Below are 288,358 nucleotides of genomic sequence, written 5' to 3'. Positions count from 1 at the left end.
TATTAAATGCATAGATTAAATATACATTTGCAGTATTAAATACACATTTGTAATTAAAATATTTATGGGACTATCATTTAAAAAAAAGGACAAAAAGTGAGGTAGATTTTATTCCCAGAGTTACAAAAACTACCCATAATTAAGTTGTATCAAGTGTTTATTATAGGCTTGAAAATCCACAAAGTGCTTTCCAGTAAATTATAAAAAAATATAATATTTGAAATACTTTGCATTCTTACATTTACTTTATAAAAATGAAAATAGAAACCAAGAGATTTAAGGAAGTTGGCATCCCACTGCTTATTTTTGAGTGAGACTTGAATTTGATCTAAAGCATTTGGACACCAGAGCCCCAAAGGCCTGACTTTCACAAGGAAGGGCTGGGAAACATCAAAAAATTAATTCTTCATGCAACTTAGTCTAACTCTAATATTAAGGGTGTGTGTCACTCCTCAAATTCTTGTTCTCAGACTGGCAGAAATTATTTTTGGCTGCTTTCTCTTATTCCCTGAACTATTTTTTTTTTATTATTTGGATGCATAGTGAAGGTTCTTTGATGCTCTATTATGAATCTAGAATAATTTTCCTTGGGATAATAATTATCAAAGCATGGGATATGTTAGTATTTAAAATTATGCGTTTCTTCCACAAAAGAAAATGAAGATGGGATTGGGTTAAGCAGGGTATTTGAAGTCACAGTCTTGATCTATACAAAATCGAAAGAATCAAAACCAGAAGTTTTGACAACACACACACACATACACACACACACATGCACACATACTAACACAAACTTACCTAAATCTACAGAAAACCGATTACATTTACCTTAGAATGTATGTAGTTTTGCATTTATTAAGAATTTCCAGAAGAAAAATTTGTAAGAAAAGTCTAAATTATTATCCTGTTGATGTATCTTTTGGCTAGGAAAAACAGATCAAAAATCTACTGTACAATTACAAAGGGAATTCATGAAGACATGCCCAGATGCTAATACAAAATACTATATTATTTAATAATCAACACTTAAATATACATGGTAGAAAAATATGATTAATTAAAGAAGAGAATCTGGGTAAGTTAAGCTTAAGACAGTTTAAGAATAGTAACTGCAATGAGGGTACGTGTGAAGGCATTGTTACAAAGTAATAGTAAGTCTGACTATAAAGACTATAATTTATGGGAATAGAATTTGGAAGATCATATTTTCCAAATCATATGCCCTATCATTTGTACTGTCATAATTCAACACCCAACAGCAGTGACTTTATCTTTCCACAAATCTACAAGTAGTAAGCTATTATACATACAACATGGAATGTTTATCTTAGACTACATTTTCCCTTGCATGTTTACACAGTACAGTGAAACAGAGCTATCTGTTTAAGCAACTCCTTTAGATAACACAGAGATGTCTCATCACATATGACCATCTTGCTGAACTAACAATGAGATAAATACCATGATCAATATTTGGCAATATGCAAATGCAGCAAATGGAACTAGATTCTATGTTGCCAACTGTGTAGGTCTGATGGCAAAAGAAACTATCTTTGTACCTACATTAAAGACAGCATGAGAACTTGCGTTGTCATAATTTAGTTTGTATTATATTTTGACTAAAGGTTTTATTAAGATTTCTGACAGTTTAAACAAATGCTAATGGTGATGCGTAGCTATATTCTGTTGTCATATAAGGAAATTTCCTCATAAGGGAAAATTTAGAATTGCAAATAGCATGCTTTATCAAATATCTACTTATTATGATCTTGAAGAGATTACTCATCTGGGAAGTTTTAGAATGAGACGAAATGACTTCACACTACATTTAAAAGCTGAGTTTCTGTCAGTTGGGGAAATACTCCCTTTTCTGGAGGTGTCTTTGAAAGCTAATAGAGTAGATGTAATAGATTAGAAACCCAAGATAGACAGTACTACTGTTCTACAAACTTCCAGTGCCTACCTTTTTTTTCTTTTCTACTTGAAAATACAGTTTCAACCCTCATGCACAAGTTTAGCTTAAAATATGTCAAACATATTTCAGTTGCACAACTATTTTAAATCCTGTCCTCCCATGGAGGCATGAGATCCCTTGTAAACAATTTAAATTCCTTTGCATAATTCCAACAGGGAGTAATGATTGGAGAAGGGCCTTGTATATCTTCTTAACCAGGTGAAACAAGGAATTCCTTGCAAGAGAATATTTATTAAAGTTAATAGATTCTAGCAGCTATTAGTAGAGTGAGTTGTCAAAAGTATTTAATATGATCTTATTCAGCAAGCATCCATGGAGGAGATGTATCTCAGGTAGAAAGCAGTTCTAAGTTTGGGGTTGTTGGTAATCTTATGAGGTAGTTCCTGAGAAGGGGGTTTCAATCTTTAAAAGTGATACAGCTTAAGACACCTTATAAAGGCCTATTATTGGTAATTACTTGTATTTTCATTTTATCTAAATGTCATAGAGGAAGAAGCCAAGAACATTATGAGCCTATGTTATATTGGTTTTGTTTGTTTGTTAATAAATCCTGAATGCAGGTCAAGAGATAGAGACCATCCTGGCCAACATGGTGAAATCCCATCTCTACTAAAACTACAAAAAATTAGCTGGGTGTGATGGCGTGCACCCGTAGTCTCCAGCTACTCGGGAGGCTGAGGCAGGAGAATCACTTAAATCCAGGAGGCAGAGGTTGCAGTGAGCTGAGGTCGCGCCACTGCATTCCAGCCCAGGCGACACAACGACACTCCATCTCTAAATAAATAAATAAATAAATAAAGCCTGAATGAAATTTTCTCGTTTGGGATTGACGATTAACTTTATACTCTTTATGGGAAAATGTAAGGTGTTATATTATTATTATTTTATGTTTTCACAGTTTTCACCTGACATGATTTTTAAAATCTCAACTCTTTTTACCAGTGGTTCACCACCTGGCAGTGATGATCATTAAGAAAAACATACTGATTTATTTTCTTATCTAAAGTATGCAATGGCAATAGAATTTACCGTATATAATACAATAAAATCATTTAAATATGTTTAACTGCTTTCCAGTAGACTTATTCAAAGACTGACTTCTGGGTCAAAGTTTTTATTTTCAGACAACAAATGCATACCCAGTAGTTTAAGCAGTAAAGGGTTTGTTGAGCAATGCTTGGAAGTTCACAGATTATTTGGATGAGCAGGAGCAACAAAATTTCTGGGAAGTTTTTACCGACGAACATTAGATGTCAGATGACCTGTGGTGAAAGAAAACTTAGGTTACCAAGCCCTTGCGTATACTTTATATTTGACACCAAAGAAACATTTTTTACCAGCATTGAACAAGCCTGAAGAAGCTGGTCTAAATCTGACTGCTTCTACAAGAAAGATACCATATCACGCATGCTCTCCACAATAGAGCTCTTTTTCCCCCCTAGTTAACAAAGATCTTCTAGGTTCTTTGTTAAGTTGATCCGCGGGATAAATGAATAATCAACTACTAGCAAAGAGCTCTGAGAGTGTAGCTATTTGGCTTGCCACTTCTGACCTGCTGTCTAATCTGACAAGCATACAATACCTTCTTGTATCTGTTTGCTAAGTGACTCTATCTGGCTTTACTCCATGCATTTGGGGGTCCATTGCAGAATCTCTCACTTCCATCCCTATTTTCCTGAGGACAGTTGATACAGAGGTTTTCCAAATTGTTGCTGTTTTCCTCACTAGTGCAATTTTCCTTTCCTTTCCTTTCCTGAAGGGAATGTTCTCAGACACATCTCCAGGGATATAATTAAAGAATAGTGAATGATTCACACATTTTTTCAACTTACATATCTCCTGGCATTTGGATTACTTCTCTATATAATTTATCATAATTTATGACATCTCAAATATTTTAGAATAAGCCAACATTAAGTACCAATCAACATTGTCTACCAATCAAATGAACAATTGCTATCATTCCCATCTGTTTCAGCTGTCTCTGATTATGTGTGTACATCTAGCATAAGTTTCTCTACTATAGATTTATTGTAATTCAGTTCTTTATAGGACCATAATCTTATTTCTTTCTACATCTTTTCATGGCTACAAAGAAAAATGTAATTCTTCCAAGGCAGTCTAGAGATTGCACGGTTCTTTGATTCTCCTTTTGTACAAGAACATAAAATGGCAGGCTTGAAATTGTCTTTCTTTAAGGTTTTCATAGCAGTTATATGTACTCAACCAGCTTATTCATTCTTATAATCTTTATGACCAGAGTCATAATTTATAACAGCAAGTATTCATTCTACAAAATGGATTGCCTTGCTTTCAGTAGAAACATCAGGATGCGTGATCCTTTATCTGTGAAAATTTAAAACAGATGGAAAAATACTTCACTTACCATGTGGTAAAAACTATAAGAATTATAACTTTTGATGCTAATTTGGATATAACTTCTTCCAAAATTAACCAGATTTCTACTTTTCTCAAAGTCTTTTTGTCTGAAACCAGTCTCGGTACTTCTTATTTACCAACATAATTGGTTTCAGATACTAAAATTAGCTGTTTTAAACAGGAAGGAATTTTCTAAAATGAGATTAAAACAAATTATAAACTAATTCACAAAACTTTTGGCAGAGCTTGAAGAAAGTACCTGGCTACATTTCTAGGGTGCCATCGAAGGTTGAGCTGTTGTTTAATGCTTGAGATATTTATAGACAGAATCACTTTGCCTTACCAGAGTCAGGAGGCTGCTGTTACTTCCGTTAATCAAGAACCGTGCTTTTCCTATTGCTATTTGTGCAGTTATCTTATTTTTCATTTCTTATTGCTTCTGTCTGAAATAAAATCTCATACTGATACATATAATCATGTGTTTAAAAAGGTTTTTCATGGTAATGAATAGCAAATGCTCACTCTAACATCTATCCAAAAAATACATAAACAATACATATAATTGAATACTTATACAACCAACAATCATGCAATAGTTGTTTCCATTTACTTTGGCATGTTAAATATAACAAATATCTTTATGTCCAGGAAAGGAAACAGAGAGCTGGCCTGGTTGCCATAATGCTATTTAACAGGCTTCACTGTGGGATTTGTAGATATGACACATTAAAGCATAGCAACAATTTCTGTAAAATCTTGAGAAAAATAAGCTATTAAAAGGTGTGTTTGCGTGTATACTCTCTATGTATTTCATTTCAGTGTTTGGTATCATACTACTACCACAAGTTCACCCTCTTACACTGAGGAAAAAAAAATGAAGTTTGAACATCTCTCCAACATTTCCTTTAATTTGAGATGAGTGTAAAATGATTTTTTTCAAATGAGGTCATGGGTAACCTGGTACTGCATCCCTGGGAAAAATGGAAGTGATTGGATTGGTTTCATGCACTTAACTTAAGCATGGCTAAAGATTGGAAAGAGAAGTTGTTCGATTATTTTTTAGGGAAAAAGCTTTTTAAAGTGACCTGACTCCATAGGGAGGTGTTTTTACAGGCTATTTGCTTTTTCTCCTTTATCATGTGAATACAGAAAATAGGCCAGGAGCTGTAGTGATCATCTTGTACTCAAGAACAAGATATTACTATATGTTTGGAATGACAAGCTAAGAATGGGTGATAAATTGCTCAGGACATTGTTTGCACACAAGTTCCAGGTTGCTTAACCTTGAATTTATTTTAGAGAAATGAAAAAAAAAATCAATATATTTTTAAGCCAGAGATTTCCAGTTCTTTGCTGCTAAGGCTGAATTTTATATTTAAAGTAAATTTTTTAAAAAAGTATATAGGGCCAGGTGTGGTGGCTCATTCCTGTAATCCTAGCACTTTGGAAGTGAAGGATCGTGCGAGTCCAGGTGTTCGAGACCAGTCTAGCAACGTGGCAAAACCAGTCTCTACAAAAAATGCAAAAATTAGCCGGGTATGGTGATGGTCGCCTGTAGTCCCAGCTACAAACAGTGCTGAGGTGGGAGGATCACCTGAGCCCGGGAGATTGAGGCTGGGGTGAGCCTGGATTGTGCCACTGCACTATGGCCTGAGTAACACAGTGAGACTGTCAAAAAAAAGAAAAAAAAAAGCAATCTCCACACTTAGAATGAAACCAGTAATTGTTTTGTAATTTTGTTTTATTTTATTCTCTTTCTTTTTTATTTTTCACTCTCATGTTGAAAGTGGAAGCTATGGAAGCACAGAGCATTTTTCATTTCATTTTCTCCTCCCCTTGCATCTTCAAGTTTACTTTAATTCAGCACCTCAGGGTTATTAATCATTTTTTATTTCTTCTGTTTAAAAGATAATGAGAAGAGAAATATCTTTGGGCTTTTTTGTTTCAATAATCAGCTAAGCCTTTGAACATATTGGAGCTTGAACTTTCCATGAAGTAAAGTATTTAACTGAATTTAAATGGTCTAATTAAAGAGAGTTATTTGGCATTTTCCAGAGCGGATGAATTTCAGTTATATGAGTATTTCCAAGAAGTCTGGACTGTATGAAGTGCAAACCACGTATCTGTTGTTGTTTCTTTTTTCCTCCTTTTCATTCTTTCTTTTTTCTTTCAACCTCATCTACCTCTTATCTTTTAACTTTTATTTTAGATTTGGAGGTACCTGTGAAGATATGTTACATACATAAACTCATGTCACGGGGGTTTGTTGTACAGATTATCTCATTATCCAGGAATTAAGTCCAGTACCCAATAGTTATCTTTTCTGCTCTTCTCTCTCCTCCCACTCTCCACCCTCAAGTAGACTGCAATGTCTGTTGTTTCCTTCCTTTTTGTTTATAAATTCCTATCATTTAGCTCCCATTTATGAGAACATTCAGCATTTGATTTTCTGTTCCTGTGTTAGTTTGCTAAGGATAATAGCCTCCAGCTTTATCCACCTTCCCACATTCCCATTCTGTAGGTTGTCTGTTTACTGTGTTGATAGTCTCATTTACTGTGTAGAAATTCTTAAATTTAAAAGACATGATCTTGTTCTTTTAATTGCTGCATAGTATTCTATGGTATATATGCACTGTATTTTCCTTATCGAATCTGTTATTGATGGACATTTGAGTTGATTCCATGTCATTGCTACTGTGAATAGTGCTGCAATGAACATTCTCATGCATGTGTCTTCATGACAGAATGATGTATGTTCCTCTGGGTATATACCCAGTAATGGGATTGCTGGGCCCAATGGCAGTTGTGCTCCTAGCTGTTTGAGGAATAGCCACACTGCTTTCCACAATGATTGAACCAGTCAACACTTCCATGAACAGTGTATAAGTGTTCCTTTTTCTCTGCAACCTCACCAGCATCTGTTATTTTTTTACTTTTTACTAGTATAACAGCAATGCTTACTAATGTGAGATGGTATCTTACTGTGGTTTTAATTTGCAGTTTTCTAATGATCAGTGATATCGAGCATTTTTTCATATGCTTATTGGCCACATGTATGTCTTCTTTTCAAAATTGTTTATTCATGACCTTTGCTTACTTGTTAATGAGATTGTTTGTTTTTCTCTTGTGAATTCGTTTAAGTTCCTTATCGATGCTGGATATTAGACCTTTGTCAAATGCATAATTTGCAGATATTTTCTCCCATTCTGTCGGTTGTCTGTTTACTCTGTTGATAGTCTCTTTTACTGTGTGGAAATTTTTTTTTTTTTTTTTTTTTTGAGACGGATTCTCACTTTGTCGCCCAGGCTGGAGTGCAGTGGCCTGATCTTGGCACACTGCAAGCTCTGCCTGCCAGGTTCACACCATTCTCCTGCCTCAGCCTCCGGAGTAGCTGGGACTACAGGCGCCCACCACCGCACCCGGCTAATTTTTTGTATTTTTAGTAGAGACGCGGTTTCACTGTGTTAGCCAGGATGGTCTCAATCTCCTGACCTTGTGATCCGCCTGCCTCGGCCTCCCAAAGTGCTGAGATTACAGGCGTGAGCCACTGCGCCCGGCCAGCAATTCTTAAATTTAATTGGATCCCACTTGTCAATCTTTGCTTTTGTTCTGATTTCTTTTGGTATCCTTGTCATGAAATTTTTGCTCATTCCTATATCCAGGATGGTATTGCCTAGGTTGTCTTCTAGGGTTTTTATAGTTTATAGTTTTCATAATTTTGGCTTGTGCCTTTAAGTTGTTCCTCCATCTTCAGTTCATTTTTCTATAAACTGAAGAAAGAAGGCATCCAGCTTCAGTCTTCTGTATATGGCTAGCTAGTTATCCTAGCACCACTTCTAAATAAGGAATCATTTCCCCATTTCTTGCTTTCGTCAGCTTTGTCAAAGATCAGGTGGTCTTGACTGGCAACAATGATGAGGTAAAAAGTAAAAGAGTTCCTTTTTTTTCCCTTGGTTCATTTTTCTTACCCCACTGAGAACTTACTTGTCTTTATTCAGTGATGTTTAAGATCTACAAGTAACAGAATTCTCCATGGAAAGTAGAGATGCTTCTACCTCATTTACTCAACTTACATATTTTACCAGGATTTTTTAGTTATTCAGGTTAGTTGAACCAGTGTGATTTATTCTTCAAGAACAAATGTTCACTTGAAGTACTTTAACAGTCAACACTGTTGAAGCAGAGCTATTTATTATACATAAATCAAATGAGGTTAGCCTATATCCTATAAACTACCAGAGTGCCTCATTAATCCAAATGAATATCAGTGTGAACCAACAGGATACTGATACTTTAAAAAACATGTTTTCATTAACAATTGGCCTATATCATAGAGGATCCTGTCCCCAGGTATAGAGAAGATGTTTAAAATATAAGTATTCCAAAGAAAGCTGCAGAAAGCTACTCTATTCTCAGATTATGAGTATTTTTTTGAAAATGTAGAACTGCCAAGAAATGTCATTTTTTACATGAATCTAGATTATCAACCACACACTAAAACTTTACACATTTTAACCAAGTAACAAACCTATCAGAAAAATGAGAATTTGCAAGGTATGTGCTCTTAGGAATTAAAATTTTATGTAAACATCCTAAGATATAATTGGAAAAATTATGACTTTTATTTTATTTATTTATTTTTTTTTTGAGATGGAGTCTCACTCTGTCGCCCAGGCTGGAGTGCAGTGATGCGGTCTCAGGTCACTACAACCTCCACCTCCCAGGTTCCAGTGATTCTCCTGCCTCAGCCTCCCGAGTAGCTGGGATTACAGGTATTCACCACCATACCCAGCTAATTTTTGTATTTTTAGCAGAGACGGGGTTTCTCCATGTTGGTCAGGCTGTTCTTGAACCCCAGACCTCAGGTGATCCACCCAGCTCGGCCTCCCAAAATGCTGGGATTACAGATGTGAGCCACCACGCCCGGCCAGACTTTTATTTTTAACATGCATGAAACTGTCACTAAATTACATGGGTACAAACACAGTCGTAAGTACGGATGTAAAATTATACCAAGAAATACCTCATCTGTGTTTGGATACACTACAAAGCACAGAGAATACACATTTTTATTTATATCCTATACAAGATCTATGTGCATAGATGTACAATGCATACACATATACACTCATACACATGTGTAATGTTTAGTCTTATACCTTACTTGTTTTCATATAGGATTTAGTGCAATTTATGATAATAGTGAAGATAAAATAAGACTTAAACATTGGTAATGGTTGATAAGTATAACTAACATATATGCCTTATAAAACTTTTCCTCTTAAAATATAAAACATAAAAAAATACTTTTATACCTCTAACTCTACTACTATTATGCATATAAAAATAGAGACTGAAATATAAGCTGATGCCAGAATATCTAAGAATAACACAGAAGAGATAATTCTTATATTTTCCTTAAGAACACAAACACTGGTTCTCTAATGAAAATTTTATATATGGCCTATAATTATTTCTTTTTCAGTTATAGTTTAGCTTCTTTGAAGAGTCTACATAGTTAAGTGTGGTGATTAATACTCTGCAATGGAGATTGTATTACTTAGAGTATCTTTATGGTCCCATGTAATTGTTTTAAAAGGTATAAACCTTAAATACGATTTTGAGTTTGTCTTATGCTGTCTTTTAGCAACTCAATAATAAATTTTCCTTGCATGATTTTGCCAGTGTAGTAGAAGCTAGAAACCCAGAACATATATTTCTACATAATTCCCATCAGCAGAATTTTAGATTGTATTCCACCAAGAAGAAGCGTTAACAAAAGCTTTGGAGGGCATAACAGAAGTAAATGCCATTCTTGTTCATGTGGATGTGGTGAAAAATCACATGGGCCAGGACATACATATGGCAGACATAAGGTTTTGACAGTGACCATGGGCATTGTCTATCAAAATACTCTCACTAGTGCTGCAGAAGTCTGAGAAAATCAATGGCTAATTCCCATATTAACTAAAAAATTTTGATCTCCCAAAAGCCACTGGCAAGTTTCCTTGACTTGTGCTTCCTCAGCTTTTCCAGTTGTTTTATAAGAGCTGTTTCTAAATTCCTTTCTTAAATATCTTTCTGTTAGATATAACCATAGTGGTCTCTGTCTTCATGATCATAGCAGACTTGTAGAGAAAAAATATGCAAATGATCTACCAATAATACAACATTTTTATAAACAGCAACTTTTAAAATAACATGCTATATTTTAATTTCTTATTGGTCTCATCATTGATGCCATGTTCTACTTCACACCTCAAATATATTTAACTGGGCTATGAATCTATATGCTTATAATTATTCTTTGAGCAAAAATAAAATCATTAGCTGAAGAGCATGAATTATTTTCACTTCTAGGAATCACTTATGGGATAATCATAACAGATTGTTATAATAATTCTTAATTCACAAGTAGCCTTATTTAAGCATATTCTAACTTTTATGCTTGCAATATGCTAAATAAACACAATTTTACGTCATATTTTCTTTTTTTTTTTTCACTCTGTCGCCCAGGTTGGAGTGCAGTGGTGCAATCTTGGCTCACTGCAACTTCTGCCTCCAGGGTTCAAGCAGTTCTCCTGCCTCAGCCTCCAGAGTAGCTGGGATTACAAGCATGTGCAACCATGCCCAGCTAATTTTTGTATTTTTAGTAGAGATGGTGTTTCACCATATTGGCCAGGCTGGTCTCGAACTCCTGGTGATCCACCCGCCTTGGCCTTCCAAAGTTCTGGGATTACAGGCTTGAGCGACTGTGCCTAGACCTTTTTTTTTTTTTTTTTTGGAAACAAAGTTTCGCTCTTCTTGCCCAGGCTGGAGTGCAATGGCACCATCTCAGCTGACCGCAACCTCCACCTCCCAGGTTCAAGCGATTCTCCTGCCTCAGCCTTCCGAATAGCTGGGATTACAGGCATGCACCACCACGCCTGGCTAATTTTGTGTTTTTAGTGGAGACAGGGTTTCTCCATGTTGGTCAGGCTGGTCTTGAACTTCTGACCTCAGGTGATCCGCCTGCCTCGGCCTTCCAAAGTGCTGGGATTACAGACATGAGCCACTGTGCCCGGCCATGTCATGATTTTCGTACTTTCAGTGTGTAATACATATTTAATTTCCATAGTCACTCTGGAACTGCATCATGGCAAACACAATATTTCTAAAATTATATATTTGGCTCTAATATTATTTATTAAATTAAATATAGTTTTTAAAAGAAGTGCCTCTGATGGTGGTGGTGGCCCACTGTGGGGATGCCAGCTACAGCAGGGTAGGCACAGTCCGGGCTGCACACTCCATGGAGCCAGCGGGAGGCAGGAACAGGTGGGATCGCTGCCCCCTACTGAGTTGGTGCAGCAGGAGCGCCAGGCTCTGGGGCACAGCTGGATAGCTGCAGCTCCAGACCCAGGCATCCCTGCATTCTTGGGAGACCAGGAAACTCCCCTGGCCCCACTGGCTCAGATGTCTCTGCTCTTACTCCCTGGCCTCTCCCTTGATCCTGGTGCCTGTTCCAATTCGAGCAAAGTTGTGGCCAAGCCTGGGTGCTGTTGCAACCCAGCTGGTTGTGCACGCGCTCAGGAAGGCACTGACATACTATCCCCCACCACCACCTCGGCTTCCTCCAGACTTTGGGTGCCAAGGAGCACAAGAGGGATGCTGGGGGAGGGGCTAATGGCAGCTCAGCACAGGCCTGCAAGTGCTCCTCAGTGCAAACAGACTGAGTGCCTTGGACTGCATGTAGATGGTGGGAGGCAGACAGGTTCCTGGGCAGAAAGGGGTGGGTCCCTGGTGAAACCCCACCTTCAAGCCAGGGATGGCCTGAAACCTGGGGATTGACTACCAGTTCCCGGTGGAGTCTGTGGCCTGGAGTGCTTTTTTGCTTTTTTGCGGCTCACCCATGACCACCGATGGATCAATCAGCACACAGTTCCTCCCTTCTGAGCCCATAAAAACCCCAGACTTAGCCAGTCTCACGCAGGCACTGGGACTACCAACTGCAGAAAGAAGCTATCCACTTCGGATCTCTGGCGAGCTGTTCTATTGCTCAGTGAAGCTCCTCTCTGCCTTGCTCACCTTCCAGTTGCCCACATATCTCATTCTTCCTGGACATTGGACAATAACTCAGGACCTGCCAAATGATGAGACTGAAAGTGCTGTAACACAAACAGGGCTGAGACATGCCCCCGACTCTCCACTAGAAGGAGAGAAGAGCTACAGCACTTTCGGGAGCCCAGACCTAGGAGCTCCCCAAGCCAGGGCTGTGACACTTCCTTGGGGCTCTGCGGTTCCTGGTGTCTCCAAGCTTCCAGGCACCACTGCATTCTCTGGCACCCACAATGGAAGCTACTTGTGATACACCTGGTCCAGTCGCAGCCTCGTAGGGAGCCGACGCTTGTACTAGGGCCTAGAGCTGTCCACCCTGCCGCAGCCGGCACGCCTGGCTGTGAGCAGTGGCCAGACCCCACACTCGCTTACACACCCCTCACTGCTCCATGTCTTGCTCACCCTTGGCAGGCATGGAGTCCAAGCCAGTAGAGCGAGCCAAGCACGGCCTGCTGGGCCTAGTGGGTGGAACCAGCACAGCAGCCTGAACAGAACTCAGGCAAAGGTGCCACTGGCCACAGATAAAAAAGTGGTTGGTTTTGAGCTGGAAAAGTGACATGCTAAGGATCTTGTGACCCTACCATCATATTTCCTACTTTGAACTCAAGGAAAAATATGTAAAATTAAAAGCCCAATATTAAAGGTAACTGATTCTGCATTTCTGTTAATATCCACAATTGTTATTTAAAATCTGTTCTAAATTTTTAAATTATTCCTTGACATTGTTCAATTTTATGTTTATAATTAGGCTATACTTTAAATTATTTACTTTGGATTTCCAGGAAATTTAAATATTACTCAGAAATATGACATTAATAAAAAATAAAGATGCTTTCAGAGAAGTTGGATTATTTAGGACATAGGACTATTTAATTATTCTGGTCTCCTAGATAGCAGCTCAATATATTTGTCATATCTTACTGCATCATTCTATGACACATAAAATGTAAGAATTATGATATATATTAAATTGTTTTTGAGCCAATTTTATTTCATTTGACATATTAATAAAAATTCAGCTCAGTATACACATGTTGATTATTTTAAGCAACTTGAATATGTTTCCATTGTTAATATTTTTGTAAAATAATACATTATAAAGGTGTATAGTTCTCTATGTGAACAAGGCATAAGTTCAATGTGAGCATTAAATGTCAAACTGTATCTCTATTTAAATCATATGATTAAATTTCATGATAAGGTGTTGAAGCATTATTTGAAGATAAATATTAAAATGTTAATGAAACAATTTTCCTTGAAAACTGTTTAAATACTTAAAAAATAGCATGCTCTTCTTGTCCGTAAATGTGAAACTTAATAAAAATTAGCTAAGCAAAGAACAAATCAAGTTTGAAGTAGATATACTTTATGATCCGATTCTTGTAAAAAATAAACATTTGAACAATTTTCACTCGCACAGTTTGATCACTAAAATGAAAGAAAGCACATTATCTATCACTTGAAAAATTCCTTTTGAATATTTTATACCTTAAAATTGAAAAATGGTAAAATAAGTTCATGTGAATAAAAGATCAGTACGTTGGAAGGATCGCTTGAACCTGGGAAATGGAGGTTACCATGAGCCAAGATCCTGCCACTGCACTCCAACCTGGGTGACAGAGCAAGACTCTTGTCTCAAAAGTTAAAAATAAATAAATAAATAAATAAATAAATAACATAATCAAAGGTAATTAGTTCTATGTCTTAGAAATTTAAAAACTGGGCTGGACGCCGTGGCTCACGTTTGTAATCCCAGCGCTTTGGGAAGCCGAGGCGGGCGGATCACAAGGTCAGGAGATCGAGACCCCTGGCTAACACGGTGAAACCCCATCTCTACTAAAAATACAAAAAATTAGCGGGCATGGTGGCAGGCGCTTGTAGTCCCAGCTACTTGGGAGGCTGAGGCAGGAGAATGGTGTGAACCCAGGAGGTGGAGCTTGCAGTGAGCTGAGATCATGCCACTGCACTCCAGCCTGGGTGAGCGAGACTCCATCTCAAAAAAAAAAGAAGGAAATTTAAAAACCGAAACAGTTTTAAAGGTAGTTTCACTTTTAACGGCTATTTAGAATGTTATACTGCTGAAATGAAAATAATATTAAATACAAAAAGATCTTTGTTCTGCTACTGACATTAAACATTTTGGTAAGTGTTTAAATGACAACAAATATACTTCTTTATATGGTTTTGTTTTTGCAATTGGTTTGAAATCTATATATCATTTGTTCAATTATTTATTTTACAATAATTATATACTATATACTTTTTAAGGTACTGGTAGTATAGCAATAAACAAAGCATGCTAAGTTCCCTATCCTGATTGGCTTACATTCAAGAAAGACAGAAACTTAGAAAAATAAATACATCAATTATATAGTTAATTGGATAATGTTAAGGGAAATAATAGAAAATAATCAAGAAAGAGGAGTGAGGATTGACACATTAAATAAGTTAGAGATGTCTTTAGAGAGAAAATGGCAATTGCTCAAAGATGTACAGTTGAGGAAGAATGAAAAATTAGATTTGGTCTAAATATCTTTCAGATAGGAAGTTCTGGAAATACTAAAATCTTATTCCAGGGCTGCATGCTATGTTCAAGAAAACCAAAAGTGCCAGTTTGACTGAAGCTAAAGAGAGGGAGAGGTATAAAATATGATGTCACGGAGGATGTTGACTGTGGTCTCTATTTGATTTCTAATTATTACAGTATCTTAGCACTGCTTCTCTTTTATTTCTATATGCATTTCCTAAGTGATCTCATCCAATATCATGCCCTTAAATACCATGTATATGCTACTAATTCTAAAACGTATTACTTGATTCTAACATTTCCACTAACTTCAAATGTTTACATCTGACTAATTTCTTTCTATCGTTATCTATATATCTAATAGGTATCACAATTTAACAAGATCAAACCAACACTACTAATTCTCCATCTCAAAAAATATTCTATCAAAACATTTTCCTACGTAAATCATCCTTATGTAATAAATGATGTCTTTCATTCATGAACCTAAAGCAAAAACAAAACAACAAGAAAAACAGTAAACATACAACATAAAAAGTCATTTTTGTTTCTTCTTTTCTTTTTAATTTGGCCTAGAAACAATGACATTCCAATAGTAATAAGAACCTTGCATTTTGACTTTGATTTTGCCACAAGAAATTGGAGACCTTGGAGAAACAGACAATTCTTGGGCTATGACAAGAAAAGTGCTAGGTGAAAATGTAATATCTAGTGTCATAAAATAATAAATGCTAAAAAATAAGAGACCATTTTAAAAGAGAAGCTATCTTGCAAGGACTAGACAAATCTGGCACATTTTGAAGAACAAAAGAATAACATAGATAAAGTATTATATTCCATTGAATAGCATATGTATACACAGTCTGCTATTATAGAAAATAAAAAAGAAAGCATAAAAATAGAGAGGAAGAAAGGAAGGAAGGAGGAGAGAAGCAGTGAAATATCAAAATGTATGGTAGAATGACAACAAATGAATGCAGAAAAATGCTAGGTTTAGAAAATCAATAAAATTAGTAAAAAAAAGAAGACTCAGGCAAGAATTATCAATTAATGCAAAAATATTGAGTGAAAAAATGAACAGCCTATTTGCAGAATTTCAAATTAGCCTCCTAATAAAATATTATAATTAATTACACAGGGGAAAAGTATAACTTTTCAGTGGAGAATTTTGGTAAACATCACCTCAGCCAAGTGATCAAAATTAACATCAGCAATAGTGGGATAAAGAGACATTATGTGTTTCCCAACATAATTCATTGAGAAAGATAAAATGTCACTTATGTAATATTTCTGTCACATATAAATGATTTCAATTTAATCATGTCAAAACAGTAAGCAAATCTAGATAAAGGGTCATACTACAAAACATATCACCTGTCCTAGAAAATGTTAACCATGAAAGAAAAAGAAAGATATAAAATTTTCCAGATAGAAGAAAACAAGTGACAAGATAACTAAATGTGATGAATTATCCTGGGTTGAATTCTGGATCAGAGGAACTATGGCTATACAATACATTTTTTGGGCACTACATGAAACTAGAATATGGATTGTATACGAGATGATAATATTGTATCAATATTACATTTCCTGAAGTTGAAAATTTTGGAGATGTTGTGAATGAGATTGTTTTTTCCCTTAGAAATATAGTTGTGAAGTAGTTAGTGGTAAAGGGTCACGAAGTATGTAAATTATTCTTTTCGGTTTTTTTTTTTTTTTTTTTTTTGAGATTGAGCCTCACACTGCCCCCCGGGCTGAAGTGCAATGGTGGGATCTCAATTCACTGCAACCTCTGCCTCCTGGGTTCACACGATTCTCCTGCCTCAGCCTCCTGAGTAGCTGGGATTACAGGCACACATCACCACACCCGTCTGATTTTTTGTATTTTTAGTAGAGACGGGGTTTCACTATGTTGGCCAGACTGGTCTCAAACTCCTGACTTCGTGATCTGCTTTCTCAGCCTCCCAAAGTGCTGAGATTACAGGCGTGAGCCACCACGCCCGGCCGTAAATTATTCTTTGTTGATTCAGAAGTGTGTGAGTGTGCAAAGGAAAAAAAGACACAAAAATTATAAAATGTTAATAATAGCTGATTCTAGGTAAAGGGTATAGTTACTTAATTAGTAGTCTTTGGTAAAAGATATATGTGAATTTTTGTACTATTTTCAACACTTCTGTAATTTGGAAGTAATCTCAAAATAAAAAAGTTATTTCATGTAAATGAAGATTCAAAACACAAAGGAACTAAATATACCTTTCACCTTAAACAACAGAAAAATTACAAACATGCTTTCCATATTGGATAACACACAAAGTAATGATTCCTGAGAGATGAGAAACAAATGATATGAGCCCAGAGTTTCCTGTATCTTACTGTTTGGAAATAGTCTACAAGTTGCAGTGCCTGTAATTAGCTTCCCTGATACACTTAGTGTTTGAATCCTTTCAGGTTTTAGATCTCGGCTCAAAATTTACCTCCTCAGTGACATCTTCCTTGAACCTTGATTCATGACCATAGTATGGCATTAAATGTTCATAGCATTTATCATGATCAGAAGTCATCTTATTAATTTCTTGATTAATATTTTCATTGTATGTATCCATCCAAATATTGTATTATTGACAGGAAAATTAGCTTTTAAGGCATTTAAGACAACATATTTAATAATTTTTCAGTTTCCTCAATGTCTAGAAAATGCCTTAACATAAAATAAATACTTAATAATTATGCATGGAATGGAAATGCAATTAATAAATTCAAGTGATACAAATTCACTTATATAAATGTAGAGATGTTAAAAAGCATCTGAATGATTAATACTTAATATCCCACTTAATCTTCATAGTTACCAATGAGAGAGGGACAATTATCCTTCTCATTTTTCCTATGAAGAAACTAAAAAATAACTAGTTTACATGTTATCCAATGTCACTACTTACTTAGTAAATAGCAAAGGCAGTCTGCCTTGAATTCTGGTTTGAATCTCAGGTACTTAGCCATTATTTAGTACTATTTTACTATTATGTGTTATAAATATGATGCATTTTTAAATTATCAAGTAAAGTTTGAGAGTACAAGGAGATATAAAAACATATTAAACAAAGGAAATTAAAGAAAAATAAGGAATAACACTGTTATGACAAGGCACAGGCAAATTCAGGCCCTATAGTTGAAAATGTTAAGATACAGAGGCTTTCATAATAACAAAGGATATTAAAGATTAAACAGTCAATTGGACATTAAATATAATGCAATAAAATGAATAATCCATTAAACAAATATTATATGGACACAAGAGAGGCAAGCTGAAATGTAAGAGATCTTTTCATTTCCTATCAAATAACTCAAAAAAAAGTTAATGAGTACTTACAACTGCCAAATATGGTGATGACTTTTGAGTACTTGAAGCTGAGTAGAGGACTCTTTGTGATTTTAATCACTTTACAGAAAGATTAACTTCTTTGCTTTTCAATATATTGTTATGAGGATCTTAGATTTAAAAAAAAATCTAAGCTATTCAATCTGAGAATATCACACATCTACCTTTGGCTGATTAGATAATATTCTAGAATGGGAAAGAACTAATTTGTAATAACAATTTTAGGGTTCCAAACTATTTCCACTCTTGAGGGGGAAATGTTAGTGGGTTATAGCCAGCTGGTGGTATGATTATGTATTTTATGCAGGAGGAAATATAATTGCATGTGGATATAAATGGGCATCGGATATTGAGGATGAAATTAAAAAGGGGTTATTGAAGTAGCTTGAAATCTTTGCCAATGACAACACTATTTGAGTAAGGCCATTTAATGCTAAATAACAAGTCAATTTTCATTTATTTGCCTTTGGCAATTACAGTAGTCTGAGGCTTCCAAAATGTAATGAGATTTTGAAGAATCTTTTCCAAGCATTTTTAGTAGACAAAGTATTATTTTGGCAGATTTATGTATCAATAGTCAGAGAAAATATCTGAGGTATGTCAGGAGTTCTGCTCAAAACTGAATTGTTAAAGGAAAATTTATGTACACATTTGCCCCAAGGTGTGAAACATAATAGGATTATAATGATTCTTCTCCTGAAAAATAGGTTAGCAACAATCCTTCACATTCTGGATAAGGGAAGTTTGCTCTGGTCTTTCTGAGAGTGATATTTTTTATATTTGTCTCTTAGTGGAAGGTGTTAGCACATAAAACAACCCTGCAGGAAAGAAAGAATAGCAGTGGTTTTTTTTTTGTTGTTGTTGTTGTTTACACTCCTGTTTCTAGAAAACTTCCAGAGTTTAAAAATTAAAAAAGTATTTTATATCATCAGTCTGAGTATAAAGAACAAGGAGGTTCTTAGGGGGTATAATTACAGCAATTATTTAAAACTGTCTTGGAAAGCCTATTCCTTTATAATTAAGTTGACTTGCCCTGTGTGTCTTTGGAATCAGGGTTGGCAAAAATGAGTCTCTCCAGTTGATAATGCTTTTTCTGATCAGATTATAATGCAAGAGCAGAATAGATGACATGTTTTAGCATACAGGAAAAAAAAGATGTGAATTTCTAAGCAGAATAAAGAGGAAGGTTTATCCCGAAACTTTATGAGCCATGATATATTCTGACCATTTTCTTTTTTTTCTTTTTTTCTTTTTTTTTTTTTGAGACGAAATCTCGCGCTGTCGCATGGGCTAGAGTGCAATGTCATGATCTTGCTCACTGCAACCTTCGCCTCTCAGGTTCACGAGATTCTTCTGCCTCAGCCTCCCGAGTACCTGGGATTACAGGTGCACACAACTGCACCTGGCTAATTTTTTGTATTTTTAATAAAGATGGGGTTTTACTATGTTGGCCAGACTGTCTGATCATTTTCTATAATCTTCAATTTTTATTCTCAAATCAAGGGTAAAATATAATGGCCCATTTATTTTAACAACTACTTTGTGCCAATAACCACATGGAGACTTTTCCACATGATATCCAGCAGAGTTCTCTCAAAAGCATAAGAGAGGTTATGTTATTGGCCAGGCACGGTAGCTCACGCCTGTAATCCCAGCACTTTGGGGGGCTGAGGTGGGCGGATCACAAGGTCAGGAGATCAAGACCATCCTGGCCAACGTGGCGAAACCCTGTCTCTACTAAAAATACAAAAATTAGCTAGGTGTGGTGGCACACACCTGTAGTCCCAGCTACTCGGGAGGCTGAGACAGGAGAATAGCTTGAACCTGGGAGGCAGATGTGGCGGTGAGTCGAGATCACGGCACTGCACTGCACTCTAGCCTGACAACAGAGGGAGACGCCGTCTCAAAAAAAAAAAAAAGAGGTTATGTTATTATTGCAATTTTCAACGTAAAGAGAGAAGCTCATATAGAATAAGCAAATTGCTTCATAATTGTAGTAACAGTATTAGAGTTTATACCTATTTCTAAGTTTTTTTTGGACACATTGTACATACAGTTTATTTTTTACAGCATTATGCTTCCTACAGTACATATAAAATGTAACACTGAGTTCTTGCAGAGCTTCAGAAAATGAAACTTTTATAATAGTATACATAATTTAAAATAATTAGAACACATTTATTTGATGTATTTATCACCACCTATTGAACTTAGATAGTATTCAGAAAACTCTAAGATTGATCTAGGAAAGGGTATGTATTCCTGTAACTAGTATTTAAAGGCTATGATTTTAACCACAGTAGTGAAGTCACCTTGTTTATGCCCAGGGATTACATTGTAATTAAGAAATCATGAAGAAAAGTTTGATATTTTAGCTTCAAGCTTTCAGTCAATTTTCTTGTTTGGAAGATCTTGAAAGTGGAAGTTTCTCAGGAAACTTGATTCAAAGAGTTAACTATTAAAATGTTTTTCTAGATATATGGAACAAAATATTTTATAAAATAAATAACTTTTGTAAACCAGAAACATTATTAGTGTATAAGTCACTTACCAATATTTAAAAGATGTTAGAAGGATTATGAGGAAAGTTATTGTATTAGTTCATTTCACACTGTTATAAAGAACTAATTGAGTCTGAGTAATTTATGAAGAAAATAGGTTTAATTGACTCACAGTTCTTCAGGCTTAACAAGAAGTATGTCTTGGTGGGTCTCAGTACAATTACAATCATGACAGAAGACAAAGCAGAAGCAAGACATGTCTTCTCATGGCTGAGGGAGAGAGAGAAAGATACTGAGGAGGGTAGTGTCATACACTTTTAAACCATCAGATTTCATGAGAACTCGCTCAATATCACAAGAAGAGCATGGGGAAACCCGTCCCCATAATCTAATCACCTACCACCAGGCCCCTCCTTCAACACATGGGGATTACAATTCAACAAGAGATTGCTGTTGAGACACAGAGCCAAACCATATCATTCTGCCCTTGTCACCTCCCAAATCTCATGTTCTTATCAAATTTCAAAACACAATCATACTTTCTCAACAATTCCACAGCCTTAACTCATTTCAGCATTAACTCAAAAGTTCAAGTCCAAAGTCTCATCTGAGACAAGGCAAGTCCCTTCCACTGATGAGCCTGTAAATTAAAAAACAAGTTAATTACTTCCAAGATACAATTGAGGTACAGGAAATGCGCAAATGTTCCCATTCCAAAAGGGAGAAATCAGCCAAAACAAAGGGGCTACAGGCCTCATGCAAGTCTAAAACCCAGGAGGGAAAGGCATTAAATCTTAAAGCTCTAGAACAATCTCCTTAGACTCCATGTTTTACATTTAGGGCTTGCTGATTCAAGGGGTGGGCTCCCAAGGTCTTCAGCAGCTCTGCCTCTGTGGATCTGCCGGGTACAGCTCCTGCGGCTGCTTTCATGGGCTAGTGTTGAGTGCCTTCAGCTTTTCCAGGTACCCAGTGCCAGCTGTCAGTGTATCTACCATTCTAGGATCTGAAGGATGGTGGCCCTCTTCTCATAGCTCCACCAGGCAGTGCACCAGTGGGGACTCTGTGTGGGGGCTCCAACCCCACAATTTCACTCTGCACTGCCCTAGCAGTGGTTCTACATGAGGGCTCCACCCCTGCAGCAGACTTCTGCTTAGACATACAGGTGCTTCCATATATCCCCTAAAATCTGGACAGAGGTTTGCAAACCTCAGTCCTTGCTTTCTGTGCACCTGCATGTCCAACATCATGTGGAAGCTGCCGAGGTTTGGAGCTTCCACTATTTGAAGTAATAGCCTGAGCTGTATGTACCTTGACCCCTTTTAGCCACAGTTGGAGCTGAAGTGGCTGAGATGCAGGACACCATGTTTTGTAGCTGCATAGAGCAGCAGAACCCTGGGCCTGACCCATGAAACCATTTTTCCCACCTAGACCTCCAAGCCATTGATGGGAGGGGTTGCTGTAAAGGAGGTCTCTGACATGACATGGAGACATTTTCCACCATTGTCTTGGCTATGAACATTTGACTTCCCTGTACTTATGCAAATTTCTGCATCCAGCTAAATTATTCCTAGAAAATTTGTTTTGTTTTGTTTTTTTCTACCACATGGTCTGGTTGCAAATTTTCAAACTTTTGTGCTCTGCTTCCCCTTTAAATGTAATTTCTAGTTACATGTAATCTCTTTGTTCATGCATATAAACGTACACTTTTCAAAATAGCCAGGTCACATTGTGAATTCTCTGATGCTTAGAAACTTCTTCTGCCAGATACCCTAAATCATCCATCTCAAAGTCAAAGTACCACAGGTATTTAGAGCAGGGGCACAATGCCACCAGTCTCTTTGCTAAAGCATAGCAAGAGAGACCTTTACTCCAGTTCCCAATAAGTTCCTCATCTCCATCTGAGACTATCTCAGCCTAGACTTTATTGTTCATATCACTATCAGCATTTTGGTCAGAACCATTCAATGGCCAGGCACAGTGGCTTATGCCTGTAATGCCAGCACTTTGGGATGTCAAGGCAGGTGGATCACCTGAAGTCAGAAGTTCAAGACCAGCCTGGCCAACATGGTGAAATCCCATCTCCATAGAAATACAAAAAATTAGTTGGGTATGGTGGCGGGCACCGGTAATCCCAGCTAATTGGGAGGCTGAGGTAGGAGAATCACTTGAACCCAGGAAGTGCAGTTTGCATTGAGCCAAGATTGCACCTTGCACTTCAGCCTGGGTGACAAGAGTGAAACTCCATCTCAAAACAAAACAAAACAGAAAAAAAAATTCAACAATTCTCTAGGAAGTTCCAAACTTTTCTACATCTTCCTGTCTTCTTTTGATTCCTCCAAACTGTTCCAACCTCTGTCTGTTACCCAGTTCCAAGGTCAGTTCCATATTTTCAGGTGTCTTCATAGCAGTGGCCCTCTCTCCAGGTGCTAATTTTCTGCATTAGTCTATTTACACACTGCTATAAAGAGCTCCTTGAGACTGGATAATTTATTAATAAAAGAGGTTTAATTGACTCAGAGTTCTGCAGGCTTAACAGGAAGCATGACTTCAGGGTTTTAGGAAACTTACAATCATAGTGGAAGGTGAGGGGGAAGCAAGGCATGCTTTCCCATGGCAGCAGGAGAGAGAGAATGAAGGGGGAGGTGCCACACACTTTTAAATCATCAGATATCATAAGCACTCATTCACTATCATGAAAACAGCATGGAGAAATCTGTTCCCATAATCCAATCACCTCCACCATGCCCCTCCTTTAACACATAGGAATTACAATTCAACAAAAGATTTGGGTGGGGACACAGCCAAACCATATCAGTTACTAACAATAAACATAATTTGTTTCAAACTAGACTCATTTAAGTAAAGATAAAAATAAAAATGTCTTTACTGCTACCCACATTGAATCCAGCAGATATTCAGCATCTGCATCAAATGAATTATATATTACATACTGTGCAATTATTTCACTGCTAGTGAAATGTTCTGCCAGATGTCTGTAAGAAAAAGTGCTGAAACTTGAATTTTAGAATATTTCATCTTAAATATTATGTTTTTATATGAACACACAAGAATAATTTACAATGAAGAAATTAATAGTACTATATACAGTTTTAGAGGAATAACTACATTATCAAATAAGATTAACATAGCTATAGGTTTTCACCAAGATTCAGACCCAAGTATCCAATTAAAACAGACTCATTGAAAGAGATCCATTGGATTTAGAGTACCTAAAGGCAAAAGACATGAAAATAGAGCTGTGAAGAGTGGAGCTACTGTTACAGTAGGTAGCCAGTCAGGCATGACTTGGCAGAAGAGGGCTCCCCACAACACACACACACACAACAGGAATGTCAGGTGACAATCAGTTGATGATCAGGCAATAATAATTGGTCACAGCCAGAACAATGGAAAGTGGTTGTCTCCCAATAGATAGAAATCACCTGAAACTGGTGATCAGCAGCTTTCTGACCTCAGGAGTTGGATGAGTGGGCTCAAAAATGCACATTCAGAGGCAAAATGGCAGAGTTTAACTGGTATATGACCTTCCTCTAGGAATGCTAGACTAGTAAGGGAAGAACACTTCAAGTGACCAGGCTTAGAACTCCAGTAAAGACACTGCACACGCTCCCTGCCAAGTTTTAGCAGGCCACTGTAAACCAAGACTATTCACAAGAAGACTATAAACAAGTCTTTATTTAGAAGAATATAGTGTTGTCACAGCAACTCTAGAAACTTTTCCTGCAAAAATTGTTAACTATTAGGAAATGACTGGGCATGAACAAGGTGACATGCTTACTGTGGTTAAAATCATAGTGTTTAAATAGTAATGAAATAATGCATTCCCTTGTCTTGGTTAATCTTTTACTCTGAGTTGTCTGAATGTTACTTTCAAGTGCAATACATCTTATTATATTGGATTAGTCTTATCAAGAAAATATACTTTTTGAACACTAAAATTGAGTAAGAAAATCAGTTTTTGTTCTCAGATTTGATATATATTTTTAAAAATACGCTAATATTTTATAAATATATCATTGCTTCTGACGCCATCTAACATTTTACATTTACTCAAATCTCATCAAAGATTAACTGCTCACCTACCATCTCTATTAAGTAAAGCAAAAACTTGAAATGCACTTTTTGGGATAGGCACCCTGGGTGCTTGCCTTCCACAATGAGAAGAAATACTTCAGATAGTAGCTACTTTAAAGGGGATGAATACAATTTAGAGAAAACTCAGACCCAAACAATAGCTTAAAATTCACGCTAGCCTTGCTTAGCCTTGATTAGCAAAATGCCAGAGTGGAAATGCCAGGGAAAAAGGGGAAAAATTATTTTTTTCCCGTCAATATGCCACTCTGATTGTGTAATTGTTACAAAACATTTATTTGTAATGAGAAATACCAGTTAGAAGCATGGGCTCTTCACATTGGCCAGTCAGTATAGTATCTTCAGAGAAAATATAGTAATAAAAAAAAAGAAATGAAATCAGAATCAGTTTGATTAATTAGAATCATAAACCCCCTATGAGTTTGTTCTTTTGTATGCATGTGTTTCTTTTATTTTTGTTTGTTTTTTAACTTGTGCTTTAAAAAAAGTTTATTATTAATTTTTTGTGGGCGTAGGCATACATATAGCAGGTGTACATGTTTATAGGGTATATGAGCTATTTTGATACAGGTAAATAATGTGTAAGAATTACTTTAGAGTAAGTGAGGTATATCAGTCACCTCAAGCATTTAGCCTTTGTGTTACAAGCAATCTAATTATACATCTTTTTATTTTGAACTGTACAATTAAATTATTATTGACTACAGTCACCCTGCTGTGTTATTAAATACTAGATCTTATTCATTTTTTTGACTAAATGTTCATAGCCATTGACCATACCCACTTTCCCCTGCCCTCCCACTATCATTCTTCTCTGGTATTCTGCCCTCTATCTGCATGAGTTCAATTGCTTTTTTAGCTGCCACAAATTAACGAGAATATGTGAAGTTTGTCTTTCTGTGACTGGCTTATTTCACTTAACATAATAACCTTCGCTTGATCCATATTGTTGCAAATGACAGGATCTTATCCTTTTTTGTGACTGAATAGTACTCCATTGTGTATATATGCTATATTTTCTCTATCCATTCCTCCCTTGATGGACAGTTAGGTTGCTTCCAACTCTTGGCTACTGTGAATACTACCACAATAAATGGAAGGGTTTTTTTTGTATTCTAATTTCAGTTCTTTTGGGTATACTCTTAGCAGTGGGATTGCTGGATTATATAATAGCTCTATTTTTAGTTTTTGAGGAAGCTTCAAATTGTTTTCAATAGCAATTTTCCTATTCAGCATTCCCACCAACAGTGTACAGGAATTTCCTTTTCTCCACATCCTTGCCAGCATTTGTTATTGCCTGTTTTTTGGATAAAAGCCATTTTAATTGGGTGAGGTGACAGGTTGCTGTAGTTTTGACTTGCATTTCTCTGATGATCAGTGATGTTGAGCACCTTTTTATATATCTGTTTGCCATTTGAATGTCTTCTTTTGGGAAATGTTTATTCAGATATTTTGCCCATGTTTTAATCAATTATTTGATTTTTCCTGTAGAGTTTTTTGAGCTCCTTATATATTTATTAATTTATTGTCAGACAGTTAATTTGCAAATATTTTCTTCTGGTCTGTGGATTATCTCATCATTTTGTTGATTGTTCCCTTTGCTGTTCAGAAGATTTTTAACTTGATTTGATTCTACTTGTCCATTTTTGCTTTGGTTGCCTGTGCTTCTGGGGTATAACTCAATAAACCTTTGCTGAGGCAAATATACTGGAGAGCTTTTCTGATGTTTTCTTCTAGGGGGAGTCATAGTTTGGAGTCGTAGATTTAAATCTTTAATCCACTTTGATTAGATTTTTGTATATGGGGAGAGAGAGGAGTATAGTTTCATTCTGCTGCATATGAATATCAAGTTTTCCCAGCAGCATTTATTAAAGAGAATATCTTTTCCTCTATGTATGCTTTTGGCAACTTTGTCCAAAAAAAAAAAGGTCCACTGTAGATGTATAGGTGTTTTTTCTTTCTGAGTTCTCTATTCTGTTCCATTGTTCTATGTATCTGTTTTTATGCCAATATTATGCTGTTTTGGTTACTATAGCTCCATAGTATAATTTGAAGTCAGATAAGGTGATTTCTCCAGTTTTGCTCTTTTACCTTTGGCTATTCTGGCTCTTTTATGGTCTCATATAAATTTTAGAATTTTTTCTATTTATGTGAAGAATATCATTGGTATTTTAATAGGGATTGCATTGAATCTGTAGATTGTTTCGGGGTAGTATGGACATTTTAACAAGATTGATTATTCTAATCCATGAACATGGAATATTCTTCTATTTTTTTTGCATCCTTTTGAATTTCTTTCATCAGTGTTATATAGTTTTCCTTATGAAGATATTTTACTTTCTTTAGTTAATCCCTAGGTACTTTATTTTACTTGTAGCTACTGTGAATGCAATTACTTTCTTGATTTTTTTTCCTCAGGCTGTTCACTCTTTTTGTTGTTGTTGTTGTTGTTGTTGTTGTTGTTGTTCTTGTTTTTGTTGAAATGAAATCGCGCTCTTCGCCCAGGCTGGAGTGCAGTGGCGCGATCTCAGCTCACTGCAGCCTTAGCCTTCCAGGTTCAAGTGATTCTCCTGCCTCAGTCTGCCAGGTAGCTGGGATTACAGGTGCCCACCACCATGCTCAGCTAATTTTGTATCTTCAGTAGAGATGGGGTTTCACCATGTTGGCCAGGCTGGTCTCAAACTCCTGACCACAGGTGATTCGCCCACCTCAGCCTCCCAAAGTGTGTTCACTCTTGGCATACAGAAATACTACCAAATTTTGTACATTGATTTTGTGTCCTGTAGCTTTACTCAATTTGTTTGTCAGTTCTAATAGTTTTGTGCTTGATGTTCTTTAGGTTTGCACAAATATAAGATTATGATATCTGCAAACAAGGATAGTTTGATTTCTTCCTTTCTAATTTGGATGTGTTTACTTCTTTCTCCTGTCTGATTGTCCTAGTTAGGATTTCCAGTACTATATTAAATAATAGTGATAAAAATGGGCATTCTTGTATTGTTCAATATTTTAAATAAAAAGCATTCAGTTTTTGTTCATTCATTAGGATATTAGCTGAGGATACATCATATGTGGCTTCTGTAATGTTGAGGTCTATTTTTTCTAGCCCCAGTTTTTTCAGGGTTTTTATTATAAAGGGATGTTAAATTTCCTAAAGTGCTTTTTTAGCATGAATTTGAATTATCATATTTTTTTCTCCCATTCTGCTCACATGATATATTACATTGATGAATTTGCATATATTGAACCATTCTTGCATCCCTGGGATAAATCCCTCTTGGTCATAATGAATAATCTTTTAAATGTATTGTTGAATTTGATTTTCTAATAATTTGTTGAGGATTATTGCATCAATGTTTATGAGATATATTAGCCTACCATTTCTTTTTTTTGGTGGCGGTGGGGATAGAGTCTCACTCTGTTGCAAGGCTGCAGTGCAGTGGCACTATCTCTGCTCACTGCACCCTCCACCTCCCAGGTTCAAGCGATTCTCCTGCCTCAGCCTCCTGAGTAGCTGGGACTACAGGTGAGTGCCATCATGCCTGGCTAATTTTTGTATTTTTAGTAGAGACGGGGTTTTACCATATTGGCCAGGATGGTCTCAATCTCTTGACCTTGTGATCCACCCGCCTCAGCCTCCCAAAGTGTTGGGATTACAGGCGTGAGCCACCATGCCCGACCCATTTCTATTTTTTTAAATGTGCCTTTGGTTTTTGTATCAGGACAATACTGGCTTCAAATAATTAGTTTGGAAGTATGCCCATAGCCTTTTTTGGAATCATTCAAGTAGGACTAGTATAGTTCTTTAAATGTTTGGTTTTCCTGTTTATTGATATGTAGTGCTCATAGCAGCCTCTAATGGTCCTTTTAATTCCTATGATAGCAAATGTATTGTTTCTTTTTTTAATCTCTGATTTAATTTATTTGTGTCTTTCCTCTTATTTTATTTATTAGTCTGGTTAAAGGTTTGTGTTTTGTTTATCTTTAAAAACCCAACTTTTCATTTTGTTTGTATTTTGTATAATTTTCTTGCTTTCAATTTCATTTATTTGCACTTGGATGTGTATTATTTCATTTCTACTACTACTCTTTGGTTTGGTTTGCTCTTCCTTTTCCAGTTCTTTAAGATGCACTGGTAGGTTGTTGTTTAAAGTTTTTCTTCTTTGTCGATGTAGGCATCAATAGCTATAAGCTTACCTTTTAATGCTTTTGCTGAATCCCATAGGTTTTGATACATTTTGTTTGCATCACCATTTGTGTCAAGAAATATTTTAATTTCCTTCTTAGTTTCTTTGTTTACCCACAGGTCATTCAGCAACATACTGTTTAATTACCATTTGTTTATAGTTTCCAAAGTTTCTTTTGTTATTGATTTCTAGCTTTATTCCATTGTAGTCAGAAACAATGCTGGATGTATATTCAATATGATTTTAGTGCTTTAAGATTTGTTTTGTAACAAAATATATGGACTACTCTTGAGAAGGATCCATGTGCTGATGTGAAGAATGTGTATTCTGAAGCCACTGGATGAAATGTTCTCTAAATATCTATTTGGTCCCTGTGGTCTGTCTACATTGTCAATTAAGTTTGATGTTTCTTTGCTGATTTTCTGTCTGGATCATCTGTCCAATGCTAAAAATCAGGTGTTTTAGTCGCTAGCTATTATTGTATTGTGGTCTGTCTCTCTCCTTAGCAATAATAATATTTGCTTTTTAAATCTAAGTGTTCCACTTTTGGGTATTTTAAACTCTCATATTCTCTTGCTGAATTGACCCCTGCATCATTATATAATTAACTTCGTCTTTTTTTTTTTTTGCCATAAAGTCTGTTTTATCTGACACGAGTATAGCTATTCCTTCTCTCTTTTGGTTTTCATTCATGTGGAATATGTGTTTCTATCTTTTCTTTCAGTCTAAGTGTGTGTTTCTAGGTAAAGTGTATTTCTTGTCAGTAACAGATTGCCATTTTTTAATACATTTAGAAACTCTAGGTATTTTGAGTGTACAGTTTAGTATGTTTACATTCAATGTTATCATTGATAAATAAGAACTTATTTCTGCCACTTTGTTACTTGTTTCCTGGTTGTTTTGTGGTCTTCTCTTTCTTCTTTACTTGCTTCCTGTCTTCCTTTTAGTAAAGGTGGTTTTCTCTGGCAGTATGTTTCAATTTCTTGCTTCTTATTTTTTGTGTATCTATTGTATGTTTTTAGATTTGAGGTTACCATGAAGCTTTCAAATAATATAGCCTATTATTTTAAAATAATAACACTATTTTTATAAACAAACAAAAAACTAATAACTCTATATTTTAACTTCATCTCCCTGTTTTTTGACTTTATGTTGTTTTTATTTATATTTTATTGTCCTATGTCTTGAAAAGTTGTTGTAGTTATTATTTTTGATTGGTTCATTATTTATTCTTTCTACTTAAGACATGAGGAGTTTCCACAAAATTATAGTTGTTTTTTTCTTCTGCCTTTCTATTTATTTTTACCACCGAGCTTTGTACCCTCAGATAATTTCTCACAGTTCATTAACATCTCTTTGTTTCAGATAAAGTCTCCTTTACTTTTCCATCTGCTTTTTTTCAAGCATGAGTCTCTCCCCATAGCCACCACAGCTGAGAATGTGCTGAGTCTTGCCTGAAGCCAACAACTCTAGAGTCTCATTCAAGGCCCACAGTATACTACCTGGGTAACATTTATTCAGGGTCCAAGGGTTCTCTAGTCAACTTGTGATGGGTCCTGTCAGAACTAGGTCCTTTTCTTCTAAAAAACAGGTTATTCTTGCCCTGGGTGTGTCTGGAAATATAGTCTGGGAGCTAGGGTATTGAAAGGGACACTCAGGACTGATTGATGCCATATCATACTGTGGCTGAACTAGTATCCGAGATGCAAGACAAAGGCCTCTTTAATCTTTCCTCTCCTTTCCTCGAGAGGAAGGAAGTGGTCCCTTTTGGAGAATGAGCTTTGTAGCCTAAAATTGGGAGATAGGTGGCACAAGCACTCCCTTAGCCACCTTGGCTGGTATCTCAGTATATTGTAGTCCCTCCAAGTTCACTGGCTCTGAGCCCAGTTCAGCACTAGGACTTGCCAAGGAGTTGCAGTCCTTGAGGCCTTAACTGTCTTTCACATTTATTTGGTGGCCTAGAGCACTTTATCCCATAGCTGTGGGGCTTACCAGAACTCAATTTCCAAACACTGGGATGGGCAATTCACCTCCGACTTGGACAGGTTTAAATTCTCCCTCCACGTGTGGGTGTTAGCTGAGTTTAGCCTGGTTTTGCCTTCTGCTGTAACGGTAGCACTGAGTTCAATACAATGTCTTAACAATTGCTGCCCTCTACCTCTCTCAAGTGCACAGATTCTCTCTCTCTGTACCACATAGCCACTGCTGGGGGAGGAGAGGTGACACTGGATATTTGAGGGTGTCTTTCCTACCTTTATCAATGCCTCTTTCAGTGATATAAAGTTAACACTAGGCACCCACAGCATAGAACAGGCAATCCACTTCCTTCTTCAACCATAGTGTCTCTCATCACCTATTAAATGTTAGTGTTTTCTCTCCAAAAATAAAGACCTGCTCAAACTGAATGTTTACTCAATATTTTGGCTTCTTTCCTTAGAAAAGGTGCATCCCAGCTGTATCTAGGTTTTCATCTTTTAATCTTTTGCCTGCTCATAAAATTTTATAAGAACAAAACAAATATTTGCATCTTGTAGCCTTTCATATTTAGTTGCAAAAACACTTAATATTTCTTTTGGTTTTGACTTTGTTCTATTTTGTTTCTTTTATCTTTGTTTTTGGAACAGATGCTTAGGCCTATGAGACTTGGCCAGTAGAAAAGTTGTCTCTCCTTTTCCAAAACAATTCTAAAATTAAGTCGTCCTTATAAGGTAAAATTTACTGCCTGTTTTTCTCATCCCTAGTGTTAGGTATTATAGAAATATAAATAAAGAGTTTTTGATTAGTAGGGATATAGTCTTGTGATGATGCTGGAATTTGTAAGATAAATTAGAGAAATCTTCTAAAATAATAAACTGTTATGTTACAAACATACAATTGGGTCTAAACTTCAAATAAGTAAGTTAGTTTCTATTAAGTTTAAAAATTAAAGAAGTTACTAACTTGCTGTGTACCTCTTAGATTAAATTTGAAAGAATTATAAAAATACATTAGAGTTTAATGTCTCTTAATATTTCCACTGAGGAGATAGCAGAAAAAAATTAAGAGTTCACATTTTCCTTTATGTCAAAATGAATAAATTTTGAAGTAAGCAAAACACTTACTTTTAATAAGTCCAAAATATACAATTTAACAGTTTTATATATTTAGTTGCTCTCATATGAATTTAGCAAAGTCTTGAGTTTTTTAACATGCCCATTAATTGAAAGACCTGTATTTCTAGTGAGAAGAACTGAAGTTTCAGTTCTCTCTGGGACATTTTTCATGATTGTTTCTAGTTGAAATCCACAGATTTTTGTTAGCTTGTTCCAATCTATTGTTAGCTAAATATAACCTAATGTACATATGTTTGTGTGTGTTTTCTTTCCTTTTAGTTAGGTAACCACACACTTGTCAGTGACCTGAATGGTAATGTCATATTTTAAAATCATCTGTGTTCTATTGTGGATATTTAAATAAATAAAAATAATGCTTTGATTAAATTGCATTTCCCTTGATGCTTAATTTGATAAGAGAATAATGTGTTTTCTTGGCAATTTATAATTTTGGGTAATATCACTATTTAGTAGAAATACATGATTCTGAATTTCCTGTTGTAGTACAGTATTTTCAGTGTCTAGGGAATAAGTATTGCTCATTATTTAGATTCACTTTATTAACCAGCTCTTTAAATTGTCTTCATATTTTATGAAGTTAAATAAAAGCATTTGAAATATTGGTATTCTTCAGTAGTTTATATGTAGTTATAATTAATATGAGCATTTTTTTTTTTTGGCATGGAGTTTCGCACTTGTTGCCCAGGCTGGAGCGCAATGGCGTGATCTCTGCTCACTGCAACCTCTACCTCCCAGGTTCAAGAGATTCTCCTGCCTCAGCCTCCAAAGTAGCTGGGATTACAAGTGTTCTCCACCATGCCTGGCTAATTTTGTATTTTTAACAGAGACGGGGTTTGACCATGTTGGCCAGGCTGGTCTCAAACTCCTGACCTCAGGTGATCCACCTGCCACAGCCTCCCAAAGTGCTGGGATTACAGGCATGAGGCACTGTGCCCAGCCTAATATGGGCATTTTATGTGCATCCCATCCATTTTTAAGAACAAAGAACTGCACTCTTCTTGTGTTCTCCATTCATGTAGGGATCGTATGAAATTCAGAGAGTTTTTTCTCCTATTTCCACTATAGATTTGCAAGGCAATTAATTTTGAAAGAAAAACAATGTTAACAAAATTGTAGAGGCAATTACATTCACCTCAATGTTTTTTTCCCAGTTTATTGTATTATCTAATAGTTATACCATTTAAAGAAAATAAAATATAAAGTTTATTATACTTCATAACAACATTTAACAAAATATCAGAGTAATCCCTTGTATCATTTTGCTAGGTACAAATATTAAAATTTAAAAAATATCAATATAGGAAACTTCTGGTTTCATCTCTGACATTTAAATAGCTTTGAAGTCAAGACTGAAATGCAATGACACAAAAAAACTGGACAAACAAAATCAGTGACTTTGCTTGGACCCATCAGAGGACCAAGGTTGGAGGACAAACTGCCACTCTGAAATCTAATCAGATAGTCATATTCAGAGAGACACAGATGAGACATGTTGACCTTGAGAATAATCTACTGGAGCCATAAAACTGGTAGAAATAATTCAGCAGTAAATTTGTTGAATTACTGGCAGCTAAGTGGGAATTAGCATGACAGTGAGAAACTCCTGAGGGTAAGCAGTGTAAGCTTAAGGAGCTCCCTACACTTTCATAGGCTTTATCTTGAGAAAAACCATCAGATTTCTCAGAGACGGTAAGATCTCGGTAGTGGGTCTGGCGGTAAAGAGGGAAAATAATCATTATGAAATACACCCAGAGTATATTCTTTTAATAGATCTGTTTTCCTATTAAAAAAAGGAATTAGCTAGAGTCTTATCTCAGCTGAAGAAAGAGAGTTTCTCCCTCTCCTGTCTTTCGTAGTTTCCCATCTCCTCTAAGGGGTAGGTGAGTGGGACACAGTAAACAACAATAAGGTTTAAAAAATTAATTGAAAACATGTCAGCCAGGGAACAAAGTAAGTCAGTATGGGGGGAAGTTAGTCTATACTACAGGAGAAACACTGAAGGTCAAAGCCCTTTGATACAGCCTAATTTAAACAATTAGATGACATTTGAAGATTATAAACTACTTGCCTTCATACACCACTTGTATGAAGTGCTGTGCTATCACATCAAAAGTGCTCCAGAACAACTGCAGTGGATTACAGCTAAAAGGAAGTGGGGCACAAGCTTTATTTCAAAAGGAGTACTTACAGATGCCCAAGGAGAAGATATAAAAACAAACACATTAGAGAAATTTATAGCCTCTGGCTCCTATAGCTACATTAAAAAATAAATATAGCACAACTGCTACCCATGGAAATATTAACACTCACAATAAAGGCCTATTTGACTCACTTTCTATACCCAAAACAAGAAGTCCAACTTTCAACAACAAAAAAATTATGAGACATATCAAAAGGCAAAATAAACCAGCAAACATAAAAATACCTAAAAAATAAAATGAAGCATCAAAATCCAGACTTAGATATGATACAGATGTTCAATTAGTCAGACAGTGTATTTAAAATAACCTTGATTAATATGTCAGTGGTTCTTTGGGGAAAATTATAAAATATGCAAAAACAAATGGGTGATCAAAACTGCAAGAAAGAGTAAAAAAAATTCTACAATAAAAATAAAGTTTATTTTTATGGATTCACTAGTAGCTTGGGCATGGCCAAAGAAAGAATGAGTGGGCTTGAAAATAGGTTAATAGACACTACCTAAGCTGAAATGAAACAGATTAAAAAATGAATGAAAGAATAGCATATTTTGAAGATCTGTGTAAGAATATGTAAAGGCATAACATCTGCATAGTTGGAATACCAAAAAGAAGAGAAAAACAATGCAGAAGAAATATCAGAAATAATAATGACCAATAACTCTTCAAAATTAATGAGAGACATCAAACCAGAGATTAAGGAAATTAAAACATCAAGTAAGATAACAAATGCATACACACATGCATGCCTTTTAGCATATTGTTTTCCAACTTCAGAAAAAGCAATGACAGAGAAAAAATGTAAAAGAAATTGGTAGCAGGAGGAAGTGTTATCACTTGGAAACAAGTCTAACGATTATTGCACACTTCTTGTCAAAAACTATGCAAGTAAGAAGAGAATGGTGTAAACAATTTAAAGTGTTGGAAGAAAAACTCATAATTCAGTATCCACCAAAATTCTCCTTTGAGACAGACAGAAGAGGATATGAAAACTTAATCAAACGAAAACAATAAATGCATCACCAGGCAGTCCTCCCTTTAAGAAATGCTAAGTTTTTCAGCAGAAGACAAGTAGTATATCAGAAAATTAGTTCTACAAAAAGAGAGAAAGAGGGTCTACAAGGAATAAATGAAAATAAAACATAATCTTTTATTTTCCTTATTCTTATTTGATCTAAAAAGCAATTATTTAATAGCAATAAAATGAAGACATAGTTGGTTATTACAGCATCTAAATAAATAAAATGAAAGATAACAGTTTTACAAGAGACAGAAGGAAGAACTGGGGACTGTTTTTAAATAGAGTACCTGTACCATAGTTTCTGATTTTATTTATTTATTTATTTATTTTGAGATGGAGTCTCGCTCTGTCACCTAAGCTGGAGTGCAGTGGCGCTATCTGATCTCAGCTCACTGCAAGCTCCGCCTCCCGGGTTCACACCATTCTCCTGCCTCAGCCTCCTGAGTAGCTGGGACTACAGGTGCCTGCCACCATGCCCAGCTAATTTTTTGTATTTTTAGTAGAGACGGGGTTTCACCATGTTAGCCAGGAGTACCTGTACTATAGAAGCATCATACTCTTACTTGAAGGTATATATAAATTAGTTTATATATATATATATATACTAAATATTTAAACTAATATTTTAACTAAATATATATATTTAGACTAAATATAGATAGATAGATAGATAGATAGATAGATAGATAGATAGATAGATAGATGTATATAATTAGTAGGGCAAGACAATAGCAGAGGGGCAGGCAAGACTTTCTACCTTATTCTAGGGGCCAGAATTACCCTAATACAAAAAACAACAAAAAAAAGGGTATCATGAGAAGAAAAAATGACAGACCAATACATCTCATTAACTTAGACATAAAAATACTTAAAATAAATATTAAAAAAGTTTACATTCCATGACTAAATGATAGTCCACTCATGTAAAACTTAATAATTTCAGCATTTGAAACAAATCAATGTAACCTACCATATCAATAGACTAAAGATGAAAAGTCATATGATTTTATGAATTGATTTATAAAAGCATTTAACAAAATTCCACACCCATTCAAGACAAAAACTCACACAGTATGACTACCCTTGTATGACTTCCTGGAAAAGGTAATATTACACGTAAGATTAACTGATCAGTGATTGTTAGGGTTTGGTGCAGGTAGGGGGAACATTCATACATGAAAGATAGGGCATCTTTTAGAGGGCTGTGAAATATTCAATATTATGCTGGTGGATATATATTACTATGCATTTGTCAAAAGCATAGAACTTCATGGCACAAATATTAAACCTTAATATAATCATATATATACACACACACACCTATGTATGTTAACACACACACACATATATAAACTTAAAAGCAAATATTTTTAAAGTTTTTTTAAATATACACAGTTATATTCTTTTTATTAGAAAATTGATGCACCCCAAGAGACTGTGACAAAACAAAATTATAAGTCTATAAAATAACCTTGCTGAAAAGGGGTGGGAAAATGTGCTGACCTCAGTAACTTTGAAAATAGTGGAATCTGTAAAACAAAAGAAAAAATAAACTGCACAAAGCAGTTTGTTTGATTTGTAAAAAAAGTTGTGTTCATCTCTCCCCAACTCCCTGGCTATTTCTCTATGAAAGTACCTTAAATTGGCCCAGTGCGGTGGCTCATGCCTGTAATCCCAGCACTTTGGGAGGCTGAGGAGGGCAGATCACGAGGTCAGGAGTTTGAGACCAGCCTGGCCAACAGGATGAAATCCCATCTCTACTAAAAATACAAAAATTAGCTAGGGGTGGTGGTGCACACCTGTAGCTACTTGGGAGGCTGAGGCAGGAGAATCGAAAGGACCTTCAATTTTATTTAAAGTATTACTTTTTATGTCATTATATAACTCACATTATGACAATTGAGTGACTAAGATTTATATTTTTTATCTAAAGTGGATGATTCATCATTTCTAGATGCTTTGTTTATAAGGTATCTATCATTAATTCACCCAAACTTTTATTTTAGCAGTGCAAATCCCCTCTCAATACATTAAATATGTTAAACGGATGTTTGTTTTCTCTTTCTCTACCCTTCCTCTCTTCCTTCCTTCCTTCTTTCCTTCCTTGCTTTCTTTCCCTTCTTTTCTATGTTTTCCTGTACAAATCTACTGCTGTTCTCAAGGATTTTTGCAATTCTGTCATACTGTTACTTTCTTTCATCATTATATCAGGAATTCTCCTTCCTTCACTTCCTTCACTTTCTTTCACTTCGCTTCACATTACAGGGAGTGTTAGTTTCAAAATCCCTGTAATGCCTCTTCTTTGATGTGTTTCTTAGTTATGTGAAAACATATACTTTGGTAAATTCCTGAGAAAGAAAGTATGGGGGTTAAAAGATTTTGGAAACTTTTCATTATTTTTTATAATTAAGGAGATCTTTGTTCTCTTTTAACTCTCAATCAATAATGTGTATAAAAGGATATCACTTTGCAGCATTTCTCCATTGTCTCTTACTTTCTGCAATTATAAGAACATATTTGATGCTATACAAAATTCTATATGTTTTCTCCTCACTTTTTGTATTACAGCACCACAGAAAAACAGAACAAAAAAGGTATAGGGGTATTGAAAGAGATTTTTTTTATGAGGCATGAACTTACAATTATGAAGGCTGAGAAGTTAAAAAGATAATTTCATAATATGAATATGGTATGAGCTAACCACATTGAATAGTGTTTTGTCAGAGTCATTTGAACCAGAGCAACTCCATTTTGAATAAGAGCTGGGTAAAATGAGACTGAGACCTACTGGGCTGCATTCTAAGTCATAGGATTAATAGGAGGTCTGCACAAGATACAGGTAATAAAGATCTTACTGATAAAACAGGCTGCAGAAAAGAAGCTGGCTAAAACCCATCAATTCATGCTAAGAGACACTCCCACCAACACAATGACAGTTTACATATGCCATGGCAAGGTCAGGAAGTTAAGCTATATGGTCTAAAAAGGGAAGGAACCCACAGTTCCAAGAATTGCCTACCCTTTTCCTGGAAAATTCATGAATAGGCCGGGTGCGGTGACTCATGCCTACAATCCCAGCAATCTGGGAGGCCGAAGAGGGTGCATCACCTGAGGTCAGGAGTTTGAGACCAGCCTAGCCAACATGGTGAAACCCTGTCTCTACTAAAAATACAAAAATTAGCAGGGCATGGTGGCGCATGCCTGTAATCCCAGCTACTCCAGAGGCTGAGTCAGGAGATTCGCTTGAACCCGGGCGGCGGAGGTTGTGGTGAGCTGAGATCACGCCATTGCACTCCAGCCTGGGTGACAGAGCAAGACTCTGTCACACATACACACACACACACACACACACACACACACACACACACAGGAAAAAAAAAGCAAGAAAGAAAAGAAAAGAAAATTGATCATCCACATTTTGTTTAGCGTATAATCAGGAAATAATAAATAATTATAAAAATGGGCAACCAGCAGCCCTGGGAGCTGTTCTGCCTTTGGAGTAGCCATTCTTTTATTCCGTTACTTTCTTAATAAACTTGCTTTCACTTTACTCTATGGACTTGCCCCGAATTCTTTCTTGCACGAGATCCAGAAACCCTCTCTTGGGGTCTGAATTGAGACCCCTTTCTGTTAAAAGTTTCACTGCTCAATTAATTACACAGAATACAGATTTACTTATACAGTATTCACTTTTTAAATATAAAATGTGTATATATTTTAAATGATTATAATGTAATTATTTTATTTATCTTCTTTAATATATTTTTGCAAAGTCAAGAACTTATAAATAAAAATAGAAAAGATAATTAATAAATTTTAAATGGACATTAAAAAAACTAGGTGTTCAAATGACAAAAAAAGTATTTTCTAGTTTATTTTATAATGTGGACTCATATTAACATAAAAGTTACATATCTTATATTTTAAGTATTCATGACTGTACTGCCAAGAAAAAGTTAAGGATGGAGTAATCTTGTTTAGTCACTAAGTTTACTAATCATAACAAAAATAATAATGAAAGCTTAACATTAACTTTACAAACTACCCAATGCATAAGGTCAAGCATTCATGTGTGAATTGCTTTTGTTTGGAGACTACTTTAAACCTCAAGATCTTATTTTTTATTTACCCTATTAGAATCTGATACTTTGCTTTTTCAGATAAATATTGCATACTATGTTTTTATGCTTTCATTTGTAAACAATTCCTCTTTTCAATTTAAAAACAATTGGGCAAGATATCCAAATTCATAATTAGACACTTATGTGTGTTGGGTGTGTGTGTGTATACATATATATATGTATATAAATATATGCATACATATATCTCCAAACTTGTTAGTCATTATTTTTATAATATTTAATTTAGTAGTAATATTTAAAGAGATAGAAGTATTTTAGAATTACCTAATCCGTAGCATCTGAACTACAGAATATGAATAATGGCCAGATTATGTAACAACACCAATTTTATCTAGCTTATTTTAATACCTTAACATATTTTTGAAGTTTCACAAAATAACATTTGTGAAAAGAGTATTCCAAACGTGCATTTTTTGTTTATAACTGTAGGTTTGTTCCTTTCATATGTTAACAATTTAATTATGTGTCTTCTATGTCTAATTAGTTATATATTACAAGTTGACTTTATAATCATTTATTTATAATAATAGCTGCAAATTAATGAGTTCCATAGCAATTTTATATTAATACCTAGAAAGATATTTACATGAAGTGTTTGCTTTAAATACATTGAATGTTGTTGTGTATACTTCCATGGCTATATTTTTTCACATTATTTTTCCCTGATGGCATATTACAAATCTGTTAGTTGACCTTTTGTCACTTCTAAAATATTAAATTTTCTTTCAGCTTATGATTTATATAATTGCATATTTAGTGACAATATCTCAGTATGAATTCCTTCTTGACACTAATAGTGGCTAAATTCCTTGTTTAGTACTGCGTTTTGTCAAGAAAGAGTTGAGTAAGACAAAAAAAGTTGCCATATAAAATTTAGTAGGTATCATTTCAATTTTTTCCACAGAAAAAATTTACTGTAACATTTGCAATCTTTTTCTAACCTAAAAGAAAAAAAACTTTCCAAATAGTTACTTTTTAAATAATAATAATAATAGAAATTTAAGGGGCTTGATAGTGATTGAATAGTCACCACTGTTACTTGTGGTTACTGTCTCCTGGTGTTGCTCTCTACTTTTACATCTGCTGCATATTAATTAGCCACATGTTCCCTGGGTTTTTATCAAATTGAATGGAGGAGAATGGGATAATTGTTTTTCTCCAAGAGTGGTAATGCCATCTATTAGCAAAATTAGAATCACACATAAATATATTATAACAATAAAGACAAAGAGATATCAGTAGAGACTTTACTGCTACCACAATTAGGTGCAGACATGCATTTGTTTAACACATTGATTTTTTTTAATTCCCTAACATTTCTTTAAGAGGAATTTAAATGAGTATAATACACAAAACCTTTTTCAGGCGTGAAGCTAATAATTCAATACAGTGACAAATGGACCCTTTTCACATGTGATTGCATTTTTGTTAGGGATTTCTAAATAAGTAAATAAAATTTCACCTAATTACAAGAACTGCAGTTTGAATTATTGCCAATTCTTGGTTGAGTAACTCTTTTCAGAAGCAGACAGGTGTTTGAATACCTATTAATTAGCACTTAGCATCCTTTAATTTATATATTATTGTTAGTTCCTGCTTAGTTTTATCAAGCAATCTATTAGAGTAGGACCCCCTTTTTAAAAAATATTTGAATAAATAATTTCAAACATGTTAAATACATTTTCCTGTTTTCCTTTATTCCAACAATAGATATCATTACAGCATAACTAATTGCTTTGATCGTTATAACATATTCATCTCTTCTGTGTTGGTATTATGAAAATAAATATTTGAATCATGTAAAATACATGTGATTAATGGCTTTGTTATTTTCACACCATTAGTTCATTATTTGTTGCATTCAATCTTTGTTCATGAAAATATAAAGGAATGATTCATATTGTGCTAAGATGTTAATAATATAATACTTTGATTTCTTTTAAAATATAAGAAAACTGGCTGAATGATTATTTGATGGTGGCAATGCATTTCAGAACAAATATGGATAATATTCAAAAATAAAAAGTAAAAAAGAAATCTTAAAGATGCAAACATTTGTAATACGAAATTTTCTAACCAGGATAATCAATGGAGAAAACATAAATTATGTACACATTAGAGTTTTTTGTTTATTTGGTATCTTTTAGCTCACCAGGAATCCATTCACTGAGTTATTCAGTAATTGGTGTATCTTTATACACTATAGTTAAAACAGGCACAATGGAGAATACCAACTTCTATAGAACAAGTTAAATACAATGGAAATTACAAGCTACAAACTTCTCCTACGTTCATTCTTACTCATGAAAGAAGATTCCTAAGATTACTCATGTTTAAGAAGCATAGAAGCATCCAAGAAGAGTGAAGTCAGAATTTTTATAAAATGTATGTTCTTAAGGATCATCATGGCCACTTTCCAAGTTTTATTGTACTCATTAATGAGTGCGTATATGTATGTGTCTCTGTTTTATAAAATTGTGTTAGGAATGTAGGTTAATGTATCCAGCACCACAGTCAAGTTAGAATAAAGCTTCATTAAAACAAAGATCCCTCCTATTTCTCTATCAGAGATACACACCCCTCCCTTCCCTCCTCCTTCCCTAATGCTGAACACTCTAATATAGTCTCATCTTAAAAATTTAGTCTTTTTGAAACTGTTATATAAATCATATCATATATGTGAAAGGAAAATAACTCTTGGGACCCTAAAATCACTAAGCCATGAGAAAAGTCAAGCTAACAAGTAGGTCAGGCAAACCTGCTTCCCATTTTATTCTTAAACAAGATTCCTACAAAGATAAGAAGCTACATACCTCCCTCACAATTTGCTCACAGGAAATTCCTTGTGGACAAAGGACAGACAGAACTCAGAGTCATCCCTCTGAGGCTCACCTGAGACAAATGCATGTATGATTACTTCCTCTGCCTATTGTTTATGTAAAAATGCAGATTCATGGAGCCAGACTAAATTGTGTATTCAGTGGAAGGCTGATCAATGACTCAAAAGAATGCCACCTTTACTTTCTTATCTACTTCTACCCTGGAAGCCCCAACTTTGAGTTGTCCACGCCTTTCCAGATCGAACCAATGTACATGTTACACATATTGATTGATGTTTCATGTCTCCCTAAAATATATAATAGAAAACTGTACCACTGACCATCCTGGGCCATCAGGACCTCCTGAGGCTGTGTCACAGGCACATTCTGAACCTTGGCAAAATAAACTTTCTAGGTTGACTGAGAGCTGTCTCAGATATTTTGGGTTAACATATGAAACCATTTAGAATTGGCATTTTTACTTGATTTAAATCTTAGAGATTCATCCAAGTTTTAATTTACATCAATGGTTTAATTCCTGAGTAATATCCCCTGGTATCAGTGTAGTGCATTTTCTTTAGTCATTCACTCATTGAAGGATATCTGTGTTGGTTCCAGTTTTGAGATATAAGCATTCATATACAGGTTTTTATGTGAACACGTGTTTCCCTTTTTCTGTGATAGTATCAAAAATTAAATTTGTAGATCTTATGGTAGTTTCATGTTTAGCTTTTTAAAAAACAGTCAAACTGTTTTGCAGAGTGCAGTACCATTTAATATTCCCACTGGCAATGTTTGAATGACATATTCTCTTCCCATCCTCTCCAAGATTTAATGGTTTCACTATTCTTTTTTTGTTAAGCTATTCTGATAGTTGTGTGGGGTGTCAAATTATGCCTCAGTTCACAGATGTAATGAACTTCCTGTGGTTCAAATGTTAAAAGCAATATCAAGGGGCTGTGGCAAGGTGAGGGAGTAGCTACACTGTGTCTTTGGCAAATGTTGCAAACCTATTTTTCTCCAACCAAGTCAAAAACAGTTCCAGAAAACAATGTCAAAAACAATTGCAGCTGGAAATTCCCCAACTAACCACCAACAGACTACCTGCAACCAGCCAATTAAGAGAGACTGGTGATTTGGCCTTTGAAGTTGTTCTAATCAAGACTCTATCACTCTCCTAACTCTCCTCCTCTTCTTTATGATCTCTAACTCTTCAACCTGCTCCTCCTCAGAGTGCCCTTTCGTTTTTACACTGAAGGCTTCTTGTCCTCAGTCTGCAATCTGAAGTTTACTTTGGAAAATAAAGTTCTTCTTTTGTTTCCACTGATTTAATTGGTCTTTTATTAACATATGGTATTGAAACGGGAACATCCCCTGACCCCCTCGCAGGACGTGCAACAGGGGTGTGGTGTGGCTCTTCTGTTTGGCCACTGTGCGCTCCAACCCTTTATGGGAGAAAGAGCACGCAGACGGGCAGGTGCAGGAGCCAGGGCAAGTGCTTCTGGGCTCGGGCACCAAGGTAGCATCTAGGGGTGGGTCCCTGAGGTTCCCAAAGCCCCAGTGGGCATGCTACAGTGCTCTTTTAATTCTGCCACCCACAGATGGCTTAAGCATCAATCATTTCAGTGCCCCCTTGGGACCCGGGTTCTTGTGTGGCGTCCAGGAAAAATCAGATCACACAGACAAATTGAAGGATGGTAAACACGGGGAATTTTACTGCCAGATACAGGTGGCTCTCATTGGGAGGAACGGGGAACTGAAAAGGGGATGGAGTAAGATGATCTTCCCCTGGAGTTCCGTCATCCCGCAGCCAATGTTCCCTCTGATCATCCCCAGCAGAACTCCTCTTGATGTTCAGAAGCTCCTTCTCTGCAGCGCTGCTCTGCCGCCCTTCTGCTCCTCTGCTCTTGTTTATCTGCCCATGGAGCCTGGGGTTTGGGGATTATATGGGTATAGGATAGAAGGGCGTGACAGGCCAAAAGGCAACATTTGGCACAAAAACAGGAATGCCTGTTCCTATTTAGGGCCCTGGGTTTCCAGGCTTGGGAATGGGACCTTTGCCAGGCAACCGCCCTCTTCTACGTTGTATCTCCCTGCCTTCTCTCTGAAATACTGAAAAAAACCAGTATTTCAGTTTGGTTTTAATTCACATTCCTCTAATGGTGAAGGATGTTATACATATTTTCATGTGCTTATTTGCCAACTGTGTATTCTCAGTGTAATATGTGTTTATATCTTTTTCCCATTTTTAACTGTAATGACTGTTTTTCACTATTGAGTTTTGAAGTTCTTTATATATTAGTCCTTGTCAGATTTGGTAAATATTTTCTCTCAATTTGCACCTTGTCTTTTCATCTTACTTAGAGGATCTTTTGCAGAGCAAAAGTTGAAAGTTTTGATGAGGCTCAGCTCACCAGTTTTTTATTTTATGAATTATACTTTTCATGTCAAGTTTAACAACTCCTTTCCTAACTTTGACCCAAAGATTATCTATTATTTCCTTTTTATAGTTTCATATCTTACATTTAAGTCTGTGAGCCATATTAAATTAATTTTTGTGTGAGGTATAAAGTTTATGCCAATGTTTATTTTCTGGTCTATAGATATCTAACGCTATAGCATTTTTAGCTGAAAGGCTACTCTTCCACCACTGATTATTTTGCTCAGTGTAAAAAATCAGGTAGGCATGTTTGTATGAGTCTATTTTGGGGGATTTTCATTCTCTTTTATTGATGTGTTGTATCTTTCCCCCTGTTAACACCACACAGTCTTAATTGCTATAGCTGTATAAGTTTGGTAGTACTGATGAGTAGTGATTCTTCTAACCTTTGGTCTCCTTTTTCAAAATTGTAGCTATCGTAATGCTTTTATATTTCTATAATGTTATGGAATGTTTCTGTCTTCTCAAAATTCAGGTATTGAAGCCCTAATTTCAAATATGGTGGTATTTGAAGGTGGAGGTTTTAAGAGATTTTGAGGTTTAGATTAGGTCATGAGAGACGAGCTCCAAGATGAGGTAGTCTCCTCATAAGAAGAAGAAAATAAATCAGAGCTCTTTCTTTCTCTGCCATATGATTACACCGTAAGAGGGAAGCCATCTGCAAGCCAGGAAGAGAGCCTGCTCTATCTGAATGTATGTATCTCTCCAAAATTCATATGTTGGAACTTAAACCCCATGGTGGTGGTATCAAAAGGTGGGGCTTTTGGGTGGTAATTAGGGCATGAGGGCCTAATTATTTCATTATTAATGAAATTAATACCTTTCAAATAAAACTGGAAGGAAGTAGCTAAGCCCTTTTGCCTTTCTTATTTCCATCATGTGAAGATGCAGCCGTGATGTGTCATCCTGGAGGGAGAGAGTGAATCCTCACCAGACCCTGAATCTATTGATGCCTGGCTATTTGATGTCCCAGCTTCCAGAATGTCAGAAATAAATTTCTATTCTTTATAAATTACCCAGTGTGTGGTATTTTGGATAGCAGCACAAATAGACTAAAACAGAAATTGCTACTGAGAAGTGGGGTGTTGCTATAACAAATACTGAAATATGTGAAGGTGGCCTGGGGACTGGGTAACTGTCAACTATTAGAAGGTGGAACACAAAGCACTATTCTGGTGTGAGCTCAGAAGAAGAGGAGAGCTGTAGAGAGAACCTTAATCTTCTTAAAAATAGTGTAAGTGGTCTTGAACAGAATGTTAGTAGAAATATGGACAGTAAAGTCCATTCTGATGAGACTTTAGATAGAAATGGGAAACACATTACTGAAAACTGAGAGAAAGCTCATAGTGGTTATAGAGTGGCTGAATCGTGTTCTTGACCTAGAGCTTTGTGGAAGGTAGAAGTAAAAATTGATGAACTAGGATATTTGGCAGAAGAAATCTCTAAGCAGTGTTCAGGATGCTTCATAGCCTTTCTTGATTTATTTTTTGTCGTAAAACAAAATAAGACAGAAACAAACTATGGTGGAATTTGTAATCAAGGGGGAAATAGAAAGTAAAGATTTGGAAAATTTCCAGCCTGGTCAGATTATAAAGGATAAAACCCTGTGTTCAGGAGAGAATGCCAAAGGTGTAGCCAATCAAATGTTTGGTGAGATTAGTATGGCTATCAGGAAGCCAGATGCTATTCATCAAGACGATGGAAGAATAATTTTCGGATGACAATTCCATCACAGACCCAGAGTGCCAGTAATTTGCAGGCAGAATGTATTCAAAGGAGGGCCTCAGGGTATCCACGGAAACTTGGGGCTCACTGCCCCATACCACCTCAATCTTCTGTTCCCTTAATTCCCATGCAGCACTACTTGGCCACTCCAGCTGTGGCTTAAGTGGTTCCAGTCGCAACTTGGGCCATTGTCCATCCAGAAGTCACAAGTGGTAACCTTTGGCAGCATCTGCATGGTGTCAATTCAGCAGGTGCACAGAGTGTAAGAGCTGTGGAGGCATGGTTACCTTAATCTACATTTCAACGGAAGCCTTGGAGAGCCTCAGGATCCAGGCAGAGAACTGCCCCAGAGACACAGCCACTGCAAAGATGCCGCACTAGGGAAATGCCCGGTGGAGGCATACAGTTTGGCCCACCAAAGAGAGCGCCCACTAGGACAATGACCAGCAGAACCACGGGGTTGTGGCCACCCCAGACAACCCCTACTAGTGAGGGAGAAGAGAAGGAAAAATCAGTTAGGTAGACAGCTAAGGCTAGTCCTCAGAGAGGCAGCCTGCCTGAAAAATCACAGCTACAGGCAACTATAGAACAGCCTGGGGAAAACTCAGACTGCATCTGTGAGATAAGGATGCAAGGTCCAGCACAGAGGTCTTTCGTTCTTTGTGAGTAACAGTCTCCCAGAAAAAAGTTTTCTCCCCTTTTCAGGCATGTACAGGGTGGGTTCTGTAGGAACTTGCACAGGGAAGAGGTGGGGACTTCCCTAAAACAAATCCACAGTTATACAAACAAGAAAAACTGTGCTTTGTGTGCCCACAACTACATAGGTAAGGGGAGTTAGACAATTTTACAGATAAGAGAACTTACTCAAACAGCTATAGAGATGAAAGGAGTTTCCTACAAAAGCTTTTCAATTTGACTGTAAAAATGGCTACCAACTCAGGCTCCCCTCTCTTCTGAGGAGAGCTTTTTTCTTTAGCTTAATAAACTTTTGTTCCAACCTCATCCTTTGCATCCACAGTCCTTAATTTTCTTGGTTATGAGACAACAAAGCTTGGATAACACTTTAGCCAGTATGGCCATTGACCTTGACCTGTTTCACTAGGGCATGCTTAATAAGTCCTAGAGACAGAGTTGCCTCTGAGACACCAAAACAGTAGAGCCACCAGTGTTCAAAACCATCCTGGGAGAGTCACAAGCACTTCAACCTCTGAAAGCTACTGTTTGGGCTACACCCAGTGAAGCCATGGAGGCAGGATCACCTAGGACCTCAGGGGCCCAAACCCTATCCCAATGTGTCTGGAGGGTGAGACAGGGAGTCAAAGAAGATTTTTCTTCAACCTGAAGATTTAATGTTAGTTGCCTTATTAGATTTTGGAGTTACTGGGCATCTATTACCTCTCTATTCTTTCCTATTTCTCCCCTTTGAAACAGGGATGTCTATTCTATTCCTGTCCCTCCATCATATTTTGAAAGCACATAACTTTTTTGATTTCATAGACTCATAAATGGAGGGGAAAATTGCCTCAGGATGAATCATACCTTGAGTCTCACCCATATCTGATTTAGACGTTATTAAGATCAGACTTTGTAATTAGATTTTAAAGTTGATGCTGGAATGAGTAAAGTAATTTGGGGATATTGGAATAGAATGAATGTATGTTGTATGTGAAACAATCACAGATTTTATGGGCCAGGGGAACAACATATGTGTTCCTCCAAACTTTCTATGTTGGAACATAAACCACAAGGTGATGGTATTAGTTGGGACCTTTGGCTGGTAATTGAGTCATAAATGGGGTTAATGCTTTTATAAAGGGATTGGAGGGAACAAACAAGAACCTTTACCCTTCTACCTTCCACCATGTGAGCACACAGCAACAAGTTACCACCTTTGAAGCATTGAGTGAGCCCTCATCAAACACTTAATGTGCCTATGCTTTGATCTTGGACTTCCCAGCCTCCAGAACTGGAGAAATAAATTTCTATTATTTGTAAATTACTGAGTTTCTGGTAATTTGTTATTACCATGAAGGGACCCAGTAGTTAGTAAGAATTATTCTTGGGAGCGGAGATCTTTCTCATGTTTAATATCTTTTATTTATTGTTTTATTTTTATTTTTTGAGACAGAGTCTCACTCTGTCACCGAGGCTGGAGTACAGTGGTATGATCTCAGCTCACTGCAACCTCTGCTGCCCAGGTTCAAGCAATTCTCATGCTTCAGCCTCCCACTAGCTGGGATTACAGGTGAGCACCGCCACACCCGGCTTTCTTTTTTTTTTTTTTTTTTTTTTTTGTAGAGATGGGATTTCACCATGTTGGCCAGGCTGGTCTCGAACTCCTGGCCTCAAATGATCTGCCCTCCTTGGCCTCCCAAATTGATAGAATTAGAGGTGTGAACCACTGTGCCCAGTCATGTTTTTATCTTAGGCAGACAGCATTCAGTTTTTTATTATTATGATATTAGATGTAGGGTTTTTGAGAAGTTTCTTAACAAGTTAAGGATGTGCGCCACTATCTCTACTTTTCTGAGCATGTTTATCATAAATGTGTGTCAAATTTTGTTATTTTTTTCTGTATCAATTGATATGATCATTTGGTTTTACTTCTTAAGCCTGTTGATACTGTAAGTTACATAGATTTCCAAATATTAAAACACCTTTGAATATCTGCAATAAATCCCACTTGATGATGGTAAACAATTCATTAAATATATTGCTGGGTTTGATGTGCTGTTGTTAACTTGTTGAAGAATTTTGAGTTTAAATTCATAGACAATATTAATTATTAGTGTTTTTAAAACTATATGTTTCAGTATCAGGGTAATTCTGATCTTATATAGAGTTTAAAAGTATTCTCTTATTTTATATGTTTCTGGAAGATATAGTGTAAAGTTGGTGTTAATTAGTTTTAAGAAATCTGTTAGATTATTGAGTGATTGGAGATTTTAAGCTATAAATTCAAATTCCTTAAGGTTAATAAGACTTCAGATTATGCATTTTGTCTTTGTGTCACTTTGATTGTGATTGTTGAGGAATGGATCTATACACTCTAAGCTGTTGAATTTATAAGTGCAAGGTTTTTTTCTAGTATTGTAGTATTACCCTTTAATGGCTACAGGATCCTTACGATATATATTATCCACTTTCAATTCTGGTATTGGTGATTTGCTTCTTTACCCTTTTTATTTATTATTCTCTTGCCAAACATTTATCAATTTTATTGATTTTTTGGGGGAAACAGACTTATTTCACTGCTTTTCTCTATGTTTAACGGTTTCCAAATTCATTGATTTCCATTCTTGTCTTTTTTATTTCTTTTTTCTGCTTGCTTTGAGAGCACTTTGCTTTGCTTTCCTCATTTCTTGAGCTAGGGTTTTGATTATTTATGTTAGACATTTTTATTCCTAATTAAGTGTTTTGTGTTATAAATAACCTTCTCAGCACAGTTCAGATGCATTGCACATACGCTACGCATTGTATTTAACTTTCATTCAGTTCGATGTGCTTTTATTTACTTAAAATATTCTTTTTGTCTCATTTTATTAATAAATGTTTTATACAATTTCCAAGTAATTTGAGACATTATTTTATCTTTCCATAATTGATCTTCTGCTTGATTTTGTTATGGTCATAGAACATACTCTATGTGTACTCCATTATTTTGAGTATGTTTATGTTTATTGTAAGGCCCGTCATTTAGAACCCATTGGTTGATTGGATTCAGATAACGCTGTTGATTTTCTCTCTATCACTTCTATCAGTTGCTGAGAGAAGGACAATGATGCTCCCAATAATAACTGTGGAAAAGTCTATGCTCCTTTCAGCTTCACATATTTTGAGGCTCTGCTATTTGGGGAATATTCATTTAGAATTACTGTTTTTTGGTGAATTCACCCTTTTGTCACAATGTAATGTCCATCTTTGCATCTAGCAATTTTCTTTGCTCTTAGTTTACTTTATCTTGCATTATTATACCCATGCCTTCTTATATAAATTAATGTTTGCATGGTCAATATTTTTTCATTATTTTACTTCCTTTTTATCATTATTATTACTATTTTGAGACAGAGTCTCGCTCTGTCTCCTAGGCTGGAGTTTCATTGCATGATCTTGGCACACTGCAACCTCCACCTCTTGAGTTCAAACTATTCTCGTGCCTCAGCCTCCCAACGAGCTAGGATTACAGGTGCACACCACCATGCCCAGCTGATTTTTGTGTTTTTAGTAGAGACAGGGTTTCTCCATGTTGGCCAGGCTGGTCTCAAACTCCTGACCTCAAGTGATCCACCAGCCTTGGCCTCCCAAAGTGCTGGGATTACAGGTATGAGCCACTGTGCGTGGTCCCATTCTTTTACTTTCAGATTACCTATGTCATTGAATTTGAAGTAAGTTTCTGGGAAACAGTTTTGTTGCTGGGTCATTTAGAAAAAAAAAAATCTCTGCAAATATTTGTCTTACTGGTATAATATTTATATTTTCACATTTTAGATAATTTTGGTAAGTTACAGCTCAAGTCTGTCATTTTGTTTGGGTTTTGTTTTCCCTATGTCCAGTAGATAGTGATAAGTCACATATTTTAATATCCAGAGAATCACTAATAAAGCTATGTAAGTTATATTCCCTAAAAATCATTAATGAAGATGAATTCTTAAAAATGTCTCGTTAACTCACAGAAAGGCAATAAAAATGAAACAGAAGAATGAGGAAAATGTGATGAAATGTAATCAGCAAAGAGGGTTTGGCTGCTCACTGCTTGTAGAACAAAGTCAAAATAACAAGAATGAGGTGTGATAAAAAGAGAACACACTTTGTTATATGCTAGCAAGGATGGAGAATGGGTGGAATTCTTTCCAAAAATTATCACTTTCCAATCTGTGAAGGGAATGCATTAATGTTTAAGGAGAAATGTTAGGAATGCAGGAAAGGCAGCAGGGCTAAAAATGTGAGCACAGATTCAAGTGGTGTGAACTGCTCTGACAGTTTGTCTTGAATTATTGTTCTATCTGGTGAGGAAGCTGGTACCATCACGGCCTCAACCAGGTTACAAATCAATAGCAGTCAATTTTGCAGTCAATCTCTAGCAGGGAGTGAGTTCTGGCCTTGAAGTAATCTTTTACTGGGGAGGAATTCCAGAGGTGTCTGGTTGGTATCAGGATTCTGCCCCTGAAGCTTCTAAGGAAATATATGACCAGATAAGTGAGCATCATGTGTGCTTAACAAGCATTAAAGTAAATAAACGTGCATAAGACATGGGAGCACAAAGTGGGAAAGGGATGGGAGTGAAGCACACACCCAGACTGCATTTCAAGACAAAAGAAAACACATTTGTAGTTTGTCTCAAAGATACATCTTGAAACTGGGGAGAAAGGAGGAAAAATTTATTTTATGCTGTAAAACACTTTTGTAGTTTATCTTATAGCTACGTCTCAAAACTGGGGAGAGGGTAGGAAAGGAAAAAACAAGATTTAATATGTGTTTTGAAGCTAAACTGCTTGGTTAAAAAAATAATACCTTACCTCTGTGGTCTTCCACCAAAAATATATCCCTTCATTCTAATCATGAGAAACACTTCAGACAAATCCTAACTGAAGAAATTTCTGCAAAATACCTAACCAGTGCGCCACAAAACTATGAAGGTCTTTAAAGAATAAAAAGGAAAAGTCAAAAAGTTGTCACAACCAACAAAAGCCTAAGGTGATATAATGAGTAAATATAATGTGGTATCTCGGATGAGATCTTGGAACAGAAAAAGACATCAAATAAGCATCAAATAAGGAAATCTGAATAAATTATACACTTTACTTGATAATAATTTATGGATAAGATTTCATTAATTGCCAGGCACAATGGCTCATGTCTGTGGTCCCAACACTTTTCGAGGCCAAGTAGGGCAGATTTCTTGAGCCCAGGAGTGTGAGGCCAGCCTGGGCAACATGGTGAAACCCCATGTCTACAAACATACAAAAATTAGCTGGACATGGTGGCACATGCCTATGGTCCCAGCTACTTGGGAGGCTGAGTTTAGAGGGTCATTTGAGACGGGGAAGTAGGAGCTGCAATGAGCTGAGATCATACCACTGCACTCCAGGCCGTGTGACAGTCTGAGTCCTTGTCTAAAAGAAAAAAAACAAAAACAAAAACAAAAGAATGCATTAATCCTGCCATAAAAATATAAGATATTAATGCTTGAAGAAACTGGGTGCTGGGTATATGGAATCTTTGTGTACTACCATAAAACTTTTTCTGTAAATACAAAAATGTTCTGAAAATAAACTTTAAGGAAATTTTTAAAAGTTTCTTTTGATTGTAATATGGAGAATGAATTACAGCATGTATAGGGTGGAGACAGGAATTAGCATGCTGTTGCTGTAATTCATGTGGCAGATGATATGACCTTTCCCAGAAAAATGTCAGTAAGGATGAAGGGCTGTTAAACATTTTCCAAAAATATTTAGAAATTAGAGTAAAAATGACTAATTATTGACCTGGGTATAATAGCACAATGTCAAGGAGGCGAGGATTATATAAGTTTCGGTGACAACAAGTAGTGATAACATCACTGGATATATAAAACAGGAAGACAATTACTGGGAGAGGAACATGAAATGAGTTAGGTTTTAGACAGTTTCCTAGTTTTCATGTACATATATATATATATAAATAATAAATGAGGTCTTATGAATCTTCCACATGATTTAAGAAGTAAGTGCATTCAAACATTTTTCTTAACATTAGGCAAGTTAAGCTGAAAAACAAATTAGTGTACTTGGCCAAGGTCTTTGGATTTGTAATGTGTTTACACTAGATTTACCTCTTTCATGAACACAGACTCAAATGATAAATAATTTTTCAAAACTGTTTTTCTCTGTTGAGATGCCTGGCATCAATTGTCTTCCCATTTAAATGTACATATGTGGTTTCAATTTTTGAAACTTTCAGATAATAAAATAAAAATAATGCAAATGGGATATAATTTTTTAAATTGAGTCTTGGAGACACTGTTTATATGTATTATGGGCTTTATGTGAGACCAAAATAATAAATGATTAAAGTGACAATTGTCTTCCACCCTCCCTCTAGTTTAAGGTGGATAAATCCTGAACTGGAAATAAAACAAATACCTACCTCCAGTAATATAAGGATGCACACCCCTTGCTACAAAAAATTTGATTTATTTTTTAGAATCTTATTTATTGGTACATAATATATGTACATGTTTTAGGGGTATATGTGATCATTTGATATATTCATATAATGTGATCAAGTCAGGGTAATTGAGATATCCATCACCTTAAATATTTGTGTCTTATAAATGCTTGTTATAAACAGAAAAATAGCTAATATTTCAATACATTTTTTAAAATTGTCACACACACACACACATACACATACACAGCCTTAAAAATCCAGCTATACTAAATTGCAATGTAAAATCTATTTTAGGAGGAAAACATCTTGAGAATATTATTAGAAGTCACAGACATAAGGTACATTTTTCTGACCCAAACAAAATGATCATAACCAAACATAAAATGATTTTATTGTAAATTGAATGACTATTCAATTAATTATTTGAATCTCAATTCATGCTAAATTAGCTTTTGTCATTAGGTATCTCTTGCACAGAATTAGTGAAAATATAAAAAGTGTTATGATGAGAGAAAAAAATAAATAAATAAAACCTAAAGCAGATAATACCATTAAAGGCATGGCTCTCATTTCCTGAGGTTTAAACTATTTTGTTTTACAGTTTTAGGGAAATGTGCAACATCAACTGTGCAACATCAATAATTTCTATGTCATGATTCTTAGACAATGGACCTGCAGATGTGTTTCTTGATAACACATTTTTTTTTTCTTTAGGGAGTAATAAGTTCTGCTGTGAAGCTGATGTCAGCAAACTCTACAACTTTTATCTTCATAAGGTTATGCTTTCGAAATTAATGGGACAGCTGTATATGAAATCAAAATCAATTTACTATTTTCCACAATGGAGAAAGAATGAATTATCCAATATAAAGTGTGGAGCACTATAACGGCTGCAATCTCATCTCACTATTCTTATGTTTTTTAATAAACTGTTCATGCTTTATTCTTGTAGTTTATGACATCAAAGGGACTCTTCTGTAAAATTACAGCAATAAATTTCACCTTATGCTGGACAGAGTTTACTTCTTTTCTGTCCATCTGTCATCCTGTTTTGCAAATAATCAAGACATGACAAAATTGGTTAAAGATTTATCTTGCCTTCATGAAATAGAATAGCCGCCTTACTTAGCTGAAACATGGCAATATAAAAGCAGAGCTAAGTTTAGACCAAGTTGCTACCATTTAACACCACTCAAAAGACAAGTGATATTCAGGTAAACCTGATACTGTTGACTTATTATCGCTGAATATTTAATTCCTTGTAGTCCAAGTTAAAGTAGATTTCATTATTTACCACTGGCATTTGGCAAAAATTGTTAATCTGTTATAAAAAATGCATTGTTTACTACCATCTGCTGTCACATCTGTTTCACAAATGATTCTAAAGAGAATATGTATAGATTTAATACAGAACAGATATTTCTAGATATATTTTTAAATGTTAAACATTGACTTTTTTCCAAAATATTATACATTTGAATTGTAAAATATTCCTATACATATTTAGGGCCAGGTTTTCTCTACTTCTCCATTATAACAATACTTAGTTCTCTGTAAACATCCCATTCTCATTTTAACTGTTTACTACACACAACCACACACACACACACACACGCACTGCTCACTTCCTTTTCATGCCTGCATATCTTATAACAGTTATGCTTACTCTCTTGCAAATTTCTATCCTATTTTATATTGTAGAGTTCACCAACAAAGAAAGATTTAATCAACATCCTTCACTCACCTGTCAGCTAGAATGGGTTACAATACCTGCTGTAAATATATGTGGTATACAGCAACTTTTAAAAATAACATGCACTGTTGTACCTGATATGTCTTTTAACCAACGCTTTGTGTAACATAATGCTAAGATACAGAAGAGTAGTTTTCTGTAATTAACTCTGCCAGAGCAAGAAACTAAAAGCCATGGAGTAATGATACACAAGTAAGTCAAGAACTGAACATGCTGAAAACACTCTCTTATTAAGCAGATCTATTAAAAATATAAACAAGAAATTTTATAAATTGGACAATTTTCCCCAGGATTTAAGAGAGGGCAATGCAGTGCTGAGATCTGCCCTCTTTGCATTCTGTCTCTCCTATAGGAACACACGTGCCCCTGCGGCACTAGCAAATATTAGCTGTTCCTGAATCTCTACCTATCATATTTCCTAGAGGTTAAGTATGGTCCTCTTTACTCTTCATTGCTACTTTCAAAACATCTCAGAGGTGAAAAGGTAAGAGCTAAGGTAGGTAACAGTTAAGTGATTCACATTTAGAATGATAATAAAACTTTCTAAATATTATTCATATTTAGAATGATAATAAAACTTTCTAAATATTATTCATATTTAGAATAATATAGAATGTAATAATTATAACTCTGTTAATAATATATAAAGGAATAATTCAAATATTATCAAATGCTATTTTTCCCTTTGAAAGAAATCTTAAACACAAAAATAGACAATCGTAGCTTTAATCTGCTTTACAAAAAAATCCCTGCAATGCCTGTGCTTGTCAACAAATCTGCCTATTGAAAAATTCCAATGAACTCTACTAGTATTCCTCAACGTTTTTAAGGTTTCTTATTGAAATTAACCATTATGTAATATAGTGACTTCTTATAAGTAATAAAAGTGTTTTAATAATATGAATGCTTCAACAGAAATGCTATGGAATTTAAAATTATCTTTTTATGTCTAAATATTCAAAGGCCCTCAAATTAAGAACCAATTTAAAATGTGTAGTTCTCTTGAATGCTTTACAGTAGCAGGAAGTTTTATAAAATGCAGAATGTGAATTGAAGATCCACATGTCTGTAAAACTCATTATGGGAATAGGCATTATGGGAAAAGCAGCGCCTGATTTTGTTTAAGTTCTGATTTGTGAGTAAGTAAATTTAATCTATTGCACAACTAATCCAGTTACATGCGTTTGTATGAAACATAATACATAAAAACTAATTATGGAAAGTTTTGACACAAATATTCCTGTTCTGTTAATCTTTGCCTTTCATTCTCAAGCAAATATGTTGCTGATAGAATGCTTATCAAAAAACATAATGTATCATGAAGTTTGTATAGTAAAAAGAAACTTTACGGTTGTTATTTTTTATTTTTATTTTGAAAAACATTTTAAAAACAAAATAAGGAGATAATAATCTGAACATAATTGACAGGGTTATGCACCAGATTAAAAGTAGAGGGGAAAAAGTGAAAAAAAAATCCAATAACCCAATGTAAAATTATGGATTGTTCCTAAATATAGTAAGCATTTCTATCCAAATAAAAATCGATGAGCATAACTGTTTTTAAATCCAGCCCTACTCTATACAGGAATCTGAGTTCCTAGAAAATAGAGAAAACTATGTATAACTGACAGAATTTTAAAGATTAAACAAGACATCCTGTTTGTGCAGCCTGGGCTATATTTAGTGTTTAAAATGTGCATATGTAATACTTTCCCTTAAATTATTAATTTTCATGTAAAGACATATACATTCTACAAAAATAGGTTGAAGTATGATTTGATAATAAAACGTTTATCTCAATTTAAATTTAGCACTTTTTTGGGCTAGCATATCATTTTAGATTAAATCAATGATGATATATTTCTAATGACAGCATGTCATCCTGGTTCATTTTTAATATTTTGCAAACATGTTCTTTTAAAAATTTCCAAATGTACATTTGAGGTAGAGATTACAGTGAACCCCCATGAAGTAGAGATTACAACTAATCCCCATGTTAGTGCTTTCTGCTGCAGTAACAAATTATCCACTAATCTCATCCTAATGTCTATATTAGTTTTGACATTCACTCTGAAACCACACTGAGGGATAAAGTTTCCATCTCGGTTTTGAACCAGAATTTGGAAAGAGCATGGCGAAACCACAGGGAATCTCTTCAAGTTTCTCTGCGAAGTGGTGCAGCTCAATTTTTCTTACTTTTTTTGGCCAAAGCTGGTGGCCAAAGATGGCCATGTTCAACTCAGTAGGCACAGAAGTATCCTCCCTCAGTGAAGCACTGCAAGTCCTGTGGCAATAGTTGGGATGTATTAATTCTTTTCCATGAAGCACAGTGAATAAATTATAAATTTGTCAGTTGGCTTGCAGAAGAGTGACATTATTTTTTTTTCCTGACAACAGAGTCTTCCTATCCAAGGGCATAGCATTTATTTTCAATTTGTTCAAGTCCACTTTGTGTATCTTGGGAAGTTTTCTCATTTATGTTGCAAAAAACAAACAAACAAACAAAAAACCATATATATATATATACTGTTTAGATAACTTATCTTTTTTATTATTATGTCAGATAGGACTTTTCTCCTATTGAGTTTTGAATTTAAACCATTTTTATTTTATTGTTATTATTAACTTTTTAATGATAACCTATTTTTTAAAGACACCAAGCGGTCTGAGAGGCAATATAAAATGTGCAAAATAAGTAAGTATGTGTTCCTGTTCTTAAGCAGCTCATAATTATAAAAGACATAAGATATATCTGGGTAGTGACACTTCTTAATACTACTTAAAATAGTAGGTAACAAATATATAAAATGGTTTGACTATGAATGTGATTGATTTAGACATATGTTCCTCCATTGAGCAATTTATTTAATTGAGCTGAGTAGGTTAACACTGTATGGCTCCTTACTGTTCCCTAAATATCTCTCCTGAACCAGAAAATATTATTCAGTAATATAAATACACATGTGAAAAAACATTTTTCTCACCAGTGGCATGAAACTTATAGATCTTTTAAATAAATATGAGGTATATACAGGATGCTGTGAAACAGATAAATAATTGATTTAATTCTTTTGTCATAGAGGCTAAAGTTTAATGCAAAATTTTTCATTTTAAATTCTCTTTGGACACAGTGTGGGGAACATCACACACCGGGCCCTGTCGTGGGGTAGGGGGAGGGAGGAGGATAGCATTAGGAGACATACCTAATGTAAATGATGAGTTAAGGGGTGCAGTACATGGCACATGTATACATATGTAACAAACCTGCACATTGTGCACATGTACCCTAGAACTTAAAGTATAATAAAATAAATAAATAAATAAATAAATTATCTGAAGATAAGAATTCAATAGTATTGGACATTATTAGAGTAGATCTCAATCATTGGCACTAAAGCACCAGTGATTGAGTTCTACTCCAAAAATTACACATGGTTTAACATGCTTCAGTATAGGTGCTTGAACAAAATTATGATTATTGCTATTTATTAAATATTTTGTTAAAAAAATGAAATTCCTTAGCATTTGATCTTAGTTTAATACTTGAGAGTCATAAAAACTACAATCCAGAAGAAAAATTTTGACAATAATAACTACTACTAAATTATAATATATATCAACCATTGTGTTAAGTATTTTATATACATCATCTAATTTTAATTCAATAATATCTTTCAAAGTAGGAGTAATTAATTTATGTTGCAGATGATAAATATGGGGCACAGAGGGTCTGTATAATTGATCCAGAGTCAAAATTTGAGAAGAAAGGGCTTCAATTCTGGTCAGCATCTTCCAAACCAGGAGCTCCTAAACACTATACCATGGTTTAGAAAAAAAAGAACTTACCTTTTAGTGTTAGTTATGTGTTGAATAGTTTGAAAGATGGACTGGAGATTTGGAAAATGGCTATCAAGAAATAATAATATTTAAGAAATCATGTGGTAACCTGAGTTATTTTCAGTGAGATATTGCTTAAAGCCTTAAAAGTGAGTAAATTTCTGAGATGAACAATATTCAATATTTAAAATTGCGCTTTAGCACTACTATTGTAAACAGATGCCAAGCAGAGATTTTATTTACAAGCAGCATTGTTTTATACAGTCAGAAAGTTAGTTAAAAAATTATCCAAGAAAAATATAAGATAACAACATTCTGTACTTACAAATATCATGTTAACAAATTTTCAAGTGATGTTAATTATTGACACATATAATGAATTAAATGGTGAAATTATAGCAAACGTAGATATTGACTTCTTTCTTGGTAAATTCCAATAAGTTATGTTTTTATATTGATTTGATATGCTTATATTACATAACTAGTATAAAGGAAATAACATTTTTTCTAATTGTGGCTTTCCATTTTAATTTTAGATTATTTCTAACTTGCATGCATGCTTCTGACAATACTGGGTTTATAATTGCAAATATGTAAATAAAACAAAATGTAATCCTATATTTGAATAAAAAGTAAACAGATTGTTAAAGTAGGAGTCTATCACACAATTTTGTTTTTGCTTTAATGACACTAAAAATTAAGAAAAATAAGATGATAAGGCTTTACCTCGAGTCAAATGATATTAAGAAATACAAATAAAAAGTTAAAAAATTTGTGTCAATACTGTACACAAGGTATGATTTCATATACTACAATTTTAACTAAAACATTTTAAAGTGAAGATTTAAAGAGTGATTAAACAACACATACTATAGATAATGTATCAACTTTAAGAATAACATTAAAATAATTAAAAAGTTGGAAAAATTAAGAACTGACCCTTGAATGGCACATGAGAATTATTTTATTTAGCAAAAATTTCAATGAACACATATTCATTGATATCATTTTTGTAGACACTGTTCTAGGTATAGATACTAGGAATACGACAGTTAACAAAATGGAAAAGTGATTCCTGCTCATTTGTCTCTTTTATTGTGATACTATCATTACTACTCCAACACATTTATATCACGCACAAAAAATATCATCCTCATACTTTATTTAAAATCAAGTTATGAAACGTGCTCCCCCCATTTTATTCTGTTTTTATTGGCTGTTAATAACTTGTGATCATAAATTGGAAATAACTGAAAAAATCCGGTGTATACTCGTGCAATAACCTCCTGAACTGAGAAAGATCAGTAGCCTCTTCTGTAATATTGCATGTGTGCTAAGCTTAGGCAACTTCTCTTTCCTCTATCCCACTTTAATAAGAGCCAATAAGATGCAGGTAATTGAAGGTCAAATGAAAAGAAAAGAGGAGTGAAAGAACAATGGCGTCATTCTCCACTGCCTTTATGCTATCACAGCATTAAGATAGAATCTGCAATAATCTTTGTAATCATTTTCAAGATTATGCATAAAGATAAATATAATGTAGAACTAATGGCTTCCCTTAAAAATAATAATTAGCTGTGATAGACCTCCATCTTTTGAATACTTCTTTTGTTACAAGGTGATGTAAAATTTAATCACAAAAATAATCTAAACACACAGAGTTTTTAACAAAGGAGCCCCAACCTTGACCGACATTCTGCTTTTTCTGTTCTTCCAGAAGAAATCCTACTCTTGAACATCAGTTTTCTCCAGGGGTCTTGGGTGAAGGCTGCTACAATTGAAAAAATAATTTATCTCTCATGGGCTTATTTCCTTCCTAAGCCTGAGGGGAATAGTAGGAAAGTATTTATTGGCTTTTTCTTACTTGAAAGAAAATTTGGTACAAATTTTAAAAAGATAAAATACCTTTTTTACCAGATCCTGATGACAAGTCAACATTTTCTTAGCAAGTATTTTTACTGCAACGTATGTAATTTATGCAAAGGAAAAAATTATAACAATATTTATTAAGGACATTTTCATAAACATAGTGACAATTACTTTACATTTTTCTTATTTCCCAAGTTTAAAGAGCAACAGAGAATATTTTAAGAAATTTCTGTGAAACTAGTTACTTTGTTTTTAATTTTTTTTTTATTTTTTGAGACGGAGTTTTGCCCTCGTTGCCCAGGCTAGAGTGCCATGGTGAGATCTCAGCTTACCGCAACCTCCGCCTCCTGAGTTCAAGCGATTCTCCTGCCTCAGCCTCCCGAGTAGCTGAGATTACAGCCATGGGCCACCACGCCTGTCTAATTTTGTATTTTTAGTAAAGATGGGTTTCTCCTTGTTGGTCAGGCTGGTTTCGAACTCCCGACCTCAGGCAATCTGCCCTCCTCAGCCTCCCAAAGGGCTGGGATTACAGGTGTGAGCTGGCATGGCCGATCTTGTTTTTAAGTTTTAAAAATTTTATTTAACATCAAGATAAAAACTTTTAATCCTGCTTTATAGAAAAAGGGCAGAATAGCCCCTGTTTATTTGTAGTTTTGCTCTCCAGGTTTCAGTTACCCACAATGAACTCTGGTCTAAAAATATTAAGTAAAAAATTTCAGAAATAAAGAATTCATAAGTTTTACATTATGCACCACTGGGAGCACCATGATGAAATCTCACACAGTCCTATGCCATGTTATTCTGTTCTGCCTGGGACACACATCTTCCCCTTGTCCAGATGTTTATGCTGCATATCCACACTGTATATGCTACCCACCACTTTAGTCGTCAGTATCCTCTGCTCCTGTTATTCAACTATCAACATTGTCATGACTTGATAATCCAGGTCACTCAAAGCAGATAATCCGCCTTTGACATATTGTCACAAGGTATATAGTAGTCTAACACTGTCACCTTACTTCATCTGACCATAGGCATCTGTATTAGTAAGTTTTCACATTGCTATAAAGAAATACCTGAGACAGGGTAATTTATAAACAGAAGAGGTTTAATTGACTCACAGTTCCAGATGGCTGGCGAAACCTCATGAAACTTACAATCATGGCATAAGGTGAAAGGGAAGAGAGGCGTGTCTTTACAAGACAGCAGGAAAGAGAGAGAGCTAGAGAAGGGGAAGTGCCACACTTTTAAATCATTAGATATCATGAGAACTCAATCATTAACAGGAGAACAGCATGGGGGAATTGTCCCCATAATCCAATCACCTCCCACCAGGTTCCTTCCTCGACATGTGGGGATTACAATTTGAGATGAGATTTGAGTGAGTAAACAGAACCAAACCATCTCACCATTTTGTTATCTCAGATCATCACAGGAAAAAGGATGAATACAGTACAATAAGGTATTTTGAGAGACAGAGAGACCACATTCACATAACTTTTATTACACTAGATTGTTATAATTGTTCTATTTTATTATTAGTTGTTAACTTCTTAATGTGACTATAAACTTTGTTATAACTGTGTGTATAGGAAAAAACACTATATATAGGGTTAAGTACTATACGTGGTTTCAGGCATCCACAGAGAGTCTTAGGATATATTCCTTGTAAAAAAGGGAGGCTATTTTATTTCATAATTTGATATTTTACATGATTTTATGTAAATAAAGATAATTTTATTTTTTAATATTATTCATCAACTATGTAACCAATGATGATTTTACTATAAGCTGGTTACTGTTATTCACATATTACTCAAGGACATAGTTTTAAATCAATGATAATTTGGGATAGTTTTACCATTGAAGTATTGTGATTATGTACACTTATTTTTGCTTTTAAAACTCATAAGAAGAGTAATGTCTTACATAATATACATTTCAATTGCCTTACAATCTAGTATTTTCTGTTAATTTTCTGTTAATATTTTATTCTAAATGTTCAGATATGAAGAATACTGTATGATAAGAAAAAAGATGGTAGGATGAATCCCTGAGAAATAAGGAAATAAAACTGTTTACCTATACATAATGCTCAAGCTATTGTATCAGACTGTTCATGGTAAAAGGAGAGGTCATTTTCGTACATACTTTCTGACAGAATGAGGACATTCCTGTTATCCCTGATTAGTTGAATAATGTCCCATGGCATTTTCTCCATTGATGCAACATGGCAATGACAGTCTCGTTTGCTGTTTACCCTGACCTTCTTTTTCTCCTCTTATTATATCCCTCCCCTTTCATAAACAGATTTAAAGTAATAAGTATGTTCCAAATTCCAAAAATAAAATTCAATGTGTTTCTGTCTTACAATTCAAAAGTAAGATAATTCCCTTAACATTCCCACTTACATTTTGCTTTCAAAATGTGCACTTAAAAAAAAAAAAAGAAAAGCTCTGGATTCTTATAAAAATTACTATCCAGTTAGGTAAGACTGGGTTTGAATAACAATTCAATCAGAAATGTACTCTATTTGTATTAAATTTTTGTGTATACAAACTGGATCTATGTCTATTATTTGTGAAATTCAACTACATTTACACAATGTAATCTATAAATAGCAAACAGGCTTTGAGGTATATTTGTAAAAAATATGTGAAATAAATATACAAAATAACATCATGTGTTTTAATTTTCTATTTGCATCATTTGAAATTATCAGGAGTATTAAAAGTAACATTGAAAATCTTATATTTACATAATAAAAGTGAAACCATTGTTTTCACACACAAACAAATACAATAATTGTTGTAATCTGCTTAGTCCCTGCTTCAGCTAGGTCTAAGTTCTTGTCCCGTGACCAAGAAGAAAGAGGCAAGTGGACATCCGAGAGTGAGTATAATTGAATTTATTAAGCAAAAGGAAAGCTCTTAATAAAGAGAGGGGATGTAAAAGCAGCTTACCAGAAATGGAGCTGAGTTCTGGGTCTTTTAAGAGTTCCAAAGACAAGGAACTCTTCTGTGGGTTCTGCCCAAATGGGAGTGGTAAAATTTCCTCCTAGAGGTATTATATCTGTGCATGCCTGCGATTGGCCAGAATGACTTCATCTTGGTTATTACCCATGATGCTAAAACCACAATGCTGATATCATGCTAATGACTTTATAATGAGCTGGGTCAAGTTAATGACATTTACGTTGATTTATTGTGTCTGTACCTAAGTTGTGACTGTCCCTTTTGAGCAACATCTTGGCACCAGGGTAAGTTCTTAACCATAGTTCTTCCTATTAGCTGCAGAGGTGGTGTAAGTACTGTCCCATGGTTGTTCGCATGAACATTGCCTTTCTCTGTCCTTCTCCCTAGACCCTCCTTCTCTATCTGCCTAATCAGCCCCTACCTGCCTCCTCTTTCCTTCTCCACTCTGGAGTGATGACCCTAACTGCCATTAGGAGATAAGGAGATATGACCACTCTAGCTTATTCAAGCTGTGAGAGAGTGTTGTTTGTGTGGCAATCAGGGATCCTCCAGAGGGCAGTCTAGAAGGCCTCAGAAAAAGGACTTCTTCATGCGTTGTTCCACTTACATCATCCATCTGAAATTTAATGACTAGGTGAAAAGAAACAAATTTTACAAGAAGGTTTAATATGCAGGTTCCAAAAAGTAGACCTAACGTAATCATTACAGAGATCCTATTAGGGGGAGAAACTATGACATTGAAGGGAGATACCCTTTAATGGTATTCCATATATCTCCAGCTAAATGGATCTTAGTGTCTCTGAGTCATTTAGCACTATGAAGTAGCAAGTTGGCTCTAAACTTAACCTCTCCTGAGGGGTTAACATAAAAGCAACAAGAAGTATTTGCTATAGCACATACCCCTCCTTTTTCTGCTGAGGAAAAATCAAGGGCTATTCTATTATCCATTACCTGGTTAACAAGTGAGTCTAATGACATTTGAGGGCCTTAAGACCTTGACTAGGATCTTCAGCATTTTGTTCAGTTAAACTTGATGCATTCTGGACTGTATATGCATTGTAAACTATTTCTCTCACCTAGCTGCCTGTGGGTGTAACTGCTGTTATTACACCCAAGGATGTAAGACCTACTCTTTATTTCTGTCAAGTATATTCCTGAAGGGAAGGGACTGTGAGAAGATCCTGGTATATTTGTAGGGAACCTTCCACAGGTAACACCCATCCCAGTGAATACATTCCTCTTACCACTGTGAGGTCTAGGAAATTCAAGGCCCACAATTTTTGCTACTGGTCTGCACAAACGAACCATAGTCCCTGAGGTCCACAAATGGTAGTGGTGTTATTGAGTAAATTCACCCACTTTCATAAGTCCTGGCTGAATGTACAGTTTGGGACATTTGATCCAGTTCATAAAGGACACCAAGAATTGCCAGTCCATGCTCTTGTTTTTTGTAAGGCAAAGTGGTTTGTTAAGTTGCCATGAATTGAATTTGCCCACATATATTGAATGTAGGCATTAACTGTCTTAACTGTTTTGTTCTGACAAGTTTTAATACATCTACTCCCATTAAACATTTGATAAGCAAAATCTGAGAAGGAATCAAAATTGTAAGTAAAGATCCCTGCCCTATGATATACAGTGTTTCATGTTGTTGTTTGTATCCAGGTGGGAACACAAGGTATTGAGGAGTACTAGGGAAATTATCTCTTATCAGGGAGGGTAGGCCACCTGTCTTTGTACCAGACTAGTAGTTTGAATGGTTGGATTTCTGGAACTGCTCTTACATTTTCAGAAAAGTGTCGGAAACATTTAGGAAAATGAGTGGTATTTTTAAATTGTATTTGGCTTCTCAAAGCATTTCTAGTAAATGTGCCAGAAGTGCAAGATATACTTCCGGTGGTAAATGTGGTAATAAAAAAGTTTAATTCTTTACTACATGTGTAATTTGTGACATTCCAAAGAGGGTCTTTGCTTTCTTGAGTGTGGCCCTCATGCCCAGTGGTGGACTTCTTATAGATTGTATAAACGGAGGGGCTGAAATGAAAGGAATGTAGAAGCACTGTGGCCACCCTGGAGTTTGTGGTGCCTGCTTCTAAGGGTGGTAGACCTTTTAGTGGTCCTTATAAAGTATTACTGACACTTCCCATGGAAGGAAAACTGAGGATAATAGTCTGTAAAATTCCTAGTGGTATTTAAGGGGAGACCCATTAGCTATGAAGAAAGATCTCTCTTTCCAGATAGTGGCATGGGCATAGAGGATTAAGAAAGCACACTTAGAGTCAATATAAATGTTAACTGCTTTCCCTATGCTTAATTCAAGTACCCTTGTGAGAGTAATTAGCTCAGCTGGTTGAGCGCATGTGCCTGGTGAGAGAGGCAGATTCTTAATAATGTCATTCAGGGTGAAGTACTGCATATCCTGCTTTACAGAATTTTTTGTCTACAAAGCATTTCCATCCATAAAGAGAATCTAGTCTGGGTTTTCTAAGGGAGTTTCTTTTAGAACCCCCTTGGCCACATAGGTTTGCACCACTAGCTGTGCACAGTCATGCTCAGGCTCTCTAGCTTTTCTGGGGGAGGAAGGAGGCTGGGTTTAGACAGGGACAGGTTTTTAACTGGACCATAGAGCCTTCTAACAACAGAGCCTGATATTTGAGGAGGCAGCTATCTGTTAGCCAGAGACTCCTTTTAGAAAGACAGCAGTCCTGCCACATTATTGGTTAAATAACAAGACAGTTATTCCCATAGTCAATTTCATAGCCTCTGGCACCTGCAAGGCTACTGCTGCAAGTGCCCAGAAGCAGGCTGGCCATCCCTTAGCCACCAAATCAAGCTCCTTTCTTAGGAAATCCATGAGCTGGACCTTGTGCCTGGGTTGGAACTCCCAGGGCCATTCCTTTCATTTCTGATACAAAAATATTTAATGTCTTCTCTATGGGAAGACTAAGAGCTGGTGCCTTAAGCAAGGCTTGCTTTAATTGGTCAAAGACTCTTTTAGCCTCTGCTTCCTCTTTTGTCCTGAGCCTCCTCCTGGTCCCTATTGTAAAAGACCAAGTTTGCCACCTTCAGGAGGTTTTCTAAGGTGCTATTTGATCTTATGGACTGTTCTGTAGCTTCCTCCTGATATCAAGAGCTTCCAGAGTATTGAACTTGTCCTTCAATATTAGCTGTTCCTCAATGAATTGGGAGATAGCGACGTGTTTTACCAAAGCTTCTCTCAGCTTTTCCAAAAAGGCTGAGGGATTTTCATCTTGTTTCTGGTCTATCATAGATAGCTTGGAGTGATTAAGAGAATTGACCCTGGTTCTTCACAAGCCCTCCAATATACACATTTGAAAGAGTTTCCTTCTCCAATTTCTGATGCTGTCATCATGGTCCCATTTATGGTTCTCCAAGGTCACTGCTACCCTCCCAGTTGGGTAAGGCTCTTTCCCTCCTCTGGCATTGTATGAGACACAAAGTTCATCTCCAAATTTCTCTACTGCTTGTAGGGCTGTCTCTTTGTCAGCAGCAGTCAGGGGTTCATTTATGAGTAACACAAAATCTTTCCAGGAGAGTTCAAATAATTGGGTTATATTCTGGAAAGCTTCTATATATTTGTCAGGATCATCTGAAAATCTACTAAGATCTCCTTTAATTTGTTTTAAGTCCTATAGAGGAAAGATAAACTGTATTTTAATATGGCCATATTCAAAAGGCATTTTTCATAAGGGCATGAATAAGGCTGGGTGCCACCTACAATGAAGGTTCCTAGAATGGGGCAAGTTTGAAGGGGGTTTTGGAAGTCCTGGATAAGGTGGGCAGGATGGACCAAGAGAACTAGCTGTAGAAGCTTGTGTCTCTTCTGGAGGCATTTCCAAGGGTTGGTTCCCTGGTCCACTAAGACCATCTCTTTCAGCTCCTCCTGATATAACTTCTAGGAGTGCTGGGTCAGTTCTACAGCATTGATAGAGGTTTTGGTCATCCTGAAAAACAAGGAAGCTTGTACATATGAGACCTAAGAAAATGTGTCCTCACATCTACAGAAAAGGTCCAGCTCCTGAATGATATTATAACTAATCCTCCCCTCAGGAAGCCAGAGCTGTCTGTCCTCCAGGTGATAAGCTGGTCATGGCCTTGGGAAAAAGAATATAAGATGTTCTGTCCTCAGAGACTGAGGGTCAAAGGAATCCCAGTGTTTCAAGAAGCAGGCTGAAGATCATTTGTTACCCATGGAGAAAATGTATCCCTTTGTCTCATTAACTCGTTTGGAGTGACTCAGGATAGAGAGAAAAAAAAGTCATCCCCTTTCTCCTCTTTGCCTCCCTATATCCTTTAGGTCCTGTTGATCTTCGTAGGTGTCATCCATGGTTGCAAGCATGACCTTCACCCATGGATCCAGAGGAGCTAGTTGCAAGGGTAGACATGCTTACCTCTGTGAAGCTCTAGTCCTCTGCTGTTGGTTTCTTCCCCTTTAAGCCTACTTGCCTTTCTAGATTTCCACCTTGGTGCCATGAAGAGACAGAGAATATCTAAATTTGGGCCACAAGCCTCAGTGGAAGGGGTGTTTTAGTCTAGTTACTAAATTCTTCCCTCATCATGCAGGTCAGAAATTGGGCCAAATCAAGACATTCAAGAAAACGGAGAAGATTAACCTCCAAACATAATTCCCCCTCTTCATTTAAGTACCATTGCAATTGGAGACAAAACAGATTTCTCAAAAGAATGTAAGGATCGGACTGTTTTCCTTCCTTCTGTGGAGACAGCATAGAAGCAAACCTCTCCCTATTTAGGCTTTCTTCTTCCTCCCTATCATAAAGTAAAGTTTTCCTTTTACAAATAGGACAAAGGGCTTTGTCTCTGCTGAGTGGCCAGAGGAGAGTGTGTAATTGGAAAACTCAGGGTTTGGGGCAGAGGGATGATAGGGCTTCCCAAGGAAAATTGTCTCATCCCATCAGGAGGCCTGATAAAGATTGAAATGTTAGGCTGTAACTTTGTCTCCAAATACTTTCCAGGCAGAGGTTGGAAAGAGAGGCTATCATCACAATATGCGTCTGAGCAGAAGAAAATTAATTTGTCTCATAGAGCTGCTGCTTAAATTCACTGAACGGTGTTTGATTCTCACACAGAGAAAGAAACAGCCCAGATGGAGATGAAAGCTATCACTTGGTGTGAAATATTGCTTTATACAGTGCCATGTATGGTCATCATAAGGGGATGGGGGATCCTTAGACTGAAATCTTGAAATTCTCCTGTCTCAAGGAAATCATAAAAAAGCAATTCTGTGAGTTACATTCCAGGTTACTAAGACAGTAGCTGATTTTACCAAACAAAATTATATTTCTGAGCTGCAAAAACACCTGCAACATTGCATACAAAAAAAGGATAAGAGACATAACAGCTGTGACAGAAAAAAAGAAAATGTGAATGAAAATACTGGAGGTCCTGGTGCTGACACCCTAATGGGCTGTCAGGGACTGCAGTCAGTCCAGGGGCCTTTAGGGAACTCTGAGGTGTAACCTCAGCCTGATACACTCAATGACCTCAGGACCTCCTTCCAGTCCCAGGCAGTGGCTAGACCTCTGTGAAGGGAAACTGGATTAGAACAGAGCCAATGTTCCCAAGACCTGAGGGCAATTGGGGACTGACAAAGTCCTTCCAAGCAAGCCTGTCCTCTAAGTCTTAAGTCCAGCAGCCATGTTATATGCTCTTAACTGGCCATCAGAGGCATAGTCTTTAATTTGATCTTGAAAGGAAGAAAAACTGAGGACAAAAAGCCTCAGAAATAAAAGTAAAGAAATAGAGGTCTGCTCCTGCTCACATTTTTGACAATCCCTAATAAGCCCCCCAAAAGTTGCTGTTTGCTTAGTCCATAGTTCAGTGACATCTGAGTTCTTGTCCTGCAACCAAGAAGAATGAGGCATGTGGACACCAGAGAGTGAGTAGGGTGGAATTTATTGAGTAAAAGGAAAGCTCTCAGCAAAGAGAAGTTGTCTGAAAGTAGGTTGCCAGAAATGGTGCTTGGTTCTATGTCTTTTATGTGGCAGAGGCCAGGAAGTCTTCTGTGGGTTTTGCCTAAATGAGAGGGGCAAAGTTCACTCCTGGAGATTTTGCATCTGCACATGCCTGGGGTGGGCCACAGTGACCCCATGTTGGTTATTACCCATGAATGCCTAAGTGATACCCACAAGGGCACTAAAAACACAATGCTAATGTCATGCTAATGACATTATAATAAGCTGGGTTAAGGACATTTAGGTTGATTTATTCAGTCTGCACCTAAGTTGGGAGAGTCCCTTCTGAGCCACATCTTGGCACAAAGGGAAGTTCTAGACTACATTTCTTCCCATTAGCTGCAGAAGTAGTGTAGGTGCTGTCCTGTGTTTTTTCCTGTGAAAATTGCTCTTCTCTGTCCTTCTCCTGAGACCCTCCCTCTCTATCTCCTTAACCAGCCCCTAACTGCCTCTTCTCTATGAGGATGATATTAAATTAGATCATCTCCTCTCATGAAAATGATATTAGAATAATTTTTACCCAAACTGTGCTAATTATTGGTATACTCAGAATACTCACTTTCTTATTAGAATCAATTTTCCACTGAGCCCATATACTTAAAAGGCAAGATATATAAATGGATGATAGATAGATTGATGTGTTAGTGGTGGTAGTTATCTCCATAGGTGTGCAGCAATCACAATTCTTCCCTCCTCAGATGAAAAAAATGGACTGAGAGGCATATGGCTGAAGGAGAAACTGAGGGAAGTTTTAGAGCAAGAGTAGAAGTTTATTTTAAAAGCTTTAGAGCAGGAATGAAAGGGAGAAAAGGAAGGAAAGTATGCTTGTAAGAGGGCCAAGTGGGCAACTTAAAAGACAAGTATGTGATTTGATCTCTCTATCTGGGATTTTATTTGTTGACATACTTCCTTGGTCTTGTTTTACTTCTTCCTGCTTCTGAGATCTTATTGGAAAACTGATGATCACCATTTTTAGGTGTTTGCTATCTATTAAGAGACTGTCTTTACCTGGCATCAGCTGTGCCAGTTATTACTTTAGAGAGGTAATCAACAACCACCTGACCATTACCTGATGGTTGCTCAACACTCCTGGTGTGTGTTGGAGGGGAGTTCTCTCTAGCCCTGCTCATAGTTGACTAGCTACCTACTGTAACAAATGGATGAATAGATTGATAGATATATGGATAAAAATAAACATATACTTCATGTAATATCACCCAAAATATTCTCCATATCTGCTTAATATTTCTCAGCAAACTTTGATAGATAAAATTGAAAATAATAAAATTGTAAGTCATCTTGATAAATTAGATAAAAACTTTGACTAGATTAGGAAATAACTCACTGACAGTGAGGCAAAATAGTTGTTGAAACTTTACATATACAATATAAGTTAAAATTTTGGAAATTTGGAATATTTGTATTTTTGACCAATTATATCCAATATTCTTATAAAATTATTAATGAAGTCAAAATAAAACAATCTAGCATCATATAACTCAGTTTTGGTGTTCTTTATAATTATCAGCTAAAGTTCTTAAAAATATAAACACTGAGTTCTCATTATTTTATGTTATGGTAAATTAGGATTGAATAGGGCCATTCTTACATATTTATTTAGCAAACTTCTCAGATGACTATGTTGCCCACTAAAAATTGAGAAACATCATAATTAACAACGAATTTTATTTGTTTATGTAAATTTATGTATTAAAATTTATATAATTTATGCACATTTTTATGACAACTGATTATCATTTTAATTATTAACATTTTAATTATGTATTTTACTAGTTATTGGAATTTAGACATTACTCAAAGGAAGACCTCTTTCTGACATAGAAATGGCTGGTAAATATGAAAGTAGGAATTGATATCAAAATGTATCAATAATTACATTAACCCTAAACAAAATTCTATGGCTTGAATGTGAACCCCCCCAAGGTTCATATTTTAAAGACTAAATCCTTGCCCCTCAAAGTTCATATTTTAAAGAGTAAATCACTGGATGCAATAGTGTTGGGTGTTAGAAACTGCTAAGATGTGATTGGATCACAAGGGCAGAGCCCTCATGAATGAATTAATATCATTATCAAAGGACAGGTTAAGTTATTACAAGAGCTCTTTGTTATAAAAAGGAGTCTACCTCCTGTTCTCTCTCTTCTATCTTTCCACCAGGGGATGAATCTCATGCCAATGCCACGGTCTTGGGCTTCCCAGCCTCTAAAACCAAATAAACTTCTGTTAATGATAAATCACACGGTCGCTGGTATTCTGTTATAGCATCAGAAAATAGACTCAAACCCAGGCAAGACTTGCCTGTGAATCCCAGCACTTTATGAGTCCAAGGTGGGAAGATCACTTGAGGACAGGAGTTCAAGACCAGCCTGGGTAATATTTTAAGATAGCATCTCTGCAAAAGAATTAAAAATAAAAAGTCAGCTGAGAATGCTGTCTGTTGTCCCAGCTACTCAGATGGCTGAGACAACTAGGATTGCATGAGCTCAGGAGTTCAAGGCTGCGGTGAGCTAGACTCTGAGCCTAGCACTCCAGCCTGAGAGAGAATAAGACACTGTCTCAAAAATAAATAAATAGATAACAAAAATAAAGAATATTTTAAAAAAGAAAATAGACTAAGACCCAGACTAAATTTTCAAGTTAAAAGATGGAGAGTAACAGACTGGAAAAAATCTAAAATCTGTCATTTATGATGTTTATAAGAGACATCTAAAAGTTTAGCACACAGAAAGCTGGATAGTAAAAGAAAGAAAAATTATTTAGTCTGAAAACACCAACCAAATGAAAGATAATATTTCTGTATTAACAGAAAACAGTAGATTTTAAACTAAACAAACATTATTGAAGACAAATAAAAGACATAAACAGTTTGGTTCTCCAGGAAATTTTATACATTCTAAATTGTACAGACAAAAATAACAAAGTTGCAAATCATATGAAGTTGAAATGCATAGGGGTATAATACATAAATATGCAATTTCAGTGGATAACTTCAAAAGAGTTAAATTTTAAAGTTAAATAAGTTAGAAGACAAGCAGTTAAAAAAGTATAAAATAAATTTGAACAGCAAAATATACAATGCTTATCTAATGGATATTTGTAGAAGATTATACTCAAGAACTAATGAATTCACATTGTATTCACGCTCACAAACCATTTACAAAAATTTGCCAAATTATTGGCCATAAGGCATAAAAATGTTAAAATATTAAAATTATCCTGAGTACATTGTCTTTAGAAATTTAGGTGGAAATCAAGAGCAAATAGCTAGAAATTCCTTACATACTAGTGAATCAAGAAATACATGGCAATAAGCCATGCCACAAAAGCTATTAAAATAAAAATTAGAAAATCCTTTGAACTTAATAATAAGAACATTTTGCACAGAAATTTGTGGAATAGAATTAAAGTAATGCTTAGATGAACAATTTTAGCATTGAATTCTTATAATAGAAAAAAAGATCTATGAATCCATCTGAATAAGTTAAAGAGCAGCCAATTAAACACAAATAAACTGAACTGAAGAAAATAATAAGAATAGAAAATAATAAAACAAAAAAATTATTCACTAGGGAAAAATCAACAAAGCCAAACATTGTGCTTTTAAGTGCTATTAAAATGTATGAACCTCTGGGAAAAGTAATCAAGAGTAAACAGAGGGAATGGAAAGGCCCAAGCTAAAAATGAACAATGTGATTTTCCTACATAATTTAAAGACATTAATAGTCATTTCTTTAAGTAGTCTTTTTCCTTGATAAATGCATTGTGCATCTTTGATTATCTGTTCATATTTGATAATTTTGAAGATATTTTAATGATATTTTTTAAAATTACATTTTATGATTGTTAGTTATATAAAAACAATGTACTTTTACAGTGCTTTTGCATCTAACAATTCTCTGCAAGTTTCCAAACTTAATTACAAAGATGATATTTTGACTGACTTTTCCTATATATTTAGAAGTTTAGATGAATGAACAAACCAAATCCTGAGAAAATAAAAATTCCTAATTTAAGAAAAAATAATTAAAATTCTCTTAACTATTGAAATTATTGATTTCATGGTGAAAATATTTTTTACAAAGAAAAATGCAAATTTCAAATGGGTTTACTGGGGAATTCTATCAAACTCTCAAGTAATAAGTACGGCCAATCTTCTATAAACTCTTCCAGAGCACAGGAGAGGAAAGAAATGAAATGCTCCATAAAAAGTCTGACAAATTTTCAATAAAATTTTTAGCAAAAATACATCTCTTAAAAATTAATTCCTAATATTTGTAATTTCTGTCTGCTTATTTTTTCTAAGAGATTTAAAAAATGTTTGCAAAGAAGAAGATATTTGGTTTCAATAGTTTTTGTTTATTGCTTTCATGTCTTACTGATGTCTACTCTAATTTTTATTAGTACCTTTCTTAGGCTAACTTTGGGGATTTTTGGTTCACCTTTTCCTAGTTTCTAACAGTGAAAGTTGAAGTCTTCTTTTCTTATATGTGTTTAAAGCTATGAATGTCATTCTAACTACTGCTTTAATGGCAACCAAAAAAACTGATATGTTTCCTTTGTATTTTAACTCACTTTCTATTTTTACTTTTGATTTCTTTTGATCTATGTATTATTTAAATGTGTGTTATTTCATTGAGCAGTGGTTTGTAGTTCTCCTTGAAGAGGTCCTTCACATCCCTTGTAAGTTGGATTCCTGGGTATTTTATTCTCTTTGAAGCAATTGTGAATGGGAGTTCACTCATGATTTGGCTCTCTGTCTGTTATTGGTGTATAAGAATGCTTGTGATTTTTGTACATTGATTTTGTATCCTGAGACTTTGCAGAAGTTGCTTATCAGCTTAAGGAGATTTTGGGCTGAGACAATGGGGTTTTCTAGATATACAGTCATGTCATCTGCAAACAGGGACAATTTGACTTCCTCTTTTCCTAATTGAATACCCTTTATTTCCTTCTCCTGCCTGATTGCCCTGGCCAGAACTTCCAACACTATGTTGAATAGGAGTGGTGACAGAGGGCATCCCTGTCTTGTGCCAGTTTTCAAAGGGAATGCTTCCAGTTTTTGCCCATTCAGTGTGATATTGGCTGTGGGTTTGTCATAAATAGCTCCTATTATTTTGAGATAAGTCCCATCAATACCTAATTTATTGAGAGTTTTTAGCATGAAGCGTTGTTGAATTTTCTCAAAGGCCTTTTCTGCATCTATTGAGATAATCATGTGGTTTTTGTCTTTGGTTCTGTTTATATGCTGGATTACATTTATTGATTTGCATATGTTGAACCAGCCTTGCATCACAGGGATGAAGCCCACTTGATTATGGTGGATAAGCCTTTTGATGTGCTGCTGGATTTGGTTTGCCAGTATTTTACTGAGGATTTTTGCATCGATGTTCATCAGGGATATTGGTCGAAAATTCTCTTTTTTTGTTATGTCTCTGCCAGGCTTTGGTATCAGGATGATGTTGTCCTCATAAAATGAGTTAGGGGGGATTCCCTCTTTTTCTATTGATTGGAATAGTTTCAGAAGGAATGGTACCTGCTTCTCCTTGTACCTCTGGTAAAATTCGGCTCTGAATCCGTCTGGCCATGGACTTTTTTTGGTTGGCAGGCTATTAGTTATTGCCTCAATTTCACAGCCTGTTATTGGTCTATTCAGAGATTCAATTTCTTCCTAGTTTAGTCTTGGGAGGGTGTATGTGTCCAGGAATTCATCCATTTCATCTAGATTTTCTAGTTTATTTGTGTAGAGGTGTTTATTGTATTCTGTGATGGTAGTTTGTATTTCTGTGGGATTGGTGGTGATATCCCCTTTATCATTTTTTATTGCATCTATTTGATTCTTCTCTCTTTTCTTCTTTATTAGTCTTGCTAGCGATCTATCCATTTTGTTGATCTTTTCAAAAAAACAGCTCCTGCATTCATTGATTTTTTTTGAAGGGTTTTTTTGTGTGTCAATCTCCTTCAGTTCTGCTCTGATCTTAGTTATTTCTTGCCTTCTGCTAGCTTTTGAATGTTTTTGCTCTAGCTTCTCTAGTGCTTTTAATTGTGATGTGAGGGTGTCAATTTTAGATCTTTCCTGCTTTCTCTTGTGGGCATTTAGTGCTATACATTTCCCTCTACACACTGCTCTAAATCTGTCCCAGAGATTCTGGTATGTTGTATCTTTGTTCTCATTTGTTTCAAAGAACATCTTTATTTCTGCCTTCATTTTGTTATGTATCCAGTAGTTATTCAGGAGCAGGTTGTTCAGTTTCCATGTAGTTGAGCAGTTTTGAGTGAGTTTCTTAATCCTGAGTTCTAGTTTGATTGCACTGTGGTCTGAGAGACAGTTTGTTATAATTTCTGTTCTTTAACATTTGCTGAGGAGTGCTTTACTTCCAACTATGTGGTCAAATTTGGAATAAGTGCAGTATGGTGCTGAGAAGAATGTATATTCTGTCGATTTGGGGTGGAGAGCTCTGTAGATGTCTATTAGGTCTGCTTGGTACAGAGCTGAGTTCAGTTCCTGGATATCCTTGTTAATTTTCTGTCTTGTTGATCTGTCTAATGTTGACAGTGGGGTGTTAAAGTCTCCCATTATTATTGTGTGGGAGTTTAAGTCTCTTTGTAGGTCACTAAGGACTTGCTTTATGAATCTGGGTGCTCCTGTATTGGGTACTTATATATTTAGGATAGTTAGCTCTTCTTGTTGAATTGATCCCTTCCTCCATCCCTTTATTTTGAGCCTATGTGTGTCTCTGCACGTGAGATAGGTTTCCTGAATACAGCACACTGCTGGGTCTTGACTCTTTATCCAATTTGCCAGTCTGCATCTTTTAATTGGAGCATTTAGCCCATTTACATTTAAGGTTAATATTGTGATGTGTGAATCTGATCCTGTCATTATGATGTTACCTGGTTATTTTGCTCATTAGTTGATGCAGTTTCTTCTTAGCATCGATGGTCTTTACAATTTGGCATGTTTTTGCAGTGGCTGGTACTGGTTGTTCCTATCCATGTTTAGTGCTTCCTTCAGGAGCTCTTGTAGGGCAGGCCTGGTGGTGACAAAATGAAATAAAAAAGGATACAAACAAATGGAAGAACATTCCATGCTCATGGATAGGAAGAATCAATACTGTGGAAATGGCCTAACTGCCCAAGGTAATTTATAGATTCAATGCCATCCCCATCAAGCTACCAATGACTTTCTTCACAGAATTGGAAAAAACTACTTTAAAGTTCATATGGAACAAAAAAAGAGCCCGCATTGCCATGTCAATCCCAAGCCAAAAGAACAAAGCTAGAGGCATCACACTACCTGACTTCAAACTATGCTACAAGGCTACAGTAACCAACACAGCATGGTACTGGTACCAAAACAGAGATATAGACCAATGGAACAGAACAGAGCCCTCAGAAATAATACCACACATCTACAACCATCTGATCTTTGACAAACCTGACAAAAACAAGGAATGGGGAAAGGATTCCCTATTTAACAAATGGTACCAGGAAAACTGGCTAGGCATATGAAGAAAGCTGAAACTGGATCCCTTCCTTACACCTTATACAAAAATTAATTCAAGATGGATTAAAGACTTAAATGTTAGACCTAAAACCATAAAAACCCTAGAAGAAAACCTAGGCATTACCATTCAGGACATAGGCATGGGCAAGGACTTCATGTCCAAAACACCAAAAGCAATGGCAACAAAAGCCAAAATTGACAAATGGGATCTCATTAAACTAAAGATCTTCTGCACAGCAAAAGAAACTACCATCAGAGTCAACAGGCAACCTACAGAATGAGAGAAAATTTTTGTGATCTACCCATCTGACAAAGAGCTAATATCCAGAATCTACAAAGAACTCAAACAAATTTACAAGAAAATAACAAACAACTCCATCAAAAAGTGGGCGAAGGATATGAACAGACACTTCTCAAAAGAAGACATTTATGCAGCCAACAGACACATGAAAAAATGCTCATAATCATGACTGGCCATCAGAGAAATGCAAATCAAAACCACAATGAGACACCATCTCACACCGGTTAGAATGGCGATCATTAAAAAGTCAGGAAACAACAGGTGCTGGAGAGGATGTGGAGAAATAGGAACACTTTTACACTGTTGGTGGGACTGTAAACTAGTTCAACCACTGTGGAAGACAGTGTGGTGATTCCTCAGGGATCTAGAACTAGAAATACCATTTGACCCAGCTATTCCATTACTGGGTATATACACAAAGGATTATAAGTCATGCTGCTATAAAGACACATGCACACGTATGTTTACTGTGGCACTATTCACAATAGCAAAGTCTTGGAACCAACCCAAATGTCCATTAAAGATAGACTGGATTAAGAAAATGTGGCACATATACACCATGGAATACTATGCAGCCATAAAAAATGATGAGTTCATGTCCTTTGTAGGGACATGATGAAGCTGGAAACCATCATTCTCAGCAAACTATCGCAAGGACAAAAAACCAAACACCACATGTTCTTACTCATAGGTGGGAATTGAACAATGAGAACACTTGGACACAGGAAGGGGAACATCACACACTGTGGCCTGTTGTGGGGTGGGGGGAGGGAGAGGGATAGCATTAGGAGATACACCTAAAGTCCGAGTTAATGGGTGCAGCACACCAGCATGACACATGTATACATATGTAACAAACCTGCACATTGTGCACATGTACCTAGAACTTAAAATACAATGAAAGAAAATTTTTTAAAAAGTGTGTTATTTTATTTCTGAACATAAGATCGCTTATATCTTTCTAATTTCTTATTAAATCTGTTGTGGTCACAGAAGAAACTTTGAATTACTTAAATCATTTTGAATTTATTAAAACATGTTTGTTGTTGTTGTTGAGATGGAATCTCACTCCATCGCTCAGGCTGGAGTACAGTGGCTTGATCTCGCCTCACTGCAACCTCTGACTCCCAGGTTCAACCCAATTCTCCTGTCTCAGCCTCTTGATTAGCTGGAACTACAGGCGCCTGCCACCACGCCCAGCTAATTTTTATATTTTTTTTAATAGAGACAAGGTTTCACCTTGTTGGTCAGGCTGGTCTCGAACTCCTGACCTCAGGTGATCCACCCACCTCTGCCTCTCAAAGTGCTGGCAATACAGGCGTGAGCCACTACACCCTGCCTAGTCTTTGTTAATTTGATAGAAAGGGAAGGTGATGAAAATGGAAGCAGAAGGCAATGAAAGTATAGGGTAAAGTACAGAAATTTTATTTGTCTAAGATTACATAATACAGAGCCAGAATATTGGGGTTGTTAGGAAACCCTAGTAAGTTTTTAATTAATTTTAATGAATGGAACTGTGTAAACCTCACAAATGATGAGAAATAAGAGTTTGACTTAATATTGTTGTATTGGTCATAAGGACAAAGTTACATATAGTTTCAGATAGTTTATTGACTGCTATCAAATGTAATTTAAATGGATTTTGCATATATATTATCCGTAATATGCTATGTAAAATATTTTCTTTTTTGTTATTTATGGGATTAGCTTTCCTTCACTGTCCTGTAGAAGAAAATATTATCTTTTCCTTAATATTTAATTATTGGTGGTAATATAGCTATATTAGACTTTGGTTTAGTTGATTTTCTTTTGAGATTATTTCATTTTACGTTTTATTCTCATCTCAAAACTTAATTTTCTGAACTATTTTTTTCTACTGCATATTAATCTTATGTTTATGGTTACCATGGTAGAAATTTTAGCTGTGGAATTAGATATTCTACCTGAACTTTAAAAAAATTGAATAACTTACTTATACTCATTTACCCATTTCATAACCTCCCTGTATATTGACAAGCAAGAGTATAAAAAGAGCTATGCATTTAATTTTGAATAAACATTATATTGTATATCCCAGGGGCTAAAATTCAGGAGGAAAATGGCTTTAAAGCAGTTTGTTTTGTATTGTACATATATGTTTTCAGGTTTCATTAAAAACATAAAAGGAGAAAAAAGAATCAACTATTTCAATCATATTATTAGTGTATTTCCTTGAATTACATATATAATTTTTAGTGGTATTAAGTTTTGCTTCAATTCTCCATATACTCATATGCCTTCATTCTTTCTTAATAATATACTTAATCTATTTAAGCATTTAATATGCTTTATATATTTTATTTTATGCTTAAACTATATGTCTATTTAGTAAAAGAATGCATCAACCTGGGTATATGACAAAATTCTATTTTCTCACTCCTTGCTTTACTATATTAGCAATATTTTTTTCTTCATGTATTAAAGATGTCAAACATTACTGGCATGTTAAATTTTGCTACCCTGTTCCCATTCTTCTATTTCAGAAAACTGATGTATACTCTCTTTTCAAATAATATTTTCTTATCATTTCTATAGACAAGGCCGTGGATCATATTATGTTTTTCCATTTTTCTATGGCTAGTCAGACAGCAAATAAACCCATTATGCAAATGAGTAAAAAATGTTTTATAATCAATCCAGTACATTGTGATTTATAATTCACCATTCTGTACTATAAATAAAAACTATAAGACCTGCATTTAGTCCATTAGTAAATTCAGTCAAAGACCACAAGGCTAAAAATTTAATAAGTAATGTAAGCAAAAAATAGCAGGTATGAGTTATTATGTGAAGATGGGGAGATAATAAGTTTAATTTGTCATTCAGTCACTCAAGAATCAAGTTGCACTCCTGACATTTAGGGTATAGCTTCTATAAATTTCCATAGACTCCCATCCTTTTAAAATTAAATTAAATTAAATTTTTTGTGGGGGATGATAGCTAAATAGCTTTAGGCTATTTAAGCTATTTGATGCTCAAATAGCATGTGTGTTGTTATGTCCTTAACAACTGAAAATGAATTTTCTTCATTCAAGGAAACATCCAGCCTTTATAATCTTATTTAAAAAACACTGCAACATGCCTTTAGGTAAAATATTTTTTAAAAGAATGGAGGAATATAGAAACAATATGACAGAGTATTACAAAAAAAGATTCTGCCATAATTATTTTGAATCTTGGCTTACACAATATATGCCTGGCTGGAGTAAAGAATACATGAAACTAAACATAGTGGTAGATGCCAAGTCAAATGGTTTTTCAATTATAAGCCTTATAATATAAGCTATATTTTGCTTACTTTTAAAAAAACTAAACCATAAGCAATCTCAATGTTCTGTAATCTAAAGTTTCCTTGGAAGTTTATATCATATTGCTACTCATTTGACATAAAAATATTAGGGACAATTTTATATTTTCGTCTCTATACACATTACTATATTTGGTTATGTTTACATATTTGCAATTACAGTTAGAGATATTATTTAGATTTATATACATTTCCATATATTTACTTTGAAACAGAGGTATTTTGTTTTTTTTTTTTCAACATATCCCTTCACACACCTCTCTCTTCCCTGACATGTTCTGACCAACTAATCTTGATAACCGTGTAATTAGGCATATTCCCTCCTCACTGAAAATATAGTTAGGGGATTTCTGAGAAGGAAGATCATGGGGAATCGTTTTTGAATCTCTAAAAATATACTCACATACAGCAACAGATCAACTAGGATGGTAAAGCAACATGCGTGCAGATGCACACACAGACACATTCCAGAAACTGTCTAACAAAGTATCCCTATAATCTTCAAATATATCTTGTTGGGGGCAAACCTCCCACTAAAGCAGGACTCCTAATACACCATCATGGGATTAGCAACTGCAGTAATACCAGAGAGAGCCCTAAAACCTGAATCTCAAAAATCTCAAAACAACCACTCACTTGCAACAGGAGAGGCCTCTATTCTCATTGAAATCTTAAGTAAACAGGTCAGAGGGAAAAAGAAAAATTAACTCTCCCAAGTTAAATGGAATTCAATTGAATACTTAACACCCACAGTGCATCATGGACAGAATATTTTCAAAGAAATTTCACACAATAAGATGCAAATTTTTTCAGTAGAATATTATGTAGCAATACAAATGACCAAACTCCTGCAACAGTAAACAGTATGCTTACAGCCCTCAGAAAAATGTCTGAGCAAATGAAATCAGACACAACATTATATTCAATATGATCCATCCATTATAAAAAGTTTAAAAGCTGGCAAACCTAATAAATGGTGAAAGAACTTTGAAGAGCAATTTGAGTGGAGAGAATGACATGATACAGGCTTCTGAGAGGCAGATAAATAATAATTTATATCATAATCCATGGAATGGTTATGAGAATATTTTCACTATTTAAAACACCATCAAATGTATACTTATGATTTAATTAAGCTTCAATAGTTTACTTGAAAATAAATGCATGAGATGATAAAACTGAGTCAGTATAGGCATACTTCACTTCATTGGGCTTCACTTTATTGTGTTTTACAGATATTGCATGTTTTACCAATTGGGTTTTATGGCAACCCTGTGTTGAGCAAGTCCATCGACTGCATTTGCGCAACAGCATTTGTCTCTGTGTCACATTTGGATAATTCTCACTATATTTTTAACTTTTTCATTATTGGTATCTGTTATGGTGATCTGTGATCAGCGAGCTTTAATATTGCTGTTCTAATTATTGTAATTACATTTAACCAATTTTCTTCAATACCTTTTCTTTAGCATTCATGACTTGGCTGTTAGACACAGGAGACATAGCTTTTGACCTATCTCAGCTTTCAAGATGCCTTCCTCACTAAGCTTAATAATTTCTGAATTTTTATTTAAAATGAGAGACATGAAATTCTTGGTTTCACTTGAACACTTAGAGGCCATTGTAGAGTTATTAATTTGCCTAATTTAAATATTGTTGTCCCTTAGGGAATAGGGATGCCCAAGTGTAGGAAGACAGATAGAGAAACTGATGGTCAGTTAAAAAATTAGAACAAACACAACATTCATTGATTAAGTTTACCATCTTCTATGGTTGCAGCTAATGCTTTCCCAAAATAATTATAAGTGCTATTCCAGCAAACATATGAATGATAAAAAAGCGAAACAGCATTATTGCTAATATAAAGTTTTAGTGGTCTGGATAGGAGATCAAACCAGCCACAATATCCCCAATTAAACAATATTGATTATTCCAATTCCTGGATATATAATATTTTTCCCTTTTTTTTTGATGTCCTTTTCAATTTCTTTCATCAGTGTTCTACAGTTTTCATTATAAAGATTCTTCACTTCTTTGGTTCATTCCTATGTATTTAATTTTACATGTGGATATTATAAATAGGATTACTTTTCATTTTTTTTACACTGTTCACTTATAGAAATGCTACTGATTTTTATATGTTGATTTTGTATACTGAAACTTTACAGAATTTGTTTATCCATTCTAATAGTTTTCCTTTGGAGTCTTTAGGTCTTTCAAAATATAAGATCATATCATCTGCAAACAAGTGTTTTAGTTTTTTATTTCCCATTTGGATGCACTTTTTATCTTTATCTTGTCTCATTGTTCTATGACTTCCAGTACTATGTTGAATAAAAGTGGCTACAGTGGGCACCCTTTTATTGTTTCAGATCTCATTGGGAAAGCTTTCTCTTTATCCCTATTCAGTATAATACTTGCTGTGAATCTGTCATATATGGCTTTTATTATGATAGAAGGAAGATATGTCCCTTCTAATCTATAAGATTAATAATTTCTTATTGGCATGACCTAATAGGAAAATAAACATGGACAATCAATTTATGTAAAATTTGTACTGCTAAGTAATGGGAGAAAAAATAAAGGATTAGTATATGATGTTGGGGAAAATGCCTAAATATAAGGAGAAAATCAAAACAATAAAAACATTAAGTTCTTACAGACAATGCATGTATATATGTGAGATGCATGTGAATTAAGATAGTAGCCTAAGTGTAAAAATAAATACAGTGAAATCTTGAAAATTATTTTTGCAACATAGATGCACAAAATTGCTTTATAATAATACTGTACTTGCTATGGCAAAAATAAGCCTTTTAATATAGTAGATTTATTTAATAAATAATATAATTTAGCAAATTTTGTGATTTCTATTTATTTAAGGACACAGTAAATAGAGCTAATGAGCATATGCCTCATACAGAAAATAATTGCAAAGTGTGAAAATGACAAAAGTGCATTATCTAAAATGTCTGAAAAAAGTCAAGTGATGTAAAGGTAACAGAGCACAACCAAATAGAGCACTGGAAACCTTTACAACAAAAGAAAAACAGCAAACTAAAAATAATATAAAACACTGCTCAAACTAATGGGTAATCAGAGAAATGTAAGAATGCAATATCACTTATTAGGCTGAAAAATATTATAAACCACAATTAATGCTGACTGAGAACACACAGCACACAGAGATTTCCTAGAGCACCTCCTAAAGATGTATCTTTTAAAAAACATTTTTGCCATTTCTTTTAAGGGACATAAAGATAAACTTTAGAGTGAAGAACGATAATAGCTGAAGGTTAAGAGGCAAGAAAGAATTTTAATAAGTAAATAGCATGTCTATTCATACATATTTAAATGAGATGCTGTATAAAAAGATAATAATAAGTTCAATTAATTTGGAAGTTTAAAGGAAGAATTTAATTCCTGGAAAAAAGAGCACGTGGCTGAAGGGAACACAATAAAATTAATGGACTCCCAGCTAACTTAGTTATATTACAATATCACCTATCTAGTTTCTCAAGCCAAAAAATTTAAAGTTTTCCTAAACCGCTCTTTTTTTTCTCATACCCAATCCTCTACACCAGGATATTCTATTAACTCTGTCTTCAAAATATATTCAGAACTTGACCAATCTTCACTGTCTTCATTTCCAGCACCTTAGTTTTAGTCACCATCTTTTCTGCTCTGCTTGTCTCATAATTTCTTCCTTCCTCCAATTCTATTCTCAACAGAGTCGGGAGAGTGAGTCCATTAAAATAACAGACAGATTATGTTATGGCTCATTATTTTACTTGAGTAAAATCCGAAATCTTACAGCACAGTCTAGTTGCATGTTTGTTCTTTGGCTTTATTAGCCACTACTTTTACTCAGGTATGATTACTTCACTGCAGCAATGTCAATCCCAAAAGGGCCAGGAGTGCTCCCAAATAAGGGAATTTGTATTGGCTCTTCACTCTGACTGAAAATAATATCCATCTGGCTCAGTACCTCTCATCTATGCCATCTGTGCACAAAAGTTGCCTTTCAATGAGGCCAAACCTAATCATGTATATAGCTTTGCAGTTGCAATCTATCAATTCTGCCATGCCAGAAAATGTTAATCATACCCATTACCTCATTTTACCCCATGCAATTTATCATTTTAATTTACATTTATTTATTTACTTTTTATTTAGTTAGTTAATTATTATGCTGCTCATTTCTCATGTTTTTAAAATGCCAACTCATTGAAACCAGAATTCTTGTTCATTGTTTTCATTCATATTTCCCAGGAACATAGACCAAGGCTTAGGATATAAAAGGTGCCAATACATATTTCTTAAATGACTAAGATTATACTGAATAATTAACACATTTGATCTATTGTAATTATTTTTAAAAATAAAATTAACAACTGAAAACTACAAATTCTTTTTAAGCATACTAAAGACATATAAAGTAAAAGCAAACTGGATCATTAAATAAGTTTCATAAATTTAAATAATTGATATTAACAGATTTTGATAGATGCTAATAATGAACAATAATAAATTTGAACATAATTGTAAATTTGGAAATTTGTAAACATAATTGTAAATACTACATAAAGCAAATAAAGTATAGCAATCAAATTGTAAAAAACCATAAGCTATGCTGAAAGAACTTTATAGTTCTGAATAGTCACATTCTAAAATATCACATGATCCAAACAAGAAGCAATAGTCACAAATCAAATTTTAAAATAATTTGAGGTGTTCTACCAGAAAATGTACAGCCTTGAGTGATGATATGAAAAAACTAGAAAGGCTAAAAATAAAACAATTATATTTCCTTATTAGGAAGTTAAAAATTGTAAGAATTATAAAAAGTGGCAAATTTCATTTACCAAAGGTTGTTGAACTAATAACATATATTATTTCAACAATGTGACTTTCTTCTCAAAAGAAGGCATACTCTTTATTTACTCCTCTTGAATCTGCGAAGAAGTGTGTGACTATTTGAAAGCGGTCCAATTGTCCCAAAGAACTGATGTTTATGATTTCCTTTGAAAAAACACAGATATTGACCCTTCCAATCTTAAATGTAACTTGAGAAAGTTACGTTTGTTTTATCTGAGTTCCTTTCTCAGGAAATCCATCCTCCTGCCTCTCAGATAATATCAGTGAACTAAAACTGCATCCAGACAATGAGATGCAAGACCCCTCATTTGTCATAATTGCTTCACTACCTCTCTCTAATTTCTTTTTTTCTTCCTGACCACCTGCTTCCTGTTTACCAATTTCTCTTTTTTACCTCTCTCTAATTCCTGTTTTTCTGCATGTAACTACATTCCTTCCTTGCTATATAAACCTTTAATTTTAGTTGGTCAGAAAGATGGGTTTGAGACTGATCCCCTATCCTGTCAGCTGCAGCACCTGAATAAAGCCTTCTTTTCTGCCAATACTCATGGTCTCAGTGGTTGGGTTTCTCTGTGGGCAGAAGTAGGACCTAGACTAAACCCCTGGTGTTTTGGTAACAGATTCATTTTAATAAAGGATGACAGAATGAAGCTAAGTCACTTCTGAAAGTTGTTCATAAAAAGGATAGCACTTCCATGTGACTTCTCATCCTCTTAGGTTAGGTGCTATGTAAGCCCTCAGCTTAATGTAAGATATCCAAATACCATAAAACCTCCATGCTAGACAAAACACATGTAGAGACTATATAAACAAGAGATGTTCCAGAGCTTTAGCTATCCCAGTCCTTAACTCTCTGACTTTTCCCAGCACTAAGCACCAGACTTGTAAATGAATATTTGTTGAGGTGGTTTCATCTCTTGGTTATCCAGCCAAAACACATTATGCCAGGTGGAGCAGAGAAAAGTCTTCCCTGCTGTTTCCTTTCCTAATGAATGTCTTACAGAATCTGTGAGCATAATAAACAGTTGCCAAGATGGCCCACACTGGAAATTATCTTTTTCTGAATTCCTCTCTCATGTCTTCACCAAAATAAAAAAGTAAATAAGAGCTGAAAGGTAGAAATAAAGAAGAGGTCATTAGTATCAAAAATCTCAGAAACTAAACAGATTGAGAGAAAGACATAGAGGTTTCCAGTTTTGTCCAAAATCCAGATGATCTTTCAAACTACTGATCCTGGCAGCCAGCAGTGAACCCAACCCAAGAGCCAAGCTCTTCACTCAAGTTGCCTCAAAGATAGCAACTTACATAGATCTGTCCAGCTGTTTTCATTTCACGGTTTTGTTTTGAGTGACTGGCATACACAGGTTCCAAAATTTTCCCTAAAGCTCCAATCTGCCCAACTACTGCAGTGACTCAGGCTTTTGCTTACATTTTTCTTCCAATAAATAAATGAGGTTGTTGACTTTATCTTCCAATTCTCATCTTTCTTTCACTTAGTCAATTCTTTCCTCATTTGGTCATGTAATGTTTTCAATAGTTCTACTGTTCTAATTAAATACTGGATAATACGAGTATAAATGTATCACTTACTATATAAAATATGTATAGCAAATATAAACCTGCTGTTAACTCTCTAGCTAATATTAGAAGATACATAATTGGGTAAGAAAGCTTGAACATAATAAATCCACAAAGCAAACAAGGCATATTTAAGCTTCAGTTATTTTCATACCTGTAGATTAGGGATCAGCAATTTTTTATGGGGACAAATAGTAAATATTTTATAGTATTTAAAAATGGACCATATGTCTTACAACTACTCAACTCTGCTGATGCAGTGTGAAATTAGTCATGGATAATACATAAATAAATGACTTTGGCTGTGTTCCAATAAAACTTTATTTATAAAGAACAGTTTGTAGACTAGAACGGTCTATAAACTGTATTTTGCTAAATCATGGTCTATAGAATTACAATATCTTCCATGTTAGGCCCTATACTATTTCAACATATAAAATTGCTATGTATAAAATACATATTTTATTATACTTTTCTACCTTAATTATTCATTACTTCTTAGTTTCTATCACATATATATTTTCCTTTTGACACTAAGTAACTTAGATACTATGCTTCAGCTTTTCACATACTCAACACATTTTAAATTAATATCTAATTCCACATATCTACTGCCAAATTATTTTGGCTTATGCTCTCACATTCTCTCGTCCATCAGCTAATCATATTATATATCCTCTTGTATTCATGATGGGAATGTGGTAAATGTGTGGGATCTCTTTATGGTAAAGTGAGAAGGGAAATAGTGGCACATGAAGTACAAATTGATGGAGTCCCATGGTACTGAAATTTAGTTTGTCAAACAAACTTAAGGATTTATTCCCTTTGCTTCTGCTAATAATATAATACTTAAGGGCTGAAAAACAAGAATAATAAATGAAACTAGTGTTCAAAGAGCCTGAAGAATTTGTTAAAATTCATATTTTTTGGACTTCACCTTTTTCAGGAGATGAAATCTCAGATTTATCTGGTGGCTCTTAAAAGAAAATAAATTACTGTGAAATTCCTGAAACATTTGTAATTGTATTTATAGACAGATTTAAAGCCTTCTTTTCATAAAGCTTTGCATTCTGTAGCTGTTGTTGCCTGTTAAAGTCAGAGTAAACACTACTGACAGCCAGCTGTTCCTTTCTTATAACATGTCCAAACTGCTTAAAGTGGATCATTTGTTGGCTTAAATCCACACACATTATGTATGCCACTCAAAACATAAAAATCTTTATCAGCAAATATTACTAATGTGAGTTTTAAATAATATATTTCTCTGAAGTGAGAATTACTCTTGCAGTTATAAAATCCATTCTTTTTTATACAAGAGTTAAAATATTATTAAATATTTATATCACTATGATTTGACTTTGAACAGTGACTGATTAGAGGAATTTTTTCCTTCTTATGACATGGCATTATTAAAAATTTTAAAGCACTATCGGCTACAGAGGTTGGTTGTCTAAGTACATTGAGAACAAATTTTAGACATTTAAAGTTAATGTCAGCCTCCTTCCTAAGTAAATAGTAGTATTTTCCACTTAGAAATTTATTCAGAAAGTTACTTTGAATTTAAGTTTCAATGAGATACATGGACATGTTTTATCATCCTCAAGTCCCTTAAAATGACATGCCTAATTGGGCATGTAACTGTTTTTCTGGTAGTAAAAATGTATACGAATATCCATAGATTAAAAAATGGAATCCCAGCACTTTGGGAGGCTGAGGCGGGCGGATCACGAGGTCAGGAGATCGAGACCATCCTGGCTAACACGGTGAAACTCCATCTCTACTAAAAATACAAAAAAAAAAAAAATTAGCTGGGGGCGGTGGCAGGTGCCTGTAGTCCCAGCTACTCGGGAGGCTGAAGCAGGAGAATGGCGTGAACCCGAGAGGCAGAGCTTGCAGTGAGCCGAGATAGCGCCACTGCAGTCCGGCTTGGGCGAAAAGAGCGAGATCCGTCTCAAAAAAAAAAAAAAAAAATGGACCCATGAGTCAAAATAAATATTGATAGAAGAATAATTGCTATGATATTAGTATGAAAAATATAAATTTCATTTTTTTACCTCATGTAACAGTAACAAGGAAACAACAACATGAAGAGTTTTAATTTTATTTTGGTAACTTGAACTTTAAAAATTGTTGTTTTTGAATTGTAAGTCTTTAAATGTTAGACAAACAATGTTTATGTCACATGAAGAAAGACATTGAATAGAATTTATGAGAAATAACAGCAGAATCATGTTTTGACATTAATTAATAAATTATATTTTGTGATGAATAAAAGTAATGTAAACCAGAATTTTCTATTATGTTTCTAATAATGACCTGTGATCCTATGGTCCAAGACAGCTGCAAAATTTTTTTTTCAGTGTTGTGATGTCATCAAATTTTCCAAAAGTATGTGCCAAATAGCAACTATCTTTCACTATGCCATTTGTGAAAGCCCCAATTAAATTTTTGCTGGTTGCTTAATTTTGTTGTTTAGATGATTTTTCCCTTAAACTGTTGTTATTAAAGCACAAATCCAAGCCTTTGCAGTATGTTCAACTAACAAATTGGTCTGGGCTAGACAGTGGAAAACTAATAGGGCCTATTTCTAATTATCTTTACATAACATTCATGTTAAAATAGAATGCAGTTTCAGAAGAGTGAATAAAAGAAAAGACATTTAACCTTTCTGTATCTTTAGTTTTATTATTCGAAAATCTCTTCTAGCTTGAAAATTTTATGATTTCAGTTTCAAGGAAAGTCTAGCAAATGAATCATAAAAGCGATACTGCATTGATCAGGATAATGGATTGAATAGGATATAATGAACATTAGTGATACTTTTATACTCTTGCAGAGAAACCAAGCTATTAAAAACCTAAGGTCAATTTCAGGCATTAGCTACTCATAGATATTTTCACTCCTGCCAGCAGGTAGATTTCTTTCAGCAGAACCTGGACCTGTGTACTTGAATCAATAATGTTGTACAATGAATACACTTAGGTACAGTATCTCATGCTAATGAGGCAGACAGCCAATCTTTTCCTCTAGGCTTATTAAATTGACCTGACAACAATACTTGTTAAATATTATAATTGGGTGTATGATCCACTCTTTACTGCCACAGGGCAGGACAAAAATAAAGTTTAGTAGAGATACATTAGAGTGGTGAATCTTCTCAAGTGAAATAAATATGTGAGTATTTCCATAACAAGACAGTCTTTTGAAAAAGAACTACAGTGAAACACTTGGCTGCATATTCAATATTGAAATGTGAAGGGTGTTTTACATATGAAAGTTCATTTATCTTTTGTTTATATGCTTCATATCAGAAGAATTGATCCCCTCCTTTTTCAGTGAAATGGCACAATTAATTCACATTTAGAACCATAATATACAGCTTACAATTATTAACACATTAAAAGCAGGTTTAAGGATGATGATAAGATATTATGTCTAACAAAATAATCTGAAAATAAATGAGCAATTAAAATTAAGAAATACAAGCATATAAAACATCCAGAAAAAAATAAATAATGAGATAGAAATAACGATGACATCCCATCTTTGTCATTATTTATGGTTAATTAGAATGTGCTTTTAGACCTCATTTGTCAAAACAGCTTTAGAATATTTTTGTCTTAATATTATTCTTTAAGACCTTTGAGCATTATATTTTAACTTTGTGAGGAAGAAGATGTGAGTATTGAACATATAAATGACCATATAAACTGAACATATACACTGATTAATGTTTTAAAATCTTATATCTGTTTATATTTTAATAACCCATCCAGAATATAAATGCGTAAATTATAGTAACATTTTTATTAGAGAAACTATAATTATAAATAGGCCTTTGAAAAGATAAATGAATGAAAGGGATATTTCAGTACTTTTGCTTTTCACTCTAGCATGCATTTCTAGATTTTATGACCTTTTAAGGAAACTGAAAATATTTTAATTATTTTTATAATATCTTTATAGGTGTCTGTTTTGAGACTTTCAGTGAAAAAAACTGAGAAAAATTGCCCATACAATTGCATATTTTAATTCAGACTGCTAAGAGGTGCCTGAGGTTTTGTTGGTAAAAAAGGAACTTCCTGTTTAAAAACTAATTATTTAGTTCAAAAGCCTCACTTTATATGAGAAAACAGAGGTTCAATAATTGTCTTGTTGTAGAACAAAGTTATTTAACTAAAATGAAAATTATTCCTTCAAGTTCAGTGTTTTTCCCTAATTTCCAGGTTACATGTAATTAAGAATTTGATGGTTAGGAAGCAGGAAGTGTTATAATGTAAAGTACAATGCCCTATAAATTTTGTTTAAATTACCTTGATGATTTTCACGAGACTAAATTAGCTTGAAATACAAATATATTTGACATAAAATATGTCTTCATTGTTTTCTTATATGGAGAGGAAATTATTTAATTAAACCAGGTGGGATTAGTTGCATGACTTACCAGGTTCTCTTGGCAGAAAAACAGAAGAATATGGAAGTTGAAGTTTGGGGGTTGTAGTGACATTTATTATGTGGTGCATTATGGTGTAGGTTCCAGACATTCTATTTGGTTAATCCAACACTCAATGTTTCAACAAGCAAATTGCAACTTTCTAGCACTATGGCTTCAATAAATACTTTTATTAACACATTGGGGCTACACATCCAGGCAAAATTTCAAAACCAAAAGAAAATGAAAATGAAGCATAAATAAAGGTAATGTTGATTAAATGATTTAGAAACAAACTGTGGGGTTCAAGAGGAAAGATTGAAGCCGACTGGGCTAAAGCCCTAAAAATTTATCAATTGGCAAACTTAAGTGAGAATAATTAAAAAGTAATTAGTATTATTAAGTACCTATTATATGGCAGGTACTTTAGGCATATAAATCTGATTTTATTTAATCTAACAATATTACCATAAATTTGACGTTAATTCTCATTTTTATAAATCAGACATTTGAAATTCTGACTTAGAGATTATATGAGCTGATTAAAATCAGAGTACTTAAACTCTCACTCAGGGATCAACTTCCTTTTGATTATGATTTGCATATATCTTGTTTTTATTCTTTCACTTTGAATCTATTTGTATCTTTGGATTTAAAGTGAGTCTTTTGTAGACAGACAGCATACTACAAGATTACCTTTTAAAATGTGTTCTGCTGATCTCTTTCTTTTGATTGAAGAGGTTAACCCATTTACATTTAAAATAATTACTGATGAGAGGGGACTTCAGTCATTTTTCTATTTGTTTTCCATATTAACATAACATTTTTGGCCCTAGTATTTGGCATTACTATCTCTTTTGCATTTGGTTGATATTGAAGTAAAACTAATTTATTTTTGTGTATTCTATATTGTGTATGTCCCCATGTCTCTTTGTATATATTCTATGTGTTATTTGTGGATACCATGGAGATTACATTTAAATTCTAAAATTATAATGCGCTAAATTGATATTATACCATTTTAAGTTCAATAAAACATAAAATCTTCTCATTTCATCCTTTGTATTCATTGATGTCACAAATTGCATCTTTGTACATTGGTGTCTCAAATTATAAACTAAAAATTTTTAACATGTCAGTGTCTTACGCAGAAAACAAAACAAAGTTACAAATCAAAGTCACAATAATATTACTCTAATAATTTTTAATAATGTATTTATCTCAAGTTATGTAAAAACAAAAATGTAGTTACAAAGCATTGCTACAATAATTGTACTTTTTATAATTATAAATTTATTTACATTTATTGAGATTTTTATTTCTATATTTGTCTGTGAGTTGCTGCCTAGTCTCCTTTCATTCCAACTGGCAGGGTTCTAGAATCTCCTACAAGACAGATCTTTTGACAACATACTATCTCTGCTTTTGTATAGCTGAGAATGTCTTAATTTTTCTCTCACTTTTGAAGAACACTTTTGCTAAATGTAATATTTTTGATTGGTAGGGCTTTCCCCCCCCATTAACACTTTGAATATATCATCCAAATGCCTTTAGTTTTTCAAAGTTTCTAATGAGAAATTCACTGACAATTTTATAGAGGATCCCTTGTGGATGATGACTCCCTTCTCCCTTGCTTTTTTTTGAGACGGAGTCCCATTCCATCGCCCAGGCTGGAGTGCAGTGGCGCAATCTCCGCTCACTGCAAGCTCCGCCTCCTGGGTTCACGCCATTCTCCTGCCTCAGCCTCCTGAGTAGCTGGGACTACAGGCGCCCACCACCATGCCCAGCTAATGTTTTTTGTATTTTTAGTAGAGACGGGATTTCACCGTGTTCGCCAGGATGGTCTCGATCTCCTGACCTCGTGATCGGCCCACCTCAGCCTCCCAAAGCGCTGGGATTACAGGTGTGAGCCACCCCGCCCGGCCATCCCTTGCTTTTTAAAAACGTTCTTTCTTTGTCTTTGGCCTTCAAAATTTGATTATAATATGCCTTACTATGGGTCTTTTTGAACTCATCCTATTTGGAGTTCATTGAGCTTTTTGAATGTTTATATTCTTGTCTTTTATTATATTTTTGTAAGAAATTAATTTTAAATGCTACTGGGTTTTAAATTATATTTCTTTGAAAATTTATAAAATTAAATGTTTACATTTGTCTCTTATTAATATTATTTTGAATTTTAAATGTCTACCTGAGAAACCTTCTGATTCAGCAGATTAAAGGGAGAACTTATCAATCCAGGACCTTAGAGTTTTTAATGCACACATAAGTTGCTAATAAAACAATGTGTGAATTTTACCTTTACATTTTCAGCACCATTTTGGGGGGAAAATATCAAGTTATAATTCCATGAAATACAACAATCAAATGACTTAAAAAATACACAATGCTGATAAACTTTCTGAAATGAAATCTTAGTTTAATCACTGATAGACTAGAACTATATGTAAATGTATTTCTATTTAAATTACTACATCACTGTTTTCTGAATGTAAATGTTGTTTTGGCAAATATATTGGTGTGTAATTTTGATTCAATATGGCCTAACATTTTTAGTTCAATGCCACATACATGTATTAGTGCTTTGGCACCTTTCAGCAAACTACCTAGTATATTACCAACTCACTAATTTAATTAATTAATCAAATAGCACCACATATGACCATTCTCCTTAGTCAACTTTTCTGATTCTGTAATTGTTTCTGTGTTATAAGTAGTTTACAGATTGTATATGTCAATGATATATTTGAGTGCTCTGAGAAATAGAATTGTATTTCCATTTGCAAAGTATTTCTGAAAAATGATGTTCTCAGTGCTTCTCAGGGGTAAACTTCGTGTCATCATGTTTTATAATGCATTATTCACAAAAGATAGCATAGAAGCAGTGTGATCATCCATTATATTCACTCTAACAATGTAAAAATTTAAGATATTTTCTCACATGATATATTTTTATAGTCTGCAGGACATAAAACTGCTTGCTTTGATCAGCATTCTCGAACAGCCTATTGTACTTGTCCAGATTTAGTGGTCTTAAATAGACTGAGTTCAAGTAGATGAAAATGATCACTTTTCTAAATACCTACTGAATAACAGTTCAGTTGTCAGTTGTTTAAAATTGAACTTTTCCTCATGTAGCTCTTGCCAGAAAAAAAAATTATCTGAATTATACTATTATAGAATAGAAACTGATTTTGCCTTAGTAACTTTTATTTCAACATTCCAAGTTAAAAATAAAAGTAGAAGAAGGAAAGAGCCCTAAAACTAAACTCTTATAGTTATGTCATCTATAGATTAAACCCTTGTAGTGTTCTGGAATATTTGCTCATTATTGCAGACACAAAGATCATTAAGACTTAATTCATGCCTTCAACAAATGCACAGTGTATACTATCTACTAAGGCAGACAGATAAGAAGCACATATAATGTTATATATGGTGTATGAACTGCTCTAAAAGTACATTTGAATATAATAAAGTGAGTATATTTGAGAGCCCAGAAAAAACAACAACCACCACTTGCCGAAAAGATGAGGCATATAAAGAATCACACTGGGAAGGTTTTATAGAAAACTTGACATTAGTTCACCTTTAAAGATGATTTTGGAGCTTTATGGTTTTGCTCCTTTGGGGATAAAGACAAACACACACACACACACAAATTTAATTTCTATGATGGCTGGTGAAAGTTAAATTAGACAAATGTCTTCAGTGAACATTTTGAATATTAAAATTTGGCCTCATATATTGCTGCTCAGTTGGCTTAGAGATTGGTATTTCCAGAAGGCAGATTATCTTTTTCACTTATACTTGAATTTATCTTAAATCCATGTTAATTCAGTTGGACATTCTTAATAAATAGTGACAAGTAATTATAATCAGAGTCATAGCATTTAAAAGTATACATGTACTGATTCAACTGTAATAGGACACATTTATTTAAATCAGAGGGGTAGGTTATCAACTCACAGGAGAAAACTGTTATTTACAATAAAATATGTAAAATCGTAAAATAGCTAAGAGAACAAATTGTTTTTATTAATTTTGTTTTGCTATTGCTTTTCCTAACATTTTTTTTGGATAGTGATGCCATTACATTAATAGAGATTATCTATATTAAAATGCTGAAAGTGCACCAAAAAATTAGTTAATAGAATATTTTCTGGACAAGTGGAGGATAAACTGGGGTGAAATTTGGAAATGTTTCAGTAGATGCAAGTGCCTAGAGTATGAAGAAATGAGAAATTAGGCTCTAATTAAGAGCTGCTGTTGTCATGGAACAACTTTATACACTAACAACAAGTTCTCAATTTTCAACTCAGATTTAAAGCTCAGTTTGGCAGGATAATCTGTAACAATATTGAAAGTGGCCTGAGGTATATAAATAACTTTAATTGTGGCATCAAAAGCCAAGATATAATTGCATAGTGGTACCAACTTAGAATGTCATTTTCACTGAACACTCAAGGTATGCCAATTGATGGTATTTGTGAAATATGTAGTTTGGGGAATTTTTTCAAATGAAGAATTCATGGATACTAATATATTTCCCCCATGAAATTGTAAACACAATTTTGATATGGTTTTGGATAACTATTAAATACACATAAATATTTTAAAACCTAAAATGATTGATTTTGTTTTGTTTGTTTTCTTATGTACATTGTAAATAATTTGAGAATAGTTGGAACCAGTTCGCTACTTTGTAATTTACAAAGTGTTATATACCAAAGTAAACAGGTTAGTAATTATAATATGGATGGAGAACCACTTTAAATATGGGAGACATATGTCCAGATTTGATGTGTCTCTTTATCTATCTTGCTGCAATAATGCCTATATCAATCATGAGTTGTTTTAATAATGCTACAAAATGTGAAAGTTATTAAACTAAAGGTAATAGAGTAGGGCAATTTATACATTTAAAAATAAGTTTTGAGATATATTTTTATAAGTAAAGCTTATTTCAGTCTACTAATTATTGACAATGTGATTTTGGACAAAGGTAACTATTGTACATATCAGGGATTTTCGATATTGACACTATTCGTATCTTTTATTTGATGAAATCACTCCTGTTGGAGAACTGCTGTTGTATACCCTCTCTAAACCTCAATATCTTCAACAATTATATGGGGATCTTAAACAGAACTAGGTGGTTGGGAATATAAAATGAAAACACATTGTTCCTGATTGTCAATAAATGTTAGCTATTCATGTTATTTTTATTTTATTTATTTGTTTGTTTGTTTGTTTGTTTTGAGACAGAGTATTGCTCTGTTGCCCAGGCTGGGGTGCAGTGGTGCGATCTCAGCTCACTGCAACCTCTGTCTCCCACATTCAAGCAATTCTCCTGCCTCAGCCTCCCAATTAATTGGGATTACAGACATGTGCCACCACGCCCAGTTAATTTTTGTATTTTTATTGGAGGCAGGGTTTCACCATGCTAGCCAGGCTGGTCTTGAGCTCCTGAACTCATGATCCGCCCACCTCAGCCTCCCAAAGTGCTGGGATTACACTGTGCACTGCCCATGTTATTTTTATTTTTACAATGTATATTAATAGATAGATATGGTTTGCTTCTTTGTAAAACACATATATTTAAATTATTGAGATACATATTTCACAAAGGATTACTTTATCAATTATTTATTATTGACATATGTTTTTATCTACCAGTTTAAAAAATGTATCAATAGAATTGGGATTATGTTAGATTTTTCTGGGAAATGAAGAAAGAAGAAGACATGATTAACTCAAGTCAGTAGATACAACTGTGTGTTTTAAAATAATGGATAAAGCAAAGCCCTAAGAGGACACAGTATTTATTGTGAAATTTGAAGTCTTTGGATAGTACTATTAAAGAAAGAGATGGCAATTAGATTATTCAAATAAGTAGTAAATGTGAGGTACCAGCCCAGTAGGTCTCAGCCTTATTTTACCCAGCCCCTTAAAGATGGAGTTGCACTGGGTCAAATGCCTCTGACATTTCCCCCCTCTCTTTTTTTAAGATAATTCTTAATCCTAGGGGTTACAGAGGGATGAATATCCATCTTCTGTAACTTCTTCAGGCTGAATAGGGGCAACGATATTCCTGCCTAACTAGTAGGGTCGATTGTATTCTGGGTAGAGAAGAAAGCATCAATATGTCCAGGGCCATTCATAGCTCTGAGTTCTGACAAAAGGTAACATCTAGAAGATTAATAAGTATTTAAATTCAGAAAACTTTATTCCTACACAAAAAGTACAACAGCAATATATTCCACAACAGTAAAGTAAAATTATTCCAAGTAGACTAAATAAGAAATGCTTTCATGCACTGGGCAACTGTTGGAACCAAGATGTTATAGGGTTGCTAGCTGATTCTAATACATGCCAAGAATTAGAATATTAATCCAGATTTTTACATTACTCGTCCATCTTGTTTCTTCTAAGCTGCAGCTAGAGATCACTACTTGTTTTACAAGCAGTTAATCTAAATTGCAGGAAAAGATTTTAAAACAATGAGAATAGAATGTAATAACAAGTTAACCATAGTTCTTGAAACATAATTGTTCTCCATCCAGTTTCCCATTTTTGCAAAAGACAAATCATGGTAAGACAAATTTACTCTATTATACTTGGCCTGATGATTTGTATACAATACAGCAAGAATAATTATTTTTCACATAGGCCTTTAAAATTGGCTTCAGTGGAACTCTGTTCCATAGAAGAAATTTCAAACAAGATTTTTTTTTTTTAAGCCGAGACCATCCATGGATTTGGGACCTCAAATACCTATGAGTTGGGTAAATTCCTCTCCTATTGAGGTTGCAGGATAACTTGGGGCTCCTGGGCCTGTTAGAAAGTGACGTTCTTTACTTACCACACTTCAGAAATGCTGCACGGTAACTCCGTAGACAAGGTATGAGACCAGTTTTCCCAAGGGGCTTTTATTGGCTCTATAAATCAAGTTTGATTTCTTAAAGACAGTACGCCATTCCAGTCAAAGCCTCAGTAAAATAATCAGTTTCTCCAATTGTGTCTTGTTGCAAAAGAAAACAGTTTCCTGCACTTATGCAAATAACTTTATTGACATAAGTTAATAATATGCACAACTAGTTCCAAATTCTGGAAAAATCAGGTAGAGAGAAGCAAATATCCTCCAAATTTTGTTCACAGAAACATACTTTACTCAATTGCTATAAACTGTAAATAGCTCACAGTAAAAGTTTTCTTGACTTTGACAAACAAAGCAAAGATCAGAAATGTATTAAGCAAAGTCACAAAGATTACTTTAGTCTTCTATTGGTTTGGTTCATGCAGTGAACTCCTGTTCTGCTTGATAGTCATGAACATTTCAGCTTTTCATGAGTCCTGAAATTCTTTTTCTCTATTTTATTGTCACAATTTCCAAAATTATAAGAAACCTGCATTTAAGAATACCTGGTAAAATCCTACAGCTGATTATAACCCACTTTTTGAAGAGGATTAAAACAATTGTCTGTGAATGAGAAAATGTTTTAGGGCATCTACAGTGAAAAACACAATTGACAAAGAATTTTGGTTACCTCTGTGGCATACAATGATTTCACATGACAATTATAACTATTAATAACATATATAAGTTATGTTAGAATTATAGGAGTTTTCCATAATTTTGAACTCATACCAAAAACATATTTATACAAATACAGCCCAAAGAAAGCCAAATACCACTTTATATTTGACAATACTTCCGGCATAATTTTTATACCAAATAAGCCAAATTTTATCTTTGCATTAGTGTAGTATTAATGATAAACCCAATTATTAATAAAAACTTACAGACAATTCTATCCAATTTTAACATCTGGGACCATAAGGTAGTATTTTTCATTAACCTTTTATAACTCTTTACAAATTTTTGTTAAAAAGCAGATCAGTGCTGTAAGAAAAAACTGTTCAATTTATGGAAAAACTGAATACTACCATTTAGCCACTATATTCATACACAAAATTTATTTTGCATGATTAATCCTTTACACATTGCCCCACAACTTGCTCAAACCTTCAGCTTTACCTTATTTAACTTAAAACAATCCTTTAACCCTTTAATCTAGGCCAAAAAATCATATTCCCATGTCTTCTTATAATTTTTTACCAAAAGCATATTCTATTTTAATTGCACACGTTACATGCAGAACTGTATTTATTTCCAAAGTTTACTAAAGTCACATGAATTAAAAGGCACTATACTTTTTACTTTTCTAACAATATTTGATTTAAGCACCTACCACTTTTAAACCAATTAAAGCTCTTTTATATGTAAAAAATTGCACACATAACACCTATAATACAAAGAAAGACAGAAGATCCTGTAGTTGTAAGATTTTTCATTTGCCAGTTTTTAAGTTTCTTTTTAAAGCATGCAGTTTTTATGGTCAAATAAGCAGGCACAGCTGGAAGGCAAAACAAATCCCCAAAATTAAGAGTACTGTTTTTATACCAGATCTTAGATCCCAAAAGCAGGGAATCAGCCCATCCCATGGAAGTCTTATCTCTCAGTGCAGGGTGGGAATATCTCCATACTGTCTAGGTGGCCAAGAGCATGCTTCTCTGATCCAAACATGCAGAGCTGAGTATTTCCCTGGAACTGCCATTAGTTGTTCCCAAAAGTATACTTCCTACGTATTTATTACACATCAAAGTTCTCTCGTAATGTGAAGTAATTTCTGATACCCCCCCAAAGTTAAAAACTTCAGATTATGCAATGCAAAACAGAACAGAGCCTTAGATTTTGAGAGGGACATATCCACTTTTAATTCCTGGGGATTTATAAAGAAAACAGATTTTTTTTTTTCCCAAAACAGTGTCTGTGGTTCCACCTCTGTTTTTCTCAAGGAGTCCTAAGCTGTTAAAACTTGAATGTTTGCTTCTAATTAAGCTGACTGTTAACCATAACATTCTAAAAAAAAAAAGGTCAATATTCCTGGCTTTTGAACTTTACCAAATGTAACCTCCCAGGTGCTCAGAGAAAAGAAAATTCAAGATGGTTCTTGGAGGGGAAGAGAACCAACAAATGATAAAGTTCACACAGATATAAACTCAGAAGGGACTCATTCCCTAAGCTAGGAATTGAACCCAGGCCATCATTACAAAATGACAAAGACTTAGCTGCCAAGCTACAGCATTGGTAGTTCCCATTGCTCTTCCTAGGAGGAGCCTAAAGCAGCCAGTTTTGAGCTTGCAAAGGCTTTTAACTGATCAAGATAATTTTTAGAGCTAAATATGACACAAATCCCAAACTTCCTGTTCCCTAGGCAATGGAGATCAAGAGAAAGTACCACCAAGGGGTTACAAGGTCAAGCTCCCAAGGACGTAACTGACCAGTTTGTTGGGCTGTCTTGAACAGCAGGTTTACAGGTGTCCTGTGCCCACATTCTAACCTAAAGTACCTCTCTTTCTGATAGAAAGATACAGAAAGACAAATTCATAGTACAGAGTACAACAGATTCACTACAGCTTAAGAGTAGCCTCACAATTTTTTTTTCCAATAAATCAAAACTTTACAGAGGAGATAAACTGTGATTCTTACCATTCATTTAACCAGTTTGCATAGAGAGAGAAGGAAAGAGAAGGGAGAAAAGCATTGCCTGGGGTGGGGTGAAAAAGGTGAAATGCTCAGGGAGGCCAGAGAAAGATTCACCATTACAGTGACAATGAATTAAAAGTTCAGGCACCTGCTTCTTGGTCGCTAAGGGACATTTTCCAGCAGTCCCATCAGCTCTCAAGTTTTCCCCTTTTAGGGAGAAAAAGATCCCAGTGTTTCATAATCCTGCTTATGCCTAATGCTGTCACCCACAGCCAACAGCAAAGAATGCTAGGCAGATTAATTCAAAGAGAATAGTGGTTAACATCCCATAGCATCAGATCAATTCTTAGCAGAGAATGACTTTACTGAGAGAGAGGCCTTTAGCCCCCTAAATCATAGGAAGAACTCTAAACTTCCCAAGTTTTGGGCCTTGAACCCAGGTTTGCTCAAGAGTTCTTGCCTTTTACTGAGAGGAGCCTTTAACCCTCTCTGTTTCAGGAGAGACTCTAACTCCCCTAAGTTGGGCCTCTAACCAAATCCCATTCTTTATCTGGGTAAAAAAGCACCCCACTTACACAAAGTTGGCCAATTGGTATGCATAAATGATTCCGTTTTGTCTTTGGGGTCTGTATTACTTTGTTTTCACGCTGCTGACAAAGACATAGCTGAGAATGGGCAATTTACAAAAGAAGAAGTTTAATGAACTCGCAGTTCCATGTGGCTGGGGAGGCCTCACAATTATGGTGGAAGGTGAAAGCCACGTCTCACATAGTGGCAGACAAGAGAAGAATGAGAGTCAAGTGAAAGAGGTTTCCCCTTATAAAACCATCAGATCTCATGAGACTTATTCACTATCATGAGAACAGTATGGGGGAAACCACTCCCATGATTTAATTATCTCCCACAGGGTTACTCCCACAACATGAGTGAATTATGGAAGTTACAATTCAAGATGAGATTTTGATAGGGACACAGCATCAAACCATATTATTCTGCCCCTGGCCCCTCCCAAATCTCATGTTCTCACATTTCAAAACCAATCAAGCCTTCCCAACAGTCCCCCAAAGCCTTAACTCATCCCAGCATTAACTCAAAGTCCACAGTCCAAAGTCTCACCCAAGACAAGGCAAGTCCCTTCTGCCTATGCACCTGTAAAATCAAAAGCAAGTTAGTTACTTCTGAGATACAATAGGGGTACAGGCATTGGGTAAATACAGCTGGACCAAGTGGGAGAAATTGATTAAAACAAAGGGGTTACAGGCTCCATGAAAGTCTGAAATCCAGCAGGGCAGTCAAATCTTAAATTTCCAAAATAATCTTCTTTGACTCCATGTCGTTCGTCTGGGTCATGCTGATGCAAGAGGTGGGTTCCCATGGTGTTGGGTGGCTCCACCTCTGTGGCTTTGCAGAGTACAGCCTCCCTCCTGTGTGCTTTCACAGGCTGGCGTTGAGTGTCTGTCTTTTCCAGGTGCATGGTGCAAGCTACAGGTACATCTACTTTTCTGAGGTCTCAAGAACAGTAGCCCTCTTCTCACAGCTGCAGTAGACAGAGCCCCAGCAGACACTCTGTGTTGGTGTGCCCACCCCGCATTTCCCTTTCCCACTTCCCTAGTAGAGGTTCTCCATGAGTGCTCCACCCCTGCAGCAAACTATTGCCTGGACAACAAGGCATTTCCATACATCTTCAAAATCCAGGCAGAGGTTCCCAAAACTCAGTTTTTGACTTACATGCACTCACAGACTAAACACCACATGGAGGCTGCCAAGCCTTGGGGCTTGCACTCTCTGAAGCTATGGCTTGAGCTGTACCTTGACCACTTTTAGTCATGGCTAGAGTGGCTGAGACACAGGGCACCAAGTCCCTAGGCTGCACACAGCCCAGAGACACTTGGCCCCATCCAAGAAACCATTTTTTCTCCTAGACCTCCAGGCATGTGTTGGGAGGGGCTGCCACAAAAATCTCTGACATGCCCTGGAGACATTTTCCCATTTGTTCTGGTGATTAACATTCAGCTCCTCGTCACATATGCAAATTTCTGCAGCTGACTTGAATTACTCCTAAGGAAATGCAACTTCATTTTCTATTGCATTGTCAGGCTGCAAATTTTCTGAACTTTTATGCTCTGTTACCCTTTTAAAACTGAATGCCTTTAGCAGCACCCAAATCAACTCTTGAACCCTTTGCTGCTTAGAAATTTCTTCTGCCAGATACCCTAAATCATCTCTCTCAAGTTCAGTGTTCCACAAATCTCTAGGGCAGGGGCAAAATGCTGCCAGTTTCTTTTCTAAATCATAATAAGAGTCACCTTTGCTTCCATTCCCAACAAGTTCCTCATCTCCATCTGAGACCACCTCAGCCTGGATTTCATTGTCCATATCATTATCAGCATTTTAGTCAAAGGCACTCAACAAGTCTCTAGGGAGTTCCTAACTTTCCCACATATTTCTGTCTTCTTCTGAGCCCTCCAAACTGTTCCAGCCTCTGCCTGGTACCCAGTTCCAAAGTCACTTCCATGTTTTCAGGTGTCTTTTCAGCAGCACCTCACTCCCAGTACCAATTTACTGTATTAGTCTGTTTTCACACTGGTGATAAAGACATAGCTGAGACTGGGCAATTTACAAAAGAAAGAGATTTAATGGACTCACATTTCCACATGGCTGGGGAGGCGTCACAATCATGGTGGAAGGTGAAAGGCATGTCTCATATGGTAGCCGACAAAATAAAAATGAGAGTCAAGTGAAAGGGGTTATAAGACTGTCAGATCTCATGAGACTTTTTCACTATCATAAGAACATTATGGGGGAAACCACCCCTATGATTCAGTTATCTCCCACTAGGTCATTCCCACAATACAAGGGAATTGTGAGAGCTACAATTCTAGATGAGATTTGGATGGGGACACATCCAAACTACATCAGGGTCTCTTGAGTATTTTTTTTGGGGGGGATTGTCAGAAAGATGTTACTGGAAAAGGGTCCTGGTCCAGGCCTCAAAAAAGGGTTCTTGGATTTCACCCAAGAGAAAATTCAGGGTGAGTTTTTGGAGTAAAGTTAAAGCAAGTTTATTAAAAAGTAAAGAAATAAAAGAATGGCTACTCCATAGGCAGAGCGGCCCCAAGAACTGCTGGTTACCCATTTTTATGGTTATTTCTTGGTTATTTCTTCATTACATGCTAAACAAGCGGTGGAATATTCATGCCTCCCATTTTTAAACTAAATTTAAACCAGAGATCACTCTCATCACCGTCTTGGTTTTGGTGGGTTCTGGACAGCTTCTTTACTGCAACCAGTTTTATCAGCAAGGTCTTTATGACCTGTATTTTGTGCTGAACTCCTATCATATCGGGTGACCTAGAATGCCTAACTAAGAATGCAGCCCAGTATTATGTCTTAGCTTTATTTTACACAGTCTTTATTCAAGATGGGGTTTCTCTGGTTTAAACACCTCTGACAAATGCATGATATATCAAAACTTATGGGATGAAACAAAAGCTGTGTTTAGTAGAATATTATTAAATAAAAAATCATAAATGTTAAAAATTAATGATTATTTGTGCTTCATACCAAGAAAGTTAGGGGGGGAAAGAAAAGAAAAAAAAAAAAACAGCAAATAAACCCTAAAGAAAACAAAGGGAAAGAAAGGAGATAGTGAAATAGTAGAGATCAATGGGGTAGAAAAATCAAATATGTCACATACAACAATTAAAAATGCTATGCATAGCTATATGAACAATACTAATCTCACATGCTTTGAAAGAAAAAAGGAGAAAATAAATACAGGAGCAAATGCTTTATTGTTTTTTTTTTTTGCAGCACAAAAATTTCAAAATTAATTTATAATATACTATTAGAAGTCATATTCATTTTTGAAGGATTTTAATGACTGCAAGGTAGCAAGAGGCACGGGCCTCTTTAGGATGCTGGAAATTTTTTGTTTCTGAAATAGTCTGGATAGGCTTAGATTATAAAAAAATATTTTATAATGTTAATGGAAAAACAAACTCTTTAAATATTTCTAAGAGATTTATTCTGAGCCAATGTGAGTGACCATTTTCAGGGAACAGTCTCAAGAGGTTCTGAGAAAGTGTGTGTGAGGCACTCTGGTTACAGTTTGGTTTTATAAATTATAGAAAAACAGAAATTGTAGGTAAAATAATAAACCAATACATGGAAGGTGTACATTGGTTCAGCCTAAAGAAGGGGAATATGTTCAAGTGGGGGCTTACAGGTCATAGATTGATTCAAAGATTCTGATTGGTAATTGGTTAACAGAAATAAGCTTTATGTAAAGACTTGAAGTCAGTAGAAAGAAATGCTTGAGTTAAGATAAGGGGAGTTAGGGAGGCCAAAGCCCTTCTTATGCAGATGAAGAGCCATAAAGCCATCAAGCTCTCTATTAATCTCTCCTAGATCCAGGAAAAACATAGAAAGGGAAGACCTGGCTGCAATAATGGAGATTCTCTACTAACGCAATTTTCTCCCACAAAAGAGGACCTTGTAGGACTTTTCAAAGCATGTCAAAAAGATATACTCTAGGGTAAAATATTTTTGTTTCCCTCAAGTTCTGCTGTCATGTGATGCTATACCAGAGTCAGGTTAGAAAGCAAGCCACATTACACCAGAATAATTTAAAAAAATGTTTTAATGAAATTGTATGGTTTTTAGGGTGTGACTTAACCCTTGCCATGCATGGCCTTAGGATTTGTTTATAAATAGGTACTTTATTTCCATAAATAGTCTGTTTTGTCCATCTTATTATTTCTACATTGATGTAAACTCCAAAAGGGAGGGAGGATAACGAGGCATGTCTGGGGACCCTTTTTCCATCAGGCCAGGAATTCAGTTTTTCAAGTCACTCTGAGGTCCTTGAGGCCAGGAGAGGACCTGTTCAGTCACTTAGGGATCTTGAGAATTGTATTTTTGGTGTACAATATTTATAAAAATATATAATATTTGATATGTATTTTATATATGAAGCTGAATTTTTTTTTTTTTTTTTGAGACAGAGTCTTGCTCTGTCACCAAGCTGGAGTGCAGTGGTGCGATCTCGGCTTACTGCAACCTCTGCCTCCCGGGTTCAAGTGATTCTTCTGCCTCAGCCTCCCGAATAGCTGGGACTACATGTGCGCACCACCACGCACAGTTAATTTTTATTTTTAGTAGAGACAGGGTTTCACCATTTTGGCCAGGATGGTCTCAATTTCTTGACCTTGTGATCCACCTGCCTTGGCCTCCCAAAGTGCTAGGATTACAGGTATGAGCCGCTGTGCCCAGCCATGAAGGTGAATTTTAATATATTTTTTAAAACTCTTAAAGAATGCTTAAATTGTAGAGTGAAGAACATGTGTAGAAACTTAGCTGTATAAAATAACATGAAGAGTCCAATACATATTACGTTGATCTGTATTTCTTGAACACAGGAAGTATGAGAAAATGTGTTTGGAGATAATACCAGGGGTAAAATACAGGAGACAGTTCATAGTGTCTGGTGGGTTTAATAATTTTTTTCAAACCTTATAGTGGAATAGATTATACTTTTACATGGAAATTCTAGAAAGCATAGAACAGTAGAAAGAAAAAATATATTTTTAATACTCCCAGCCCCAAACAACTGTATAGTTTTGGTTATGTTTTTTGTGTTATTCTCTTTCTTACATTATAAAATTAATATAAATAACCCTGCTTTTTTTTTTCTTTGGTAGTATTATGGTACATAGTCAGGCAGACATGAGCAGGGCAGGAGAGCCAAATCCCCCAGGAGCATCAGGCAACTATCAGGTGATGGTCAGGCAGTTGTTAAAACTGTCTGTCTAAAATAATAGTTAGTTGCAGCCAGTGCCAGGGAAAGGCAGTCTCCTAATAGATAGCAACATCAAAGCTGGTGATTAGCAGCTTCCTTATAAGGTCTCAGGAGCTGGGCGAGTGCACTCAAGCATGCTTACTAACAAAAAAAATGGGAGCGTTCAACTGGTATATGATCTCCTCCTAGAAACACTCAACTGGTGAGAACAGAACACCTCAAGTGATTTTATATTAAATAAATATTTTTCATAGAATTTAAACATTGGCTTTATAATATATAATTTTAGAAGTAATGAAAATTGACAACTATTTAAATCTACAATTATTTCTATAAAAATAGAGAAAAAGTATTATAAGTTATCTAAACATCTTGCTTTACAGATAAGAAAACTCATGTCTAAACAGGTAAACATACTTATCCAGTGTCAGATAGTTTAGGATAAACCAGTTATATTTCCTAAATAACTTATTTTCTGAGACCCTTACCTTCTTGTTAAAGTAAAAGTACTTAGATTTAAAAGAAAATCTTATTTGAATTATATATCCAACTGTACTCTATTGTATGAGTCAATATAGGTGATTAGATAAAGCATAACAATTTTTTCTACTTGGAGACTCCGTGAGGAAGTTTGAGAAAGCTTTTGGAAAATGAACCATCTGAAGAATTGGTAGTAAGTAGATCATTGATGGAGGAAGAAGGAATTGTGAGTATTAGTTTATCAAAGAAATGAAAGCGGCTGGAGGCAAACTGCTAGGCAAATAGGGGCAGGTTTCCCGTGAAACCCCACCTTCTGGCTGGAGACAGCCTGAAATCTGAACCCCAGGCTGCCAGTTCCGCGTAGAATCCACATCCACAGTGAAAACTTCCTTGATGCCTGTTAGCCAGTCAAATGATGCTTTTTCCAGGCCCACTCATGGACCACTCAGCACACACTTCCTCCTGCCCGTAGACCAATGAGCATGTACCTCATTCTGAGCCCATAAAAACCCCCAGACACAGCCAGACTGGGACAGACATCAGGAGCGCCCCCCAGTGAGTAGGAGCTACCCACTTTGGGTCTCTTGTCTGCTAAGAGCTGTTCTGTCACTGGGTAAAAGTCTTCTGCCACGCTCACCCTCCAGTTGTTGGTGTAACCTCATTCTTTCTGGATGTGGACAAGAGCTTGGGCCCCACCGAATGGCAGAGGCTGAAAAAGCTGTAACACTTTCCTGGCCTTCTTGCTGAACTGTGGGCAGGCCTGCAAAGGGCTGTAACACATTCCTGGCCAGCTTGCCAAGCTGTGGGTGGTGACACCATCCCGATCATCGGACTGTGAAAGTGAAAGTGAAGAGCGCCAACACTTCTGGGGGCCCAGACTTCATCAGGATTCCCCAAGCCGGAGCTTGTGGCCACACCATGTGATGGGAAGTGATGGCAGGGGTGAGATAACCAGGGAGTTCTAGGTGGGAGCAAGGTGGCAGGACTAAAAAAGCCATTATAATCTTAGTCATTTGAGAAATATTTATTGGCACCTTTTATATCCTAAGCCTTGGTCTATGTCCCTGGGAAATATGAATGAAAAGAACGAACAAGAATACGATTTCAATGAGTTAGCATTTTAAAAACACGAGACATGATCAGCATAATAATTAACCAACAAAATAAATAAATAAATAAGTGTAATTTTAAAATGATAAATTCCTGAGATGCCGGCTGTGGGAATGAGAGAGCTGTAGCACCCCGCCCCCCCTTGGGGTTCTGCAGTTGCTGGCGTCTCCAACTTTTTTGTGTGCCACCACGTTCCCCACATTCCCCTCATCCAGACCCCAGCGCCTGCAGCAGAAACTGCTTGCTGTACGCCTGGTCCAGCCGCAGCCTTATACAAAACTGGCACCTGTGTAGGCACCTGGAGCTGCCTGCTGCACCACAACAGCCAGAGCGCCTTGTTGTGCGCAGTGGCTGGATCCTACACTTGTTCGCTTAACATCCCTCGTAGCCCCACACTTGGCTCGCTCTCACCAGGCGTGGGTTCCGGGCTGTTAGCGGGAGTCAAGTGCAACCTACTGGTCCGAGTTGGGGGAACAAGCTCTGCAGGTGCGAACAAAATTCAAGCAGAGGCACCACCAGCCACACAGGTTTCTGGCTGGCAAGAAGTGACACCCAAAGTATCCTGTGACAGAAACGACTCTCGTTTACAAGCTGACAGAACAATGGGATAAACCAGAAATTATGTACTGGGATTATTGAGAGTATTTCTTATATTTTTAATAGTTTTATTTCTGGCAACAGACTACGGGATTTCATTTCCCAAACACATGGTATGAAAATGTCTTCTATATTCTCAATAAAATCAATAATTATGCATTTGTTTTGTAAATATTTCTGAACGACTTTTTTTCTCACATTTCAAGAACCATTAGCAAACTAAAGTTAAAAACCCAAATCCCATTTTAGCAGGAACTTTTATCTCAGGAAATGCTGCTGTGTATTTTCACAATCAAACCTCCTCTGAAGGAGGCCTAATTACAGGCTTCATTATGCACCTGGTGAAAATTAACTTTTAAGCAGCCTTTAAAATAAGTTTTTAAATTATCATTATGCAAAAACTGCAAAAATACCTGTAATTGTATTTACAAAGCAAAATTGTTATCATCACCTCTAACATTTAGGAGAAACCTCAGGATTTTAAATTTTTTAATAAAAATTAAAATAGAAACCCTCATTATTGACTCATGAACTTTTTTTATGAGCACAAATGTTATCATTGACATTTGTCAACTGCTAAAATTTAACATGTACTGAATGCTAGTTCCTTAAAATTGAACTTAAATATCTTGGAAATATGTTTAATTACTGGAATAAAGGTAAAGGTCATATATAAAATATTTAAATATCATTATGAATTTTACTATTTTCTTAGGGTTAGATTTTGGAAATAGTATTTTAAGAGAGAAATAAAACTGAACATACACATTTTAAAAATGAGACTATTTTCATTTTGTATGCTTCATTTAAGGAGTAATGTTGCTTAAAATTGATCTGTGTGTGTGTCTGAGTCAGAGAGTAACATTTTTTTCCACCAGTGTTGCTAACAAACAAAATGCACTGCAGTCTATTTTGAGCCACAGTTAGCCAAAAACTAAAAATGCACATATATAGTCAAACAGAATTCTTTTTTTTTTTTTTTTTTCGAGACCGAGTTTCCCTCTTGTTGCCCAGGCTGGAGTACAATGGCACGATCTCAGCTCACTGCAACCTCCGCCTCCTGGATTCAAATGATTCTCCTGCCTCAGCCTCCTGAGTAGCTGGGATTACAGGCATGCGCCACCATGCCTGGCTAATTTTGTATTTTTAGTAGAGATGGGGTTTCTCCATGTTTGTCAGGCTGGTCTCAAACTCCTGACCTCAGGTGATCCACCCTCCTCAGCCTCCCAAAATGCTGGGATTACAGGGGTGAGCCACCATGCCCAGCCCAGAATGCATTTTAAAAGTAACAACTAGAGGTAGAAAAAGTAGAAACTGGAGGTAGAAGGGTTAGGCACTGGAAGCAGTTATGCGGTAATTGATGTGTAGCTGCAGCTGATGCATCTCTTTGTTTTGTTTTGTTTTTCTCTCTCCAGCTATTTTTTATGAAAATACTGGGAAAGACAAAGATGTGCATTTTAAAAACACTGGGTTTTTTTTGACAAATTGTTTTGGGATAGAGAATTAAATCAAACAATTTTTCCAAAAGTAACTACTAGAATAATAATTAAATTAAAGGAACTGTTGATTTTTTAAATATTGTTATAAAATCTAGTATTAGAAAACTCTGAGGTTATCAAATCTCATATTTCTTACTATACTCATAAATTTAAATATTTAAATTACTGGGTACTAGTCTTAAACTCCAAATGGGATGTGCAAAGCTATAGTTTGGCAAGAGACCTCCTGTTATGATATTTTCCCACTTTTGCTTGAGATTATTATCAACCTTTGCTTTAAGTGAGATTCATTTCCCAACCGGGTCCAGTCTTTATTTCAGCAGTTTCATCTTCCTTAAGACCCTCTGAACTGACCTATCTTTGGATATGTACAAGAATTACTAAACACAAAGAAAACCAATGGATAATCTGTGAAGATATCATGGGGCATGAATTTACAGAACTATGCATTTATCTGAAGAAAGACTTATAACCAGTAATGGTGTATTTTTAGTTTTTAGAGTTTTGTTTGCTTTGTTTTGTTTTAATAAATGACATATTCGGCAAAAGTTATAGAAAAGAAGAGCAAATACATTCTAAGAAATTATAATAGAGAAAGGGCCTTAGGGAAGACTGAAAATGGGAATCAGATTCATAATTCCATGATTTTTAAAGAAGCATTTACAGGTTGAGGTTGTCAATCCCTTTATATCCCATGTAACCCAAAGAATAAAAGAACAACATATGGATACAACTTAATATTGCTTTTAATACACATATTCTAATTGATTTTAATTAATTCTACTAATTTTTTTTCTAAACATTTATATATCTTTTTTTCATATTAGAACTGTTTAGGATATGTAAGCCAGGCAGTCTTTGATTCCTGTGTTTAAAAAATGAACTGATTTCTACATTACAATAATGGAAATTGTTGATTTGATTCTAATTCAAGGTTTACAGTGTCCTGAAGGAAGAGGACAATTTATGGTTTGGGAGGTAAAAGCATGCATACCAAATTAGTTTGATGACAATTATAATTGTATTTCTTTAGGCACAATTACTGAAAAACACTTTTTAAGGACATTTGTCATCTAACAATTATAAATTTGGCAACAGTTACAACAACAAAAGCTCCAGAATGTTTAAAAGAAATACAAGAAGCAGAGGCATACTTTCAAGTGTCAAAAAGAAATATGGGATGGTTTGAGAAAAGCAAAAGTCTTCTTGTGATGAGGCTGACTAAAATGTCTCTCATAATGGGAAAAGTTTCACTCTCAGACTTGTTAATTTGATTTCATGTTCGAAGACATGCTTATTATAAAGAATATTTAATTTAAGGTTTAACAGTAATTAAGCAAGCAAATATGCAATATTTCAATTAAAGTTGAACTTGTTTTGTCTCTTAAACAAGCAAACTATCTAAAAAGTAGAGGCTGCCTTGTAACTGTTTCCTCTCTCACCAATTGCCACATCTGAATCTCAATCTCATAAACAAATCCATCAATATATAGAGTATAAAATTTGCATGTGAAATGGAGGTATTTTAGAAATGTTCTCCAGTTAATATGGCTTATAATAGCATCAAATGCATGCCTTTCACAGATGGCAAAACTTCTTGGCCAAACCCTGTATTGCTTTTATGAAAATATCAAATATATACATACCTTATTAAATTAGAAATGAGGCCTATACGTCTCAAAGCATAGAATTTACCAGTTGCTAATATTATCATAATATTTATCTTGATGTAAAAATAACAACTGTTGAAAATACACACACAAGAATTTTAGAATTTGAGAATATATCTTTTATTTATAGGATGAGAGTGTTAACTCTGAGAGAACATGGTATAACGAAACATATTTAGGACAGCATATTACTTCAATAAGTAACTGTGGTAGTAATGTTATTGTTAATTTGTATAATGTGTGTATATATTTTTCTGCATTTAAATTTTTCATTAATGTTTTTCCTATGAATATGATCAAATTATGACATCTATCATAAATAAATGTCATATTTTATTTATTTTAATTTTATATTCAAATGTTTTATTTTTCATCTTCTTTCCCCACCAAACACACTGATATGTAAATGTAATTGAGACACCTACAACTAATCTATGCAGTGTTGAATGCTGCTCCTGCAAAATACTCCATAAGCTAAAATTAAGTTACTTAGATATGTGGCAAAAAACCATGAATATGTGAGATTATATAGATTTGTTTTATATTAAAATAAATGCACAATATTTGAGCCAGCAATGCAAACTTATTATTTACATAAATCTTATATATTAATTTAGAGAGTATCATTAAAGTTTGTAAGTGTGCACATTTACACACACACTCATATACATATGCATATGTGTACATACTTATGTATAGTAACTCCTAAAACCTGTAAATGAAGGTTAGGTTTTAAAGGCTAAAAATGTGTACATGGCTGCTACAGGATTATACCTGTAGCATTAATATTGATAACAAGATGGTGTACATTTGTCAGGCTTTTTCTTTTGATGTCTTAGGCAGTGAGACCACCTGGAAATAAAAATGAGAAATAAATTTAAAAAACACACTTCATAATTAAGATATCCTTTAACTAAGGTATGTCTGCCAACAGTAAGGGGATAACTGATACGAAAAAAGTATGATGGAGCAACTGGCTTAAGGGAATGTAGTATAATGGGAAGAAAAATGTCTGTCATATAGGTACCCCATACTTAAAGTCCTTCTTCTAGTCCTACAAGAATGTTCAAACTTCCTAGGTTACTATTTGTCAGGATCGAGTTACAAAAACAGAAACTATTCTTAGTCTTTCAAAAAAGGGACATTTATCAAAAGTAGTTGATCATATAGCTGCATTAGGTATATATGATTTACTGCATTGACATTTCTTTTTAAGATCATTAAATGATATCATACAATTTAGCTGAATAGATATTAGGGAGTGAGAATTTTATTGTTGTTATTGTTTTCTCGTTAGAAATTTTAATAGTATGCTTTGGGAATTATAAGGCTTTATAAGGGCTTTTTGTTATTTCTTTAGTGGCCACATATGTTAGTAATAAACAGCCCCTACCCAGTGTCTATAGACCTGCTTTACAATATATTGTCATATATATATAGTCGTATATGTGTATATAGTCGTATATGTATATATTGTCATATATGCATATAATCTAAGAGCTTTAATGAACATATTTTATTACATATGTATAATCTGAGAATTGAAAATGCTCCATAGACTAACAAATCTAAAAATCACAATTTAAAAATGAAAAAACTGAAAATTTCTTTTAAATATGTTAAATAATGTGTACTTTGATTTATATAGGTCATCTCTTTGTCAAGTATATATGCATGCTCACATAGAAACTCATACACACACACACATGCACATATGCTTTCATAGAAGATAGGTATTTAAAGATGTAAAAATAAAACAAATTTTTTCCACTCTGAATGTGCCCAAATTACCAATGTACTTTTTCTTTGCAAGTGCATACAATCCATTTGAAATATGCATATATTTGTGTATGTGTATATATATGTGTGTATATATACACATATACACACGTACACACATATTTTGAAATATATTTTAGAAGATGTATAAATATAATTTACATACAAATATAAACTATATATTTCAAAATATATATTCAGAATGATTTTCAAATAATCTACAGAAAATATTTTAATTGTAAATTTCAGTATGATAACATACAATGTCTGTATTATTAACAAATAAGTACACAACTAAATAAAAATGTTACACTTTTAATATAGCTATAATTTCCACAGGAATTTGAACTAATGACATAATACCTATGACACATCTCACTAACAGATTGAACAATAAAAGAATTATTGTCAAAATAATGAGATTCAAGTAATTTAAATGTCAAAACTTTAAAAAATATTTACTTTAAAAATCAGATACTTTTTAAATTAAATTTTATTTTTTAAGCGACATAAGAATTGAACATATTTGGGAGATACATAATAATGTTTCAATACATATAATTTATAGTGATCAGATCAGAGAAATTAGAGTATCCATGGTTTCAAATATTTATCATTTCTTTGTGTTGGGGACAAAATCTCCTTTTAGCTATTTGAAACTAAATGGAATATAATGTTCTTAACTATAGTCATCCTACAGTGGTATAGAACACCAGAAATTATTCCTCCTACCAAGCTGTAACTTTGTATCCTTTGACAAATCTCTCTCTAGTCTCCCTTTGCTGCAGCTTTCCCAGCCTGTAGTATCCTCTGTTTTATTTTTTACTTCTATGATATCAATTTTTTTAGCTTCCACATACAAGTAATAACATGCAATGTTTAACTTTCTGTTCCTGGCTTGTTTCACTTAACATATGCCCTCCAATTCCATCCATGTTGTCCTGAATGAAAGGAATTCGGTTTTTATGGCTGCATAGTATTCTATTGTGTATATATACCACATTTCTTTATCCATTCATCTGTTGTTGGACACCTAGGTTGCTCCTATATCTTGGCTATTGTGAATAGTGCTGCAGTAAACATAGGGTGCAAATGTCTCTTTAATATACAGATTTCCTTTTTCCAGTAATGTTATTGCTGGATCATATGATAGTTCTATTTGTAATTTTTGAAGAAACTCCATGTTGTTCTCCACATGGCTGCTCTAGTTTACATTCCCACCAGCAGTGTCTAAGAGTTCTTTTTTTTTCCTGCATCTTCACCAATATGTTATTTTTATTTTATTTTGAGACAGTCTCACTCTGTCACCCAGGCTGGAGTGCCTTGGTTTAATCACGGCTCTCTGTAGCCTTGAACTCCTGAGCTGGAGCAATCTCGAGTAGCTGGGACTACCTACTGACATGTGCCACCACGCCCAGCTAATTTTTACTTTTTAAAATTTTTTTGTAGAGACAGAGTCTCAATATGCTTTTTAGAGACAGAGTCTCGATATGTTGCCCAGATCTCAAACTTCTGAACTCAAGCAATTCTCCTGCTTTGGACTGTCAAAGTGTTAGGATTACAGATATGAACCACCACGGCTGTCATATTTTTTGTCTTTTTGAAAATAGTCACCCTAATTAGGATGATTTGATATCTCATTGTGGTTTTGATTTGCATTTCTGTATGAATAGTTAATGTTGAGCATTTTAAAAATATACTTATTGACCATGTATATGTCTTCCTTTGGGAAATGTCTGTTCAGATCACTTTTTCATTTTTTAATCAGATTGTTTTTTTGCTGTGGTATTTTGTCTTATGCAAATAGTATTGTGAAGTATTAATGAAGTAAGACAATTTTATTCAAGGACCAATCTCATGCAAATACATTCAGAGCTGTTCTTAGTTAATTGCATTTATAATTTATACTTTTTATTACCATGTGCATTTCTCTAAATTTAGTGAAATTTTACTATTTTATATTTTTACTCAGTGTATATACTATTGCTCATGAATTGTTGGAGTATAATAGTTAACTATCCTTAACTAAGTCTTATTTATTGAATTTATATGTTGCTGTTTTCTATAGGAGATAAGATTCTTTTTTTTACAATATGAATGGAATCATTGCTGATTTTCTATGAATATATGAATTGAATTTTCTCAGATAAATCTTATGTTTCTTTTGTGCCCACAAAGACATCTGGATACTCATCAGAAGTGTAAAAATTCCAACTAGAAGAAAACAGAAATAATTATTATTTCTTTCTTATTTCTATGAAATAAGTTATATTAGGAAAAGGATCCCTAGCATGTTTAGCTTTTAAGATGTTTCTCAAATGTTGCATAATTTCTTATCAATTTTCATTATTCATACCCATTCCCAAGCAATAGCCAATCAATTTCGCATGAATGAGTAAACACAGAAAATACATTAAAAACTAAAAATGAATCTACATATTTTATATACCACTGCCACAAAATATTACCAAATAAGGATTTATTTTTGTACTTAAAAATTTTCAATAATAGTTGCCTATATGCATATAATATTCCTGTACATGCACATAATACAATAAACCACATTAATTGTGATTCAAAACTTTTGTACAATATAACAAAATGGATAAAATGGACATTACATATGTCCCTTCTACTATATGGAAATCATGCAATTCAACTTCTTAGTGTGTGTTAAAATGCTCAGTATTCAAGATGAACTCTCACACACCCCAACTCTTCCTTTGAAGACAAAACACATACACATGCCTGTGCACATGCACAAGAAGAAGTTTCAGGCGAAATGCGTTGTTATCAAAACTTCTTCTAAGCAAAACTTCATGGCTTAATAAATACATTTGGATTACAATTCCTGGCTTGCATTAAGCAACAATTATACAGAGACAAAGAGCAAAAGTACTTCAATATATTTTAATAGTGCTAAAAATCAAACTCAGTATGAAACTATGAAATCCTTTTACAACCATGCTATACTTTAGTACTATAATAACTTTTTCTCAGAAACCATTTATCCTAAAGATGCATTTATTTTGATTAATTGTCAGTATATCTAGGTCTTACCTGGCAGTGTTTGTGTCATGACTGTGAAACTAATCCATGATCCAATCTGTTATATTAAAACTTAAATTAGCACATACATAAATGGAATCTAGTAATTTGTTCACTTGTGGCTTTAATAGGTAATTTTAAGGCTTAAAATATTAGAAAACTTATAGATAGGAATACGTTTTCAAGAAATAATTTAATTTTTACATATAAAGTCATAAGCAATCTCATAAGATGGGATCATATTTATAAGAAAATGAAAGACATAGTTTAATATTTGAAAAAATTGTGATTGAAATGTTCTATTTTGTTATACCATGATCTATGGATAAGACCTCTATATTTTTCCTGTATATATTAATTTATAATACATGTAAATACATAAGCACATGCATTTAGTATATCATGAATAAGATTCAAGCATTTACATACATAAATAACATACCTCATAGGTGTAGTTAGGACATGAAACCAGGAAAAACATCCATGTGAAGGGGTTATAATTTGGACTTGGGAAACAGGCATTGTTTCCTTTTTCAAAGGAAAGTAAAATGTCAATGATGCTACATATTGCAAATCTGATCATATGCTTATTATATAACACTAAGTTCCCCAAAATAACTGTGTACCACATGAAATGTCATCACGTATTTATAGCAACCTATTTTGCAAATTACTCAGAAGAGACCCAGCTTTAAATGTTATAACCTTTTGACTCAAATAAAATAGCTGTCATTTTCATACCATGTCTATAGCTATGTTGCTGTAACACTGCAGAGTACATAAGGATAATCAATTCTTTAAGATCTTAAATATATATAAATTATTTTTACATTATAATGATTGAAATAGTACTACATGCTGAAATTATAAAGTGTGTTTTAACATTTGCCCACCTCTTCACATTCCCCTTTACTATCAAAGAAGATACATTTGTTTGAGATTATTAAATACCTCAAAATTCCCTGTATTAAATTGGTGAAAGTCATAAGGAATTTTATAAAGATGTCATTTATACCAGAAAAGTATGCACACCTCTAATAAAAGGATTACACTGAATATCAGTATAGTTAATATTCTGAGATACTACGTTTCTGTTCAGCAGTCAGGATTGATAGTTACATCTCTCATTATACTTCACATATTGTCACTTTATTTTTGTTAATTATTTTCCCCTTTCAATTGTTTTTAAGAAACATTTTAGATAACAAATTTTTAATGATTTCAGGTTGAACTTGGAGCTGTGACATTTGTAAAAGTAAATATGAATTATAAAATTACTGTTTTATTCTCCATACCAAGATTTAATCAGATAACAAATCAGCTAAATTCTTTTACTTATAACTCTAAAGTCATAATAAAATGTCAGTGTGTTGTTTTCAAAATTGTAACAATTGCTGAAATATCAAAGTTAAAAATTATGCTAAGTATTGTGCAGATTTTACAACTGTTCATAAAAATAAATATGTAGGCCTTTCGTTATTACTGACTTTTTACAGCATTTTTGTAGACACCTTTGTGTAATGTCCTATATTAATAAAAAAAAGATAATTGAGGAATCTACCCAAGTTATAGTCACTGAATTTCAGAGGCAGAAGGTTCAGGGAATAGTCTGCTTTAGAGCCTGTAGTTTATGAGTGTTCAGCCCCTAGAGGTGTGGAATGATCAAGGGTCTATAAATCTACATTTTTTCCAGACCTAGTTTGTAGATTAAATAATGGATATGCCTTATGACACAGAAAAATATATGTATATAGATAATATTGTTTCAAGTATACACAGTTGCTGTTAACTGTAATATTAAATAAGTTTAGGAGTTACTAATTTAATACTTACATTCTTCATAAATGTTCTCTCAACCTATAGTTATTATAATAGAGCTTCTATTAAATTAATGTCAGGAGGTTTTTTACGTTAAAATGCTGCCCCACCAGATTCTTCTTTAGGCATACAAGGTTTATTCCATTGCTTCAGGGAGTGCTACTGGCAGAGAAACTTCAACTTTCAGTACTCCCTATAGTTGGAAGCAACCTCACCCAAGGTCACACTCACTGATTTAGCCTTACTACGGTATTTGATCAATATTGAAAATTGATTAACTCAATTCAGAAGAACATGGATTGTTCATCCCAGTTTTAGAATGTCCCATGCAATCATTGGAGACTTGTTGAGACTATGTCACTCTCAATTTCCTACCTAAATATGATTTATTTCTTCTATCCAGAAAACTACTCCTTAACAATCCTCCTGAGTATTAATCTCCATCCTGGCATTTGCATTCCAGAAAACCCAGCTTACATAGCTGGCACCAGGAATGGCCCAAAAAGCAGATGTTGGAATGGCATTTTAGAGTTGAATGACTTACCAAAAGGCCTGCAATGAGTACTCCATAGCTGATGGTAGGTGCAGACAGACAGCTAATGGTACAGGGTAGCAATCCAAGTGTAAAAATCTTTTACTACTGGTATATTGTTATGTTATAGTGGTTGAAAACAATATTGTATCTGGTCTAATATTACAAGTGGGACTGAATGGCTCAACAAACACATCTAAAACAAACTGCTAATTGGCAATTAAAAGCCAGTTGTGAAAGTTAGAGGTCCACCTAGATAGTATACAAAGAGGCTCGAAGAGGGCAGAAAAAGCTAAGGAACAGGTCCAGGTCTTAATTGCAAAAGTAGTCAAACTCTAAAGAACGTACAACTCCAATCCAATGCAGATCTGTTAAGTCAAGTTTGTTTACCACAAAATCTTGGAATGTCTACGTTTTCATAAATTCCTTGAGCCTGCAGAGGTGGCCCACTCTTCCCTATGAAAGTTGAGCACACCCTTCCTTAAAAGCAACACAGAAGGCACTACACTGCAAGAATACCCCCCTTGAAGATCTCCCCTATCTTTTCTTCTAGCCACTACAACTAGGGTTATATCACAATATAAACTACCTGAGGCTGTTCTGGGGCTGACAGAGAACAAAAAAGATAATGCCCCAAAGGAGCTGCAGAACCTACCCAGCATGAACCAACAAATTATAGGAGAATACACATGGGGTTGGAATCTGAGGGTGTTTGAAAAGAGGGGTAAAGTATAAAATTGAATAAAGATTTGTTTATGTTTTCGGAGCACTGTCCTGGAATATAGGAGTAAATATCCCGCTAAGATTGTACAAACACACTAATAATATGCACCTGGAAGCATGAACAAAGCAATGGCCCACAATAAGCAAAGAAGAAATGTTAGAATTTCCATGGCAGGCTGGGAAAGAAGGTGCTAAGTGCCTTAGAGAAATAGGAATCCTAGAGCAGATAGTCTACGCAAGGTTGAAAAGAGAGTGCTTCTTTCTAGGCAAGGAATTTTTCCCCCCGTTTCATGTTCTCAGGTTTCTTGTCATGTTCCACGGGAGAGCCAATAGGATGCACCACTTTTCAAACATACAGGGAATATGGTAGTGAAAGGAACACCATCATCACTAAGATTCGCATTGGCTCTTTGCTGTATCAGGCTTACTGTAAGTGAAATCATCTTAGAACTGAAATGACTAGTAGTGAACGGGATTAAAGGACCCTTCCTCACACCACTCCCTAGAAAATCAAGGCAGTTCCAATTACAGTACTTAATTGTTCATGAGCCAAAATGAATGGCCTGTTCGTAGGAGGCTTGACCCACAGAAAGTTATGTTTGGCTAGTAGAACACAATGTCTCTAGAAGCTACATAGTTGGATACCCAACAATGCTATTGCTAAATTTAGACAAAATAAATTATAGATGAATAGTTAAGAGACTTGAGACAGCTGGTGCAATGTCAGATCTACTATTCCTTTCCCAGTATTGGAACGTGAATCAGTTCTAAGACTCCAAACTCACTGAGGGAAGAATAGTCTGGGAGGAAAGATATTGTAACACCAAAACAAATGCACACGATAATGATTTCAGTGATCTTTACTAAAAGGACTTCATTGACTCAGGGAACCATATACTAGAAAAAGTGGCATTTTCACATTTTAAGGACTGTTAGACAAAGTGAGTTCACAAAGGTAATTTATCCAGATCATAAATAAATAATAATTGGAATATATATACTTTGTAGTTTGCACAATATCTACATTTGCTGAAGCTTTCTTTCAACTGTCATACCCTCTGAGAAAATGGCCTTCACTAAAGGGAACTGCCTTACAAGGTCTTTTTCTTCCCCAGGTAGACTCATGTCCAACTTATCTGTCTCCAGTCATTCCAACTCTTGACACCTCTACAGGGATATCCTAGCTTCAGATACCCAATAGAGTTGACTGAGTCCATTCTTGTGACTACATCACAGCTCAACTTCCCCTTTGGCATGGTTCTCATTCCTTGCCTCTTTTCCATAATTCCTAACAACCTTCTTTTATACAAATTTCTGCCACCTGAGAACATGACTCATGACATTTTGTACAATCAATATTAAATGGTTCCCTTCTAGACATAACCATGCCTAAAGCATATCTAATAGATATTACAACAAACTCCAATTAATATGTTAGTGAGGGAATAAAAATTCAAGACTAGGAGACACCAATTTAGAGCTGACACAGGAACTGATAAATATTTTATGTAAAGAAAAATAATGCATTGAGTATGTAGCTATTAAGAATTCATAATCAAAAGATGAGAGTTCACTTTGAGAAAAGATCTGGGACGTGATAGATCAGAACCCTGGATGGGGAGAAATTGAATACAATTATCCGAAATTAGTTGAGGCTAGAGGTTGTCATCTTGGAAGACATTGTTTCCAAGAAAGAAAATGATGCCCAGAGAAGTTTGCTCAGAGAGGGAAGGCATCATGTGGAAGCTTAGAAGGGAAGGGAAAGAAGGAAGCATGTTCTGGGATTCAAGGAATTTAGAAAACAAGGATGTTAGAGGATGAGAAGACACAATGAAAAACCTCCTCTGTTTCCAGAACACACTTTGTTTTTCAGAGATTTCAGTAACCTCATCTGTAAAAAACTATGTCATTTTTCTTCAAAGTCAATTCACACATTTAATAATAAATGTAAATCAATCAGCATTTACATGATGCTTCTGTGTGAATAAACTAGAAGGTGTTTTCGATTGCAGACAAAAACTAACCCCCCACAAGGAAAACAAAACAAAATTTACAGAACAAACACACACACAATTACCAAAGAATGTAACCTTAAGAAATCCCAAAACTGAAAACAGATATGGAAAAAAACAAGAAGATATAATACAAAATAAGAGATGATTGTACTCAAGAAATTGTGGACAAAGAATAAACTTTCCCAGTAATATGAAATATATTTTCATTTGCTTAAGAATGTAATATTCAACAGAACAGAGGATATTAAGCAGATAAAAAGAATAGCCAAAAAAGGGACAAAGATAGTGAAAGGGAAAGTGATAGAGAAGCTAGAGACAGAAGAAGGAACATAGGTACAGTGTAACCCCCCTCATACTCCACAATGTAATAAAACTAATTTTAAAATTGTAATTTGAGGAAATTTTTTAGAACTTAAAAAAAAAACATGGATTAAGCTACTAGAAGAGTACCTAGTGATCTGGGGAAATTGGTTGGGAATCATCAACCCTTAGACACTCCCTCAAAATTCACAGACTTTTATAATAAATAAGTCACCTGCACATCGAAGCAAAAAAAACCATCATTTGACAAAGGAGAGAGAAGTAGGTTGGCATCTGATTCCTGAAGAGCAACATACAAAGCAAGATAAAGAGTGAACATTAAAAGAGGGGGGCCTTCTTACATGAACAATTTCAACATTACCGGATGGCTTAAAATTTTCATTTTCAAATGATGACACTATATTACAGATAAATGAAGAAGCTTGAGTTGATTACATTGCTAGTCACCTAGATAAGACTAAAATTTGTGATATTTCTAACTTTGGCAATGCTAGCATTTTATTAGATTATATTGTGTTTTGCTTCTCTACTAAAAAAATTTAGACTCTCAGATATTTTTCACTTGTGATTCACATGCATCCAAAGAAAATTCAATGTATCTGTGAATTTGGATCAGATAAAAATGGCATTCAATCTCTTAATGAAATATAGGCTTCACTCCACTGCAAATGAGGACCACAAACTACAACAGCATTGGCCTTACATGTAATTTTTTTTCACCAAGATAAAGCACAGATATTTTTAAGTCACAGTACTCTTCTTTTTAAATCTGCATATACATAATTTATCACCAATACTCAAAAAGTTGAGTACTCATCACAATATTATGTAATGTGTAATAACAAACATATGCTTATATTATAGCTTTTTCATATATTCATCATTGTTCTAATATAATAATTTTCCCTTGTAATTATATGTATTCTATTTTACATAACAACTATTCTGGAAAATGTTTTATATGTTTCACTAGCCTGCCAGAAGCGTGGAAGGCAAGAAAATGTTAAGAAATTCAAGTTGATGTTGAATGTTTATCATTTCTATTTGAATTTACAATTAAATTATATACTATATAGGGTTAGCAGTTGGGAATCCCTACATGTAATTGAGCCTAAATGAGATGACTGATTTACCAAAAATATCTTTAAATAATGGAGACTCTGTAAGCTTTTTCAAATATATAGGTGAGTATAGAAGTAACTGAGTTTTTGCATTGTTGAAATTTGCTGTTTTATAATGGAATACATTATTAAATAAATGTGGTTATGTTATACAACATTTTAATGGGCATTTCTCACTGTATGTTTTTTGCTAATGACTTATTACTTGCTGGTATTTTATGTTTATTTTAGTCTATGGAAATGATGTTAGACAAAAAGCGAATTGGAGCAATTTTCTTAATTGAGTTCAAAATGGGCCATGGGCCAGACACGGTGGCTCATGTCTGTAATCCCAGCACTTTGGGAGGCCGAGGCAGGCAGATCACCTGAGGTCAGGAGTTTGAGACCAGCCTGGCCAACATGGCGAAACCCTGTCTCTACTAAAAATACAAAATTAGCTGGGCATGGTGGTGTGCACCTGTAATCCCAGCTACTCAGGAGGCTGAGGCAGGAGAATCACTTGAAACCACTTGAAGGCAGAAGTTGCAGTGAGCCAAGATCACACCACTGCACTCCAGCCTGGGCTACAAGAGCGAGACTCCATCTTAAAAAAAAAAAAAAGAAAAGAAATACAAAATGGGTCATGAAGCAGTGGAGACAACTCACAACATCAACAAGACATTTGGCCCAGGAACCGCTAATGAACACACAATGCAGTGGTGGTTTAAGAAGTTTTGTGAGAGCCTTGAAGATGAGGAGCATAGTGACTGGCCATCAGAAGTTGACATTGACAAACTGAGATGAATCATCAAAGCTGATCCTCTTAACAACTACAGGAGAAGTTGCTGAAGAACTCAACATCGACCATTCTACAGTCCTCAGGCATTTCAAGCAAATTGGAAAGGTGAAAAAGCTCGATAAGTCAGTTCCTCATAAGGTGATCGAAAATATATATATAAAAAAGTCATTTTGAAGTGTTGTCTTTTCTTATTCTATGTAAGAACAATGAACCATTTCTTGATCGGAATTTAACGTGCAACAAAAAGTGGATTTTATATAACTGGTGATGACCATCTCAGTGGTTGGACTGAGAAGAAGCTCAAAAGCACTTCCCAAAGCCAAACTTGCCCTCCCAAAAAAAGGTCATGGTCACTGTTTGGTGGTCTGCTGCCAGTCTGATCCACCACAGCTTTCTGAATCCTAGCAAAACCAGTATATTTGAGAAATATGTTCAGCAAATCAATGAGATGCATTGAAAACTGCAATGTCTGCAGCCAACATTGGTCAACAGAAAGGACCCAATTCTTCTCCATGACAGTGTCTGACTGCACATCACACAACCAATGCTTTAAAAGTTGAATGAATTGGATTACAAAGTTTTGCCTCATCCACCATATTCACCTGACCTCTCACTAACTGACCACCACTTCTTCAAGCATCTGGACAACGTTTTTCAGGGAAGATGCTTCCACGATCAGCAGGGGGTAGAAAATGCTTTTCAAGAGTTTGTTGAATTCTGAAGCATGGATTTTTATACTACAAGAATAAACTACTTTTCATTGGCAAAAATGTGTTGATTATAATGGTTCCTATTTTGATTAATAAAGGTGTGTATGAGACTAGCTATAATGATTTAAAATTCATGGTTCAAAACCACAGTTACTTTTGCACCAACCTAAATATACTACTGACTTTGAAATGTTCTCCCAGGCATTGATATTTCAGTGCCATTGTGTTTTTCAATGAAAGATTACCGTCATTACAAAAAAAAAACTAAAGGTAATTTGAAATAGTAGGACTGTAAATATTGTAAAAATGGGATCAATATTGAGAGTTTAGTAATTTGGATATTCATCAAATGATTTTGTACTGCTTTTGTTCTTATTCATTAGTTCTTTTATTTACATATTTAAGTGATATTGTTGTTTAGTGTGGGTGGGGAGGGTGATAGTGTGTGTGCACACTTCATTTTAGAGAAATCATTATTAGAGAATAAGACTTGGTTCAAATATTTGGAAAAGCCAGACATAAAAGGGAAAAAAATGTGGCACATGTATTTCCAACTATTGATACTTTGATTTTTAAAGATTTTTTGAAGTAAGATTATAAAAATAATTGTTAACATAATTCACTCTAAAGAAAAGAAAAAGAAAAAAGAACTAACCTGTGTGATTGGGATGAGACAACATTACATTGATGAAATGATTCCCAGCTTCACAAATCTGCAAAACATTTTAAACACTTTCAGTGTGATATACCTCTGCCTATTTTTTAAAAAAACATATTCTAGAGTTATATAAAATCTGTGTTGTACATTAATCCCAAAGATTCAAAACATATATATTTTATTCTAATCATAAAGAGAAGTATTTTTTTAATTATAACAATGAAAGAAGCTGTTGCTGGCATATATTGAATAAAAATAATTAGTCACAACAAGTTGGAAATTCTGAAGATATTTTTCACGCTGTTTGATAATCAAGTTTAAACTGTCTTGTTAATCAGCTTTGTACTTGTTACTATGGAGAGACTTCCAGATCATACAGAGCCAACTCTTGCTGAAGACAAATTTGGCACAGCTTTGTATTAATCTCAGTTCATTAACAGTAAAAATATTTCTAGTGAAATGGTGATTGTTTGATTTCCAGCTAGTTTCAGCTCAGTTTGGAAAACCTACTGTGAGCAGTGCTGCCACAAAAAGAAACCTGCTGCTTATCTGTCATCATGACCTCTTGATCATATGCACTCTACTAGTTGTCCCTGTTAATAGGCCACTATGTCCCTCCAAGATCAAAGGCTTACCACCATCCCCTGAGACTAATAATGTTCCCAGTTTGCAACATGTGTCCTGTGAGGGTAAGACCTTTCCTTTGTCTGCCATATATACCTCATCTGATTTAACATAAGCTATGTATTTGACATATAAATACTATGTTACTGATAACAGAATATGTTATTCAAAATTGTTATTGTTTGAAGTCATTCAACTTGAAATATATCCCAAAAGTTGAGCACCCATTAAACTCAGTGCCTTTAATGTTATTAATCTCATAAAATATATCGGATTTTGTTCTTTTCAACCATTTCTGTATGCATTTTTCATATATAATAATAGTTCTATGGACTTTAATTTCAGGATGTTTCTCACAATAAATAACTGGTATATATTTCAACACTTTCTGAATTTTAGGAAAAAATAGATTGAAAGAGAAAATTTAAATCCATTTTCATCATCTAGAACTGTTAGGTAAAAATGCTATTTAAAATAATCATCTTCAATAAATTAATTCACCCAGGACATAATGTAAACAAATACACCAAATATATTAAATGTGTATTTAAAGATCCAGAAAACAATACAAATACAAATTTTGTACCAACATAACTACACAAAATAATTATAGAAAAGGCTTTTGGTTTCTTAAGTTATCATTAGAAAGACAAAGTGGAATTTTGAATTTTCAGGTAATACTTTTTAAGTTGAAATTTTTACATGTAAATGTGGATAAGTGTGTGGGCTTTTGTGGCATGAACCTGCATTCACATGCCACATGTTTAATTTACTATGTATGAGAGATTAAGTGAATTTCACATTTGGAATTTCATTTCTTCACCTAAATGCAAATATTAACTTCTGTCTCTAGAGAATTCATGACAATTGAATAAAGTCAAGTACCCTGCACATCCTATTTGCTCAATAAAATTATTGTGATAATTTTAGTCATCAATTTAATCAATAAAAACTTCCACAGATTATCCTACAGTAATCGCACTTGTCTAGACTTCATTCTAACAAATCGTTAGCACTACAAAACCCATAATTACTAAACTAATGGTTTGTTACATTTCTGTTTAGTCTTCGTATCTTTTGTACATCTTTCAACTTAGACAGCTTGTCATACTTGTTTTCCATCACTCACAGTGCCAAACACAAAAATAGAAAATATTAAAAAAATTTATTAAAAAGCAAGTTGTTACCAAAATTTGTGAAAAAATAAGTTTTAGAAATTATAATTCTTCTGATGAAACATATTTGTTTTGAGATTATTAATATTTTCATACTCATTCAAACATCAAAATATTTTCTTCTTCCTGCTTATTTATCACAACAAAACTAAATATTGGAATGTCAATTGTTTAACCAAATAATGAGCCATGAAAAAAATAGCATGTAGGTTTAGTTAGAGCCTGGATAGATTTATAACAACACCAAATTTTTCATTAGGTGAAACTGCCCCTAGAAGAAAATATAATTACATACTAAAACAAAAAATATGAGAGAGAAAGGTAGAAAAAAAAGTGGTAAAGAAGCCAGCTTTTCCATTTTGCTATCTACTGATGAAATGCTTACATGGTAAGAGTGGGGAGAAAAAACAACTATATCTCTGTGCTTAGAGATTCTTAAATATTAATTTAGCAACTTCTTAAGGATTTTAAAGAGCAATAATAACTAGTAATTTCCATTTTAAGCACTGGCTTTTACACCTTCAGGTGAATCCAATAGTTTGTGATGCTAACTGAATTAGATAAAACTGGTGATATAATTTCCTTTTAGGTAAAGGCTGAGTAAGATCAAGAAGCTCAGTCAGTGCTGTAAAACTCAATGCATTGTTCTATTACTGATTATAATTGCAGAGCCAATTAAATGTGAAACACCGGAATATTTCTCAGCATGACATATATTTCTCCTGGATTGATTTTTATCTAAATATGTCTTCATTTGGCATACAGTAAGTTTAAAAAGAAATTTAATAAACAAAGTTTGGGGCAGATGCTATGAAGAACTTTGATTTCACATTATTAAAAGTTAAAATTATCTTACATAATAAAACATGAGGTGCTACGTATTACCTATGTGTGGCCCTTATGTGACACAGATGTTCAAGATATTCTAGACAATAAACACATAGTAACGTAATAAAAATACTAAGAAAACATTGCCCAGATAAATTTAGAAAGAAATAGTACTTGAACACTACATGTAAGAAGCAGCATCATTTTCCTACATTATTATAGTATAACAAATTAAGAATATTAAATGGCTTAATCATTCACAATTAAAAATTTTCAATAATTGTACTTTTAGTCAAAAAGTTTAACCTATCAAATAAAAATGTTTACATTTTCTAAACACACTCACAGAACTATAAGCAACCCAGGGACATTGACAGAACTGCTTCTGTTGCCAAGAACAAGATGGCCTAGATTTATTTAATAAAAAGTAACCAGGTGCTTTTTGCTCTACAATGTGGTTATATTTAACACTAATAAGGTGTACACTAAAATAGTTAAGACGGTAAATAATATGTAATGTTCTTTTTCCCCATAATTAGTAAAAAATCCACTAGGTGCTAGTGTTTTAAGTAATAATGAACTTTAGGATGATAAATAAAAAAAATTTAAATGAACCTTATGTTTTTATGCACAGGCGTGGCTTAAAGCAAATTTAAAAATATTTATTTGTACTTATATCATATAATCTTTATTGAGTAATTTGAATACTTCTTGCTTCAAACTAGTATTCATTTGAATAATAGCAGAATGTTAACGAACGAATAATCCATTCTATTTTCTAGAGTTATCGTCATAAGGATAAATATAAAATAAATTGTCAACTAATATGATATTGAAGAATCAGTGTCTACACACAAAAATAATCTTTTGCTTAAATAAATACTTTGGTCAAAAAAGTAAATAAAAACACTTACTTTTTCAGGACCCTCTATACTCTCATTTCTCTGACCTATTAATTTTATTTTTAATCAGTACTTCCAAATATTTAACAATGTTCAGTGTAGGGCAGTATCAAATTAATAACCTACAAAGGACTTTTGTTAATGTATATTATTATAAGTGATGTATTATGCAGCATACTGTGCTCTACAATTTTTTTTAAAAAATACACCCTGTTAAATCTCACTCTCTCAGGTTGAAAGACACAATTGAATTATAATATATGGGATTTCAGCAATAAAGTTGCTCATCTTTTACTGTTAAGCATTGTGTCTTGGTCAGTAACCCGCTGTCATTGTGGAATGATACCAATTACCAATGACTAAAGCAAGGGGTCGAGGGAGGACAGCTTGCAATGATCCATTTTTACAATATTTAAATATTGTTAATTTTTTACAGGCCTCATCAAGTTGATCATTCTCTTCCTTAAAGAAATGAAAATGATGTATCAATAGAACAAAACTCATATGCCCTAATATAGAATTGGTAGCCATCAATTAGTCAGGCTCCGTCATTTTGTGTTAGTAAAATCCTTTTGGTTTCCACAATAAAAATAATTAATCCTTATACTGTGATCTCATAATATTTTCATAGGAATGAAAATGATATTTTATCTTTTAATGTAACTGTTCTCACTTTTATATGCATTGATATTGTTAATATCATTATTAATTTTTGGCAGGTGCTATATATATATAAAATATATACATATATATATATATATATATTGGAGACGGAATCTTGCTCTGTTACTCAGGCTAGAGTGCAGTGGCATGATCTTGGCTCACTACAACCTCTGCATCCCGGGCTCAAGCAATTTTCCTGCCTCAGCCTCCCGAGTAACTGGGATTACAGGTGCATGCCACCACGCCCAGCTAATTTTTATATTTTTAGTAGAGACGGGGTTTCACCATGTTGGCCAGACTGTTCTCAAACTCCTGATGTCAAGTGAACCACCTGCCTCAGCCTCGCAAAGAGCTGGGATTACAGGCGTGAGCCACAGCGCCCGGCCGGCAGGTGCAATATCTTATAATTTTATCACTGGAGCAATAAGTAATAGTCATTGTATTAATTTAATTGAAATGTAGACATTGCTAAAATGTTCCTTACACTAACACTTTTCATCTTTTTCCTTTGCCAAACATTTATTCACTGAAAGAAAATAGGTTATGATGCGTCTTTGGCAAAGCATACTTATATTTTCCTGTTATAGCTAGACATCAAAATATGACGTAATAGGTACCAACGAAGAAACATGTCGTAATAATATACTCATGGTTTGCTTACAAAGGTGTTTCTCTAATAAACACTTGCTTTCACGGACAAAAAAAAAGTGTCTGATGAATCTTCAAGAAAGCATGCTTACATATCTTCTAAAACTGGAATTGTAAATCTGTGTAGTGTGAACCAATGTAGAAAGAAACGTGGTAATAACATATGCTCAGTTTGTTTAGAGTTTCAGTTATTATTATTTTACCTATAGCAACAATGATAGTAATAATAATTATATCTTATGTTTTATTTATTTTACCTGAATCAATATTTCAAAAATAAGGACAATTGTAGCTAAATATATTATTACAAAGTTTCACTTAGGAAATTTATTAACTATTCTGATCTTGGACAATATAATTTCTACTTTAATAGATAATGCATATCCACATAGAATTAAGTGCTTTTGACAATATAAGCCAGTATCACAATGCTTCAGCATTCATAAACATTTTATCTTATGATAATTTATATTACTATGTTCATAAAATTATAAACCTTTTTTCAATTTGTACTTTCTGCACTTTTATTATGAAGCTCGTTCATACACATTTCTATCTTTTATACAGACATAAAGATAACATGTATTGTGCTTTAAAAGAAATACATTTAGTGTAAATTTTGGGTTTAACCAAAAATACATGTACTAAACAATATATTTTCACTTTGCAAAATAAATAATGGTAAGACTCTAAATAAAAGTTCAGATATTGCATTTATATTATTACATAATGTGAAATATATGTTAATATTTTAATATATGTTATGAACTTATTTTTTGTATGAAACAATTATTTTATTGCAAAAATTTTGATATAGGAGATGTTATTATCAATCAATAAAAATAATTCAAATCATTTGATTTTGGAATTTGCTTAAGGCTTAAAATTATTTCATCTCTACTATGATGGTCCATTTCATTATCACAACCTTGGAAATATCAGAATTATTTTTTAATTTATAGAGCTCTCATGCAATACTGTATAACATAAAAATATGAAAAATAGCATAAAAATAGCACCATAAAGTGAATATCTTCAGAAAGAAAGTTAGTTTACATACACTAACTCTGAAGTAAATGATGATTGAAAACATACACGATTTTTTCACAGGAGTTCTTTTTACATTAGATTCGATATCACATATTCTAACAAGTGAAATCTCTATAAGTTTATAATCACTGCTGATTTTGATTTAAATCATTACTCTTATATTTCTGCAGTTTGGAGTAAGTTAGTCATAGCTCAAAATAGACAATTGTTATAAATTATAATGAAATGAATGAAGCACAATATTGCCATTAATTTTATATCTTTAATTAGTCAACTAGTTTGCAAAATAAATTTTTAATAAGTAGTGATCCCCAAAAATTTAAGTATAAAAATTGATTCCTATGTATGTTATTCTTTATATCAGATGCTTCAGGAAATTTGAGATGAGAGCAAAATGGCAAATGATGAAAACACACAGAGTACTAGACTTTGTTTTCAGTCAACAAGTATAAATCCTTTTATTGGTACCTATCAATGGTAGGTAAGTGATCAGAAAATTTGTCATAACCAAATCTCAGTAGACTGCTGAGAATGAAAGCACTGAACTTTGGCACCATTTTTTCTTTCATGCATCTTATCCATAAATGCCAAATTTCATAAGCAGTTTCTTGGTCTTTCTGTGGTTTATATAGTAGGGACTTGCTCTCCTGTTTTAAAAGCTATGATACGTTGTTCCCAGCATCCTCTTCACTAATCAATGACCACTTCTGTACCCGAGGTTCTTCTCAGCTAAATATTACAAAAAGAGGTATACCTACTTGATAAAAGCATATTTTTTTTCTTCTCCAGGACCATTTGCATTTTAGGAATAATTTTAAAACACCTAAGTTACTGAATAACTAATGAGAACACTGAAGACACAGAGGCTAGGGAAACTAGGGAAAATAGTTATTTTAATTACTTTGTAAGCCATATCTTATATGTTATTATCAATTTCTTCCACTTCCTTCATTTTTGAAGACATTAAGAAAGGCTAGAAAAAGAGTTCCTTTTTGGTAAAATCCTCATTCTGCAAAGAATTGGCAAACTTTAATTGCTTCTGGAGAGTAAAAATAAAGTTAAGGGTACAAAAAGATAAAGAAAATAGGAAGGTTCTTTAGGTAAAGTATATTTTGTTTCGCAATTGTGATTTTGGTATTTTTATTTGTTGGCTTTTGGGTGGAACTGGATTCAGAGGATGAGGTGGGGTCATGGAAATATAAAGAGACTAAATTATAAAATGTATTCACAATATTTACATCAGACAATAAGATTGCATCTAAAATTTGTGTGGAAAGTTATTCTGATGTCTTCATAAATTTGCCCGTATTTGATTCTCCTTAATTTTTCCTGTAGATTTGTGTTACCCGAACATATCTGAGGATCAAACTTGTGTTGAAAGTTAGAACGAATTTAAACCAAGGGAGAGGTGATAGACTATTTCTTTTGATATAATAGAGATAGAAAAAAACCTCACCAAAATGGAAGAATTTTCCACGAAATAGGAACCTGATTTTACAACATATTATGTGTACGTTGTAAATTATTTTGTTTTCCTTACAATTTATTTTGCTTAATATGTTAGAAAACTCAGAATAGTAGTAGAAAAAACCAGAGGGAGATGAAAATAAATTTATAACCATTAATAGTCTACAAAATAGATGAATCTGACATGGGTAATCGAGAATTAACTACAACTCTATTCAACATGGTTCTTCTATTATCTTCTTACTAGGTGATAATCTGATTTTACATAACAACAGGGACAAAATCAATTTAAATGAATAATACTTTCTTCATCTTATATTAAAAGAGTACATAGGTCAAAAATAAGAATAAGTTTTGTTAATATAATGCTTTATCAGCAAAAAAATAGCATTTACAATTAAGTCTTTTCTGGTTGAATTGCATATTATATAAGATTGATCCATTAATTTCTCCTTTGTTTCTTCTGTACAATATGGATTATACTATCTATTGTTAGTTTATGTTACAATAAACAGTACATAGTAGAATATAATTTCAAATGCATTGGACTTGACATATGCTGACTATTCTTTCCAAATCATTTGCACATATAGTACTTATAATAACTTTCAAACATACATAAACATATATTCAGTTATTATAAATTGAAGAATAGACTTTAAATTGTAGAATGTTATGCTTTCAATGAATAGCAGACCTCTTTATGTTTATATGCAAACTCAATCAACTAATTGGTTATTGTTATTATGTCTTATATTGGATTCAGTTTCGTAACACTAATATCTTAATATCATATATTATTTGTGAAAGTTAAATATGTCTTAACAGTAAACACTACTAAGAAATTTCAGGACTAACAGGTCTTCTTTATTTCTTATGACAATTTATGTGTGTAAAAGAGTCACAGTGGTCATTCTATCTTATTTCTAAATTTGGTTTTCTATGGAATATAACTACATTCAATTTTTTCACTTTTAAGTAAGGTTTTCACCTATACTTAATATTATGCTATGTATAATTAAAAGCACAGGTTTTAATTATATTACTTTCAATATTTAAAAAATATTTAAATCTAAAGATTATATAAATTTAAAGTTTATCAAATTGTTAAATGTGTGATTGAAACAGACAATGCTTGCTATGTGCTTAAATGTGCAATTAAAGTTATCACATTTACCTACTTCATCTCTACTGGACATAGTCTATTACACCATCTATCAGTGTTTGTCTAATTTAGCATCTTCGAGTTTATTAATTTTTGCCTGGGGCTGTATGAAATATACTTAATTAACAAAGTGATATGTGAAGAGGAAAAACCAGTAGCTTTATAAGAAAGCAGAATTTTTAAGTCTCTGGAGAAAAAAAGTATAATTGCAAGCTATTAGAATTTTGCTTATGTCTAATTATGCGTCTTAACATTTTATGAAAAATATTATAACATATTTATAATAACATAACTTTTTTAAATAAAAGAAATGACTTATTAAAAGTTTTATTTTATAGTATTATCATACACATTTGAAAAGAAGGAATAAATACATACATAGCCATATTATATTTGAGAAAAGGGAAGAAATTAATAATATTACATGAAAAGGGAGTTGTCTTAATTACACAGAAAAAAATTATAACCCACAATTCTTTTGAAAAACTGGACAACATCATAAGGAGGAGAAAAAGTAGAATAATAATCAGATATTAATCTAAAACATACTGAAATTACTAACAAATAGGTGGTTATTATTTTGTTTATCCATGAATTTATTCTTCTCTTCCCTCAGATTTACTGAGTAGTTAATATCAGAACATTAGTCTTAATACAACAGGGGTTGTAGTACGCTGTATACAACATTAAATAACGCTGTTACAACACGTGAATCACAGAATTCCTCTCCTTGAACAGTAAGCACAATTGGAAAATTACAAGGCTGTGATATATTTTCAACATATTCTTGAAGAAATTCCAAATACATAAATAATCTGTGCCATTTATTCAAACAAGTGATGAGTTCCTGCTAGGCCAAACTATATGCTGAAAAGACAAAAAGAAAGATCTCTCCTTTTCAAAGCCAACACAGTGGAGGACGTTCTTACCTAAACTAAAGATATGTAGAGAGAGAGAAAGCAAGAGAGGGTCATGTGAGAGCTCCTTACAAAGTGTGGCAGGTGATTTATGACCTGTATTAAAATGGTTAGAAATAGGTTGTTGAACACGAACTTTGCAAGAAATATGAACTTGTAGATGAATCATAGGAGTTAACTAATTTATCAATGACAGGGATGAAAGGAGAACATGAACACAGATGAAAGTAAGGAGTTAAAGAGCTTATAAGCACTTAAAAAGAAGTGTCAAATGAAATAATGCATTTTAGAAATAATCAAGAGTCTTGTGTACCCAGATTGATTTCCACACAATTTTATCTACATATATGTTTATTTACATATAACAATCTAAAGAAATTGAATGAGAACAGTTTAGAAACAGCCAGGTTTTATTAAAAAGGCAAACTCTGAGTTCATCTTGAATTAGTTAAATTAACAATTATGCCAAAGTGTTTTTGGGGTGTTTGTCTGTAAGATTTGCAAAAAATTTTTGCTCTTTATAGGTTGGTAAATGTGCATACAGTAGCATCAGTGAGTATAAATTTTTCAAATATTTATTGTATTTCAAATAATTCTAATCAACCTTTAGAGATGACTACAACATTTTGATTATAAAATTTAGAGAGCTAAAGACTTGATTATAGAAAGTTATATTATTTACTTCATTTTATATCATTATGTATATTATATAAATATATATCATATTTTCTACATGACAAATCTTCAGATACAGTCTGTTTTTCTTCTTAATAATACCAAAATTAGAGCATGAATAGCAAAATATATATATGATACATACCAGAAAATTGATAGCAGATACTGTGATTTGCCTGTTTCCAAATGCTGGAGAGTAGAAAAAGAATATGTCATGCAGATACTCATAGTTTGGATTGTCAAATATATAGACATAATTCAGGCAGTATTTATTGGGTATAAATTCTATAATCAATAGAACTGTCTAGTATGTAATTCACCTTTTGGGATGATACTTTTGCAATCTAAAGTGTTGACTTTTTTTTCACATGTACTTTTGTTATTAACATAATGATATTTAAATTACAAATGGAATATATTATTAATTTGTATTATTAAACTCCTTGAAGGCAGATTTAGAATTTGTCCCATTTTAAAAGCACATTTAAGTATGGCCAAGCATATAATGGCACCACAAAATAACTCTCATTTTTAATGTTTAACAATAAAAAGGAAAATGCTGATTATAGTCATTTGTTTTCTACATTGATGTTTTGTAACAGGTAGAATTATAAGTATTTTATATTTTTATTATAACAAATATATGATGTATTACTTGCCTGACCTTAAAATAAAAAAACAAATAGGTTAAGTTCCAAAGGGCAGATAAAGAGTAATGTAGAAAACACCATTTAAAGCAATGTTCTAAAGGCAGGGTTGCTCATTGTGGAAAAGCTGGAATATTCAATAATAATAAAAATAGAATTATTTGATAAACCTATCATCATATTTATTAACAGTTGCATTTGTATCTTCTCATTTTATGTATGTGAGCATGTAAATTGTATTTAAATAAACACATTTACATCTACACATAAAAATATTATCCCTCATTTTAAAATGTGCGTTTTTCACCTAACAATATGTTTAAAGATTTCTCAACAGTATTAAACACTCATTGTCATAACGGTAATTGAATCTTTATAATAATGCAAGACATGGCTAGCTCTTAAAACATTAATTATAGAATGGCTGAAAAGGTCACTTTAATTTTATGTGTGATAAATAATACTGCTTTGAACATCTTTATGTATAAATCTTTTACTAAATTTTGTTTTCTTGAGCTAGAAATTTAAAAGCATATTTTAGTTAAAAGTTATATAAATATTTTGCATAGATACATATTCATAGAATATATATATACAAACCATTTGTACATGAATTGGAAGTCTTGTTTTTATGAAGTTTATATATCTAACAGTAAAATAAAAAATATTAGCAGAGAACATTTAGGAAATAGAGAAAAGTAGTAAGGGAAAAGAAAATGGACTAAAATCTCATCAATCTTAGAAAACCAGTGAATATTATTATTTTCCCCTTTGACATATTCATATATGTTGTACATTTTTATAATATTTGATGTAACAATTTTGTAACTTACTTTTCTCTTAATGTTGTACCAATTTTGCCATATAATTAAACATTCTGCTTTTGCCAAATCACAATTGGTTGCTATGCATCTGTATCAGCCATAATTCTTTTATTTATACCTACTATTCAATGTAACTTTACTCATTCAACTATAGTTATCAAGAATTCGCATGACAGGCACTGAACTTTGCGCTTGTAAGAAAGTACACACAAAGCCAAAGTCAATCTTAATTGAACTTATAGTCTGACCCGGAAAAGTACTGATCACATGATAACAAACGGAAGTTTGCAAAATTGATAAGTGCTACTATACAGATCTATTTAGTATTTAATAAAATAACTGAAAAGGATATGTTGTAACCTGGGAGGATCAGGGAGGACTCTTCTGAGTACACAGTTAAGCTTTGATTTATAAAAATGAATACACATTAATATAGAGAAGAGAGGGTTCAAAGCACATTAGGCGGAGTACAGTAAACATATGCCTTATTCTTATTTTTAAATGAAAATGAATAATGATGTGATAAAAACAAGTATCTAGTGAAGAGTCTAATAATATTTTTCATATTTATTTCCAAAAAAACAAAGTTATAGGTCGTGCAAAGAGAAAAAACTTTCTATTTACATTAGTCATTATAACACTTATTAAAATGTTTAATAATATTTTATAATCTGTATAACGTTTCACATTTAAATAGGTAAAAATAACCTAATAGGCCATTATTCTTTGATTATGTTGATAGTAGACATTTATATATTAAGATTTTTGAACATATACATTCTGATTTGGGTATATTAAAATGTTCCTGCCATTGGGCAGTTTTACAATTTTGATAATGTATTTCATTTAGTTGTATTTAACTATTATTCAAGAAGCATGGAAAATAAACTCTCTAGTAGAATATGTGTTGGAAATATGTATACAACAGGCTGTTTTTCAATTAAGTTAGCTTTTGTGTATTAATATACAGATGCTATTAACTTTATGCAGCCAAATTTGATGAGAATAGATTGTGGTGAAAATTGTGATAAAAGTCAAACACTGTTACCACAGAGAATTCTGAAAGAAGTGGGAAAAATACCAGTTGGCATAGAGAGCAAAGAACAGCAGTGTCAACTATGACGAAAAAACAACAGAAAACCAGAGAAAATAATAATCATGGAAGTAATGTAAGAAAAAAATCCTGAATTAAAGACTTAATTATGTATGTTGAAGGAGCATATCTTATATAAAGTGAAAGTACAGAATATGTGATTAAAGATTAAACAGGTAAAGTCCAAAAGTCCAGTAACTTTTTTTCTAATTTTGAGGATAAAATGAGGGAAACTATGTTGTAAGCATGCATAATTTAATGAAAATTTTCAAGAGGAACAACATAAAAATTGGATCAATTGTCTGTTTTGTAATCTTAAGCAGATGGATTTAATGAGGCAAAGAAAGTTATATTAAAACAAAAATTAAAAGAATTACTGATTTGTTTAATTGAAGTGTTTCATTTCATCTTCCTTAAATATGATTATTTATTAAGATTATACCTGCTTTGCTGAAAACAGCTTTAATATATACTATTTTCTTTTTTGTTACGTTGTCATAATTGCTCTTTAATTATTATTATATATTTTACTGTTAAAATAATTTAGGAAGTGTTTTTAAATATCACCTCATTTTGTTTTTAAGAATTTTTTTGTGCTTATATAGTACTTTTAAGGTTTATTTTATCTCACCTAAAGATAATGTAGTTTGTGCTATTTGTGCTTTGTGAGTACAGAATTGAATTTTTATGATGCAATATATAAGCAATTTCTAAAATTAAAATAAATCTATTAATTATAATCAAAGTTTTGAAATGGGAAAATATTCTATTAAAGACTTAGAAAGTGATAAGAAATGAAAGGGAAGTTTTTTTGCAGCATAAATATAGAAAAGAGTGAAATTTTACAGAAAAAAAACAATAAATGGCATAAGCATGGAACAAATTAGAGAGAGTCTCTGGGTCCTGTTATTTGTCAACAATGTGTGTTAGGTATCCTAAGCCCGTATAACTAATAGTTGAAGAAATAGGAGTCTCTACTACCTGGATCAAAACTCAAGATAAAGGTGATATGCTCATTTTTGTGAAGGGGATCTCCATGATGATGTCTATACAGAATTTATGTAACTGGCTGGCTGTGGATTGGCTAACCTCTTGCACAGTTTACTGTTATCTGTATCTGTGCTATAGATTATTTTCCAGTTATTTGCTGAGTAAATTTGGAAAATCTGCCTACATTTTCTAAAGTTTAGATATTCATCTGTAAAGTGGGAATACAAACAGTATATTTTTCATGAGGATTCAATGAGATAAAATGTGCCAACCATTTAGCATTGTACCTAATAGGAAGCCTTAATAAAAGTTAATTTATGCTTTCTCTATTAAAGGAAAAAGCAGCTTATTCTATCATATACTGTTTTAGAAGTCACATTATTATTTAGCATGATTTAACTAAAGCATAATAGCTGTATCTCATGTATATTACAACCATGTTAAGTGTGGACTTCCTAGACAAGATATTCATTTTCCACTTGTCATCAGTATTAAAATGCTATAATATGTTTTCACAGAATTTGATTCCTACTTATATCTTATGCATTTAAAGATCTTGAGCATAGTGAAATTATCTTTTCATGGCATCATTTTTCTAGCCTTCAATGGGAAATATTAAAGCCACAAAATAGTGTTTTTAATTAAAAATAAATAGCATATTTACAGTTATTAACAAATAGTCAGTTTTCAATAAATGTTTTACGTATATTAACAAAATTAACTACTATTATTATTTTGTAACCAATATGGAAATGAAGCATTTTTCAGAAGTGTATCTTATTAACATAGTCTGGAGCAATACTTCTATGTGCTAACGTTGTAAAGGTAATAAGTACATCTTATAAAATATTTGAAAAATCAGAAGATACAGAAAATTTTCACTTTCAATATTCATAGTTAATTGTTAGTATTAAGACCAGCTGACGTTTTAATCATTAAAATCAATGACTCTTCACTTCCCAGACTGAACTTGTTGGTTTTGGCAAAGACCCTGAACATTGTAATTCTCTATATTACAACTTCAGCCAAGAAATAAAAGGAAGTTTAAGTTATTTTCTAAAATTTAAAATAAAGTTTGAATATACCATTTATTTTAAACTTTGTAAACACCAGAAATAGCCCACAAAAATAATTGTCAAATAAATGAGAAATCATTTAATTATTGAGCTTTACATTGTGTGCCTTATGTGCTACAGTAAAAGCTGAAGAGATAAAAGTCCTCATTGAAAGAAGAAATGAAATTCCTTGATCAGGGCAAACTTTTTCCTTGACGATTAAGAACCAAGGAATTAGGTTTCATCCAGTGTACATTCAACCAAATGTTTCATCTGAGTCAAGAGCCATGATATTTTAGTAAATCAAATCATAAATAGAAACTGATATGTCACAGAAAAATTGGGCCTATTTTTTGTTGAATTATATTTAAAAAAATAATTAAATGTTTATCATTTACTTGTAAAATATCTGATAGCTGATTAGTATATGATTGTATAATTATACAATAATTTTATCTTTAATTGTTGTTTTTTCAATTTATTAGCTGTTTTTTTGGAGGTTTACAACCTACTAATATTTTTGGTGGTTCGTGTAGAAACAAAATAAATAAAAATATATGAGTCAAATTGGTCTTGTAGGCCTACATAAACATTTAAAGAAATATGATATGAAAGCAATTTAAAATGAATTGTTTCATTTTTTACTTATTCCTTTATGTATGTCATTTAGAATAGAGTTTTTAGGTTGGTCCTTTAGTGTAAGGTAGTTAAGAAGAAACCCTACATACATGGTGGTGTATATAGTGGATGATTAATGTAGTAGGCAATCCAAGAAGTAAATCCCCAGTAAAAGGCACAACTCTGCAAACAAAACAAAACAAAACAAAAGTTAGGAAAAATATGTAATATATATTTCAGTTGTGATATACATTTATATTACATGCATGTCACAATTTGAAACCACCACATACATTTATATTAGACACTGCAGCATTTATATGTAAAATGGTACAAATTGTCTAAGCTAAATAAACGGAATATTTCTTTGCCCAATGTAATAGTGAGAGAGGAGCCAGGTAGGGGCTGGTTAGGCAGGCAGAGAGGGAGGGTCTCAGAAGAGGGCCAACACCTGTGGGACTGTGCCTGCACTGCCCCTGTTATGGAGTTAACAGGATAAAATATGGTTAAGAATTTCTTGTTATACCAAGATGTTTGCTCAAAAGGGACTTTCCAGCCACCTGCAGAGGCACAGACAAGGACCGAGGGTGTCCTAAAACGATCCTGACCACATTATAATGCTATTAGTATTGTGCTTTAACCCTCCCTGCTCCATGGGTTTCACTTACGCACTCAGGAGTAATAACCAAGATGGAGTAGCTATAGCCAAACCCAGGCATGCACAGATGCAACACCCCCAGGGGGAGTTTTACCACTCCCCTTAGGGTAGAACCCACAAAAGACTTCCTTGTCTTTACCGCATAAAAGACTGAGGACTCAGACCCATTTCTTACAACCCTCTTCATGTCCCTTGTTGCTGCTGAGAGCATTTCTATTGCTTAATAAATGCTACTCTGCCTTACACACTCTCCGGTGTCCATGTTCCTTATTCTTCTTGGTCGTGGGACAAGAACTCAGACCTCACTAAACTAAGGAATAAGGAGACTGCAACATTTTGGGGGATTGCTCGGGATCATGGGAAGGGTGAGTAAGAGCAGACTTCTTTTAATTTCATTTCCAAGAGCTCTTGGCTCTCTTTATTATATGAAACCAAACAAAACACTGGGCCTCTGTCAGTCAGTTAAGAGTGAATAGCATGGCTGTTGCTCCTACAAGACTCAAAAGACAAGCTTACCAATGAGGACTTTGTCAAAACCTCTTCATCCGTGGGTGTTGGGAATGTTTATTCTGTTCCAAACCAGTTTCCCTTCATGGAGCTCTAGCCGTTGTGTGGGACTTAGAAGGATATCCTGGGGCAACTGAAGGTATCTGGCTGAGGCTATATCTTGGTGTTACGCAAAGGCCTTTGGACTGGCTCCAGTCCCTGACACCCCATTAGGGTGTTGGATAAAGATTTCCAGTATTTTATATCACATTCTCTTTCTTTTGAGACTATCATCGTTGCTCTCCCTTCTTTATATTCAATGTTATGTATGTTTTTGCAACCAGGAGAGATAATATTATTGGGAAAATTGAGTAGCTTGCTTACTCATCAGAAGTGTAGCCCAGAACAATGTTGCTTTTACCTGTTCTTAGAACAAGGGATATATAAAGATTTAGAGAGTTTCCTTTCTCCAGTCAAGGAGACCCACTGGCACTGTAAAGGAGGCTATTTCTCCCTGGGTGACTATTCTCCTCTCCATCTAGGCTGCTTCTTATTTCCATGAGAGAAGTCAGCACTGCTCAGCAAGCATAGAAGTGTGCACTATGTGAGAAATCAATTTTCTTCTCCTAGGAGGCTTATTTTGAGGGATGCCCACCAAGCCCCAAACTCCTCTCTTTCAAACCTCTGTCTGAAAAGAATTTGGACACAAAGTTACAGGCTAACATTCCAAACTTTGCCAAGGTGCCTGACAAGGCAAAGATTTGTTTCTGTGGGGAGCTCTATAGGTCCTATGTCTGGGGGAGCCCTAATTCCCTGGCTACTAGCACACAGAATTAGCCAAGCCAACCCCTGTATTTTCAGACACCTATTCTTCCTCCAAGTTTAACAACCCCTGGGCAGGAAGAAGGGGCTAGTTTTGGAGGTCAGTCACTTTCATTTCCTTGAATGCTATGATCTGGCTCTGTCCATTACCTATCAGTCAAGGGATGCTCTTTAAAGATTTAAGGACACCCCCCTTTCATTAATGTTTCTTGCCCCAGTTCAATTACTTCAAGGTATTTTCCAAGTTTCAAGTGGGAAGCTTTGGGTATGAAGCTCAAAAGAAGAAATAGATCTGTGGGACCCCAAAGGTGGTCAACACTGGAGAGCTGGGGTGCAGCATAGGTAAGTGTGACTATTCCTACCTTCCAGCCCTCCTGGTCTGTTGTTGGAGGTCACACTTGCATCCACAGGTGACACCTATAAATGTTGCTGGGACCCAGAGTATACAAGGACGAGGAGAGGAGAAAGGAGATGCCTTTTCTCTCTCTCTCCCCATCCAAGTTCACCCTAAAAGTGGAAGACAGACTAAGGGATGCCTTTTTTCCCCTCTCTTTCCATATGTGTAACAATCCATCTTCAGCCTGCACTCCCCTTAAGAACAACCTGGATCACTGGGACTCCTTTTACCCTCAGACCCTAATGTTCACTCTGGGCAAGCCCCAACATCACTCATTTATAGAGGCCTTCCAGAATTTAACCCATGTATATAAACTGTTCTAAAAGGATGATATGTTACTTTTAAATCAAACTCTGACCACTGCTGAGAAACAAGCAGCATTGCAAGCAGTAAAGAAATTTGGATATGAGCTTCATATCTCACATAATACCAGAGACAGGGGAAGGCCTTATCCAGTTGGAAAGACAGCAGTACCGTTGAATGACCTAAATAGGCTTCTGATGATAATACGGGAGAATGGAGGAGAAAACACTTTCAAATGTACATACTGGAGGACTTACGAAGTACTAGAATTAGGACCACATGAGAATCCCTCTGCCTTTCTGGAACAACACCCTCTCACAGCCTGAAAAAGCCAGAGCAGTTATCTCCCCGTTCCTCCTAATGGCAGTTAGGGTTAACACTCCAGAGTGGCGAATGAGAGAGGAGGTAGGTAGGGGCTGATTAGGCAGATAGAGATGGAAGGTCTTGCAAGAGGGGCAATGGCTACAAGAACACACCTGAACCACCCATTATGTAGCTGGCAGAAATAAATGTGGTTAAGAATTTCCTCTTATACCAAGATGCTTACTCAGAAGAAACTCTCCAGCCACCTGCACAGGTACAGACAAGAACTGAGATGATACTAAATTGATCCTGATCCTGAACTCATAGTGCCATTAGCATTGTGGCTTAAGCTTCCCCCCTCCACAGGTTTTCATTAGGCACTCATGAGTAATAGCCAAGATGGAGTATCTATGGCCAACCCCAGGCATGTGCCGATGCAACAGCCCCAGGGGGATCTCTACCCCTCCCCTTAGGGTGTAAGCCACAGAAGACTTCCTTGTCTTTCCCACATAAAAGGCCCAGAATTTATCCCCATTTCTGGCAATCTTCTTCAGGTACCCTCTAGCTGCTGAGAGCTTTTATGTTGTTTAATAAATCCTACTCTGCCCTAATCACTGTCTGGTGGCCATGTGTCTTAATTCTTCTTGGTTGTGAGACAAGAACTCAGACCTCACTAAACTAAGGCATAAGGAGATGGTAACAGAAGCATTTTACAAATACTATTTTGATATCACTAAGAAAATGCATTCCTTTGCTCCACTTGTACTAATATTAATGGATATTTGTGATATATGTCAAGTTAACAGAATATTTTAGAAAAATTTGGTCAGAATTATTTTGTAAGTAGTAAATATAAATGAATTACTAAAAATAAAACAAATTATCAATTGCATAAGATACACTAATATTTTTCCAACAATTAGTGAATTTAAAAAATAAATTATTTGATAATTGGTAGTAACACATGTTGATTGACTGGAATGCAAATGGCTCGGATTTAGGAGTTGTAGTCTATAATGGTGATCTTGAACTGATTTGATTAATTGTATTATCTTCTATTAAAAAAGCAGTCCTAAATGACTTCTGAGGTCTCAGAATTTCAGTTTACTGTTTTACTGCAATGACAACAGAATGGCTGTTCTGTTGCGATATTACAAAGCAGATATTTGACAAAAAAAAGGACACTTTTTTTACAGACAAACCTTTTTTTGAAAATAGACTTTAAATTGAAAAACAAAATTTAGCTTAAATTGAAAATTGAGTTTCAACATGTTGTCTAATGTACTTTTCCATGTCAATATTTTACATATTTTTTCATGTTTTGGTAGTTATTTGATAGTTCATAACTGTTGCTTTCACAATTTCTAGAAGAGCAAACACACTAGCATCATATTGACAACTGCCATAATAATGGAATATAGTATCACCATTTTAATCCCACACAGATGTATATTTGTAGGAACGTTCTTATATCATATTCTGCTCTTCAAGTGGCACTCAAATAATCTGAATTCAATGCTTAGTATTACCAAAATTAAAAGATTCCTAGGAGTATCTAGCTTATCTTGTAATATGAGGTAATGACAAATCTTTCTACATGGTTAAGTTCAAATTAAATATATCAAGCAAAAAGAATGGCATTTTAGGAAAAGAATGTTTAAGTATGCTTATACAATTAAACATGAAAATCTAAGTTTCGGAAGGAAACAATGATTAAATATTTTGCAAACGATCCAACATATAAGATGTCTCAATCATTATTAAAAACACAAAACATCCTCACCATTATCAAATTTTTCAAAGGTGTGTGTCCTGCAGAAACTTTGTGAACAAATAAGGTTTCCAAAAGGTATCGGATGTAGTGTATACAATGACAGAAGCAAGCCAAGCTGGAAAAAAAAAATAAAACATAAACATGAAAATCCTTTTGAAGTTCTGGCTTGCCTCATGCATGATACATTTTAATTTTTTTAGTTTAATATGCTAGCTATTAGGAAACATTGTTTCTGGTAGCTAAAACACAAATACTTGCTTTAATATTTTATTTTCACAATTTTCTAAATTTAGTAATAAAAGTAGCTGTTATAAGAGTCTCTATAAATTTACTTCTGATGACATTAGAAATATTTTATAATACCAGTCATAAACTGTTATGCTCACACCTGTCCCAGGAGTGGTTATAAATATAATAATTGCAAATGTGTTCATATCGAAATACTTCGACTGAAACAGACAATTTACAAGTTTTAAAAATATCCAAAGCCTAGTTGGAATGTATTTGACATTTTATAATAGTCAGAATAACTTTTTAATTGTCTGGTTGTCCTTTAGCAAGTACTAAGATTGAGAAAATTTAAATTGCATTTTCTGTGCAGTAATAATGTAGCTTTGTGCTTTGTTTTTGTTTTGTTTGTTTTTTCCTACCTAATTTTGTCTCTTTGTGTGTTTGTTTGTGTTGCTGTACTCTAAGTTACCACCTCTTCTTATCATTTTTATATAATTACTATCTTAAAAGTAAACAAAAATGTGATTGATTTACAGCAGTATATTTTTCTGGATATACTATAAACAATGTATTTTTCATGAAGATTTGTACCTATTTTGTTACATATAAAAATGTGAAATCTCAAAAACTTTGGTTGCTATTAAAAAAATCAATATGAATCAAAGATGACCTACTTTTTGTGCGTTGTTTTTGTTTTTAGAGACAGGATCTTGCTCTGTTGTCCAGGCTGCAGTGCAGTGGCATGATCTCTCAGTCTTAAACTCTCAGGCTCCAGCAATCCTCCCACCTCAGCTTCCTGAGTAACTAGACTACAGGACCATGCCGCCATGCCCGGCCAATTTTTTTGTATTTTTTGTAGAAACGGGTTAAACCTTGTTGCCCAGGCTAGTCTCAAACTCCTGGGCTCACATAATCAACTTGCCTTGGGTTCCCCAACTGCTGGGATTACAGGCGTGAGACACCACATCGGACTGATGACATACTTTAACCAGTAAAGGTTGAGCATAAAAATCAGCATATCATTTACTCTATATAATAATAAAATTAGACATTGAGTTTATTTATACGTTTGGGAGTTGATTTTAGTGGAAATGATTTCTGGTATGAGTAGGGTGACTTTAGGAAAAACAAATAATTAAATAAACACTAACCTGGTTAAGTCAGCAGCAAATTTATCATTATTCATTAATTCATAAAAACAAAACTGTGAACTTATTATGTAACATAAATGTATTATGTGGTGCAGATACCTATAAGTATAATGGCAGACAAATTCTGAAAAAGGTGAGAGAGCAAGCAAGCATCATGAATATCTGGGGGAAGAGCTCTCTAGAAAGGCAGACAAACAAAAGCAGAAGTCCACATACAAGAAGCTGCCTTGTGAGCACACAGGGTAGTTAAGGAAATTGGTATCTCTCCTCATTTTATTGTTCTTTGTAGAAGTAGTTACAAAAACCCTTGAGTAATAAAATTTTTTTGTTTTATAAAAAAGCAGCAATGTAGCAGAGCCCTAAGTGAGAAATTTTGGTTCAAGCTATGATTTCTCTAAATTAGTACATTCACTTATTTTATATTACACCATGAGAGCATAGAAACCTCCATAGAATGTACAGCTAGAGACTTAGTTTATATATATGCCATCATGCACATCACTGCTGACTCACCAAGTCTGATTTTATTTCAAAATATTATTATTCTATTTAATTATGTTTAACTTCCAAACACTGATTATTTTTTGTGGATTGCTAAATTAACTGTAAAACCATAAGTAGGCGTGAATCCAATTCTTTTTCCCAACCAAAGTATTGATAAAATCTTATTTATTTTAAATCAAGTCAGGTTCAGGATATGAGGGCACAGCACAGAAAAGCACAGCTTCAACTTTACAAATAGCAAGGGAGGCATGGCGCTACACCAGGTTTCTGGTTTCTGTTGAAGAAGATAAGGAAATGTTCAGGTAACAGGTTCATAAGATACTTGATGCAGATACAGTTCCTATGGGAGATGTGCCTTTAGTCCCCGTGTGCGGAGGTTTCTAAGTGATCTGAAGAACTTTGTGGTGGTTGGGTCACATATAGAAATCTGCCTTCTACATGAACTTAGCAGAAATTTCTTTTGACATTATAATATGATTCAAAGCAATTTTGGAGACAACATTTTAATGTGTTTCAATTGGATGTGGAATTTAAGAATTCATCTTAAAACAACATCTTCCTGAAAATTAGGTGACAGAAGCCCTGTGATTATTTTCTAAATCTAGATACCTAAATCTAGGTACCTAAAACTAGATACCTAAATTTCAAAAGTAGTTTGTGTATCTGCTGTGGAATTACTTTATATAAACTTTACGTATTTGTTATTTGGGAATAATGTGGCACAAATACATTCATCACTGAGATACTACCAAACATGCTGTATTTCGGTTTAAGAATAGTAAGGCTGGTGCAGTGGTGCATGCCTATAATCCAGGCACTTTGGGAGACTGAGGCAGGAGGATCCCTTGAGCCCAGGAGTTCAAGAACAGCCTGGGCAACATAATGAGACTTCATCTCTAAATTTTTTTTTAAGCATTAGCTGGTTGTGATGGTGTGTACACCTATAGTCTCAGCTACTTAGGGGGCTGAGGTGGTAAAATGGCTTGAGCCCTGAAGAGTGAGGCTGCAGTGAGCCATAATTTGAGCCACCGCACTCTAGCCTGGGCTACAGAGCAAGACCCTCTCTCAAAAAAAAAAAAAAAAAAAATGTAAATATGAGTCAACTCCTTTGAGAATGACACTAAAGAAAACTTTTTTCATGCTCTGCTACGTATCTGGTATATGTTACATATTTAGCCTAAAAAAAGAATGCTTTTAGATTCTCCTTCCAATCTCTTTATCCCAGCCGCTTTTAAAAATAATTGGTCATTCCTTTCACTTACGAAAATGTGAAGAAGTACCTTCCGCCATAATTGTAAGTTTCTTGAGGCCTCCCCAGCCTTGCGGAACTGTGAGTCAATTAAATCTTTTTTTCTTTATAAATTACTCAGTCTTGGGTATTTCTTCATAGCAACATGAGAACGAACTAACACAGTAGCTAATCAGGACAAGAAAGGAGGTCAGTGTGGCTGGAGTACTGTAATTAAAGGTAGGCAAAACTTGATTCGAGGTAAGAAAGTTAGGATGAAATTAGTTCTTTATCTTTTAGTATCCATATGACCTAAATACTTACAATTTGCTTCTTAATTCACTTGGAGTTTATTTAATGCATAAAATTTGTTCAGGTCTTTTTTTTTTTTCCAACAAATTTCCCTCCCCAGATCCCACTATAGCATCCTGAATAAATATTCTCTTTCAATTTAATTTGGCGTATATTTCTTACAGAGAGACAGAAAGAGAAAGATTATTTTCACAATATGCTAAACACCACAATTATATAGAATACTTTGTTTATTGCCTTACTCTTTTTTTTTTTTTTTTTTGAGACGGAGTCTTGCTCTGTCCCCCAGGCTGGATGGAGTGCAGTGGCGCGATCTCAGCTCACTGCAAGCTCCGCCTCCCGGGTTCACGCCATTCTCCTGCCTCAGCCTCCGGAGTAGCTGGGACTACAGGCGCCCGCCACCACGCCTGGCTAATTTTTTGTATTTTTAGTAGAGACGGGGTTTCACCGTGTTAGCCAGGATGGTCTCGATCTCCTGACCTTGTGATCCACGCGCCTCGGCCTCCCAAAGTGCTGGGATTACAGGCGTGAGCCACCACGCCCGGCCGCCTTACTCTTTTTTTGTCATACTTCAAAATGGTATTTAATTTTGGATTTTGACTTATAAAAAGTAACTTGTGGCCGGGCGTGGTGGCTCATGCCTGTAATCCCAGCACTTTGGGAAGCCGAGGCGGGTGGATCACGAGGTCAGGAGATCGAGACCACCCTGGCTAACACGGTGCAATCCCGTCTCCACTAAAAATACAAAAAAAAAAAAAAAAAAAAAAAATTAGCTGAGCATTGTGGCAAGCACCTGTAGTCCCAGCTACTCGGGAGGCTGAGGCAGGAGAATAGTGTGAACCCGGGAGGCGGAGCTTGCAGTGAGCCGTGATCAGGCTACTGCACTCCAGCCTGGGTGACAGAGCGAAACTCTGTCTCAAAAAAACAATACTAATAATAAAATAAAATAAAAATAAAAATAAATAAAAAGTAACTTGTAAACTTTTTTCTTCCTGTTCATTACTTAGGTCATTATTTCTTTCCTATGTAACATTGCCAAATAAATAAATACATTTTTAGGGAAGCATTTGTATTTTATATCCTATACATGGTCTTTCAATTTTGTAATTGTAAACTTCTTTTGACTACGTTTCTGAATTTCGCAGTTTCTCTTGACAGCTGTGATCATTGTTAACACAAATTACCTCTATTTTAAGGTATACCTAACAGTTCTTAGTTTACAAATTTGGAAGCTGGTGTACATACACTATGTGTGGTTATCTAAAATACATTTCCATAAAATTATATCCACTTCAATCGCGTTTAGTAACAACCTTTATTAATATTTTACCTGCTTACTAGTTCATCCCCTCCTTAACGTGTATGGTGTGTGTGTGTGTGTGTGTGTGTGCGTGCGTGTGTGTGTGTGTATCACTTACTGTACCACTGGGTGGCGTAATCTTCTAGCACTCTCTTTTCCATCATATATACATGGGATCCTCAAATAAAAGAGGAGGTATATTAGCAGAGGTCCTGTGTATTCAGCCAAAAACACCTGAAAATAAAATATGATTTAGATTAAACGATAAAAATAGATGTTTTTAAGGTTCATTTGTGTCTATGAGTATTAGCCTACTGCATAAATTGGTGAAACAGGTAGATTATTTTGTAACTAGATTAAGTGATATTGCAAATAACGACTTCCTTGGAAGAACCAGGGGGAGAAAGCCTAATATATGTATAGTTAATTTGGAATAAAAATAAATATTGAACCTAATAAACTGGTTTCTTTCTTCAGATATAGTAAAAAGGAGATTTTATTTTAATAAACCATTATTAATATATTTTTCTGTGTATTTGCCCAGTCCAATACACACTTAATCTTCTGTATAAACTGTCCCTGTCAATACATTGAATGAGCTAGAGTATCTTTTTTCTTTTTCTTTTTCTTATTCTTTTCTTCCCTACCCTACCCTCCATGGGCCTGTCAGCTTGAATCCACTGATTTGACTCTAATTCAAATGGAAACAATTCAGTTTTCTCTATTAGAAATTTTATATTTTAATTCTAATGAGTCTGGTTGTATGGTTAAAAGAATTAACTTTTGAGTGCTTGAGCTGAGTGGGGGTAACCATATTTGAACTATAGAGAGACACTAACAATATTTGGAAAGGTAATTGAAAAAAGACCAAGTGATTGCAAAAGATTAATTGGCTAACTGGTCTAAATTTGGTAACTGTTTGATTTTTTAGTGCTAAAATCATGTTAAATTTCCTCTGAAGTATTTAGACAGATAAGGGAAAGTAATTTACTTTGGAGTTTTCAAAGAGAAAAAAAATACAACTTAACAATAATAAATTTGACTGCCATTAACTATTTTGTCTTCATCTGCTACCATTTTTTTAAGAAAAAATTTGAATCTGCATGTTTTGCTCAAAAATGCAGTTAGCTGTCCACATTGGTTAGAAATCATGTTTACAGCTCTGTTGAGAAGATTGTTAGAATGAATAATACATATGCATGGTTTCATATATATTCATATACATATATGTGTGTAATTAAAAGTTTTATATACATACATAATTACACACAAATACATAAATAGTAATTTACTTATGGAGGTTTCTTCAGTTATAATTCTGCCTTTTAGAAATATATATATATTTTCTCATGTACCAAGAAAGATTTGTGTGTGAGAAGTAAAAACAATGCAACTTCTGATCAAGTCAATATAAAAAGCAATCTCATTTGAGAGACTGTAGTAATTTATGGCTTACAAAATACTCCATTATTTAGATATAAAGAAAATGTTTGCCAACTGTGAATGTGTAATGATAGAATGCCAAAACTCTGGAATAATGAAGAGGGTAATTGTTTTAGTACAATAAAATGTTTAAAATAGTTATTTCAACACCAATTGATCTAGTGAAGTCAAATTTGAGCAAATTCTCTAAGAATATATCAGGAATATAAAATGTTGTGTACAATAGTTAACTTGGACCAAGTGTCACTCTTTATTAACTTAATAAAAATGCTAACACAGATCTGAAGTTTCTTCGGATGAGAGGAAATTAAACTATAATCTTATCTCAATCATCTCTCAAAAATAATTCAAGAGAGCCTACTAGTATATAAAATATGTTTTAGAAGGCTTAATATTTTATAAAGAATATTTTTCTGCTAGAATATGGAGGGTTATGAATAATATGTCCTGAAAGCACTAGAGAATGATAAGTAACTTTTGGACAATGCATTTAAAAAAATTATTTCAGTGCAAATAGAAGAAAGGGGAAAAGACGATTTATTAAACTCAGAAAGTAATCAGAAAATCATTCAAGATGAAGAAAATGAGGGCTAGATAGACACATATTAATATGGTCTTCTGAAAATGGAACTGGTCTTTTCTACTAAAGGGAAATAAAACAAAATCAAAACCAAATACAATCAAGTAAACAGATAAGCAGGCATATACAAACCAAGTACATCACAAGAACTTACAAGGACTAGAAACTCCCCTATAATACAGAATTATACTGAAGACTATATTCTAAAGAGGCAGATACACCTTTTTCTTATTTTGAAGACAAACACTATATTGAAATTTCAATTTATTTCTATTATCAAATAGTATTTATATTTCCTCTTTCAAAAAGTTAACTGTATTAAACTAATCTTCTGTTTTGAATACAAAATTCATTGTTTGTACTAGGCAAGCAAGGAAATTGAGTCTTTGAAACCTCAGTGGAATCTTCAACGTGATATATGTACAAATTGAAAAAGGTAATAATCAGCCGGGCGCGGTGGCTCTCGCCTGTAATCCCAGCACTTTGGGAGGCCGAGGCGGGCGGATCACAAGGTCAGGAGATCGAGACCATCCTGGCTAACACGGTGAAACCCCGTCTCTACTAAAAATATAAAAAATTAGCCGGGCGTGGTGGCAAGTGCCTGGAATCCCAGCTACTCGGGAGACTGAGGCAGAAGAATGGCGTGAACCCGGGAGGCGGAGCGTGCAGTGAGCCAATATCATGCCACTGCACTCCAGCCTGGGAGACAGAGCGAGACTCCGTCTCCAAAAAAAAAAAGAAAGAAAAAGGTAATAATCTGCTTAAAAAATACATTGAAACATGGCTGCAACTGTGAATTGGTGAGAGCCCATGTGCTTAAACTGTGCTTAATGCATTTCGTTTTATCTTGAAAAAAAAAATGAGTGCTATCATTATTAGGGCATTGTTGGATTTACTATCTCTTTTTCTAAAATTGCTATTAGCAGTTAAAAAAATGTATATTTCAGAATTGTTGAAAACAAAATAAAGTAGTTTTAACCTTAATCTCCTGAAGATAAGGGTGTTGCATAAAGTTTTGGGAGCATTTATCACTTGTAATACAGTAAGATCACTTTGCACTTAATGAATACTGTTGAAGTTAGTATCCTGCTAGATAAAGATTGTGGTTTTTTTTGTAGTTTGACAGATAAATAACATATAATGGAGATTTCTATTCTAGATAATTCAAACACAGAATACTAATGAGTCTAGTGAGAAAAACTGATCAAAATATTTTAAAAAAGCCTTTTTCAGCCTTCAGAGATTTAATGTCATTGAGGAATTAGAAGGTCAAGAATTTTGAAATGGGGGATCCAGAGAAGAGATTGAACCTTGCGTAAGAAGCCTCATATGAGCCTGATAAGAACAGATTTTTGATGGGGCCTGGGAATGAAAAAACAAAAATAGTTGTTCATCATCTCCGAAGGATGAAGGTGGCCTCATAAAACTGTCTGCACAGATTCTAAAGCTCAACCTAAAATCACTTCAGTCATTGATTTGATCAAGATGACTTGGATCCAATAATACAATTCATTCATTTAGAAGATGGTAACTTATATTTGAAAGAAGATAAAAATCACCGTAGGTCTCAGCTATCATTAAAATTTTTCACATACATTTTCTGTACTTATAAATATGCAGGTATACAGAGAACAAACAGACTGTGAGCAAAACCAAGAGAAATAGCAAAAATAAAAATAAAAAAACTGAAGATGCACATGACAGGAATATCAGACACAAACTTTAACAAAAACTATCTCTTATGTGTTAAATGAAAGATAAGGTTGAGATTTTCAGATATGTAAACACTTTGAAAAGAAAAATATTGAAATGTAATGTAAAATTTAAAAGAAGAATTTAAAGAGAATAATGGACAAGAAATAGTTGAATAGATAATGGTAGCTAATTTTTCAAATTATATGCATGTGTGTGTGTGCGCATGAACACATGAAACCACCAACTCAGATAAAACTAAAGCAAGGTAAATAAAAATATGGTAATAATTGTGCATATCATAGTCAAATTACCGATAACAAAACCAAACAAGAATTGTTTAGAAAAGACACATTACTTTCAAAGGAGTAAAGCTGACTTTTCAACAGAAACAATGGAATTCAGAAATCAAAAAAATAAAATATTGTGAAGTCAAGAAAAGAGAACTGCCAACATAAACTTATTTTTATGTAAAAATATTCTTTAACAATAAAAGTTAATAAGGACATGTTAAGATAAACAAGAATGGAGATAATTCATCAATGACAGAACTACAATAAAACACTAAAGATGTTCTTCAGGGAGAAGGACACAGATGTAAGTTCAGCATTAGAAGAAATAACTAAATCGCAGCAAAAAGGTCAAGTCTAAAGGATAAGGTATTTGTTAGATAAAATTTTAGTAATGTATTTGGATTTAAGATATATGGAAAATTATATTATACCAAAACCATGAAAATGAGTCAGGAGGAGCTCAAATATAAAGTCATTCAATGTCATATTCAATATTTATGAAGTGTTTTTACCTTAGTAAAATCAAATGTAAAAATGTACATTAGCATTTAATATCTCAAGGGTTCACTCTGTAATCTCTTTGGTAACCCATAGAATTAGTAAAATAGAAGATATAAATACCAAAATAACACAAAGGTAATAGAAACGAGAGCACGACAATTAATTCAAAATAAGGTAAGATAAAAAGAGAAATAAGGGTTATAGAACATGTGAGACAAATTGAAGAAAATTAGATTTAGAGAATAAAAATGTGGAATTTACAATAAAAATAGGCTATCATTACAGTGTAAAACATAAAACTACTAAACTCATAAGAAAACGCAGGACAGAACTCCAGGACCTAGAACTAAGTTGAAGGATTCTTATATATGAAAGTAAAAGCATAATCTTTAAAAGAAAACCTTGATAAATTAGACTGCATTAAAATTGAAAACAATTCTTTCAGTGAAAAGTTCTGCTAAGATGATGAAAAGACAAGTTAAAGAATGAGAGAAAATATTTCCAAACCACATATACAAGGACTCATATCTACATTACATAAAGAATTCTCAAGACTCAACACTGTATCCCAGATAAATTTTTTAAAAAGTTCATACAAATACCCCTAATATTCATTGCAGCTTTATTTGTTAATAGCAAAATACTAGAAACCACCCAAATGTAATTCAAAGTGTAAATGGTTAAACAAAGTCCATTACATCCATATAACTGAATACTACTCATCAATGTAAGGGAACCAATTATTGATACAAACAAAAATCAGGATGGATTTCAAGGACACTATGCTTACAGAAAAATTAACATCAATCTCAAAATATTGTTTGAATCCTTTTATAGAGCATTTTCCACATGACAAAAATAGGGAGATGAAGAACACATCAGTTGTTACTCCAGGATAGGAAAAAGTGTATGTAAGTATGCAAAGATAACAGGAAGAAGTTCCTTCTTAAGGATGAAGCAATTCTCTATCTTGACATTGGTGTTAGATACATGAACTTATACAAGGGATAAATTGTATAGAATTACACATTAACTCATACATACATGAATTAATACAAAAATGGTGAAAACTGCATAACTTTAATTAATTAACAGTGTTCATATAATGAGAATTGTTATATTTTCATATTAATCTTTTATCCTAAGTTTTTTAGTAAGTTAAATGAGGCAAGATTTTACTCAATATTTTGTAACACACTGTTAGAGAAAAATATTAAAATCTTAATTTTAACCTTGCTAAATTAGATTATTTACCTATTATATTTATTATACGAACAAATTTTCATATCTTTCAATGAACAAGAATGTCATATGTGGTAAAACATTACTTTTGTTGCATAATTTAGTTGAAACGAAATGGGTGTAATTGCAATGTAATGTGTATATTTTTAGCATTTAATAGAACTGACTCATTTGGAGCAAAAAGATGTGTGATCCATGGGGTTGATGTAAAAATATCCAGCCTATCTGCAGAGTTCTCTTTGTCACATAGATGATTTTCCTCTCAAACAAGCTGTAATTTTCTAGTACAATTGTCAAATAATTCCACTATAGTGTGTTTTCTTCTCAGTGCTTATCCAAGTGATGAAGCTGAAATTTCTAATGATTTAATGGTTTAATGCTGCTCACCCTGACACAATTTCTGTAAACAGACTTCCCTTTTCGTTGTAAATGTGGACAAAGACCCTGTGAATATTTTAACCTTTGAAGACCAAACACTCTTTTCTAAAATCTCTTTAAGCAAAGGTCTGTAGACATCACATTTAAGAACAGTATTAAAACTTCATTTGCGAATGCATGCATCTTCTATAGGTTGTTTTCTAAACATTAAAATGTGCTTCACAAGAATTCATAAGATTCTAAACTCAATCTTTAGTGGTACAAGTTAGTACTCAAAAGCTCAATATACTTTGGAAAATAAATCAACTATTTTTTTTTCATTTGACATTCATTTATTTGTTTGTTCAAAAAATATTTATTGAGCTCCTTACTGTACTGCAAACACGACCATAGAACATTGGCAGCTTCTTTTCTCACCTTTGTGGGCATATATACTACTAATTTCTTAAAGTTTTTCACACAGAAAATATTTTCTTAATGAAAACATAAAATAGAACTAATTAATTACATGGGAAATATATCTTAAAAAGAAAGACTGTTAGAAAATATTCACAGTTGCAGCAATATTTTAATAAATTTAAAATTAAATTTGTGTTAGATAAAAATTAACAATTAAATATTAATGTATAAGTTATCATACCTTTGTAAAACTTACAAAAATTGGTTGTTTAATTGTAAAGAAACAGCTCAAATCACTATGAATGGTAATGTTGATTGTTAATTGTGGCAAAAAGAGAAGTCATTTTGAATAGAAAAATATTAAAAGTAATCACAAATATGGAGTGGAATGTAACTGCAAAGAAAAACTTATAGTTTAAATAATACAAATAACAGAAGTTTAATGTAATTGAAAGAAAAGGAGCTCACTATTCTTTGTATATCAAAACTGTTTATTAATTCTTTCACTGCCTCTGTTACTAAATATCATATTAACATTTCCTCTTGCTGTTGAAGCTATTCCATTGATTTATTCTATTACCCATGAGTGTTTCAATACTGTGCACTAGTACCAAGTATTTTCATTGCCTCTTAACCCTCTTATGTCTTTTCAATATAGTCCTCATTCGTCTAATGCCATTTTCAAATACCATGATTTTAACACCTGCTATTTTCCTCCAAAAAGAGCCAAAAGAATATTTTCACAGGCTGAAGGAAGTTTACTTTTTCATGGTCAGTTGCCAAAAGTTTGTTTCTCTGCCTGAGAACCTCCTTTTTAACTGGATATTCTATACTCTTCTCTCCAGTGTCAAAAGAATCTGTGATGTTCCTAGATTACTAGAAGGAAAAGGTAAAGAGATACCATGTAAATAACAAAGCATAGGTGGAGCAGATGAAACCAGCCCAATAGTCCCGTAGACAGTTATTTTTGGATAAATGTAGAAATTGACCTCTATTACTGTTAAAGTTTGAAACTTGTATCTGTTCTACCTAAGCTTATTCCTCGGGAGAGAACCTTCAGCCCTCTCAAAAGAGTATCAAAGAACTGAAATTCATCAGATCACCCCACCAGATGCCTCCTTGTCCCTCCCTAGTACCTGTTTTCTTACACATTGTTACATTTCTTCCCTGCTATATAAACCCCTAGTTTTAGTCAGTCAGGCAGATGGATGTGAGACTGAGCTCCCATCTCCTCAGGGGCAGCTACCAACTGAAGCCTTCTTCCTTGGCAATACTTGTCATCACCATCATTGGCTTTCTGTGCAGAGAGCAGCAGGACCTAGACCGAACCTCTGGTATTTTGGTAACAAAGTTGAAGCTCCCAGTCATAGAGTGGGTTGACTTTAAAAAAAAAAAAAAGGAACTTATCTTCCTTTTTCAAAACTGTGGTTTTTCTATTGCTCCAATACTTGAGTAGAACTTTGGCCACTGGTCATAGTAAGAATAGAAAATTAAAAATACCTTTCAGTACATTTTGTTTCGCTATGAGTTTATTTGATAGAATTAATCTGTCAATTATTTAGAGCAAAATATGAGAAATGTATATTACATTTCAAATTAACACTTACTGTGGTCCAACTGACTTGTTGACCTAGGTCTGTAGCATACAGTGTGACAATGGAGGAAGCTGCAATACTTTGAATGGTAATGTAGTCCTTCAAAAAAGGCCCGCCTAAAATAAAAATAACAAGAAAATTTTATTTTAATACAATTTCTTAGCATAACAATAAAGAATTTCTTAGTGTAAAATCAGTAAAAGCTAACGATTAATTTAATATGGAAATTACAACGTACAAGAAATCTTCAAAGTAAAACAAAATGTGAACAACGCCATTTTATAATATATATCTAGCAACTCTTCAAATGCACAGCGGTTTCCCAATACCATCTACCCAAAATTTAGACTACCATTAGTTACTATCCTATTATTTCTGAGAACATGTCATATTAGGACCTAAACAAATAACATACAGGAATTTTTTTAAAGTGTAATTTTAGGACAGGTGTAAAGGCTCACATCTGTAATCTCAAAACTTTGTCGAGCTGAGGTGAGCAGATCGCTTGAGCCCAGGAGTTCCATCTTGGTGACATGGCAAAACCCTGTCTCTACAAAAAACAGAAAAAAATTAGCCAGGCATGGTGCTGTGTGCCTGTAGGCCCAGCAATTCAGGAGGCTGAGGTGGGAGGATTGCTTGAGCCAGGGAGGTTAAGGCTACAGTGAACTGAGATCGCTTCACTGCACTCCAGTCTGGGCGACAAAGAGACCCTGCCTCAAAATGAAAACAAAACAAAACAACAAAAAGTGTAATTTTGAGTGTTAGTAGAACTACGTCTCAACTACTTTCTAAAAGATTTTATAAGAGCATAAATTAGTGGTGGATAGATGAATGGTCCCTCCAAAGCACCAGGAGAATGGCATAATTTATCTTTTTAAAATATATTCTGGATGCTGTGTGAAAAATAGAAAGAAGGGAAGTGAGGTGATTATTTAGGAGACATTTAAAATTAATCCAGCTGAAGCTGATGTTTGTTGGGATTAAGGTGGTACTGGTGAGAATGTTAAAATGTATCAATTATAAATATATTTGGAACATAGCCTAGATTTAACTTCTTGATCAACTGATTGAAAGGAGAAGATTCAGTGAGGTAAAGACAGTTAGATTTTTGGCCCGAGTACTTAAGTGCATTGTAATGTCATTAACTGACATGAAGAAGACTACAGAAAAAGCAAGATCTGAGGGTAAAAATTAAGAGTCCTTAAGGTATTTTAAGTGTGTGGTATCTCTTGGACATTCAAGAAAGAACTGACAAATAGGCAGCAGGGTAGAAGTGTGTGCAGATATTTGAAAGTCATTAACATTTAAAACCGTGGGCCTTCATGAGATTGTTTGTGTATTCAGCATGGAAAGAAAGGAATGAAAACACACTAAGGTTTCCAGTATTACAGACTTTAGACATAGTAAGACAAAGATATAACAAAGGTTACTGAAAGGAGCTACTCATAAGATAGATGTAAAATAAACATAATTTACTCCATTCTTAAAAATAACCTTCAGACAAGTCTGGAATGTGTATATGGGAAGATATGTAAAAAAAACTTTTTAAGCATTATTTATAATAAAATATTTGAAAAACAAATATTATTTAATAAGGTAAGAGATAAATATTTTGTTTTATTTAAAGAAATGTATACCAAGCAGGAAGAAAAATGAGTAGACTAGAGCTCAAATACCAAAATGGATTAATCTCTCAAATATAATCCTATTATTGTTGTTATTATTATTGTTATACTTAACATGTTATTTGTGATTTATATTATCTACATCATTAAAAGGCATCATTCCAGTCTCTATTTTTGAAATAAATAAAAAAAGTTAATTTGCATCTACCATTAGATGATCTTTCAGAATCCAAGATATCTACTTATATTTATAACTAAAGGTCTTTTAAAAGGAAATGAAAAATATACAATTATTGTATATTACATTTGAAGGCAGAAATTTGATAAATCCACTTTTAACAGCCAGATAATTTAGGTGGTCATGTTAACGTATATGGTTCTCTGGGTACTTTATTCAAAACCATTTCATAGTTATATTTTAGAAATTTCATGTAAATTGATTACTATTTGTAAAATACATACATATATACATATATAATTACATATAATTTGGTATTGCTTTGAAAATGTGAACGTAGTCCTGTGTTTACCTAAGAACACATGTGTGGTAGGCAGATTTCTTAGATAATCCTCAGGATTTCTGCTACCTGTATAATCCCTGAGGTTCTGCATATGATATAGGCTATTACTCTGTTGATTAAATTATATTGCATGGCTTTAAAAAATGAGATTATCTAGGTAGTCCTGATTTATTGCATGAGTTTTTATAATCTGTGTGCAGAAATCAGAGACAGAGGAATTCAGAGATCCAGTGCATTGGGAAGATTCACTGTGCTATTGCTGGCTTGAAGATGGAGAAGGTCAATGTCAAGGATACAGGTGGCCTTTGAGAAAAGACAGCTACCTCTAGGAAGTGACAGCCAGCAAGAACACAGGAACTTCTCTCATGCAACTGCAAAGACCAAACAAACAAACAGACAAACAAACATAAAATGCAAAAGGGTGCTCTCACCTTTATTCCATCTGCGATGAGCACCCTTTCTGCAGAAAGTAATAATTGCCTTGCTGAGAGAATTAAATTTATGTTTGAGTGCTATTTCTTTGCAGCATCGGAACAAACAAGCATTTCCAACACAAACTCTTCCAATAACACAAAAGAAGATGGAAGTGGGTTTTTGTCAAGAGTCTTCACATGAGAATTCAGTTCAGTCAACACTCTGATTCCAGTCTTATACAATCCTAATCAGAGAATCAAGCTATAATATGGCTTTAATCTAATACATGATAGTTTTTTTATACTGCTAAATTTGTGTAAATTTGTTACATAGCAATACAAAACTTTCGCAATACGGATCAAGGTGAAGGCTTTGATATCAAAATTGTCAGTAGTATTATGACAATTATGTATAAGAACAAGAAAATGTTAATAAGGACAAAAAATTCAGCTAGCTTTGTGTCACTTGAAAGTGTGCTGAAAATATGTTTCCAATATACATCTATTAGCACCCTTAGAAAAGGGGTTAGTTTCTACCCTCTATCATGCTTGCCAACTTCAAAGAACAGATCATTGGCATTCTGTTTTTAAAATGTGGTCCCATCAATATGAGATTTTGAAAAAATGACTTGATAAAATCTAGATGTATCATTAATCATAGCATTCAGACTCAAGAAAAAGGGACCATTGTCCTTGGCTTTCCATGATTATGTCCCTTATCAAAGGGAGAGGAATATATGGGGCCAAGAGGACAGGACATACCTAACTAGATCCCATGACATATCTTTCTAGATCATGCTTCAGCCACTTAAGGGCCCTGAATTTCCTGACCAAATTAACACAAGCACAACCTGGTCTTTGGATATTCCCTCCCAAGTATGGGCCTGGAACGGGGGTACACAACAAACCTAGTGGTTTGTCAAGACTATTGTATAAAGGATGTGGATGGAGCTTTGATGTATTGCTTGGAAACAGTGATGGAAAAAAATCTATTTTTTCTATGTAGAAATCCAATCATTTTAAACATTAGAAATTTTCCCAGTCCTTCCAGGACATTATAAAGCATATTAATAAAGGTAGGAATATACAAAATATTTTACTTACCAGATTATATGACAGATTTATTGTAAAAATTGCTGAAATTCTTCCCCATATGCACACCATATACAGTATGACCTTGTAGTTCTTCTCAGTGATAGCTGTTCTCATATTCCCATCCCTTGAATATGGGCTAACTAGTGACTTGCAGGACAAGTGATCATTTGCTATTTCCAAACCTGGGCTTCAACAATTCTTTAGTACCTCTGCTCATTTTTATATCTCTACTCCCAGCTTGTGAGTAGTTCAAACTATTTTGCTGAGGGATGAGTGACCACATTGAACAAAGGGAATTTCATGAAAGTTGTGGTTATTGCAGACCAATCATTCCCTAACAGCCCAGCAGCTCACTGCAGCTGCATGCATGAACCTATCCAAGTTCAGCTAAATATAGCACAGCTCAACAGAGACACAGAGCTAAAGAACTGGTTAAAATTTTACCCATGAAAATCAATGCTTCTATTTTATTTGTGTTTTAAAGGTTTCTTTTGTGTGAGGAAACTATAGAAGTCTCTAATATTCATATAAGATCAACGATTTTAGTAAGTATATTTTGGGAGCAAATGTATAAATATTAAGACCCTGCTTTGTTTTGGTATTGTCTTTTTTTTCTTAATATTAATAGTTATGACTAAGATTGATGGAGCAACTAGCCTGTGCCAATCATCATATGCATTATAAACATATAAACGCTAACACTTTAAAAATGATTTAAGTGGTTTTTTTAGTTCTGCCATATAAAAGAAGACCATGTAGGCAAGTAAGTATGAGAAAGTCAATCAAATGTAGAAATCTGAATCAATCCAAATGAGCTTTGGATTTTGATTTCTTTGCATGATATCTTACTAAATCAGTTGACATTTTTTTCAAATACATCGTTACATTTCTTTTTCAGGACACTGCGACAACTATATTTTACTCATCTCACACCCCATCCTTGTACACTCAACTAGGTAAATAAATTTGGGAGAAAAGGAATATGTCATATTCACCAGAACACTGAACTAACAGAAATTTATCAGTCTCTTATAGTGTCCTTCAAATGGAAGTTACATTTGACAATGTTGTCTGTGACATTCTTTGAGGCTTCTTTGTGTAAGAGTCAATTTCATTTCATATATGTCAACATCCATGTATTGAAAGGCACTTATGTGCTGACATGTGCTAGGCCCTATGAAGGCAAAAATAGATGAGACAATAATTTGTCTTTCTTAAACTCTAGGTAGGTGGGAATTTGTCTTGAACGTTTGAGCAAAAATAAATATGAGAGAATCAAAAAAGTGTGGCTCCTAGAAATCTTGCATATTTCTTTGTTTTGAACATACAGTTCTCAGAGAAAGATTAAATGTTTAAGACAGCAATGAAAACACTCATAACAGTTTTGAGAGACTCAAAGAAATAATCATTTGTCTTTAAGTGCATGTAATACCTAAGAGAGGGCAACCTAAATATTAGGAAAAGCAATAGAAAAAAAATTCAACTCATTATTTATGAAAAATTGGGAGATTGAAATTCCTTAAGAGGTACCTCCTATAGATTTACTATTAAAGGCTTTTTCATTCTATCCTGAAAAAAAGTACATGCTACCGACAGCTTTCATTAAAATTTTAAACTCCAAATTTAAAATAAAGTTGATGTAGTGTCAGTAACAGTAATTATTGGTAGGAGCCATTTTTAAGTGCATTTATTGATAAATTTCTTGAGATCATAGGGTTTAAAAATCTGAGAAATTTGAGGTTTAATAGTGGGCATAATGCTTCTTCTCCAAATTCATTAGTTTTGTTCCTTATGTCACTTATTCTGCTTTATAACAGCAAAAAGAAAAAGAAAAAAAATTGAAAAAGCTAAGCATTAACCTTAGGAATATATTATGGGGCAGTGGAATGAGAAGGTGACCAGTTAAAGCTTCACAGACGACCAGTTAAAGCTTCACAAACAAAAATATTTTAGTTTCAGAATCTGCTTCTAAAACTCACAGACAGTGAATATGTAAAAAATACCTATTTGAGACTAAATTATTCATTTATAAAAGTGGAGCTGTAGTTTGTTGGGAGAATCAATTAAATAATACTAAAAGTTGTATATTTGCTAAGTGATAAGTGAATGTCAGCTTTTGAAAATAGAAAAGGGATTATAAATTAAATAAACACATCAGTGAAAAATGCTTCTTACCACATTCTAGCTGCAGACCAACTCGAGAAGGGTACCACTTTGGACCTATTCAATGAAAAATAACATTTAATTGTCAGAAAAAGTGTAACTATAGCTTATAAAACTAACTGTTTCCATGGGAAGACCATTTAGATCTAGGAAGTAAATAAAATAGGTTATCTAGTGTCAGAAATAGAAATAGTGGTTACCTTTTGTAGGGTACTGACCAGCAATGACGGATAGTGACTGAGAGAAAGCATGAGGAAAGCTTTAAAAGTGGTAAGTTTCTGCTTTTTGATTTTGGGACTTGTTATATAGGTGTGTTCAGGTTTTGGACATGCATCAGGTAGTATGAGCTATGACTTGTGCACTTCAGTCTATGTAAGTTTTTCATCAATAAAAAGCTTGAACATATTTTATTTAAAATTGGGAACTTTAATCTCATTTCAAATTCATCTAATATTTGTGCCTGAAATTGGGTTATTTTCTCTATCAAGAGTAAATACTAAGATGTCTATCAGAATTATATGTATCATTGACTTTTAATATTATGAGTTTATTGGTCATAGCAGAAGCATCACTTGAAATTTTCTCTTTGTACTACCATTAGGAATAAAGAGAGCACTAAATAATTCTGTCGCTATAGAAAAATCAAATCATCTTTATTATACACTGCCATAATGAAGAGTTGATTCACAATTATCAGAATATAACTTTATCTTAAAATAAATTCTATACCATCGTTTTAAAGTCTCCATTAAAAGTTTACTTCTTAACTTTGAGATTAAACTTTAAACAAATTTACCACACGTATAATAAATTTTTAAAAGAGTATTTTTAAAGGAATTTTCCACAATTATCTTCTTTTTTTTCAATACATTCATGGGAGAAAGCAGAGATGACTCAGGACTAGAAAGGGATGAGAGTGCTTCATGGAAATGAGAAACCATGGACAGAGCCTCTATTAATAGGTAATATATTACTAGTTGAAAGAAAAGAGGAAGTTCGGATGAAAAATATATGTGGGTAATTTTAAGAATATATTGTATGTTTTACCTTCTAAAATCTATTATGTGTGGGTATTGTAAATGCATACACTGACGTAAATTTAACTATCTAGAAAATACGTTATTTTCCTAAAACTAGTAAATCAAAACATAAAACATAGCTGAGAGATGCTATTTAGAGATAATTAGCTCCGTGACTTTCTATAGCCAAGTAATTTTATTTGGTTAAAAATTATATTGCTTTGATTACAACTTTTCAATGCATTTACAATAATAATAAATAAATACCCCAAATATAGCCGTGATATTAAAGGTCAAATTAATATACTCAATTATTAGTACTTTTTAAATAATAAATATTTGTAAGATTGAATATAGTACAATAAATGTTGAAAGGCCACAGAATGATACATAAAACTCTTATTCTATTTTATAAGGGAAAACTGAGGGTTCTACTTTACTATTTTACTGTACTATTTACTGTACTATTTACTGTACAGTAAAATAGTACTATTTTACTGTACTATTGAGGAAAGAGAAAAAGGAGAAACTAAAAATGAGGAAAAAATCAGAGAAACATCTATCATGGCTTAAAGTAACCAAAATATGTTTATATGCTACCTAAAATAATAAAGTCATAATGTGCTGCTTAGCAACACCTGATTATGCATTGAATGCAACAATGTTAGAAGAACCGTGAAGTGTCTGGAAGTCTTAACAAATTTACAGACATAAAACCTGCCAGTTTATTTTCTGAAATATGAACACTAAAATGAATTGAATGTTGTCTCTTGTAATTCTAAGACCTTACAAAACTCCTGTTTGGAACTGAACATTAGCGACCTCTTAAGGATACTTAATGATTGACAGGATATATATGGTCATTGCACATGTGGAAATTTAACTCAATATTGGTCAAAAGTTCAAATGTTGATAGCCCGTAGGGTGGTGTTAACATTATAATAGGAGTAAAATATATCTCAAGTAAAAAAGATGTTAATTAATGTTAAACTTTAATTAATCAGCTGAGCGTGGTGGTTCACACCTGTAATCACAACACTTTGGGAGGCCAAGACAGGAAGAATACTTGACCCTTGGAGTTCAAGACTAGCCTGGGCAATATAATGAGACTGTCTCTACCACAAATAAAAGTTTAATTAATCACAAAACTTTATCCCATAGAAAGAAATAACAAAGGTGAATATCACTGAATTCATATTAGACTATAGCTGATCCTCCCCCCAAATAAAGTGATTAATGGGAGAAAACATTCTAGTTGTCAAGAAAAACAGAATTATATTTGTTATTAACTAAATTTGAAGCATGCAGTCAATACAATAAGAATGGCAGTTCTATTCTAAACAAATACCACATCCTAAAGATGAACATATTTTATTTCCGGCAATATAGACACGCATATAACTATTATTCTTAGATAAAATATAACTTTTACGCATAGAGATCACAAGACAAAAAAGGAAAACCCAATTATAGGAAATAATCAAGAACCTGAGAAATAATTCAGTAAGTTTTGGGGTTTACACAATTTCTTTGGTTTTCTTGCACATTGGGAATCCATATAAAGCCCTAGGCCAGTACTAGTGTTGGTATTGATTCCTATGCACAGATACACATATTTAATTAAAAGAGAGAACTAGAAAGAAATTCACCTCCAGTACAGGTAAAATATGTCAATCTCTGCCTGTTCAAAGATAGAAAATATATATCCCCTGAGAATTTGTAAACAGCCACTGGTGCCATATTAGGTTTTGATGCTTAAGTATATATTATAATATTACTGTCAGGTTTTTGGAACACTCTCATTGAAACTTTAGTAGTGTTCCACTAATGGTGGTCTCAAGCTGTAATACTTCTGGGACATCTGGCCCTAGAAAAAATAACCTACTGGAGGACTATGCATTCAGTTTAGGTAACATAGCTTAAAACCCTCAAGTAGGTAAACTTACAATTTAAGTTTTAAAAATCATATAAAAACTAATCCACCATCAGACAGTGTCCAGGGACATGATAAATAATAAGATTAACTCAAGAGAACATCATAAATATGGACTCTCATAGAAAGTCACCTAAATCATTTAAAGATGATTGGAAGATTTAAAATAAAGAATCAAAAATATTAGGAAAACATGGTACTGCAAAAACCTACAGGATTTTTTGAGAAAAGATCAAATAAAATTTATTGAAATAAATAAAACCTTTTGTACCTTATGATTAAAATGTAATGGAATGATAGTGTAGTCATACAGAACAAACAGAAGAATTAGTCAATGAAAGGATGAGCCTGAAGAACCTACTCAGAAAGCAGAAAGATAAAGGGATTCAGAAAATATGAAAGATAGATTAAAAGAAATAGGGACCAAAATTAAATGATATAACATGTTCACAGGCATCCACAATAATAAGCAAAAAAAGTCCATTAATTGCAATGACAAACTACATATTCCATCTCATCCATCCCTCCTGCTGAGAACAACTGAAAAAGTATGAGAAAATATTTTATCAAAATCTCCACAGAGTGGTTAAGAAAAATAAAAAGAATTAGGGAACCAAGATCTGGGAGACAGGAGAAGCTCAGAAAGCTGGGTCTAGCAACTACCCTTAGCCACATTCCCCTAAGGGTATCTGTTTATATTGGAAGAAGGAGCTAAGAGGCGAGGAAGCTGAGCAGGGCTTTTCACACACCTATGAGCCTAATGGGACAAAAATCAAACTTTATGCACAAAGAGAAGCCCTGGTAAAAGTCCACAATTTCAGTCGTTATCCTTAAATAAGGACGAATCAGAAATCAATCAATTCTTAAAGGAAACTAAGCCCAATTTTGAGTCATCTCCATCCCTGTTTGAATTAAAGTGATCTGTAACCTCCAAAGTCCAGCCTTACTGCTGGCAGAGGCAAATGTAAATCTTCTCTGGAAGGAGATCGCTTCTTTATTCAGACCCTATAATTATCTCTAAATTTTTTCATATATAATACCAGGCCTCAATAAAATAGAACGAAGAATGCTAGAAGACAAGACATGATGAAAAACCAGGGGGAAATTAAAAAGGTATTATAGAGATTCACCAACAACTCAGATAAAGTTTTCATACACAATTAAGAATAACTATGATTGATATAAACATAAAATACAAGACAGAATTATTTGAAAACCTAGAAACTATGGAAAGAAACACAGACATTTTGGAACTGCAAAGTATAGTAAGTGAGTTTATGAGATATCATTTAATGGTAGAGAGAAAAATAGTGAACTCTGCAAGTTGGAAGAAAATATCCCAACTAAAGCAAAGAGAGATAAATATGTGGAACGGGAAAGGTGTAGGATATATACATGATGAGCAATGAAAAAGTACATCATTCTAATATATGTGAAACTGAAGTGTGAGAATAAAAAAGTTAAGGAAAAGTGAAAAAGCTATATATTAAATGATATGATGGCTGAGAGTTTTCCAATACTGGCAAAATATATCAAGATAAATATTAAAGAATTACTGTAAATAACTATATAGATATATAAAATAAAATGTACACATACACATATATTGATATATAATTAAAGACATATGATGACAAGATCTATATACTGAATATATATGTAATAAAAACCAGATGTAAGTATATAATTGCTAAACCATTTGAAACAATAATAGAAAAATATTTTTAAAAAACAGATTAAAAAACAAAAAATGTCATAAATATTACCAACAAATGAATGGCAATTAAATTAATAGAAGAGTTCTAAAGAGTGATATAAGATATTGGCCAAATAGCTTTTAAATAAAACACTATTGAAAGAAAATGTAAAATGAGGACAAGTTTAATTAGACTAACAAGTCTTACTGTCAATAGAACACTTCTTTCCATCATTAGATTAACATCTAAAGGACCAATTTGAGAAAAAGAAGTTGATTTCAAGAGAAAGCGATGAGATGATGAAATAAATAAAACAATATTGAGCAAAATTCTGGCATGCATATGGATAATTCTATATAAAAAAGCAGAATATCTTATAATTTGATTATATACAATATGATTACAATACTACTAATAATGTATGTGCATATGCAAAAAATATATACAACCATAATGTACAAAATGGGAAGTATTCTTTGACTTTAAACCATCCTGTAAATTTAGGAAGAATGTACAAAACAAAATTAAGGAATAGGAAGTATTAGTTGGGGAATGGAATGCTAAATAGGAAGTGTCATGGCATGAGAGAATGTCCTGTGTAAATTGCATTGTCACTTTGAATATGTTATTTTATTAGAATTGTTATACTCCTTCTAAACAGTGGAAGCCTACAGACCTAAGAAAAGGGGCAGGCACATGAATTCTTGTCTTTCTAATTAAGAAATAAACATCAAATATTACCCAAAATTCTTCCTTGATGTGCTAAAGATATTGGCTGCTGATTTAATATTGTTAAATTAGCTGGGTTTATTTTGTCTAAAAAGATTCATTTAGTACAATACTTCACTGGGATTAAATAGACCATTTTATTCTCTGTAAACCATTTCTTTGCAGTCTCGTAAATGCTACCTACATAATTAAGTGATCAAGCCAGAATGGAACCAAGGACACCAGTGAGACATTTAATGGTTTAGCATGAGACGTATGATAGTGTTTATCTGTCTGAAAAATGAGAAAACTATTTCCGCTCTCATTCTCAACAACTAAAAGTGTTTAACACTGAAACCAGCATCAATCAATGTCTATAATTTTGCTGACCTTGAAAAACAATACAACTGCTAAAGAGTTTACTTTTACAAAGATAGAGTGCACTAACACAATATAATCAGCAACTGCAGAAAAAAGTTTCTATAGGAAAACAAAGACATGCTTCTAGAAATGGAAAATTTTAAAGCTGCACAAAATCTCTGAATTATACAATAAAAAATAGGATGAAGGAAGGATGCATAAAGCAACAAGCTGGTTACTTGTGATACGAAGCACAAAGCAAGAATTAAGTGGGGCAGGAAGACAGATTGCAACCAACATATTTATTTATGCTCACTGGTTAAAATTTGTAACCAGTGTGCTCACTGAATTACCCAACATCATCTAAGGAAGAAGCAAGATTGGTCATCATACCTATGTCCCCATTTACATTACATACTATCTGCTGTGCAAGTCTCCCAGAGGACCCTTTAACTCAGTGACAGTCCTCCCAATTTTACTTTGCAGAAACAGTAATCAGACCTGATTGTCCACCTCATCATACCTTCTCAGATTTTCCAACATACTTTAAGGCAGGGGTCTCCAACCCCTGGGCCACAGACCAGTCCTGGTCCATGGCCTATTAGGAACCTGGCTGCACAGCACATGGTGAGTGGTGGGCATGTGAGCAAAGCCTCATCGGTGTTTACAGCCATTCCCCATTACTCACATTACCGTCTGAGCTCTGGCTCCTTGTCAGATAAGTGGCAGCATTAGATTCTCATAGCAGCACCTACCCTATTGTGGACTGTGCATGTGAGGAATCTAGGTTGCATGCTCCTTATGAGAATCTAATGCCTAATGGTCACTATCTCCCATCACCCCAAGAGGAGACTGTCTAGTTTTAGGAAAACAAGTTCAGGGCTGCCACTGATTCTACATTTTGGTGAGCTGCATAATTATTTCATTATATATTACAATGTCATAATGATAGAAGTAAAGTGCAAAATAAATGTAATGTGCTTGAATCACCGTGAAACCACTCCCTACCACTGCCAGTGTGTGGAGAAATTGCCTTCCATGAAACTGGTCTCTGGTGCCAAAAAGGTTGGGGACTGCTGCTTTAGGGCACTCATGATCTGTCTTCTAAATCATCAAATTCCACTCCAAAGAGTCCTTCATTGTCCTGCTATGATATAAAACTTTTCTTCCTCTTCTTCAACTAGTATTTATATTTCATAATAAATTTACATGATTGTATGTCAGAAAGAGTATTAGGAGTCCTTTTTCTTATTAAATGCTGCTTCAAAAATATTTGTTTTCTTGATTTGCATATGTTGAACCAGCCTTGCATCCCAGGGATGAAGCCCACTTGATCATGGTGGATAAGCCTTTTGATGTGCTGCTGGATTCGGTTTGCCAGTATTTTATTGAGAATTTTTGCATCGATGTTCATCATGGATATTGGACTTTTTTGTTGTTGTTGTGTCTCTGCCAGCCTTTGGTATCAGGATGACGCTGGCCTCATAAAATGAGTTAGGGAGGAGTCTCTCTTTTTCTACTGATTGGAATAGTTTCAGAAGGTATGGTACCAGCTCCTCTTTGTACCTCTGGTAGAATTCAACTGTGAATCTGTCTGGTCCTGGACTTTTTTTGGTTGGTAAGCTGTTAATTATTGCCTCAATTTCAGAGCCTGTTATTGGTCTATCCAGAGATTCAACTTCTTCCTGGTTTAGTCTTAACAGGGTGTATGTGTCCAGGAATTTATCCATTTCTTCTAGATTTTCTAGTTTATTTGCGTAGAGGTGTTTATAGTATTCTCTGATGGTAGTTTGTATTTCTGTGGGATCGGTGGTGATATCCCCTTTATCATTTTTTATTGCATCTATTTGAATCTTCTCTCTTCTTTATTAGTCTTGCTAGTGGTCTATCAGTTTTGTTGATCTTTTAAAAAAAAACAGCTCCTGGATACATTGATTTTTTGAAGGGTTTTTTGTGTCTCTATCTCCTTCAATTCTGCTCTAATCTTAGTTATTTCTTGCCTTCTGCTAGCTTTTGAATGTGTTTGCTCTTGCTTCTCTAGCTCTTTCAATTGTGATGTTAGGGTGTCAATTTTAGATCTTTCCCGCTTTCTCTTGTGGGCATTTAGTGCTATAAATTTCCCTCTACACACTGCTTTAAATGTGTCCCAGAGATTCTGGTATGTTGTGTCTTTGTTCTCACTGGTTTCAAAGAACATCTTTATTTCTGCCTTCATTTTGTTATGTACCCAGTAGTCATTGAGGAGCAGGTTGTTCAGTTTCCATATAGTTGAGCGGTTTTGAGTGAGTTTCTTAATCCTGAGTTCTAGTTTGATTGCACTGTGGTCTGAGAGACAGTTTGTTATAATTTCTTTTCTTTTACATTTGCTGAGGAGTGCTTTACTTCCAACTATGTGGTCAATTCTGGAATAGGTGTGGTGTGGTGCTGAGAAGAATGTATATTCTGTTGATTTGGGGTGGAGAGTTCTGTAGATGTCTATTAGGCCCGCTTGGTGCAGAGCTGAATTCAATTCCTGGATATCCTTGTTAATTTTCTGTCTCACTGATCTGTCTAATGTTGACAGTGGAGTGTTAAAGTCTCCCATACGCAAATCAATCAACATAATCCAGCATATAAATACAATCAAAGACAAAAACCACATGATTATCTCAATAGATACAGAAAAGGCCTTTGACAAAATTCAGCAGCCCTTCATGCTAAAAACTCTCAATAAATTAGGTATTGATGGGACGTATCTCAAAATAATAAGAGCTATTTATGACAAACCCACAGCCAATATCATACTAAATGGCACAACTGGAAGCATTCCCTTTGAAAACTGGCACAAGACAGGGATGCCCTCTCTCACCACTCCTATTCAACATAGTGTTGGAAGTTCTGGCCAGGGCAATTAGGCAGGAGAAAGAAATAAAGGGTATTCAATTAGGAAAAGAGGCAGTCAAACTGTCCCTGTTTGCAGATGACATGATTATATATTTAGAAAACCCCATCATCTCAGCCCAAAATCTCCTTAAGCTGATAAGCAACTTCAGCAAAGTCTCAGGATACGAAATCAATAAGCAAAAATCACAAGCATTCTTATACACCAATAACAGGCAAAGAGAGAGCCAAATCATGAGTGAACTCCCATTCACAATTGCTTCAAAGATAATAAAATACCTAGGAATCCAACTTACAAAGGATATGAAGGACCTCTTCAAGGAGAACTACAAACCACTGCTCAATGAAATAAAAGAGGAGAGGGCACAAACAAATAGAAGAACATTCCATGCTCATGGATAGGAAGAATCAATATCGTGAAAATGGCCATACTGCCCAAGGTCATTTATAGATTCAATGCCATCCCCATCAAGCTATCAATGACTTTCTTCACAGAACTGGAAAAAACTACCTTAAAGTTCATATGGAGCCAAAAAAGAACCCACATTGCCAAGACAATCCTAAGCCAAAAGAACAAAGCTGGAGGCATCATGCTACCTGACTTCAAATGATACTACAAGGCTACAGTAACCAAAACAGCATGGTACTGGTACCAAAACAGAGATATAGACCAATGGAACAGAACAGAGCCCTCAGAAATAATACCACATATCTACAGCTATCTGATTTTTGACAAACCTGACAAAAACAAGAAATAGGGAAAGGATTCCCTATTTAACAAATGGTGCTGGGAAAACTGGCTAGCCATATGTAGAAAGCTGAAACTGGATCCCTTCCTTACACCTTATACAAAAATTAATTCAAGATGGATTAAAGACTTAAATGTTAGACCTAAAACCATAAAATACCTAGAAGAAAACCTAGGCAATACCATTCAGGACATAGGCATGGGCAAATAGTTCATGTCTAAAACACCAAAAGCAATGGCAACAAAAGCCAAAATTCACAAATGGGATCTAATTAAACTAAAAAGCTTCTGCACAGCAAAAGAAACTACCATCAGAGTCAACAGGCAACCTACAGAATGGGAGAAAATTTTTGCAATCTGCTCATCTGACAAAGGGCTTATATCCAGAATCTACAAAGAACTCAAACAAATTTACATGAAAAAAACAAACAACCCCATCAAAAAGTGGGCAAAGGATCTGAACAGATACTTCTCAAAAGAAGACATTTATGCAGCCAACAGACACATGAAAAAATGCTCATCATCACTGGCCATCAGAGAAATGCAAATCAAAACCACAATGAAATATCATCTCACACCAGTTAGAATGGTGATCATTAAAAAGTCAGGAAACAACAGGTGCTGGAGAGGATGTGGAGAAATAGGAACACTTTTACACTGTTGGTGGGACTGTAAACTAGTTCAACCATTGTGGAAGACCGTGTGGAGATTCCTCAAGGATCTAGAACTAGAAATACCATTTGACCCAGCCATCCCATTACTGGGTATATACCCAAAGGAATATAAATCATGCTGCTATAAAGACACATGCACACGTATGTTTATTGCGGCACTAGTCACAATAGCAAAGACTTGGAACCAACCCAAATGTCCAACAATGATAGACTGGATTAAGAAAATGTGGCACATATACACCATGGAATACTCTGCAGCCATAAAAAAGGATGAGTTCATGTCCTTTGTAAGGACATGGATGAAGCTGGAAACCATCATTCTCAGCAAACTATCACAACGGCAAAAAACCAAACACCACATGTTCTCACTCATAGGTGGGAATTGAACAATGAGAACACTTGGACACAGGAAGGGGAACATCAGACTCTGGGGCCTGTTGTGTGGTGGGGGGAGGGGGGAGGGATAGCATTAGGAGATATACCTAATGTAAATGACGTAAATGATGAGTTAATAGGTGCAGCACACCAACATGGCACATGTATACATATGTAACAAACCTGCATGTTGTGCACATGTACCCTAGAACTTGAAGTATAATAAAAAAATATATATATATGGAAAAATATTTGTTTTCCATTTTCCTTGTGGAATGCATATCACTAGACTTTACTATCTAATATTATTTCTTCTAATTGCTATGTCTAATGTTCTTTCCACCTAAATCACTGATCATATTAGCACAGAACATCCTCTCCTCCACTATTTACTTATCAATGTTGATGATTTTAACATCACTTTAATTTTCTGCCCTTTAGGTCCTTGATCTACTCAAATCTGAAGATTCTCTGCTCTGCAACTCTTTCCCCACGTCTTATACTAAGAAATGCACTACCCTCAAACTAGAGATTTCAAATATCTTACTTCTTATAATCACCATCTCTCCTTTCTGCTTATTTACACTAATAATTCTCTCTAAAACATTCCTTGATTTTCCAAGAATTATTCTACTATTTTCATGATCATAAATTCCTCATTTCTCCTAAATTTCATGCTATTCTGGACTAAATTCTAGGATCCATAACAAATCACAACCCGAGGAACGGACCTACTTTACTTTGCCCTCTTCTCTCTTGGTCTCACTATGAGCAACCGTAAACCTCGTTTTACTCAACTATTTGACTTTCTGACTTACTGAATTACTCTATACAGAGAGAATTTTCCTGATACTGATGGCAGCATCAGGTCATCTGTAGAGGCTGTTGCCATCATGCCAGCTGCAGTAGGGAGGTGAGGCCAGGACTGCATGCTCCATGGAGCTGGCAGAAGCCAGGAAAAAGCGGGAGTCTCACCCCTTATAAGTAGGGGCAGGAGTTCCTGGGTTCTGCTGCAGCCATCCAAACTGTGGCTGCAGACCCCAGCCTCTCACTCCATGGAGCAGGCATGACAATCACCCCAGCGAACACAGCTGCAGCCACCCAAATCATGGCTGCAGGCCCAGGAATCTCTGCACTCTCAGAGGTCTGTGGAGGCCCTGCTGCCTTCACAGGCTTGAAAGTGTCTGCTCCAGCTGTCTGGCTTCTCTCTGCTGTCAGTGCCCACTCCAATTTCAGAGCAAAGTTGGGACCAAGCCCGGGCACCGTGACAGCCCTACTGGGTTTGTGCACACTTGGAGCAGTGCTGACACACCAGCCCCCTGCTGCCTGCTGCTCTAGCCCCCTCTGGACTTTGGGCACTGACAAGCAAGGGAGGAAAGCCATAGGGGTACTAAGAGCAGCTTGGCACTGGCATGTAGATGCCCCTTGGCATGAACAACCTGGGCACCATAAACAGCAGTAGGAAGCAGACAGCCTCCTGGGCAGAGGGGGCCAGTTCCTGGTGAGGCCCCATCTTCAGGCCATGAAGTACCTGAAGGATGAGGACCCAGCCGCCAGTCTCACAGACTGGGATGTGAACTTGTGGTGTCTTTTCTGGGCCCTCCCTTGGCTGCCTATGGACCAATCAGAGTACACTTCCTTCCATCTGAAGCCCATAAAAGCCCCAGGCTCAGGCAGAGCTGAGGAGAGGTGGGAACTACCAGCTGCAGAGAGGAACAACCCACTCCAGGGCCTCCTCTTTGCTGAGAGCTTGGAAGACAGCAGGATGACCTGCTTGCAGTGGAGAACAACCCATTGCAGGACCTCCTCTCTGCTGAGAGCTGCAGAGATGATGGGACAACCTGCCCATGGAGAGGAGCTTCCCACTCTAGGGTCTCCTCTCTGCTAAGAGCTGAACACTTGTTGGGAGACCCTGGCAGCAGAAAGGAGCTTCTCCCTATAGGTTTTCTCTGAGCTGTTCTATTGCTCAGTAAAGCTCCTCTTCATCTTTCCCACCCTCCACTTGTCTTCATACCTCATTCTTGCTGTTAGTGGGACAAGAACTCAGGATCCACCAAACAGCAAGGCTAAAAGAGCTATAACAAAAATGGAGCTGAAGGCCAGGCAAGGTGGCTGACACCTGTAATCTCAGCACTTTGGGAGGTTGGGGTGTGTGGATCACCTGAGATCAGGATTTGAGACCAGCCTAACCAACATGGCAAAAACCCATCTCTACTAAAAATACAAAAATTAGCTGGGGGTGGTGGCACATTCCTATAATCTCAGCTACTTGGGAGGCTGAGGCAGGAGAATCATTTGAACCTTGGAGGCGGAGGTGAGGTTTCAGTGAGCTGAGATCACATCATTGCACTCCAGCCTGGGCGACAAGAGTAAAACTCCATCTAAAAAAAAAAAAAATGGGGCTAAAACATCCCCCTTGCTTGCCACGTTGCAGGTGAAGAGAAGGAGAGAAAAGCTGCAGCCCTTCAGGGAGCCCAGACCTGGGAGCTTCCGGAGCCAGGCCTGTGACTCCCTCTTTGGGCCCCTGTGGTTCCTGGCATTTCTAAGCTTCTGGGTGCTATCACACTCCCCGGTGACAGCTGGGGAAGCAGCTTGTGGTGTGCCTGGTCCAGCTGCAGCCTCACAGAGAGCTAACACCCATGCTGGCACCTGGAGGTGTCTACCCTGTGGCAGGAGCCAGCATGTCTGACTGTGCAGTGGCCTGATCCAACACTCACTCACACACCCCTTGTCACTCCACACCTGACTTCAGTTTCCCTTCGAGGCATGGGATCCAGGCCAGTAGCATGAGCTCAGTGCAGCCTACCAGGCCGAGTGGGCAGAATGAGCCCAGCAGGCCCAAGGAAAACTCAGGCAAAGGCATCACTAGCCACAAGTTTCCAGCCAGAAAAGCAACACCCTAAAAATCTCATAAAAATACTGCCAGATGGAGCAGATCCTAGTATTTTCTGCCTGTTATTGTTTCCCCACTTCCCTGTTTTTGGTCTTTATATCTGAAATTACTTATGTCTATTAAGATTTTTAGTGTACATTTCTCACTACTGTTGTGAAATCTCCATGAGAACAAGTACTCTGGATCATTTTGATCACCACTAGTATATGCAGTGATTGGAGGACTGCATGACACTGAAGAATGTGTGATGTGATTTTATAATATTTAAATAGATGCATAGCCTTTTTTAGAAGAAGACTTGGTAGTAGTTTTATATATATATATATGTGTGTGTGTGTGTGTATGTGTGTGTGTTTATTTATATTTATATATACCATGATTTTAGTTAAATGTGAGACTGTTACTTATAATCCTTTCCCTATCTGAAGAGAAGGTGATTACTGCTTAATCACCAAAGTCTGTCCACATTCACTGTGCTTAAAATCTGAAATTATACTCTGTTGTCGTTTTACTATTCTCAGGTAAATGATTTCCATGAATCTTAGTGTTCTCATCTGTGAAACAAACAATAAAAACAAAAATAAAGGGAGGCCACAAAAGTATCTATCTATTCAGGACACTGTGAGGAATAAATGTAATAGTATGTCAAATTACAAAAAAATTATTAAGAACTCATTAAATATACTATTAAATTATAGTTTTAAAGCAACATTAAAAACTTTTGGTTTTTCGTATAGGTGGAAGCATTTCTGCTAAAACATGATATATGCATTCCTGAGACACGTTTTCTGAAAAAATAACACTATGAAAATACAGGGTTATAAAAACATAAAGTTAGGGAAAGATTAGTTAAAATCTTTACAACTCTGTGTTGTGATCACTAACAAAACCAGCAATAGTCATAATAAAAAATAATAGTACAGTTAAAATTATGTTTCTAATAAGAAATTCAACAGAAAATATAGTTCGCCTTCTTTAAAAAAGGGGGAATAAAGGGTGATGAAAATGTGTGTAAGAATGAGTTTCCAGTGCTTAAATTAACAAAGATAAAGGGAAATTAGACAAAATACATTTCTAAGACAGAGCACCTGACCAAAGGAGCTTGGTAAGAAATAAATATTGTGATACAGTGTATATTAATAGCTTATATCTCTCCGTGTTTATGTTGTATGGTTTGTGCTCAGCTAGTGTTACTTGGTGGTGCAAAATGATGCCATGCTCAAAGAAAGGTATATAAACAATTGTAAATTCCACATCATACTGATACCATTACCCTATTTACCAATTTTGCATGAGTTAATTAAAGTTATAGAGACAAATAAAGCAAACTATATAACCAAGTAAACATATTCTTACAGTCAAATGTAGTTGTTGCTCAACAGGAAAGAAATCAAAGAAACATTTACCATGATATCCCTCAAAGCATTAAATGGATATTTGTTTACTGTCACTAAGATAAACATGCACACACACACAGACACACACACACACACTTACTTAAAACATTCTTTCCAGGCAAATTTAATGCTTTAACAAAAATAAATTCTGGTAAATAGAATTTTATTCATCTCATTCAACCTTGTTATGCGGAAAATACTTTCTTGCTACAAATTATTCAACAGTTAGGTTTCTACTCATGGAAGAATGCTTTTCTTTCAAAAACTTGCTGGTTGATTGTTGATACATCAGTTTGCCAAAAGATTAACCTCAATTACACACTTTAGAGCCACGGAGAGAAAAAATGAAGTATGAACAAAATGTCATGGCTTGTGGAGAACATTTTAACCTGCTTTCATTTGTAATCTATAGAAAGCTTTTTAAAAAATACCAGAAAACATAAAATTTTTAAGAAAATAAATACTAATAGATGAGAGGAAGGGGTCTATCCCCACCCTCCCCCACAGTAATCTGTGTATAAATATCTTTGAAATGTATAAGTGAATCCAATGCAAACCAGCTAGGTTACCATTTGCATTGATTTGTTTTTAAATTGTCAGCATTTAGAATAGGGAGTAATAGGACAAAATCATAGGAAAAAACTCATATATATATATTCACACACATATACATATATATTATAGCTCCATATGTAACATATTTATACATATAAGATGATACAAATATAATCTCTATTTATATCTCTATATAACCTATGTCTATATCTATCTATAAGATTCTATATCTATACATCTATCAAATTTTATTGATATATGATAGATAGATAGATATAAAGACATGATATTTGATATTATATTTGTTTAGTTTTGATATAGGAGTCTGAAATTCCTGGTGCATTTTTGAGAAGCTCTGTCCTTGTGAAAAAAACACAGTTTATGACATTTTATATAAATTATGGAAAAGGCAGCATCTGGAGTTATTTGCATTCAGATTGGAAAGCAGAATGAGGTGAGAGACTTTACACTTGCTTACTATTCAAATGCACAAACATTAATGGTGAACGTTGAAAATGGTGCCTGATATTTAATTTAAATTTAAAACAAAGTGTAATTTAAAATTAAGGTGTAATTTAAAACAAAGCTCCTACGTGAAATGTAATGGCTTTAAGGCTTTGAATGAAACTACATGCTACCAACCATAGCTCTCAGCAAAGAGGAATTGGTAAGAGAAAACAGAAAAACAAAATGACAATCTGAAAATGTTTCAGAAAGGTTTTTATTCTCCATCTTGTTTTTGGTTTGTTTGTCTGTTTTTATTGTCTTAAACAATAAGACATTTATTATTTCACACACCAGGCCAATGTGAGTCAGGTAGCTCTTGACTGAGTGACATGGAGGTTAAATGAATCCATCACAAGTCAAGCGAGATTAACATTGTCCATAAAGAAGTTAAAGGTTTTCTGGCCATCAGAGAAATGCAAATCAAAACCACAATGAGATACCATCTCACACCAGTTAGAATGGTGATCATTAAAAAGTCAGGAAACAACAGGTGCTGGAGAGGATGTGGAGAAATAGGAACACTTTTACACTGTTGGTGGGACTGTAAACTAGTTCAACCATTGTGGAAGACAGTGTGGAGATACCTCAAGGATCTAGAACTAGAAATACCATTTGACCCAGCCATCCCATTACTGGGTATATACCCAAAGGATTATAAATCATGCTGCTATAAAGACACATGCACACGTATGTTTATTGTGGCACTATTCACAATATCAAAGACTTGGAACCAACCCAAATGTCCAACCATGATAGACTGGATTAAGAAAATGTGGCACATATACACCATGGAATACTCTGAAGCCATAAAAAAGGATGAGTTCATGTCCTTTGTAGGGACATGGATGAAGCTGGAAACCATCATTCTCAGCAAACTATCACAACGGCAAAAAACCAAACACCACATGTTCTCACTCATAGGTGGGAATTGAACAATGAGAACACATGGACACAGGAAGATGAACATCACACACCGGGGCCTGTTGTGGGGGAGGGAGGGGGAGGGATAGCATTAGGAGATATACCTAATGTTAAATGATGAGTTAATGGGTGCAGCACACCAACATGGCACATGTATACATATGTAACAAACCTGCATGTTGTGCACATGTACCCTAAAACTTAAAGTATAATAATAAAAAAAAAGAAGTTAAAGGTTTTCTAAGTCACAAGCAGACCCCAGTTAATGTCCTGTTGAACCTAATGCCTTTCTCCTGTGTGGATTAACTGATATAGAAGAACTGTGTGGTTGCAGGTAATCTTTTCCACTTTGACTACACATTGTAACATCTTCTTCCACTGTAATAAGACTAACCCAACGCTGTTGGGTGCCTCAACAGCAAAAAAAAAAAAAAAAAAAAATTTATCATATCCCTCAAAGTATTAAGTGGATTTTTATTTACTGCCACTAAGATAAATATGCACACAGAAGCACACACACAAGAATATAAACACAACACACACAAACACACACAGACTTACTTAAAACATTCTTTCCAGACAAATTTACTCTTTAACAAAAATGAATTCTAGTAAATATAATTTTATTCATCTCATTAGATGTTGTTATGGGAAAAATACTTCCTTGCTACAAAATATTCAAAAGTCATCTTTCAACTCATGAAAGAAGCATCTGTGGCTTTTCCAGGTGTATGTTGCAAGCTGTCAGTGGATCTACCATTCTGGGATCTGGAGGATGGTGGCTGTTTTCTCACAGCTCCACTAGGCAGTGCCCCAGTGAGTACTTTGTGTGGTGGCTCCGACCCCACATTTCCCCTCTGCACTATTCTAGAAGAGGTTCTTCTTGAGAGCTCTGCTCCTACAGCCGACTTCTGTCTAGACATCTGGGGGTTTCCATACCTCCTCTGAAATCTAGGTGGAGGTTCCCAAAGCTCAGTTCTTGACTTTTGTGTACCTGCAGGCTCGACACCACATGCAAGCTGCCAAGCCTAGGGGCTTGCGCCCTCTGAAGCCTAAGCTGTACATTGGCCCCTTTTAGTGATGACTGGAACTGGAGCAGCTGAGACACAAAGCAACAAGTCCTGAGACTGCACAGATCAGGGGAGCCCTGGGCCAGGCCCACAGAACCATTTTTTCCTCCTAGGTTTCCGGACCTGTGACGGAAGCAGCTGCTGTGAAGGTCTCTGAGATGCCCTGGAGAATTGTCCCCATTGTCTTGGTGATTAAGTGTGGCTTTCCCTGAACATGAGTGGCCTGGTACTGCAGCACTGGACTGCAAGTTTCTCCCAGTCTCCTGGATGTGAAGGACTTTTTTCATATGTTTGCTTTTAGGTTCTTTACAAACTAAGCCCTGTCCTTATTTCTGAAAAATTTATCGCTACTGTTTTGCTTCTCGTTCTGGTGAAAATTTTGCTGAACTTGAAGCCTGTTCTGTGTGTGCCTACGTCTGTACAGTTTCTACCCAGAATTGTGTTATTTGACATTCAGTCAGGTGAAAAACATCCTTTAAGTCAAGGACAGGTATCTCACAAGAATGGGCCATATAAATGCACAGATCTGCCTTTACAATCCTGAATTGTGACATTCTTACATAAATAGCCTGTTCAAAAAGTTGCCTCTTCATCCTCCACTCAATGCCATTAATGCAGTGAGGCCATAGTGCAAAATAATCCATCATTCCAACATGATACAGGAATCTTTGAGTCACATAAAAGAACACTGACTTATCTGGAAAAAAAAGTAAATGGCCATATCCTCAAATACCACACAGCCCTTCCTAGAGTTCATAGGCATTTCTGTGGCATGGGAATGTGTCCAGCTGCCCATGTGACAACTTTATTCTGGGACATCTCAAAATCAATGTGTTCATAAATTTAATGCCTAATGGCCTTAAAATCTACTCCTTTATAACTCCTGTATTAGCTCATTTTCACACAACTGTAAAGATACTACCCAAGACAGGTAATTTATAAAGGAAAGAGGTTTCATTGACGCACAGTTCTGAATGGCTGGGGAGGCCTCAGGAAACTTACAATCATGGTGCAAGGCAAAGGGGAAGCAGGCATCTTCTTCACAAGGTTGCAGGAGAGAGAAAAATAAAGCACACGGGAAATTGCCATTTATAAAGCCATCATGTCTCATCATAACTCATTCACTGTCATAAGAACAGCAAGGAGGAAACGGCCCCCATGATCCAGTAACCTCCTCTCTCTGTATGTGGGGATTACAGGTCCCTCCCTTGACATGCAGGGATTATAATTGAGATGAGGTTTGCGTCGGGACACAGAGCCAAACCATATCATTTACCCCATGGCGCCTTCCAAATCTAATGTCTTCTCACATTAAAACCAATCATGACTTTCCAACAGTCCTCTGGCATTTTGGCGACAACCAGTCAGCAAGTCTCTAGGAAGTTTCAAACTTTGTCACATCTTCCTGTCTTCTTCTGAGCCCTCTAGACTGTGTTAACTTCTACTCATTACCCAGTTCCAAAGTTGCTTCCACATTTTCATGTTATGTTTATAGCAGTGCCCCACTCCAGGTACCAATTTACCGTAGTAATCTGTTTTCATACTGCTATAAAACACTACCCAAGACTGGGTAATTTATGAACAAAGGAGCTTTCATTGAGTCATAGTTCCACATGGCTGGGGAGGTCTCAGGAAAGATATAATCATGGCAGAAGGCAAAGGCGAAGCAAGGACCTTCTTCACAAGGTGGAAGAAGAGACAGAAAAATAAAGCACAGAGGAAACTGCCATTTATGAAACCATCAGATCTTGCGAGAATTCACTCACTATCAGGAGAACAGCATGGTTTCAAGAAAGCACCCCCAGGATCCTATCACCTCCCGCCCTCAACATGTGAGGACTACAGTTCAAGGCAAGATTTGTGTGGGTACACAGAGCCAAACCATATAACTTCACCATTGCCATTCTTCCAGATATTCTGGTAGGTAAATGTGGAAAGTTATTTCACCCTTTATTTTTGATCCTACCTCGGTTCCACATCTAATGCAGCAGGAATTCTTTTTTCCAGTGCTGTCATTTTGATCTACCCAGAATCTGATCACTTCTGTCTCATCTACTGACATCAAAGTGTTCTATACCCCACTTTAGTCTCCTAGAGTCTGTTCTAGCATATTTCTTACTGTGTCCCTGCTTCCACTATCTTTCCCAATTCTGGTCCATTCTTTGTCTGAGCAATCTTTGGGGTTTTTAAAAAGTTGTAGCTCAGAACACGTCTCTTCCTATATACAATTTTTCATGGTTCCCAGTGAGATGGACCACTCTACATCCTGGGAAAGTGATGTTGTAGTCAGGGAAAATATCCAGTGTCCGCTGCACAGGTAATGGCATGGAAGAGATCCCTCCTCTTTGTTCCAGTTACCTCAGTCCTGAGAACATCTTGGATTCTTCAGGATACAATGTCTGGTGCCTCCAATCAGGAGAACAGATTCAAGAGAAAACAAAATTGCAAAACTCCATCTTGTGTTCAAATGTAATTCCTTTACTAGAGGCTTTTTGGAAATTACAAAAAAAAAAAACCTAAAATTTTCATAATTTTTTTAATAAAATGTGAAAATAATTTATAAAAACCTTTTTTTTTTTTTCCCAGATGGAGTTTCGCTCTTGTTGCCCAGGCTGTAGTGCAATGGAATGATATTGGCTCACCACAACCTCTGCCTCCTGGGTTCAAGCAATTCTCCTGCCTCAATCTCCCGAGTAGCTGTGACTACAGGCACGCACCCCTACACCAAGCTAATTTTTGTATTTTTAGTAGAGACGGGGTTTCTCCATGTTGGTCAGGCTGATCTCAAACTCCTGACTTCGTGATCCACCCGCCGCGGCCTCCCAAAGTGCTAGGATTATGGGTGTGAGCCACCTCCCCCAGCCTATAAAAACCTTTTAAGAATAAGCATATCAGGGTCCCATTGCTTCGATCTTGCTTTGAAATATGGAAGAGTTTGATTATCCTGAGTGAAAATCCAAAATCCTTGAAGACATTATTCCTGAAGATGAACCTAGATTCTAAGCTTTAATACAATTGCAAATGCTGTGTGATGTGAATGAATTATAACTCAGGGCATAGTTTTAAATATTAATATTACTTAGCATATAGTGATTGAATATAGTTAATTTAATTGAGAACTATGGAGTAAGTCTTAGGAATATATCACATTATGTTGTGGTGCACAGCCAGGCCTTGAAGAGATAATACAAGAGTTCGACCCATGAATTGAATTCCAACATTTCCAGAAGGGCAATTTCATTATAGAAATAAGTTCACTATACATCAAAAATAATAATGGAATTTACAGGTGAAGAGTAATAGTGTCGTTGAAAACAAAAAGACTACTTACCAACTTAAGCAGACACTAATTCAATTCTCAATGATATTTTTTCAGAGTTGATTTCTCAGATAATAAATGCACTGCTTATGAGAAATTATAAAATACTTAACATTATTTAATGATTCATGTTTAATGAATATGGAGTGTGCTTTTCTGCATTTTAACATAAGGAAAGAATCAACATCTGTCTGTTGACAGAAGCAGTGCTGGGCATTTACTTAAATAAAAAGTTATCAATGTCCCACAAAACTGTACCTTAATGTATGGCTAAACTGAATCAGAACACATCTTTTTAGTTTCAATTTATTCTGTGAAAACATTGTCATTGATTTATTTTCTCAACAAGAAAAATAATTGCCAAAATAGTAGCATTTTCACATTTTATTTAGCTTACAATGTTGTTGTCATTGTGATGCTTTCAGAAAAATGTCCTGTGGATCTCAGCTCTGAATGAAGTAGATAGAATAATGCAACCTATTTCCCTTAATAAAAGTTCAAATTACATAACTAGGTGTGAAGGTTAATTTTATCTGATGAATTGGCTGGGTGACAATTCCCAAATATTTGGTCAAACATGATTCTGGATGTTTCTATGAAGGTGTTTTTTGAATGAGATTAACATTTTATTATATTTTATTCTTGGCAAGTTTTTATTGACTAATATTAAGATTATGTAATTTAAGAGATTAATATTTAAATAGGTGGACTTTGAATAAAGCAGATTGCCATTTGGAACGTGGTAGAGCCATATCCAATTAATTGAAAGCCTCACTTGATAAAGACTGATCTCCTTTGAAGAAGAAGAAAATTTGCCAGCGGACTGCCTTTTAACTCGAACAGCAGTTTTTCCCTGAGTCTCCAGTCTGCCCGCCTATCCCATCAGGACTTGCCAAGCCTCCACAATCACATGAGCCACCCTCCACATTCTTTTGGTTCTGTTTCTCTAGAAACTCCAACTAATTTAATAAATATGGTAATATAGTCAAGTTGTGTGAAAAGTTTTATAGAAATCAGTGATTTTAATAATCAGTTTCAATAGTTAACCTTTTAAGCTGATAATTTATGTAAGTACCCCCAAGTAAAATATGGGTTATGGTGGATAACACCAAAGGAGGAACTGGAGATCATTATAAAAAGTGAAAAAAGCCAGACACAGAAGGACAACTTTCACAGTTCTCACTCATATTTAGAAACTAAAAAAGTTGATCTCATGCAAGTAGAGAGTAGAAAGATACCAGAGGTTGAGAAGGGTGATTGGATGGGAAAGGGGCATGAAGAGAGATTGGTTAATGGATACGAATATACAATTAGACATCAGGTATAAGTTCTAATGTTTGATTGCAGAATAGAGTGACTGTAGTCAAAAACTGTGTATTGTATATTTCAAAGTAGCTAGAAAAGGGAACTTTTTTTTTGGCAGAGTCTCACTTTGTCACTGAGTCTGGTGTGCAGTGGCATGAGGATGGCTCACTTCAGCCTTGAGCTCAAGCAATCCTCCTGTCTCAGCCTGTGAAGTAGCTGGGAAGGAGACACATACCACCACACTTAGCTAATTTTTAAATTTTTAGAAGGATGAGGTCTCACTATATTGCCAAGGCTGGTCTCAACTCCTGGACTTAAGTGATCCTCCCACCTCAGCCTCCCAAAGTTCTGGGATTACAAGAGTGAGTCACTGTGCCCAGCCAAAGGGACAACTTTAAATTTTCCCAATATATATTAATAGAAATGATAAATAAGGTGATGTATACTATAAATACCCTGACTTGACCATTACAAATTCTATGCATGTAACAAAATACCACATGTACTCCATGAATATGTAAATTATTATGAATTGATAAAAAAGATTTTAAAACATTGTACATGACAAACATTTTTAATAAAAAGCGTGGCAGTCTAATTGCATAGTAAATGGTATATGTTATTTATGGAGGGCATTTGTGAACTACACTTTATAAATTAGTCTAATGCAGTATAGAGCAAAATATGCCTAATACCAATCCATTGAATGCCTTAAATCTTACTAATTAATCTGCTCAAAGCACTGACATCAGATCCTTAATGCAAAATAAGCATTTATGTTAAGCATTTGGATCAAGGCCTACCTAGCCCTGAAAAGAAAAATTGAACTAATATTGATTGCCATATCATTTTCCAATTCTTAAGTTAAAACTATTTTTGTTCAAATTCTAAGACAAATATTTAAAGAAATATCGATGAATGGTGTTATAAGCTAGCTGTTTCCTGGTGTCAAGAATAATAAAGTGAAATACACAGTTTATTACTTCAAATACCTGAGTCTACCAATAACAGACACACAAAAAATTCAAAGTACAATATTAGTGCGTTGATGAATAGGCTGTACAAGCACCAAGGCACATCAACAATTTCTCTTGAAGAAACTAGGATAAGAAATTAATATTGAACAGAGTCTTGAGTCATCATTAAAAAACAATTATTGTATTCCAAATCTGTCCTGAGAGAGGAATAGATAGATAGATAAGTGGATAGATAGATTAGACAGATACATAGATAGAGATAGTATCTAAATTTTACAGGAAGCCTGCATGATTCATAATAATATTGCTTTTCTCCAATGAAGATGCTGAGCTCAATAATTTCAATTACTTTTTCACCAAGTAAGAACAGTAAAGGGCAGAAAATTTTATTGTTACATGTATCACCAATATCTTACGTAGATGTTAATTTGTATGTGAATTCTAGCTAACTTATATGTCTTTATTTTTTAACTATAGCGTTACTTCCTCTATAGTAAAATTGAAGCTGCTTTAAAAGCATGTATATGCTCATGCACATACATATCCAAACATTCACACACACCACATGTAAGCACTTCTATGTGTTTAGGCATATGCATAAGAAAATATCAGATTCAAAGTATGTTCTTGTCTTCGATGTTCATTATTTATGGTATAGATGACAAATATATCTCTAAAAAAAGTATAACTTGTTTTGACAACCTTTTTCTAATTTTATTTATTTATTATTGTTTTTACAGATGGAGTCTCATTCTGCTGCCCAGGCTGGTGAACATTTTGAGCTCAAGTGATCCTCCTGCCTCAGCCTCCTGAGTAGCTTGGATTACAGGCACAAGCCACTGCACCCAATTCAATACTTTGTTTCTAAATCACAAATTTTTATACTACTGGACTAGTTGTATTTTTCTAATGATGAGCCATAATAATTATATGGTAAATACAGGTAAATAGTGTATAACTATTTTTCTTTAGTAAATTACAGTTTAACAGTGGGGAAAGCTGAGAAGTGAAGATATAAATACAGAATAATGTAAGAAGTTCTTAGAGAGTAATAAATACCATGCTGTTAAAGTAAAAATCGAAAAATTCAACATAGTTAATACATAGTGTGCATATATTATGAGGGCTGATATATCATAAGGAGCTTCAACTTGATGCTAGAGGTAATAAAGAATGGATAAAATAAGAGAACAGAGCAATACATGAATAAGGCATCCAACAGGAGACTATTATAGGTATACAGATTAAAAGGTATAAAGACTTGAACTGTGGTTGTTATAATTAAGGTAATGTACTGATTGCAGATATAGTATGGTATAAAGTTGATAAACTGAGTGGATAATTGGATATAGAACGTAAGAGAGACAGTGGTGTTTATAATGATACACAGGTTTCAAGATGGAGTATTTGAATTAAATTAGTATTCGTTGAATAAGGAAAGAGAAGAACAAGCTCAAGAAAACATGCTGAAGTTGAAGTATCTGCAAGATACTAATATATAAGATATCAAGATGCCATACTGACAGATTAATGTACAGTGGAAAGTTCTGGGAATCAGATAGTTTTGATTTCATTTTTCAGTTATTTTACACCATGATATTTTTTAAACCATGCAAATGTTTGAGAGAGCACACCAGAAATAAAAAAAAGTAGAATTAAAGGGGAAGATTGTTGAAAATGGAGTCTAGGCAATCCCAACATATAAGAGACCAAAAAACGATAAAAAGCCCTCAAAGAAGTCTGAAAATGAGAGGCCAGGAAAGACAAACTATATACTACAAATCAAGTGAGAAGAGACAGCTAAAATCAAACAATAAAACAAACAAACCAAATGAGTCAAAGAAAGGAATGGTATGCCACGTCAAATGCAGTTGAAAGTTCAAACTAGACATGCTCAAATACGGATTTATGCTTTAGCACAAAAGAAAGTGCTGATGACCTTAGAAAGGTCATTGGCATACTGACAAAGAACACCATTTTGAAGTGAGTGTTAAATGACAGATAGGAGAGGAAGTGATGACATTGCTATCAGTGGTTTGTAAGTTGGAAAAATTTTGATAAAAGAACAATTTGAAAGGTAGAATTTGAAGTTGTAGAAAAAACAAGATCAAAGGAGGAAATATTCTAGGATACGGAGAGGGAAATCATAGCACAAATAGATAATCATGTACAGAATAATTTACTTACCCTTTAAAAGTAGAGAAACAGAGGATGGTAAGTAATATAAGAGAGGAGAATGAAATTCCTGATGAACTAGGAGACAAATCTCTCTTTTACAGCAGGACAAGTAGCTTGAATAACATGACAGATTTCTGGAAAATTTTTCCAAAATTGCCCAAAATAGGAGAAGTAGATAATCTTAAAGATATTGGTGAAAGCTCTAAGTGATATAGCAGAGAATGAACAAATTCGCTGGAGGGGCATGATTGTTGTGATTTTCTTTAATAGAGCTCTAGTGAAGGAGTTTTTATGACAGAGAAAGAACAAGGTTAGATGGAATGGAGTCTGAGGTTTGCACGGTAAACCCAAGCATCTGTATTGACCAACTAGTAATAGAGCAGTTGATAAAATATAAAATAAACTAGGTGATAAATCTGAAGAAGGAAACCTTCTAGGCAATATATGTCTATGAGCTCTAGAAACCAGGAGTCCTGGAGCCAGAGAATGAGACAATTAGAATGATAGATGATCAACTGGCTTTGTTCAGAGTTTCAAATAATAAAATTCAGTTTTAACTAGTGAAAAGAATCACGGTGTGGATAAGTAAGTAAACTATTTTCCTTTAGTAAAAAGAACCATGATATGGATAAGTGAGTAAGTAAAGTAGAGTGGAAGTGAATATTTCAGGAAAGCTAGTAGTTTTGAGATTAGCATACTTGATATATCATCATTTTAGAATTATAATTTCACTTATTTTCATTGTAACATCAAAGCTTAGATTGGGGAAATCTTTAAGCTGCATTTCAGAGGCATCAAAGGAAACAGAGAAAAGTTGGATAGGTCATTAAAAAAAAAGAAGAATGAAAAGTAATATACTAGAATGACATGAATCTCATAGTAGGTGAAGTTTTTATGTGAATGAAAACTTAATGTGTTAAAAATTAAAAGGAAATTAGATGAATAATGTACTGTAGATTGTCAGAAAATATGTACATTTCACCCTAAAAACATTCGGTCAACATGAAGATGTTGCTATGGAATTTTCTACCTAAAATATTTTTCTATATTAAGTTTTGTACTCTCCAAATTAAAAAAAAAAATTACATTAGAAATGACCAACATAGGTTTTAGACTCAAGAGATTATGTAAAAGGGAATTAAGAAGTTGTATTATTAAGAATAAGTTAAAACAGGCTGGGCACCGTGGCTCACGCCTGTAATCCCAACACTTTGGGAGGCCAAGGTGGGCAGATCACGATGTCAGGAGATCGAGACCATCCTGGCGAACACAGTGAAATCGCTCGCGTCTCTACTAAAAATCCAAAAAGAATTAGCCGGGCGTGGTGTCAGGCACCTCTAGTCCCAGCTACTCGGGAGGCTGAGAATGGCGTGAAGCTGGGAGGCGGAGCTAGCAGTGAGCCGAGACTGCACCACTGCACTCCAGCCTGCGAGACAGAGCGAGACTCTGTCTCAAAAAAAAAAAAAAAAAAGAATAAGTTAAAACATTAATTATAAAAATATTTTAAAAATATATACGTGGTATGGAGTTTCTGAAAACAATTGTAGGGAAAAGAAAGAGAGATCAGGCTGTTACTGTGTCTATGTAGAAAGGAAAGACATAAGAAATTCCATTTTGACCTGTACCCTGAACAATTGCTTTGCCTTGAGATGCTGTTAATCTGTAACTTTGCCCCAACCTTGAGCTCACAAAAACATGTGTTGTATGGAATCAAGGTTTAAGGGATCTAGGGCTGTGCAGGATGTGCCTTGTTAACAAGATGTTTACAAGCAGTATGCTTGGTAAAAGTCATCGCCATTCTCTAATCTCGATAAACCAGGGGCACAATGCACTGCAGAAAGCTGCAGAGACCTCTGCCCTGGAAAGCCGGGTATTGTCCAAGGTTTCTCCCCATGTGATAGTCTGAAATATGGCCTCGTGGGATGTGAAAGACCTGACCGTCCCCCAGCCCAACACCCATCAAGAGTCTCTGCTGAGGAGGATTAGTAAAAGAGGAAAGCCTCTTGCAGTTGAGATAGAGGAAGGCCACTGTCTCTTGCCTGCCCCTGGGAACTGAATGTCTCGGTATAAAACCTGATTGTACATTTGTTCAATTCTGAGATAGGAGAAAAACCACCCTGTGGTGGGAGGCAAGACATGTGGGCAGCAATGCTGCTTTGTTATTCTTTACTCCACTGAGATGTTTAGGCGGAGAGAAACATGAATCTGGCCTACATGCACATCCAGGCATAGTACCTCCCCTTGAACTTATTGTGACACAGATTCCTTTGCTCACATGTTTTCTCGCTGACCTTCTCCCTATTATCACCCTACTCTCCTACCGCATTCCTCTTGCCGAGATAGTGAAAATAGTAATAAAAACTGAGGGAACTCAGAGACCGATGCCGGTGCAGGTCCTCCATATGCTAGGTGGCGGTCCTCTGGGCCCATTTTTCTTTCTCCATACTTTGTCCCTGTGTCTTATTTCTTTTCTCAGTCTCTCGTCCCACCTGATGAGAATTACCCACAGGTGTGGAGGGGCTGGCCTCCTTCAACAATGAGTGTACATTAAAGAAAGTTGGATGGAGGAGATTAATTTACAGATGCATTTGATAATATTCTAAAACCAGATTATCTCTATACTTTCTCAACTCTATAGTAGAAAAGGTAAATATTTTAATTATATGTTTATTTTATGACAATGTTCTACCATGTAATTACACACACAAATACATATAAACTAGCACCCATAACTGAGACCTATATATTAAAATGCAGATAGTTCTTATATAATGCCATATAATATCACCCTCCTATGAGTTAAATCATACTATGACTAAAAGCTCTGTCAATGTAAATGTATTATAAGAATAAATTACCACATTTCAAGGTGTAAAAAATAGTACTCATTAAAATAAATCATGGAAAGATAAGAATTGTATACAGCATCATATTGGATAACTATTAAAAATGAAATATAACTTTATTATATAAATATTTGGACTATAATACTGACAAAATAATACAGTCCTGAGAATGTTTGGTATTCAAGTTTACCCTGAAAAATAAATAGAAGAGATGTCAAGAAGTTATCTGATCACAATTAATTATCAGGTAAAAAAATGGACACATCATGTTACAAAATAAATGATCGTGGAAACAATTTTTAAAGTAGAATTAATTCTCTGATATTCAGATATTATTTTGAAAACAAAGAAATTAATATAAGTTTATCAGAAAGCTGTCACACAAATTCATTAACAATTATAAAATTTAAAACTATAAAAAGAAAAGTTAAAATAAAAATTATGAGAATTTTATTCATTCTTTATGCCAAAATAAATTATAGATACTCAGATATTTTATGTAGTAAATAAAACTAGAAATTACAAGCACAAATTCTATTTTAAAAATTAGATGAAAAATAATTATTTCTAAATAAGCCATACAAAACCCAAAATATAAAATATGTAATAGATAAATTTCGATGTTTGAAATTCATCTTTTTCAGAAGAAATAGAGGAGGAAAGTATCTGTGACATGTATATTAATTCATAAAGACATTATATATTAGGAAGAAAAATGAAAGCATCCAAATGAAGAAGAATGTGGGTAAAGACCATGAACATGTGATTTCTACAAAAACTAAATATAAATAATAAGTGTGAAAAAATGTATTCATTAGTAATCCAAAATAGAATCTAATACTAAATGAAGTCTCTTTTCTGCTCACCAATTATTAAAAATTACTAGGTCTGTGAATATCCAGTATTATTGAAAAAACAAAAAAAAGACATTCTGAATTATCATTTTCAGTCTGTAAATTAGGAGATAAAATTCAGCAATGTATGCTAAACATTAAAATGAGTTTATTTATGACAGCATTTATTTTGCATCATTCTTACAAATATGACTGAAGAAGTTCACAAGGATAAATGAGCATAGCGAATATTTTAATGTATGATATGTCATAAATGTTTAGGAAATATTTTTCAACATCTAAAAAATATTGTTAAATAAATAAATAATCATCTTATTGCCTTCTTATGGAGACAGTTAGAATTTATATCTACAGGATGTATATTGCACATCAAGCAAAAGTATATTTCCAGTAATATTATTTGGATCAATATATATTTATGTGGAAATACATATAGAAATATTTTGATAGGAAAAGGTATTGGAGAACAATAGGTAAAATTTGTGTCTGTCAGAAGAGAGGGGTCATCATATTAATGAAAATGCTAGCAGTAAGTGTATAATACTTTATTCTTTGTAATTTTTTGTATTTTGGGAAATGTATTTGGTATATATATCTTATTATATTGAAAACTGAAGCTATTATTATCTTTCAAAAATAAACTCATTGTATTGAATCTGATGCCTTCCCAACATAATATATACAAATTGAATTTTAAAAATTGTTTTTATAAATGAGGCATTGATGCAATATTATTTTTGGAATAACAGAAATTATTGAGATACAATATAGCACATCTGAAATTAGCAATAAGATTCAGTATATTTTCAAAATATTTATCACAGGAGGAATCTAAGCAACTTTGAATATGTCCTGTTTTAGGAAACGTGAAAAATAAATGATATTTTAAATCAACTATATTGATGAGAATATCCATAAGGACCAATAATTTATGATATTTTCTTGCAATAATGAAGTATTATTAATAAAGCATTTTAAAAGCTCATGTATTTATTTTTAGATTGTTTATATGGAATTCCATTGTGATGCTTTTTGTGGTTTTCTGAAAAATTTTTTAAAGAGAAAAAAAGATTCTCTAGCATTTTTATATTACTCCTCATACACTAATCCTGTTAACGCATGCAATTAAATCAGAAACACCAGCTGTTGAAAGAAAAAGTATGCGTGCTTATTAAAGTTTGAGAGTCTTTCTTTGATTATAGTAACAATATTTTTATTACCTGTGTGTGTTTGCGGGTATATTTTTTAAAGTTCTTATTATTGAGAGCATTCTTTAGAATATGATGACTACTTTTTCTCACCATCCAGATATCTATCTCCCATTGAATTGTAAATGCCATTATACTGTGGCATATTCAAATAGAATAAATGATTCTGCTATAAATAGACTATATTTTCAAATAGTTATTGCATTTGTAATGTGTTGCTCACATTCAAATATTGCTAACCCAACCGTCTGGATGCTTGATGATTATTTAAAAAAAAAAAAGTCCATAATATCAGGCTTGGAAAACATCACCATGTCATGAAAGATGAATCAAAATAACATTGACATTGCACAGCAGTACATAGTTTTAATGCTGTGCCATAATGAGAAACAAAACCATTCATAGAATCACATTTCATGCACTTCAAGAATGATTAGCTATGACAGTTTTATTACATGAACCTTGACTGGCAAAATGGCTCTCCCTTAATAAGAGATTGATCTCCTGCAATTTTACAATCATATATCACATAGGTAAATAGAATCTCACCATTTATATGAGTATCCGATGACATTAATATATAGCAATATAAATTTGACTAGTATTTTAAAATAGTAACAGTGAAAACAGGTTCATTTGCAATGCCAAATACAGCCTGAATAGTATATGTGTTACTTTTTATTGAAGCACAAATAAAATACAGGCTTAAGTAAGAAATTTAAGTGATGTACTTAAAAGACCTTTTAGTGAAACTGTCAAGTATCATAGAGACAAGAAAATTGTATTCTTCTATATATCATTAGCTGAACTTCAAAACAGAAAACGAGAAATCGTAAGTAACCATATGTTCAAAGTATGATCTATTCGTACAGTTTTTGATTGATAATATGTCTTACATCAGATATATTTGAAATGTAGATTCCTCCCAAAATAGTATTATCTCAGTATGTTTGCAGCTCTTGATAATCTAATGGAATAATGGGAGATAAATTCAGTGGGAGATACCCACTTAATTTTTTTTAAATGTCAGATAGTCACTTGAGGCAAATGAATCATTAATTTATCTGCGATTTTAAAGTTGAGTAATAATTTCTTCAGAATTACTTTTTCTAAAATTTGACAATTCTTTTCATTAATATATTCAAGTTGTTGAACTATTTTGAAGTATGTTTCAGCAAAGGTAAAATGAAAATATACAGACAAACTTTAAAATCAAGAGAACATCTGTTAGCATAAAGAGTAAGATTAGATAACATTAATTCAAAATAAAATTGTGGGGAACAGCCAAGATGGCTGACTAGATGGAGTCAGGAAGAACTTCTCTCACCAAGACAGACCAGACCATCAAGTAGATTAGCACACTATAAACAGATCTTCAGAAAGAAGGAAGTCATTGAGTATGGACAGAGGGAGCACACAGATCCTGGGTTAAAAGGGGAAGGAACTGGGAACTCTTCATGGGGTTGCCAAGCATTGGGACTCATTCCTGGTCCTGAATGGCTCCTGGGGAAAGGGTGAGTGCAATAGGTGTGGAATGGCCCACTTTCACCATGGAGTTCTGGAATCTCAGCGGTGAGAGACTGTATACTGTCCATGGACATCTGAGCTGGCAGATAGAACTGCCTGGGGAATTGGCAGAGACAGAACTCCAGCCTGCATAGGGCGCAGAAGGTTTGGTGCAGGAACAGGCACAGTGGAGCACAGCCATGGTCACCCATCCCACAAGGCTCAACATACTCCACTAGATGGCTTTAGCCTTTGTTATCTGCTGGACTAGACAGAGCGGGGTGGCCTTCCCCGTGTGACAGGGCCAGTCTGATCTAAGCAGCCCTTTGTCTGTCAGCCTCTTCCAGGGTCTCAGCATGACTTCACCCACTTGCAGCACAGCCTCAGCTTGTCAGTGGTCACTGCCATAGCTTTCACCAGCCGACGCTGACTATCCACCAGAATGCTTTTGCAGACAGACCTCTGCCAGCATACACCCACACACGGCAGTCCTCCACCAGTGCACACTAGCCTGCAGCCTTCCACCTGCCACTTTAGTGACTTATACGCATACACAGAACACCTACCTGATGAACCTGTCATCATCCCACCAATGTACACGTGTGTGTATATCTACAGGTGTGCCCATATGCATGGACCATCTGCTGTCACCTACCCAAATGTGCAATGGCCCACTTCTACCCTACTGAAAAATTTTTCATGCAGCCCCCATTGGAGTGTGGTTGCCAGAAGATTGGGAACATCTTGGACCCTCCAGCACAGTACACACTTAACCTTGAGAGGTCAAAGAACAAAGCTGCAGGCCTGGGCCCAGCCCTCCAGTGTTAAAACATGCAACCCAGGAGTGCTGAGCTAAACCTACATTGCCTGAAAGCAACCAGAAAGAAAACCAATAGACTAAACCCAACTTATTCCATAGCCAAACCCTCAAGGTCACCAAAGAACACAAAAGCAAAATTCCCTATCTGAGAGACAACTTCAAAGATTAAGGAAATATCAGCCCACACAGATGAGAAAGAACCAGTGCAAGAACTCTGACAACTTTAAAAGCCAGAGTAACTTCATACCTCCAAAAACCTGCACTAACTCCCCAGCAATAGTTCTTAACCAAGCTTAAATGGCTGAAATCACAGACATAGAATTCAAAATCTGGATAGAAAGGAGGCTCATCAAGATACAGCAGAAGGTTAAAATCCAATCCAAGAAAAACTAAAATGGTGCATGTATTAAAAGATGACATAACCATTTTAAGAAAATAACAAACTGAGCTTCTGGTAATAAAAAATTCACTACAGGAATTTCAAAATGCAATAGAAAGCATTCATAATATAATTGACCAAGCTGAGAAAAGAATCTCAGAGCTTGAAGACTGCTCATTTAAATCAACACAGGCAGACAAAAATAAAGAAAAAGAATTTTTAAATATGAGCAAAACCTCAGAAATGTGAGAATATGTAAAGAGACCAAACCTACAACTTATTGGAATCCCTGAAAGACATGAAGTGATGGAGCAACTTGAAAAACATATTTGAGGATTCTGTCCACAAAAATTTCCCCAACCTTTCTGGAAAGGTTGACATGCAAATTCAGGAAACTCAGAGAACCACTGACGGATGCTATGAAAAACAACCATCTCCAAGACTTATAGTCATCAGATTCTTCAAAGTCAAGCAAAAGAAAAAAATAAATAAATAAAGGCAGCTACAGGAAAGAGGCAGGTCACATTGAAAGATAACCCCATCAGGCTAACACCAGACCTTTCAGCACAGATTATACAAACCAGGAGGGATTGGGGCCCATATTCAGCACCATTTAAAAAAGAAATTCCAACCAAGAATTTAATATCCAGTCAATTGAGCTTCATAAGCAAACAAAAAATAAAACTTTTTTCAGAGAAGTAAATGCTATGAGAATTTCTTACCACCAGACTGCCTTACAAAAAGTTCTTAAGGGAGTGCTAAACATGGAAATGAAAGACCATAACCTGCCACCACAAAAAATACACTCAAGTACATAGTACATTGACTCTAAAAACAAGTGTACAATCAAGTGTACATAACAACCAGTTAACAACATGAAGACAGGATTATATCCTTAAATATCTATATTAACCTCAATGTAAATGATCTAAATACCCATTAAAAATCACAGTGGCAAGTTGGGTAAAGAAGCAAGACCAAACTGTAGGCTATGTTCAAGAGACCCATCTCATATAAAAAGACACTCATAGGATTAAAATAAATGAATGGAGACAGATATATCAGGCAAATGAAAAAAAAAAAAAAGAAGTGGTTGCTAGTCTAATTTTAGGCAAAATAAACGTTAAAACAACAACTATCAAAAAGTACAGAGGAGGACATTACGTAATGATAAAGCATTCAATTCAAAAAGACTTAACTATCCTAAATATATATTCACCCAACACTGTAAACACCAGATTAATAAAACAAGTTCTTAGACGTTTATGAAGAGACTTAGATAACCACAAAATAATAGTGGGAAACTTCAACACCCAACTGACAGTGTTAGGCAGATCATCAAGGGAGAAAACTAACAAAGATATTCATGACCTAAACTCGACACTTTACGAAATTGTTTGAAGTGCTCGTTCCCCGGTGCCATAAAGAAATGGCACTTCAACATAAATTTAATTTACTTAGCATAAATTTAATTTACTTCCTGCAGAAAGGGTACACTACCCACTAGTTTTGCCACGAGAGTACACCCAACAAAGGAGACAGGGTCATTTATAACCTGACGCGTCCACCCTGCTGCTGTGTCTGGTTTCCATTGGCTGGAACAGGAACTCACATTCTGTATTTGTCCCGATTGGCTAGCAACTTAGAACTTTTTAAAAGAGGAGAACAAACGAAGTAGGAAGTAACCTGTGGAATGCTATGAAAGGTAAAAACATTTTTAAATAAGGAAGAGGAACAGGCTATGACCTAATGCTTGCTTGGACCAGTATAAGCATGTCAGGGCAAATATTTAGGCTAAATTGTGGGAGCTAAGAACATAACGTACATTGATTTCTTTATTATGGCTAGCAGATATTTAAGAATGTTAGCACAGGTATTTGAATAAATTTTGCTTCTAAGAGAAGTTACTGTTTATTCCTAATTAGACGGGGAGGAAAGTCTTTGAAGAGGAACTTCTACTTTACTTTTTACAAAATGAACCTAACAGATATCTACATAATACTGCACCCCTAAAAATATACATTATTATTTGCACACCACACGTAATCTAAGATCAACCACGTACTTGGCCATGAAGCAATTCTCAACAAATTATGAAAAACTGAAATTATTCCAGTTACACTCAGAGCACAGCAAAATAAAAATAGAAATCAACACTAAGAAGATCTCTCAGAGCCATATATCTACGTAGAAATTAAACAATCTGCTCCTGAATAACTTTTGGGTAAATAATAAAATTAGGGCAGAAATTAAAAAAAAAATCTTCGAAACTAATGAAAACAAAGATACAACATACCAGAATCTCTAGGCCACAACTAAAGCAGTGTTACAGGAAAGTTTAGAGCAAAACATCTATATCAAGAAGTTGGTAAGCTCTCATATTAACAATGTCACATCTAGAGGAACATCTAGAGAAAAGTAGTAGCAAACCATCCAAAGCTAGTAGGTGGAAAGAAATATCAAAAATCACAGCTGAACCGAATGAAATTGATACGTTAAAAACCACATAAAAGATCAATGAAACCAAAAGTTTATTTTTTAAAATAATAAATAAGATTGATAGATGGCTAGCTAGATAATGAAGAACAAAAGAGAGAAGTTCCAAACAAACACGAGCAGAAATGATATAGATAACATTACCCCAAAGAAATACAAAAAGAAACTCAGAGACTATTACAAACACCTGTGTGCACAGAAACTGGAACACCTAGAAGAAATCAATAAATTCCTGGAAACATACAGCCTCCCCAGATTGAAATTGAAAAAAAGAAATTGAAATCCTGTACAGATCAATAATAAAATCCAAAATTGAATCAGGAATACAAAACCTACCAACCAGAAAAAGCCCTAGCCAGACAGGATCGCAGCCAAACTTTACCAGACTTTCAAAACGAACTGGCACCAGTGCTACTAAAACTATTTTTTTTTTCATTGAGGAAGAAGGACTCCTCCCTCACTCATTCTATGAGGCCAGCATTATTCTGATACCAAAATCTGGCAGAGACATAACAAAATAAGGAAACCTGAGGACAATAACCCCGATGAAGATATGTTCAAAATTGTCAACAAAACAGTAACAAACTGAATTCAGCAGCACATCAAAATTGGCCATAATAAAATAAGCTTCACAGGATAATAGGTGGTTCAAGGTACACAAGTCAATAAATGCAATTTATCATATAAACAGAACTAAAATCAAAACACATGATCATCTCAATAGATGCAAAAAGGCTTTTCATTAAATTCAGTATTGCTTCATGTTAAAAAAAAAACTATACATAAAAGGAACATACCTCAAAATAATGAAAGCCATGTTTGCCAACATCATACTAAACAGGTGAAACCTGGAAGCATTCCACCTGACACCATAAACTAGACAGAGTCCGACTCTTACCATTCCTATTCAACACAGTACTGGAAGCCCTAGCCAGAGCAATTAGGCAAAATAAAGGAAAAAAGGCATCTAAATAGGAAGAGAGGAATAGGAAGAGAGGAAGTCAAACTATCTCTCTTCATAGAGGATATGATTCTGTATCTAGAAAACTCCATAGTCTGGGCTCAAAGGCTCCTAGAATTAATAAACCACCTCAGCAAGTTTTACAATACAAAACCAATGTACAATAATCAGTAACATTTCTACACACCAATAGTACTAAAGCTGAGAGCCAAAACAAAAATACAATCTCATTCACAATAGCAACAAAAATATAAATACCTAGGACTATAGCTAATCAGAGAGGTAGATGATGTCTACAATAAGAATTACAAAACACTGCTGAAGGCAATTAGAGATGACACCAAGAAACAAAAAAAAATTACATGCTCATGTATAAAAAGAATCAATATTGTTAAAATGGCCATACAGACCAAAGCAATGTACAGACTCAATGTTATTCATGTCAAACTACCAATGACATGTTTTCACAGAATTAGAATAATAAAACTATTCTAAAATTTATGTAAAACCAATAAAGATCCCAAACAGCCAAAGGAATCCTAAGCAAACAAATAAAGCTGGAAGCATCACATTACCTAACTTTAAACTCTACTACAAGGCAATAGTAATCAAAACAGTATGGTACTAGTACAAAAACAGACACATAGATCAATGGAACAGAATAGGGAGCCCAGAAAAAAAGCCACACAAATACAATAATCTGATCTTTGGCAAAGTGGTCAATAACAAGGAATGAAGAAAAGGACTCCTCATTCAATAAACGGCACATGGATAACTGCCTAGCCACATGCAGAAGATTGAAACTGGGCATCCTTCTTGCACTATACACAAAATTCAGCTTGATTTGGTGAATTAAATACTTAAATGTAAAGATGGATTAAAGACTGAAATGTAAAACCCAGACTGTAAAAACCCTGGAAGACAAGATAGGGTAATACCATTCCAGACACAGGAACTGGGAAAGATTTCATGACAAAGATGCCAAAAGCAATTGCAACAAAAGCAATGATTAACAAATCTGATGTAATTAAACTAAAGAGCTTCTGCAAAGCAAAAGAAACTATCAATGAAGTGAACGAACAACCTACAGAATGGGAGAAAATATTTGCAAACTATGCATCTGACAAAGGTCTAGTATCCAGCTCCTAGCAGGAACTTAAACAATTGAATAAGCATATAACGAACGACTCCATTAAAAATGGGAAAATAATGTTAATAGACATGTAAAAGATGATATACATGCATATGAAAAAAAGCTCAGTGTCACTAATCATTAGAGAGATGCAAATCAAAACCACAATGAATTACAATCTCACACCAGTCAAAATGACTATTGTTAAAAAGTCACCATATAACAGATGTTGGCAAGTTGTAGAGAAAAGGGGACACTCATACACTATTGGTGGTGGTGTAAATTAGTTCAGTCACAGTTGGAGATTTCACAATGAATTTAAAACAGAACTATCGTTTGGCCCAGCAATACCGTTACTGTGTATATGCCTGAAGGAATATAAGTCATTCTACCAAAGAGACACATGTACTCATGTTCACTGCAGCACTATTCACAATAGCAAAGTCATGAAATCAACCTAGAAGCTCATCAACGGTGGACTGGTTAAGGAAAATATGGTACATATAATGCCATGGAGTACTATGCAGCCATAAAAAAGAATAAAATTATGTCCTTTGCATCAACATGGATGGAGCTGGAGGCCATTATCATGTGTAAATTAACATAGGAACAGAAAACCAAATACTGCGTGTTCTCACTTATAAGTGGGAGCAAAGCACTAAGTACACATGGATACTGAGAGAGGAACAATAGACACTGGAGCCTGCTTGAGGTTGGAGGTTTGGAGGAGGGTGAGGGTCAGAAAACTACCTATTCATTACTATGTTCACAACATGGGTAATAAAATCATTTGTACACCAACCCCAATAACAGGCAATTTACTCATGTAACAAACCTGCACATGCACCCCCTGAACCTAAAAGTTGAATAAAATAATAAAATAAAATTCTTACAATTTTAAAACTAATGCAATCATTAATACATTCCAGAATGTCTTTCAATTTGTGCATGTATGTGGGCAAAAAACCAACATAAAATACAAATACAAAAAGTGTCATATATCACATAAAATTCTCATCACTTATATGAATATCTAATGACATTAAATATACAGCGAAATAAATTTGACCAGCATTTTATTGCAATCACACTGAGTAGTCAATTTTTAATGCCGAATAAGAAATTTTTTGTTACCAAATAATAATGACCTTCAAAATCATAATGATCTTTTCTCTAAAATTGAAGAATAATAACAGTATATGGTATAAAATTGTTAAAGAATGTATGTAGTATGCTAAATAAAGAGTAGACATTTTTAAAATTTTTTCAGTTGTAAATTGGTAAAATATGATTCACAAAAATGCTTTCACTTTTGCTGAAATATTTATTTCAATTCCACGGAAGATGCTGATGTATCTCTTTTGTTATGCTCAACTGTGGGAAGGGGGTTCATAATTTAGTTTCTTTGTCTCCAATGGGCACATTTGTTAGGATTTCCTCCATAACCAGGGCCTCAACACTACCAGGTTTTGTTAACCTGGTAGTGTTAATCTCAATCTTGAAAGCCACATATACTATGAAAAAGCTGGTGATATTGCTGCTCAATAATAAAAGGGCTTATTGGACCTTCCTGACTAAAGTTCCTAGAAGGTTCTTAGAATGACCACTTGTGTATATAGCTTTCATAAAATGTAACCATGTCTGTTACCAAAAAATGTTACCATGTTACCAAAAAATGAATTCACGAATAATTTGGCAAATTACCCTATTTCTCCATCTAAAATGTTGACAAGGTTCATAACTGTTTGTTTGTTTTCTTTTTTTGTTTGTTTGTTTGTTTGTTTGAGACAGAGTCTTGCTGTTGTCGCCCAGGCTGGAGTGCAATGGCACGATCTTGGCTCACTGCAACCTCTGCCTACCAGATTCAAGCGATTCTCCTGCCTCAGCCTCCTGAGTAGCTGGGATTACAGGTGCACGTCACCACACCCAGCTAATTTTTGTATTTTTAGTAGAGACGGGGTTTCGCCCTGTTGACCAGGCTGGTCTCAAACTCCTGACCTCATGATCCCCCCGCCTTGGCCTCCGAAAGTGCTGGGATTACAGGCATGAGCCACTGTGCCCAGCCCTCATAATTGTTTTTTAACCCAACAAACTAGAGGGAGAGTCTTAGGTACTTTTTGAGGTAGCAGTAGAGGAAATTTTATTTTTTTAAAGTATTCTGCCACTTTTTTCATTGGGTACATTTATCATTTTTCTGGCTTTTTTTGTTAAGAGTTCAGGGAATTCCACAGCCTTGTCCAGGGGACTGCTTCCAAATTGCTCAGAGAACACTCATTATTTTCTACTATATGTGATAAATCCTCCTGCTCTGCTATCTTTGTCCTGAGTTACTATCCTTGAACCTTTCAAAGTTTAGCGTTATTTGTATCCCCCAGCATTTTGGCAAAGACTTATGTGCATTCCAACTGTCACAATAAATTATATACCCTTTCTTGTGGCTGAAACTACAATTGTCCTGCTAAGTTCATTGTTTCTTACTTTGCTTTGTTCCCCATGGTTCTTTCTGGGAACTGCTTAGACAAGTAGTCTGATAGATAATAAACATCACTAAAACTTTGTATGGTGTTTTCAACTAATAGATAACATGAAAGTCATGGGCAAAATGATTTTGCTTTTTTTGTTCAGAAATTTTTATGACATAGAGTCAGTGTACAAATTATGCTTCAGCTGTTAATCATTCATTGACTCTTTCAATTTATATATTACTATTTTTAGAACAATCTCAAAGGAGAATATTTCGTTAGCAATTTTAAGCCATATTTTCACTCTTCCTCTATATTCATATTAGCTGTTGTTTTTATTAATAATTTAGTAGTTTTTTTACACTGCCATATGACCTTAGACAGGGATTTCAGTTATTGTAACCAATTGTGAACTATGTTCAGATTTACTGTGTTATTATTCATTACATAATTTCTAAAACGAACTTTGTAGTTTTCTATTTGAAAATAAGGATTAATAAATAACCTTTCTCAAGTAAAATAACTGGGTACTACTGGGACTTCTGCCTGAAGAAAGTAATGAGATTTTTTCAGGAAAATAGAGGGAATGGAGGTTAGTGGTCATAGTACAGGGTACAGAGTCATGCTGCCTGAGATTAAATTCCATCTTTGTCACTTATTAGCTGCGTGACCTGGGGCAAGTTATATAATATTTCTTTAAAGAATTTTATCTGAAAGATAAAAATTATAATTGTACCTAAATGATCATAGTATTGTCACAATTATTTTAAACCTATGCTACAATAGAAATATTTTAGGTCTGTGGCACATAATAAATTTTGAAAAAATTAATTGTTTTTATTATTAGTATTATAAATGTTAATGCAAAGTAGAGTAGGACATGTAGTGATGTTATAAGACATTGTATTTGACAACAAGTGCTACACATTGTGATTAACTATAATATTTAAATTATATAGAAAAAATGAGAGTACAGATTGAAGGAGTGAGGAAAATTTTCTTAGCCCAAAGGCATATATATCTTGATAATTAAGTGGAGGGTTTTAAACAGAGAAAGATGATTCTTACTGGTATAAAAAAAGATGTGAACAAACATGGAGAAAGGTATAGGAATACTTTGCATAAGAGACAATTTAAACTTAAAGAAAAATGTTCTAAAGGTAGTTCAAATGGTTAAGAAACCAAGAAATACCGATGCTATAACATTGGTAGAAAATAAGAAATTTAACAAACAGAAATTCATTTGAAGAGGAAATATGGATGTTAAGTATGAGGAGACAATTTTTTGGAGATAAACTTTGTAGGTTTTAGAAATAGATTCTCCAAAAAAAATAAATTTCACCAGGTGAAGAATGCCAGTGAAAGCTAAGAGAGTTGTTTCTGAGGGATAATATTTGATAAGCACAGGAGGCTAATAATTTCTCATAGACATTTAGATTTGAGAAAAGAAAGAAGAGCAATAACAAAATAAATTTCACAAGCAGAAAGTTTTTTTCATATCTTTACCTTTTCATTATTATCTCCAGTTATCTTAAATGCAAATAATTTTTATCAATTTGACTAATATGTTACTAGTCCACACAGAATCAGTGAGTAGAAAAATTCCATGTAATATCAACCTAATTTCATAAGGGTGTTATTTCTGATGGTTCCCTCTATTTAATCTTTAGTTATCCTAAACAATTTTGATACTATAGAAAGAAATGTGATCTAGAAACCCTAAAAAGTATTTACTACTTAAAAATTGCCAAAACATGTAATAAAACTTTTATCTCAAGTAAGGATCCATGATATTTATGATGAATTATCCAGAAAGAAAACTATTAATCATGTGCTTAGTAATATGCTAATCTAAACTAAAATATCACATAGTTCATACTGTACATTTTGTATGAGCTTTGACGTAAGCTTTGAAAATATGTTTTGATATAATTTTGAAAATATTTAATAAAGGGCATGATTTGCTACTGCATGAAAATTGAACCTCATTCAATATTTTCACACACTATTTTTTTCACCGAACTTCAAACCTGTAATTTTAATTGTAATTGTGGTGTTTACCCACATTGAATAATCACAGAAGTGGTCATCCATTATAACTGATGGATGGCTGTAGAAACTGTATATGCTATTTGGAGTGCCATTTAGGGCATCTTATCTTGTGAAAACAAAGCACTTTTAACTACAAACCCAGTAATAATGATACATAATTACTTTTACATTAATTATATTGTAATTTACATTGTAAATTATAAATTCAATTCAATAATAAAATACAATTGCCTTATCATTATAATTAATTAAATTATAACTAAATTGTAAAACAATCACAATTACAATTAATTACATTTAATCAAAACCAAATAATTATGATAATAAACAATTAAATAATAAATAATTAGAAATAATTTTACAAACAGTTTTTATACAAAATGCTACCTTTACACATGTTCATACAGTGGTATTTCCGAATCTCTGTTAGAGATTTCCTGGCTTACAATAATTCGTGCTGCAGTTCCCATAGAACATATTAAGCAGACCTTCACTTTATCAATTTTTCAAAGTATTTACATAAATATATATTTTATTTTATTAATGCAAAATATCACATTCATCTGCTTTTCTGTGGAAACCTACACTATAGGAATTTTTCACTTTTCTTTGCAAGCAGAAACATTTTTCTCATTCCTGCTCCAGCTAGCCACTTTATAAAATCAACTGTTCTGTCCCGTCACGCTTATTGAAGTTCGTTTCTACTTACATCTTATCTAGATAAGATACTGCCCAATTTATGAGTAGCTAATAACCACCAATTATGTCTTTAAGTGTAATTTGCTATGATTTTGTTTTTAAACATGTTCTAATAAAGTCATATTTTATCCCAAGAGAAAAGTGGGTTATTTGTTGAATTGGGTAACAATAGAAATAGAGTGGTATTACTCTGCTAGAATAGAGACACACAGTAGTTTTTAAAATCTCTTTAAAATGTTAAAAAATATTTACACAGTTTTGGTCAGAGTGTCACTGGGACTAATATTTTTCAGCCAGGTTTTTAAAATAATGTACAATTCCTCTATGGAATACTTGTGAGCCGATGAACATGAATAGAGCATGATATAAAGGGACATTAGCGTGAAAATTTCTTAAGCTCTCTAGAAGAGACTTGAAGATGCAAACAAGAACAATAATTGCAAGTGTTAAGAAACAAATAGATCAAGATAAAGAAAGACCAACTGAGGATTTGCAGCTGGGGACATTTCATGCATTTTAGCTGCATTAAATGAGAAAAGCATAAGAAATGGGTGAAATTATTTGTTTGTATGTGCATGCATAAGATCTAATTTGTAGTTTTATATGCTTCTGTTTTTCATGAAAAACATTCCTCTCTCCTTGCCTTAGCAGCTAACACATGAAGAGTGATTTTCTCTCTTTCTATTTCTTCACCAGTCTGATTACTGTGGCATTACTAGGGTAACCTAAGAGATTATTCTTATAACAAAGCAGAACTTAAAAATTACAAATCTTGGAAGAACATTAAGATTGTCACTGTATAGAAAAGACATATTACAGTAAAAAAAAGTTCTAAAATAAATCAAAGAAAAATGTAAAGCTGATAAGTCTGAGAAAACGTAGGAAGACAAAATATCAGGATTAATCAAAACGAGAACAAAAGATAGAGATAAAAGACATGTAACAAGAATTCTGCCTTCAAGAAATAATGTCTTCTGATAAGATGTATTTTTTTCTTCCCAAGATTAAATTCCCTCTCCAGGGCCTGAAAACAAACAATGTCAGAAATGTCATAAAAATTAATTTGGTGTCAAAAAGTAAAGTTTTTTAAAACCTGACAAATGTGGCTTTGTAAGTATATGATTAATCTCTTTGGTATATATTTATGTACTTTAATAAGTATCCAATGTTATCTAGTTTTAAAATATGCTAAAAATATAAGATCCTAAGGCGATTAAGAGAGAAGTTCTTTTTACTAATGTCCATATGTTTACAGATTTTTCAGGATTAGCAATGTTTTTCAATGTCTTTCAAAAATTGGCGAATACATTCTTTTAAATACTTTATATAATGTAATGCAGCAAAAAGTGTCTTTGTGTGTCTTCAATTTGTAAAATCTAAAGATCAATAAAATTTTGAAATACACTATGATATAAGGGAAAATGCTGAAATATTATTTTTATATTTTAGATGATCAAAATAATATCAAAATAAAGATAATTTTGAAAAAAGTGAAAAAAGTCACTATTTAAGTAAAGCTGTTAAAGATTAGTACTTACAAAGGAAAATAAAATAATAGCTATCAATAATTCTTGCCCTGATATAACTATTGAAACTAACTATACTATTGTCATATTATCAGCTATCTACTTTTGCAGCAGGACATTTCTAGGATTTTTTGTAAGCTGCTTAACTTCAGTTTCCTAAGTATTAGAAGCAGGCTCTAAATCACATAAATACAAAACGCATTCCTTTAAAAGTTTAAGATTTCAAGTAATTGTTATGTCTATTAGTTGACATAAATTATTATAAAAATAATACTTTTTTGCCAGGGTGACTGCACATTCTTTCACACATAAACTCGACTTTGATTCATGTACTCATTTTCCAACAATAGAAATAAGGCTTTGTTATTATTGTTTTACATACAATCTTCTTGTTACACCTTTATGCTTTATATTAAAAAGTCATTTTCAAATGTCTTCCTACTTACTACTGTAATCTAAACTTTCTGGAGCCACTTTATTAGAATTGGTCTAAGTCATTACAAAGGTGGCAATTCAATTACTAGCTTAATGAGATCCATGTTTTATGCTAAGATAGAAATAACTATTAAAATAAATTTATTTTAAGTAGAAATACACCAAAAATACTTATAGAGATAATCAGAGTAACACGGATCATATAGATTATGTGATTAGATAAAAATATGAGTTTGATAAAAAGCTCAATGTATGAGAAAATACTGGTATAAAACTACAGCTAACAACTATAATGCGATAGTTAGAAATTTAGTCCACTATACATATACTATATATATAGACTATATACACTATATATATACTACATATACACACTATATGTATACAGTATATAGTAGATATATATGTATATCTACTATAGTATAGTATAGTATGGTATATAGCAGATACATATATATATATATTTATCTTTTTAGTTTTGTTCTTTGTCCCTTACTATAGTGCTTTTCTGGCACTGTTCAGCATAACCAATTCCTATATGACTTTATAGCAAAATAAAAAATGTCAACTTCCTCAAGAATTTTAAACTGAGTAAGCATATTTCAAGCAATTCTATTCCTTCCTGCATAGGCTTTCCGTTTCATTACAAATTTTAAATAGATTGTACTCAAATGTTTATAAATTTTAGGTACATTCACTATTTGCAATTTATTTCTATATTCTTTTTTTTCTTTATGGGAAGGTTTTTATTCATAGATTTTTTTTAGTATTTTCTTTTTTTTTCCAGAAATTATTTTTATTATTATTATACTTTAAGTTTTAGGGTACATGTGCACAACGTGCAGGTTTGTTACATATGTATACATGTGCCATGTTGGTGTGCTGCACCCATTAACTCGTCATTTAGCATTAGATATATCTCCTAATGCTATCCCTCCGCCCTCCCCCCACCCCACTACAGGCCCTGGTGTGTGATGTTCCCCTTCCCGTGTCCATGTGTTCTCATTGTTAATTCCCACCCATGAGTGAGAACATGTGGTGTTTAGTTTTTTGTCCTTGAGATAGTTTGCTGAGAATGATGGTTTCCAGCTTCATCCATGTCCCTACAAAGGACATGAACTCATCCTTTTTTATGGCTGCATAGTATTCCATGGTGTATATGTGCCACATTTTCTTAATCCAGTCTATCATTGTTGGACATTTGGTTGGTTCCAAGTCTTTGCTATTGTGAATAGTGCCACAATAAACATACGTGTGCATGTGTCTTTATAGCAGCATGATTTATAATCCTTTGGGTATATACCCAGTAATGGGATGGCTGGGTCAAATGGTATTTCTAGTTCTAGATCCTTGAGGAATCGCCACACCGACTTCCACAATGGTTGAACTACTTTACAGCCCCACCAACAGTGTAAAAGTGTTCCTATTTCTCCACATCCTCTCCAGCACCTGTTGTTTCCTGACTTTTTAATGATTGCCATTCTAACTGGTGTGAGATGGTATCTCATTGTGGTTTTGATTTGCATTTATCTCATGGCCAGTGATGATGAACATTTTTTCATGTGTTTTTTGGCTGCAAAAATGTCTTCTTTTGAGAAGTGTCTGTTCATATCCTTCACCCACTTTTTGATGGGGTTGTTTTTTTCTCATGTAAATTTGTTTGTGTTCATTGTAGATTCTGGATATTAGCCCTTTGTCAGATGAGTAGGTTGCAAAAATTTTCTCCTATTCTGTAGGTTGTCTGTTCACTCTGATGGTGGTTTCTTTTGCTGTGCAGAAGCTCTTTAGTTTAATTAGATCCCATTTGTCAATTTTGTCTTTTGTTGCCATTGCTTTTGGTGTTTTAGACATGAAGTCCTTGCCCGTGCCTATGTCCTGAATGGTATTGCCTAGGTTTTCTTCTAGGGTTTTTATGGTTTTAGGTCTAACATGTAAGTCTTTAATCCATCTTGAATTAATTTTTGTATAAGCTGTAAGGAAGGGTTCCAGTTTCAGCTTTCTACATATGGCTAGCCAGTTTTCCAAGCACCATTTATTAAATAGGGAATCCTTTCCCCATTACTTGTTTTTGTCAGGTTTGTCAAAGATCAGATGGTTGTAGATAGGCAGCATTATTTCTGAGGGCTCTGTTCTGTTCCATTGGTCTTTATCTCTATTTTGGTACCAGTACCATGCTGTTTTGGTTACTGTAGCCTTGTAGTATAGTTTGAAGTCAGGTAGTGTGATGCCTCCAGTTTTGTTCTTTTGACTTAGGATAGACTTGGCAATGTGGGCTCTTTTTTGGTTCCATATGAACTTTAAAGCAGTTTTTTCCAATTCTGTGAAGAAAGTCATTGGTAGCTTGATGGGGATGGTAATGAATCTATAAATGACCTTGGGCAGTATGGCCATTTTCACGATATTGATTCTTCCTACCCATGAGCATGGAATGTTCTTCCATTTGTTTGTATCCTCTTTTATTTCATTGAGCAGTGGTTTGTAGTTCTCCTTGAAGAGGTCCTTCACATCCCTTGTAAGTTGGATTCCTAGGTATTTTATTCTCTTTGAAGCAATTGTGAATGGGAGTTCACTCATGATTTGGCTCTGTGTTTGTCTGTTATTGGTGTATAAGAATGCTTGTGATTTTTGCGTGTTGATTTTATATCCTGAGACTTTGCTGAAGTTGCTTATCTATATTCTTTAGATGATTACATTGTCTTCCACATGAGACTACTTTTTGTCAATTTATGGAATATTTTCTACCTTTACTGAATTAGTCTTTATGTTTGGCATAATGCCATATGTACAGAAAGTACTCAGTAGTTATTCTGTGTTTGTCCTAAAATAAAGTAATATAAGAGCTCTACTTATTTACTGTGAAATATAATTAATTTAAGGCATTAAATTGTGAGTTTCATGATTATTTTCACAAAATAAACATTGCTCAACTAAATCTAAAATATTAAAAATGTTCCCTACCAAAACTCTAGCATATACAACACTAACAGTGAACCATTAGCAAAATTCCAGGGATTCAGTCTAGGTCTGGGTGCTGATAGCACAGAAAGCCAATAACTGAGACTACAAGTGTTGCCAAAGAAGAAGGCTTTAATTGGGTGCTGCAATCGAGGAGATAGGAGCTGTCTCAAATCTGTCTCCCTGACTGACTAAAACCAGGGGATTATATAACAGGGAGGAAATGTAACTGTGTAAGAAAACAGGAACTATGGAGGGGAAAGGACACAGTTATGATGAATGAGGGGTCTAGCATCTCATTGTCTGGATGTGGTAATCTGGTGAGTTTTAGTTCTTTGATACTTTTTGAGAGAGCTAAGGGACCCTTTCCTGAGGAAGGAACTCAGATAACATAAAAGTATAAAGCTTTAAGAACAGAAGGGTTAATTTCATTGTTTATACAAAAATAACTGTCTATGGGACTATTGGGTCAGTTTCAGAACTTTAAATGATAGAATTTTGATTACTATGGTCTGCCAATGTACTCATTAATTTCAACAAATGTGCCAGTCTGTTGAGGGATATTTATAATGCGGGAGGACATGCATGTGTGGGGACATTGTTATATGGGAAATTTCTGTACCTTCTACTTAATTTTCTTCTATGAAACAAAAACTGCCCCAAAAATAAAGTTTGTAAAAACAATTTTTGGCAGTAATTATAGACATTTTTATGTTTAACATTTGGGGTAAACTTTATCAAGAGGGTATAAAAATAAAAATATAATTGAAAAACATCAAATACAAATATTTTTAAGTAAATAATAAAAGATTAGTTCAAGAGGTAAATTTATCTATTAATAAAATTAAACACTATAATTTAGATGAATAGTGTGAAGGGTTTCTATGTGAATGATACTTGGCCAGTATAAATACATGAAGCAAAAATTTGCCTAATATTTTGCTTAAATATAAATAAATACTTGTATCAATTAATGTATTTAACATATAGAAAGTTTCCTGTTATAATAAAATTAAGTTTAAATATAAATTAAAAACAACTTTGTGAAGAAAAATTGGAAATGCTGGAGATTAAAGGATCAATTAGAGTTAAATGCTAGAATATTTATGCCAAAGAAATATTAAGCAAACTATTGTTCCTGAGCTCCTTGTAAAACTATGGTTTTCATACACTCTATCATATATTGCACTTACAGAAAAATTTAAACCTATTTGAAAATAAAACATTATGATGTAAATTCTAAATAATATATAAAACTTACATGCTTTGTGAAACTTTTGCTTAACATCATGAATAGTAGATGATTGTGTCACCTGAAAAGGAAAAGAAAATAGAGTTATTTTTAAAAACTGTTAATTTGTTTTCTATCCATTTAAGAAAAAAAAGTTTAAATATATCATAAAATTCTTACACAATAAGAATTTTTGCTTCATTTATCTTTTTAGTGATTACTATTTTGACAAGCTTGAAATGTTGCAATCAGTAACAATATAATTTTTTTTAAAAATTTGTTTGTATACAACAGTAATAGCTTTATTACATTAATTCAATCCAATTTGTATCCCTAAGATATATTTTTGAATGTTCTTTGTCCAAAATAGTCAATGTATTTTTCCACATCTCATAAAACTATCAATTAAAAATATGTCTTAATGCACAGGAATGTAAAAGAATGTATAGCAATAGTACCCGAGGATGTGAAGTTAATTTATATGGACAAATGAGAGAAATGTTTACCTCAGAATTTTATGAAACGAAAGTCACCTTAAGTCCCTTACTGACATTATTTAAATCCCCAAATAAAAGTACTAAAGGTCCATTAAAATGCATGTGAGATATATTTTTTGGATTCCTTAAGTACATAGTAATTTGACAAAATATTTGGTACTAAATTACTAAAACGAACTCTATAAATTAAAAAATGAATAAAATATTTTTTATTCATCTAAATTTAAAAATTATTGAGGACTAAAGTTCCATGCAAATACTTCAAGCCATCACAATACTTTTTTTTCTGAATTTGTCTCAAAAGACATTTTTATGATAATTCAAGAAAATATATTTCCTTTCCCTGAATAAGCATACGATACTAGTGAAATTTATTATAATCATATGTCTACATGATTTATTTATGCTACACTAAAATCCCCTTATAGCTGTTTTGAAAGGGTTAAATAAAAAATGCATAAAATGTTGGTGCATAATAGTCTATAAGAATTGTTACATTTGATGTTTTATTATACACTGAAGGTATAACAACAAATACATTTATTTTAACATATTTCGCCTTCTACTTAACAGGATTGCGACTAAGCATTCAGTATACTGTTCAGAACATTTTTTATGATTTCCTGTGTGTATACGATTTACTAAATAAGACAGTTATAAGATTTAAGCCCTAAAAAGTAACAGGTATTCCAATTTGTGTTATGCTATTAATAGCAAAATGATCCTAAAACATTCTGTGTATATAAAATTATAAATATTTCATGGCAATGATCTTCTCTGAAAGATGTTAGGAAAAAATTTAAAAACAGTTTATATAGAGAGTAATATATATTAATATACTTGTGCATGTATTTTAATTTTGGTTATTAACCTTTAATATTTAAATTTAATTTTTAAAATATTGTTTCAACAGTGTCCGTTGTTTTATCTCAATGTTTCTTATTCATTCAGCACCTTTATATGTTGCTTTCTCTGACAGAGTGGAGTAAAGGCCACGTGATATTCCCCAGAGTAACAAATATTTGTCCATTAGTCGTATCAAGGGCCATGTAATTTTAAATAAAAAATAATTTTCATAATCAATAATCCCTCAATTTGAGTTTGATATGTGTTCCTCTCACACTTTATGAGGGCACATTATCTTGTATTATGCATTGGTTGTTTAATCTATACGGAGCTGAGGATAATGACCTAGTGTTACTTTTGTTTTGTTTTATCATGTAGTACACCACAGAGCATATAATAAGCTTTAATTAACTTTTGTAGAAGTCAAAAATAAAGCTGTGAGTGCAAACACGTAAAAACAGAGTAAGATCAAAGTCTCTTAATCTGATATGCAAAAGCTGTATGCCATTCTCCACATCAGAATAATGCAGTAAACGACCTTCTAATTTGATATATGTATTTTTCTCTGAATTTGCTTATTTTCAAGACTAACATTGTTTTCCTGAAAGAAACCTTCATGTGGAATAGGGATGTATTATAAGCTCTTAACATTTTTAAAAATTTTCATTTGACTTTCATGTGTTAGAAAAGTGCTGATTTTGAATAAATCTTTGAAAGCTGCCCTTTCTGCAGTAATTTTGGACAAAATAAAGCAGAAAGAAATTAACTACTAAATGATTCAGACATATATTCAATTAGCCACAGGATTGTGCTTGATCTGCTCTTTTCAGTCCTTTAGTTGTACTGAAAGCACAAAGAGAGGAAAATATGATAATTAACTGAGCATACAAGAGCTTCTGATGACTAAATTGATGTCTCAGTGGCTTCATCAGGGAGTTTAGTTATCATAACTTCCACTTTTTAGTCAGTTTTACAACATCTTAAAAAGGATAAACTATCATCGTGATAATTTATTCATTTCCGTAATTATACAGATGGGAGTTATCTGAAACCCTACATTTGAAACCTTAATATTCCCTTCATTAATGTTTCTTCCTCTTAAAAGAATCTTAAAATAGTGAGTAGGCAAGGCAAATGATGTTAGTTAAACCAAAAATTTACTTCTGAATTTTAACTGATTATAGTTAAAATTTGAGTTATAATTACTTTATCCTACATTTAAGTTGATGAAAACAAAAAAGCTTTTTCGTTCAAGCATTTAATCTGGAATTGGTTTGAATTTGCCCAATATGCACTTACTACAGTTTTTCACAGAAACCTTTTTTTGTAATATTGCTTCTTTTTTAAACCGTATTTTAGCCACTTTCACAGTAAATTCTTAAGATGAACAGATGTCTCCAAAATACTGCTCATCCTGATTAGAGCAATAAAAATTAAATTATAAGAAAAAACAGCAACCACTTGACATTCATTTGATGGGTTTTTGTAGTATAAAAACCTAAATTTGTCACTAAACTATTAAAACAAAGAACTTGTCTAAAAGTAAAAGTACAGAAATAAAACCAAAGTAAAAGATGAACTGATATAAATAATTAGATATAGTGGTGTGAAAATGCAGACACAGATACACAGAGAAAAACAAAATGCCAAATGCAGGTTTCCTACGTAAACAGAGCTGTTTTTGAAGACACGAGGAAGAAAATTGCTGAAAGAATCACATGTTAAGCTTGATTAATTCAGGAAAATGGAAAAAAATAGGTCTGAGAATTTCCATTAGAAGATTTTAGGCCAGACTTGGTGGCTCAGGCTTGTAGAATAAACACTTTTGGAAACCAAGGCAGAAGGATCACTTGAGCCCAGGGCTTCAAGACGAGCCTGGGCAACATAGCGGAAATCCCATCTTTCCAAAAGAAAAAAAAATTAGCAGGGCATGGAGGAGTGTGTCTGTAGTCCCAGCTATACTGGAGCCTGGGTGACAGAGGGAGACCCTGTCTCAAACAAACAAAGATAAAGAAGGTAGTAGATTAGCAAATAGAATGTATATTTGCATATTTTATTCAGAATGCACAAGGATTTTCTCAGTAAGCAAATGTTATTTTACTAACAAGTAACCTTCAGATTGTTCAGATAAGTAGATAATCTATAGAAAATAATTTTTATACAATCAAAATGTGTTCAGTATTTTGTAGAATAGCAAGAATTTTCACTATGAATAAAATTGACAGCGCACAGTGAATCTCAGGAAATATGAGTTTTAACAAGGTTTAAATGTTTAAATTTTAACTGAATTATATATGGTTTCTCTTTAGATCATATAAATTTTTCACCTTTTAAATTTAACTGAATTTTATTTATCTAAGAAATTGAAATGTTTTATATTGTATCAGTTTTATTTATTTATAAACTAAATCATTTAAAATTAGTTCTTTGTTAAGTAAAACTATATGTATATACATATATATGTATGCATACACACATATCCTGTTTTTGTATCATACAAAATGTTTCTTTTTATATTGCAATAACAATTTGGTTAATATCAATTATGCCGTTTCTATTGAAAAATAATGTAAAAATTAACATATAAATTGGTTTTGTCAAAGTATTTACCAAAGAAAGTTTTTATCTGAATAATGCTCTTTTATATGAAAATTTTTATTTCTAGGAAATTATGTGTAAATTTTATTTAGAAGTACAGCCTAAAACATTACTGGTCTTTTATTTATGCAAACACACACACACACATACACACACACACACACACACACACACACGACCCTTGAACAATGCAGAGGTGCCAACCCAGCATGTAGTCATATTTTAAACAATTTTTATTGATATCTAATAATTATACATATTTATGGGGTGCGTGTGCTATATTGATATGTACATGAAATGTGAAATGATCAAAACAGTATTTAGAATATCCATCACCTTAAACACTTACCATTTATTTGTGTTGGAAGCATTTCAAATCCTTTCTTCTAGCTATTTTGAAATATACAATATATGTTAATTGTTAATTATAGTCACCCTACTATGCTGTCACACAGTAGAAGCTACTTCTGTTATCTAACTCTATGTTTCTACCCATTAACTAACCCCTCTTCATTCCTTCACTGTTGTTCCCAGCCTCCGGTAAATATTATACTCTGTACCTTCATGAGATTAATTTTTTAAAGTGTTAAACTTCTTTTTAAACCCCCACACATGAATGAGAACATGCAGTATTTGTCTTTCAATGCCTGGCGTTTTTCAGTTAATGTAATGACCTCCAGTTCCATCTATGTTGCTGCAAATAATAGTTGATTCTATAGCTTGGTTATTGTGAATAGTGTTGCAATAATCATGAGGATGCAGGTATCCCTTTGATTTACTGATTTGTTTTCCATTGGATAAATACCCAGGGTGGAAGTCTGGAATTTATAAAAATTCTATATTTGTTTTCTGAGACACTCTCTACTGTTTTCCATAATGCCTGTACTAATTTCATTTCCACTGATAGTGTATAAGAATTTCCTTTGATCTGCATCCTCACCAGCATTTTTTTTTGTCTTTGTCTTTCTATAATAACTATTCATACCAGGGTAAGATAATATCTAATTGTAGCTTTGATTTGTATTTCCCTTATGTTAGTGATGTTGACCACTTTGTTATATATCTGTTGGCCATTTGTATGTCTTCTTTAGAGAAATTCCTACTCAGATTCTTTGCCCAATTTTCCATGGAATGATTTGTTTGATTGTTTTTATGCTTCTGGGAATTGAGGTATTTTAGTTCCTTATTTAGTTCTAAATATTAGTCCCTCGTCAGAGGAATAGTGTGCAAATATTTTCTTCCACTCTTTTGCTTCTTCACTCTGTTATTTCCTGTGTTATGCAGAAGTTTATTATTTTAATATGTTCCCATTTGTGAATTTTTGTTTTTGCTACCTATACTTTTGAGGTCTTAGTTATGAATTTTTTGCCTAATGTCCTGAATCTTTTCTCCTATGTTTTCTTTTAGTAGTTTATGGTTTGGGGTCTTAGCATTTAAGTTTCCAATCAATTTTCAGTTGAGTTTTAGTGTTTGATAAAAGATGGGGTCTAATTACATTATTCTGCACATAGATATCCAGTATTTTTAGCACCACTTATTAAAGAAGTTGTCTTTTCTTCAATGTATATTGTTGGCATCTTTGAAGACAACCAGTTGACTATAAATGCAAGGATTTATGTCTGGGTTCTCTGTTCCATAGATCTATGTCTATTCTTGTACCAATGCAATGCTGTTTTGGTTACTATAGCTTTGAAGTATATTTTAAGTCAGGAAGTGTGATGCCTCCAGCTTTGTTCTTTATGCTCAGTATTGCTTTGTCTATACACGGTCTTTTGTGGTTCCATATAGATTTTAAGATTGTTTTTCTATTTTGTAAAGAATGTCATTGGTGTTTTTGTAGGGAATGTATCGAATTTGTAGATTGCTTTGGGTGGGGTGGTGTGGATATTTTAACAATATTAATTCTTCTAATCCATTAGCATCAGATGTCTTTCCATTTGTTTGTGTCCTCTTCAATTTCTTTTATCAGAGTTTTGCAGTTTTCCTTGCAAAGTTCCTTCCCCTTCCTGGTTAAATTTATTCAAATTTTTTTGGTACCTATTGTAAATGAGATAAAATTATTGATTTAGTTTTTAGCCAGTTTCTCATTGGTGTATAAAAATGCTACTGATTTTCATATGGTGATTTTGTATTCTGAAAGTTTACTGAATATATTTATCAGTTCTAAAATATTTTTGGTGGTGTTTTTATGTTATTACATATATAAGATTATGCCATCTGCAAAGGACAACTTAACTTCCACTTTTCCAGTTTGGATGCCCTTTTTTTTTTTTTCCTTTTTCTTTCCTGATTGCTCTGAATAGGATTTCCTGTACTATGTTGAATAAGAGTGGGTATCCTTGTCTTGTTCCAGTTCTTAGATGAAAGGCTCTTGTTTTCTTCCCCATTCAGAATGATGTCAGCCGAAGGTTTGTCATATATGCCCTTTATGTTGAGGTATGTTCATTACATACCTAATTTGTTGAGAGGTTTCTTTTTTTTAATCATAAAGGGATTGTACATTGTATTACATGTTTTATCTGTATCTATTACAGTAATCATATGTGTTTTATCCTTCAATCTGTTGATATGATATATCATATTTATTGATTTGCACATATTGAAGTATACATTTATTCCTGGAATAAATCCTACTAAATCATAGGGTATTATCTTTTTGATGTGTTGTAAGATTTTATTCGCTAGTACTTTTCTGAAGATTTTTGTGTCTTTGTTCATCAGGAATATTGGCCTGTAGTATTATTTGCGTGTGTGTGGGTGTGCCCGCACGTGTGCATGTGTGTGGGGGGATGTGTGCGTGTGTGATCATATGATTTGGTTTCAGGATAAAGGTGGACAGTGGAATGTTGTGAAGAATTCCTTTCTTTTAGAATTTTTGGAATAGTATGAGAAATATTATCATTAGTTCTTATTTACAAGTTTGATAGAATTCACCAGTGTAGCAACTCAGTGCTGGGCTTTTCTTTGTTGGGAGATATTTTATTACTGATTCAGTTTTGTTACTCATTATTGGTCTTCAAACTTTCTATTTCTTTCTGACCCAATATTAGTAGGTTGTGTACATCCAAAGGAAATTTCTGTGTGTGTACATATATTATATTATATATAAATATACACCATATTATATATAATTATACATATTATATTATATATTATATATCATATTATATATTATATTATATATTATATATCGTATTATATATTATATTAGATATTATATAGTATGTATCATATTATATATTATATTATATATTATATATTATATATTATATATATTATATATTATATATTATATATTATATATTATATATATTATATTATATTATATATTATATATTATATTATATATATTATATATTATATATATTATATATATTATATATTATATATTATATTATATATATTATATATTATATTTTATATATTATATATATTATATATTATATTATATATTATATATATTATATTATATTATATATTATATATTATATTATATTATATATATTATATTATATATATTATATATTATATTATATATATTATATTATATATTATATATTATATTATATATATTATATTATATATTATATATTATATATTATATTATATATATTATATATTATATATTATATTATATATATTATATATTATATATTATATTATATATTATATATTATATATTATATTATATATATTATATATTATATTATATATATTATATATTATATTATATATATTATATATTATATTATATATATTATATATTATATTATATATATTATATATTATATTATATATATTATATATTATATTATATATATTATATATTATATTATATATATTATATATTATATTATATATATTATATATTATATTATATATATTATATATTATATTATATATTATATATTATATTATATATTATATATTATATTATATATTATATATTATATTATATATATTATATATTATATTATATATTATACATATTATATTATATATTATATATTATATTATATATTATATATTATATTATATATTATATATTATATTATATATATTATATATTATATTATATATTATACATATTATATTATATATTATATTATATATTATATATTATATATACACACATACATACACACACACTTATACACACATACACACACACACTATATAGTGTTGTTAGGTGTTTGTTTTTAGGTGTATGTATATTTAGAATTGTTATATCCTCTTGCTGGATTGGCTTTTCATCATTATATAATGACCTTCTTTGTCTCTTTTTAAGTTTTTTATTTACAAATTTAACTAACTTAGCTAATCCTGTCTTCTTTTGGTTTTCGTTTGTATGGAATATCTTTTCATCTCTTCATTTTCAGTCTATACATGTTTTTACAGATAAAGTGAGTTTCTTGTAGGCAACACATCAGCCAGTCTGTATCTTATAAATGAAAAATTTAATCTCTTTATATTGTAGGTTGTTATTTATAGGATACAACTTATTCCTGTGATTTTTATAACTGTTATTTTATTATTTTGTATGTCCTTTGATCCTTTCTTTTTTTTCTTACTATCATTGCAGTTTTGTGGTTTTCTGTAGCAGTAACATTTGAGTCCCTCCCTTTCTTATTGTGTCTGCTCCACCCATGAGTTTTATACTTTTTTGTATTTTCATGGTGGTAGATATTATCCTTTTGATTTCAGATGTAGGATTTTCTTAAGCATTTCTTGTAGATCAGTCTTGTGGTAATGATTTCTTTCAGTTTTTGCTTACCTGGGAAATGCCTTATTTGTCCTTGATTTTTGGAGGGTGACTTTGCTACATATGGTATTCTTGATTGTCAGTACTTTTATCCTATTCTTTCCTGTACTTAATGGTTTCTGCTGAGAACTTAGCTGTTTGTTTGATGAAGATTCCTTTATATGTGACTTGATGCTTTTCTCTTGCTGTTTTTTTAGTATTCTCTCTTTGTCTTTGATTTTTGACAGTGTGATTACAACATGTCTTAAATAATATCTCTTTGGTTGGATATATTTGGGCATCTTTAAGCTCCTGTATCTGGATGTCTATATCTTGCAAGATGGGAAATTTCAGCTATTATCTCATTAGGTGGAGTTTCTATGCTTTTTTTTGTCTCCCTTCTGGAACACTCAAACTTTGAATATTTGGTTGCTTTATGATGCCCCATACGTCAGGCAGGCTCTCTTCATTCTTCTTTATTCTTTTCTTTTTGTCTGTCTGGGTTATTTCAAAAGACATGTCTTCAAGTTTAGAAATTCTTTCTTCTGCTTGATCTAGTCTATTGTGGAAGCTCTCCATTGTATTTTTATTGAATTAATTGATGTCTTCAGTTTAAATCTTTTTTATTATATCTATCTTTTTGTTAAATTTCTGATTTAGATTACAAATGTTTTTCTGATTTATTTGTACTTTTTGTGCTCTTTTATGTCTCACTAAGCTTCTTTAATATTATTTTGAATTTATTTTTAGGGATTTCATGGATTTCTTTTTCATTGAGATCTGTTGCCAGAGAATTATTACATTTCTTGTCATGATTTCTCATTTTATCATATTTCTTGCCTCAATATGCTGATATCTGCAGATCTGATGTAACAGTTGCTTCTTCTAATTTTATGGATTGGCTTTCATGGAAAAAAATATTTCCTGTAGATGTCCCTGTAGTGTTCGTGTGTTCGTCAGGCAGGGCACTTTTCCTCTGATTCTTGGTGGGTGCAGTATTGTAGTCTCTGTATGATTTATGCTGTAATCAGCATCCGTATTGTCTGTGTGGTACTCAGAGGCTTAGGCTGCACTTGTAGGTGAAGGCTGTGGTGAGGCTTTACTGGAAATTAGAACATCAGGTGGGTAATGCTTAGACCTCAGTGGTGTCAGCAGCAGGCCATGTGTGCCAGTCATTGGGTGCCCAGGTGGTGTATGCAGGCACCCAGGTGGTATATTCCAGGTAGGATGATTCTTGGGCCTCTTGGTGGCTTCTCATGTGCTTACAGTGACAGTATTCAGCTGGGTAGGCAAGTGGGTACTCAGGCCTCTTGCTTTGGGGTGTTCATGCCAGTCCTGTCTGTGGGCCAACCCTTAAGACCTCTGGTAGCATGCACAGGTGTCAGCAGTGGTGGCAACTCGATGAATGGGCCAGTCCTGAGGCCCCAAGTTGGCATATGCAAATGAGTGCTGTTAACTGTGGTGGTGGCAGGCTGGGAGGGGCCATCCTCAGGCTTTCAAGAGGCACATGAAGGCACTGGTGGTGACAGATGGAACAGGTGAATCCTCAGAGCGCTAGACAATGTGTGTAGTCGTCAGTAGGCTAAGGTCCCATTCTCAGCCCCCCTAGAATGCATTTATAGGTACTGGTGGTAGTGGATGGAGGGGTCAATCCTTACACCCTTAAATGATGCATGCAAGCATTGGTAGGGGCAGTGCCAGTTTGTATGGACCTGTTCTCAGGCCCCCTGATGGTGTGCATGGACACAGGTTGTGGCTGGTTTATCTCCATACCCCTGGACATTGTATAGGGCCCTGACAGCATGAATAGGCCAGTCCCTAGCCTCCTGGAAGTTATGCATGAATTCTTGTGGCTTCAGCCCCCTGGATAATGTGCACAGACACTGGAAAAGGTGGTCCCAGCTTGGGTGGGCCTGTCCTCAGTTCTCCCCAATGTTATCTGCAGGCATAGGCTATGGTGGGTGAAACAGGCCTCCAAACAGTGTGCTCACATCCAGCAGTGGCAGTGGTGGGCAGTACAGACCAGTTCCCAAGCCCATGGATGCTGCACACAGTTAATGGCTGTGGGTGGGGTGGATCTGCTGTCAGGTTTTCCTGATGGTATATGTGGGTACCAGGGACAGACAGATGGGTGGGTCAATCCTCCAGTTCCTGCACAATCCTCATAGAGGCTGGTGGCTCTGGTGACCAGGTGGGCCAGTCCTCAGGCCCCTGATGGTTCACATGCTTACTAGCTGTGGCAGGCCAGGTGGATTGATCCTTAAGCTCCTGAACAGCATGTTTGGCCACTTGTGGAGTAGTATTGTTGTGTAAGCCAGGCCTGTCTTCAGGCCCCAGGATAGTGTCCAATTTGGCCAGTCCCCAGACACCCTGGAGCATGCAGGTTTGGAGCAGCCTGTTGCTAGGGAGGTCAATGGTGCAATGTTGCAGTGGCTGCAAACAGGCAGCTCTCAGGCTTGTGGGAGTGTGTACTTTAACCCTCTTTGTCCTGGCAGCAGCCTCCCTCATGCACTACACCACCCTCCTGTTTCCTGGGACACAGGATACTGCATAGGCTGGGTGCTGAAGAAACATTCAAGCTGCTATGTCCATCTGGTGCCATGTTGCCATAGCTTTCTAGGTGGATATGAGGGGATGTCAGTGGGGCTCTAGGAATGTGGAGATGCAGGGGTTGTTGGGCCCCAAGGCAGGATATAATTTATTGGGGACTGAGCTCTCAAAATGGAGCAGTGCAGCAGCTAATTTGAGTCTTAAGAGATGTGTGGAACCCAGTGTGAACTCCCTCTCTGGAATAATGTCATCGTGTGGACTCCAGGCAGCTCCTTATACTAGTCTTGGGACCCATGAGGGCTGAGGGGCTATCCCAGGGCTACGATTAGAGGAGTCCATGGTGAAAATGTGTACCATTGGGAATCTCTTGCTTACCTTTTCCCCACACTTGGTTGGGCTTCTTGCTTTACTTTCTTCACCTTTCATGATTCAGAGCTTTCATGCCACTTTCCTGCTCAATTTCAATGTTCTCTCCTAGATGCCCTATCCAACCTGTGATCATCTATCTGCTTTGTGATTCAATCCTTCTTTGTGTAGGAAGCAAATGTCAGGTGCCTCTAGTCAGCCATCCTGAAGCCCACATATAACTTTTGATTCCCCGAAAACTTGATTACTAATAGCTTACTGTTGACTGGAAGCCTTACCAATAACATAGAATCAATTAACACATACTGCATCTATATAATTATAGCATTATTAACTATTATAAAGCATATAATATAATATGTATTATATATGGTATTCTCAAAGTAAGCTAGAGAAAAGACAATATTATTAAGAAAATTATAAGGAAGAAAAATTATATTTACTGTTCATTAAGTGGAAATGGATAATCATGAAGGTCTTTATCCTCATCATCTTCATGCTAAGTAGGCTGAGGAGGAGGAGGAAGATGAGGGTTTGGTTGTTGTCTCAGGGGTGGTAGAGGTGGAAGAAAATCCATTTATAGGTGGACCCATGCATTTCAAACCAATGGTGTTCATGAGTCAGTATATATACATATATATATGCATATATATATGTAAGCGTAGAGGACAAAGTATGGGAAGTGATTTTTGGATATGTAGTTTTTCCTGTGTAATTTTTCTTTTGCTTATTAGAGGATTTATCCTTCATTGTCTTTTAAGCTCTATATTTATGACAGATATTAATACTTATGCTGTTTTTCAAGGTTTATATTTAATTAAGAATTACTATTTAAAGCCAAAATGGAAGCCTGTTACTCAGGCATAAATTATTAAAATCAATTTGTTTTGTTTTGCGTTATTTTATAATAGGCTTTATCTTAGAGCAGTTTTAGGTTCACAGCAATGTTGAAGAGAAGGAGCAGAGATTTCCAAGGTACTCTTTGCCTTTACACATGCATAGCATCCCCTATTATCAACATCTTTCACCAGTATGGTACATTTATTACAACGGATATATCTACAATGACACATCATAATCCCCACAGTCCACAGTTTACAATGGGGTTCACTCATGGTGTTGTACGTTCTATAAGTTTGGACAAATTTATAATGACATATATCTAACATTATAGTATTACGTACAGTGTTTTCACTGCACTAAAAATCCTCTGTGCTTCACACCCCATCCCCACTGGCAACCACTAATCTTTTAGCTGTCATCATTGTTTTGCCTTCCCAGAAAGTCATATGGTTGAAATCATAGTATGCAGCCTTTTCAGATTGCATTTTTTCACTTAGTAATGCACATTTAAATTCCCTCAATGTCTTTTCATGGGTTAATAGCTTATTTCTCTTTAGTGCTGAATAACATTCCACTGTCTCTGTGTAACAGTTTGTCCATTCACCTACTGAAAGACATCTTGGTTGTTTGCAAGTATTGGCAATTGTGGATGCAGCTGCCATAAACATCTTTATGCAGATTTATGTGTGGACATAAGTTTTCAACTCATTTGAGTAGATACCAAGGAGCATGACTGCTGTACTGTATGGTAAGAATATATTTAGTTTCGTGAGAAACCATCAAATTGCCTTCCAAATGGCTTTACCATTTTGCATTCCTAAAAGCAATGAATGAGAGTTCCTGTTTTTCCACATCTTCCCAGCATATGATGTCAGTGTTCTGGATTTTGGTTTTCCTATAAGGTTCACAGTAATATCGCATTATCATTTTCATTATCATTTTCCTGATGACATATAATGTAGAGTATCTTTTTGTATATTTATTCGCCATTTGTATATCTTTTCTAGTGAAGTGTCTGTTAAGTTCTTTGGCCCATTTTGTAAAAGGGTTGTTTGGCTTTTAATTTTTCTGTATCTAGTGATAAAACTATGCGATTTGTTTTACTTTATCCTGGTGATGTGATGAACCACATTAATTACTTTTTAAATGTTGGACTAGTCTTGCACAAGTATGATAAATTTTAAGAGTTCTTTGTATATTTTATATATATATATTACATATATATATGTCTTTTATCAGATAAGACTTTTGCAAATATTTTTCCAGTTTGTTTCTTGTCTTTTTATTTTCTTGGCACCAGTTTGGTATTTATTTTCATATAGTAGAAATTTTAATTTTAATGAATTCCATCTTATTAATTTTTTTTCAAAAGGTCTTTGCCAAATCCAAGGTCATGAAGATTTTGTTGTTATACCATAAGAGTTCTATAGTTTTGCTTATAATTTTAGTATAGTTTATAGTTTTACATTTAGGTCTGATATTTATTTTGAGTTAATTTTTGTGAAATGTGTAAGATGTATCTAAATCCTTTTTTTTTTTGCATGTGGATGTCTAGTTGCTCCAGCACTATTTGATGAAAAGACTATATTTTCTACATTATGTTGCCTTTCTTCCTTTGTCAAAGATCAGTTGACTGTATTTAGATAACTTTATTTGTGGGTTTTCAATTCTGTATCATTGATACATTTGGTTTTTCTTTCACTAATATCACATTTTCTTGCTTGCTGTAGCTATAGAGGAATCCTTGAAGTAAGGTAACGTCAATTCTTCAACCTGGTTCTTATTTGTCAATATTGTTTTAGCTAGGCTGGATCTTTTGCCTCTTCATATATACTTTAGAAACAGTTTGCTAATATGCACAAAATAACTTGCTGGGATTTTAGTTGGGATTGCATTACATCTGTACATCTATTTGGAAGGAATTGACATCTTGAAAATACTGAATTTTCCTATCCACAAACATAAAGTATCTCTCCATATATTTAGTTCTTTAGTTTCTTTCACATCCAGAGTATTTTAGTTTTCCTCATACTGGTTATGTAAATGTTTTGTTAGATTTATACCTAAGTATTTTAATTTTAATTAGTAATGAAAATTACATAAATACAAATAAATAAATATAAATAATGTGAATATGCATAAATAACAATTACACATGATTATTTTATATATAATTTTGAATTGCTCTTATTCATTAGTAGGATATACAATATAGTAACATGACTGACTTTCATATATTAACCTTGTATCCTGAAACCTTGCTGCAAATCCATCATAATTCCAGGGGTTCTTTTTGTTTTGTTTTACTGTTTCCTTGGGTTTTTCCGGACCAATTATTTCAGATATTCTACATAGACAAACATGCCATCTTCAAAGACTTTTAATTTTTCCTTGCCAATCTGTAAACTCTTTATTTCCTTTTTTTCACATTAGCTAGAACTTCCAGTAAGATGCCACACAGCAGTGGTGAGACTAAACATCCTTTCCTTCTTTCTAATCTTGCTGGGAGAGTTTTGGATTTTTCACCATTAAAAATGACGTGACCTGTAGGTCTTTTGGAGATATTATTGATTAAGTTGAGGAAGTTCCCCCTCTATTCCTACTTTATTGAGACTTTTATTATGGAGGAGTGTTGGATTTTGTCAAATGATTTCTCTGTGTCTATTGATAAAATTGTGTGATTTTCTTTACTTTATCCTGGTGATGTGATGAACCACATTAATTGCTTTTTAAATGTTGGACTAGGCTTGCACAAGTAGGATAAATCCCACTTGGTTGCAAAGGATACTTCTTTTTATACAGTGTTAAATTCATATGCTAATATGTTGTTGAGAATTGTTACATCTACATTTTTGAGGGATTTTGGTTTGTGATTTACTTTTCTTATAAGCCCTCTGTTTTTGGTGTCAGGGTAATGTTGGCATCATAGAGTGAGTTAGGAAATATTGTACAAAATGATTGTAGAGAATGGGTGTGATTTCTTCCTTAAATATGTAGTAGAATTCACCAATTAATCCATCTGGTCCTGGTACTACTGTTTTGATAGATTATTAATTATTGATTCAGTTTTTAAATAAATATATGCCTATTCAAAAATGAAAGATAATTTAAATTGTTCTTGGAAACTGAAAATTGGTGACAAATTAGGTTATTTTAGCAAATATTTGTTCTATCCCTCCTCTTTATTAGAAAGGGAGGCTGGTGGACATTGGACTTAGCTTTTTGGTTTGCTTCAGCCAATGGAATATAAACAGAAGAAGTATGTCCATGTTAAGCCTTGCTTTACAAAGCATTATAAATTTTCATATATCTGGGAGCTACTGACTTCTACCTGATGAGTGTATGTTCTCAAAGCTGCTGGTTCTTACTGTTTTAGTTTTGTCCCGGTATTTGCCTGTTACAGGTCTCACTTAACTGGCTTAGAAGCCAGGCAGCTACAATTATTCCAACTGAACAAACACATGAATAAACTTTGTGTAAAAAATTGAGGCTCCTTACATAATTAAAGTGAATGAACTTTAGCACATGAATTTTGGAGTAAGTATTTTTGATGCAAAGAGACTTTGTTTAACCTCACAAGGTTATAAATGTTCAAATCGCTGTGTTCCCTCTCTGGGCATTTCTCTCAGAGGGAATGTTTTATATCTTCAACATGTCAAAGTGGCGCATGATCATGTAACTTGATTGGCCTGTGAAATGTAACAGGAAGTTACAAGTTTAGCATATAAGCAGAAGTTTTAAGAGCCATTATGAGTCCACCACATTTCTGTTCATTCTGCTTGGAAACTGACAATAATAAAGACAAAAGCTGTTTAATTTAATCTGCTCCATAATGAATAGGTCTTTGAGGAAAGCTACAGTTCATCCACATTGAGCATGTCATATAAGTGAGCATTAGACTTTTGTTATTGTACATTATTGATTATTTGGAGTCATTGCTTACTTTAAACTGAGCAGTTCTCTGATTAATTGTATATAGTCTGTATTGTCCAAGTAGTGTGGTTTTATTTTAAGATAACTAGAATAAATCTACTGACGTAAAGAAACCTCACATCCTATATCCCTGAGAGATAACTGATTTAAAATCGATTTCAAAAATTTAGAGCACTTCAAATTTTGAAGTGATGGTCATATTTTTATTTTTTCTACTTAAAGATTTATGTTACAGTTTTTAAAATATGACAAATATGAAATGAGTTTCAAGCAAAAATAATTGGGGAGGAAAATCAATTTTAGAAAGTTCATATCACTAATGAATTGTTTGACATCAAACCACAGAGATAGAGGCTACAATTATTTCTGCATCATTGGCTCACTGTCCTCATAAATGCTACCACATATTGCCAGCCACTAAAAATGATTGCAATACTTTTTAAATTTAACTATGTGGATTGCATGCTCTTGGAAGAATTTGTCCTCAACATGTAAACAAATTCAGAGTATCTGACATTAGAGAGAACAATGAAAATTTTATCATTACATATGTCTGAAATTCTAAAAAAAGTTTGATGATTATATGAACCATGAAAGTTCAACACATAATTGAATTGCTTTGGTGATCCTATGTAAAAATATCTTATGTTTTATCAAGGAAGTTGATCTCACTCATTCCCATTACTTTGAATGCCATATATTTTCATATTCTCAAATGTATATTACCAGCACCAACTTGTTTTCACAGCTGCAGACTTACACATACAACTGGGTGTTTAACCAGTCTGCATGATTGTCTCAGAGTAATTTCAAAGTTAAATGACCAGAACTGAGTCCTATATGTATTAGGCAAAAAACTGTGTCTACCCCATTAATAACATCAACACTCAAACAGTTTTTAAGCCAGAATCTTTACGTCAACTGTGATAATTCAACTTAATTATCTAAGAAATCTCATCATTCTTTTGATACAACTTTATATATTTAAGATAAGCTCATTTCTGCTGTCTTTATTCTTAATATTATTGACTAGAGATCCTAGTATATAGTAGGTACATTCATTGAAGACATTAACAGAGACTGGATAGATTAACTCATATAGCCAGTTTATTGAATGCTCTTATGTGAACAATAAAACACTTTATAAATATGCCTCCCATTTTTAAATGAACTATATGACATTGATATACAAGCAATAATTTAAGAAGAAATATGTTACAATGATATAGAAAGCTGCTCTCACACTGTCTTTGTTACAGGTTCTTCTAATGACTGAAGGATCTTTAAAAATAAACTGACAAAATCACGAAAGCTGTCTTTAATTCAAATTTAATTGAATGCACCTGCTAGAATAGTCTAGGTTGTGTTGCAAAACCCGGTGGTTTAAAACAGCCCATGCTTATTTTCTACACATACTGCATATATATCACAGATTAACTGGTGTATCTACCCTGCATTCTCCTCACTTTAGAATCTATACTGACAAAGCAGAAGTCATCTGCAACATTGACTGTTTCTAAGGCAAAAGCTAAAAGAAAAGGTAATTAAATTAGGTTAGGTTCTTCCAGCTTCGGTCTGGTGATAAATGTATGCATTCCACCCATATTTCATCAGCACAAAACATGTTACTTCAGGGAGGTAAGTGAATTAAATCCTACCATGTTCCCATATGAGAACCAGTTAAAAACCATAATAAAAATAGTAGTATTTATTTGCGTCTACACTTCTGATCATCAACTATTTAGTCCAATCTCCTTTACATTTTCGAGATACACACAGCATATCCTCAAGAAATGCAAAACCCCTTCTAATCATGACATTGAGCTCAAACTCCAGACTCTCTGAATGATATAAGATATGCCTATTTAACCTAGCAACCTATGAACTAAAAGACATTATCTGCTTTCCTAGAGCCCATTACGTACCCCCAAGCATTTGGGGAGAAAAACAATAATTTTAAGGCTTATAAAGTAATTTTTTTAGTCGAGGCTGATAGATATTTTGAATTTAAGACTTAAACTCTGCTTTTATATTTATTGTCTGTCAGCTTCGCAAGCTTTCATATAAACTCTTCTCTCCTGAAATGTATTGCTGTAAGCATCCAATTTTTATTGGATACCACAGGTGGTATTAACAACTTTTTTCTAGATCAGCAATTTCATCAGGCCTATGCTGTACTTTATAAGTTACTGTACACAACACTTTACAAATTACCACAGCATGACCTGGATTTTCATCTTTCCAGCTTCTGATGTTTTTCTCACTACTCACCAATGAACAATTAAGCCATCTCTACATCATTTAAATATGTCTTACAGCACCACCTCATTCCTAGCATCAAGTTATATACTAGCCACTCTACTATCCTGCTTAGTACATAACTTGGTGCTAGGAATGAGATGGTGCTGTAGTATCATTTGTGCTTGACTAACAAACCTCGAAGTCCCAGGATCAGGAAATAATAGTGATTGGTTGATGATGCTACATTTCTACCAATAGTTCAGTCTGTTTCTGTTACCAAAATCTGTGATATAATTGATAGTAAACCTATTACCTAGAAGGTTTTTGTCATTTAAAGTAGAGGGGGGAAAATATTCTGAATTCTCCCTGACTGAAATCTTTGGCAAAAAAGGACATGCATCACTTAGTTTTACATTTTCTTATTTGCAAAAGCACATCATGTGATCATACCTAACTCCAAAGGGATAGAGGTGATTCCAAATCCAAATGTGATTTTGACTGCAAAGGGGGGGAACATGAATTCCTTCCATGTGTATGGAAAGATAAATAATGCTCCTGCCTTATCCATCACAATCTTGCAATCACAGAGATGTTCGAATGGAAAAGTTACTTTCAAAATTAATTGTATAATAATTTTACAAATTCCTCCTTGTAAGAGGAGTTGTTTTGATTATACTGCCTTCCTAAGGACATTAAAATTGAAAACAATATGAGGATATTTTAGTTTCTTAAAATATATTTTATCAGACTTAGAGTTCATAGCTTTCCCATTTCTGCTTCTGTATTGAGTAGCTATACTATCTTACAGAAAATAAATATTAATATAATGAATCTAATATATTTATTGTTAATACATCATATATGATTGTATTTAGAAATTATAGACTCAAGGAAGAATTGTTAAAATTAAAAAAATTATTATCTGGAGTGTTCAAGAAGATCAGAGTCCCAGTTAAGATTACAATATTTTCTCTGAGTCTTACGTAAGAATCCATCATGCATATTATTTTTATTTCTGAAGAGCTAGCTAGCTAGATAAAAATAAATTGTTACATATATATTTTAAGCATTGTGTATATGTCTAAATATATGTATATATATAATGCTGTTGGAAAATTCAGACTTTTTGGAGTAAGAAAATTTGATAAGTAATGTAATTTAGGTTTTCCTTCTTCAAACAAAATATGTTCTCTCCATCTTTAACCAAGACATTCATTTCTTGGGCAAAATAAGATAAATAAAAATGGTCAGCTCATCTGATGTTAAAAATATACTATCAACTATTTTGTTATGTGAATTATAACGTCACTTTCATTACCAACATGACCTGCTACGTATAGTGACTGTAAAATCATTATTGCAGATAATAATAAAAATTTCCTTTCCACTGCAGTATGGCAGGTAGCGTAGCCTATGCTCCTTGTGGTATAGAAGAGACAACTATCAGACGTGATAATAGCACCATTTTCCTCATTGTTGTGCAGCTAGATTTTTAAACATTAATTTTATTAGTGTCTTTTGAAAGTAGAAAGCTTAATCTTTGATAATTGTAGTGGACATGCGCCTCCAGAATGTATTCATTCCACAGACTTTAATGTAGAAAAGGCAGCCAAAGGTACTAGTCCTAGAATTTTATCTTCATTAAAAAATTTAATTCACACACAATTCCCGTGGCATAAGATATATATTTTACATACATTTTACAAATGAAAAATACTGTGACCCAAAGTGGATATTAACAAGGTTAATAATAATTAACAAGGTTATTTAACAAGGTCACACAGTTAAGAAGCTAAAGATAGGTCTTGAACACAGAGTGTTTCCATACTTGTCCTTAACCACTATACTACACTACGTGGTGGAGGAGAGTAAAATGGAAATAGGAAGAGAAAAATTTATTGGTCATTTACTGTGCAGCAGGTACTACTTTACTATGTATACAGACAAACATTTGATCATTATAAATAACCTTGTGAAGTAGGAAACATTGAGCTCTTTAAAAGATAAAGAAATTGAGATCATGAAATATAAATATTTTCCTAATGTTACAAGTCGACAAATTAACAAGCTTTTTTTTTTTTTTTTGAGACAGAGTCTCACTCTGTTACCCAGACTGGTGTGCAGTGGCACAATCTCAGCTCACCACAACCTGGGTTCAAACGATTCTCCTGCCTCAATCTCCTGAGTAGATGGTATTACAGGCACCTCCTCCACACCTGGCTAATTTTTGTATTTTTAGTAGAAACAGATTGGCCAGGCTGGTCTATGTTGGCCAGGCTGGTTTCAAACTCCTGGCCTCAGGTGATCCTCCTGCCTCAGCCTCCCAAAGTGCTGGGATTACAGACGTACGCCACCGCTCCCAGCCAAACGTGAATTTTTTAAGCCCTGTAAATTAAGTATTTTATCCAAATTATATTTAAATACTTAATCAATTGCATACATTTACCATTAACCTAAGTTATAAAAGTTACTTAACATTGTCATAAATAACTGCTCATTTATTAAATGCTAATTTTATGAGGAAAGAAATTTGTCACTAGATAAGTTTCAGCACAAAACTTTAGTGAAAAGAAACAACTAACACAATTGCAATGTGTTATATTTAAGTACACACTAAGATCATAGAACCAAGTTAGCTAATGATTTGATAGACTCATTGTCAGGCTACCAAAATGTATCGATATCATGTAATCTGGACTTGACTTCTAAAATAAGCATCAAACAAAACCATAAAAAGGGCAAACTGAGATTATTCCCCCAAAATACAAATACATTATATAAGAAAAATCTTTATCATTTTTTTCTATTTAATTTTTATTGTAGGTTGAGAGGGTACATGTGCAGGTTTGTTACGGGGGTAAACTGCATGACACAGGAGTTTGGTTATTTTAGCTTAGTATGAAACAACCCAGGTAATAAACATAGTAGCCAATAGTGAGTTTTCTTATTCTTACTCTCCTTCTACCCTCCACCCTCAAGTAGGCCCCAGTGTCTATTGTTCCCTTTTATGTGTCCATATGTAATCAATGTTCAGCTCCTATTTATAAGTAAGAACATGCAGTATTTGGTTTTCTGTTCCTAAGTTAATTCACTTAGGATAATGGCCTCCAGCTTCTTCCATGTTGCTACAAAGGACATGAGTCTGTTTTTTTATGGCTGTGTAGTATTCCATGGTATACATGTATCATGTTGACTATATCCAGTCTATCACTGATGGGCATTTAGGTTGATTCCATGTCTTTGCTATTGTGAATACTGCTGTGATGAATATACATGTGCATGTATTTGTCTTTCTAGTAGAACAATTTATATTCCTGTGGAAATATGAATGGAATTTCTGGGCTGAATGGTAGTTCTGCTTTAAATTCTTTGAGAAATCTCCAACTGCTTTCCTCAATGATTGAATGAATGTACATTTCCACCAGGAGTACATAAGTATTCCCTTTTCTCTAGAACCTTGCCAGCATTTGCTAATTTTTGACTTTAATAGTAACCATTCTGACTATTAATGTGTGATGGTTTCTCATTGTGGGTTTGATTAGCATTTCTCTAATGATTAGTAATGTTGAGTATTTTTTTCCTATTCTTGTTGGTTATATGTATCTTTTCATGTCCTTTGTCCATTTTTAAATGTGGTTGTTTGTTTTTTTGCATGTTCAATTGTTTAAGTTCCTTATAGATCTTGGATATTAGACTTTGTCAGATGCATAGTTTACAAACACTTTCTTCCTTCCTTAGGTTGTCTGTTTACTCTGTTGGTAGTTTCTTTTGCCGTAAGGAACCTCTTTAATTTCCATAGGTCCCAGTTGTCATTTTTTTATTATGTTGTAATTGCTTTGGGAGTCTTCATCATAAAATCTTTGCCAGTTCCTAGTTCCATGATTGTATTTCATAATTTTTCTTCCAGGGCTTTTACAGTTTTAGGTTTCACATTTGAGTCTTTACTCCATCGTGAGTTGATTTTTGTATATGGCGACAGGAAGGTGTCCAGTTTCAGTCTTCTGCATACGGTTAGCCAGTTATTCCATCACTATTAAGTGAATAGGAAGCCCTTTCCCCATTGCTTGTTTTTGTTGACTGTGTTGAAGATCATCACACTATCTGATTTCAAACTGTACTACAAGGCTACAATAACCAAAACAGCTTACAAAACCAGACACATAAACTAATGGAACATGAGAGAGAACCCAGAAATAAAGCCACACAGCTTTATCTGTTTTGTTTGAACTCTTATATTATAAAACAACAAAAAAAATTTATCTTGAACTTTTTTGCTAATTAGTGTGTCATGAACATTTTCAGGTTTCTATGTAGGGAGATTGCCTTCATTCATTATATACCAAAACAGTAAAATCTAGGTTAAACTAAATTTAACTAAAATAAGTGAGAATGGACTGTCATATTTATTTTCTCTGTAATACCACACTCTAAATTTTATTACCACTGGATATATAAGTTTGCCTAACCTATGTGGCTGTAAGTACCTTTGAAAGGAACTACAGTACATTTATTAAGTTTTGATACATACATGGTCCTAAGATGAATGTTTAGATCCTCCTAAAACTAATATGTTGAAATTTTAACACCCAGATGATGGTATTGGGAGGTGGCGCCTTTGTGAGGTTATTAGGGATTAGCACCCTTACAAAAGAGGCCTGAGAAAACTCCCAGACTACTTCAGCCATGTGAATACACAAGCAGAAGATGGCCCTGATTAGGTACTGAATCTGCTGGTGCCTTAATTCTGGATGTCTCAGCCTCTTGAACTGTGAGAAATATTTTTTCTTTTTTTACCAACCAGAAGAAAAATACAGAACACTTCACGGATTTGTATGTCATTGCTATATAGCAGCCATGCTAATCTCTTTATTGTTCCAATGTGCTGCTGAATCTAGCACAGATTTCTGTTGTTTATAAGCCACTTGGTATTTTATATTTTTGTTACAGTAGCTCAAACTGACTTAAACACAGGGTCGATATTCAGTAAAAATTAAGATAGAAAAGAAATATGTGTGTGTGTGTGTGTGTATTTCTAATAGTTTCAAGTGTGTCCTAAAAAATGTGCCCAATGACTTATATTTAATTTGAACTGTTTCATATTTATTCCCCAAACACTGTTTATAAACACATATATTAAAAAGTAATTATTTATCTTTAAAAATTTTATTACAATGTGTACATTTCATTAAACATTCCTTTATTTTATAGTAGTTTGATAAATTTAATGGATGTGAGAATTTTCATGTTATTATTAAATTTGGAAATTTGAATTTGTTATCTATGTCCTAATTTATTCAAGGCTCTGTGCCATAGCCATTTCCTAAGGAAAATTTTCTTATGGAAGGTTGTATTTCTCAGGTGCCTCTAATGAGAAAACTCATATCATTAAATAATATAGTTTGGATGTTGTCCCTGCTCAAATCTCATGTGAAATGGAGTCTCCAATACTGGAGATGTAGCCTGGTGGGAGGGAAATGAATCATGGGGTCAGATTTCTCATGAATGATTTAATACCTTTCTCTTGGTACTGTCCTCAAAAAAGTGAGTGAGTTCTCACAAGATCTGGTTGTTTAAAGGTGTGTCACATCTCTTCTCTCTGTCTCTTTGTTCTTATTTTCACCATATGATAACACCTGCTCCCTCTTCACCTTCTGTCTAATTGTAAGATTCCTGAGGCCTCCCCATAAGCAGGTGCCATGCCACTATACTTCCTGTACGGCCCACAGAACTATGGGACAATAAAACCTCTTTCCTTTATAAATTACCCAGTCTCGGGTATTTTTTATAGCAATGTGAGAACAGCCTAATGCAGGGTGAAGTACTGCACACCTGAGAATCTGGAAGCAGCTTTGGAATTCACTAACAGGTAGAGGTTGGAAGAGTTTCGAGAGTTCAGAAGAAGAAAGGAAGATGAGGGAAAGTTTGAAACTTAAAGACTGATTAAATGATTGGGACCAAAATTCTGATAATGATACGGACAGTGAATTCTAGGCTGAAGATGTCTCAGAAGAAAATGAGAAACTTACTGGGAACTGGATAAAAGGTCACTTTGCTATACCATAGCAGAGAGCATGGGTGCATTGTGCCCATGCCCTAGGGATCTGTGGAACTTTAAACTTGAGAATGATGCGAGCGTGTCTAGCCTGCCTTATTTTGTTGTTGTTGTTCTTGTTTTATTTTGTTGTTTTAGGCTTGAAGCAGCCTGTAGACATGGTTTTAGTTTCTGTCTTCAGTGATAAGCACAAAAGAGAGATAAAGAAGAGGCTTTACTGGCCCAACCAGAAACAGAAACTCAGAACCCACGACTGTGTTCTCTCCCTGGGATACCTCTGGTTGTGGAAGAAATTTCTAAGCAGCAAAGTGTTCAAGATGCACACTGGCTACTTCTCATAGCATAATTTCAGACACAGTAGCAGAAGAATAACTTGAAGTTGGAACTTATATTTAAAAGAGAAGCAGAGCATAAATGTTTGCAAAAAAAAATGTAGCCTGGCCACATGGCATAGAAAAAAAAAGGTTTTTTTGAGAAGGAATTCGAGCAGGCTACTGAGCAACCACTTGCTAGAGAAATTTGTGTAACTAAGAAGAAGGCAAGTGCTGATAGCCAGGACAATGAGAAAAAGGCCTGGGAGGCATCTCAAATAGATCTAAGAGGCAGCCCCTCCCACCAGAAGCCCTGAGGCCTGGGAGAACAGAATGGTTTCCTGGGCCAGGTTTTGAGCCCTGCTGCCTTGCCTAGACCCAGGACACTGCTTTTGCCTCCTGGCTGCTGGAACTTCAACCCTGGTGCAAAGAGACCTATGTACAGCTTGGGATGCTGCTTCAGGGAGTGTAAGTGGTTTTAAGCCTGCAGGTGCACAAAGTGCCAAAGCTGAGGCTTGGGAACCATTGCCTAGATTTCAGCGGATATATGAAAAAGCGTGGGTGTCCAAGCAAAAGCCTGATGCAGGGGTGGAACCATCATGGAGAACCTCTACTAGGGCAGTGGGAAGCCATCATGGAGAACCACTACTAGGGCAGTGCAGAGTGTGAAGTTGGAGTCTCCACGCAGAGTCCTCACTGGGGCACTGCCTCATGATGTTGTGAGAAGAGGGCCACTGTCCTCCAGATCCCAAGAATGATATATCCACCAGCTTGCAATGTTTGCCTGGAAAAGTTGCTGGCACTCAATGCCAACCTACCAGCCTGTTAGAGCAGCCATAGGGACTGAACCCTGCAAAGTCACAGGAGTGGAGCTATCCAAAACTTTGGGAGCTCACTTTATCAAACCAGTGTGTCTTGGATGTGAGACATGATATCAAAGGAGATTATTCTGGAGCTTTAAGATTTAATGATTGTTCTACTAGGTTTTGGATTTGCATGGACCCTGTAGCCACTTTCTTTTAGTGAGCTTCTCCTTTTTGGAATGGGAATGTTTACTCAATGCTTGTACCTCCATTGTATCTTGGATGTAACTAACTTGTTTTTTGATTTTACAGGCTCATAGGTGGAAAAGACTTGCTTTGTCTCAGACAGACTTCAGACTTTGGACTTTTGAGGTAACACTAAAATGAGTTAAGACTTTGGGGGATTATTGGGAAGGCATGATGGTATTTGGAAATGTGAGAAGGGCAAGAGATTTTGGAGGGACCAAGGGCAGAAAAAATATAGTTTGAGAATTTGTCCCTGCCCAAATCTCATGTTTAAATGGAATCCCCAGTGTTGCAAGTGGGGCCTGGTGGGAAGTGATTGGATCATGGGGGAAGATTTCTCATGAATGGTTTAGTACCATTCTCTTGGCACTGTCCTCTTCATAATGAGTGAGTTCTTGCAGGATCTGATTGTTTAAAAGTGTGTGCCATCTCCCCTTTCTTCCTCTTTTCTCCTGCTTTGGTCATGTGAAGTGCCTGCTCCCCCTTAGCATTCTGCAACAATTGGAAACTTCCTGAGGCCTCCACAGAAGCAGATGCCACTAGGCTTCATGTACAGCCTGCAGAACTGTGAGCCAATTAAACATCTTTTCTTTATAAATTACCCAGTCTCAGATATTTCTTCATAGCAATGTGAGAATGGCCTAATGAAACAAATATAAGGGAAAACATAATAAGTTTGCCCAGTGTCACAACCTGGATAAGTGTGTGAGGTGGCTGAGTGTCTTAAAGCCTAAGCAGATCCCAATACTATCTTGCCTCCCAAATGTGGCAGTCTTGAACAAGCTCACACAAGATTTCTTCTCCGTTTTATAGAACTGTTTTCAGGGTTTCTACTACACATTTTATCTTCCACGTAGTTGACAGATTTAATTTCCGAAAGGCAGATCTGAAAAAAAATGATTACCCTGTTCAAAGAAAAACAGTCCAAATGCCCTAGCAAGGCAATCAGGCCCTCTCTCATCAGCCCCAGCTATACCATTTTAATCTCAGTTTGCTCCATTTTGAAGTATCACATCATGTACTTAATTACACCAACCCAGGAAGCTTGGCTTATTCTTTCCTGCCTCTTTTTTTCTTGGATATGCTAAACTTTCTTCCTGGGTTGCTCTTTTGACCTCAACCAGGCTAACGTTCTATACTATATACTTTTCAAGATCGTTTCAAGTGCCATCTTCAGCTAAACAATTATTTGACTCTCTTACTCATACCTAAATTTCTTTTACATAAAAGAATTGTTTCCCTAGACTTCTCCGTATAATTTGTGTTAAACTTGTGTATGGTATTTATTATATTGTAATTTGTTTTAAATGTGTTATCTGTCTTTCCAATTAAATTCATGCATTTTAAGGTTAGCAAATACATTTCATTATAAGCTTCATGTAATCTAAACTATTTGAATAACAAAGCAGGCATAGCTCTCTCAAATGTGTACGTCTCTCTTGATATAGTCACCACTTCACTGCTAGTTTCCGTAGACAGAAATGTTATTTAAGCTTTATGTATGTTTTTAAAGAAGTGTTTCCAGTATTAATTGTATTCATTCAATCTTGATTTAATAGGAAATAGGTTTTCTCTTATTTGCACAATATGCTCCCCTTAATTTCATTCCTTTAATGGTTAGCATTTCTTTGTTTACCTCATCTTCTCAGATTTACCATTTTAAGTAGAAAATTTCCAAAGAAAACACAATTTATTCACTTTTCATTGGTCTAAAAAATTTAAATCATTTTTGCTTTTTTTTATATGTACAAAACAAACATTTGAGAGTTACTTTTCCCTTGCCTACCAAGGAAAATACAAACTTTAGAATCAAATTCAAGAAAAGCCTGGATATGACCTATTCTTTTTTTTGAACCCAAGATAGTTTTATTGTAAAATAACATTTAGATGGCTTTCATATGTTTGAATCATGGCAGTGTTAAAAATATTTCCATGTCATCTAATTTGGTGCTTCTCAAACTATGTAAAGTAATTTTTTTTAAACTTCTATTTTGTCATGGACTGATACATTTGTAAAATACAATGAAAATAAACTATTAGAAAAAAATACTCATATGTCGATTATAAGCCTCACTATTTTATGATTAAAATAGTAGGTTGGGCAAGCATAAAATATCTCTTTTAAATGTCTATGATAGCTTACAAATGTCTACTCCTAACTATTGGATTATATACAGTAATAATAGATATTTGAATCATTACTGGGATGAGGAGTACATCTGCTTATAGGAGACCCTAAGTGGCACATAAAGGAGTTGTCATCTCTTTTGGACACTACGGAATGAATATGAACTATACAGATTGTGACAGAACACACTCCAAGCAAGGGAATCAAATTTTCCTGAAACTCAAGAAATAAAAATTACAAAATGTGTCTTGAGCCTGATAAGTAGTATAGAATGTTGACACATGGTAATAGAGAAGAGCTAGAAAGTAATCTCAAGAATGTGAATTGGGGTACGTAAGAGACGTATAAAGTTGAAAAATGAAGGGTAAGTCTGTTAAAAGATCTGCTACCTACAAAAGAAATGCCTTCCAGTGAACTCACGTGTCTTATCTCCCACTTTTTATAATCCTGCATTCCAGATTAGAGTTCTCCCTAAATCACTCTGCCTAAAGTAGTCTAGTTAAACTCAATGAATATCACACCATTTAATATAAGCGATACTTATTGCATTTTTCTGTGCTTCTTAGCCATATTTGACACCAGTAATCTTGTCCTTTTTACTTAAATTATCTTGCTGAGATTTCTGTGATGCAACATTCCCCGTGTTTCTATCTCTCTGGTACATTCTCCTTGTTTTCCCTTGTCATCTTCTCTTTATTTAAAACACATGCTGAAGTTTCTCAGCCCTCTGTAACTGGTTCTTTTCTCTTCCTACTCGTTACATTGTTCTTTACAAATGTATCTTCTTTAATCCAACAGCTACAAAGATCACCTATACATTTTAAATTTCCAAATCAACATATTTAACCATGACCACTCCCCTGAGTTCTTCACAGCCGAAGGTCTAATGGTTAACTCTACTTGGATATCTCACAGGAATCTCCAACTTAAAATGAAAAAAAAAAAAAAGGATGATTTCTAACTGCCTGTCTACTTGTCTGCACTCAAAATAAGAAAGCAAGCTAGCAAGCAAGCAAGCAAACAAACAAACAATATTCTTCCCCCCCTGCACACACACACACACACACATAGACTTAGAAAATTATTTTAGCCTTAGGCATGTCTCTCTGTTATATTCTTCTTATAAACTATCTAGGACACACATAAATATAACTTCTCCAGGAAAGCCTTCCTGTTCCACAAAAAAATTAATAAAAGTCAGAGATACCAGACCATGCCTAAGGAAAAAGAAATCACACTCTTAGATTTATACTAATATACTAGACTTTCTGAATTCAACTCCCATATGCTTTTGATTAATTCTTATATCATGAAACATCATAAGAAACAGGAAAAAGAAGACTGAAGTGGCATGGGGAGGAGGAAAAGGGGGGCAGGAATGTGAGGAAGAGGCAGAAAAGTAGATGGAGCAAAAGAGAAGGAAAAATCAAGAGAAAGACAAAAAAAAAAGAAGATACTGTCATTTGCATGTACATGAAATTCTGAATACTGCCATGTGGCCATTCTAAGGCAGATACTATTCCCATTTTACAGATGAACAAACTAAGGCATAAATATGCTAAGTATCATGTACAAGGTAAAGTATTAAAATGGCAAAGTCAAAAATTAAGAATTGTCAAAATTTCTAAGGTTACAAAGGTACAATTTGTATGCACTCTTACTAGCCTATAATTATTTCTACTGTTTTCTGAGGACATTTGTTATTTTTACTATTAGAAGAATTAGGGAATTATTGAATACTTTATTTTATTCATAAGAAATATTTAAAAAGCTTTTGAGAGTTTTACCAAAAAAAAAAAAAAAAAACAATAGGAGAAAGAGAGCTCTCGAGGTCAGGTTACTTGAAGAAAAGATTGAAGAAAATAGAATGAGATGATATTGGAAACATTTACCATTTATCAACGCAGGCTCTTAGAGTTCTCGCATGCTCTTGAAACATTGACTTATCAGCAGATAAGCTTCTGACATTTTACAAGAAAGAAATGAGAACAGCAGGCAGCAACTGGAAATGATTCATTGTTATATTTTTAAAATTTATTTTTCCTACAATCTCATATTTTTAATGTCCCAACAAATACTTGAAAATGGTATTTAACAATTATTTTAAATCTGCTCTCCATTTTGTTATCCATGATTAGTTATTTTAATCATTCATGGGAACTAACTAAATGAGCTAAATAAATATTCCCATTTGCTTTATGAAAATCTTATTAAAATTGTCAGCAGAATATGACTGTCTATTAATGAATTATACACTAACACAAAGTTAAATTATATGTATTTGTTTTCAGGATAAGCTGGGGAGAATTTGAACATTTGGTAAAATGGGTCGAGAGAATGTCTTTTTATGTGAATGTATGAACAAATATTCTAACAATAATTTGATTTGATGTAGAAAATCATAAACTTTATTTTCATATATTATACTCCTCCATCTCAAAACTATCACTACTGAACATGAATGCTGTGTCAAATTCACATATTTCTTGAACAGAAGTGCACTTATTCAACACATATTGTTTAAACACTTTCTCTGTGTTAAACATTGCTGTTAATGCTGAAGATACAAGTGTGTAAAACAAACAAACAATCTGATATTTTTGTGCTTATATACTAAGGGTAGGTCAAATAATGAACTAAAGAAAGAAAGAAAAATAAATAGTAGTTTAGTTGGCAATAAGTCTAGTAAAGAAATAAAACAAGGAAGCATAATAAAAAATGTTGGCTAGCTTTGCTCTCTTAGTAGTCAGGAAAAGCCTCCAGGAAATGTTAACAGTTAAGACCTAAAGAAAAGCATTGACTAGTTTTGAGGAGCAAAGATATTATCTGCCAGGATTTAACAGGCTAGTTCTTGTTGTTAGTAGGGGATATATTGAAAGTGATAAAGACACAAGTAGGAGGAAGATTCAGGAGTGCTAGAAGTAGAAGGGTTGATATATTTTGAAGCTATTGCCAAGAAGATGGATTGTATGTGAGGTGTGAGATTAAAAGACAAGTCATGATTTCTCCAAGTGTTTGGCCTGAGCTATTTGAAGGATGTAGTTGCCACTTATTGGCTTAAGTAGCTCTGTGGAAGATGTTTGGGAGAAGACCAAGTGGTCAGTTTTAGAGATGTTAAGTTTGATATGCCTGGTAAACATCCAGATAGCTCAATAGATTAAATCGATATATAGATATGTAGATTTACAGTCCAAGGAAAATAATAGGTTACAGTATATATTTATGAGACATCACTAGGAAGTTTTTTTTAAATTATGGAACTCAATAAAGTAAATTATTGTAGAGGAGGAGAAGTTGTGATGACTCAGTTCTTGAAAGTCCATTCCTAAAAGTCAGTTGAAGAATCAGCAATAAGGAAAGGGAAAAGCCAATGAAGTTGGTTAAAAAAAATGTATATTCTCCTGGAACTCAAATAACAAATGCTAGTTAAGGAGGAGGCGATTAACAGTGGAAAATGTTGTTGATATACCCAGTAAGATAAGACGTAAGAATAGGCCTCTGCATTTAGCAAAGTATTTGCCGTGCCTCACTGGTGACCTCAGTAAGTTCAGATTCTGAGAACTGATGGAAGCGAGTGCCCAAATGAATTGGGACTAGGATACAGTGAGAAGAGGCAAATGAAAGCTGACAATATGAATACCTAAGGAAAGTAATGAGAGAAATGGGCAAAAACTAGAGATGACAGCAGAGGCAAGAGAAAGCTTTTTTATTTGTTAGGCGCGCGTGCGTGTGTGTGTGTGTGTGTATGTGTGTAATTAAGTTAAAGAACATAATAAATATATTTTCTTTCATCCTAGGACTTTTCTAAAAATTTTTATCTCATGAATATTTTGAGTCTATACTTTGTCCATTTTAAAGTTTGAGTAATAGACATAAAACAAAGTTTCTGTTAGAACATACATTACTAAGATAATACATCTCATTTAAGATATTTGATAAATATTATATCTATCCTAAGCATTATAACAAATCATGTCAAAGAATAATTAAATATTAAGAAGTCAAATTTAAATTCTTAGCAAGTTATCAAAAGGCTCAGCATTTGTTGTTATATTTTATGTACATTACTTTCTCCAAATGATTATTAAAAATAAAATAATAATAATAATTTTGTCCATATTATGGTCAAAGCGTTATTCTAAGCATGTAACATATATTATCCCTACTCTACTAGAAGTTTCCAAAGTAACATTTATTAACTTTATTGATATGATTTTATTAACCCATATTCTAAATAAGGGTCTTGGGGATGAGCAATTCAGTGACTTTCTTAATCCTTGATAGACACAAATGATGTAACAGGGATTGAGTCCAGATATGCTTAATTCCAAAGTACATGGTATGTAAATTGTACCACTTTACAGCATAGTAAGTATTGAAAGACGGGCACTAAGTTATAAGCAACATTTCTTTTGTACACTGGGTAGAGCCAGGTACAATGAAGGGCACTTAATATGATCTTACTATAAAGTTGTTAATTTGTCTAAGAAAAATAACATCAGGAATAATAATAATAATAAATAAATCAGTCTTTTTTATGTTTACAAATTCAAAATGTTAGAAATTACTAAGCAAAAAAAAATTAATCTAGAAGACTTTTTTCTCTGAAGTGTCTCACCACTATTATGAAACAGTTTATCAATTTACAAACTAAAACAAGACACAGCAAGATCCACTTCTACTCAGACATCAAAGATTTGAATGCAGTAAATTGCACATTATATAGGGCTGATTGTGCAATAAAGGATTATGAGCTATCCAGTGTTAATCCTCTATTTAGCCTGCTAAGTTTCTATAAAGATCTGCCACTTGAGATGCAAATGTCAGGACTCTCATAGTTCAAACATGAGACTCCCAGGCAAAATTGCAAAATTCTTATCTCTGAATAATGAATATTTAAATTTCATTTCTTCTAAATGTTTAATTTTTTCACAATTTAATTAACACGTAAAAATATAAAAATCCCTGTCTTACCTTCAAATAAAATATGAATAAGAAAAAATTTAAATGTGTAAGGCAAATAATTAGGAACCCATTGGCGTGTGTGTGTGTGTGTGTGTGTGTAATTAAGTAAAAGAACATTTAAACATCATGAGTTTTTCATTACTTTAAGGTGGATTGCCTGTCAGGGTCTATACACATGTCAGAAAGGACACAATAACCAGTGTCATTTTAGAATCGTAGTCTTTGGAAATCCTTGACTTATTTGATTTTCATTCCATTTGTTGCACTGTGTCCTTGAATTTAACTGTGTTTTTTCTTGTGAGATTTGTGTTTTTCATAGTGGAATATTATAAACATTAGCAACTTCTGAAGAGTAATTTTATTTTTTTATTTTTCTTATGATATTTAAATATAAAATATTTGTGTAATATATTTAAATATTAAATATTTTGTATGATATTTAAAAATCTCAAAGCTTCACCTTGATACTAAAATAAAAGTAAATTATAGAAGTCCTGAAATAAATATATCAAAATTCTATTTTGTATGATATATACTCATCGCTTATATATGGCCTCAGTAGAACTATAGAAAAAGCATATGATTTAAAACTGTACAGAAATGGTTTTAGATCTTTTAAGTTCAATTCATGACCTGTGTGCACTAATAAAAGGTCTTAATCTTTCTTTTCCATCTATGAATTAAAGTTAATATAACTCAATTTATAAACTGCTCATAGTGTTATAATTACTGAATAAGAAATTATATATTATGTACTTGGCAATTATTAAAGAAAGGACTAAACAGCTTCTTTTTTCCTTTTTTCTAAAGACCTAGCTAGAACATGGAAAAACAGAATGATTGATTGCATTTTATTTTTAGAACACAGCAACAAAAACGTATTCAATATTTTTGTAAGACAAGATCAAGCTCTATTTTATTACGTGTACAAATATGCCTTTCTCATATTAAGTTAATAGTACTTTTCAAATTTATTAAAAACTGAAAATGCTTGGAATATTATTTATGCATATATTTATCTAAAATATAAACATATATTTATAATTTAGTTTTCTAACCTAAGAAGAGTATATTTTCTCATTCCTTAGTGCAACACCTGTGAATATGGATTTGGATGAGTAACATTTCAAAACATTATTTTCATGAACTTAAATAGTGTTTTTGAAGCAAGTAAACTTTCATAAAAAGTGAGGTAGTCACTTTTTAAGAAAAATAATAAAATCAATTCAAAATAATGCTTAAACGATTAAATTTTTTCAGACATATTACATGTTACTTCTAACAACTACTGTGGCTTTTGCTTACTATTTTCTATAGAAACTAATCAAACTCTATGATAATTTGTATATACAATGAAGTACACGAAGACAAAAACCTGGAGACATTTTACATGTAGGAAAATAGGTTGAGCATTTGTAATTTTACCTGTGGACAATGGTCAATGACAGCATAAAATTCACAGACCAATGACAGAACCTCATTATTATCTACCATTTAATTAATTTAAATTGAGTATGAGAGATGCATTGAACATCTTCTATTAAAACAATGCATAAAGTATGCATCCTGTTCACCACAAAATTAAGGTAAAAGTCAGAAATGTATTTCAGAACAGTCGTGTTAGAATTTAATCAAGCAATCAATAATATTTGGGGCAGAGAAGAAACACTTAAACAAACAAACAAATAAATAAATAAATAAACTCACCTTATCCAGAATACATATCTGTTTCCTTGTTTGAGCATCAAGTATTTCAATCTCAAAGTGAGTCGTTTTTGAATGTTTGACTGCTGGAGTTGGTCTTAGAGGGCCCGCTGAGAGTACAAGTTTTGACAAAAAGTGAAAATTTCTCATATCATCCTTCAGTATGAACCGTGTAGCTCTTTGGGAAAGTAATGCTCTCTTGCGTTCCGAAGCGAGGGACTTGTGCCTTTTGAACATTGTGTGAACTAAGAGGAGGGTCTGTCATGTCAAAAGTAGAAAATTGCAAGTGTGTTCCTTTTGCATCAGTTAAATACTGCTGGAGAACCTTTGAAAGGTCAAATGGTATGCCATTCCAAGAGTTCAGTTTTATTTAGCAGGCTTGAAAACAGTGACTGATCTTATTTCTATATATAACACGCTATTGTGATTTGCTGTGTAGAGTATTACTTTACCAGCAATTGAATGATTTCTTGCTTTCTCCTTTTATCTCTGCTTTGTAATATGACTACTCTTATCTGAAATTCCAAAGCAAGAATAGACAGAACATTTTCATTATCTCTGAGTTCTGGATGCACTAATCTTCAAACACACACACACATTTGCATTGAGACGTATTTAACATTAGCAAAGTGCTATCTTAAAGTTAAATTTTTAAAAGTCCTAGTACATTACTATGTAACATTTAAAAAATCCTGTCTAAGGTAAAGAGAAGTGGCATATATATGTTTATATATGTTTTATATATAAATATATGTGCATGTGCATGTAAAGCATTCTAAAGTGAAAAATTTATTTTTGTCAGTACTAATTACAAATCCCAACGAACTTAAAATAACTGTTACACAATATAAAATGATGAATTCTTCACTTCATATAAACATTGAAAAGATAGCAAACTATGAGATTAGAATTTGATAGAGAACAATTTTGTAACCTGGGGAAAAAGAAGTAAACATTATTTTAACATTGTGTATCTTTGGAAATCTGTTGAACTGATATACAAAATCTGTAGTCAGCATCACATTTTCCACAACACTATGTTATGGAAAATACAGATAGCCTCAGAATGAAAAATGAAATCTGAAAAACATCCTGGCAAAAGAGCTTTTAGAAAAACTCCTAGTCCTCTGAGATATGTAAATCTGATGAAGAAATAACTGAAAAAAAAATCCAAAACATATTATCACTGATTCAAAATGATATTAAAGGAAAATATTCTGGAATGTGATTTTCAATGAAAACATACAAATAAAATGACACAAAATATATAGGGGAGGAAACCTGTTATCTACCTGAGGCTAATCTTTACTTTTATAAACAACTAAAACAATGTATTCATTTTTTATTTTATTATACATTATGCCCTAGAGATTCACTTTACACTCTTCAGTTATTATGTTGACACTTAATATTTTATATTACATTACATTCAATATTTTATATTTTCAAAAATATAAATGATAGGGATATGTGTCTTTTTACACATATGTGCGGGGACACATTATGCAACTTTATCATCTGGTTGTTCAGCACTTCAAACTTGGAATCATCTTTAACTTCTCCATTTCTCCCACACCTCACATCTAATCCATCAGAGATTCACTACACAATCTGTTCACAGTTACAATCCAAGCATGAATCTCACCTGTATTGCATATCCAAACTGCTCTTCCTACCCCAACACTAGTCAATCAATAGTCTATTTTTAACACAGTAGCTGGAGTGACCTGGCTCTATATTAAGTGGGTAACTTAATCTGCTCAACACACTGCAGGGGCTTTCTATTTTATGTTAAAAAAAAAAAAAAAGCCAAAGATCTTTGCAAAGGTTTGCAAAGTTCTGCATCACCCAGCACCCTATGACATCTCTCTGACCATATCTCCTAACCTATTTACAGCATTTAGAACAGTTTCTAATATGGACTGGTGATCCATAAACAGTATTAAATAAATTAATTAATGACCAAAAAGTATAATTTGAATGTGTAACAGAATGATATGGTGCTAAGTTATTGCATTATATTGAAATGACCTAAACACTATTCATATAATGTTTCTCCAGATGTTTTTTTTTTATTTAAAAAAAGGAATAATTGGCTGGGTGCAGTGGGTCACGCCTGTAATCCCAGCCCTTTGGGAGGCCGAGGTGGGCACATCACAAGTCAGGAGTTCGAGACCAACCTGGCCAACATAGTGAAACCCCGTCTCTACTAAAAATACAAAAATTAGCTGAGTGTGGTGGCAAGCGCCTGTATTCCCAGCTACTCGGAAGGCTAAGGCAGAAGAATCGCTTGAACTCAGGAGGTGGAGGTTGCTGAGAGCCAAGATCGCACCACTCCACTCCAGCCTGGGTGACAGAGCAAGACTCCGTCTCAAAAAAGAAAAAGAAAAAGAAAAAGAAATAGTCAAAAGAATTCAGAAGCCAATTTGAAAGAGCTCTCATAGCCAAAGTTTGAATAATTCAAGCAACAAAATAAGTACTAATAATAATGGGTTCAAATTCACAAAACAGTATACCTAGGAGTTCATACCATTATAAATAAATGATTGAATACATAATAAATCAATAAATAAATAAGAACCAGGAGCAAGTCTTCCTTACACAAGACTTCCACATAATTTATGGATATATTGTCTCCTTGAGTGTGGGTTTCAATTACTGACACATTTACAAAAAATAATGAATGAAAAGGGAAAAATAGCCACTTTATAGAAGAGAAATCCAGAAAGCAGATAGCATCTTAACCACTTGACCAAGTCTATTATCACCATGAAAAGTCATGTTGCCATTCATGTACTCATTATGTCATGAAAGGAGAAGAATGCTTCACTCTTGTAATATTCCTCCAAACCTCATTATCTCAATCCAACTATAAGAATACATCAAGGACAAATTGAGGGACCTTTTACATAATATGGGACCAATACTATTCAAAAGTATCAACACGATAAAAAATCGAGAAAAATTGAGACTGCGACAGATCAGAAAAGCCTACACAGGGACACTACTGGAACATTCGATGTGCTATCCAGGGTTGTTTTCTGGAACCAAAAAAGAATGTTAGTGGGAAAATCTGTTGAAATAAATATAACATCTGTAGTTTTAACAGTATTGCATCAATGTTAATTCTGAGTATGGTAAACCTACTATGGTGATGCAATATGTAAAATTAAGGTAAATCCAGTGATGAATATACAAAACTTTCTACTTTTTTCTCAGGTCTGATAAAATCATTCCAAAATAAAAGGTGTAAAATAAACTTCCACCCACCAAAATAATAACAAAAACAAGGAATGTAGAAAGAGACAAAAAGATGGGGGGGCGAGTATCCCTGAAAAGAGGAAAATTGCATCTATTCACCTAAGTTAAAAATTTTGAAGGGAAGTAAAAAAATTCAGATATTATACTACTTATTATTTTATTACCTATACATGAAGTAGTTTTAAAAACAAAATATTTGTTATTTGTTAAGGTGTTTTATATGGTTTTGCTAAACATATCACAATGAAAATAACATTGAATTAATACTCGTATTGTACTAGATAATGGATATCATTTGGTAAACTATATCCAATTTAAAATATATTTAAAATTTAAAAATAATAAAAATACACACACGTTAATAAAAATACATAGTCACAAGATGGAATCTTCATTCCAGTTGCATTTAGTTGTTAAAAACACTGAACAGAAAAAATTACATTATATTCACTTCCTATTTTTTATATTTTTTAACAAAAAGCATTTCATTTCAGTTTAGTCTCCATTTGAGGTGTTACTTCTTTTCAGCTCATTTTTAACATTAACAACATGCCTTACAGCAGTTTTAATTTACAGAAAAATTGAGCATAAGGCACAGATTTTCCTAATAATCCTTTGCACATCCCCAACATCAGTTTCTTTAATTATTATTTAACATCTTTCATAGTGTAGTAAAATTTTTATAGTTGAAGAACCAACATTGATATATTATCATTAACTAATTTCACTAGGTTATTTTAGATTTCCCAGTTTGTGTTTTACTGTGTTGTGACAAATGCAAAATGTATCCACCATGACAATATTATACGGAATAGTTTTGGTGACCTAAAATATTCTATCTACCAATTGTTCATCCATCCTTAGCCCCTCTAAGCCCTGGAAATCACTGATGATTTTATCATTTTCATAGTTTTGCTTTTTCCATAATGTCATTAGTTGGAATATGTAGTACGTAATGTTTTCAGACTGGCTTCTCTCACTTAGCAATTCATATTTAAACTTCCTCCATGTTCTTTCATAGCTTAACAGCTCATTAATTGTTTTTAATTGCTGAAAAATACCTAGTTGTAAGGATGTACCATATTTTGCTTGTCCTTCCTATTAAATAGGAAACCTTGTTTGTTGCTATAAGTATTTGTGTGCAGGTTTTTATATGAATATAATTTTAAATTTATTTGGTAAATAGCTATGAGTATAATTGCGGGAATGAATGGTAAGCTTATGTTTAACTTTGTAAGAAACTGCCAGAATGTCTTTTAAAGTGGTTGTGTCATTTTGCATCCCACCCAGCAATGAATGGGAATTGCTGTCACTCCACATCCTCTCCAGCATTTAATATTGTCAGTGTTTTGGGTTTTAGCCATATCTAATTGATGTTTTGTGGCATCTCTTTGTCTTATTTCATAATGATGTGATATTGAATATATTTTAATATGCATATTTGATATCTGTATATCTTCTTTGGTGAGGTGTTTGTTCACATCTTTTGTCCATTTTGTAATTAATTTGTTTTCTTATTTTTGAGTTTTAAGAGTTCTTAGTACATTATAGATATAGCTCCTTCATCAGATATTTGTGTTACAAATACAAACTTCCAGTCTGTGGTTTCTCTTCGAGGACCTCACAATAAAAATTGTGCTTTTAATCTATGCTAAATGCTACCCAAATATATGTTGGAAGACACTGAACCTGGGGATGGGCGGGTGAAAGAGAAAACAAAATAGGACTCTGAAGGCAAACCACTTGCTCTGTATTATTTTGTGTCAGTATTCATGCAAAAATGTTATATATTAGAAAAAAAGAATTGGAATTCAGGAAGTTAATTAATGAGCAGATTTTCAAAATACTGTATACATCAAGCTATATTATTGTTAGATGTAGGCAAACACATAGGTAAGAAAGATACATTTAGAAAATGGCATCATTTACTGGAAATTGTATGGATTCAAGAAGCTCTTCCTTCTAATTAAAGAGTTATATGATCTCAAGATTTCTATTAACTGATACATTTTTATAACATTATGAATCTTATAGGACTTTTATGAAATCTAACAAGAAAATTCATATAAAGTAAACAAAATTTTTTTGAAAACAGAAGGTGTTATATATATATGAACAGATTATATATATAAACAGATCTATGCTTTTCAAATCAGATTTATGTGTCTGTCTTCATCCCCATCACCCTGCTTAAACATTAAAATTATTCCTGTGCTTTCTCTTTCTAAATTTAAATGATTGTAATACATTTAATAGTAATAAGTATACTAATAGGCAAACTGTTTTCATGGGTTTGAGCCTTGATCCCCAAAGACACAATCTTGAATGCCATGACCCTGGATGCTGAAATCCCAAAAGATAAAAATTCCTACAGTTTAAAATCCTGGAAATCAAAGTCCTGGATGATCAAAATCCCAAAAATATAATTCTGAAAAAAAGTATTTAAAAATTCTATAAAGTGTTTATTTATATGTTTAAATAGATTTACTTCAGAAACATTAAAAATATGAAAGAATACTTCATGGACCACTTTACATAATAAATTAGGAAATAATGACATGCATATTTTTGTGAGTATAGACACTGGTACACTAAGAACTGTCACATCACTATAAAGTATGAGCAGATGAACCATATTCATAAATAAATAGGTCAAAAAGTAAAATGTATAAACACATAGCACTGTAGTTGGCAATTTTGTGCATCCAATTTTTTTAGCTTTTAACTGCAGTAATTTAAAGTACCAAAATGGACTACCTAATTGTTCTAATAAGATTGATCAAAAACTGTAATGGGTGCAGTTGCTTAAAGAGCTAAGATCTTGAGAAATGTTATTGTGTGCAAATGCGGATATACAAAAGTGACACCTCTTAATTTACTGAGGAAATTTCAAGGACTTTCTGTACTTGCACAACACTAACACACAAAGTCAATGTTGTGATAATACACTTTCATGAAATCAAATTTGCAAAAAAATGCATAAAACAAATTAGAATGATCTAAATATCTTTACACAATATATATCCCCCCAGTATTGAGAATTAGGCAAAGATGAAATACATAGCATAGTAAATTGGTGCTATATGTGAAGAGGAAAAGGTTATATGAGATTAAATAATTTGGCAGGGAGGATTTGTTGTATTTTTTGCCTGAATTTTTATTTCTTCTGCATTCTTTGAAACACTCACCGCACTTATATTTGGAGAATGGTTATGGTCTACTAAATCTGTAAGTATATGCTGCCCATTTGAATATCTGGTTATTGCACAGCCACTGCAATTAAAAAATTCTCTGCCTTCGAAACACTGATAATAATGACCTTTAAGACTTCATATTTCACCATTAAGTAGTCTAGTAAATTTAACTTTAATAGCATTTTTTGTGAGAGAACAATTTCACTAGTCTCTTCTATTGTATTGTAAGAAATACAGTAAGAAGAAATAATATTGGGCTTCCCCAATACCAAATCTATATTATGGTTCTCCAGAGAGACAGAATCAATAGGATATATACAGAGATAAATAAAAGAGGACTTGATAAGGAACTTTACTCATGCAATTATTGTGGTTTTGAAGTCCCACAACAGGCCATCTGCGAGCTGGAGACCCTGGGATGTCAGTAACAGGGCTTTGTCCAAAAGATGGAGAACCTGAAGATCTGATCTCTAAGGCAGCAAAATAAAAGTCTGTCTCAGCTCTCAGAGAAACATCAAGTATCCTTATGTATTCATTTTCTCTGGGAGCCCAGTTGATTTGATGGTCCATGGCAACAATGAGGAGAGATCTATTCCACCTGGTCCATCCAGACTTACACACTAATCTGCTATGGAAACACTGCAGAATCACACCCAAAATAATATTTTACAAGGTTTCTAGATACCCTTAATCCAGCTGACACTTAAAATTAAGTCCATGATTCCAGCCTTTGTCAACTTGGCCACCATATTCATCTCCTTAAATCACACTTAATTTCCAAATAAAGACAGTAACAAGGTAGTAGTTTAATCTAACATGATGCAACTATCCTGCATACAACTGAAAACGCACTAATCTCTTACCTAGCATTTAGCATTCAAGGTTTTGACATTTGGGATTTTAATCTTTTGAGATTTAAGACATTAGGAATTTTAGACTTAAGACATTAGGAATTTTAGACTTTGGGAATATTTATCTATAGAGATTGTTTAAAATCTTTTGTGATTTCAGGATTATGGTATTTAGGATTGTATCCTTTAGGTTTATTATTGGCACTGGGTTCTAACCAGGTCAATTGACTCACAGAAATATCTTCAAGTACATTATCCTCTTCACCCATAAAGTTTATATAGTCTCATTTCATTTCTTTTTCCAATTACTTTTTTTCTTTTAGAGATGGAGTCTCACTCTGTTGCCCAGGCTGGAGGGCAGTGGCGTGATCTGGGCTCACTGAAACCTCTGCCTCCAGGGTTCAAACGATTCTCCTGCCTTAACCTCCCGAGCAGCTGGGATTACAGGTGCACACCACCACGCCCAGCTAATTTTTGTATTTTTAGTAGAGATGGGGTTTCACCATGTTAGTCAGGCTGGTCTCGAACTCCTGACCTTGTGATCCACCCGCCTTGGCCTCCCAAAGTGCTGGGATTACAGATGTGAGCCACCGCGCCTGGCTGAAGAGATCTTAATGACACAGAAATAAACTATTTTCTGAATCTCAAGCTTCTGAAATAGCTAAAAAAAAAAAAAACAAAAAACAAAAAAAAAACTATTTGACCAATAAAATTAAAAGCACCAGTGTTAACATTTCAACTAATACATAACAATTACAAAATTATGTTGGTTACTTGAAATATATCCCTTGTAAAAGCAGAAAAGGGAGAAAAGGTAAAAATAAGTGTTGTTACCATGACAAAATATCAGTTTTAAAGTTTTGAACAACAAAGCAGAATTTGCTGTCCTAAAATGATTATCAATAAGAAACAATAATAAATAAATCTGTTAATGTTATTGTACATAAATGATATTGCTCTTCTAAAAAACACAGTGTAGCTGCAATGTAGAGGAAAGTGCTTCAGAGTTAAAAGTCAGATATGGGAATTATTTTTCAAACTTTGCCAATGTATGATGTATGATATTGAATAAACTGGGTAACCTGGCCGAACACAAATTATCTAATTCATAAAATGAAGTCATCCTCAACATGATTTCTAATGACTCTTCTATGATTTCTAACCAATTTTTGAAAGTTTGTTTCTATTTAAAATCAGTGTTAGCTAAAAAGTTAAAACTGCACAATAGATAAAATCTGCACAAAGCTCTTCCTTGAGAAGATTATTGTACAAAGTAATATCTGTAAAAATATACTATGACTTTCTATGACCATATTAATAATTAATACACCAGATAGAGGTGGAAGGCTCTTTACTTAAGACTATGGTAAAATTAAATGGTTTCCTGTAGAGAAAATAAATCGGACTGAGATTTAATCTTTCTTTAAGAAAGCTAGGGAAAATGGTCTCATCTTGTGTGTACAAGATTCAAGTTACTTGTAAAATTAACATATGTATGGAAAAGGGGGGAAAAAAGAGGGAACAGAACTTTCTTCAAAGTCAATTTGAACTAAGCCATCTAACTTGATTGTCTTTTGAAAATTTATATGAATATTTACAAAAATGTTTTCTTTGAACAGTTTATACAAACTCACTACAAATCATTCAGTCTATCTTTAACTCAGCCCTGCCTGCTACACTCTCTTTAATTGCATGCTATTCTTTTATTAGGCAGTTGGCTCTGCCTTCTGTGTTCTCTGAATCATTCCTGGAGAGTTTCCAGATCATTCCACTCTGCCCTTCCCGAATCTGAGCTTTGCTATTGCAGTTGTTCCCCTCTTTGTGTTGGCACATGCTGCCCTTTATTTTGGGAGCTGAGGCCATGCCTATTTCTTCTTTTCCTTTCAGGGATTTCTTATCACAAAGAGATCCTTTACCAACATTGAAATAACTTAAAAAAAAAAAAAATCCCCTTGCTTGAGATCCTCACACATAGAAACAAAACTACACATTTCTTATGTACCTTGACTTCTAAATAGTTTGGTAAGTTGTGAGAGAATTATAGCCCAAAAAAGTTAAGATTCAATTTGAGAATCAAGAAGTAAGTTTATTTTTATTAAATTATATGTAGCTGTTTTTTTTTCATGGCAGTGAGGGGATCAAGGACAGTACATTTCTTTGTTTCATAGATATTCATGAAAACTTAAAATATACCAGTCAGATAAGAATGAAACAGTACAGAGTGAGGGTGCTGACATTTCTTCTCTATAATTTAAAAAATCAATAATATTATTTTTATTCATGTCTATATGCACATATCGAATAATTTTAGTAATATGATCTTGGATGTTTGATGTGTATTTTTCCCTAGAAGCAGAGAGATTGACTATCATTATATTGACTATCATCCTGCCTTATGATTCTGAGAATATTTTATTTTTATTTTGAAATATATTTTATGCCACAAGATTTGCATAGATCAATCTACATTTTAAAAAGTTATGCCTGTATTGAAGTACTCATCATTCACATAACAATAGCTAATGCTCGTGCGAGGCTTATGATGGCCGAGGCAATCTATGCAGTGCTTAACCACCTAACAACTCTATAAGGTATCTATTATTACAGATGCAGAAGCTAAATGTTAGACAGTTTGAACAACTTAACCAAAGTGATAACATTCAAAAAATGGCACAACTAGTCATGAAGAAGTCTAAGCTGTTAATCACTTCACAGTATCACCTTTTATGACCACACAAATATACACAGCTAAATACATATGCGGGTGTCCATTATTTATCATTATAGTTGAAATCATTCTATACAGAAGTATACATATACTATCAAGATATAATTGCATATAATATCAAGATATTGTGTTATATCAAGATATAATATAATTACAGGCTCACGCCTGTAATCCCAGCACTTTGGTAGGCTAAGGCAGGGAGATCACGAGGTCAAGGGATGGAGACCATCCTGGCCAACATGGTGAAGCCCCATCTCTACTAAAAATACAATAATTAGCTGGATGTGGTGGTGCGTGCCTGTAGTCCCAGCTACTCGGGAGGCTGAGGCAGGATAATCGCTTCAGCCTGCAAGACGGAGATTGCAGTGAGCCGAGATGGCGCCACTGTACTCCAGCCTAGCAACAGAGGGAGACTCCATCTAAAAAAAAAGAAAAAAAAAAGATATAATTGGTACTGCAAAATACAAAATAGATACACACATTTTTCAATGACAACTTTTAAAACCCAGGGATCCTTCACACAAAATGTCTTCCATGTGTGAGTATCTTTGTGTGTATGTGTGTGTGTGTGTGTGTGTGTGTGTGTGTGAGTGACTCCTTAGGAACTTAGGAACTTAGAAACATTAGTGATGCTTTTGACAAGTTTGCTCTTAATGAAATAGAAAAACATGATGCTTCTTGACAGGTACATAGGCTCATGTTTCTCTGACCTTCAATAACTCTAAACTAATATCATCAGTCACTTTTTCTGCAATTTCTACAACTCAACCATTCTGGGATTTACAGGTCCATGGTTAATAGTTAAACTCAGAGTTAGACAGTTTTCTTAAAGATTGATGAGGGCCCTCACAGGTTCATTATGTTTATTACATAAGGAAATTAAATCATACTGTACTAAACAGCACTTTACTGTAACAATGTATTTTGGTATTTGACATATTATGCCTTTTTATAAATAAGATTGTATTTTTTAAAATCTTAGGATTTACCTTACTTCATCTTGTTTTTAAAGAGCACAGCACAGTACCTTATGCATAGTATGGCCAACTTTCAATAAAGTTTAGTGAATAAATATATAAATGTCAACATAAAAATTATGCTTAAGACAATGTGGTAAAAATATATGAATTAAATGTAGTTTTATGTTAATAAATACAGTAGCTATCAGAATTGAATTAGAGTCTATGTGGGACCAGAATATTCCTATGATTTCATAAGGAAATAAAGATCCAGTCAAGACTAGTACTACCTAGATTCAACTGTGTCTGTCTCCTGGCAGAATGGACAAACAATAGAAAAATAAAAAATAATCATACACACGGAAGATAAAATCTCGGGTATGTTTTGTATATCCTGTCCTATTATAAGCTCAGAAATAGTGAACAAAGGCAAAATATTTGTTATAGAATATCAATTAATAAAAAACAATAGCATCTCAAAGACAGCATTTTGTTACCACTGTAGAACAATTTTTTCATACAAGATTATTCAATGGACAACAAAACAAGATATTTACATAGTTCCAAAGTATCTCCATGTAGTATAATTACTATTTACTGAGGAAAAAATGGGAATATCATTGAAACCTGGGGGCCACAACAATGACCACGTGATTTATGTTAATATTAACAAGCATAGGATAAACTGGTATCTTGTATTCTTTGATATAATCTGCTGAAAAAGATATAATATGAATTCTGTGTCATTCTTGTGAAAAATAAAGTTTACTCCAAATATAAGGAAATGTCAGACAGTAGACAGGCAACTGGACTAAATTCTCCAAAAATTGCAATGGATTAGACAAGTAAATAATAATTTTATATTAAGGGAGACTAAAGAAATGTTAATAATAATATTTATAATTAGATCCAGGGCCAAGCAGAAATTTCTGCAGTGCTGTTATAGAATGAATTTGAGGTCATCGAAGTAAGAATTAACTATATATTAAATAATGTCAGTGTAAAAATATTACTTTTATTATAGTTATGCTGAGTTACTTAGGAAGATACGGCCCTGATGTCCAGAACTAAATCTCAAATAGTTTGGGAATAAATAATATATTCATAAATGTCAAAAATTTGTTAGGGTTAAGGATATTAACCTGGGTAAAAGATACTCACTTTGCTTTCATTCTAACTCCTTTTTCAGCTTGTAATTATTTAAAAATAAGAGATATTTATTTTTACAAATGAAGAGACCCTCATATACAACATTCAAAAGGGATGAAAAGTAAATATGTAAGTAGAGAAGCCCGTAGTTTTCCATGTTTTTCTCATTTGCAATGATATCAAATGTAGGAATCTAGAATTTTACTTTCTAGATCCATGACACCTTGTGGCTAACCTTCAGAACAAGGAGTTTCACTGTAATGACATTAAATGACATATTGTCATCTGTGTAGTCTACACAGAAAGGGCACTCAATCAAGTCTGAAAAGGAATAATCACCATAAAATTATTATAAAATACATATTGCAATAACTATTTGACACCAGGAACTCTGAGAAAATGCCATAAAAATCATCACTGTTTTTCTCCTTATTTTAGTGTAATTTCTCATGACTTTTCTTTTCTTTGTAAATATTAGTGAATCTTCAGGATAATTATATTAATACAAGCACCCTAAAACTGAATTGCAAATATCATATAGGTCATTTGCTAAGTGACAGTGATAAATGTCAGTGTGCTTATTATATAACTCTAATTGATACAATACTATGTAATATATCTACACATATATATTTTTTCTTTAGTATTATTTTAACTTTATTCAAGTTGATATGCCCAACTAGTGTTATTTATATGACCTATTGTGTTGATAAATATTATCGTTATGCTTGTTAATTTCAAAGTCTCCAAGCTGAAAAAACACTGAAAATTAAATCAAAACTATTAAAGGTTAAATACTGATGAAAAAGAAATGGTTAGATACAGATGAAGAAAATGTGTATATATCCATATATTAAAATATTCAACTGTATCAAACTACATATGAAAAATGATTTCTTAGTAATACAAGTTAACAGAAAATTATCTACTATAAAGTAATTTATCTTTTGTTCAATATGTATAGGACCATACTTTGCTTGGAAAGAGCTAACCCTTACATTAGAGCATGTGGTCCTGTATATCTGTATGTAGCTGAACATATCTGAGAGTCTGAGGATTTCTCTTCTTCATTCTTTCAATACATTTACCCCCATTCCTTTCTCTCAACTGTTGACTTTTTTTGATATTTCAATAAGAAAATATAGGCAATCATAAGAAAATTTTCATCTATCTATCAACCTGATATTGTGTTTATATAGTCCTTCTATGTACTTATACTGCATAGATGGACTGTTTTCCCACCTAAAGTCAGAGCCCACTCTGACCTAAGACACCACTATCTCTCATTTGAATATGGCAATAACGTTCAAACTGCCATCCCTGCTCTCATCTTACTCCCTGAAAGCCAGTTTTTATAGAAACCAAACTGATCTTATCGCCCTGAGAAGTAAGCACCAAGATTATATTATACACTACAGAATCTTCTCTTGCTAGAACTGCAATCTTCTCATGTGTCTTCCCACTCTTCTCAATTGTTCTGCTCCATCACTCTGGCCTAGCTGTTTCTAAAACACATCAAGCTTTTCCTCTCAGGTTTGCACTTTGTTTTCACCCTTCTTGGACGGCAGTTACTCCGATTTTTGGAAGATTACACTTTTTTTCAGGTCTCTGTTAAATATAAGATATACAAACAATGCTTTTGCGAGGAGCGGCCAGCAGTGGGCCGAGTGAAATGAGTCAGTCCCGTTTCCCCGCCTTGAAGAAGGGTCAAGGTCAAGGGAACAATTGTGTGTCATCTCTCCTTCCACAGGTAAAAGAAGACACATAGGAGACTAATCCGTCTCTGTCGACATATGCCCGCAATTCTGTCTTTATTCTTTTTTATTTATTTTTAGCACATATCGCCATTTGACACTCTGAATATGCTTTTATTTGTTTATTTGTTTTCTTATCCCCACTCCCAGTGGAAGATGAGCTTTACAGAGTAGGGATTAGTCTATTTTACTGTTGTATCTTCAACACCAAAAATAACTGCCTGGCATGTGATAGGTATGTGAGAAATATTTATTGAATGTTTTTGAATGAATTAAGTATGAAGCCAAGCAGACAGTTTAAATGTGCTGCAGTTCATTGTAGCTGAAAATAGTCTTAAGATTTAGTTGTTGAAAATATCAGAATCATAAAGGACAAAAAGACACAGTAACATATCTATTCTTTATATCAAGAAAAACTCTCTAGACCAGAAGCTACTCCTGTCATACCTCTGATCATGTTTTCAAAAGAGTTTCCTAAGATTTTTCGTTGTTGATCCTTCAGACAGACTATATCATTCAAGATTTAGAGAAGAACATAGAAGTACTAGTATTTTTTGGCTGTCAATCTGAACAGATATCTTGAATTATTAATAAAATGAGTGAGAAAGAGCATGAATATAGAAGATGATGGTTTTCAGAACAGGCAAACAGCAACTAGTTAGTGCATTTAGCAGCTGTTTACATTTTTTAAACTTATCTTTCACAATTCTAAAAAATTGTTTATAGTAATAATAAAATAGTTTCTTCAATCACATTATGCATAGATAATGCAATGCATTATCTCTTATAGCCTCCCTCATTTTTCATTAATCCACGTGATAATTATATAGCAGTAATTTCCTCAAATTTCTAAATATTTATCTTTCTCTCTCATTAAAATCAACCTTCATAACTCTTAAGAATTTCATACTGTCCATATTAATTTTTATTGGATTGACAAATCTAAGTAATCTACTCATCCAATTACTCCGACAAAGAATAATACTGAAGGGAACATTGACATAAAAACACAGAATTCACATAGAATGGAAAGTAAATACACTATTAGATATAAGAATTTACACATGATGGTATGAAGCTCTTTCCCTAACACTAAAAAATGATTTCTTATATTTTGTAGATGTCAATATTATATTTTTAGAGTTAAAAACTAATAATAATGGCTGGATCAGAAGACTGAGATTTGGAGTTTTCACTTTAATATTGCTTTCCCTTATGTACTCAGCTAATACTGGTTTTATGATGTATACTGATATTATGTTACATAAAGTGGTTTTCCATCAGGAAAACAACATATTGATCAAACATGCATGCTGCTCAAAATTACATATTGGTATTACACTACTTTTCAGTTCAACTTCTAAAAATTTATCTCATTTTTAAAATAAATTTTTAGATAACTAAAGTATTTAATGGTCATTTATAATACTTTTCAAATATATAAATTATGTGTCTGAAGAGAATCCAGGAAAGGATACTTCAAAGTCATGGTATCCTGCTCTTCTGGTTCAAATTTGATTAAGAAAAAAATAAAGTTTCTTTTTCAAAATTTTGCTTAATCATTAAACTTGGTTATACACTCTATTTCAGTGAATATATTTTGAAAAATTGAAATAAATATTTTTTCTGCTTTTCTGCTTAATAATTACATAAAATTTGGAGACTGAATCTCAGATTGAAACAAATAAGTTGACTCTTTAATTGGTTCTTTGTTGCTGTCATTAGTCATAATCTTGAACTATTTGTGGCAGGTCATGTGCATTTTTGAAGGTTCCATTGGAGGAAAAGCTCCAAGAGCACTTTTGTTTTTATTATGTCATCGTTTTACCAAATGCCTGTCATGTGCTATGAGATAATGCTTGTTTAATATGAAATAAGAATAGTTATGCTCTTGTTTCTAATTATGCTAATACAATTTCAAAATATATTTTAGAGAGCTTATAGATTTGTACACATGTCACTGAGGTATACCAATGCTAGAAACCAAAAAACAAATAAAATTGCCATATTTTTTGTAGTGACATTTTATATACTCCTGATAATCTTACTTTCTCCTCAAAACAGTCATGTGTAATTGGTTCTAATCTTCATTAATTAGAACTGGATACTGGAAAACAATGTGATTAAGCACACCAGGCTTGACCCTTGGTCTTCTGAGGACAATTCAATGACTGCCTGATAAAAAGTATTTCAATCCAATAACTTTGTTAAACAGTAGAAGTAAGAAGAGAAGTGAAAATACACTTTTTAAAGGCAAAATGAAGGTTTCCCTATATGGTGGAAGATGTATGTTAAGATTTAACCCTATCAGGCACCAATCTTTGTGCATCTGCATGTTTTTATAGTTTTAATAGATATTGTGTTTGTGTATGTATGCATGCATATATATATGAAAATGTATATATTTGAACATGTGATTATATATGCCAGTTTCATCAATTTTATTTCTGAAATATATTATGAAAATAAAATAGTGTATATAATGTAGCTTTAAAGTTTGAAGAATGTTAATAAAATAAAACAAGTATCACGACATAGTATTAAAAGATAACATTAAAAGTCCTGACTGTGCCCGTACATAAAAGCATACTTTTTGCTCCTTCAGTTAATAATTTTTCTTAGTTTTTGATTATTTACCCTAAAACAATTATTTTATGGAGGTTTGAGGGCCTCTTTTTGATATATATCTAAATAGTTCTTCTACTTCACTGATTTGCCTATTCTCCAAATATTCTATTTTTGAGAATCAGATGTATTCATGCATGTTATCATAAGTGATTACAATAAAAGAAAATATTCACCAATTATCAGACCTAACATGCCAGACTATATCATCTCATTTAAAATTTATGTAATTGTGGTTAGACGTTTAATTTTTTATTGTATGTCAGTCAGGGTTTTTTAAAATTTCTGGTTTTTGTCTGTTGCTTTTACCAACAATTCTGCAGTAAAAAGTTATATGCATCACCCTTGGTATCCACATTAAGTATTCCATTACATTGAACTCCTAGAAATACAGTGACTGTCACAAGTGCAGGTGTGTTGTGTTGTACTGGATAATGAAAATATTTTCTCAAAGTTATTCCGTAAATTTAAAATTTCAGAAGTGTCTACCATTTTCATTGCCCCAGAAACTTTTCAGCACTTGATATTGTTAAGCAATTTCTCATTTTTTTTCAACACGATATGTGTAAATGTTTTCTCACTCTGATTTTAATTTTCATTTCCTATTATTGAAGTTTTTCAAGTTTACATAAATTCCATGGTATATTTATTTCCATTTAGTTAAATGAGTTCAAGATTTTTGTTTGTAATTTTCTATCAGATTGTTTGCTCCTTCAAATAATTTGTACAGCCTCTTTACTGTTTCTGTAAATATTTATTGATCATATATATTGATAATATAGTCACCAAACTTTTGACTTGTTATTTATCCTTTTTTATGATGTACTTAATTAAAAAAAACTTACTTTTAATGGAGTCTAAATTTTCAAACTTTTTTCGGTGCCTAACTACTTTTGAATCTTAAAAAAAAATTGTATTTTCAGAACTAATAAAGCTTTTCCTCAATATTTTAAAGGTTTTCAAATTGGGTCTTCCAAATGTAACCTCAAAATTCATTAGTAATTTGTTCATTAATGTTATAATCCAGGTTTTATATATTTTTTTCTACATGGATAACAAATGGATCCAGCACCATTTACTTAATACTCAACCATTTCCTGCTAATATGCAATGTCAGCTTTGTATATACAAGGTTTCCATATAAATGGTGATCTGATTGTTGTTTTTTATATATTACAATTAATGAATTGCCCATTCCAGTACCATTTCTAAAGGAATTTTATTGCTGCAGCTTTACAAAAAGCCATGACATTAAGAAGGAGAAATAAATCCTTCTTCATTGTTCTGTAGGTTTAGCTTTTATATGTTTGACTCCTTACTCTTTTTTACTAATTTTAGAAATTATGCTATCAAATTTCCTGAAAAAAGTATAGAAAATTGATTATTCTTATAAATTGAAGAAAACATTTTAATTTTTAATAATTTTTTATGATTCATATTTTTTCTCTGAATTATCTTCAAATTATATTGTTAGACCTTATATTGCTTTTCTTTTATGTTTTGCTTGTTAGAAATTATATCTTAATTTTAAAAAGAAGTGGTGATACAAAACATTGTAGCTTTATTTTTTCTGAATTGATATTAATGATATGTTTCTAAATACTATTTTATTTTTATTTCACAAGGGTTTTTCTAAATTATATATATATGTATTCATATTTATTTTTGTGACAAAGTCTCACTTTGTCATTCAGGCTGGAGTGCAGAGGAGTGATTTTGGCTCACTGTAGTTTTGACCTCCCTGGATTAGGTGATCCTCCCACCTCGGCCTCCTGTAACTGGGACAGTAGGCACTCACCACCACCACATCTGGCTAATTTTTGTACTTTTGTAAAGGTGAGGTTTCACCATGTTGCCCAGACTGGTCTCAAACTCCTGGGCTCAAGTGATCCACCCACCTCAACCTCCCAAAGTTCCGAGATTACATGCATGAGCCACTGTGCATGCATGCAATTAAAATTTTGTCAATTTTTAATTGACAAATAATAATTATGTATATATATAAGATTGTAAAAAGAATTAAAGGTAATTATTGGTGAGGATTCAGTTTGGATACTTTCAATTGACCATTCTTTCAGTAGAACAATCTTGATTTCAACTTGGTTGAAGTGACTGTCAAACACATCTATTGAGTTAGTATTTTTTAGATGCACTATATTTTAGTTCAGAATATTTAATAGATTGTTATAGTTGCAAACTCATAAAATGTCATGTAAATTCTTTTACCCTTTTTTAAAGAATTTATTTTACTAAATGAATCATTTATTTCAAAAAGACTTAAATATTTGGATATACTCTATAATATCTGGATTTCTTCTAATTTCAATATTTAGATGACACATGGTGTGGTTTGGCTCTGTTTCCCAACCCAAATCTCATGTTGAATTGTAACCCCCAATGTTGGAGGTAGAGCCAAATGGGAGGTGATTGGATCATGGGTGCAGATTTCCCCCTGGCTCTTCTCATAATAGTGAGTAAGTTCTCACAATATCTTGTTGTTTAAAAGTTTGTGGCACCTCCCCATCATGCTCTTCCTCCTTCTTTGGCCGTGTAAAACATGCCTTCTTCTCCTTGTTCCGTCTTCTGTCATGATTGTAAGCTTCCTGAGGCCTCCTAAGCCATGCTTCCTGTACAGCCTGCAGAACTGTGGTCAATTAAACCCCTATTCTTTATAAATTACCCAGTCTCAGGCAGTCCTTTATAACAATGTGAGAATGGACTAATAGGAAAAATTGGTACCAGGAGTGGGGCATTGCTATGAAGATACCTGAAAATGTGGAAGTAACTTTGGAACCAGTCAACTGGCAGAGGTTGGAAAATTGTGGATGGCTCAGAAGAAGACAGGAAGATGAAGGAAAGTTTGGAACTTCCTAGAGACTTGTTGAATTGCTTTGACCAAAATGCTAATCATAATACAGGCAATGAAGTCCAGCCTGAGTGGTCTCAGATGGAGGGGAACTTATTGGGAACTGAAGCAAAGGTCTCTTTTGTTATGCATTAGCAAAGAGGTTGGAGGCCTAGAAATCTGTGAAACTTTGAACTTGAGGGAGATGATTTATGGTATCTGGTGGAAGAAATTTCTAAGCAGCAAAGCATTCAAGAAGTTACCTGGCTGCTTCTAAAAGCATTTGCTCATATGCGTGAGAAAAGAGATTATTTGAAACTGGAAGCTATATTTTTAAAAGGAAAGAAGATCATGAAAGTTTGGAAAATTTGGAGTCTGACCATGTGGTAGAAAAGAAAAGCGCATTTTCAGGGAAATAATTCAAGCCAGCTACAGAAAGTTGCATAGGACAAGCCAAATGTTAATAGTAAAGTCAATGGGGAAAATGCCTTGAAGTCATTTCAGAGACCTTTGTGGTAGCCCCTCTGATCACAGGCCCTAGGAAAGAAGAATGGTTTAATGGGCAGGGCCAAGGCCCCTCTCCCCTGTATAACCTTGGGACACTGCTCTCTGCATCCCAACTTCTCCAGCTCCAGCTATGGCTATAAGGGCCCCAGGTACATCTCAGGCTGCTGCTCCAGAGGGTGCAATCCCCCATAAGCCTTGGCAGCTTCCACACTGTGTTAAGCCTGTGGGTGTGCAGAGGACAACAGTTGAGACTTGGGAGCCTCTGCCCAGATTCTAAAGGATATACAGAAACACCTGAATGTCCTGTTAGAAGTCTACTTCAGGGGTAGAGCCCTCATGGAGAAACTCTACTAAGGCAATGCAGAGTGGAAATGTGGGGTTGGAGCCCCCACACAGAGTCCCCACTGAGACACTGCCTGGTGGAGTTCTGAGAAGAAAGCCACTGTCCTCTGGACCCCAGAATAATACATCCACCAACGGTTTGCACCATGCACCTAGAAAAGCCACAGTCACTAAACATCAGACTGTGAAAGCAGCCATAGGGACTATATCCTGTAGAGCCACAGTGGCAGGGCTACCCAAGGCCTTGGGAGCCCACCCCTTGCATCAGTGTTGCCTGGATATGAGACATAGAGTCAAAGTCAAAGGATATTATTTTGGAGCTTTCAGATGTAATGACTGCCCTGTTGCGTTTCAGACTTGTTTGGGGCTTGCAACTCCTTTGTTTTGGCTGATTCCTCCCTTTTGGAAAGAGAGTATGTATTCAATGCCTGTACTCCCATTGTATGTTGGAAGTAACTAACTTGTCTTTGACAATACAGTCTCATAGGTGGAAGGGACTAGCTTTGTCTCAAATGAGACTTTGGATTTGGGACTTTTGAGTTAATATTGAAATGAATTAAGACTTTTCAGGACTGTTGAGAAGGGATGATTGCTATTTTGAAATGTGAGAAGGACATAGGATTTGGGAGGGACCAGGGGTAAAATAATATGGTTTGGCAATGTGTCCTCACACAAATCTCAAATTGAATTTTAATCCCCAGTGTTTGAGGTAAGGCTAGGTGGAAGTTGATTGGATCATGGCAATCACCAAGAACAGCAAAGAGTTCCCCGTTGCTGTTCTTGTGATAGTGAGTGAGTTCTCATGAGATCTGGTGGTTTACAAGAGTGTGGCACCTTTCCCCTCATCCCCTTCTGCTTCTCCAGTCATGTAAGATGTGCCTGCTTCCCATTCACCTTCTGCCATAATTGTAAGTTTTCTGAGGCTTCTCCAGCCATGCTTTCCGTACAGACTGTGGAACTGTGAGTAAATTAAACCTCTTTTCTCTGTAAGTTAGCTGGTCTCAGGTAGTTCTTTATAGTAATTTGAGAATGGACTATTATAACACATAAGTCTCTTCATGTTTTACATAGTATTACTTTTCTCTACAAAATAAACCTTTATTGTGATAGTTTTGTACCATTTTCAGCTTCAGAATTTGCACTCTGAACAGCCTCATGTTCAAATTTGCCACCGTAGCTCATGGTTCCATGCAGATTTCTGCTAGACTCCCTTCCCACCAAAACTAGTCTTCTGCCTGGAAAAAGCTGAAGTACTCACATTCTTGGCCCAACTAAGATCCAGAAAAAAGTCCAAGACAAAGGAAATAAAAGTCATTACTTCAACTTTGAGAGTTTCTCCTCTCTTTGCAAATGTATGCATTTGATTCCTCCTCATTTCTTCTATAAAACTGTGATGTCTTTGAAGACAAAATACCTACATTTTAAATTAGTTTCCTGATTATTCTAAGTGTAAGAGTTAGTCTGACACAAAATACACTATACTATCCCAAAGAAGAAATCTCAAATATGATTTTTTAAGAATAAAGTAAGTAGAGTTTGAGAATGGAGAAGCTGCTGCAACAGGGCCCATGGCGGACACCCAGGACAACTTGCCCAATGACATTAACGTGTCTAACCTCGACTGCCATGAGGCCTTCTGCCTGCTGTCACCCACAGAGTGCCTCTTCTATCCCCACCACCTGTCCCGTGCCCCCTGGTATAGAGGCCTGGCTGGGCTGCTACAGACCTCCCCTGAGGCCCCTACATCTATCCTCTGCTCAGCTACCTCTTCTGTGCCCCAGGACCCCGACCAGCTGTGCCAGCATGCCCTGGCCAAGGGCCTTACCGAGAAGAAGTATGAAGAGAAGTTGAAACAGGTGATCCTAGGAGTGAGGCTGACCAGGGGCCTCTGGCAGACCTGCAGGGAGCTTATGCTCTCTCTGGAGTTAAGGCTTCGACACTTCAGGCTAGGGAAGGAGGGAATCACCACCTATTTCTCTGGGAATTGTACCATGGAAGATGCTAAACTGGCCTAAGACTTTCTGGACTCACAGAACCTCAGATCCTACAACACCTGGCTCTTCAAAGAGGTCAACGGAGAAGGGAAGCCCGACTATGAGGTGTGGCTGACTTCTGTGCTCCGCACAGAGCCTTCCCTGCACTCCGAGGTGACTTCCAGGCTGAAGAGCTACGAATTCCGGGGAAGCCGTTTCCAGATGACCCAGGGGGACTAAGTGTTCATCCTCCAGAAGGCAGTGGAGCAGATGTAGAAAGCCAAGGCATATGCAGCCAACAGCTACCAGGGACAGATGCTGGCCCAGTATACACAGTGCTTCACCCAGGGCTCCATCGAGGCCCACAATAGGGGCTCCTGTTTCTGGAGCCAGGACAAAAGCCCCATCGTGGAGAGTTACAGCAGGTTCATTGCGAGCTGTAACCCTTTGGTTCCCGAGGACAATTTGAAGGTTTCGTAGCTGTAGTGAACAAGGCCGTGAGCGTCAAGTTTGAGCGGCTGGTGGCGAGCGCAGAGCAGCTGCTGAAGGAGCTGCCCTGACCCCAAGTCTTTGAGAAGGACAAGTTCCTCACCCCTGACTTCACCTCCCAGGATGTTCTCGACTTCGCTGGTGCTGGCATCCCTGCTGGCATCAACATCCCCAACTACGATGACCTGAGGTAAATCTAAGGCTTTAAAAATGTGTTGCTTGTGAACGTGCTGGCTGTGGCCTACGCCATGCAGCAGGATAAGCTCACCTTCCTGGAGGAGAATGACAAGGACCTATACATCCTCTGGAGGGGGCCCTCCTTCAATGTACAGATGGGCCTGAACGAGCTGTTGGGCCATGGCAGTGGCAAGCTCTTCCTGCAGGATGAAAAAGGAGCATTCGACTTTGACCAGGAGACAGTGATCAACCCAGAGACTGGAGAGCAGATTCAGAGCTAGTAGCCAAGCAGGGAGACCTGGGACAGCAAGTTCAGCACCATCGACTCCAGCTACGAAGAGTGCCAGACTGAGAGCATGGGTCTCTTCCTCTGTTTCCCCTGCAAGTGCTGGAGATCTTTGGCTTCCAGGGGGCTGATGTGGAGGACGCGAGCTACGTGGACTGGCTCCACATGGTTCATACGGGCTGGGCTACTTGCTCTGGAGTTCTACACACCTGAGGCCTCCAACTGGTAACAGGCCAATATGCAGGCCCGGTTTCTGATTCTGAGAGACAAGTCTTTGTCTTGTCTTGTCTTGGGTGACAAGTCTTTGGGTGATTCTGAGAAGAGTGGCATGACCTGAATTAATAATATAATGTTGGCTATTCTATTGAAGATAGACTGAAGAGTGGACATAGAAATAGTGAGACCAGTTAGGAGGTTGCTTCTGTGTTCCAGGCAAAACATGATCAATTTATACTGGACAGTAGCGGTGGGGATTGTGTGATGTGAAACTCCTGAGCAAAAGTAAACAGGAGGCTAGTGAGGGACTCATTACCATCACTCCCACCACAGGCTCTGATGGGCACCTGGATGCCAGAGTCCGCCTCGACTGCAGCAAGATCCGGTCTGTGGGCAAGCCTGCCCTAGAGGGCTTCCTGCGGAGACTTCAGGTGCTGAATGAAGTCCACAGGGGGATGTGGCCGGAGAGTGGGCCATGTACAAGCGGTATGAGGCCCCTTGAGTGCTTCCTCACCCTCAGAGACAAGGTACGTCTGCGTAAGGAATCTCAGAAGCTCATCGTTCAGCCCAACACTTGCCTTGAAGGCTCAGACGTGCAGCTTCTGGAATTCGAGGCCTCAGCTGCTGGCATCATCGGATCCTTCTCTGAGCATTTCCCAGAGGATGGACCCGAGTTGGAGGAGGTACTCACACAGCTGGCCACAGCCGATGCCCGATTCTGGAAGGGCCCCTGAAGCCCCACCTGGCCAGGCATGAGGAAGATGTATGGGGCCTCTCCCCCAACTCCATCAAACTAAGGCTTCAAGTGGCCCTCCATTCGCGGGTATATTTAGGGGCTAGGGGAGGGGGAGGGGCAGGAGCTTGGACGTTGGTACTACCTCAGCTGAGGGTGGTGACACTAACCCCTTCCATTTGTCAGCACTTTCCAACTTTCCAAGTGCTTCCGCTCTGTGATCGCATTTCATCTGCACTGCCATACGTGGAGTGAGCAAGACAGGGTCCACCAGCCCGCCTACCAGATGAGGAAATGGCAGTTCTGAGAAGTCACTGGTCTAAATCCTGCAGGTGGCTCGTGACAGCTAGGGTTCAAAATGTTCTCACCAAATCCAATGCTCCTCACATATTAATTTTATAACCAGGCAAATAAATATTAGAGATAACCATCAAATAAATAAATAAGCTAAATAATTTTGACTGATTTATTCCATTTACATTTATGACATTTCTCATATATCAACATCTTATATATGGATTGATTTCACTTATTTTATATTTTATTTACCCATTCTATCATTAACAACTTTACTGGTTTATTTGTACCCCATTCTTTGGATATTTTAAAAAATATTTTATTTGGCCGGGCGCAGCGGCTCACGCCTGTAATCCCAGCACTCTGGGAGGCCAAGGCGGGTGGATCACGAGGTCAGGAGATCGAGACCATCCTGGCTAACATGGTGAAACCCTGTCTCTACTAAAAAAATACAAAACAATTAGCCGGGCGTGGTGGCGGGCGCTGCTCGGGAGGCTGAGGCAGGAGAATGGCATGAACCCGGGAGGCGCAGCTTTCAGTGAGCCGAGATCGCGCCACTGCATTCCAGCTTGGGCGACAGAGCGAGACTCCGTCTCAAAGTGGCCATTATTTGGTATATTTTTCTTCAGTTCTGAAACAATATAATAGACTTGCAGAAATTATCTAAGTTTTCAAACATTTACTGTTTCCTTGGATCATTTTTTCTCAGATTTATTAGATTATTTTTGCTCATTTCTTGAATAAATCCTTTAGTTTTCTGCAGAGGTACCCTGCTTAAACTAACCCTGTAGGTTATATATTGCATATATTGTTTATATAAGAAACATTTTACCTTATTCTTCTTAAAAGAATTATGTTGTGATTGCAATTAAAATTAAGTTATTTAGGCTGGGCGCAGTGGCTCACACCCGTAATCCCTGCACTTTGGGAGGCCAAGGCAGGGGGGATCACAAGGTCAGGAGTTCGACACCATCCTGGCCAATATGGTGAAACCCTGTCTCTACTAAAAATACAAAAATTAGCCAGGCATGGTGGCGGGTGCCTGTAGTCCCAGATACTCGGGAGGCTGAGGCAGGAGAGTAGATTGACCCTGGGAGGCAGAGTTTGCAGTGAGCTGAGATCGCGCCACTGCACTCCAGCCTGGGTGACAGAGCAAGACTCTATCTCAAAAAAATAAAAAATAAAATTAAGTTGTTTGAAGATAGTACTTTGCTGTTCCTGCTTCCATTATTTCTATTAAGCTATAAATTGACCATCTATTTTCATTTTTCTCAAAGTAATTTTTTTCTTTTTTCTTTTTTTTTTTTTTTAGACAGGGTCTCACTCTGTTACCCAGACTGGAGTGCAGTGGCATGATCTCGGCTCACCATAACCTCTGCCTCCCAGGCTTAAGCTATTCTCCAGCCTCAGCCTCCTGAGTGGCTGGGATTATAGGCAAGCACCACTACCACCTGGCTAATTTTTGTATTTTTAGTAGAGATGGGGTTTCACCATGTTGGCCAGGCTGGTCTTGAACTCCTGACCTCAAATGATCCACCTATCTAGGTCTCCGAAAGTGTTGGGATTACAGGCGTGAGCCAGTGTGCCCAGCCCCAATTTTTGTCTATTCTTTCTCCTCTCTCGCTTTTCACCTTTCAAGATGCTTTAAAGATTTTCTCTTTACCTTTGGTTTTTGAAGTTACATTAGGATATATCTGGCTGCAAATTTCACTTATCATTCTTGGGATTCACTGAATTAATAGAACGTAAAAATTGATTTCATTCAATCATGTGTAAGACGGCCATTTTCTCCTTCAAATATTCATCTTTAAGGGTTAAATTTCTTTGGATATAATGACCATTTTTAATATACAATTATAGTTTAGGTTCATTTGAGCAAATTTTAGAATATAAGAAGTTCAACCATCACTTTTCTTTTTTTTCTGTTTTTGTGAGACGGAGTTTCGCTCTTGTTGCTCAAGCTAGAGTGCAATGGCACAATCTTGGCTCACTGCAACCTCCATCTCTCAGGTTGAAGCAATTCTCCTGCCTCAGCTTCCCAAGTAGCTGGGATTACAGGTGCACGCCACCACACTCGGCTAATTTTTTGTACTTTTTAGTAGAAATGGAGTTTCACCATGTTAGCCAGGCTGATCTCAAACTCCTGATCTCAGATGATCTGCCCACCTCGGCCTCCCAAAGTACTGGGATTACAAGCATGAACCACCATGCCTGGCCTCAACCATCACTTTTAACCACAATTCCAAAAACTGATTACTGCTAAGATTTCAGTATATGCAATTGTTTATTTTATTTATGGCAATTTAATACAAAAATATTTTAGGCTATACATATAAAAATATATTTTAGGCTATATATTGACTAATAGTAAATAAATGTGATTTTACAATAAAACTGTGGTGATCCCATAGTATTATATCTAAAATCCTATTTAATCAAGTATCTTTTACATCCTTAAATCATTTCCAGCTACCCACTTTAATACTTCATTATTAAGATGTGATAATGATTAAAAGAGGCAAAAAATTCTTGCCCTCATAGAGCTTACAATCTATTTGGAGAAAACCAAAACCAAATAACATAAAATAGTAAATATTTAGTATTTTGTAATATCATTGATGCTAGGGATAAAACGTGTAAGTGAGAAAGTATATAGATTATCAAGGTTTGTTGTGTAAAGTATTCATTAGAGTATCCAGGAAAGATTTTCATGAGAAGGTGTTTTGATGAAGATATGAATCAGACACCATTCATGTGAATACCTGGAGGAAAACCATGCCAGAAAGAGAACCGCGTGTATAAAATTCCAAAGTGGCAGCATGCCATGGAGAAGAAGCTAGAGTGCTGGCATGATGTAGGAATGAGGAGAGCATTTGGGATTGTCATCAAATAGCTGCAAAGGGTCACCTTATACTGAAATACGGAAGTCCTAGTAAGGATTTGCCTTTTACTACAAAGGAAATGACAAGTCTTTGGGTGATTTTGAGAAGAGTGGCATGACCTGAATTAATAATATAATGTTGGCTACTCTATTGAAGATAGACTGAAGAGTGGACAAACACAGAAATGGTGAGACCAGTTAAGAGGTTGCTTCTATGTGCCAGGCAAAACATGTTCAATTTATACTGGAAAGTAGCGGTGGGGATTGTGCGATGTGGTGAAACTCCTGAGCAAAAGTAAACAGGAATTGCAGACAGTATGGGTGTGAACAACTCAGACTGGGAAAAGAGAATGTTAAGAATGGGAAAGGAAATATCAAGAGATCATATTCATAGGTAAATGCTATTCATATTTCTACTCATTTAATTATAAATACCTGAACATGAAATGCTGTGTCAAAAGATATGTACATTTAAAATACTTTGCTGTCTATTGTCAAATAACTTTTCAGTATAATTTCTACTAAATTATGCATTCCTGAGCAGCACATGTAACTATTTTTCTTCACACTCTTGAATACTAGTATTGCTCTTTTTCAATTGCTGTAAATTTTATGACTAAAAGTACATCTGAACATTGATATAATATGCTCTTTAATTAGAATAAATCAGTTGGGTTTTAAGCAAACTTAATTAAAAATACTTGAGTAAAATACCACACAGTTTGATTTCTCCCTGCTCTCTATATTAATCTTTATTATAACTCGCTGCCCATGTTTTTCATTTGTCATTTCCTGCCTACAGGACATTTAAATTCTCTTACAAGTTTTGGGGATTCTCTATTATGTTCCTTGAACATTGGAACCTGAAAGGAGAATATTCTCTGTATTTCCATTGTCTGGCAGACAGGAATTGGTAGCTTGCATTTTTTGAAATGGTCTCTCTTGCCAACAATTCAGGTTCTTGATTGAGTGACTCAACTGGAAAGAGAGAATAAGTTGTATTTGCAACATGTATTGAACATGGTACACAAGCATGGGTAAGGAGCCTTGACTAAGTGCTTTAAATAATGAAGTCCTACAGACATACTGAATGTGGCCCTATTTAGAAGCTACTTCTCCAGCCTTTAGTAATTCTCTTCCACCCTTCATATTTATAAAATAATCCCATTCTTTCCTTCCTTCAGCCAGAGTTGCTAGTATGCGAGAACTCTGACTGGTATTAACTGCAATCTCTATTAGGCTCAAAATAATTATTGTACATTGTTGTTGCTTAATACTTTAATAGAGCAAGAATATTGTTATTTGCCTTTCTCCGTGGTTCAGGATATGTAGCCCTCCTGCTCCCAAATATCACCAGGTATCTGAAAGTGAGCTCACTGCAACCTTGGTGTTATCAGTACTGCACAGAGCCCTCTTCAGCATACCGCACAAACACTATCTACAAAACCCCAGCAAGCCTTTGTTCTTTGCAGTTAGCCCCTTGTCTGCTGATCCCGCTCATTGCCTCATCACAAAATATTTTCGTAGTTTCTCTAATAAATCTACTTTTCTATAACTAAAACTGTCTTGGTAAATTCTTTTACCTCCGCACCACCAGCCCAGATAGTTGTCACTCTCCCATGACAACAAATGCACAGGAAATTTAAAGTAACTAATAACCCTTCATATATTTTATTTAAAGATTACTTTTCAAGATTTTATCTTTGTCATTTGCACTCTTTTTGTCAGAAAAATAATTAAGGAGTATCAAAATCAAGTCTTGGTTGGGAGGTTATTTTATTTAGATTATTTTGGGTCATTCTACATATTTTCAATGACAATTTACTCATTTTTAATTTCTTATTTTAAGGTATATGGCACATGTATATGAAAATTTTGCATGGAAGTTAAATGTTATGATTTAGGTGGATCAGAGTATCTCATTGTTTCCACAAAATATTTTTTCCCAGTATAAAATTTTATATCTTGCATTGGTAAGTACTATTTCAATTCCAAGTGACTAAAAACAACTTTAACTGGGTGAGACCGAAGCAAACAAGCAAGCAAGAAAGCAAACAAACAAACAAACAATTACCCTGAGGGGTCAGGGTAATTTATGGTTGAGATGTCATGTAAACGAGAGTTGAGCAGGAAGCTTCTGGATAAGGAAATTTGCAGCTGAGCATCTAACATCCAAAATTAGGGCTGGAGAATGTTTGGGTTTTGGGTTTTCCTATTCAATTGGGATCTCCACTCCTTGCTGAAGGTCTTTTCACTCTCATTTCTTGCTATACACTAGCTTCCTATATCCCATGGAAAATTGGTCTACCAAAAGCTGGCAATATTTAGAGTCTAGCCACTCTGAGTAACATACAAATCAATTATCCCTTGGCCTTCAAGATCAAGAATCCTGAAGACAGAACAAACTCTGCTAATGTTCAGGAAAGATCACATGCATATAAAATATTTTTTAAATTTTGATGTTATCTACAACTTAGTAAATCTGGAAATGATTATTATAATGCAATTACTATTAACTTATACTGTCTCTAACACTGTAGTATAACATATATGCTGTGTATTTTAGGCAGGGCCTGAGTGTGAATTTTCCAATAGATCAGTTAAAAAGAAAATTTCATAAAATATTGTTCATTTTTAAAAATCCTATAAATGCTTAATATAGTGTCTAGCACGGAGAAAATTCTCAATAAAATGTAGAAAATTCTGAATAATTAATTTTGCTAAAAGTCCATTCAACTAAAATTTGATTTTAGTAATACTGAATATAATCTGGTTAGAGTTCATTCAAGCTTCAGCTGATTATACATCCACTTAATTTGTATTCCTGAAAAGTTTTATCTCCCACAAAGTTTTGCTTTTCCTGTCTGCATTCCCTAGAATTAAACTTCTCTGTTCTCAGACTCTGAAGGCTGGGATCAAGACTAAACTTATTTCATTGAAAGCAGGAGTATTCAATTAATTGGTTGGATCAGAGATGTCGATGAAAAGAGTAAAACTCTGTAAAATATTTGAAGAGATTTATTCTGAGCCAAATATGAGTTACCAAGGCCCATGACACAGCCCTCAGAAGGTCCTGAGAACATGTGCCAAGGTGGTAAGGGTACAGCTTGGTTTTATATATTTTAGGGAGGCATGAGACATCAAACAAATACATTTGAGAAATGCATTGGTTTGGTTCAGAAAGGCAGGACAACTAAAAACGGGGGCTTCCAGGCTATCGGTAAATTTAAACATTTTCTGGTTGACAATTGGTTGAGTTTATCAGAAGATCTGAAATTAATGGAAGGAAATGTTCAGGTTAAGATAAAGGATTGTGGAGAACTAGTTTTATTGTGCAGAGGAATCTCTCAGATAGCAGACTTCAGAGAGAGAGCAGGTTGTAATATGTTCCTTATCTGACCTAAAAGGGTTCCTGGCTCTTAATTGATTGATTATCTCCTGGGTCTGGAAAGAAAGGAAGAAAAACAAATGGGGAAGAGGATTCTCTAAAGAATGTGGATTTTTCCCACAAGAGACTTTGCAGGGCAATTTCAAGGTATGGCAAGGCAATATGCTTTGGGGCTAAATATTTTTTCCTTGTCTTATAATGTTATGCCAGACTCAGATCGAAAAGTAAGTCACAATATGCAGGGTCAAATAAAACCCATCTGATGAGAATTACTGGTTTGTAGGGCATAAATCCCTGGATCCCTTAAGTAGGAATTTGGACAAGATAAAAAACAGAGCTTACTCCTCAGTCTCCCCTCTTGGCCAAAAAGCATTCCAAAGAATGCATATGCAGGCCAACAAGACAGAAACATGTCCCATGGCACTAGGAGGCTCATTCCTAGAGTTGTCTGATCTGGTTATTTGCAAGATTCCAGAGCACTAGGAAGGCTCATTCCTAGAGTAGTCTGGTTGATGGGAATAGTTTTAAATATTTGCAAGTTGGGTCATGGAGAGAGGACACGAAATGACCTAATGTAACACCCCTAATGTAGTTCAAGGGGTGAGATGGACTCAGGCTAGGGTTTAGTCTATAAAAAAATCCCACATCATCTATATTTTGTGAGCTATTATGATCTGAGTCTTTAATTGTGCCTTCTTCCTTTTGCTATATCTGGCATAACATTTACAAGAGATATATAATGCTAATACAGTTACAAATACCATAAAGATAGCAAGGATTAGTGTCCAAGAAGGTTATAGGTAGAGTCAGAGGGCAGTAAACAACCTAACCAGCTAAAAAAACCACTGCATGCATCATTGTATTCTTTGATCAGACTCACAATATGTTTACCCTCTTTATCAAGGGTCATTTGAACCTTATGATACATCTTATTTGAGGATTGTAGGACTGACACTAAATCAGAATCCAATAAATTTAATCTGTCTTCCTGCCAATTTATCTCCATAGGTATAATATCCTGAGGAGGGAAAAATCAAACACAAGGAAAGCCTGGTCCTCAAGTATAAATTGTCATAGGACCTGTTAGCAGTGGACAAATCTATTTTCTCCATCACTTTTTCATTGTACCATATACTGGTATTTGGGAAAGAAAAGGAGGTATTGTCACAGGAAGAGTCACATAATTCTGCAGTGTCCTTTTGTTGCCTTGCCCAACAGAAGCAGCCCTTCCCGATATACCAGATGCTATGTCCCATGGGAGTGGATATTAGAGGCAAAATTTGGGAAAAATCAGGGTTCCAAGTGGTTTGAGGCATAGCCATTCTCCTTTTCTGTTTTAACAATCTAAAAAGTATGTGGGATGCCATGTGTTATTACCAGCTAAAATAGCATACTTGTTTCCCAGGCAGAGTATTCTTGTATGGTTTATAATAGTCCCAGTGCCTGCCAGTTGGACAACAGAGTACCTTTGAGCCTCATTTAACTTCGGTGTCTGTGCTCTGACAATACAATGTTTAAGGTCACATCTACCATCCAAAAATCTCCATAAGTTTGGGGGAACCATATATTTTACACAGGTGTTTGAATTGTGCCTCAGTACTGAGGATTGCAGGCCATTGCATCGTAGCCACCTCAGATAGAAATGAGCCACTGTTTGGTAAGAGGACATGCTCAGCGGGGTGTGGTGGCTCACACCTGTAATCCCAGCACTTTGGGAGGCTGAGGTGGGCAGATCGCAAGGTCAGGAGATTGAGACCATCCTGGTTAACATGGTGAAACCCCGTCTCTACTAAAAATACAAAAAATTAGCTGGGCGTGGTGGTGGGCACCTGTAGTCCCAGCTACTCAGGAGGCTGAGGCAGAAGAATAGCATGAACGCAGGAGGCGGAGCTTGCAGTGAGCCGAGATCGCACCACTGCACTCCAGCCTGGGTGACAGTGCGAGACTCCCTGTCATAAAAAAAAAAAAAAAAAAAAAAAAAGAGTACATGCTCATTCCCATCTTTGAGTTTAGGAGTATGTTTTCATGGTTTGTCTGGTTTCTTCTATCTATATGATGAGTGCTGCATTATCTTTTAAATATATCCATTGACTGGTTAGGTTGTCTCCTGCCCTCTGACTCTACTTATAGCCTTCTTGGATGCCTAATCTTTGTTGTTGTTATGGTATTTGTCACTGTATTAGCATTATATATCTCTTGTAAACGTTACGCCATTATTACTTCTATCCATTTGATGAGTGCTGTATTATCTTATAAATCTTTTCACTTCCCATCCTTTTCCCTCTTCCTGGAATAGCATTTCTTCTATGTGGCCTTTTTTTGATAGGGAATTTTTTTCTAAAGAAAGTCTCTCTTTATTAGTCATGAGTTCAGCTTGCCCCAATATGCCTAGCCCCGCTCCAATTCCTTCAGTGAGGTCATGATTTAGGTTTTTTTGGGTGGCCAATTTTGGTGTATCCACTAGGAATTATGTTGCCATTGTATACTGTTGGCATTTGTACAATTTGGATAAATGGAACCAATCCAGAACCGCTGGGTATCCCAAACAATTGTTAAGTGGGTGGAGGTTACCCTTGTCTGGGTATTCCAAAAGGCTTCCCAGAAGCACCCTGGTCTTAGAGTGGAAATTGTGCTGTCAGGGACCTCTGTCCAAAATTAACTCCCATAAATAGTTCTTTATGGGCAGTGTCAGTGTGGTTGGTGCTGGATAGGTGCATCCAGCTGCAAGCACAGGGCAGGTGGTTATTTAGCAGGCCATGCTATGGCAGTTTACACAGGAGGTAGCTAGATTTTTCCCATTATAACCAGGCAATTGTCTCAATTGATCATCCCTAATATCTATTGTTATGCAACAGTCTACCTGGTTAGACCCTTCAGTAATCGTTCTGAGGCATTGTTATGAGTCCTTTGTCTAAATAGTACTCAATGATTGGTTTGATTCCTAGTAAGGCTTTAGGTATAAGGGGATATTGCCTTACATTTGGCAGGGGTTTGGATTTATTTATGGTTATCTCTATAGGGACTGCTGACTGAATTCTCCCATTATCTGTGGAAGAGCTTGCCCATAAGGAGTCTGTTACCTTAGATAAGAGAGGCTCTAATTCTTCTTGTGCAGAATCTTGATTCACTTTCACAAGCAGAATATTACATGTAAGTCTTCTGTGTCTCCCAAGTGGAGAATCACTTCTCCCTTCTATGAAAATGAGATGTGAGCATTATGGGTCTCTAGGAAATCCCATCCCATACATCCCTGGTGTATGGGGGCACTGTGTACTATAAGAAAAACATGATGCCCCACTAGTTATCCTAATTGAAATAGAAGGGGATTTGATTTAAGGGCTGTAATAGGAGAGTTCAAAAACCCTACCATTTCCACTTTTTCTTTACTCCAAGGGAGAGGGTTCTAAATAAGGTAGAGGTGAGGACTGACAGTGTAGCACCAGTGTCGACAAGGACTTTGGTATTTTCTCCATTTATGGATATTTCTACTCCTAAAGCATTAGTTAGAAGTAGAGGGAAAACCCTCTGTATTCCCTCAGAGAATCCCTATTCTGAATTTTAAGTTGTTCTGTTGCCTTCCTCTGGGGCCCTTTGCCCCTTTGTGTTAGCACCCATTTAAGTTGTTTGCATTCCTGTTTTAATTTTTTTTTTCTTTTTGCAATGGTGGTAAAATGCTTCCTCTTTGGGTTGCTTAGATTTCTGGGGACCATGGGACCCTTGCAAATTCCCAACTTGGTTACTAAGTTGTTTTAGTTGTAAACTCATAATTTTAGAGACTGTTTTCTTTTCTTTCTTAATGATTGTGACAATTGGTCAGCTTGGGTGACTAGGTGGCTAACGGGCAAGAAAGCCTAAGCTGCATTATTCCTCTTCATTAGGGTTGCTAACTCCTTATCTAAACTTTGAGTAAAGCCAGAAGTTAGTAAGTTGTCACTTCTACTGTGCTCAAAGTTTTCAGGAAATACTCCTGAAAACTGTTTGAATGCCTTTTCAAACCTGATGTAAAAGCCAGACACGGTTTTGTTAGGTTACATTCTACATTGTTGCACCTTTGCCCAATCTATAACCTTGGGGAATATCTGTGAATAGGTTCACAGAGGTGATTGCAAAGCTCTCTGCATTTCTCTCTTCCAGTTGTATCTATTCTGTCAAAATCTTATAAAAGCTGTTTCCAATTTGCTACTTTAAACCATTCTTCAGTTTTGTTTTTGGGAACCAGTAACTCAATCAGTTGATACAGGTCAGAGAACCCTGAATCATAAATCTTAAGTGTTAATTGGAATTCCTCAGCAAATCCAAAGGAATCTGTAGTCGCATCGGGGAATCCAGATACCTGAGCCTTTAACTCTGATTTTCCTGGGGGTCTATATTATGTTAGGATCCCCTCTGCCTGTGGGTTTTACTCTGAAAGGAGCAACCACTATATTATTTTCTCCAGCTATTTCTGGTCCCCCTGTGGCTTCAGGCAAGCGAGCACAGGAAGGAGAAGGAAAAGAGAAATTTTCCAAACAAGGAAGTTCAGAGAGCAGAGGGTCAGGAGGAGCAGAAGGGGAGACAGTTTCTAGAGCCTTCCTGATTTCAGAAGTGGCCTCTACTAATTTCTTTAATTCTAAGACAGTTTCAAAAATTTTTATATTAACTTCCTGGAAGGAGGCGAGATTATTTTTCCCTCTTTTTGATGATTCTAGGTGCCAGCTAAAGTACAATTCCCATTCATTTTCTTTGATTTGGGAGGCTAATTTTTCCATTCTAGCATGCAAGAAAACTAATTTAGGGATATCAAAAGTTCCTGATTTTGAAAACCTAAGACCTAGGTAATCTTCAGTAAGATGTTCCCATTTATATGAATACTTGCAAGTAAAGGTGCCGTAATTAGTAAACACAAACCTAGCTGGGGTGCCCGTAGGGGCCTGCTGTCCTTTCCTTTTCTCTTTATTGGAGGGTTTATTTCTCATCCTCTTTTTTTTTTTTTTTTCTTTTTTAGAGGCACTTACCTGTGGCTTAAGGTTTTTGTGTGGTGCATCACTATGTGCTGCTTGTGGGCTGGACTTCACAGTGTGTCACTCCTGAGTCATTTCTACCTTCTTACGTGCCTCAATTTCTCTTTTCAGAGGTCTATTAACTCTGAGAGGGCTCAAAACATTGGGTGATCAGCCCTTAAATGCATTTCCTGGACAAGCCTTTTTAAATTAATATTTGTTGGGAAGTTTCTTATAGAGTCGCTGCACGTTGTGGAGGGTCAACACCTTAGACACTCCCATGAGGCCCTTGGTCACCTAACAGTGCCTTTGGGCTGGGAGGAGCAAATGCCCTTTCTCTTCAGAGCTGAGGAACTTAGTTTCTCATTTACATATGAAAAATGACAGTTCAGTTCCTCATGCAAAGTGTGCACAGACAAACAAATTGAGATTAATTTTGAGACAAAAGGCAATGGAGAAAGACCCTTTTGAATGCACCTCTGAAACTAAAATTAGGATTTTAACCAACTTCTTAGGAGAAAAGAGATAGAAAAAAAAAACCAGCTAAGAATAAATAAAGGACCATCAACCAAACTCAAGGGGCGGGGTTCAGGAGGACTTACCAGTTCTACCCCAGGAAACTCCGTGAGGTTTTTAAGGTACCCTTCTGGTACCATAGCTCAGGTTTTGGGCAACTCTTTTGTGGCCCTGAGTAGTCTCTGAGGCCTCATGTGTTTGGGTGTCAGATTATTGTCAACAAAAAGAGTCAAGCTTTTAAAATATTTGAAGAGATTTCTTCTGAGCCAAATATGAGTGACCATGGCCCATGACACAGTCCTCAGGAGGTCCTGAGAATCTGTGCCCAAGGTGGTCGGGGTACAGCTTGGTTTCATATATTTTGGGGAGGCATGAGACATCAATCAAATACATTTAAGAAACACACTGATTTGGTTTAGAAAGGCAGGACAACTAAAAGCACAGGCTTCCAGGCTATACATAAATTTAAACATTTTCTGGTTGATAATTAGTTGAGTTTATCTGAAAACGTGAGATTAATGGAAAGAATGTTCAGGTTAAGATAAAGGATTGTGGAGACCTAGTTTTATTGTGCAGAGGAATCACTCAGATAGCAGACTTCAGAGAGAGAGTAAATGTTTCTTATCCGACCTAAAAGGGTGCCTGGTTCTTAGTTGATTATCTACTGGGTCTGGAAAGAAAGGAAGATAAACAAAGGTGGAAGGGGATTCTCTATAGAATGTGTATTTTCACACAAGAGGCTTTGCAGGGCAATTTCAAGGTATGGCAAGGAAATACATTTGGGGTTAAATATTTTTTCCTTTTCTTATAATGTTATGCCAGAGGCAGATTGAAAAGTAAGTCACATTATGTAGGGTCAAATAAAACCCATTTGAGGAGAATTTACGGTTTGTAGGGCATGACTCCCTACATCTCTTAGGTAGGAATTTGGGCAAGATAAAAAATCAGAGCTTAGTCCTCAGAGATAACAGGACAGAGAACTGGGAATCATGATGGGCACCAAGAAAAATAATGGAGTCAGAGGAAGCTATCCAAAAAAAAAAAAAAAGAACTTAGCAACTTAAGATTATAACATTTTCTTGTCTTTGTTTCTCCCAGATTGAACCATGGTATCGTTTTTGCAGCTTTAGTGGTATGTACATATGTAATTGATAACTACTTAATGTGCATAGTAATTACTACCACAAAGAGGTACTTGTGTAAAGAGTCGTTTGACTATATTAGCTGGAAATAGTAATAATTTTAGCTAAAATTTTATCTATCAAAACATATCTTGTTACAGGTAGTTAGGCATGAGCAGGGTAGGAGAAGGCTCTCCCCACAAACCAATGAAAGGTTAAGTGATGGTTCGGCAATTATCGCGTTGCCTCTCTAAAACTGATAATTTGGCAGCCAGGGAGAGACAGTCTCCTGACGGTCCACATCTGTTAACATTACAAGTAGTAATTCAATGCAGGCCCTAGGAAGAAGCAGCTTCTGGGGTATATGCGTTGAGAGAAAAAGTAGCAAAGTATAATGTTCTGGGGGAACACGCCACTGGTAAAAGAAACAAAGACTCAGATCAGCAAACGTATAAAACTCTGTAAAATACACTAACTGTGCTCAATTCCAAATGGTAAAGAAAGCACTGCACGTGCAGAAAGCCCACCCTAGGGGAAGAATCATGGGGAAAAGGCGAGGCTTTAAGGTCCCAGGATCAAGGTTAAAGAGGCTCTTTTCTCTCTTTTCCTGTCAGGCACCCACTTGGATATTTTCCAAGGGTTCTTTCTTTTATTTTCTGTGCCGAAGCCTTTTCAATAAACTTCCTGTGTCAGCCATTTTCACACTGCTATTAAGACATGCAAGAGACTGAATAATTTATAACGAAAAAAGGTTTAATTGACTCACAGTTCCACATGGCTGAGGAGGCCTCAGGAAACTTGCAATCATGGCAGAAGGGGAAGAATCATGTCTTACATCGCAGCAGACAAGACAGAGTGAGCAAAATCAGAAAAAAAACTGCCTTATAAAACCATCAGATCTCATCATACTTTTTTATCACTCACTATCACAAGAACATCATGGGGGAAACGACCCCCATAATTCAATCATCTCCCACTTAGTCCCTCTCTCAACATGTGGGGATTATGGGGATTACAATTTAAGACGAGATTTAGGTATGGAAACAGAGCCAAATCATATCACTTCCCCTCCTGCTCTGAAACTTGCCTTGGTCTCTTTTTCTGCTTTATGCCCCTCGATCAAATTCTTTTTTTTTTTTTTTTTTCTCTTTGAGGAAGCAAGGACTGAAGTTGCTACAGACCGGTACTGATAGGCCACTGGTAATACGGGATAACTTGGATCGCTTCCACCAGTCACAATCTCAAATGTTAATATGCCTTCTTCTAAATTCCTGGTTTTGCTGAATATTGTTTATGAAACTAAATGCCCCAATTTCTTTATTTCTAAACATCTAATTTTGCAGCATAAGATTAGAAATTCAAAGAAGCTAAAAAGAAACACAATACTAGACTAACATTTTCTATCCTTTTAAATATTTTATATTTTGCTTTAAATTTACACAAAATATATCAGTACATAGGTATTTTATATATGTTTTTCATATAAGCTTATACAATTGTACTAATAAAAATTTAATTTCTTGTCCTTTTTTTTACTTCTTGCCAAACAGTCTATCATCAGTGAAAATTCACTAGATGAGTCATCTGGCTATTTTCTTATAAAAATACACTGTAAAAGGAACTAACTGCCTGCTAAAACATGCTCTCATGTGCATAATACATATATTAGTCATGTTTTTCCACCTTAGAAGTTTTATCTTTTTTCGTCATAATGTCAGTGTAGAAACACGGAAAATATGGTCTGGCACAGTGGCTCACTGCCTGTAATCCTAGCACTTTGGGAGGCCGAGGCGGGCAGATCATGAAGTCAGCAGATGGAAACCATCCTGGCTAACACGGTGAAACCCTGTCTCTACTAAAATACAAAAACTTAGCTGGGCATGGTATCGTGTGCTTGTAGTCCCAGCTACTCAGGAGGCTGAGGCAGGAGAATCACTCGAACCCGGGAGGCAGAGGTTGCAGTGAACCGAG

General features: G+C 34.5%; 1 protein-coding gene and 1 pseudogene across 7 annotated transcripts; one reads left to right on the top strand and one right to left on the bottom strand.

Moving 5' to 3' along the window:
• Positions 1-113,061: 113,061 nt before the first annotated feature.
• Positions 113,062-249,567, bottom strand: TECRL (trans-2,3-enoyl-CoA reductase like). Of its 7 annotated transcripts, XM_031010257.3 has the most exons (12): positions 249,120-249,567; positions 214,323-214,374; positions 165,227-165,271; positions 159,410-159,513; positions 151,393-151,508; positions 146,558-146,663; positions 141,916-141,988; positions 136,724-136,767; positions 126,462-126,519; positions 118,231-118,316; positions 117,801-117,846; positions 115,216-116,954 (listed from the first exon to the last, which is right to left on the bottom strand). In XM_031010257.3, the coding sequence occupies exons 1-12, from the start codon at positions 249,351-249,353 to the stop codon at positions 116,827-116,829; spliced, it is 1,092 nt and encodes a 363-aa protein (XP_030866117.1). In that variant the 5' UTR covers positions 249,354-249,567; the 3' UTR covers positions 115,216-116,826. The 7 variants fall into 7 exon arrangements, with proteins under 7 accessions (XP_055240184.1, XP_030866117.1, XP_018880652.1 ...); XM_055384209.2 differs by lacking the exons at positions 115,216-116,954; positions 117,801-117,846 and adding an exon at positions 113,062-113,813; XM_019025107.3 differs by lacking the exon at positions 117,801-117,846.
• A 21,332-nt stretch (positions 249,568-270,899) lies between these two features.
• On the top strand, positions 270,900-273,228 carry LOC101151782 (dipeptidyl peptidase 3-like; annotated as a pseudogene).
• The last annotated feature ends 15,130 nt before the right edge of the window (positions 273,229-288,358 follow it).

This window comes from Gorilla gorilla, chromosome 3 (assembly GCF_029281585.2).
Source record: "Gorilla gorilla gorilla isolate KB3781 chromosome 3, NHGRI_mGorGor1-v2.1_pri, whole genome shotgun sequence".
In the NCBI taxonomy this organism is placed as follows: domain Eukaryota; kingdom Metazoa; phylum Chordata; class Mammalia; order Primates; family Hominidae; genus Gorilla; species Gorilla gorilla.
Note: the sequence above shows the minus strand (reverse complement) of the source record. Positions and strands in the feature narration are given on the sequence as shown.

Coding starts and splice junctions, on each gene's coding strand:
- TECRL (XM_031010257.3), bottom strand. CDS start 249,353: ATGTTCAAAAGGCACAAGTCCCTCGCTTCGGAACGCAAGAGAGCATTA. Junction 126,520..136,723: donor TATCTGCTATCAATTTTCTG/GTATGTATCATA, acceptor AATGTTTTGCAG/ATTTGTGAAGCTGGGAATCA. Junction 118,317..126,461: donor GTCTCATCCCAATCACACAG/GTTAGTTCTTTT, acceptor CCTTTGAAAAAG/GAAACAATGCCTGTTTCCCA.